The sequence below is a fragment of the Nothobranchius furzeri genome, chromosome 2 (genome assembly GCF_043380555.1).
Source record: "Nothobranchius furzeri strain GRZ-AD chromosome 2, NfurGRZ-RIMD1, whole genome shotgun sequence".
Taxonomy (NCBI): Eukaryota; Metazoa; Chordata; class Actinopteri; order Cyprinodontiformes; family Nothobranchiidae; genus Nothobranchius; species Nothobranchius furzeri.
Genome location: NC_091742.1, coordinates 19,081,520 through 19,342,023, shown reverse-complemented (window position 1 = coordinate 19,342,023; position 260,504 = coordinate 19,081,520). Strand labels below are relative to the sequence as shown.

At 42.3% G+C, this 260,504-nt stretch overlaps 1 protein-coding gene, 1 long non-coding RNA gene and 186 other non-coding genes across 192 annotated transcripts; all 188 read right to left on the bottom strand.

Moving 5' to 3' along the window:
* Window positions 1–39,408: 39,408 nt before the first annotated feature.
* LOC129160984 (uncharacterized) lies at window positions 39,409–42,028 on the bottom strand. 5 transcript variants are annotated; one of them, XM_054738122.2, is made up of 8 exons: window positions 42,008–42,028; window positions 41,819–41,923; window positions 41,711–41,743; window positions 40,731–40,778; window positions 40,546–40,618; window positions 40,155–40,465; window positions 39,848–40,060; window positions 39,409–39,765 (listed from the first exon to the last, which is right to left on the bottom strand). In XM_054738122.2, exons 5-8 carry the CDS (start codon window positions 40,581–40,583, stop codon window positions 39,701–39,703), a joined length of 627 nt encoding a protein of 208 aa, XP_054594097.2. In that variant the 5' UTR covers window positions 40,584–40,618; window positions 40,731–40,778; window positions 41,711–41,743; window positions 41,819–41,923; window positions 42,008–42,028; the 3' UTR covers window positions 39,409–39,700. The 5 variants fall into 5 exon arrangements, with proteins under 5 accessions (XP_054594097.2, XP_070404957.1, XP_070404956.1 ...); XM_070548856.1 differs by lacking the exons at window positions 41,711–41,743; window positions 41,819–41,923; window positions 42,008–42,028 and adding an exon at window positions 40,987–41,078; XM_070548855.1 differs by lacking the exons at window positions 41,711–41,743; window positions 41,819–41,923; window positions 42,008–42,028 and adding an exon at window positions 40,906–41,045.
* A 163-nt stretch (window positions 42,029–42,191) lies between these two features.
* Window positions 42,192–43,953, bottom strand: LOC139066353 (uncharacterized). Its single transcript, XR_011519251.1, has 3 exons — window positions 43,815–43,953; window positions 42,482–42,604; window positions 42,192–42,328 (listed from the first exon to the last, which is right to left on the bottom strand). It is a non-coding gene; the product is annotated as an uncharacterized lncRNA (long non-coding RNA).
* A 3,171-nt stretch (window positions 43,954–47,124) lies between these two features.
* On the bottom strand, window positions 47,125–47,198 carry trnan-guu (transfer RNA asparagine (anticodon GUU)). The gene has a single exon. It is a non-coding gene; the product is annotated as a tRNA-Asn (tRNA).
* Window positions 47,199–48,092: 894 nt separating this feature from the next.
* Window positions 48,093–48,166, bottom strand: trnan-guu (transfer RNA asparagine (anticodon GUU)). Its single transcript has one exon. It is a non-coding gene; the product is annotated as a tRNA-Asn (tRNA).
* Window positions 48,167–49,060: 894 nt separating this feature from the next.
* Window positions 49,061–49,134, bottom strand: trnan-guu (transfer RNA asparagine (anticodon GUU)). Its single transcript has one exon. It is a non-coding gene; the product is annotated as a tRNA-Ile (tRNA).
* Window positions 49,135–49,545: 411 nt separating this feature from the next.
* trnan-guu (transfer RNA asparagine (anticodon GUU)) lies at window positions 49,546–49,619 on the bottom strand. Its single transcript has one exon. It is a non-coding gene; the product is annotated as a tRNA-Asn (tRNA).
* Window positions 49,620–50,030: 411 nt separating this feature from the next.
* Window positions 50,031–50,104, bottom strand: trnan-guu (transfer RNA asparagine (anticodon GUU)). The gene has a single exon. It is a non-coding gene; the product is annotated as a tRNA-Asn (tRNA).
* Window positions 50,105–52,039: 1,935 nt separating this feature from the next.
* trnan-guu (transfer RNA asparagine (anticodon GUU)) lies at window positions 52,040–52,113 on the bottom strand. Its single transcript has one exon. It is a non-coding gene; the product is annotated as a tRNA-Asn (tRNA).
* A 2,508-nt stretch (window positions 52,114–54,621) lies between these two features.
* trnan-guu (transfer RNA asparagine (anticodon GUU)) lies at window positions 54,622–54,695 on the bottom strand. Its single transcript has one exon. It is a non-coding gene; the product is annotated as a tRNA-Asn (tRNA).
* A 411-nt stretch (window positions 54,696–55,106) lies between these two features.
* On the bottom strand, window positions 55,107–55,180 carry trnan-guu (transfer RNA asparagine (anticodon GUU)). The gene has a single exon. It is a non-coding gene; the product is annotated as a tRNA-Asn (tRNA).
* A 412-nt stretch (window positions 55,181–55,592) lies between these two features.
* On the bottom strand, window positions 55,593–55,666 carry trnan-guu (transfer RNA asparagine (anticodon GUU)). The gene has a single exon. It is a non-coding gene; the product is annotated as a tRNA-Asn (tRNA).
* An 895-nt stretch (window positions 55,667–56,561) lies between these two features.
* On the bottom strand, window positions 56,562–56,635 carry trnan-guu (transfer RNA asparagine (anticodon GUU)). The gene has a single exon. It is a non-coding gene; the product is annotated as a tRNA-Asn (tRNA).
* Window positions 56,636–57,045: 410 nt separating this feature from the next.
* Window positions 57,046–57,119, bottom strand: trnan-guu (transfer RNA asparagine (anticodon GUU)). Its single transcript has one exon. It is a non-coding gene; the product is annotated as a tRNA-Asn (tRNA).
* Window positions 57,120–57,529: 410 nt separating this feature from the next.
* Window positions 57,530–57,603, bottom strand: trnan-guu (transfer RNA asparagine (anticodon GUU)). Its single transcript has one exon. It is a non-coding gene; the product is annotated as a tRNA-Asn (tRNA).
* A 412-nt stretch (window positions 57,604–58,015) lies between these two features.
* On the bottom strand, window positions 58,016–58,089 carry trnan-guu (transfer RNA asparagine (anticodon GUU)). The gene has a single exon. It is a non-coding gene; the product is annotated as a tRNA-Asn (tRNA).
* Window positions 58,090–58,500: 411 nt separating this feature from the next.
* Window positions 58,501–58,574, bottom strand: trnan-guu (transfer RNA asparagine (anticodon GUU)). Its single transcript has one exon. It is a non-coding gene; the product is annotated as a tRNA-Asn (tRNA).
* Window positions 58,575–58,984: 410 nt separating this feature from the next.
* trnan-guu (transfer RNA asparagine (anticodon GUU)) lies at window positions 58,985–59,058 on the bottom strand. Its single transcript has one exon. It is a non-coding gene; the product is annotated as a tRNA-Asn (tRNA).
* A 412-nt stretch (window positions 59,059–59,470) lies between these two features.
* Window positions 59,471–59,544, bottom strand: trnan-guu (transfer RNA asparagine (anticodon GUU)). Its single transcript has one exon. It is a non-coding gene; the product is annotated as a tRNA-Asn (tRNA).
* A 410-nt stretch (window positions 59,545–59,954) lies between these two features.
* trnan-guu (transfer RNA asparagine (anticodon GUU)) lies at window positions 59,955–60,028 on the bottom strand. The gene has a single exon. It is a non-coding gene; the product is annotated as a tRNA-Asn (tRNA).
* Window positions 60,029–60,439: 411 nt separating this feature from the next.
* On the bottom strand, window positions 60,440–60,513 carry trnan-guu (transfer RNA asparagine (anticodon GUU)). The gene has a single exon. It is a non-coding gene; the product is annotated as a tRNA-Asn (tRNA).
* Window positions 60,514–60,923: 410 nt separating this feature from the next.
* Window positions 60,924–60,997, bottom strand: trnan-guu (transfer RNA asparagine (anticodon GUU)). The gene has a single exon. It is a non-coding gene; the product is annotated as a tRNA-Asn (tRNA).
* A 412-nt stretch (window positions 60,998–61,409) lies between these two features.
* trnan-guu (transfer RNA asparagine (anticodon GUU)) lies at window positions 61,410–61,483 on the bottom strand. The gene has a single exon. It is a non-coding gene; the product is annotated as a tRNA-Asn (tRNA).
* A 411-nt stretch (window positions 61,484–61,894) lies between these two features.
* Window positions 61,895–61,968, bottom strand: trnan-guu (transfer RNA asparagine (anticodon GUU)). Its single transcript has one exon. It is a non-coding gene; the product is annotated as a tRNA-Asn (tRNA).
* Window positions 61,969–62,379: 411 nt separating this feature from the next.
* On the bottom strand, window positions 62,380–62,453 carry trnan-guu (transfer RNA asparagine (anticodon GUU)). The gene has a single exon. It is a non-coding gene; the product is annotated as a tRNA-Asn (tRNA).
* A 409-nt stretch (window positions 62,454–62,862) lies between these two features.
* trnan-guu (transfer RNA asparagine (anticodon GUU)) lies at window positions 62,863–62,936 on the bottom strand. Its single transcript has one exon. It is a non-coding gene; the product is annotated as a tRNA-Asn (tRNA).
* Window positions 62,937–63,347: 411 nt separating this feature from the next.
* trnan-guu (transfer RNA asparagine (anticodon GUU)) lies at window positions 63,348–63,421 on the bottom strand. Its single transcript has one exon. It is a non-coding gene; the product is annotated as a tRNA-Asn (tRNA).
* Window positions 63,422–63,829: 408 nt separating this feature from the next.
* On the bottom strand, window positions 63,830–63,903 carry trnan-guu (transfer RNA asparagine (anticodon GUU)). The gene has a single exon. It is a non-coding gene; the product is annotated as a tRNA-Asn (tRNA).
* Window positions 63,904–65,285: 1,382 nt separating this feature from the next.
* trnan-guu (transfer RNA asparagine (anticodon GUU)) lies at window positions 65,286–65,359 on the bottom strand. Its single transcript has one exon. It is a non-coding gene; the product is annotated as a tRNA-Asn (tRNA).
* Window positions 65,360–66,255: 896 nt separating this feature from the next.
* Window positions 66,256–66,329, bottom strand: trnan-guu (transfer RNA asparagine (anticodon GUU)). Its single transcript has one exon. It is a non-coding gene; the product is annotated as a tRNA-Asn (tRNA).
* Window positions 66,330–67,225: 896 nt separating this feature from the next.
* On the bottom strand, window positions 67,226–67,299 carry trnan-guu (transfer RNA asparagine (anticodon GUU)). The gene has a single exon. It is a non-coding gene; the product is annotated as a tRNA-Asn (tRNA).
* A 2,509-nt stretch (window positions 67,300–69,808) lies between these two features.
* On the bottom strand, window positions 69,809–69,882 carry trnan-guu (transfer RNA asparagine (anticodon GUU)). Its single transcript has one exon. It is a non-coding gene; the product is annotated as a tRNA-Asn (tRNA).
* Window positions 69,883–70,293: 411 nt separating this feature from the next.
* Window positions 70,294–70,367, bottom strand: trnan-guu (transfer RNA asparagine (anticodon GUU)). The gene has a single exon. It is a non-coding gene; the product is annotated as a tRNA-Asn (tRNA).
* A 410-nt stretch (window positions 70,368–70,777) lies between these two features.
* Window positions 70,778–70,851, bottom strand: trnan-guu (transfer RNA asparagine (anticodon GUU)). Its single transcript has one exon. It is a non-coding gene; the product is annotated as a tRNA-Asn (tRNA).
* A 409-nt stretch (window positions 70,852–71,260) lies between these two features.
* trnan-guu (transfer RNA asparagine (anticodon GUU)) lies at window positions 71,261–71,334 on the bottom strand. The gene has a single exon. It is a non-coding gene; the product is annotated as a tRNA-Asn (tRNA).
* A 410-nt stretch (window positions 71,335–71,744) lies between these two features.
* trnan-guu (transfer RNA asparagine (anticodon GUU)) lies at window positions 71,745–71,818 on the bottom strand. The gene has a single exon. It is a non-coding gene; the product is annotated as a tRNA-Asn (tRNA).
* A 410-nt stretch (window positions 71,819–72,228) lies between these two features.
* On the bottom strand, window positions 72,229–72,302 carry trnan-guu (transfer RNA asparagine (anticodon GUU)). Its single transcript has one exon. It is a non-coding gene; the product is annotated as a tRNA-Asn (tRNA).
* A 410-nt stretch (window positions 72,303–72,712) lies between these two features.
* trnan-guu (transfer RNA asparagine (anticodon GUU)) lies at window positions 72,713–72,786 on the bottom strand. The gene has a single exon. It is a non-coding gene; the product is annotated as a tRNA-Asn (tRNA).
* A 411-nt stretch (window positions 72,787–73,197) lies between these two features.
* Window positions 73,198–73,271, bottom strand: trnan-guu (transfer RNA asparagine (anticodon GUU)). Its single transcript has one exon. It is a non-coding gene; the product is annotated as a tRNA-Asn (tRNA).
* Window positions 73,272–74,161: 890 nt separating this feature from the next.
* Window positions 74,162–74,235, bottom strand: trnan-guu (transfer RNA asparagine (anticodon GUU)). The gene has a single exon. It is a non-coding gene; the product is annotated as a tRNA-Asn (tRNA).
* A 409-nt stretch (window positions 74,236–74,644) lies between these two features.
* trnan-guu (transfer RNA asparagine (anticodon GUU)) lies at window positions 74,645–74,718 on the bottom strand. The gene has a single exon. It is a non-coding gene; the product is annotated as a tRNA-Asn (tRNA).
* Window positions 74,719–75,613: 895 nt separating this feature from the next.
* trnan-guu (transfer RNA asparagine (anticodon GUU)) lies at window positions 75,614–75,687 on the bottom strand. The gene has a single exon. It is a non-coding gene; the product is annotated as a tRNA-Asn (tRNA).
* A 405-nt stretch (window positions 75,688–76,092) lies between these two features.
* Window positions 76,093–76,166, bottom strand: trnan-guu (transfer RNA asparagine (anticodon GUU)). Its single transcript has one exon. It is a non-coding gene; the product is annotated as a tRNA-Asn (tRNA).
* Window positions 76,167–76,577: 411 nt separating this feature from the next.
* Window positions 76,578–76,651, bottom strand: trnan-guu (transfer RNA asparagine (anticodon GUU)). The gene has a single exon. It is a non-coding gene; the product is annotated as a tRNA-Asn (tRNA).
* Window positions 76,652–77,062: 411 nt separating this feature from the next.
* On the bottom strand, window positions 77,063–77,136 carry trnan-guu (transfer RNA asparagine (anticodon GUU)). Its single transcript has one exon. It is a non-coding gene; the product is annotated as a tRNA-Asn (tRNA).
* A 410-nt stretch (window positions 77,137–77,546) lies between these two features.
* On the bottom strand, window positions 77,547–77,620 carry trnan-guu (transfer RNA asparagine (anticodon GUU)). The gene has a single exon. It is a non-coding gene; the product is annotated as a tRNA-Asn (tRNA).
* Window positions 77,621–78,031: 411 nt separating this feature from the next.
* trnan-guu (transfer RNA asparagine (anticodon GUU)) lies at window positions 78,032–78,105 on the bottom strand. Its single transcript has one exon. It is a non-coding gene; the product is annotated as a tRNA-Asn (tRNA).
* Window positions 78,106–78,515: 410 nt separating this feature from the next.
* trnan-guu (transfer RNA asparagine (anticodon GUU)) lies at window positions 78,516–78,589 on the bottom strand. Its single transcript has one exon. It is a non-coding gene; the product is annotated as a tRNA-Asn (tRNA).
* A 411-nt stretch (window positions 78,590–79,000) lies between these two features.
* trnan-guu (transfer RNA asparagine (anticodon GUU)) lies at window positions 79,001–79,074 on the bottom strand. Its single transcript has one exon. It is a non-coding gene; the product is annotated as a tRNA-Asn (tRNA).
* Window positions 79,075–80,453: 1,379 nt separating this feature from the next.
* Window positions 80,454–80,527, bottom strand: trnan-guu (transfer RNA asparagine (anticodon GUU)). The gene has a single exon. It is a non-coding gene; the product is annotated as a tRNA-Asn (tRNA).
* A 410-nt stretch (window positions 80,528–80,937) lies between these two features.
* trnan-guu (transfer RNA asparagine (anticodon GUU)) lies at window positions 80,938–81,011 on the bottom strand. The gene has a single exon. It is a non-coding gene; the product is annotated as a tRNA-Asn (tRNA).
* A 411-nt stretch (window positions 81,012–81,422) lies between these two features.
* On the bottom strand, window positions 81,423–81,496 carry trnan-guu (transfer RNA asparagine (anticodon GUU)). The gene has a single exon. It is a non-coding gene; the product is annotated as a tRNA-Asn (tRNA).
* Window positions 81,497–81,905: 409 nt separating this feature from the next.
* Window positions 81,906–81,979, bottom strand: trnan-guu (transfer RNA asparagine (anticodon GUU)). The gene has a single exon. It is a non-coding gene; the product is annotated as a tRNA-Asn (tRNA).
* Window positions 81,980–82,389: 410 nt separating this feature from the next.
* Window positions 82,390–82,463, bottom strand: trnan-guu (transfer RNA asparagine (anticodon GUU)). Its single transcript has one exon. It is a non-coding gene; the product is annotated as a tRNA-Asn (tRNA).
* A 411-nt stretch (window positions 82,464–82,874) lies between these two features.
* trnan-guu (transfer RNA asparagine (anticodon GUU)) lies at window positions 82,875–82,948 on the bottom strand. Its single transcript has one exon. It is a non-coding gene; the product is annotated as a tRNA-Asn (tRNA).
* Window positions 82,949–83,353: 405 nt separating this feature from the next.
* Window positions 83,354–83,427, bottom strand: trnan-guu (transfer RNA asparagine (anticodon GUU)). Its single transcript has one exon. It is a non-coding gene; the product is annotated as a tRNA-Asn (tRNA).
* Window positions 83,428–83,838: 411 nt separating this feature from the next.
* Window positions 83,839–83,912, bottom strand: trnan-guu (transfer RNA asparagine (anticodon GUU)). The gene has a single exon. It is a non-coding gene; the product is annotated as a tRNA-Asn (tRNA).
* A 411-nt stretch (window positions 83,913–84,323) lies between these two features.
* On the bottom strand, window positions 84,324–84,397 carry trnan-guu (transfer RNA asparagine (anticodon GUU)). The gene has a single exon. It is a non-coding gene; the product is annotated as a tRNA-Asn (tRNA).
* A 410-nt stretch (window positions 84,398–84,807) lies between these two features.
* On the bottom strand, window positions 84,808–84,881 carry trnan-guu (transfer RNA asparagine (anticodon GUU)). Its single transcript has one exon. It is a non-coding gene; the product is annotated as a tRNA-Asn (tRNA).
* Window positions 84,882–85,292: 411 nt separating this feature from the next.
* On the bottom strand, window positions 85,293–85,366 carry trnan-guu (transfer RNA asparagine (anticodon GUU)). Its single transcript has one exon. It is a non-coding gene; the product is annotated as a tRNA-Asn (tRNA).
* A 405-nt stretch (window positions 85,367–85,771) lies between these two features.
* On the bottom strand, window positions 85,772–85,845 carry trnan-guu (transfer RNA asparagine (anticodon GUU)). Its single transcript has one exon. It is a non-coding gene; the product is annotated as a tRNA-Asn (tRNA).
* A 411-nt stretch (window positions 85,846–86,256) lies between these two features.
* On the bottom strand, window positions 86,257–86,330 carry trnan-guu (transfer RNA asparagine (anticodon GUU)). Its single transcript has one exon. It is a non-coding gene; the product is annotated as a tRNA-Asn (tRNA).
* A 410-nt stretch (window positions 86,331–86,740) lies between these two features.
* On the bottom strand, window positions 86,741–86,814 carry trnad-guc (transfer RNA aspartic acid (anticodon GUC)). Its single transcript has one exon. It is a non-coding gene; the product is annotated as a tRNA-Asp (tRNA).
* Window positions 86,815–87,224: 410 nt separating this feature from the next.
* On the bottom strand, window positions 87,225–87,298 carry trnan-guu (transfer RNA asparagine (anticodon GUU)). The gene has a single exon. It is a non-coding gene; the product is annotated as a tRNA-Asn (tRNA).
* A 411-nt stretch (window positions 87,299–87,709) lies between these two features.
* trnan-guu (transfer RNA asparagine (anticodon GUU)) lies at window positions 87,710–87,783 on the bottom strand. The gene has a single exon. It is a non-coding gene; the product is annotated as a tRNA-Asn (tRNA).
* Window positions 87,784–88,193: 410 nt separating this feature from the next.
* trnan-guu (transfer RNA asparagine (anticodon GUU)) lies at window positions 88,194–88,267 on the bottom strand. Its single transcript has one exon. It is a non-coding gene; the product is annotated as a tRNA-Asn (tRNA).
* A 405-nt stretch (window positions 88,268–88,672) lies between these two features.
* trnan-guu (transfer RNA asparagine (anticodon GUU)) lies at window positions 88,673–88,746 on the bottom strand. Its single transcript has one exon. It is a non-coding gene; the product is annotated as a tRNA-Asn (tRNA).
* Window positions 88,747–89,157: 411 nt separating this feature from the next.
* Window positions 89,158–89,231, bottom strand: trnan-guu (transfer RNA asparagine (anticodon GUU)). The gene has a single exon. It is a non-coding gene; the product is annotated as a tRNA-Asn (tRNA).
* Window positions 89,232–89,641: 410 nt separating this feature from the next.
* trnad-guc (transfer RNA aspartic acid (anticodon GUC)) lies at window positions 89,642–89,715 on the bottom strand. Its single transcript has one exon. It is a non-coding gene; the product is annotated as a tRNA-Asp (tRNA).
* A 410-nt stretch (window positions 89,716–90,125) lies between these two features.
* trnan-guu (transfer RNA asparagine (anticodon GUU)) lies at window positions 90,126–90,199 on the bottom strand. Its single transcript has one exon. It is a non-coding gene; the product is annotated as a tRNA-Asn (tRNA).
* Window positions 90,200–90,610: 411 nt separating this feature from the next.
* trnan-guu (transfer RNA asparagine (anticodon GUU)) lies at window positions 90,611–90,684 on the bottom strand. Its single transcript has one exon. It is a non-coding gene; the product is annotated as a tRNA-Asn (tRNA).
* Window positions 90,685–91,094: 410 nt separating this feature from the next.
* Window positions 91,095–91,168, bottom strand: trnan-guu (transfer RNA asparagine (anticodon GUU)). The gene has a single exon. It is a non-coding gene; the product is annotated as a tRNA-Asn (tRNA).
* A 410-nt stretch (window positions 91,169–91,578) lies between these two features.
* Window positions 91,579–91,652, bottom strand: trnad-guc (transfer RNA aspartic acid (anticodon GUC)). Its single transcript has one exon. It is a non-coding gene; the product is annotated as a tRNA-Asp (tRNA).
* A 410-nt stretch (window positions 91,653–92,062) lies between these two features.
* On the bottom strand, window positions 92,063–92,136 carry trnan-guu (transfer RNA asparagine (anticodon GUU)). The gene has a single exon. It is a non-coding gene; the product is annotated as a tRNA-Asn (tRNA).
* Window positions 92,137–92,547: 411 nt separating this feature from the next.
* trnan-guu (transfer RNA asparagine (anticodon GUU)) lies at window positions 92,548–92,621 on the bottom strand. The gene has a single exon. It is a non-coding gene; the product is annotated as a tRNA-Asn (tRNA).
* Window positions 92,622–93,514: 893 nt separating this feature from the next.
* On the bottom strand, window positions 93,515–93,588 carry trnan-guu (transfer RNA asparagine (anticodon GUU)). The gene has a single exon. It is a non-coding gene; the product is annotated as a tRNA-Asn (tRNA).
* A 411-nt stretch (window positions 93,589–93,999) lies between these two features.
* trnan-guu (transfer RNA asparagine (anticodon GUU)) lies at window positions 94,000–94,073 on the bottom strand. The gene has a single exon. It is a non-coding gene; the product is annotated as a tRNA-Asn (tRNA).
* Window positions 94,074–94,483: 410 nt separating this feature from the next.
* On the bottom strand, window positions 94,484–94,557 carry trnan-guu (transfer RNA asparagine (anticodon GUU)). The gene has a single exon. It is a non-coding gene; the product is annotated as a tRNA-Asn (tRNA).
* A 410-nt stretch (window positions 94,558–94,967) lies between these two features.
* Window positions 94,968–95,041, bottom strand: trnan-guu (transfer RNA asparagine (anticodon GUU)). The gene has a single exon. It is a non-coding gene; the product is annotated as a tRNA-Asn (tRNA).
* Window positions 95,042–96,420: 1,379 nt separating this feature from the next.
* Window positions 96,421–96,494, bottom strand: trnan-guu (transfer RNA asparagine (anticodon GUU)). Its single transcript has one exon. It is a non-coding gene; the product is annotated as a tRNA-Asn (tRNA).
* A 411-nt stretch (window positions 96,495–96,905) lies between these two features.
* trnan-guu (transfer RNA asparagine (anticodon GUU)) lies at window positions 96,906–96,979 on the bottom strand. Its single transcript has one exon. It is a non-coding gene; the product is annotated as a tRNA-Asn (tRNA).
* Window positions 96,980–97,390: 411 nt separating this feature from the next.
* Window positions 97,391–97,464, bottom strand: trnan-guu (transfer RNA asparagine (anticodon GUU)). Its single transcript has one exon. It is a non-coding gene; the product is annotated as a tRNA-Asn (tRNA).
* An 894-nt stretch (window positions 97,465–98,358) lies between these two features.
* Window positions 98,359–98,432, bottom strand: trnan-guu (transfer RNA asparagine (anticodon GUU)). The gene has a single exon. It is a non-coding gene; the product is annotated as a tRNA-Asn (tRNA).
* A 408-nt stretch (window positions 98,433–98,840) lies between these two features.
* trnan-guu (transfer RNA asparagine (anticodon GUU)) lies at window positions 98,841–98,914 on the bottom strand. Its single transcript has one exon. It is a non-coding gene; the product is annotated as a tRNA-Asn (tRNA).
* A 410-nt stretch (window positions 98,915–99,324) lies between these two features.
* Window positions 99,325–99,398, bottom strand: trnan-guu (transfer RNA asparagine (anticodon GUU)). Its single transcript has one exon. It is a non-coding gene; the product is annotated as a tRNA-Asn (tRNA).
* Window positions 99,399–99,808: 410 nt separating this feature from the next.
* On the bottom strand, window positions 99,809–99,882 carry trnan-guu (transfer RNA asparagine (anticodon GUU)). Its single transcript has one exon. It is a non-coding gene; the product is annotated as a tRNA-Asn (tRNA).
* A 409-nt stretch (window positions 99,883–100,291) lies between these two features.
* Window positions 100,292–100,365, bottom strand: trnan-guu (transfer RNA asparagine (anticodon GUU)). The gene has a single exon. It is a non-coding gene; the product is annotated as a tRNA-Asn (tRNA).
* Window positions 100,366–100,776: 411 nt separating this feature from the next.
* Window positions 100,777–100,850, bottom strand: trnan-guu (transfer RNA asparagine (anticodon GUU)). Its single transcript has one exon. It is a non-coding gene; the product is annotated as a tRNA-Asn (tRNA).
* A 410-nt stretch (window positions 100,851–101,260) lies between these two features.
* trnan-guu (transfer RNA asparagine (anticodon GUU)) lies at window positions 101,261–101,334 on the bottom strand. The gene has a single exon. It is a non-coding gene; the product is annotated as a tRNA-Asn (tRNA).
* A 410-nt stretch (window positions 101,335–101,744) lies between these two features.
* Window positions 101,745–101,818, bottom strand: trnan-guu (transfer RNA asparagine (anticodon GUU)). Its single transcript has one exon. It is a non-coding gene; the product is annotated as a tRNA-Asn (tRNA).
* A 411-nt stretch (window positions 101,819–102,229) lies between these two features.
* Window positions 102,230–102,303, bottom strand: trnan-guu (transfer RNA asparagine (anticodon GUU)). Its single transcript has one exon. It is a non-coding gene; the product is annotated as a tRNA-Asn (tRNA).
* A 410-nt stretch (window positions 102,304–102,713) lies between these two features.
* On the bottom strand, window positions 102,714–102,787 carry trnan-guu (transfer RNA asparagine (anticodon GUU)). Its single transcript has one exon. It is a non-coding gene; the product is annotated as a tRNA-Asn (tRNA).
* A 411-nt stretch (window positions 102,788–103,198) lies between these two features.
* On the bottom strand, window positions 103,199–103,272 carry trnan-guu (transfer RNA asparagine (anticodon GUU)). The gene has a single exon. It is a non-coding gene; the product is annotated as a tRNA-Asn (tRNA).
* Window positions 103,273–103,683: 411 nt separating this feature from the next.
* trnan-guu (transfer RNA asparagine (anticodon GUU)) lies at window positions 103,684–103,757 on the bottom strand. Its single transcript has one exon. It is a non-coding gene; the product is annotated as a tRNA-Asn (tRNA).
* An 894-nt stretch (window positions 103,758–104,651) lies between these two features.
* On the bottom strand, window positions 104,652–104,725 carry trnan-guu (transfer RNA asparagine (anticodon GUU)). The gene has a single exon. It is a non-coding gene; the product is annotated as a tRNA-Asn (tRNA).
* Window positions 104,726–105,133: 408 nt separating this feature from the next.
* trnan-guu (transfer RNA asparagine (anticodon GUU)) lies at window positions 105,134–105,207 on the bottom strand. The gene has a single exon. It is a non-coding gene; the product is annotated as a tRNA-Asn (tRNA).
* A 410-nt stretch (window positions 105,208–105,617) lies between these two features.
* Window positions 105,618–105,691, bottom strand: trnan-guu (transfer RNA asparagine (anticodon GUU)). Its single transcript has one exon. It is a non-coding gene; the product is annotated as a tRNA-Asn (tRNA).
* Window positions 105,692–106,101: 410 nt separating this feature from the next.
* Window positions 106,102–106,175, bottom strand: trnan-guu (transfer RNA asparagine (anticodon GUU)). Its single transcript has one exon. It is a non-coding gene; the product is annotated as a tRNA-Asn (tRNA).
* Window positions 106,176–106,585: 410 nt separating this feature from the next.
* Window positions 106,586–106,659, bottom strand: trnan-guu (transfer RNA asparagine (anticodon GUU)). The gene has a single exon. It is a non-coding gene; the product is annotated as a tRNA-Asn (tRNA).
* A 411-nt stretch (window positions 106,660–107,070) lies between these two features.
* On the bottom strand, window positions 107,071–107,144 carry trnan-guu (transfer RNA asparagine (anticodon GUU)). The gene has a single exon. It is a non-coding gene; the product is annotated as a tRNA-Asn (tRNA).
* A 410-nt stretch (window positions 107,145–107,554) lies between these two features.
* trnan-guu (transfer RNA asparagine (anticodon GUU)) lies at window positions 107,555–107,628 on the bottom strand. Its single transcript has one exon. It is a non-coding gene; the product is annotated as a tRNA-Asn (tRNA).
* A 410-nt stretch (window positions 107,629–108,038) lies between these two features.
* Window positions 108,039–108,112, bottom strand: trnan-guu (transfer RNA asparagine (anticodon GUU)). Its single transcript has one exon. It is a non-coding gene; the product is annotated as a tRNA-Asn (tRNA).
* A 411-nt stretch (window positions 108,113–108,523) lies between these two features.
* trnan-guu (transfer RNA asparagine (anticodon GUU)) lies at window positions 108,524–108,597 on the bottom strand. The gene has a single exon. It is a non-coding gene; the product is annotated as a tRNA-Asn (tRNA).
* Window positions 108,598–109,491: 894 nt separating this feature from the next.
* Window positions 109,492–109,565, bottom strand: trnan-guu (transfer RNA asparagine (anticodon GUU)). The gene has a single exon. It is a non-coding gene; the product is annotated as a tRNA-Asn (tRNA).
* Window positions 109,566–109,973: 408 nt separating this feature from the next.
* On the bottom strand, window positions 109,974–110,047 carry trnan-guu (transfer RNA asparagine (anticodon GUU)). The gene has a single exon. It is a non-coding gene; the product is annotated as a tRNA-Asn (tRNA).
* Window positions 110,048–110,457: 410 nt separating this feature from the next.
* On the bottom strand, window positions 110,458–110,531 carry trnan-guu (transfer RNA asparagine (anticodon GUU)). Its single transcript has one exon. It is a non-coding gene; the product is annotated as a tRNA-Asn (tRNA).
* A 410-nt stretch (window positions 110,532–110,941) lies between these two features.
* On the bottom strand, window positions 110,942–111,015 carry trnan-guu (transfer RNA asparagine (anticodon GUU)). The gene has a single exon. It is a non-coding gene; the product is annotated as a tRNA-Asn (tRNA).
* A 410-nt stretch (window positions 111,016–111,425) lies between these two features.
* Window positions 111,426–111,499, bottom strand: trnan-guu (transfer RNA asparagine (anticodon GUU)). Its single transcript has one exon. It is a non-coding gene; the product is annotated as a tRNA-Asn (tRNA).
* Window positions 111,500–111,910: 411 nt separating this feature from the next.
* trnan-guu (transfer RNA asparagine (anticodon GUU)) lies at window positions 111,911–111,984 on the bottom strand. Its single transcript has one exon. It is a non-coding gene; the product is annotated as a tRNA-Asn (tRNA).
* A 410-nt stretch (window positions 111,985–112,394) lies between these two features.
* Window positions 112,395–112,468, bottom strand: trnan-guu (transfer RNA asparagine (anticodon GUU)). The gene has a single exon. It is a non-coding gene; the product is annotated as a tRNA-Asn (tRNA).
* A 410-nt stretch (window positions 112,469–112,878) lies between these two features.
* trnan-guu (transfer RNA asparagine (anticodon GUU)) lies at window positions 112,879–112,952 on the bottom strand. The gene has a single exon. It is a non-coding gene; the product is annotated as a tRNA-Asn (tRNA).
* Window positions 112,953–113,363: 411 nt separating this feature from the next.
* On the bottom strand, window positions 113,364–113,437 carry trnan-guu (transfer RNA asparagine (anticodon GUU)). Its single transcript has one exon. It is a non-coding gene; the product is annotated as a tRNA-Asn (tRNA).
* Window positions 113,438–113,847: 410 nt separating this feature from the next.
* Window positions 113,848–113,921, bottom strand: trnan-guu (transfer RNA asparagine (anticodon GUU)). Its single transcript has one exon. It is a non-coding gene; the product is annotated as a tRNA-Asn (tRNA).
* A 411-nt stretch (window positions 113,922–114,332) lies between these two features.
* trnan-guu (transfer RNA asparagine (anticodon GUU)) lies at window positions 114,333–114,406 on the bottom strand. The gene has a single exon. It is a non-coding gene; the product is annotated as a tRNA-Asn (tRNA).
* A 411-nt stretch (window positions 114,407–114,817) lies between these two features.
* Window positions 114,818–114,891, bottom strand: trnan-guu (transfer RNA asparagine (anticodon GUU)). The gene has a single exon. It is a non-coding gene; the product is annotated as a tRNA-Asn (tRNA).
* Window positions 114,892–115,785: 894 nt separating this feature from the next.
* trnan-guu (transfer RNA asparagine (anticodon GUU)) lies at window positions 115,786–115,859 on the bottom strand. The gene has a single exon. It is a non-coding gene; the product is annotated as a tRNA-Asn (tRNA).
* Window positions 115,860–116,267: 408 nt separating this feature from the next.
* Window positions 116,268–116,341, bottom strand: trnan-guu (transfer RNA asparagine (anticodon GUU)). Its single transcript has one exon. It is a non-coding gene; the product is annotated as a tRNA-Asn (tRNA).
* Window positions 116,342–116,751: 410 nt separating this feature from the next.
* On the bottom strand, window positions 116,752–116,825 carry trnan-guu (transfer RNA asparagine (anticodon GUU)). Its single transcript has one exon. It is a non-coding gene; the product is annotated as a tRNA-Asn (tRNA).
* A 410-nt stretch (window positions 116,826–117,235) lies between these two features.
* Window positions 117,236–117,309, bottom strand: trnan-guu (transfer RNA asparagine (anticodon GUU)). The gene has a single exon. It is a non-coding gene; the product is annotated as a tRNA-Asn (tRNA).
* A 410-nt stretch (window positions 117,310–117,719) lies between these two features.
* Window positions 117,720–117,793, bottom strand: trnan-guu (transfer RNA asparagine (anticodon GUU)). Its single transcript has one exon. It is a non-coding gene; the product is annotated as a tRNA-Asn (tRNA).
* A 411-nt stretch (window positions 117,794–118,204) lies between these two features.
* Window positions 118,205–118,278, bottom strand: trnan-guu (transfer RNA asparagine (anticodon GUU)). Its single transcript has one exon. It is a non-coding gene; the product is annotated as a tRNA-Asn (tRNA).
* A 410-nt stretch (window positions 118,279–118,688) lies between these two features.
* On the bottom strand, window positions 118,689–118,762 carry trnan-guu (transfer RNA asparagine (anticodon GUU)). The gene has a single exon. It is a non-coding gene; the product is annotated as a tRNA-Asn (tRNA).
* Window positions 118,763–119,172: 410 nt separating this feature from the next.
* trnan-guu (transfer RNA asparagine (anticodon GUU)) lies at window positions 119,173–119,246 on the bottom strand. The gene has a single exon. It is a non-coding gene; the product is annotated as a tRNA-Asn (tRNA).
* A 411-nt stretch (window positions 119,247–119,657) lies between these two features.
* trnan-guu (transfer RNA asparagine (anticodon GUU)) lies at window positions 119,658–119,731 on the bottom strand. Its single transcript has one exon. It is a non-coding gene; the product is annotated as a tRNA-Asn (tRNA).
* Window positions 119,732–120,141: 410 nt separating this feature from the next.
* On the bottom strand, window positions 120,142–120,215 carry trnan-guu (transfer RNA asparagine (anticodon GUU)). The gene has a single exon. It is a non-coding gene; the product is annotated as a tRNA-Asn (tRNA).
* Window positions 120,216–120,625: 410 nt separating this feature from the next.
* On the bottom strand, window positions 120,626–120,699 carry trnan-guu (transfer RNA asparagine (anticodon GUU)). Its single transcript has one exon. It is a non-coding gene; the product is annotated as a tRNA-Asn (tRNA).
* Window positions 120,700–121,109: 410 nt separating this feature from the next.
* trnan-guu (transfer RNA asparagine (anticodon GUU)) lies at window positions 121,110–121,183 on the bottom strand. The gene has a single exon. It is a non-coding gene; the product is annotated as a tRNA-Asn (tRNA).
* Window positions 121,184–121,594: 411 nt separating this feature from the next.
* Window positions 121,595–121,668, bottom strand: trnan-guu (transfer RNA asparagine (anticodon GUU)). The gene has a single exon. It is a non-coding gene; the product is annotated as a tRNA-Asn (tRNA).
* A 410-nt stretch (window positions 121,669–122,078) lies between these two features.
* Window positions 122,079–122,152, bottom strand: trnan-guu (transfer RNA asparagine (anticodon GUU)). Its single transcript has one exon. It is a non-coding gene; the product is annotated as a tRNA-Asn (tRNA).
* Window positions 122,153–122,564: 412 nt separating this feature from the next.
* On the bottom strand, window positions 122,565–122,638 carry trnan-guu (transfer RNA asparagine (anticodon GUU)). The gene has a single exon. It is a non-coding gene; the product is annotated as a tRNA-Asn (tRNA).
* An 891-nt stretch (window positions 122,639–123,529) lies between these two features.
* On the bottom strand, window positions 123,530–123,603 carry trnan-guu (transfer RNA asparagine (anticodon GUU)). Its single transcript has one exon. It is a non-coding gene; the product is annotated as a tRNA-Asn (tRNA).
* Window positions 123,604–124,009: 406 nt separating this feature from the next.
* trnan-guu (transfer RNA asparagine (anticodon GUU)) lies at window positions 124,010–124,084 on the bottom strand. The gene has a single exon. It is a non-coding gene; the product is annotated as a tRNA-Asn (tRNA).
* Window positions 124,085–124,495: 411 nt separating this feature from the next.
* trnan-guu (transfer RNA asparagine (anticodon GUU)) lies at window positions 124,496–124,569 on the bottom strand. The gene has a single exon. It is a non-coding gene; the product is annotated as a tRNA-Asn (tRNA).
* A 410-nt stretch (window positions 124,570–124,979) lies between these two features.
* On the bottom strand, window positions 124,980–125,053 carry trnan-guu (transfer RNA asparagine (anticodon GUU)). The gene has a single exon. It is a non-coding gene; the product is annotated as a tRNA-Asn (tRNA).
* A 412-nt stretch (window positions 125,054–125,465) lies between these two features.
* On the bottom strand, window positions 125,466–125,539 carry trnan-guu (transfer RNA asparagine (anticodon GUU)). The gene has a single exon. It is a non-coding gene; the product is annotated as a tRNA-Asn (tRNA).
* An 896-nt stretch (window positions 125,540–126,435) lies between these two features.
* trnan-guu (transfer RNA asparagine (anticodon GUU)) lies at window positions 126,436–126,509 on the bottom strand. Its single transcript has one exon. It is a non-coding gene; the product is annotated as a tRNA-Asn (tRNA).
* Window positions 126,510–127,401: 892 nt separating this feature from the next.
* trnan-guu (transfer RNA asparagine (anticodon GUU)) lies at window positions 127,402–127,475 on the bottom strand. Its single transcript has one exon. It is a non-coding gene; the product is annotated as a tRNA-Asn (tRNA).
* A 406-nt stretch (window positions 127,476–127,881) lies between these two features.
* Window positions 127,882–127,955, bottom strand: trnan-guu (transfer RNA asparagine (anticodon GUU)). Its single transcript has one exon. It is a non-coding gene; the product is annotated as a tRNA-Asn (tRNA).
* Window positions 127,956–128,365: 410 nt separating this feature from the next.
* On the bottom strand, window positions 128,366–128,439 carry trnan-guu (transfer RNA asparagine (anticodon GUU)). Its single transcript has one exon. It is a non-coding gene; the product is annotated as a tRNA-Asn (tRNA).
* A 1,378-nt stretch (window positions 128,440–129,817) lies between these two features.
* On the bottom strand, window positions 129,818–129,891 carry trnan-guu (transfer RNA asparagine (anticodon GUU)). The gene has a single exon. It is a non-coding gene; the product is annotated as a tRNA-Asn (tRNA).
* Window positions 129,892–130,301: 410 nt separating this feature from the next.
* Window positions 130,302–130,375, bottom strand: trnan-guu (transfer RNA asparagine (anticodon GUU)). Its single transcript has one exon. It is a non-coding gene; the product is annotated as a tRNA-Asn (tRNA).
* A 211-nt stretch (window positions 130,376–130,586) lies between these two features.
* On the bottom strand, window positions 130,587–130,660 carry trnan-guu (transfer RNA asparagine (anticodon GUU)). The gene has a single exon. It is a non-coding gene; the product is annotated as a tRNA-Asn (tRNA).
* A 410-nt stretch (window positions 130,661–131,070) lies between these two features.
* On the bottom strand, window positions 131,071–131,144 carry trnan-guu (transfer RNA asparagine (anticodon GUU)). Its single transcript has one exon. It is a non-coding gene; the product is annotated as a tRNA-Asn (tRNA).
* Window positions 131,145–131,554: 410 nt separating this feature from the next.
* On the bottom strand, window positions 131,555–131,628 carry trnan-guu (transfer RNA asparagine (anticodon GUU)). Its single transcript has one exon. It is a non-coding gene; the product is annotated as a tRNA-Asn (tRNA).
* Window positions 131,629–132,039: 411 nt separating this feature from the next.
* Window positions 132,040–132,113, bottom strand: trnan-guu (transfer RNA asparagine (anticodon GUU)). The gene has a single exon. It is a non-coding gene; the product is annotated as a tRNA-Asn (tRNA).
* Window positions 132,114–132,524: 411 nt separating this feature from the next.
* On the bottom strand, window positions 132,525–132,598 carry trnan-guu (transfer RNA asparagine (anticodon GUU)). Its single transcript has one exon. It is a non-coding gene; the product is annotated as a tRNA-Asn (tRNA).
* A 410-nt stretch (window positions 132,599–133,008) lies between these two features.
* On the bottom strand, window positions 133,009–133,082 carry trnan-guu (transfer RNA asparagine (anticodon GUU)). The gene has a single exon. It is a non-coding gene; the product is annotated as a tRNA-Asn (tRNA).
* Window positions 133,083–133,494: 412 nt separating this feature from the next.
* trnan-guu (transfer RNA asparagine (anticodon GUU)) lies at window positions 133,495–133,568 on the bottom strand. The gene has a single exon. It is a non-coding gene; the product is annotated as a tRNA-Asn (tRNA).
* Window positions 133,569–133,978: 410 nt separating this feature from the next.
* trnan-guu (transfer RNA asparagine (anticodon GUU)) lies at window positions 133,979–134,052 on the bottom strand. Its single transcript has one exon. It is a non-coding gene; the product is annotated as a tRNA-Asn (tRNA).
* A 410-nt stretch (window positions 134,053–134,462) lies between these two features.
* On the bottom strand, window positions 134,463–134,536 carry trnan-guu (transfer RNA asparagine (anticodon GUU)). Its single transcript has one exon. It is a non-coding gene; the product is annotated as a tRNA-Asn (tRNA).
* Window positions 134,537–134,747: 211 nt separating this feature from the next.
* On the bottom strand, window positions 134,748–134,821 carry trnan-guu (transfer RNA asparagine (anticodon GUU)). Its single transcript has one exon. It is a non-coding gene; the product is annotated as a tRNA-Asn (tRNA).
* A 410-nt stretch (window positions 134,822–135,231) lies between these two features.
* On the bottom strand, window positions 135,232–135,305 carry trnan-guu (transfer RNA asparagine (anticodon GUU)). Its single transcript has one exon. It is a non-coding gene; the product is annotated as a tRNA-Asn (tRNA).
* A 412-nt stretch (window positions 135,306–135,717) lies between these two features.
* Window positions 135,718–135,791, bottom strand: trnan-guu (transfer RNA asparagine (anticodon GUU)). Its single transcript has one exon. It is a non-coding gene; the product is annotated as a tRNA-Asn (tRNA).
* Window positions 135,792–136,201: 410 nt separating this feature from the next.
* trnan-guu (transfer RNA asparagine (anticodon GUU)) lies at window positions 136,202–136,275 on the bottom strand. Its single transcript has one exon. It is a non-coding gene; the product is annotated as a tRNA-Asn (tRNA).
* A 412-nt stretch (window positions 136,276–136,687) lies between these two features.
* On the bottom strand, window positions 136,688–136,761 carry trnan-guu (transfer RNA asparagine (anticodon GUU)). Its single transcript has one exon. It is a non-coding gene; the product is annotated as a tRNA-Asn (tRNA).
* Window positions 136,762–137,172: 411 nt separating this feature from the next.
* On the bottom strand, window positions 137,173–137,246 carry trnan-guu (transfer RNA asparagine (anticodon GUU)). Its single transcript has one exon. It is a non-coding gene; the product is annotated as a tRNA-Asn (tRNA).
* A 411-nt stretch (window positions 137,247–137,657) lies between these two features.
* On the bottom strand, window positions 137,658–137,731 carry trnan-guu (transfer RNA asparagine (anticodon GUU)). Its single transcript has one exon. It is a non-coding gene; the product is annotated as a tRNA-Asn (tRNA).
* Window positions 137,732–138,142: 411 nt separating this feature from the next.
* Window positions 138,143–138,216, bottom strand: trnan-guu (transfer RNA asparagine (anticodon GUU)). The gene has a single exon. It is a non-coding gene; the product is annotated as a tRNA-Asn (tRNA).
* Window positions 138,217–138,626: 410 nt separating this feature from the next.
* On the bottom strand, window positions 138,627–138,700 carry trnan-guu (transfer RNA asparagine (anticodon GUU)). Its single transcript has one exon. It is a non-coding gene; the product is annotated as a tRNA-Asn (tRNA).
* A 412-nt stretch (window positions 138,701–139,112) lies between these two features.
* Window positions 139,113–139,186, bottom strand: trnan-guu (transfer RNA asparagine (anticodon GUU)). Its single transcript has one exon. It is a non-coding gene; the product is annotated as a tRNA-Asn (tRNA).
* Window positions 139,187–139,596: 410 nt separating this feature from the next.
* trnan-guu (transfer RNA asparagine (anticodon GUU)) lies at window positions 139,597–139,670 on the bottom strand. The gene has a single exon. It is a non-coding gene; the product is annotated as a tRNA-Asn (tRNA).
* Window positions 139,671–140,081: 411 nt separating this feature from the next.
* trnan-guu (transfer RNA asparagine (anticodon GUU)) lies at window positions 140,082–140,155 on the bottom strand. The gene has a single exon. It is a non-coding gene; the product is annotated as a tRNA-Asn (tRNA).
* Window positions 140,156–140,565: 410 nt separating this feature from the next.
* trnan-guu (transfer RNA asparagine (anticodon GUU)) lies at window positions 140,566–140,639 on the bottom strand. Its single transcript has one exon. It is a non-coding gene; the product is annotated as a tRNA-Asn (tRNA).
* Window positions 140,640–141,051: 412 nt separating this feature from the next.
* On the bottom strand, window positions 141,052–141,125 carry trnan-guu (transfer RNA asparagine (anticodon GUU)). The gene has a single exon. It is a non-coding gene; the product is annotated as a tRNA-Asn (tRNA).
* A 410-nt stretch (window positions 141,126–141,535) lies between these two features.
* Window positions 141,536–141,609, bottom strand: trnan-guu (transfer RNA asparagine (anticodon GUU)). The gene has a single exon. It is a non-coding gene; the product is annotated as a tRNA-Asn (tRNA).
* A 411-nt stretch (window positions 141,610–142,020) lies between these two features.
* Window positions 142,021–142,094, bottom strand: trnan-guu (transfer RNA asparagine (anticodon GUU)). Its single transcript has one exon. It is a non-coding gene; the product is annotated as a tRNA-Asn (tRNA).
* A 410-nt stretch (window positions 142,095–142,504) lies between these two features.
* On the bottom strand, window positions 142,505–142,578 carry trnan-guu (transfer RNA asparagine (anticodon GUU)). Its single transcript has one exon. It is a non-coding gene; the product is annotated as a tRNA-Asn (tRNA).
* Window positions 142,579–142,990: 412 nt separating this feature from the next.
* trnan-guu (transfer RNA asparagine (anticodon GUU)) lies at window positions 142,991–143,064 on the bottom strand. Its single transcript has one exon. It is a non-coding gene; the product is annotated as a tRNA-Asn (tRNA).
* A 410-nt stretch (window positions 143,065–143,474) lies between these two features.
* Window positions 143,475–143,549, bottom strand: trnan-guu (transfer RNA asparagine (anticodon GUU)). Its single transcript has one exon. It is a non-coding gene; the product is annotated as a tRNA-Asn (tRNA).
* Window positions 143,550–143,961: 412 nt separating this feature from the next.
* On the bottom strand, window positions 143,962–144,035 carry trnan-guu (transfer RNA asparagine (anticodon GUU)). Its single transcript has one exon. It is a non-coding gene; the product is annotated as a tRNA-Asn (tRNA).
* Window positions 144,036–144,445: 410 nt separating this feature from the next.
* Window positions 144,446–144,520, bottom strand: trnan-guu (transfer RNA asparagine (anticodon GUU)). The gene has a single exon. It is a non-coding gene; the product is annotated as a tRNA-Asn (tRNA).
* A 412-nt stretch (window positions 144,521–144,932) lies between these two features.
* trnan-guu (transfer RNA asparagine (anticodon GUU)) lies at window positions 144,933–145,006 on the bottom strand. The gene has a single exon. It is a non-coding gene; the product is annotated as a tRNA-Asn (tRNA).
* A 406-nt stretch (window positions 145,007–145,412) lies between these two features.
* On the bottom strand, window positions 145,413–145,487 carry trnan-guu (transfer RNA asparagine (anticodon GUU)). The gene has a single exon. It is a non-coding gene; the product is annotated as a tRNA-Asn (tRNA).
* A 411-nt stretch (window positions 145,488–145,898) lies between these two features.
* Window positions 145,899–145,972, bottom strand: trnan-guu (transfer RNA asparagine (anticodon GUU)). Its single transcript has one exon. It is a non-coding gene; the product is annotated as a tRNA-Asn (tRNA).
* Window positions 145,973–146,378: 406 nt separating this feature from the next.
* On the bottom strand, window positions 146,379–146,452 carry trnan-guu (transfer RNA asparagine (anticodon GUU)). The gene has a single exon. It is a non-coding gene; the product is annotated as a tRNA-Asn (tRNA).
* A 410-nt stretch (window positions 146,453–146,862) lies between these two features.
* On the bottom strand, window positions 146,863–146,936 carry trnan-guu (transfer RNA asparagine (anticodon GUU)). The gene has a single exon. It is a non-coding gene; the product is annotated as a tRNA-Asn (tRNA).
* A 410-nt stretch (window positions 146,937–147,346) lies between these two features.
* Window positions 147,347–147,420, bottom strand: trnan-guu (transfer RNA asparagine (anticodon GUU)). The gene has a single exon. It is a non-coding gene; the product is annotated as a tRNA-Asn (tRNA).
* A 411-nt stretch (window positions 147,421–147,831) lies between these two features.
* On the bottom strand, window positions 147,832–147,905 carry trnan-guu (transfer RNA asparagine (anticodon GUU)). Its single transcript has one exon. It is a non-coding gene; the product is annotated as a tRNA-Asn (tRNA).
* Window positions 147,906–148,316: 411 nt separating this feature from the next.
* On the bottom strand, window positions 148,317–148,391 carry trnan-guu (transfer RNA asparagine (anticodon GUU)). Its single transcript has one exon. It is a non-coding gene; the product is annotated as a tRNA-Asn (tRNA).
* A 411-nt stretch (window positions 148,392–148,802) lies between these two features.
* trnan-guu (transfer RNA asparagine (anticodon GUU)) lies at window positions 148,803–148,876 on the bottom strand. The gene has a single exon. It is a non-coding gene; the product is annotated as a tRNA-Asn (tRNA).
* A 408-nt stretch (window positions 148,877–149,284) lies between these two features.
* Window positions 149,285–149,358, bottom strand: trnan-guu (transfer RNA asparagine (anticodon GUU)). The gene has a single exon. It is a non-coding gene; the product is annotated as a tRNA-Asn (tRNA).
* Window positions 149,359–150,255: 897 nt separating this feature from the next.
* trnan-guu (transfer RNA asparagine (anticodon GUU)) lies at window positions 150,256–150,329 on the bottom strand. The gene has a single exon. It is a non-coding gene; the product is annotated as a tRNA-Asn (tRNA).
* Window positions 150,330–150,740: 411 nt separating this feature from the next.
* Window positions 150,741–150,814, bottom strand: trnan-guu (transfer RNA asparagine (anticodon GUU)). Its single transcript has one exon. It is a non-coding gene; the product is annotated as a tRNA-Asn (tRNA).
* A 745-nt stretch (window positions 150,815–151,559) lies between these two features.
* Window positions 151,560–151,633, bottom strand: trnan-guu (transfer RNA asparagine (anticodon GUU)). The gene has a single exon. It is a non-coding gene; the product is annotated as a tRNA-Asn (tRNA).
* A 411-nt stretch (window positions 151,634–152,044) lies between these two features.
* On the bottom strand, window positions 152,045–152,119 carry trnan-guu (transfer RNA asparagine (anticodon GUU)). The gene has a single exon. It is a non-coding gene; the product is annotated as a tRNA-Asn (tRNA).
* A 411-nt stretch (window positions 152,120–152,530) lies between these two features.
* trnan-guu (transfer RNA asparagine (anticodon GUU)) lies at window positions 152,531–152,604 on the bottom strand. The gene has a single exon. It is a non-coding gene; the product is annotated as a tRNA-Asn (tRNA).
* A 1,379-nt stretch (window positions 152,605–153,983) lies between these two features.
* trnan-guu (transfer RNA asparagine (anticodon GUU)) lies at window positions 153,984–154,057 on the bottom strand. The gene has a single exon. It is a non-coding gene; the product is annotated as a tRNA-Asn (tRNA).
* Window positions 154,058–154,464: 407 nt separating this feature from the next.
* trnan-guu (transfer RNA asparagine (anticodon GUU)) lies at window positions 154,465–154,538 on the bottom strand. The gene has a single exon. It is a non-coding gene; the product is annotated as a tRNA-Asn (tRNA).
* A 1,378-nt stretch (window positions 154,539–155,916) lies between these two features.
* Window positions 155,917–155,990, bottom strand: trnan-guu (transfer RNA asparagine (anticodon GUU)). The gene has a single exon. It is a non-coding gene; the product is annotated as a tRNA-Asn (tRNA).
* Window positions 155,991–260,504: the final 104,514 nt, after the last annotated feature.

Here is a 260,504-nt window from a genome sequence, read left to right as displayed (position 1 = left end):
CTTTATTGACTCACATTCCATTCTCTCTTGTAAATGGCCAGTCTAGAGTCCAAACCACAAAATCAGTTATAAAGGAAGTTCTAAGTGTACTAACTTAATAAAACACCTTAAATAAATATTAGCACATGTATTAGTGAAAGAAAGAAAACTTCCACCAAATGTCAAACAACCAATATCTCATCTTGCATGTATTTCCAGACATAATGTTCAGCAGTGAAAAACTGAGCATGGAATAAGAGAAAGCTTACAACCGTGTATCCAGTATGTCATGAAGCAGTGATTTGGGAGATTGGGGTCCTGGGGTCTTTGACCTAAAACAGGAAAAGCATCAGTGAAGCTTGTTCCCAGCGCGAATGGCGAGGCTACCATTGTTTTTGGCCATCAGACTGGAGCAAATTTTGGGTTATTAAAGCACTTCAGCATTGAAAATGCAGTAGATAGGAAGTCTCACAAGGTTCTGCTACAGTTAAGTGAAGTTTTACTTGTGATTTTACTATACAAAATAATATGTGAATGGTTCATCCCATGTTACAAACAGAAAAAGAAATGGTGAGACCACACCAACAACCAACTCACAGACAATTTCCCTTGCCCCTGCCTTTTTGTGAAGATCTCTATATTCTTTTGTAGAAATGTTGTAAAGCTCTGGAAAATCCGACTAGGCGACTATTAACTTCTCCTTCACGTTTTCCCAGAGATGTACTGAGAAGCATCCTGTCGGCACATTGGTCAGTCACTGAAACCTCCGCTGACTAGTCCTTGTCCGAGCAACAGCGATGAAAAGTTGAACATTTTCAGGATCATGATGCTACAAAGCTCCGATCATCTTTCACTGGTTTCTAGAACATGACCATGAGTTCACTGGACTCCAACAGCCTACACTGTGCAGTCCAGAACCTTTCGGATGCGGTGGATCTAGACCTTCTCATCACAGATGTAACTGTGATGATGATGTCATGTCAAGATGGACCAGAACGTCAGGAGCGTTTCTAGCACCTTGATGAATCTATGGAATAAATGAATGTAGCTCATAAGGCAAACATGAGGTCCAACACTCACCGGCTACTTTACTGGATATATATTTTTTACCCTGTCTCTTATGTGAAGGATGTTTTAAGCCATAGTTGTGTGTGTGTGTGTGTGATTTAAAAATACAGTGATGAAACGATTATTTTCTGTTAGAAAGCATGAAGAGAAAACTTAACACAGACAGCAGAACGTTTGACATCCTTATCCTCTGTGCTGAATCTCACCATGGGAGGGCACTGTGTCGAGAGTGAGTAATTACATGTGCAAGTGCTTTGATGCCCTGTAACTTCTGAGAATTCCTGTCATAATTACCCTGTGTACACACACACACACACACACACACACACACACACACACACACACACACACACTCAGGCAGCAAGCTACACATTCATATCGTTTCAATCCGTCTTCCAGGCCTCCTAATTATGGGAATTGAGAATTGATTTTTATCTGCTGTAACATCTACGTGGGTTGGTCTCATGTTTCACCAACAGGATGACTTTTCATGGGTTTACAATATAAACAGTGAAGTTATTAGAACATTAATCTTCTCCTGTCCTCCTCTGCATCACATTCTGTTGCTGTGGATGAGAACAGAATGTGGTTCAGGGGTCTAACTTCCCAAATGGATGAATGAGATTTACAGAAATGATGGCAGCCCACTTGTTTTCCCAACCATACCACAACACCCGTCTCAGTTACAGTTAAACGATCGAGTCAAGCTAAACCCTGCGATCCGTAATGAAATTCTTTGCCGTTTTACACTTGATACGGTGTGATTAACTTTAATTAGATGCTTTTGAAAAGATGAGCCCGATTCAGCACATTTGCTTACATTACAGACAACAGCACTTAGGAAGAGGAGAGGGGAAACCAGGGGGTGGCAGGCTGGAGGAAAGCAGTATTGATCCATATGCATTGTCTCATTAATTTTGCCAGAGGTGTGGATTGCTGGTGATCAATACCCAGCGACTGCATCTTTATTCTTCGATGTAACCTATTACTGTCTGTGAAATGTGAGGACCGCACCACAATTAGACATGTGAAGCAGGCAAGGTTAATCAATAGCATAGATGTATGATCCACTCAGCAGGAAGCAATAACTAGTCAGAGGTGCAGGGAGTGTTCCTTCAAGGCTAAAGGCTAGTATGGTTGAGTGACTAGTACGGTAAAAAGCTTCCACTGTTCCCCAAAGCCCAGCCATAATAAGAAGTGGGGCGTCCAAGGTTTTCAGTCTAAGGCTTCAGGCTCCCTGGTCATTTCCATCTGCTGTTATTATGAAAGACAAGCTCAGCTACTTTCTTCTCCTGCATGATTCTCCGTAGGATCACACTGGGACCAGGGGTGAAAATTACTATGGAAGAACACTTTCACTTATTGCCTGCAATAACACTTTATCCGTGAGGTTTTATTTCTCATATTTGGTTGTTTTGTGTCTTAACATAATGCCATTGTGTCTTTAGAAAGTGAAGTAGTGAAACCCATTGAATATAATGAATAAACCCTCCACGCCATCACACGTAGGCTTCTGTTGACCTGAACTGTGTTTAATGTGTGTTTATTTATTTGGCAGAAGCTTTTATCCAAAGAGATGCACAATTGTGAACCTATAGGGCATGTTGTGATATCTAAACTGAAGTTCCCTCAACTTCCATCTTGGCTGCATCACGCGTCTCGTCACTTATGGAAAATACAAAAATTGAGCTGAGTGGGAGGGCATCAATCAAACTCTGAGCTAATGTAGCTACAAGCTAACCAAAGTTAACAGAGGTTGGTGGATGCATAGCCAGAACACTGTGTTTGAGGGACTCTGCTACCTTCTGCCTTCTAGGCTGTAACACTTTTAACGTGATGCTGCAGCTGAAGCCTTAGTGCCTGTTTCCTGTGCGTCCACGGTGCCTTCTGGGCTCCTGTACAGGACTTATTTCACATAATCAAGTGTGGCCCCCTCTGAATCTCAAAATGAGACTCACTGATATGAAGTTTAAGGGAGTTTATTAAAATTCTGGACAACTCAAAAATGCTGAGTGCTTAATTCCAATTTTGAATAAATAGTTTACTTTTTGAATCTTTGTTGTTTTTTGTTTTAATTCACTGTTTAGGCTTTAAACTTTGCAGTATATATATTTTTTTCAGTTCTGCTGTCCCTTGTCCAGTGCACTGGTCAGGTGACACGCTGTAGTTAAATGAGCTTCACAAATAAATATGGTATAGTTTGGTTAATGTAAACAATGTATTTTTCTTAGAAATCTAGGAAACTTTCACCTTGAGATCAAATATTATCTGATTTTGACCTCATTGTGTGTAGAGAGTTAAAGGTGTGGTTCACTCGTTAAATCATTACAGCTGCTCTAGTAGAATTCATGACTTTTATGTCCTACTCTGGGGGGAAAAGCTCTGGTGCACCTGTTTCAGGAACTAAAAGTGAGCCAGATCAGAGAACTTAGGTCAATGGGATTTGGAGTCATACTTGCTGTTATTTGGACAACTCTCCTCTGATTGGCTAACAGAAATGCAACTATACCACTGACTCTGTTTCCTCTGTAACATTGATATTTTATCTCCACAAATAACACAAACCTGGAGGAGTTGCTAATGTTAACAGTTAGCTTCTACTAGCGGTGGCATTCTCTGCTAATGGGTGAGTGTATGGATGTTAGTGACAGTGTGACGTGGATCTGTCAGGCTTTTCTAATTCTAGAATTTCACCATCTATTTTCTATCAGAAGCTATTGCAGGAGATAGGTGTTAGAGAATAATATTTGCACAGCACTTTGAGGGGCTCATTGGACAATTTTCATCCTGTATGGTTGTCGTTCATGTTGTATTTTAGTGGTGAACCTGTGGTCAGTTTTTCATATATTTTTCATTTGTTACTGTATCTTTTAGTGTCTTTAACAACATGTGCGTTCTGATTGAATGCCACTGTATCACCTGTTTTTATGCTCGCCTTATCTTCTCTTTTAAGTTTGATCCAGTGTAGTGGGGTAGGGGGTTTGCTGTTGTATATTAATTTTAGAACGAGTGAGGGTTGGAGATTTTGTTTAATGGTGTGAGTTCTTTCAAAATATGTAACATTTTTTAAAATTAAAAGACCTTGTTCAAAATAAACCATTTTGTGTTCAGCCTGCATGAAAAACGTGAGCAATTACATAATATTATAAAAAAGGGTTTTCATTGAATCACACCATTAAACATCTTTTCAAAAATTTTTTGTGAATGATTCATCTGAAATTTTGTCCAGATATCAAAAACGGATTTAGGGTTAGGGTAACGCCCCTCGTTATGCCCAAATAACTCAATTTCTGTCATTTCTATCAGTCCACAGCATCTTATTCCAACTTGAAGCTGGCTTGTCCAAATGTGCTTTAGCATACCTCAAGCAGCTCTGTTTGTGCTGTGGGCGGAGAAAAGGCTTCCTCTGCATCACTTTCACATACAGCATCTCCTTGTGTAAAGTGTGCCAAATAGTTGAACAATGCAGAGAGACTCTATCTGCAGCAAGTTTATGTTGTAGGTCTTTGGTGCTGGTCTGTGGGTTGACTCTGACTATTCTCACCATTCTTCACTTCTGTTTATCCGATTTTTTTCCTGGTTTGCCACTTAAAGCCTTAACTAGATCTGTGCCTGTGGTCTTCCATTTCCTCAGTATGTTCCTAACTGTGGAAACAGACAGCTGAAATCTCTGAGACAGCTTTCTGGATCCTTCCCCTAAACCAGCGGTAAACTGTGTGGCCCCCAAATGTGTGTCAGTGAGTTGTATTGGCATGTTTACTTTGGGCTTTGTGCTTTGAGACGACTCTTGTCATGATTTGGCATTATATAAATGAACTAAAATAAATGTAATTGATGTTGGAGTGGGGCATCATATTGTTTTTTTTAACTAGATTCTGATTTGGGTCCTCATGGTGGTGCAGTTGGTTGCACTGTTGCAGGTTCGAATTAGACGCTGCAGCCTTAAGGCCCCTATGTGTGAATAAGTGTGTGCCCTGCTTTCTGTCTTGTTTGATTATATGTGTTTCTGTTCCTGTGATGGACGAGGGACTTGTCCAGGGTTCCTCCTACCGCTCTCCCAATGACTGCTGCCTGTGACTCTACTCAGGAATAACTGCTTCAGATCATATTGAACATTGCATTAAATGATGAATAAATCCAAAATTGTGTCTGGAAACTGGGAGTGATGAGATGTTTATTTTTAAGTCAAAAGCTACACCTCAAGTTTGTGGTGGAGTTTCTCCATAGATCAAGCTCCTGTGACAGGTATTACAACCATTGGACCAAATGTGTTCTATAGAAGTCATGAATTCTGACTTTGTCACCATAAACGTACATATCTTTGGAAATAAATCCATGCCTTATGTTGGGTCTGTAAGGTGTTTACGACAGGTTTCCCACACAGACCAAAATAAAAAATGTGTGATGATTAAAATGATAATGTTCAAAGGGTGAAAGCTCATAGCTAATGATGGTGGTTATAATATTAATAATATTGACACTGAGGGAGGTGATTAGGTCAGTGCCATCGTTTCTTTCCTCCAGTAAATGTTTTCATGTAATTAGTGCTGCCAATTTGGGAGCAGATGACAGGGTGAGATCACATAACTGCATAAGTCAAAGCTTCCCCCGGCCAGCTGTGTTTTCATATCTGCAGCGCGGCGGCTGTTAGCATATTTGCCTGTCCCCGTCTGTGGTTTACAAGTAAATGTAATGACTATAAAGCACAGCAAAACACAGAACTAAGATTATGTTTAGAATAATGACATAGCTATCTTCCATGCTGTTGACTGCGCCAGACAAAAAGACAAGTTTATTCTGGGGTTTGTAATAAAATTTTCAATTCAGATTATCCCGACACTGATGGATTGTGCTGTCGTTTTCTAAAAAATGCAAACTGACTTTATTTTTGTTGACGGGCCAAATTTGACATTAGTTTATTGTGTGGCAGAGCCGCTGTGTCAATAGTTTGTGGAATAAGAAAAAAATCTCATCAAGTAGCTCTTCATATGGATAAAGTGTCACAAAATCTGAAAGTTCAGAGGTGAAAACCTTTCATTCCCCTAGGTTGTGCAGTAACCAAAGAATCCCAATGCTCTCTGTGTACTAAATGTCTTATTCTCTTCCTTCAGAGTCTGGAGGTATGTAATGGAGAATGGTGGTGGCCGCTGGTCATTTGCGTATGGATTTCACCCACATGTTTGAGGAGCCGGGGCTCTCAGGTAGTCAGCGCAGCATGAAAAGCAATAAATAGAGAAGCTATCTCACTGTTAAAGTCCACTTACCTCCCGAGGGGCCTGTGCTTTATATGTAAATGAGAGTCCCTTGTAATAAACACACATTCTCTCTCTCTCTCTCTCTCTCTCTCTCTCTCTCTCTCTCTCTCTCTCTCTCTCTCTCTCTCTCTCTCTCTCTCTCTCTCACACACACACACACACACACACACACACACACACAAACACACAGGAACATATTCTACCGCTCACATTCCTACTCAGGTAAAGTGATTCTGACGGTGTTCTGCTTCAGATGAAATACTCAATGAACTGTTCCTTCACCAGTCCCGACACGAGGTGACTGTGTCTTCCAGTCTTCAACTTGTTTTCCTCTTTGTTTCCCTGTATTTTCTCTCTGCCTTACATTCAGCCTCTGAAACATCTGCAGTCGGACAGTCGAGCTGAAAATCACTGGGTTGTTTGAAGCTACGCTGGTTTTTGCCGTTCGTAGTTGAGGTTTGTTTGTTCAAAGCAGGCCTTTGTGCTTTCTGTTTCAAGATTCCTGCCGGAGATGAAAGCCGGAGCGGCGCGCCCATCTGAGGTTGTAAGACTGACCTGAGAACATCTGAACGTTAATGTCAGCTAATCACATACATCAGTCAAACTAAAGAGAAAGGCGCCGTTGACTCTGGATGACCGCTGCTCATTCCTGTGGCGTCTTTATGACAGAAAGGGTGGACCGCGCAAACAGGAAAGAAAAAACAAACTTCAAAAATCACTGCGGCTTTAATTAACCATGACAAGTTATTTGGCTTAATGAGCTTTTTTTTTTCCCTGACTCAGGTCTGCCAACCATTCTGTGTTGCTTCTCTTAGTTGCTCAGGGTAACGAGCAGGGTAACTAAACGTATCTGCTAGTTAGCCACAAGAAAGTGAGTGGGCAGCTTGCCAAAACTTTGGAAATTTACATGAAGATGAGTCGGCTGTGCCAACATCCACTTGGAACTCTGGGAATGAGGTTTTATTAGGAATATTTCATGCTAACTATTTTTAATAGGGACTTTGGTTTCCTGGATGGCGATGCTCAGCTGCACCACATGTGCTGTGCTGTCCCACGCTTCTGTTTTAAGACTAATGCCTACCTCTTAAAAGTACTTAAGACATAAATTATGATATTCCACAGAAATAATGGAAAAATAATGGGGTGGCCAAGAAAAAACTAATACTTAGGAGAACAGAACCTTTGTGCAACAATAGTTTTTTGTGTTTTCATAGTTCTGTTTAAGTTTAATCAAGGGGAGCCCCTGTCTAATTGTTCATATGTCTTTCTTTTTTTGTCACTCACTTTGCTTTGCTTCTCTTCCTGAAGCTTTGGAAAAACATGCAAGTGTGAAGTTAAATAAAGCACACTGGGGGACGTGAAAGGGGAGAAAAAACAGGCTACAGAAAGGTGAGGACATGAGTTAAAGCAGGAAATGCAGCCAGTTTTGGACACATTTTACCAACATTGAAAATTCAAAGGAAAAGAGTGGACTGTGGAAAGCAAAAATATCTTTTCAAGGAGGTTCTAAAAATGTTCCTGTGTGGTTATCTTAGCTTTTCTATGTAAGTCTATAAATCTTTTATGTTTAGAGTTATTTTCTTATTTGAAATTTGTTTTGTTGAACTTGATTTTGTGTTGGATAGTTAGAAGTTATTTAAAGGGATACTACGCAACTTGTTCATATTTTTAAAGAATTTTCTTGGGCCAGAATGGGCTAAAATGACCCTTTATGGGGTTAATGATGAGTCACTTAGACCCCACTGCCCTTTGTAGCCAGAATATCACACTTGAAACTTCAGTGTGGCAGCTGGTGGTTATCTGACATACCTGGCACTGCAGTCTGCTTCCAGCACGTTTGGTCTCATTTATCAAACATTGCATAGAATCCTTACTAAAACCGTACTTAAGCTCAGCAATAAAAATTTACTCACACCAAGTAGGTTTGTGATCTATCAAACATTGAGTACGATCTCATGCATATACATAAGCCGGCTTGTTGCAGCATTTCGATCACGACTGCAGAGCAAGAAAGCACTATTTCACAAGCAGAAATTGAGGTACTTGTGGGTGAGGTGGAGAAATGAAAGTAAGTGCTTTTGCAAAACAAATAAGAGAAAATCCACAGAGTGACACAGCATTGCTGAAGCTGTCAATGTTGGAGGTGGGAGCTAAGCTAACAGAGGTTGCAACCTAGCTACAACCGGAGTTAACTGTGCACAACACCAGAGCTTCTGAGTAAGAGATACGCCGGGCTGACCGCTGGGTAAAACCGGGTGGAACACAGAGATCTCCGGGACCTCCACAGAGGTCTCCACGACCTCCACAGGCCGGCAGCCGCACAGCAGACAAGCACCGCTGTGATCTGAGATGTGCAGAGCTGCCGCTGGGGAGAACTGGGTGGAAAGATTTCCATCCCAGAGCTCCACAAGCCGGCAGCCCGCTCAGCACACAGAAGCTGCGATCAGATAGAGATGCGCCGAGCTGCGGGGAGAACCAGTCAGCTGCCCGTGCAACAGACAGAAGCCGCGATCAGATAGATGCGCCGAGCTCCGGGGAGGGGAGAACCGGGTGGAAAACAGAGGTCTCCCAAGAGCTCCACAAGCCGATAGTCGGAACCCAGCTCCACCAACATGTTATAATTCAACCCATTTTCTAAAGTGCAGCATTATGTTCAATGCACTGGGTTTTACCCTATTACATTTAAATTTCATGGTTGAACAGTACATGTTAAAATCTAAGCTCAGCTCGGTAGTGACCTAAAATACATAAATATAATTTTACTTACAGAAAAAAATGAAGTGGAGACTCCTTGGACGCTCTGTTAGTGCAATTAATGCCACAGCAAGTCATTTTGTCCAACAATTGCACAAGAAATATCCAAAAAAGAATACACAAACACAGAGACTCAAAATCCCGGAGCAGTTTCCAAGCCAGACCGAGGCTCTACTGAGGCCTTTCCATGGAGCTAGCTCTGTGGTCACGTGGGTCGGATGCTCATTAATTATACAGAATTTTAGGCTTTTAATACACTTAAACAGAAGAGTGAGAAAAAAATGCACCCCCCCTCAGAGTTGTCATGGTGTAAACTAGATCATTTAAACCAAAAACATGTTTTGGTACCAGGCTGTAAACATGTTTATTTCTGCTGTGAAATTTGTATTTTTAATATGGGAGTCAATGAGGATTTGCTCGCTTCTGACACCAGCCCCCATCGGATGAGGGTGAAACTGCAAATTTTTGGTACTTCCGGGTTGGAGTCAAATTTTGAGCCGCATTGTGGGGGCTTGGTGATAATGCAGCTGGAATTCTTAATTGTATCCTTCTCAGCAGCAGCACTGCAGGTGCTCTTCATGTCCAAAATGTGCGTAAGCCAGGTCCTTAGTCAACTTAAAGTTGCACGCATTTTTTCACTAAGTTTTCTTTCATAAATCCCAAAGTTTGCATGGAAAGTTGCTTACGCAGTTGTCTAGTGGTGAAAGTTCCTGGTGATGACTAGGCAAAGTACATACAAAAACACTTACTACAGCATGTGAGTACAATGCAAAAGACTAGAGCTATAGTACACTATGATGGCAAGAGCTAACCAAAGTGAGTAATCATCCAGCAAAGTGAAGTGATCTCTCAGCTCCTTATAAACACTGGACCGGTTGATTTGAGATAGCCTGCAGCTGGCTGCTCTCCGGAACCGCCCACCTTCAGAGACTGAAGCACAATGAACAGAATGGTGCTGACACCCCAGATCCTGACAATTTGTGCCCTAAAACACTGCATAGATGCTGCATATGCCCAGATCCGTCAGGAATGAAAGTGACTTTGAGAGCAAGCAAACAAACCAAGCTTAAGTGAATCAGTTAGGCAGAAGCAAGCACGTAGCAGGCAGGCAAGTGATGGATGGCGGCGCTTAGGAGCCATGACTTTTGGGTAAGTGACAATGACACTCATAAAGGCCACCATTACCCATTTTAAGATGCGGTTAAAATCCTTATCGACCCGACCGCCTCACTTGCCAATATGCCAGAGAATCATGCCAGCTGGAGCTGGATTGCAGGCAGGCAGCAATTTGCATTGATGCAAGCCAACCTGTCACCTGTCTATAACACACACACACACACACACACACACACACACACACACACACACACACACACACTATTTTTGCTCCCTATGTGAGCAGAACCCCAAAACTGAGAGGGACCAAAGCTGCAAATGAAGGATTCCAAATTCATCACAAATGCACTTCACAGTGAAAATGTGCTCCAGAGTCAAATTAAGACCTGACACCAATTCGGTCGTGGATGCTTTATTTCACATCCCTGTGAGAGACGCTCACATGTGACAAATAATTGCATGAAATTGCAGCTTCTTCTTTCTCATTTTACCATCTGTATTTTAGTCAGTTTAATCATCATAGAACACGTCAGCCCAGTGACTAACGGTGTCCATCCAGCAGGGAATGTGGGATTTTTGCAGGTTTTGGATAAAATTTGTTGTATTTTTCTGTTTGACCTAAAAAAGTACAATGGTTACTCAAAACTAATGTAACCCATGTAGAAAGACAGGATATAAAACTAATCCACGTAGTCTGACTTGTTAAGCGCTTACTCCGCAGGACGTCACTTCCTGTTTAGAAGAGCCGAGTGCCAGCAGCACTAGACGTGTAGAGAGAGAGACACAAGATAGACAGCTACAGCTATTAACTTAGAACGACAAACAAACAACAAACTGTTGTGAATAAAACAATGACCTGACTATTTTGGACGAGAGATGTGATGAATATTACCAGAGTATGAGACCAGCAGGATTTACCTTTTCTTTTAACTGCCTGAAACTCCCTAACAAAATTTTGAAAATTAATAATAATCTGTCAAGGATAAGTAGAGTGTATTTCTTTATTTGAAAAAAAAAAGTTCTGAAATGTATTTGGAAAATATAATGGGTAGCCCCCCCCCAATTAAAGCTACAATGTAAAACTTGAAAAACAAATTAGTTTGAAACAATTTTTTCATGCCTCTTAACAACTTGAAACAATGTTTTCATGCCTCTTAACAACGTTTGAAGTATAAATATTTTGTGGAGACATATTTAGCAACAGAACACCACCGGTGTGAGAGGTTATCTGCTCAATAGTATCATAGAAGGAGAAACAGCCGGCTGCTACCACTTCCAACTTTAGGACAAACTACCAGAGTCCCCAAAGAGAAAAACTCCATTTGAAGTCACGGTCAACAAAATATGTTTAGACCTACAAAGCAGCGACTGGTGTTTTCCAATATCTTGTTTACTCTGACAATGTGGGTTCCCAGTTCTGGCAAAAGGGGGATTCTCTGAATTCTGTGAATTTTGGGGTTTTGGGTTACTGAAAAATATACCGCACAGAATTATGTGTTTGAACATTGCATCTGATAGACTATTTGAACCTCTTAGAAATGGAATATCCACTTTATTGCATGTAATGCCAGACATTGTTAGGAATATCTTTGTTACCTAAGTCATTTTAAATTCAACCTGTAACATGACAATTTCATTCCTGTATAATTATAAAAGATATAAAAAAAATATTTTTTATTACCTTTTGTAAAATAGCATGTTTTACATACAGTACAGGCCAAAAGTTTGGACACACCTTCTCATTCAATGTGTTGTCTATATTTTCATTACCATATTGGGAGATTCTCACTGAAGGCTTCAAAACTATGAATGAACAAATGTGGAGTTATGCATTTTCCACTAATTAACCTTGATAAGGCACACCTGTGTAATGGAAACCATTTCAAGTGACAACCTCTTGAAGCTCATCAAGAGAATGCCAAGAGTTTGCAAAGCAGTAATCAAAGCAAAGGGAGGCTACTTTGAAGAAAATAGCACATAAAACATGTTTTCAGTTATTTCACATTTTTTGGTTAAGTACATAACTCCTCATGTGTTCATTAATGTATATTTTCAATGTAACCCAGAAACCTTGTCTACAGATCAACAAATGTTTAACTAATTTGTGTCACCATTAATAACAAATATTTGAAAATGCATCAAGTAACAGGGTTGAATGCGCTGTAACAGACACTGACACTAGTCAGTGACTTGATGCAATTTGCTGGGTTCCTTATATAGGAAACTTTTTTCTGATTGGCTTAATGAACTGACCTGTATTGGAATGTTTACTATGTGAAGTGCTTTGAGACGACTCTTGTCGTGATTTGGCGCTATATAAATAAATTTGAACTTGAACTTCCCCGCATCCGTGAACACAGCCAGCCACAATGCCTTTTTGATGCGTGTGGGCTACCGTAGCTGCAACACCTACTCTGAACTGCATGGAGCAAAGAAGTACCGCGGCAACCTCCTAATCATTCGATTTCTCGCACACATGGCAATTAAACCCTTCTGATTTTGAATGGAAGGATTTTACACACTGGGCCTTTAACTTTATGGCAATCATCATGTGGTGTCCAGAAAAATTGTACTCCTTGCAGAAACTTAGCTGATTTCTGGTTAACCTGCCATTAACCGTTAAAGAGCATCAAAAACCGATTAAATAAATGAAATTTTGCTAAACGTGCATCCCTAGTCATCTCCATGACAATAATTCAACCCCATAACAGCATTTTTTTTGTTAAAGGGTTGAAGATTTTATCTTTACGTAGTCATGAATCAAGATACCTGCGGGGAAGGGTCAGTGTTTCGTGACTGTGTTCAAAACCTAGCTTGTTTGCAGATTTGCTACAGCACCTTTAAATTAGACTGACCACAGGGACCATAGGGACACAAGGAGTGGCCTGTAATTAGCATGCGAACTTGAAGGTTGTCACAGTGCTGTTTAGTGTGTGTACTGCACTGAACAACACTGAAAAAAGTCTAACATGCAGTCATTCATTCAATCTAATAAGTTCCATTCAAAACAGAATAAAATCATTGATTTGATTGTGAAACCCTTTCTTTTTGCATTTTAAAATACCACTTTTCATTTGGATGAAACTAAATATCTGTACAAAGGACACAACACAAAGTTTTTGATTTCTCTCAAAACATATATTTCTTTTCATGCTGAACAGATAAGATCTTTAATTTGAGTCAAAGTGATTTGCACTTGAACACGCCCACCAGAAACCGGGACCCATTTTTGTTCTGCATGTCTGCTGGAAACATTGTGTCACATCTTTGATTAATTTCATCTGAAAATAAATGTAAGTAAAGCCAAGTGTGTTACAAAAGCTTTTATAATTTGTATTGCCAAAATTGCAGAAAATAACCACATTTAAGCTAGGTCGACAGCCACCCAAAATTTTTGCATGATTGTAGCTGCTAGCTACAAGCTAGCTAGCTATCCGACACGACGTTAGAACTGGTTACCAGCAACCGACCATCTTAGTAGGAAATGCAAGTTAGGCAAATAGCCTTTTTTTACCAGCCATTTTTTTTTACTAACTAGCTAGCGTTACCACAATGCATCGGTGGTGGATACAGCTAGCTAGCATAAGTTCATAGTTCATAACATTCATAGTATAACTCCGTGCTCCGCTTCGTTTGAATTTTTCTGGTGATCTCGCAGTTTCTAGACAAAAGCTTGTGTTTGTGCGCGCACGTTTGTCTCTGTCTCTCTTCATATAAATATCTTATAATTATTATTAATGTGCATGATTTAGAGACAGAAATAACCCGCCAGCATATAAGATGAATGACATAAGACTAATTCCTTCAATTGACTTTCAGGCACGGCTCGGAAAAATGTGCATTTTCTGAAGAAATTTTAATTTTAACAGCAAAAAATTGACCCTATGCCAAACTTAGTCGCTAATGGCTGGTCTGTAGACTGGTAAACCTAAATCAAATTATAGTACTAGCTTTTTATAAGGATGTGTATGTCATGTTACGTATTTCTTGGTTTTTCTGTTATGTGTTTTATAGAGAAGTAACATTATTTTTTTTGTATGCTTTCAAAACCACAGATCACTCCATCTGAGAGGTGAAATAAAATTCCTTTCATGCAGCATACTATCCATATTGCATAGTAACAATTTTAACTGTTCCTGCAGGATGCTGATGCTGACATTAGGAGGGAGTGTATACTTAAATCTCTCATAATCTACCTTGGAGAACGTGTTGAGGACTTGATAAAAGAATACATGGTATGTCCATATCTGTTCTGTCTCTACATGAGATGCAGTCTCTTGATGTAAATTTGACAACTCTGCTATTAAATGCAGTGATTAATGTAGAACAGCAACGATTAATCAACTCATCAAGTTAATATCTTAGGGTTCTGTATTGTTTTCTTATTTTTCTTGGGCTTTGTGGAACATTTATGAAAATGTTCCACCATTGATTAAATTTAATAATTATGCAATTGACAATCTGATTAGTCAAATAATTGTTCTAACAGTCTGTGACCAAGCAACTATCAAAATAGTAGTTTATTATGGTCAAAGATTTATCATGTGTGCCAGACTTCAGTTCTTCACTTGTACATTTTGTTCCACATTTTACCTCAAGATATCCCAGAAAGATGAAGCTGAGGAAGAGCTGCAGAGTACCACCATGGCACTCTTCGTCTTCAGGGACAACTCAAGCCTCCTACATCAGCCTCGAGACATCGGGATAATCATTGATGGTGTGGAAGTCCTGAATGAGTTGTCTTCTGTGTCAGCTGGAGTGGCAATGGTCTTTGGACTCTGTTATGCTCTTAATATGGAATATCCACGAGGATTCAGGTTCACCTTTGAGGCTCTTCAAAAGATTATGATGGAGCTTGACTTTAACAAGATGACCTCTAACCCCAGGTTTCCACGGGAGCCGTCAGCAGCACGTTACTGCAGCAGCACGTCTTGCTCGCGTAAGCTGCTGCTTGGCCCTTCCCACGAGACGCGAAGCAGCAGGGGAGCAGCTGTCACCGACCAAGCACAAAGTCACACGAGTGACTTCGTCAGTAAACACAACAACAAGCAGGAGAAAATTACAACATGGTTTGTGTTTTATGTTCTGTCCGTTTTATAATCGCCAATACGGACCTGAAAAACAAAGGAGACCGCTAGCTTTGTGATAACTTCTCACGGGGCCGCACAGTTAGTAACCTTTTTAAAAAGTAAAGCAACCGGAAGGCAGTACGTTCTTTATTCTGAAAATCTCTGGAGCTTCTCTCCATTTCCGCGTCCGATTTCCTGTCTTTCCTTTCCCAAAAATGTCAAACTTGACCCGTTTCAGAGGCGTCGCGCGTCGAAAATAGAGCCGGCGCGTAAAGGCCGCGACATGCTGCTCCTGAGACGCGGCCGACATGCGCTGCTGATGGCTCCGGTGGAAAAGGTTCTGTTGACCACAGCGGTTCCTATCAGCAGCTATGACGTGCTGCTGCAGTAACGTGCTGCTGACGGCTCCTGTGGAAAGCCGGGGTAAGATTCGCAAACTTAATTGTGAACTTAACACTGCACAGTAGTGTGTTTGCATGCATGTGTGCATGTGTATGTGCACATGCATGTGTATGTGCACATGCATGTCCATGTGTGCTTGGTTATTTTGCTTGGTTGGCCTGCAGTGGTGTTCTACATTCAAAAATTATAAGAACACCCATTTCAAAGGGAGATTTAAGTTGATTTCATTGATACATGTGTAGATTTTTTTTACATTGTACAGGCACAGTGCACATATAGACATTTTTGAGTACTTGCAAATTGGTTTAAAAAGAGTTTTGGTTTTATGCCAGTTTTACACAGGTTGCAGGTTTTATACCAGTTCTAAAAAGATTGGAGGTTTTATACTGGTTTTCAAAAGGTTGCAGGTTTTAGACTGGTTTTCTAAAGATTGCAGGTTTTATACTGGTTTTCAAAAGGTTGCAGGTTTTAGACTGGTTTTCTAAAGGTTGCAGGTTTTATACTGGTTTTCAAAAGGTTGCAGGTTTTATAAAACAAACATTTCTCTAATCATTTCTGCCGTAGGACTAAATCTTTATATTACTAATCCTCTCTATTGATTACAGTTAAAATGGTTTGGAACAATAAATAATTTTGAAATAATTGGTTGGCCAACTGTCTTGTTTTTATAGGAAATGCAGAGCATTTTTGAACTGAAATAAAATGAAATGTAAAAAATATAGTTTGAATATATGTAAATCAATTACCCGGCTTCAACACAAACATATTAGTTCATGTTAATTTGGTTCGATGTGAATACATTAGGTTGGTTAAATTTCAATATATTAGCTTGGTTCAATAATTAAAATATGGTTCTACGTAAAAAAATCAATTTCGATCAATGCAAAATTTAAAGTTTCGATCTAGTCTAGTAATATTGTTCATATCAACATGAAAGTATCAGGTCATATCAAGTGACTCAATTTGGATTCTATGAAGTCAAATATTTTGGATGTGACCATTGGACATCAATTTTTTTAATTTCAATGGGGTTTTTCTTTTTACAGTGAAGGACCACAGACAGACTGAGCAATTTCTGAACCTAAATGTGCTGCTCAGTCTCAGATCATAGGTCCTCAACTAACTAATGGCCCAAAGCACAACTAAAAACGCCAAGAATGGATCAGAACCAAATCTAGATTGTGTTTAACATCTGTGGAAGAAGCTGAAACATCTGGAAGAGGAACCCTGCAGAGCTGAGACAGATGGAGCTGTTTCCTCGCTAGAGGTGGACCAGAATACCTGTGGACAGGTTACTTGATTGCCTCAAAAGGTTTAACAACAAAACTTTGAGTGAATGGTTCTATCCTTTTTGTCCAAATTTTGTCCATTTTTTAATGTGGAACAAAAATCCTAATACTGTCTTCGACTATTTGATTTTCAAAAGATGTAGTCAATTTCCAGGACTTTCTTTGTTCAAAAGAAGAATACCAGTAATTTTATCTGTGTCTGTTTCCTTAAAAAGAACACATGTCCACCTGTGTTGGAATGTGTTTCAATCAGAGGCTGACAGAAACACCTGTCCTATAATTTTACATCCTTCTTTTTTATTGGCTTGAGATTTCCAGCAGCCTGTTAAACATGACAGAAAAATAAATCCTATCTTTTTTTTTTTTCAAACAGAATCTGAATCAAAGGCAGAAGCTCAAATTTCAAACCCGGCTGAGTTTTTATATTTTATTTTGTTACCTCCGTGGGGTATCTTTCTGGCCTGAAAACAGTTTCTGTCAACAAGCTGCCTGGTTTGCTCGAAGATCATGCAAATTTTGTTATTTGCTCTCACAGCTGGTGGAACATTTGGGGCAGCTAAGCACTCGAAAATACAGCGGTGCGTTAGAGTTGGTTTGAAAATTACCGATGTAGATTTGCTGCTGGTTTTAATTGTCATGCTTTCAACGAATGCACAAATTCCCTGTTGGATAAAGTTCTCTACATCTTGCTAATGTAAAAAAAAAATAGTATGGCTGCATACGGTGGCAATAAAGGACAAATCTCAACTGCTACTTAATGAAATATTCCAACAACAATTCAAACCCACCATGTAGTGGGTAACTGAAAGAGAACAGACCTCTTTATGTTTACTCACTGAGCTCCTAATGAATCATCCTTGATTAGATTTAAATTAGCAGCAAAACGACTGAAAACACCAATATCATACGAGGAGCATTGGTTGCTCGTTAGGTTACATCTTCAGTTTAACACTCCCTTTATGGATAAATCTTTACTTGTATTATATCAGAACTTATTCTCTGTTTTTGCATTTAATGATCAGAAAGCATGTTTAAATATCAAAGATAACCTGAGTAAAATACAAAAAGCTGTTTTAAAATCATGGTTAAATTTATTAAGGCAACAAAGCAACGCAAACCAACCTGGCTCCATGTGAAAAAGTCAATTACAGTAGATGGCCAGTATTTGCATATAGCACCTTCTTAGGGTTCTACAGCCCCCCAAGGCACTTCACAGCACAATCAGCAGTGTTGCCAGATGTACGATAATTATCGTATTTGTACCATAATTTTGGGCTCTGTACGATGTACGATCAATAGTTTCAAAAATCCTCAAATGTACGATAATTTCACATTGCATCTAGTAACAACGTCTTTTGCTGTGGCTTTCCCAAGTCAATTACATAATTTTAAACTGTTCTGAAGTCAGATTTCAACTCAGTGCTTACAGGTTTATGCTATTGTGTCTATTACAAAAACTGACTCTGGATCTGTACAATAAATAGCCCAATCAAATCAATAGGGCCTACTCTCGCGAGAAACTGTAAGGTTACATAATGTGGCAGTGGCCCGCCAGTTTTTGCTGTTTGCCCGCGAACGCCGCCGAGTTAAGTTTAAGCTAGGAGGACAGAGCGATGAGACAATGGCTACTAATCTTTAAAGAAAAAACAGAGAAGGGACGGATGAAGGTAAAGCAAAGCAACACCGGACACAAGCTTATCGTCCTGCGTGGGAGTTGGACCCTATTTTCAAAGGATGACTTGCACCTGTTAAGGGGAACAAAACCAAGGCCTTCTGTTGCTGCTGCAACATCCAGATGGTATCAGAAATCACCGTTCTCAAGAATCACGCAAAGGGAGCTAAACAAAAAGAAAGGGTAAAATGCATCGCACCAAACCAGACATCTATACTTAAATGTCTCCAGCAAACTAATGAAAAAGAGAAGTTTGAAAATGATGTGAAAAATGCTGAAATCAAGCTATCTGGCTTTTTAGCCGAGCACAACATTGCAATGAGAAGCACAGACCGCTTAGTACGGGTGATTAAAGGCATTTTCAGTGATTCAAAAATTGCTCAAGCTGTTAGTTTGGGGTGCACAAAAGCCACAAACATTGCAAAGAATGTTATTGGACAATGCTACTTTGAAGAACTTTCTGAAATATTACAACGTAAAAAGTTCAGCATCCTTGTAGATGAGTCTACGGACATTGGTACAGTTAAAACTCTTTGCATTGTGGTCCGTTTCTTTGATGACAGCTCCAAATCAGTGCAGACATGCTTTTGGAAATTAGCTCAGATTTTTTCAGATGATCAGCCACAGGCAAGTTACAACAACACAACTGCTGGACCGGAGACAGAGGCTTGTGGTCCAAGCTGGCGCACAGAGCAGTGGCCTCTGCAATGGGTGGCACCACTCTGCTCCCTCGACCTCGCCATCTGGTCCCTCTCGTGGTCCCCCTGAAATGGGAGGAGACCTCGGGAGGGGTGTCCTCTGGCCGGGTGCCCCGCCCACGAGACTTCCTCACAACCCCCCTTGGGGGCTGACTCACCGAGGAGCTGGAGGTGACGTCAGCAGGGGTAGCGGTGAGCCCGCAGTGCAGCTCTGGGGCTGGAGGTGACGTGGTCATTCTCAAACTAATGTGACCATCAAAGAACATTTATTAGATCATCATGCCACTAGTCACATCTAAGTAATTTTATGAAGAAAACCATTCTATATAGAGGGACTGTTGAGTGGAAAACACTACCAGGTTGTGTAAGTGAAATCTGAAATCAGAGCTCTTTTAAGAAGAACATAAAATCAAGGCTATTGTATTAAAAACATCTGTTATTTTCTGGTTCTTGCAAGTTGTGATGGAACGAGAAGAAAGGTATTTTCAGATAGCTCTGCAAGTCATGGTGGATCTTGTAGATGGTATTGGTTGACCACTACAGCTTCTACAATTCTAATGTAATAATTTATACTGTTTTAATCATTTTGACTGTTAAATGTATTTTGTATTTTGAACATGGACCCCAGGAAGATTAGCAACCGCTGCCGTGGAAGCTAATGGGGATCCAAATAGCACAATAAACAATGTAGGACAAGTGTCATCTTATAATGCTCGTCTAGTAATAATAAAAACAAAACAATAGCCAAGGGCAAGAGCTTCTCTCATGTTGAAAAAGAAGGAGATAAGGAATGAGAGCTGACAGAAGAGGCAGAATAAAGACTGCGAAAATGTTAATTAACCAACTAGGAAGGAGTTCAATATTTAATTATATAAACAGTTGTTGAGAGTCGAGATAGAATGACTAACACAAAGTAGAGATATTTACATAACATTTATACTCTTCATAACTTTAAAGAACTAGATTCTTCAACTATGCAGTTAATTTAACATCCTCATATAGAAGTAACTGATCATAAATCAACGTTATTGAAGTCATGAACACAAAATAAAGGTTTAGGTAACTTTAGTCATAAATGGGGAGATTTGTTTAGAAGACTCATTTATAAGGAAAGTTTCAAGGTTATAAATGGACTTGACCCATGGTTCGAGTAATAGCCTTTGACCTCTAAGATATCTAATGTCATTCGATAACAGCATAATGGAAAAGGAAAAACCATGGTAACCTAGACATCCATCTATCTTCAATAGATAATGTTTCTGATGATATTGAATAATCTCTAAGATATTGATTAATGATAGTATTTAAGAATCTGCTCGAGGGAGCGAACCAGGTCATTCATAGATGATAATTTAAAAAGGCACAATCAGTACTTATGAACGTTTGTTTATTTAGGTTCAAAAACAAAAAAATTATCATCACTCCTAAATTTTATATTTCAATTATGTTCATTTAATCTCCTAACAGGGGTTACACCCTGCTTAATAATATTTTGTTCACTCTCATAATCAACTTTTACTGGTATTCAACAGACGCACAAGCGTCAGACAGTTAGCAGATTATCAAGAAGAATCAGCTATTTCACTCGGAGAAGTGTCAGGCCACACTCTGTGTGTGGATATGTCAGTGCAGCCTAGCAGACTCCAGCAGTCTCCTTTGTTTGGTCTAAGATAAGTGAGGTTTTGGCATGGCACTGAGAAATGGCCTAATCTCACTCAGTCACAGGAAAAAAACAACTGAATCTTCAACATTTAAATTCCAAAAATGATACTAAGAAACAGCCGAATCACTCAGTAAAGCAAAATGAACATTAATCAACTAAGCCCCATTTATAAAGTAAATTTAGGTGTGTAACAAAGATTTTTTTGACTTTATTATGCTTTCTGGAATCAGAGTTATGAGATGTAGTCAAGACCATACTGTATATCCCATCAATAAAACAAATATTTGGTCATTGACAAAAATGTACTATTTGATATGTTCAGCAATAAGTCTGTTCATTAATTGGTTTAAATTTTACCAATATTAAATGTTTCAGTCAGAAACTACATAACTTTATTTCGCCAGATTCGAAAGTGTACAAGGTTGAACAAGCAGTGTCATCATTAGCCTAATCTCAACCGGTCCCAAAACATGGGCAGATGTTTACATTCCAAAGAGGACAGATGAAAACAGATCAACTGTTGAGCAGCTTCATACTAATTTTCAAAGTGTGCAAACCCCATTTTTAAATTAAAACATTAACTTATTTTTGTTTTTATATTTTCTTTCAGCAGTTATTTCTCGAAGCCTTTCTGATACCTGCTTCAGCCTCTTGGCTGATAGAATATCGTCTTTCTTTAGACCAAGGTCTGTTAGGATGTGTACGTTTTTCTGATACGACCTTGCTGTTTAACCCAGACACGGAGGAGCATGAAATTCTGTGACAAAGTATCTCAAAGTTCCCAATCTGGGAATTTGTGAAGAATTAAAACAATTAAAACTTTTTAAATGTAAATTCCCTACAACAGCTTTAATCTGCTGTCTCATTTTAATTTTACTTCCAGACAGTTTCTCCCCTTGTTCTGATCATATTGTTCGCTAATCGGAGAGCTGAACAAGTTCTTACATTTGACAGACACCAGAAGATTCAGTTCATGACAACTGATATTTTTAGAGTGTTCAAAATGCAGTTTTCGACTTCAACAGGTGCTGCACACCAAATCTGCTGTTGCCCGGGCTCATTTGTCATTTGCTGAGAACTCCCATGTCTTATTTAAAATTTCAGAGACAAAGATAAAAAAAAACAAAATAAGGAGATAAAATGCAATTTGACAATAGTCACTAGTTTTGTTGGTCTGGGATTACTGTTAACTAGTGATGGGAATTCCGGCTCTTTTTAGAGAGCCGGTTCTTTTGGCTCAGCTCACCAAAAAGAGCCGGCTCTTTTGGCTCCCAAGTGGCTCCTCAGATTTTCTGTTGCGTAGAGTACATTTATAACCAAAATAATGCTAAACTATATGTAAAATAATTTACTAATGTAAAAAAAGCAATATATCAAATATTGATCATTTCTATGGATTTAATAACTGAACACTTTAAGAAATCTCCACTTCCCGACTGCTGGCGCTCATTTTCTCACCGTCTTCGTCACACTCTCCTCTCTCTCGCTTGCCTTTTTCCTCCTCCTCATTCCCTCTAGTCTCCCTCCACCCGCATGTGCTCTGCTGTTTGTCTGTCTGAGTATGATCCTCCCTCTTCCCCGCCCCTACTGCTCTGTGTGTGGACAGTCTGGACACACAGTTACACATGTTGACCAATTGCCTGTAGCTTTCACCGGGGGGGAGGGGAGGGGGGTGGGGGGGGTGGGGGACGAGCTGGCTCCCGTTGTTCACTTCAAAGAGCCGGCTCTTAGAGCCAGTTCGTTCGCGACCGACACATCACTACTGTTAACCACACAGTCAATCTCCCAGTCCAAGAGGTTTCAACTAAAATATACACTCTTAGCTTTTATTTGGGCTCTCATTTACTACCAAGTACTGACAAACAGTCAATTTCTCAAACTGAGGGGTTCCACTAAAACCTTTTCCCTTTCAGCCACTAAAAGTGACGCAGTTTATAGTTTAAATTATATTAGTCACCAGATACCAGGAATTAAATATTTGGTGAGTGCTTAACCCTTTGAATTACGAAATCTTCAAACAAGATTATTTAACAGTGTTTTTCATTCATCTTCAGGTGTGAATGAAACAAATTTCAACAAATATTTTTTGTAACCTTTAATAATTTGCATATAATATTACTACATGCCCACCAGAGTGGACAGCGTGTATTCTGAACATGAAATATGTAGGCTGGACTTACTGAAGTCCACATAGAGGGGCTCAAATGCAACAAAGTCTTCAACAGCTGTGCTTAATAGCAAAAAACGAATAGATAAACTACAATCCACTGTAATGACCACTTTGCATCAAGGAGTTATTTTTTCTTCTTTATGTTCTAGTTTAAGTTACCTTCAGACCTCAGTTGACAAGACCATATTATCTCAGAACACAGCAGCTGTTGTTTGGGTTATTTTAGCCTGGCTGTGCTCTCTCTCTGTTTAACATCTTCAACCCTTTTTTCTCTCCACCGCTCTGTGCTTCCTCGTAAGAATAATACATTTGTGACACGTCAGCAGTTATGAAAATCATGTTTTCCATCAATTCTCTGATAATTTTCAGACAATTTTCCACATTTCCTGGATTTACATTTCCATCAATGTACAATATTTACTCAAAAGGCATTTTGTGAGTTCTTATTCCCCCATATAGATACCACACCGTCTTTTCTTCTGCTTACGATTCAGCCCTCCAACTGTGTCTCTAAACACAGCTGGACTCACGTATCAGCCAACCTGTTTTAAAAGTCTGACCACCAACTTGAGACGTGTGCAAATGAGTTGCAATATCCTTCTTTCTACAAGAATAAGCAAGTCCAGACACTCTCTCAGTCATACGAACAACAGTTAAAGCAGACTACATCTAAGACAAACAAACAACAACACAGATAACTAGAGCATGTTTCTATTTCTCCGGCAAAATGCTTAAAACCAGGCCAAATTCAGACAGCATTCAGAGAATCTGTCAAAACATCACTTTCGGCGGAACAGCAAAATTTGAATCTCAATAGTTATCATACCGGTTTACTTCATTTCTTACACCAGAGTTGCATTTCTAATTTCGGCTAAAATGCAGAAAACCCAAGCCAAATACAGACAGTAGTCAAAAGAACCCGTCAAAACCATCCTATTCATGACGGACGACACCACTTTATTCTCTGGTCACCTAGGATTTTCTCTCGGTACCACAAAGACAAACAAACAAACAAACAACAAACTTGTCTCACCAAATCTCTCCACATCAGGGCTTGAGTTTGTGGATCCGCATCCCTCCTAGCGACGTCAAGACCCCCACCAAGCCCCCAGCAAAACTCAGTGCTGGAGGAGATTTAGGTTGTCGACAGTCCTCCAGCGTCGGTTCTTGGCACCGCGAGGTGTCGGGACGCTGGCTCTCGAAGGACCAAATTATGTCATGGATTTTATCAATATGTTTATCAGTACACCCATTTCCTGGCGTTGAAGAGAAAAGAGGCAAGAATCAGTGAGGCAGACATACAACCAAATCATGATTTAGTGGCAAGTGTGCAGGGCAAATGCCCTGAACAGCTGGTCACATAGTTTATTTAAGCAGAGATAAGAGAGGAATGGGAGTGGATCATGTGTGAGAGAGTGAGTGTGTGTGTGTGTGTGTGTGTGTGTGTGTTTTCAGGACATTCAGTTAATAGATCTGTTAATAGGACTAAAGTAATTTAATACAAAATTTCCACAACATAATCCCTATCTCCAGCGGTCAATGGGCAATCAGTCCAGGTACACCCTGGACAGAGAGCCAGCCCATCGCAGTGTGTGTCTGTGTGTGTACATTTTTGCCATTTTTTTGCAGCTTTGGTGGTCTTCAAATGGCCACAAAACATGTTGTGGTTTGGAACAAAATCACTGTGAGACCACTAAGAATGGAGTTCTTTTCCCTCCAGCGATGACATGACACATGAATGGTCAGGCTCAGAAAAAATCTGTACATACAAATATTGCTCAGCTTATAGCTGTTGAGCAAAAGGAAAGGAGGGGGGTTTCAAATCGAAGAGAGATAACTGGTTGATGCACAGATCGCTGGCTTTCTCATCGATTTGTGGAAGATGTCTTTGTAGACAATGATGATCTCATTGCTGGGTGATTTTTTTTAAGCAAACCCACTTGTTTTTCCTCATATTTCCACATCAAGCTTCAAAATACCACCCTCAGCTTCAAATCTGTCACTGCCAGCTTTAGTAAGAGTCTCAAAAGAGGCAGAACTGAAAGGATAAATAACATACATGCCAGACGACAACTATATAACAGCTCCACGAAACATTACGGTGTCAGTTATATCCTGCTTTTATTGTATGCTTGGTTCATCGTGTTTCATCATGTCAGTGTTTTCAGCGAATGTAATAAAAATGTGCCCCTGCTCTCACAGCTACAGAGATCCTAGTATGTGTCACCCTTATGTTCACCTCATTCAGCTCCTCTCAAAGACTTTTTTATCGTGCACACTCAATTACAGGTAGCACTATGCAATGAAATTACTTCCTTGCGCTCACTCTTAGTTGCTATCGCATGAAAAGAATAATAAAAAAGGTGAATTACCTTAGATTGGGAAATAGAATGAAGTTATGTGGGAAGCTACAGGCAGAGAATTTCTAAAGGGGTTCTTAGAGAATAATGAGATAAATGACTTAGTGTGCAAAATACAGTTATTTTACAGTGTTGTGCATCATTTGGTATTGTTACACTATGAATTAGGGGTAATTTGCTTACAATACAGCCACAATACACATGAATAATGCTAGGAAGCTATTATTTTTAGCAAGATGTTTGCAATGAAATTTGTTCCGTTCCAGAGATGAGTAAATCTATGGTGGGCCATTCGATATTTCACAATTTTGTACAAAAGCAGTACCTAATATGTCTAAAACCCTAAAAATAATAGAGTAAATTTAAGCCCACTCATTTTCATTAAGAAAAAAACTTTATTTTTCTCTTTGGCTGCACGGTGGAGTAGTTGAACTGCTGCAGGCAAGGCCGGATTAACCATATGGGCAACTGGGCAATTGCCCAGGGGTCCACGAATTCTAAAGGGCCCAGGCCCAGGGCAGCAAAGGCACGAGCAAATTACATCACCTGTCCAGGAGTATTAGTTAAACAGTGTTTATAAAAGCCCCTCAGACATTACTGACATTTTCTAATATTATCAGATGAAAAACAAACTTATCAGACATGCTGTCTCATCTGCTTCTGTTCTTAACTTGCAAAAAGTAACAAAACCATTTGAAAGCCACTATTTGTGGATTCTCTGGAAGTTTCCATGGAGTGTGTGACAACTTATTTTTTCATTGATCCTATCGTCTAATCTCACACCTGAAACAAGCATTCTTAATAATCTTTGCACAGGAAGCTTACCGATGCTGTAGTAAAACACACGGTAGAATAATTTCATATTAATAAAACCTTGTTGCAGCACTAAAGCAGAAAAAATAGATTTTGATAAACATGCAAAATATTTACATACCAATTGTTTTAGAGCCCTTTTATTGGCAGAATCTGATATTAATTTAGTTCTTACAAAAAAATGGGTCCCAACGTCGTTTATGTGGCATTGCCATAGTGTGACGTCATAGACACAGATTCCCTGTCCTCTTTTTTGGAAATGGAAATATGGTCGCCCTATATTAAACAAATTGTCCACCCGGGCTTTTGCGCTGCACAGAGACGCTCCGCTGCCTATGACTTTGAACGTCAGTTGAGAGCAGTTGAGAGTCAGTCTCATGCAGACTGACCAATGGAGGGCCTCAAGTTAAGACCCTCTCCTCATTGGTCAGTCCACAAGAGGTGGGTCAAAGGTTACTCTGAGCGGGTTACGTGACGTCAGGTATTCAAGTATTGAGTATATTCACTGCATATTACTGTAAAATATTCTGTATATGATCATATTATGGTGATCCGTGATGATGGGGCCCTTGAATATTGTTGCCCAGGGTACAGCAAAGTGTTAATCGGGCCCTGGCTGCAGGTGCAATGCATTAGCCAGCAGACTATGAAACAGCTGGGATGAGAATCAGCTCCTCTAAATCCGAGACCATGGTTTTGAGTCAGAAAAGACTAGTATGCCTTATCCGGGTCAGGAATGAGGTCCTGCCTCAAGTGGAGGAGTTTAAGTTTCTCAGGGTCTTGTTCACGAGTGAAGGAAATATGGAGCGTGAGATTGATAGGTGGATTGGTGCTGCGCCTGCAGGGATGCGGGCATTGTACCGGTCTGTCATGGTGAAGGGAGAACTGAGCCGGTAGCAAAGCTCTCGATTTACCAATCAGTCTATGTTCCAACCCTCACTTATGGTCACGAGCTTTGGGTAGTGACCAAAATAATGAGACTGCGGATACAAGCGGATGAAATTAGTTGTTTTCCTCAGGGTGGCTGGGCTCTTCCTTGGAGATAGGGTGAGAAGCTTTGTCATCCGGGAGGGGCTTGGAGTAGATCCGCTGCTCCTTTGTGTCAAGAGGAGCCAGTAAAGGCGGCTTGGGCTTCTGGTCAGGATGCCTCCTGGTGAGGTTTTCCGAGCACGTCCAACAGGGAAAAGACCTAAAGCAAGATGCAGGACATGATGGAGAGACTATGTTTCACGGCCTTAGGAGTCCCTCGGAGAAGCTGGCTCAAGTGGCTGGGGAGAGGGAAATCTGGACATCCCTGCTTAGGCTACTGCCCTCGTGACTGGAACCCGGATAAGCTGGGACGTGGATAGGTGGATGGAAAAAAATCATAAGATCTATCTATTCCTTTGGCCAGGCTATTATACCAGCAGATTATTTGATGATTGGCGATCACCTGTGTGGATGATTTGGACATTGTTCCTACATCCAGCTGGCTCTTAAGGGCCCATCTAACACTTTGGAGATACCTATGATGAGGCTGACTTCGTTGTGGCCTCAGTGGGGTTGCCATCTGCCTGTGGGACCTAAGTCTTGTCCAACAGGTTTGTCAAAATGTAGCTGTTTTTTGGTTCTTCTGGTGTTGTTGCCAACGTCCTTTTTTGCTTTGCTTGTGTTTTGATCTATTTAATTTTGCTTCTATGATGCCTGAAAGAATATTCTATTTTGTACAGAAGAATGTGACTGACAGGTAGCATGATAGTTGCACTCTCTGGGCTTGGGTCATCCACTCTGAGTGGGTCCCAACCATTAACAACTGCTTCATCTGTACTGCCAAGCATGGAGAAAAGTCAGTTTCTTTTGTCAGTAGATGCTGATAATATCAGAACGACCTTTTCTTACATGGGTCTCATTTTTGGACAGCTGCCACTGTGACATGTACTGCTTTTTGTTTGAAGAGACTGCTGTGGTCAGCTCGTAGAGCTTCCAGCCATGAGGCATTGGGGTTACATGATGCCTCCTTCTCCCATGTGCTTCTCCAATACTGTTCAGTCTCAGCTCTCTGTTATTCCCTGCCACTGAGAGTACACACTGGATTATACAGTGGAGAAAACCTGTTTGTTCTCCTGGTTTCTGCTTCTCTAGTGTTCTTCAGGCAGAGCAAAATCTGTGAAAGATTATTTCTCTCGAGCCTCAAATTGAAAAAAGTTTTTAAGTTTCTTTTTTTTTTAACCTTAAACCCTGAACTTTTGTTTGAATATTACATTTTCAAGCCTATAGATTGCCTTGGACTAAGTTAGACATTTGTGTTTTTAATCCTTTTATACGTTAGTGGGTACATCACTCACCCAAATAAGTACTACCAAACATATAAAAACAAATATTTGCCTAAATATCTCTTTTAGTGTGTAAAAGGCATACAGTACTAATGTGGACTTATGGATGGGTTAAAGTTAGAGTAGTTCTCCAGGGCTGTGAGAAATGCCCTACTTTTGTTTTGGAAACTTGAGAAATTTAAATTTTTTTTTTTATAGATTTATTGCACTGGGTTCTTTACATCTTTGCATACTTATAGGGTGTGTTAACGGTATGCACACAGTCACAGTGTGGGGTTGTGTCCCCCGTCGGTGTGCTATTGCTGCACTGTAAAATGACAGGCAGCTGATCCCACCCACGTTGCTGATAGTCTGCTGTAGACAAAAGAAGTCAAGTCAAAGTCTGCTGTGGTAAAAAAAAAAACAGTAACAAGACAATGAAACACCCTGGACAGGCCAACAGTCAATCACAAAGACATTCAAGCAAGTGAAGGTGTTGTTTCAGTTGGAGCACTGAGAACTCCTGCTGTCAATGCCAAGCACCTCTTGCCAAACTAAAATCTGGCTGTTTCTTAAGCCAGTATCTCACTGAGCTTTCACTGGGGGTGGCAAATTGCAAACGGCATTCATGAGGGAGGTTCTGTAAGGGCTCAAATATATTTACAAGAGCCAGGGGTGTAACCATCATCTTAGAAGTGAGGGGACCCATTTGTCAGAGATCTATTGAGTTATCATCCTCTCGCATTCGGTCTCATTTCACAGCTCAGGAGGTAGACCGGGTTGTCCAGTGATCGGAATCGGAAAATCTTTTTTTAATGATTATAATTGGTCACTCAGTGTTTCATGCAGGCTGAACATGAAAATAGTCTCCTACACCTATCTCCTGCATTAGCTTCTGATAGAGAAAAGACGGTGAAATTCTAGACAAAGAAAATCCTGGTAGATCTACGTCACACTGTCACTTAACATTCATGGACTCATTCACTCATCTTGACTCACGACGGCGAAGGCTGTTGCAGAGAACATGTACACAGACCAGTAGAAGCTAACCACTAGCATTAGCAACTCCAAAACATGGCAGAACTCCCCAAGGCTTGTGTTATTTGTGGAGATAAAACATCCACATTGCAAGTCAGTAGTAGTCGTGTTGCTGTTATCCAATCTGAGGACAGATGTCCAAATATCAGTAAATAAGACTCAATAAGACCCGAGTGTGAAAATGGTCTTTTACCCCTAAACTACGCCTATGCATTAGCCATTGATATGAAATAAATGGGGAAATAACAGACAGATCATGGACGTCACTAGGATTGAGATATGGGGGGGCTTAGCCCCAGGAGCTTGACCTCGAACGTTTTTTGTCACACCCTGCAAAAACTTTGTCAATTAATTCATTATCTGAAGAACATTTAACAAAACCTATTATTTTATCTTTTCCTTTCCTACCTTTGTGCATTTTCTCTCTTCTTTTCATAAAAAATAACACTTAATCAGTTCATTAGTGGGGTCTATGTTGAAGAAAGATTTTATGTAAGTCCATTAAAAATTAGATATGTTATATTTCCAAATAAAGCTATTCATTTCAGTCTACTGCACTTAACAGGGGAAATGTTGTAGTCATTTATTTGTTTAATTACAACTTTTTAAATTATAACTGTTACTGAAATGTGACAATAAAGAACAAATGAATAATTGTAAAACTTTTTTTCTGCCAAATGAGTGTGCAGTTGACAGTTTTAATATATGAATAACACTGCCATGATATGGAATAAAGGAGTATGTAATTAACAATTACAAGACAAAATAACAGTATATATGAAAATATCCAGCAAGTAGTAGAACTTATAATACAGAAAGTCAACTATACAGATACAACTTGACATAAGGTTGCAGGCCAGATGATAATTATAGTTATTTTTTTCTCAATGTCTCTTACCTGTTCACTCCTAAATAGAAAACTGTTCAATTTTGCTTAGGAACTTTGTGCTCAGGTAAATGCTCATAACGGTGCGCTCGCACCTGTTTTCGCTGTAGATCACTGACCTTGACCATGCAGATCTCCTCAGCATCAACCACCTGGTCTCTCTCCTGTTCCTCACTCACTTTCTTAAAAAATCTTCCTATATCCATTAAGCCAACACATTGAAAAACATTTTCAATTTCTAATGCCAAGACAAATGCTACTATGTCATTTAGTTTTCACTCACAATAATTGAAACAGCCATTGGTGGATAAATGGGACAGAATATGGACAGCTGTTAGCCTAATATAGCCTATGTTTGGTTGCTCATGATGATGGCATTTTCCATAACATCACATCGAGCTGCCAAAATTTATGTTAAAGTTAGACGGGTACAACATCTCCTTTCTTTACCATAGGTAAACATAGGAAATATTAAGCAATTGACAACCCACATGGAAAGAATTCATATAAACATATAGGTTTTAATATATGTTTTGATATAGCTTTTAAATATATGTGACATATATAAAACTGGCTGTTTACTATATTATAGATACATATATGTACCTATAATATATGTATATATGTATATATATATATATATATATATATATATATATATATATATATATATATATAATAGAAAAAATATATAATATAGAAAAACGGTCAATAATATACACATTCGGCCAGATTCTGATTCAGGTTTTTAGTGTGGAGTGATTTTTATGCCACCAACTGGAGCGTGCAGTGATCAATCTGCAAGAGCACAACGTCGTATGCAGCCCTGCAGTCGTATGCAGCCCTCTCTCTGCATGCTCAACTCCGTCTCTGCCTGCACAAATCTCCCTGCTGTTGCTCAATTTGCAATTTACAAAGCAATGTAGCCTCTCCGTCAGCCAATCAGAGAGCTCTCCATTATGCAATCAAAGCATGTCCAGGAAATACTGGCAGGAAAATTGCACTTTTTTCAGATAAAGAGGACTTTATATAATTATATTTAATTAGGTTGATTAACCCTCCTCTATTCCTGGGACATTTCCACTGTTCACTTCCTTTTACACATCAAGGGATCATTTATGCCTAACCAAACAGAGAAGAAACACTTTATATGTTGAAATTAAAAGTCATTTTTAACTGAAAATTAAAACCGGTTCTCCAGCAGCTTCACTGTCTTCCAGTTAAATTCAGGTCCATCTTCAAAATTCTCCTCCATACCTTCAAAGCAATCCACAACCTCTCTCCTCCATATATCTCAGACCTTATAAGTATTCACACCCCATCCCGTTCACTCAGATCTTCTTCTTCCATCCATCTTGCGGTTCCTTCTGCCCATCTCGCTACCATGGGGAGCAGAGCTTTCAGCCGCTCTGCTCCCCGTCTCTGGAACTCACTTCCTCCAGACATCAGGAACATCGACAGTTTTACCCTTTTCCAATCAAAACTCAAAACACACATGTTTAAATCTGCCTACAACCTCTGATTTTATTGAACTGTTTCTCTCTTTGTTTTTTCTGGTTTGGGTTTTATTATTGTTTTATTGTATTTTATCACGTGTTTTCTGTAAACTGACCTTGGGTGTCCTAAAAGGCGCTTTGAAATAAAATGTATTATTATTATTATTATTATTGAAAAGAGTGCCATTTAACAGTTTTAGGAATGGGCAATGTGTCTTTTCTGGAAGTCAAATATGGTCACCCTAATCATGACACATGAATTACAACAAAGTATTTTGCAGGCAGTGGATGGTGACTGGTAGCTAACCAGCAGCAGAAAGCAGTTCAATAAGCTGTTAAATGGGTGTTTTTCTGTAAAGCAGTATTTCCTGGACATGCTTTGATTGGATAAAACAGAGCTGTCTGTGATTGACTGTTGGAGAGGCTACTTGTTGAGGTGAGCAGGGAGAGATTTGCTTGTGCAGAATTGATCCCATAGAGAGGGCTGCAGCTGCTGCACACAAGCGCAGAGCAGGTTCTGTTTGTGCAGACTCATTACTGTAGTACGCTCAAGTTGGTGGCACTAAGTCACTCAATGAACTGGCTGGCTGGTTAATCATGTCACTTCAGGGGAGTTTTCCGACCATTTTACTTGACATCAAAGCTTTTCATTATGGTTTGCGGCATGTAAACATGCTAGCGGAGTTAGCATTAGCATGTCGGTGCGGTAGCATTTTCCACTCTCGTCTGAACTATAACCTTGAAATGTTAACGGTATGCTGCTGTTGCTGTCTTACCCTAATGTGATGTTGAGTGACTTACATGAGCGCTGAGCAGGGTTTGCTCATCGATATAAAGGTTTTTCTGTATCGACCCGCCCCCTGACTTGTCAACAAAGCTGCGGGCTTAAGGAAGTGGAGGAAGTTCTTTCTTGATACTTCCTGTGTGCGACGGTGTAGTTCTATATTCATTAATTATTATTTCTGTTTCAGACTAAAAAACTCATGTACCAACTACACGTGTCGTGATTGTGTTCAGCATGTAGATGTGAACAAATAAAAAAAAGTTAACTGAAAAAAATAAAATAAACCAAAATGATAGGGGGGCTTTTGATTATTTTAGGGGGGCTGAAGCCCCCCTAAAACGGACCTAACGACGTCAGCGAGACAGATTTATGTCACACTGAAAATTAGCATTAATGAACTCACCTACCTTGGCTCAAGACCGGGAAGGCTGTTGTTGTTTTAGCATCCAGGAGAGAACAGAGCTCGTCTTGGCTAGTAGAAGGTAACCGTTGGCATTACTGTTAGCAACTCCACAACATGGTAGAACTCCTTCAGGCTTGTGTTATTTGCATCAATGCTGCAAAAAAAAGAAAAAGAAAACAGGCAGTTGGGGCATTGTATTGCTGTTAGCCAATCAGAGGTGATATGTCTAAATATCAGAAAATCATTTTTAGCCCTCCATTCCTTTTCTACTCCCTGAAACAGGAGCGCAAGAGCTTTTATCCCTCAGAGATTGACTCACAAGACATTCATTCATACTAGAGACCAATGGAAACGTATCGAAAAATGAGTGAACTTGGTCTTTAAATGTTTTGAGCCACTGTGAAAATGCTACTAAAATAAAAAAGGCATACTTTGTGACTAAATTGCAAGAAATTGATTTAAAAAACGACTCCATTGTCATTAGTTTGTTATTACACCCTATGCTCCTCCAGACTTGACTACATTACAACTGTTGCTGATGTATACCATACCAGTTATGAGTTATTCCAACAAAAAATCTGCATGTGTTCTCACAATTTTGTCTCTAGCTAATCACCATCAGTAACAGGCCAGTATGATATTGGCTTTATAAAACAGTCAGCGTTTTTAAACCTTTAATTTTTATAATTTTATTGTGTCCAGAAGGTCAAAATCCTTCAACTAAAAAGGCATGAAAACACCTTTTTTTTTCGTGCCTCACTGCGCTGGCTCTCTGTTCAATTACATATTGATTTTAAAATCTCACAGCTCACCTTCAAAGCCTTAAATTGCCTCACTCCTAAATGTATCTGAGACATGTGTACCTCCCAACCAATCAGATCTAAAAATAGTGTGTAAGTAACAATTCCCAGGTTACAGCTTGTGACAGAAATGGGCCTTCTGAATTAAAGCCTTATTTTATGGAAGTTTCCATCGATCAGGCACTAAACAAGGTGTGTCCCTTCAAAGAATTTGAATATGTTACATCTGAGCACTATGTTGCTTGTTTTTCTTGGGTTTAACATACGCTAAATGATGGCAAGGTTTATTTATTCCAGCAGTCAACATCTCGTGTTGATATGGATGCAAGACATGATAGGGCTGATGAAACGTTTTGGACAGCCTGTAACATTTGCATCATGTTTGTTTTAAGAGTCATGTGAAATGAGTCAAACTGTGCTGCTAGTATAGACATCAATAACATCATTCTGATCTAACATTTTCAACAACAAAATTAAACTATTTATCTCCCCTTATGACATGATTTTAATAAAAGATGCAGTTATCAGTGCTGTCAACAAGCAAATTTAGGTAAGCAACTACGTATTAATGCTATTCTCATCTAAATAGAATAATCATCACTAGACTGCAATAAAAAAACTACAAAATGAGTTTGTAAAAAACATAATAAGGAAGAGAAAGTCTATAAAAATCTGAATGAAGCTTGTCCAACCTGAATTAGAACACACCTCCTGCAGGGGTAGTGCAGACATGTCGAATAAATGACGGAATCCCATTTAAATTAGATTGAAATGCATACAGATGTAATGAGTGAAGAACAGAGCTGCTTCAGCAGCAGAACAGGTGTTGTACTTATATTACACTATAAAATACTCTCCATTATTCATTCTCTGCATTAGGAAGAACGGAAAAAAACTGCAGGTAAATACTCCTCAGATATTATAGTAACATAAACACACTGTGTTAACACTTGACCACAATGAAAAATTAGGCTCACACTTTTCAGAGAAAAACTTTCTGTTTATTTCCAGCCAAGAAATAAAGATTTTCTTTTTGCTTCTTTAACTTGTTTCAAATTCTGATTAATTGATTATTGACATAATAAATGTCAGGGCAGTTCAAAGGTCCAGGAGCAGCAGGGAAGATGCTGTTTCTCAGCATTGCTGTCCAGGCTTTGCAGCAGCTCAACCCTGCTAGTCTGGCAAGCCATCCTATACATGTGAATATATAGTCTGGCCATGACCTGTAGACAGATCTTAGTTGTTGGGCGGGATCTATGGTTGTCTTTCAAACTGTCTCCCCATGTTATTGAACATGACATACTCAATGCTATGGGTGTCAGTTCTTCAGGGCAGTCCGCCATACACTGTTGAAGAAGACATAAAGGGTGTAAGTACCTTCATCTGATCTTAACTCAAAGAAAAGCCTGTCTAAATAGTACAGAGTTTTTTTTTTTTTTTTTTTTTTTATACCTGTCCTGTCCTGGCAGTTGAATCAGACATAATGGTTGATGCGGGTGTCATTACATGCCGGAGCAGTTTTACTCTACAGCAGGAGGGAGGAACAATGAAGCAAACAATCCATGAATTAGGAAATCGTTTTGGGTCGCTGCTGTGAAAAAAGCGAGGCGCCAACTGTAAAAGCTTCTACCGTTACACTTAAACAATGGATTGTGAAAGAATGAATTATACCCCGAATATTCCTGATGTAAGAAGTGAATCTACTTTCTTTTGGTAGTTTTGGTGTTTGCACGATCATAGAGCACAATGTTTTGTGACTTTTCAACAAACAGTAAAAAGGCTCAAAAACGCTGGCAGTGTATGAGTTGAAATGAAACATCAAAATTTTTTACTTAATTTTTCAAATATTCATTTCAGATTTTAGCCCTACCCCCTTTTAATCCAAACAATACTCAAATAAAAAAAAACCTGAAAATGTTTTATAATTGTGGGGATTTATTGGTAAAATTTATCAATATTTAAATTATTTCATGTTCAAAGTCAGTTAACAAATGTATTCATGATCAATTAGGTATTCATTTATAAATCACTAGTGCTTCATAATTTTAAATATAACCAATGACGATTGTGACTTAAGAAAGTTTTACGTAATCTATAAAACATTACCAAATGTGGAAATAAGGGTTAGAACGGGACTAGCTCTGGTGTCCCGGAATAGTTTTGCCCACTGTGCAGCTGTACCAGAGTGAGTAAGGTGTGCATGGGGACTGCGAGTGGTTACGTCCATTCTTGTAAGTCTTAAGTTCATATGTGTATGTGTCAGCATGAGGGAGACAGTGTGTGACTGTGTGTAGGGGTGTGTGTGAATGTATATGTCGGGTGGGGTCTTGGACTCCTCCCGTCTCCTGGGACATCTTGTGGTGCTACAATATGTTCGCGTACCCTCCCCCTACCACATTTTCTGCCAGTTCCTCGGTCTGCCTGCCTATCCGCAGCTCCCTTGTTGGGGGCGAGAAGTTTTTGGGATCTGCCGGATCGCTCCCAGTGGCTGGTGGGGTCTGGATCCCTGGGCTCTGGGTGGTCCCCAGCGGGGCTGGTCACTCTTGGTTCTCGGGCTGCTGCGTTCCGAGTTTAGCCAGCTTGGGGGTGGACAGCTACTGGCGGGCCTAGGGGCTTGCAAATGTAATGTCCCATGGCTCTGGCGACTGCTGGTTGCAGTAATCCTCTGCGCCTCTCGGGAGGGGGGTTGGGGCTTCTCCGGCGGCTGTCTCCCTGGGGCTCGGAACTTCTTCATCTTCCACATATCTTTGGGGGTAGGTCTGTGGTGCCTCACACTCACTATTGGACACTCCTATAGAAATACCTTACATATACAATCCCATGTACACACACACACAGGTGCTCACATGGTGCTCTCACAAGGATAGACTTGGGCATTTTCAACACATCACCCGTGTGGTGGCTGTGGTTCACACTAGACAAGACAAGACAGCTTTATTTATATAACACATTTCCTACACAAAGGCAACTCAATATGATTTACAGCAATGAAGACAGACAAAACAAACACAAACTGAACAATGGGATTACATAAAAATAACAAAAACTAAAAAATTAAAATAATATCAATTCAACATTGTGAAGAGAACTACATGTGGTCAGCCAGGAATTACTAAGTAGGTGAAAACTTTGATTAAGCTAAACAAACGCTTGGTCACACCGCATCATTTGACACTTGGGTGCAAGAACGTGTAGCATAAAAGCAGTAGACAGACAGGACAGCTTTAGAACACTAAAGCCTGGTTTATGCTTCTCCGTCAGCTCCGCAAGGGAGAGACACGCACGGATTGACGGAAGCGTTTTGCTCTCATACTTCTCTGTCTCCTGGAGTGTTGCAAAGCAATTGCCCGGCAGGATAACAGAGGGCGTAGCACTGTTCTGTGGTATTCTGTCATGTATCGGTCCAAGATAGTGTGTTTATATTATGTTTTTTGTATATAAGAGACTTTTTAAACAGACATATTTGTCTCTCATTCTCCTCCACCTCCTCATGCGCTCACCACCTCTAAACCATAGACTGTACATACTGGACAAATGGATTCCATTGGCTTCAATAACACGTTTGTTGTCTATAATGGGAGGTGGCCACCACCGCCATTTTGACCGTGTCACAGGTTCCGTCCAGCCCAGACAATTCCATAAAAGGGAAGAGAGGAGGAGCTGAGGGTGGGGCTGTAAGGCTGGGCTCGAGTGACGACACCCAGGCGAACTAGCTACGAGCTAACCTGAAGCTAACCCTGGCTAACCCAAAGCTAAAGCGGAGGTGGGAGCCGAGCTAACGGATGTAGCCACCTAGCTTCAACCCAACCGGAGCTAACTGGAACACCCATCGACCTGAACCTTACACGGAGTTTAGGTGGAGGTTTTCTGCGCCTGTTCGTGAGAAGTACCTGTATTTAAAAAGTTTTAAATCGGTAAGTTTATAATTTATTTCCGTAATGAAAACATTTTGCTTTGAGCAAGTTTTCAGTACAGTTTTTTTCGGCGCTATCACTCCTGAGTCGCACCAGCCATTAAATGTATCATGAATAAGAGAAAATATATTTAAGTCGTATTTTGGGGGGACATTTTATTATCTTTCTTACAAAATCTGAGACCAAGCGTTTCACATTGCAACACAAGCACCGGTAACCATAACAGAATGAACAACAGCCAGCAGAGGAGAGGATGGCGGTGTTTCAAACCCTCCCGGCCGGCGAGGAGAGCTCATTCCTGGGCTGGAGCCGGCCCTCAGCACCCCGCCACAGGCTCTAACAGATGCTGGCGGTGTTTGAAACCCTCCCAGCGGGACAGGGGAACTCATTCTTGTGTGGGTCGGAGTCGGCCCGCAGCAGCGCGGTGTAGCCTACATATTTTGTTATATAAGTCGCTCCGGAGTATAAGTAGCAGGACCAGCCAGAAAATGTAAAAAAGTGCGAGTTATAGTCTGGAAAATATGGCAGTTATTAGTATTCGAGCTAAATTAGCAGCGTAAATACATTTCATATATTTCCAAAATGTTACACTTGTTTGTATCTTGTACAGCCAACTAGTCTTTATTCTGGACTCAGTACAATTTACCAAAAGTAAAGAGACATTCTACAGATGAAGTAAGCACAAGATAACTTACTGGAAGACACAGAGTTATCATCAGAACCAGAACAAGAGAGCCTGATAACAGTCATGTGAAAATAACAGTTAAAAAGTATGTATGTATAATAGAAATAAAATATATTAGAATTAGTGTAACTCACTGTGATCCAAACAATAAATCAGCCATAGCTGATTAGTAAATATGACATGAGGTCTTGGAGTTTTTAATTTTCATTTTTTTCTTAGATCTGTTTCAATGTCACCATGGCAGCCTGTGTGTCTCCAACATCAGCTACACAACGCAGCAAGTGTAAGTTCCACATACCTGTCTCACCACTTCATGTATGGTTTTGTACTTTAAACAATTATGACAAACCTGTTATTTTTCTCCATAGCCATTTGGATAATTGGAGACAGCTGCGTGAGGCGTGGTGCCCAGAGAGCTGCAGAGACAACCTTGGCCTCCCTGACGTCTGTGTCTCCTGGTTCGGTTGGGGCGGACCATCGACATACATACATGTGCCGACACTTTGCGCCCTGTTTTATAAAATGTAGTGTTAAAAATAAATGTTTTTGCTCAATTACTGGAATTTCTTTGGTTAAGACAAAAGTGAGGAATAATCATTTACAAGTTATTTGTACAACAGGCCCATTTTAAATCCCAACAGTTTCTTAGCAGACAATAGAAATGTGTTCTTTACTAACTTTACTTGGTTTAAAAATCTTACTAAAATAGTGCCGTATTGCAAAACCCAATCATACTTGTTATGTAAACATTAGCTTTGTAGATATTTTTTACAGATATGTATTTGTGTGCAACAAATCCAAACTTAAATAATTTGTCATTCTTTATTGAAAAACAACAAAATACAGTTATACAGAAGTGTGGGAAAATGATAATGTGAAAGTATTGCTATTTAAATGTAATCCTATTTATCTTTAAAAAGAAAAACTCTAAAAATGTCCTGTACAGCATCATGACAGAAGAATGGTGGTCTGTCTGTCAGAATGTGCTGAACAGATTTGCTCTTTGAAGAGGAGTGTCATGTTTGGAGGAAGGTACTTAACCCAAGACATGCAGAATACAACACTGACCAAAAACTGATGGAAAAAATGATTTATTTATAAGGAGGAACTTAAGGTGCACAGATAAGTCTGTGGTTGGAACTGCAACAACAGCTCAGCGTCTGGAGGAGGGAGAACACAGGTGAGCTTAGGTTCTGGTTTCAAAATCCATTGTAGGCAGGCAGAGGTGTTCAGCAGACTTACTGTGGTGGGTGTATGTGTTGGCTGGAGGAGGGAGAGGTAGAGAGCCGGGGGAAGCGCAGGAGAGGGAGCAGAGGTGGAGAGAAGCGGGGCGTCCTGGTGGATGGAGCACTGGGTGAGATGAGAGGTGGGTTATGGAGGGTGGTGATAAGGTCCGTGTGTTGAATATCCAAATCCTGGAGTAGAGGTCAGTATCCAATGAGGTCGACAGGAATCCTGAAGAATGGTAAATCCAATATAAGAGCAAAAACACTACGAAATAACATTAATCCTAGGAGCACTAGAGGTAACACGAGTGGCTGGTTACTACCAAAACTGAGGCAATCTTCTGGCGTCAAATTGTGTCCTCCATCCACCTTAAATAGGAAAGCACCCCGCTGATCGCTGATCAGGAACGGCTGGGGTGGAGTCACCAGAACCATGAAGAACGTGTCTCCAGAGACAACTCGGGTCCTGGTACCAATCAGGAAGCGGACCTTATCACCCAGAGCTGCCAGGTCACGCTCAAAGCTTTCATGTTCACGCTGCAGAGCCTGAACGCTGGCCAGGTGGTGGCCGTAGTTGTCTGTGTTCAGGGCCTGGTTCTTCTCCTCTATCCACTCTTTGGTCTCATCAGCGTCTCTGAGAAGACATCAGAACTCCGTCTGAGTGTGGGTCCAAACTCTACTGACCCGTAAGCGGCGCATAAGTGTGCGGGGTACCTGTGGAAGCGCTGCACCTCATGGGCGCTGCCCAGCATGTTGCTCCGGTCTTCAGCCAGTGGTTGTTCAGCTCCTGGAGAGAAACCAAACCCAGTGAGATGAAGGTGGACGCCAGCGGGCTGGACGCCGGACGAGGAAACCTGGAGACGGATCGCTCAGACAGGAAGGGAAGAGCTTCCTCTTACCTTGATGGAATTAAAGTTAGCCGTCGTCTGAACGCCCAACCGTACGGTCTGAGGTCAAAGGTCACAGGAAACACACACCAGTCAGCAGTCATACAGATGCATAAAGATAACTGTAGCCATGGCAACCAGCTGACATGTCCCCACTTTCACCAGCACCTGGTGCCTGCCGGGTCACCTGAATTCCTGTGTGATTTCAGCACGGTCGGCCATGACTGCGGCCATCAGAGGTGACCTCTGATCAGCTGAATGAACTCACCTTCTAGGGTGACGCCGTGTTACCCTGGGTTTCCACGGGAGCCGTCAGCAGCATGTTACTGCAGCAGCACGTCTTGCTCGCGTAAGCTGCTGCTCGGCCCTTCCCACGAGACGCGAAGCAGCAGGGGAGCAGCTGTCACCGACCGAGCACGAAGTCACACGAGTGACTTCGTCAGTAAACACAACAACAAGCAGGGGAAAACTACAACATGGTTTGCGTTTTATGTTCTGTCCGTTTTATAATCGCCAATACGGACCTGAAAAACAAAGGAGACCGCTATCTAGGTGATAACTTCTCACGGGGCCGCTCAGTTAGTAACTTTTTTTAAAAGTAAAGCAACCGGAAGGCAGTACGTTCTTTATTCTGAAAATCTCGGTAGCTTCTCTCAATTTCCGCGTCCGATTTCCTGTCTTTCCTTCCCCAAAAATGTTGAACTTGACCCGTTTCAGAGGCGTCGCGCGTAGAAAATAGAACCGGCGCGTAAGTGCCGCGACATGCTGCTCCTGAGACGCGGCCGACTCGAGCTGCCGACGGCTCCAGTGGAAAAGGTTCTGTTGACCACAGCGGTTCCTATCAGCAGCTATGACGTGCTGCTGCAGTAACGTGCTGCTGACGACTCCTGTGGAAAGCCGGGGTTAGAGTCGGCTTCATCCTGTAAACAAACAAATGAGTGGTAACAAAAACACCACGTCTGGTTCTGGTGGAGGCGGAGGACAACACGCACCTTTCCAGGAGCAGAACCCAGATGTTCTTGTTGCTACAAACAGAGACGAGCAGAGTTAACAAACCAGGAAGTGAGAGGGACCAGCTGCTGCAGACAGGTGACGCTCACCTGAGCCTGAACCATAGGAGCCTCCTCAGCCATCAGACCTTCTGACTCCAGTTCACATGCCACCTTGTTGATGTCCCTCAGGCGGGACTCGTTGGCCTTCAGGTCCTGCAGGACAAAAGCACCTGCTGATTATCACCTGAGCTGATCTGACAGCTGCTGCTGAAAGACGGAGAGGAGGAAAAGTCCGACCTTCTGGAAGTCGTCAAACTTCTGCAAGACCTCGACCTGCTCCAGGTCCGACCCGTCTCTCCATCCTCATTCAGCTAAAGACGCGAGTTCAAGTAAAACAACCTAAAGTCACACAAACACAAAGCAGGTGTGGAGATGTTCGCTCTGAGCTGGAGGTCGTTCCTTGGCTGTGAAGGGCACAAGAACCTTGTTGGTGCTGTTGAGCAGCGTGAGGATGTCGCCCTTCTTCATGGTGACCTCTCCAGGACTCTTCTCCTGGTAGTCGTACAGAGCCAGAACCAGCTCCTTCCCGGTCTCATCGTCAGTTGGAGCCACTTGTTGCTGTTGGGTTAACAGGTCTGGTGTTAGAATGTGGTGGATAAGAATGTTCTGACGGGCCGAGGGTTCTGAACCAGCGAAGTGACCTGGACCCAAACAAAGTGAGCCAGAACCTGCAGACACCTCAGAAACATGTCAGGACCAGACCTGCTCTACCTTCCTCCATTATGGTCTCTCCTTTCTGGGTGACAGCCTTGATGCGAGGTTCATGACCTGTGATCTCAGCCTGCAGAGCCTCGTGCTTCTTCAGCAGGTTCTGGACACCAATCAGGTCCTTCCCTGAGGACACATGTTAGAGTTCAGCATTATGCAGTAGACAGACCAGTTTAACCCAGGGGTTTCTTTCTTCTACAATCTGCTCTTTAACTGTATTATTTCCTGCTATTTCAGCTGTGAACTTTATTTTTTCTCTAAGTGTTTTTCTCCCCAGAAGAAGCTACAACGATGTTCTGCTGAGCTGTGGTGGCCTCATGGAGGGGGCCATCGTCTAGCACACTGCTGCTAACCACTTAATCATTCTCCCTCTCCTGATAATAACATTTTACTTTCTTTGATGTAGGATGTACTACTGCTAGTTTACCCGTTTAATTATAGATTCACTAGGATAAATACAATAAAGTTTATCTCTCGCCAAATAGAATATTTACTAAGAAATCACAATGTAACGTGTGTGTGTGTGTGTGTGTGTGTGTGTGTATAAAAGCCATGTGTAGTGTTTATGTATAAAGCATATGTTGTTGGATTTTATCCAGAATCAAAACTTTGAAAATATATAGTTTAATTACAGTTTGATTTATTTGACATCTGTATAATGTTTATTATTTTGTTTTTTCCCCCTAAATACCTAACGTTTTAGTTAACATGAATATTAGTCATTCATCCCAATACATGAAGTTACACATTTTAAATTTTAATAGGGGAAGACTGCAGGAGGGAGCAGTAAAATACAGGGGGTCCCCTGCAAAAACTAACTTTACGAGTCTGATGAAACTTGCTGGTATTCCCGCTGCTTCTTCGGTAAACAGCGCCAACAAAAACAAAGAAACTTGGGATCTTGTCGGCGTGGCGGTGGGATTTAAGGGAAACGCTGTATGCCCTATAGACTTCTCAACGAGCTGCAGTATTTCTCTGGTCAGATCTGTCTCCGAGTTCCACTAGCAGTCAGCCCGCAGCAGCGAGGCGCCGCATCGGTCAGCCTGCCCGGCCTGACCGCTGGAGATTACCGGATGAAAGAATGGAGCACAGAAGTGTCCCCCCAAGCGACGCGCCCCGTCATATTTCAACCCATTTTTATCTTAAATGCACTGGGTTTTACCCTATTACCCATCTAAATATGCCGTATTAATTATTTTACCGTATTTTACATTTAAATTTCATGGTTAAACAGTACATGCTACATGTTAAACTGATAGTTAGCTAGCTACTTCGGTAAACTCAGCTAGTTTAAAGGCAGCAGTGACATAAAATACAAATATAGATTTTAACTTACCGATAAAAATGAAGTGGAGACTCCTTGGACGCTCTATTAGTGCAATTAATACCACAGCAAGTCATTTTGTCCAACAATTACACCAATATTATCCAAAACAGAATTCACAAGCACAGAGACTCAAAATCCCGACACAGTTTCCAGGAGAGACCGAGGCTGTACTGAGGCCTTTCCACGGAGCTAGCTCTGTGGTCACGTGGGTCTGAGGCGGCGGTCACGTGTGTCGGATGCTCATTAATTATACATAATTTTAGGCTTTCAATACACTTAAACAGAAGAGTGAGAAAAAAATTCACCCCCCTCAGAGTTGTCATGAGTATAAACTAGATAATTTAGACAAAAAACCATTTTTTGAACCAGGCTGTAAACATGTTTATTTCTGCTGTGAAAATGGCATTTTTAACATCGGAGTCAATGAGGATTTGCTCGCTTCTGGTACCAGCCCCCAGCGGATGAGGGTGGAACTGCAATTTTTCTTACTTCCGGGTTGGGACCATTTTCTGAGCGGCATTGTGGGGGCTTGCTCTAAACCCACATTTCCTGTCATTTCCGTCCACAAATAAAACGCTTGCTGCACATCTTTTCACTCCTCCAGCCACAGGGGAGTTAAACGTTCATATTTTTAGAGTTTTTTTGCGAGGTATTCTTCAAGCTTGTCCGTGTCTGCCACTTGTTATCCTCGGCTCTCTGTAAGTTTTTGAGGGCACAATGGCGGCCAGTGTTGGGAGTAACGCGGTACAAAAGTAATTAATTACTGTAATGCATTGCTTTTTGCTGTAATGTGGTAATGTAAGGCTTTACAGGGAAAGAAAATGGTAATATTTACTCGGTACAATTGTCAGTAACGCAGTAATTACAATGCATTTTTAAATCCAGAATAAAGATGTGGGTTTCTTAAAAATTAAAATTGCGGAAAGCCCAAAATAAAGATCCGGTATCCACATATATGACGCCATTTATGGACTCCGCTTTGCGGGCATTCTATGAGCAGAGAGGACGCAGCAGTAATGGCTCAAATACTCCAGCTGCGTCCTGCGCAGCCGCTGTTATGTTCATAAAATCGCTCCACCAAAACAAAATAAAATAATTCACTTGCGATCGTTCATATCAGCCCATATTCTCTGTACTTTTCTGACGTGCTTTGCCTCAGCTGAGTTCATAGTCTGTGCCCTCGCCCGGTGATTTCAACTCGTTGCTGCTGGAGCGCAGCGCATATTAATCTTTTTTTGCGTTCGGTAGATCCCTTTGGCTGATTAGTTAGAAAGTAGGAAATCTAGGAAACAGTTTTTCTGGAAGACGCAGAAAACATTCAGCATGCAGGAAGGATAGAGAGAGAAAGGGCAGGAAATTATTCAGATAAAATCAAGAAAACAAAACAATGTGCTTGAAAAGAAAAAAAGTAGGTAGATTTATCCCCAATACACATTTTTACCAGTGAAAAGCAATAATATATAAGCATTTAATATTTATACATGTGATAGAATCAGATCACCCCAGAAGTCAGTCCCACATCCAGGGCCGTATCAAGGCATTTGGGGACCAAGGCAAATATAGGCTTGGAGCCCCCACCACCTCACTTCCTGCTCAGTTAATATAAGATGGCAGCGTGCTGAGAGTACGGATTGTTGTTGCTTTTATTTAATAAACAATCATTTTAAAGCACTGTTATTATATCTGTTTTTAACAGCAATCCTAGCTCAGACACCACATCATTTTCCACATATATGTCATGAGCTCACTGAGCATCAGATTACCAGATTCATATTGAAGTTGTTTTGGTGAAAGTAATGCAAAAGTAGTGTAATGCCTTACATTTTAAAATCAGTAATATTGTAATGTAATCAATTACATGAAAATGAAGGTAACAAGTAATAAATAATGCATTACAGTTTTGAAGTAACTTGCCCAACACTGATGGCGGCACTGTAAACAACTGTGTCGTCCTGACCAATCACAAGCTTGCGTTGTCCGTCTCGATTGACGGATGTTTAGAAAAGAGAGCTCGACTTCGTCCATCCTTGCGGAGCTGTGCGGCAGGCACGCGAGGACGTTGCGTGTCTCCGCACTGACGCAGATGGAGAAGCACGAATCAGGCTTTAGGCTTCATTATCAAACATTGCAATTGCAAATGCTGACAACAATCAGCTTCAAAAACATGCTTGAATGCAGAGCATAAAAGAGAACAAGCAGGCTTATTGCTACAAATAAGTAACACTAATCATGTAACTCTTGTGTAACATGTAAAATTAAGTGCACAAAATAAAAACTCCTAAAAAAAGGTCCACAAAAAACATATACGTTTACCCGCTGCAGACAGTCTGTTTGGTCACATGTTTTTGATCCTCTGCGATGGACTGGCTCTCTGTACAGGTGTACCCCGCCTGATTGCCCGTTGACTGCTGGAGATAGGCACCAGCAGTGAAATGTTAGAACCCTTTACATGGCATAATTTTGCCCCGATTGACACTAACGCTGTTTCACTTAATTGTTATAACTGCACAAGTGGACCTGCAATGGACTGTCAACCTGTACCCCACCTGTTTGCCTAGAGACTGCTGGAGATAGGCACCAGCCCCCTGCAACCTCTTGGATGTATGGAACTTCATTAATGTCGTATAAACTATCCAGCGGTCAGGTTTTTCAAACAAGTGACCCCCCCAAAAAAACTGATCACACAGATTGAATTTTCTTGCCAAACATTAGAGGATCTGAATTCATACATTGAACCTGGGCTACTATTGCACAAAAGATTTACACTTTGCAAGTTCATTAATCTTGTTTTTGATAGAAGTGCAATGTCCTTAATTTTTAGCAAGCATATATTACATGTCTCTGGGTGGGCTCGAACCACCAAACTTTTGGTTAACAGCCAAACATGCTGTCCACTTGCGCCACAGAGATATGTGTGAGATAAACACGTTACATGGCATTATTTTGCCCCGATTGACACTAACACTTTTTGACTTAATTTTTATAACTGCAAAAGTCGACCTGCAATGGGCTGTCCACCTGTACCCCACCTGATTGCCAAGAGACCGCTGGAGATAGGCACCAGCCCCCTGCAACCTCATGGATGTATGGAACCTCATTAATGTCGTATAAACTATCCAGCGGTCAGGTTTTTCAAACAAGTGAACTCCCCAAAAATAACTGATCACACAAATTGAATTTTCTTGCCAAATTTAGAGGATCTGAAATCATACATTGAATCTGGGCTACTATTGCTCAATAGATTTACACTTTGCAAGATCATTTATCTTGTTTTTGATAGAAGTGCAATGTCCTTAACTTTTAGCAAGCATATATTACATGTCCCTGGGTGGGCTCGAACCACCAACCTTTTGGTTAACAGCCGAACGTGCTGTCCAATTACGCCACAGAGACTTGTGTGAGATGAACACTTGACGAGGCATAATTTCGCCTCGCTTGACACTAACGCTTTTTTACTTTATTGTTATAACTGCACAAGCGGACCTGCAATGGACTGTCAACCTGTAACCCACCTGATTGCCTAGAGACTGCTGGAGATAGGCACCAGCCCCCTGTAAACTGATGGATGTATGGGACCTCGTTAATGTCGTATAAACTATCCAGTGGTCAGGTTTTTCAAACAAGTGATCTCCCCAAAAATAACTGATCACACAAATTGAATTTTCTTGTGAAACATAAGCTGATCTGAATTCATGCATTGAACCTAGGCTAAAACTGCTCAACAGATTGACAGTTTGCAAGTTCATTAATCTTGTTTTTCATAGAAGGGCAATGTCCTTAATTTTTGGCAAGGACATATTACACGTCCCTGGGTGGGCTTGAACCACCAAACTTTTGGTTAACAGCCTAAAGGCTGACCAGTTGCGCCACAGAGACTTGTGAGTGTTCCAACCCTTTACATGGCATAATTTTGCCACGATTGACACTAACGTTATTTCACTTAATTGTTATAACTGCACAAGTGGACCTGCAATGGACTGTCAACCTGTACCCCACCTGTTTGCCTAGAGACTGCTGGAGAAATGCACCAGCCCCCTGTAAACTGATGGATGTATGGAACGTCGTTAATGTCGTATAAACTATCCAGTGGTCAGGTTTATAAAACAAGTGAACTCCCCAAAAATAACTGATCACACAAATTTCATTTTCTTGTGAAACATAAGCGGATCTGAATTCAGTCATTGAACCTGGGCTAAAACTGCTCAACAGATTGACAGTTTGCAAGTTCATTAATCTTGTTTTTCATAGATATCGAATGCCCTTAATTTTTGGCAAGGACATATTACACGTCCCTGGGTGGGCTCGAATCACCAACCTTTCGGTTAACAGCCGAACGCGCTAACCAATTGCGCCACAGAGACTTGTGAGTGTTCCAACCCTTTACATGGCATAATTTTGCCCCGATTGACACTAACGTTATTTCACTTAATTGTTATAACTGCACAAGTGGACCTGCAATGGACTGTCAACCTGTACCCCACCTGTTTGCCTAGAGACTGCTGGAGATAGGCACCAGCCCCCTGTAAACTGATGGATGTATGGAACGTCGTTAATGTTGTATAAACTATCCAGCGGTCAGGTTTATAAAACAAGTGAACATCCCAAAAATAACTGATCACACAAATTGAATTTTCTTGTGAAACATAAGCTGATCTGAATTCATGCATTGAACCTGGGCTAAAACTGCTCAACAGGTTGACAGTTTGCAAGTTCATTAATCTTGTTTTTCATAGAAGCGCAATGTCCTTAATTTTAAGCAAAGACATATTACACGCCCTTGGGTGGGCTTGAACCACCAAACTTTCGGTTAACAGCCTAAAGGCTGTCCAATTGCGCCACAGAGACTTGTGTGAGATGAACACTTGACGTGGCATAATTTTGCCTCGCTTGACACTAACGCTTTTTGACTTAATTGTTATAACTGCACAAGTGGACCTGCAATGGACTGTCAACCTGTACCCCACCTGTTTGCCTAGAGACTGCTGGAGAAAGGCACCAGCCCCCTGTAAACTGATGGATGTATGGAACGTCGTTAATGTCGTATAAACTATCCAGTGGTCAGGTTTATAAAACAAGTGAACTCCCCAAAAATAACTGATCACACAAATTGAATTTTCTTGTGAAACATAAGCTGATCTGAATTCATGCATTGAACCTGGGCTAAAACTGCTCAACAGATTGACAGTTTGCAAGTTAATTAATCTTGTTTTTCATAGAAGCGCAATGTCATTAATTTTTGGCAATGACATATTACACGTCCCTGGGTGGGCTCTAACCACCAACCTTTCGGTTATCAGCCGAACGCGCTAACCAATTGAACCACAGAGACTTGTGAAATGTTCCAACACTTTACATGGCATAATTTTGCCCCGATTGACACTAACGCTGTTTCACTTAATTGTTATAACTGCACAAGTGGACCTGCAATGGACTGTCAACCTGTACCCCACCTGTTTGCCTAGAGACTGCTGGAGATAGGCACCAGCCCCCAGTAAACTGATGGATATATGGAACCTCGTTAATGTCGTAGAAACTATCCAGCGGTCAGGTTTTTCAAACAAGTGAACTCCCCCAAAAGACTGATCACACAAATGGAATTTTCTTGTGAAACATAAGGGAATCTGAATTCATGCATTGAACCTGGGCTAAAACTGCTCCACAGATTGACAGCTTGCAATTTCATTAATCTTGTTTTTCATAGAAGCGCAATGTCCTTAATTTTCGGCAAGGACATATTACACGTCCCTGGGTGGGCTCGAACCACCAACCTTTCTGCTAACAGCCGAACGCGCTAACCAATTGCGCCACAGAGACTTGTGAAATGTTCCAACCCTTTACATGGCATAATTTTCCCCGATTGACACTAACGCTGTTTCACTTTATTGTTATAGCTGCACAAGTGGACCTGCAATGGACTGTCAACCTGTACCCCACCTGTTTGCCTAGAGACTGCTGGAGAAAGGCACCAGCCCCCTGTAAACTGATGGATGTATGGAACATCGTTAATGTCGTATAAACTATTAAGTGGTCAGGTTTATAAAACAAGTGAACTCCCCAAAAATTACTGATCACACAAATTGAATTTTCTTGTGAAACATAAGCGGATCTGAATTCATGCATTGAACCTGGGCTAAAATTGCTCAACAGGTTGACAGTTTGCAAGTTCATTACTCTTGTTTTTCATAGATATGCAATGCCCTTAATTCTTAGCAAGGACATATTACACGTCCCTGGGTGGGCTCGAACCACCAACCTTTCGGTTAACAGCCGAACGCGCTGTCCAACTGCGTCACAGAGACTTGTGTGAGATGAACACTTGACGTGGCATCATTTCGCCTCGCTTGACACTAACGCTTTTTGACTTAATTGTTATAACTGCACAAGTGGACCTGCAATGGACTGTCAACCTGTACCCCACCTTTTTGCCTAGAGACTGCTGGAGATAGGCACCAGCCCCCTGTAAACTGATCAGTGGTGGGCAGTCAGGGCCAGCAAAGCCTTCTCTGCTGGCCTAAACGTACTCAAAAGCGTAAATGTATTTTTTTTCCTTTGGTAATTACTTTTTAATAAAAAAATGTTTACTGGTCTATTTTCTTTATATCCTATTATAACCACTTGGCTGCGCTGCTTCCAGTGTTAAAATACCAAGGCTGGGTGTTATCCAATCAGATTTAAGCTAGCTTGTGTTTTCAGGCAGATTAAGTCTGCCCTAGGCCTTCAGAATCAATCGAGAAGCCCACTGTCCGCTGTAAGTGAACAGAGACGATCTATTTGCGATAGCCAATCAGCTCACGAGTCAGCTTGGCCCGGGCCAGCTAGCTGGCCTCACGCAAAAGTTGACATGAACGCATCCTGTGATTGGATAAGCAGTAGTTTGTACTTTTCTAGCAGCATTAAGCAAAATATCAAAACTAAATACGGAGATTTGTATCTATAGGCAGTTATCAGTGTATTTTTGAACACATGATGGCTGAAAGAGGAGAAGAGACAGACTTGGTTGCAGATTAACTTGCCACACCATTTTCAAGACGGACCTTTCAAGAAAAAATGGATATTGTGAGAACAGGTTGTCTGACTCCAACGCTAGCTGGCTTGTCCCAGCAGGGGAAAGGATTTGTTCGTCATTTTCAGGCAAGCAACTATGAACAGTACCCATGGCTAACAGCTTCAGAGAACCGCTGCAGGTTATTCTGCTGGGAATGCCTGTTGCTCGCATCAGATGGATTTGGTAGCATTAAAGCGCGTTAAAACGTACGGCAGAAACACGACCTCCGGACAGACACGTCTTTCAGCATTAGCCTCCATGTCCATAGAAAAGGACCTACTCACGGACCTGAAGTGCACAGATAAACTGTACAGAGCCACTGAGGTTTTCCTGAGGAAAGAAAGAAGGATGGATTTTATTTTCTAATGAGAAGGAGAAGAGGAGATCCATGCTGGACATTTATGTTGGTGAGTAGGAACATTTTATTAGTATTTTTTTTAATGTTTTGTCATTTTATTTTGTTAATAATCAATAAATGGTAACGAAATAAAATGGCAAAATGAAATTATTCTGTGTTCTGTTTCTATGCAATTTATATTGTGTATAACGTGGTGTGTGCAGCTGCGCCAACATGTTAAATTGTTTCGCGGTGCAGTTTTCTCCAAAACAAATGCAAATAATGTGTTTGCTTTACTTATTTATTTTATTGTCTCATCTCTTAAACCCGTCTTTCATTTCTGAGATTTGACGGTATCCGTGGTCAGCTTCCTACTCTCAACTGGGAATGCGAGTTTGATTTTAAAGACTGGAAATTATGAGTCTTGACCAGCCACTGGTGTGTGTGTGTGTGTGTGTGTGTGTGTGTGTGTGTGTGTGTGTGTGTGTGTGAGGTTTCTCCAGCTGTGATGTCCTATTGATGGTATTTTAAGGTGTATTAAATTAGATTGGACTGAATAGGAAATCACTGAAGGCCCAGGGGTGGAACGCACCGCCCGCCACTGAAACTGATGTATATATGGACACTCGTTAATGTCGCATAAACTATCCAGCGGTCAGGTTTATAAAACAAGTGAACTCCCAAAAAAAAACTGATCACACAAATTGAATTTTCTTGTGAAACATAAGCGGATCTGAATTCATGCATTGAACCTGGGCTGAAATTGCTCAACAGGTTGACAGTTTGCAAGTTCATTAATCTTGTTTTTCATAGATATGCAACGCCCTTAATATTTAGCAAGGACATATTACACATCCCTGGGTGGGCTCGAACCACCAACCTTTCAGTTAACAGCTGAACGCGCTAACCAATTGCGCCACAGAGACTTTTGAGTGTTCCAACCCTTTACATGGCATAATTTTGCCCCGATTGACACTAACGTTATTTCACTTAATTGTTATAACTGCACAAGTGGACCTGCAATGGACTGTCAACCTGTAACCCACCTGTTTGCCTAGAGACTGCTGGAGATAGGCACCAGCCCCCAGTAAACTGATGGATAATATGGAACCACGTTAATGTCGTAAAAACTATCCAGTGGTCAGGTTTTTCAAACAATTGAACTCCCCCAAAAGACTGATCACACAAATTGAACTTTCTTGTGAAACATAAGCGGATCTGAATTCATGCATTGAACCTGGGCTAAAATTGATCAACAGGTTGATAGTTTGCAAGTTCATTACTCTAGTTTTTCATAGATATGCAATGCCCTTATTTTTAGCAAGGACATATTAAACATCCCTGGGTGGGCTCGAACCACCAACCTTTCGGTTAACAGTCATACGCGCTAACCAATTGCGCCACAGAGACTTGTGAAATGTTCCAACCCTTTACATGTCATAATTTTGCCCCGATTGAAACTAACGCTGTTTCACTTAATTGTTATAACTGCACAAGTGGACCTGCAATGGACTGTCAACCTGTACCCCACCTGTTTGCCTAGAGACCGCTGGAGAAAGGCACCAGCCCCCAGTAAACTGATGGATATATGGAACCTCGTTAATGTCGTATACAGGTGCTGGCCAGTAAATTAGAATATCATCAAAAGGTTGAAAATATTTCAGTAATCCCATTCAAAACGTGAAACTTGTACATTATATTCATGCAATGCACACAGACCAATGTATTTCCAATGTTCATTACATTTAAATTTGATATTCATAAGTGACAACTAATGAAAACTCCAAATTTGGTATCTCAAAAAATTAGAATATTCTGAAAAGGCTGAATATAGAAGACACCTGCTGCCACTCTAATCAGCTGATTTACTCAAAACACCTGCAAAGGCCTTTAAAAGGTCCCTCAGTCTTGTTTTGAAGGCACCACAATCATGGGGAAGACTTCTGACTTAACAGCTGTCCAAAAGACAATCATTGACACCTTGCACAAGGAGGGCAAGACACAAAAGGTGATTGCTAAAGAAGCTGGCTGTTCGCAGAGCTCTGTGTCCAAGCACATTAACAGACAGGCGAAGGGACGGAAAAAATGTGGTAGAAAAAAGTGTACAAGCTCTAGGGATAACCGCACCCTGCAGAGAATTGTGACGACAAATCCATTCAAAAATGTGGGGGAGATCCACAAAGAGTGGACTGCAGCTGGAGTCAGCGCTTCAAGAACCACCACGAGGAGACTCATGAAAGACATGGGATTCAGGTGTCGCATTCCGTGTGTCAAGCCACTCCTGAACAAGAAACAGCGCAAGAAGCGTCTCGCCTGGGCCAAGGACAAAAAGGACTGGACTGATGCTGAGTGGTCCAAAGTTATGTTTTCTGATGAAAGCAAGTTCTGCATTTCCTTTGGAAATCAAGGACCCAGAGTCTGGAGGAAGAGCGGAGAAGCACAGAATCCACGTTGCATGAGGTCCAGTGTAAAGTTTCCACCGTCAGTGATGGTGTGGGGTGCCATGTCATCTGCCGGTGTTGGCCCACTCTGTTTCCTGAGGTCCAGGGTCAATGCAGCCGTCTACCAGGAAGTTTTAGAGCACTTCATGCTTCCTGCTGCTGACCAACTTTATGGGGATGCAGACTTCACCTTTCAACAGGACTTGGCACCTGCACACAGTGCCAAAACCACCAGCACCTGGTTCAAGGACCATGGTATCCCTGTCCTTGATTGGCCAGCAAACTCGCCTGACCTTAACCCCATAGAAAATCTATGGGGTATTGTGAAGCGGAGGATGCAATACGCTAGACCCAACAATGCAGAGGAGCTGAAGACGACTATCAGAGCAACCTGGGCTCTCATAACACCTGAGCAGTGCCACAGACTGATCGAGTCCATGCCACGCCGCATTACTGCAGTTATTGAGGCAAAAGGAGCCCCGACTAAGTATTGAGTGCTATACATGCACATTCTTTTCATGTTCATTCTTTTCAGTTGGCCAACATTAGAGAAACAAACATTTTTTCATTGGCCTTTAGAATATTCTAATTTTCTGAGATACCAGATTTGATGTTTTCATTGGTTGTCACCTATAAATATCAAAATTAAACGTAATAAACATCGGAAATACATTGGTCTGTGTGCATTGCATGAATATAATGTACAAGTTTCACGTTTTGAATGGAATTACTGAAATATTTTCAACCTTTTGATGATATTCTAATTTACTGGCCAGCACCTGTAAACTATCCAGCAGTCAGGTTTTTCAAACAATTGAACTCCCCCAAAAGACAGATCACACAAACTGAATTTTCTTGTGAAACATAAGGGAATCTGAATTCATGCATTGAACCTGGGCTGAAATTGCTCAACAGGTTGACAGTTTGCAAGTTCATTAATCTTGTTTTTCATAGAAACGCAAAGTCCTTTATTTTCGGCATGGACATATTACACGTCCCTGGGTGGGCTCGAACCACCAACCTTTCGGTTAACAAACGAACGCGCTAACCAATTGCGCCACAGAGACTTGTGAAATGTTCCAACCCTTTACATTGCATAATTTTGCCCTGATTGACACTAACGCTGTTTCACTTAATTGTTATAACTACACAAGTGGACCTGCAATGGACTGTCAACCTGTACCCCACCTGTTTGCCTAGAGACTGCTGGAGAAAGGCACCAGCCCCCAGTAAACTGATGGATATATGGAACCTCGTTAATGTCGTATAAACTATCCAGCAGTCAGGTTTTTCAAACAATTGAACTCCCCCAAAAGACAGATCACACAAACTGAATTTTCTTGTGAAACATAAGGGAATCTGAAATCATGCATTGAACATGGGCTGAAATTGCTCATCAGGTTGACAGTTTGCAAGTTCATTGATCTTGTTTTTCATAGAAGCGCAAAGTCCTTTATTTTCGGCATGGACATATTACACGTCCCTGGGTGGGCTCGAACCACCAACCTTTCGGTTAACAGCCGAACGCGCTAACCAATTGCGCCACAGAGACTTGTGAAATGTTCCAACCCTTTACATGTCATAATTTTGACCCGATTGACACTAACGCTGTTTCACTTAATTGTTATAACTGCACAAGTGGACCTGCAATGGACTGTCAACCTGTATCCCACCTGTTTGTCTAGAGACTGCTGGAGAAAGGCACCAGCCCCCTGTAAACTGATGGATGTATGGAACATCGTTAATGTCGTATAAACTTTCCAGTGGTCAGGTTTATAAAACAAGTGAACTCCCCAAAAATTATTGATCACACAAATTGAATTTTCTTGTGAAACATAAGGGAATCTGAATTCATGCATTGAACCTGGGCTAAAACTGCTCAACAGTTTGACGGTCTGCAAGTTCATTAATCTTGTTTTTCATAGAAGCGCAATGTCCTTAATTTTCGGCAAGGACATATTACACGTCCCTGGGTGGGATCTAACCATCAACCTTTCGGTTAACAGCCGAACGCGCTGTCCAATTGCGCCACAGAGACTTGTGAGTGTTCCAACCCTTTACATGGCATAATTTTGCCCCGATTGACACTAACGCTGTTTCACTTAATTGTTATAACTGCACAAGTGGACCTGCAGTGGACTGTCAACCTGTACCCCACCTGTTTGCCTAGAGACTGCTGGAGAAAGGCACCAGCCCCCAGTAAACTGATGGATATATGGAACCTCGTTAATGTCGTATAAACTATCCAGCGGTCAGGTTTATAAAACAAGTGAACTCCCCAGAAAAACTGATCACACAAATGGAATTTTCTTGTGCAACATACGCAGATCTGAATTCATGCATAGTACCTGGGCTGAAATTGCTCAACAGGTTGACAGTTTGCAAGTTCATTAATCTTGTTTTTCATAGAAGCGCAATGCACTTAATTTTCGGCAAGCACATATTACACGTTCCTGGGTGGGCTCGAACCACCAACCTTTCGGTTAACAGTCGTACGCGCTAACCAATTGCGCCACAGAGACTTGTGAAATGTTCCAACCCTTTACATGGCATAATTTTGCCCCGATTGAAACTAACGCTGTTTCACTTAATTGTTATAACTGCACAAGTGGACCTGCAATGGACTGTCAACCTGTACCCCACCTGTTTGCCTAGAGACTGCTGGAGATAGGCACCAGCCCCCTGTAAACTGATGGATATATGGAACCTCGTTAATGTCGTATAAATTATCCAGCGGTCAGGTTTATAAAACAAGTGAACTCCCCAGAAAAACTGATCACACAAATGGAATTTTCTTGTGAAACATAAGGGAATCTGAATTCATGCATTGAACCTGGGCTAAAACTGCTCAACAGATTGACAGTCTGCAAGTTCATTAATCTTGTTTTTCATAGAAGCGCAATGTCCTTAATTTTCGGCAAGGACATATTACACGTCCCTGGGTGGGCTCGAACCACCAACCTTTCGGTTAACAGCCGAACGCGCTGTCCAATTGCTCCACAGAGACTTGTGAGTGTTCCAACCCTTTACATGGCATAATTTTGCCCCGATTGACACTAACGCTGTTTCACTTAATTGTTATAACTGCACAAGTGGACGTACAATGGACTGTCAACCTGTACCCCACCTGTTTGCCTAGAGACTGCTGGAGAACGGCACCAGCCCCCTGTAAACTGATGGATGTATGGAACATCGTTAATGTCGTAGAAACTATCCAGTTGTCAGGTTTATAAAACAAGTGAACTCCCCAAAAATTACTGATCACACAAATTGAATTTTCTTGTGAAACATAAGGGAATCTGAATTCATGCATTGAACCTGGGCTGAAATTGCTCAACAGGTTGACAGTTTGCAAGTTCATTAATCTTGTTTTTCATAGGAGCGCAATGTCCTTATTTTCGGCAAGGACATATTACACGTCCCTGGGTGGGCTTGAACCATCAACCTTTCGGTTAACAGCCGAACGCGCTGTCCAATTGCGCCACAGAGACTTGTGAGTGTTCCAACCCTTTACATGGCATAATTTTGCCCCGATTGACACTAACGCTGTTTCACTTAATTGTTATAACTGCACAAGTGGACCTGCAGTGGACTGTCAACCTGTACCCCACCTGTTTGCCTAGAGACTGCTGGAGAAAGGCACCAGCCCCCAGTAAACTGATGGATATATGGAACCTCGTTAATGTCGTATAAACTATCCAGCGGTCAGGTTTATAAAACAAGTGAACTCCCCAGAAAAACTGATCACACAAACGGAATTTTCTTGTGCAACATAAGCAGATCTGAATTCGTGCATTGAACCTGGGCTGAAATTGCTCAACAGGTTGACAGTTTGCAAGTTCATTAATCTTGTATTTCATAGAAGCGCAATGTCCTTAATTTTCGGCAAGGACATATTACACGTCCCTGGGTGGGCTCGAACCACCAACCTTTCGGTTAACAGCCGAACGCGCTAACCAATTGTGCCACAGAGACTTGTGAAATGCTCCACCCCTTTACATGGCATAATTTTGCCCCGATTGACACTAACGCTGTTTCACTTAATTGTTATAACTACACAAGTCGACCTGCAATGGACTGTCAACCTGTACCCCACCTGTTTGCCTAGAGACTGCTGGAGATAGGCACCAGCCCCCTGTAAACTGATGGATGTATGGAACATCGTTAATGTCGTATAAACTTTCCAGTGGTCAGGTTTATAAAACAAGTGAACTCCCCAAAAATTATTGATCACACAAATTGAATTTTCTTGTGAAACATAAGGGAATCTGAATTCATGCATTGAACCTGGGCTAAAACTGCTCAACAGATTGACAGTCTGCAAGTTCATTAATCTTGTTTTTCATAGAAACGCAATGTCCTTAATTTTCGGCAAGGACATATTATACATCCCTGGGTGGGCTCGAACCACCAACCTTTCGGTTAACAGCCGAACGCGCTGTCCAATTGCGCCACAGAGACTTGTGAGTGTTCCAACCCTTTACATGGCATAATTTTGCCCCGATTGACACTAACGCTGTTTCACTTAATTGTTATAACTGCACAAGTGGACGTACAATGGACTGTCAACCTGTACCCCACCTGTTTGCCTAGAGACTGCTGGAGAACGGCACCAGCCCCCTGTAAACTGATGGACGTATGGAACATCGTTAATGTCGTAGAAACTATCCAGTGGTCAGGTTTATAAAACAAGTGAACTCCCCAAAAATTACTGATCACACAAATTGAATTGTCTTGTGAAACATAAGCGGATCTGAATTCAAGCGTTGAACCTGGGCTAAAATTGCTCAACAGGTTGACAGTTTGCAAGTTCATTAATCTTGTTTTCCATAGATATGCAATGCCCTTAATTTTTAGCAAGGACATATTACACGTCCCTGGGTGGGCTTAAACCACCAACCTTTTGGTTAACAGCCGAACGCGCTGTCCAATTGCGCCACAGAGACTTGTGAGTGCTCCAACCCTTTACATGGCATAATTTTGCCCCGATTGACACTAACGCTGTTTCACTTAATTGTTATAACTGTACAAGTGGACCTGCAATGGACTGTCAACCTGTACCCCACCTGTTTGCCTAGAGACTGCTGGAGATAGGCACCAGCCCCCAGTAAACTGATGGATATATGGAACCTCGTTAATGTCGTATAAACTATCCAGCGGTCAGGTTTATAAAACAAGTGAACTCCCCAGAAAAACTGATCACACAAATGGAATTTTCTTGTGCAACATAAGCAGATCTGAATTCGTGCATTGAACCTGGGCTGAAATTGCTCAACAGGTTGCCAGTTTGCAAGTTCATTAATCTTGTATTTCATAGAAGCGCAATGTCCTTAATTTTCGGCAAGGACATATTACACGTCCCTGGGTGGGCTCGAACCACCAACCTTTCGGTTAACAGCCGAACGCGCTAACCAATTGTGCCACAGAGACTTGTGAAATGCTCCACCCCTTTACATGGCATAATTTTGCCCCGATTGACACTAACGCTGTTTCACTTAATTGTTATAACTACACAAGTCGACCTGCAATGGACTGTCAACCTGTACCCCACCTGTTTGCCTAGAGACTGCTGGAGATAGGCACCAGCCCCCTGTAAACTGATGGATGTATGGAACATCGTTAATGTCGTATAAACTTTCCAGTGGTCAGGTTTATAAAACAAGTGAACTCCCCAAAAATTATTGATCACACAAATTGAATTTTCTTGTGAAACATAAGGGAATCTGAATTCATGCATTGAACCTGGGCTAAAACTGCTCAACAGATTGACAGTCTGCAAGTTCATTAATCTTGTTTTTCATAGAAACGCAATGTCCTTAATTTTCGGCAAGGACATATTATACATCCCTGGGTGGGCTCGAACCACCAACCTTTCGGTTAACAGCCGAACGCGCTGTCCAATTGCGCCACAGAGACTTGTGAGTGTTCCAACCCTTTACATGGCATAATTTTGCCCCGATTGACACTAACGCTGTTTCACTTAATTGTTATAACTGCACAAGTGGACGTACAAGGACTGTCAACCTGTACCCCACCTGTTTGCCTAGAGACTGCTGGAGATAGGCACCAGCCCCCTGTAAACTGATGGATGTATGGAACATCGTTAATGTCGTATAAACTTTCCAGTGGTCAGGTTTATAAAACAAGTGAACTCCCCAAAAATTATTGATCACACAAATTGAATTTTCTTGTGAAACATAAGGGAATCTGAATTCATGCATTGAACCTGGGCTAAAACTGCTCAACAGATTGACAGTCTGCAAGTTCATTAATCTTGTTTTTCATAGTAACGCAATCTCCTTAATTTTCAGCAAGGACATATTATACATCCCTGGGTGGGCTCGAACCACCAACCTTTCGGTTAACAGCCGAACGCGCTGTCCAATTGCGCCACAGAGACTTGTGAGTGTTCCAACCCTTTACATGGCATAATTTTGCCCCGATTGACACTAACGCTGTTTCACTTAATTGTTATAACTGCACAAGTGGACGTACAATGGACTGTCAACCTGTACCCCACCTGTTTGCCTAGAGACTGCTGGAGAACGGCACCAGCCCCCTGTAAACTGATGGATGTATGGAACATCGTTAATGTCGTAGAAACTATCCAGTGGTCAGGTTTATAAAACAAGTGAACTCCCCAAAAATTACTGATCACACAAATTGAATTGTCTTGTGAAACATAAGCGGATCTGAATTCAAGCGTTGAACCTGGGCTAAAATTGCTCCACAGGTTGACAGTTTGCAAGTTCATTAATCTTGTTTTCCATAGATATGCAATGCCCTTAATTTTTAGCAAGGACATATTACACGTCCCTGGGTGGGCTTGAACCACCAACCTTTTGGTTAACAGCCGAACGCGCTGTCCAATTGCGCCACAGAGACTTGTGAGTGCTCCAACCCTTTACATGGCATAATTTTGCCCCGATTGACACTAACGCTGTTTCACTTAATTGTTATAACTGTACAAGTGGACCTGCAATGGACTGTCAACCTGTACCCCACCTGTTTGCCTAGAGACTGCTGGAGATAGGCACCAGCCCCCAGTAAACTGATGGATATATGGAACCTCGTTAATGTCGTATAAACTATCCAGCGGTCAGGTTTATAAAACAAGTGAACTCCCCAGAAAAACTGATCACACAAATGGAATTTTCTTGTGCAACATAAGCAGATCTGAATTCGTGCATTGAACCTGGGCTGAAATTGCTCAACAGGTTGCCAGTTTGCAAGTTCATTAATCTTGTATTTCATAGAAGCGCAATGTCCTTAATTTTCGGCAAGGACATATTACACGTCCCTGGGTGGGCTCGAACCACCAACCTTTCGGTTAACAGCCGAACGCGCTAACCAATTGTGCCACAGAGACTTGTGAAATGCTCCACCCCTTTACATGGCATAATTTTGCCCCGATTGACACTAACGCTGTTTCACTTAATTGTTATAACTACACAAGTCGACCTGCAATGGACTGTCAACCTGTACCCCACCTGTTTGCCTAGAGACTGCTGGAGATAGGCACCAGCCCCCTGTAAACTGATGGATGTATGGAACATCGTTAATGTCGTATAAACTTTCCAGTGGTCAGGTTTATAAAACAAGTGAACTCCCCAAAAATTATTGATCACACAAATTGAATTTTCTTGTGAAACATAAGGGAATCTGAATTCATGCATTGAACCTGGGCTAAAACTGCTCAACAGATTGACAGTCTGCAAGTTCATTAATCTTGTTTTTCATAGAAACGCAATGTCCTTAATTTTCGGCAAGGACATATTATACATCCCTGGGTGGGCTCGAACCACCAACCTTTCGGTTAACAGCCGAACGCGCTGTCCAATTGCGCCACAGAGACTTGTGAGTGTTCCAACCCTTTACATGGCATAATTTTGCCCCGATTGACACTAACGCTGTTTCACTTAATTGTTATAACTGCACAAGTGGACGTACAATGGACTGTCAACCTGTACCCCACCTGTTTGCCTAGAGACTGCTGGAGATAGGCACCAGCCCCCTGTAAACTGATGGATGTATGGAACATCGTTAATGTCGTATAAACTTTCCAGTGGTCAGGTTTATAAAACAAGTGAACTCCCCAAAAATTTTTGATCACACAAATTGAATTTTCTTGTGAAACATAAGGGAATCTGAATTCATGCATTGAACCTGGGCTAAAACTGCTCAACAGATTGACAGTCTGCAAGTTCATTAATCTTGTTTTTCATAGTAACGCAATCTCCTTAATTTTCGGCAAGGACATATTATACATCCCTGGGTGGGCTCGAACCACCAACCTTTCGGTTAACAGCCGAACGCGCTGTCCAATTGCGCCACAGAGACTTGTGAGTGTTCCAACCCTTTACATGGCATAATTTTGCCCCGATTGACACTAACGCTGTTTCACTTAATTGTTATAACTGCACAAGTGGACGTACAATGGACTGTCAACCTGTACCCCACCTGTTTGCCTAGAGACTGCTGGAGAACGGCACCAGCCCCCTGTAAACTGATGGATGTATGGAACATCGTTAATGTCGTAGAAACTATCCAGTGGTCAGGTTTATAAAACAAGTGAACTCCCCAAAAATTACTGATCACACAAATTGAATTGTCTTGTGAAACATAAGCGGATCTGAATTCAAGCGTTGAACCTGGGCTAAAATTGCTCAACAGGTTGACAGTTTGCAAGTTCATTAATCTTGTTTTCCATAGATATGCAATGCCCTTAATTTTTAGCAAGGACATATTACACGTCCCTGGGTGGGCTCGAACCACCAACCTTTTGGTTAACAGCCGAACGCGCTGTCCAATTGCGCCACAGAGACTTGTGAGTGTTCCAACCCTTTACATGGCATAATTTTGCCCCGATTGACACTAACGCTGTTTCACTTAATTGTTATAACTGTACAAGTGGACCTGCAATGGACTGTCAACCTGTACCCCACCTGTTTGCCTAGAGACTGCTGGAGATAGGCACCAGCCCCCAGTAAACTGATGGATGTATGGAACATCGTTAATGTCGTATAAACTATCCAGCGGTCAGGTTTTTCGAACAAGTGAACTCCCAAGAAAAACTGATCACACAAATGGAATTTTCTTGTGAAACATAAGCGGATCTGAATTCATGCATAGAACCTGGGCTGAAATTGCTCAACAGGTTGACAGTTTGCAAGTTCATTAATCTTGTTTTTCATAGGAGCGCAATGTCCTTATTTTCGGCAAGGACATATTACACGTCCCTGGGTGGGCTCGAACCACCAACCTTTCGGTTAACAGCCGAACGCGCTGTCCAATTGCGCCACAGAGACTTGTGATTGTTCCAACCCTTTACATGGAATAATTTTGCCCCGATTGACAATAACGTTATTTCACTTAATTGTTATAACTACACAAGTGGACCTGCAATGGACTGTCAACCTGTACCCCACCTGTTTGCCTAGAGACTGCTGGAGATAGGCACCAGCCCCCAGTAAACTGATGGATGTATGGAACATCGTTAATGTCGTATAAACTTTCCAGTGGTCAGGTTAATAAAACAAGTGAACTCCCCAAAATTTACTGATCACACAAATTGAATTTTCTTGTGAAACATAAGCTGATCTGAATTCATGCGTTGAACCTGGGCTAAAATTGCTCAATAGGTTGACAGTTTGCAAGTTCATTAATCTTGTTTTTCATAGATATGCAATGCCCTTAATTTTTAGCAAGGACATATTCCACGTCCCTGGGTGGGCTCGAACCACCAACCTTTCGGTTAACAGCCGAACGCTCTAAACAATTGCGCCACAGAGACTTGTGGAAATGAACACTTGACGTGGTATAATTTTGCCTCGCTTGACACTAACGCTTTTTGACTTAATTGTTATAACTGGACAAGTGGACCTGCAATGGACTGTCAACCTGTACCCCACCTGTTTGCCTAGAGACTGCTGGAGATAGGCAACAGCCCCCAGTAAACTGATGGATATATGGAACCTCGTTAATGTCGTAGAAACTATCCAGTGGTCAGGTTTATAAAACAAGTGAACTCCCCAAAAATTACTGATCACACAAATTGCATTTTCTTGTGAAACATAAGCGGATCTGAATTCATGCGTTGAACCTGGGCTAAAATTGCTCAACAGGTTGACAGTTTGCAAGTTCATTAATCTTGTTTTTCATAGGAGCGCAATGCCCTTATTTTCGGCAAGGACATAGTACATGTCCCTGGGTGGGCTCAAACCACCAACCTTTCGGTTAACAGCCGAACGCGCTGTCCAATTGCGCCACAGAGACTTGTGAGTGTTCCAACCCTTTACATGGCATAATTTTGCCCTGATTGACACTAACGTTATTTCACTTATTTGTTATAACTGCACAAGTGGACTTGCAATGGACTGTCAACCTGTACCCCACCTGTTTGCCTAGAGACTGCTGGAGATAGGCACCAGCCCCCAGTAAACTGATGGATATATGGAACCTCGTTAATGTCGTATAAACTATCCAGCGGTCAGGTTTTTCAAACAATTGAACTCCCCCAAACGACTGATCACACAAATTGAATTTTCTTGTGAAACATAAGGGAATCTGAATTCATGCATTGAACCTGGGCTAAAATTGCTCAACAGGTTGACAGTTTGCAAGTTCATTAATCTTGTTTTTTATAGAAGCGCAATGTCCTTAATTTTCGGCAAAGACAAATTACACGTCCCTGGGTGAGCTCGAACCACCAACCTTTCGCTTAAAAGCCGAACGCGCTAACCAATTGCGCCTCAGAGACTTGTGAAATGTTCCAACCCTTTACATGGCATAATTTTGCCCCGATTGACACTAACGCTGTTTTACTTAATTGTTATAACTGCACAAGTGGACCTGCAATGGACTGTCAACCTGTATCCCACCTGTTTGTCTAGAGACTGCTGGAGAAAGGCACCAGCCCCCTGTAAACTGATGGATGTATGGAACATCGTTAATGTCGTAGAAACTATCCAGTGGTCAGGTTTATAAAACAAGTGAACTCCCCAAAAATTACTGATCACACAAATGGAATTTTCTTGTGAAACATAAGCGGATCTGAATTCATGCGTTGAACCTGGGCTAAAATTGCTCAACAGGTTGACAGTTTGCAAGTTCATTAATCTTGTTTTTCATAGAAGCGCAATGTCCTTAATTTTCAGCAAGGACATATTACACGTCCCTGCGTGGGCTCGAACCACCAACCTTTCGGTTAACGGCCGAATGCACTTACCAATTGCGCCACAGAGACTTGTGAAATGTTCCAACCCTTTACATGGCATAATTTTGCCCCGATTGACACTAACGCTGTTTTACTTAATTGTTATAACTGCACAAGTGGACCTGCAATGGACTGTCAACCTGTATCCCACCTGTTTGTCTAGAGACTGCTGGAGAAAGGCACCAGCCCCCTGTAAACTGATGGATGTATGGAACATCGTTAATGTCGTAGAAACTATCCAGTGGTCAGGTTTATAAAACAAGTGAATTCCCCAAAAATTACTGATCACACAAATTGAATTTTCTTGTGAAACATAAGCGGATCTGAATTCATGCGTTGAACCTGGGCTAAAATTGCTCAACAGGTTGACAGTTTGCAAGTTCATTAATCTTGTTTTTCATAGGAGCGCAATGTCCTTATTTTCGGAAAAGGACATAGTACACGTCCCTGGGTGGGCTCGAACCACCAACCTTTCGGTTAACAGCCGAACGCGCTGTCCAATTGCGCCACAGAGACTTGGGAGTGTTCCAACCCTTTACATGGCATAATTTTGCCCCGATTGACACTAACGTTATTTCACTTAATTGTTATAACTGCACAAGTGGACCTGCAATGGACTGTCAACCTGTACCCCACCTGTTTGCCTAGAGACTGCTGGAGATAGGCACCAGCCCCCAGTAAACTGATGGATATATGGAACCTCGTTAATGTCGTATAAACTATCCAGCGGTCAGGTTTTTAAAACAAGTGAACTCCCCCAAACGACTGATCACACAAATTGAATTTTCTTGTGAAACATAAGGGAATCTGAATTCATGCATTGAACCTGGGCTAAAATTGCTCAACAGGTTGACAGTTTGCAAGTTCATTAATCTTGTTTTTTATAGAAGCGCGATGTCCTTAATTTTCGGCAAAGACATACTGCACATCCCTGGCTGGGCTCGAACCACCAACCTTTCGCTTAACAGCCGAACGCGCTAACCAATTGCGCCTCAGAGACTTGTGAAATGTTCCAACCCTTTACATGGCATAATTTTGCCCCGATTGACACTAACGCTGTTTTACTTAATTGTTATAACTGCACAAGTCGACCTGCAATGGACTGTCAACCTGTATCCCACCGGTTTGTCTAGAGACTGCTGGAGAAAGGCACCAGCCCCCTGTAAACTGATGGATGTATGGAACATCGTTAATGTCGTAGAAACTATTCAGTGGTCAGGTTTATGAAACAAGTGAACTCCCCAAAAATTACTGATCACACAAATGGAATTTTCTTGTGAAACATAAGCGGATCTGAATTCATGCGTTGAACCTGGGCTAAAATTGCTCAACAGGTTGACAGGTTGCAAGTTCATTAATCTTGTTTTTCATAGATATGCAATGGCCTTAATTTTTAGCAAGGACATATTACACATCCCTGGGTGGGCTCGAACCACCAACCTTTCGGTTAACAGCCGAACGCGCTGTCCACTTGCGCCACAGAGACTTGTGAGTGTTCCAACCCTTTACATGGCATAATTTTGCCCCGATTGACACTAACGTTATTTCACTTAATTGTTATAACTGCACAACTGGACCTGCAATGGACTGTCAACCTGTACCCCACCTGTTTGCCTAGAGACTGCTGGAGATAGGCACCAGCCCCCAGTAAACTGATGGATGTATGGAACCTCGTTAATGTCGTATAAACTATCCAGCGGTCAGGTTTTTCAAACAATTGAACTCCCCCAAAAGACTGATCACACAAATTGAATTTTCTTGTGAAACATAAGGGAATCTGAATTCATGCATTGAACCTGGGCTAAAATTGCTCAACAGGTTGACAGTTTGCAAGTTCATTAATCTTGTTTTTTATAGAAGCGCGATGTCCTTAATTTTCGGCAAAGACATACTGCACGTCCCTGGGTGGGCTCGAACCACCAACCTTTCGCTTAAAAGCCGAACGCGCTAACCAATTGCGCCTCAGAGACTTGTGAAATGTTCCAACCCTTTACATGGCATAATTTTGCCCCGATTGACACTAACGCTGTTTTACTTAATTGTTATAACTGCACAAGTGGACCTGCAATGGACTGTCAACCTGTATCCCACCTGTTTGTCTAGAGACTGCTGGAGAAAGGCACCAGCCCCCTGTAAACTGATGGATGTATGGAACATCGTTAATGTCGTAGAAACTATCCAGTGGTCAGGTTTATAAAACAACTGAACTCCCCAAAAATTACTGATCACACAAATGGAATTTTCTTGTGAAACATAAGCGGATCTGAATTCATGCGTTGAACCTGGGCTAAAATTGCTCAACAGGTTGACAGTTTGCAAGTTCATTAATCTTGTTTTTCATAGATATGCAATGGCCTTAATTTTTAGCAAGGACATATTACACATCCCTGGGTGGGCTCGAACCACCAACCTTTCGGTTAACAGCCGAACGCGCTGTCCACTTGCGCCACAGAGACTTGTGAGTGTTCCAACCCTTTACATGGCATAATTTTTCCCCGATTGACACTAACGCTGTTTCACTTAATTGTTATAACTGCACAAGTGGACCTGCAATGGACTGTCAACCTGTATCCCACCTGTTTGCCTAGAGACTGCTGGAGAAAGGCACCAGCCCCCTGTAAACTGATGGATGCATGGAATGTCGTTAATGTCGTATAAACTATCCAGAGGTCAGGTTTTTCGAACAATTGAACTCCCCCAAAAGACTGATCACACAAATTGAATTTTCTTGTGAAACATAAGAGAATCTGAATTCATGCATTGAACCTGGGCTAAAATTGCTCAACAGGTTGACAGGTTGCAAGTTCATTAATCTTTTTTTTTTCATAGAAGCGCAATGTCCTTAATTTTCGGCAAAGACATATTACACGTCTCTGGGTGGGCTCGAACCACCAACCTTTCGCTTAACAGCCGAACGCGCTAAACAATTGCGCCACAGAGGCTTGTGAAATGTTCCAACCCTTTACATGGCATAATTTTTCCCCGATTGACACTAACGCTGTTTCACTTAATTGTTATAACTACACAAGTGGACCTGCAATGGACTGTCAACCTGTACCCCACCTGTTTGCCTAGAGACTGCTGGAGATAGGCACCAGCCCCCTGTAAACTGATGTATACAGGTGCTGGCCAGTAAATTAGAATATCATCAAAAGGTTGAAAATATTTCAGTAATTCCATTCAAAACGTGAAACTTGTACATTATATTCATGCAATGCACACAGACCAATGTATTTCCAATGTTCATTACATTTAAATTTGATATTCATAAGTGACAACTAATGAAAACTCCAAATTTGGTATCTCAAAAAATTAGAATATTCTGAAAAGGCTGAATATAGAAGACACCTGCTGCCACTCTAATCAGCTGATTTACTCAAAACACCTGCAAAGGCCTTTAAAAGGTCCCTCAGTCTTGTTTTGAAGGCACCACAATCATGGGGAAGACTTCTGACTTAACAGCTGTCCAAAAGACAATCATTGACACCTTGCACAAGGAGGGCAAGACACAAAAGGTGATTGCTAAAGAAGCTGGCTGTTCGCAGAGCTCTGTGTCCAAGCACATTAACAGACAGGCGAAGGGACGGAAAAAATGTGGTAGAAAAAAGTGTACAAGCTCTAGGGATAACCGCACCCTGCAGAGAATTGTGACGACAAACCCATTCAAAAATGTGGGGGAGATCCACAAAGAGTGGACTGCAGCTGGAGTCAGCGCTTCAAGAACCACCACGAGGAGACTCATGAAAGACATGGGATTCAGGTGTCGCATTCCGTGTGTCAAGCCACTCTTGAACATGAAACAGCGCAAGAAGCGTCTCGCCTGGGCCAAGGACAAAAAGGACTGGACTGATGCTGAGTGGTCCAAAGTTATGTTTTCTGATGAAAGCAAGTTCTGCATTTCCTTTGGAAATCAAGGACCCAGAGTCTGGAGGAAGAGCGGAGAAGCACAGAATCCACGTTGCATGAGGTCCAGTGTAAAGTTTCCACCGTCAGTGATGGTGTGGGGTGCCATGTCATCTGCCGGTGTTGGCCCACTCTGTTTCCTGAGGTCCAGGGTCAATGCAGCCGTCTACCAGGAAGTTTTAGAGCACTTCATGCTTCCTGCTGCTGACCAACTTTATGGGGATGCAGACTTCACCTTTCAACAGGACTTGGCACCTGCACACAGTGCCAAAACCACCAGCACCTGGTTCAAGGACCATGGTATCCCTGTCCTTGATTGGCCAGCAAACTCGCCTGACCTTAACCCCATAGAAAATCTATGGGGTATTGTGAAGCGGAGGATGCAATACGCTAGACCCAACAATGCAGAGGAGCTGAAGACGACTATCAGAGCAACCTGGGCTCTCATAACACCTGAGCAGTGCCACAGACTGATCGAGTCCATGCCACGCCGCATTACTGCAGTTATTGAGGCAAAAGGAGCCCCGACTAAGTATTGAGTGCTATACATGCACATTCTTTTCATGTTCATTCTTTTCAGTTGGCCAACATTAGAGAAACAAACATTTTTTCAATGGCCTTTAGAATATTCTAATTTTCTGAGATACCAGATTTGATGTTTTCATTGGTTGTCACCTATAAATATCAAAATTAAACGTAATAAACATCGGAAATACATTGGTCTGTGTGCATTGCATGAATATAATGTACAAGTTTCACGTTTTGAATGGAATTACTGAAATATTTTCAACCTTTTGATGATATTCTAATTTACTGGCCAGCACCTGTATATGGAACCTCGTTAATGTCGTACAAACTATCCAGCGGTCAGGTTTATAAAACAAGTGAACTCCCCAGAAAAACTGATCACACAAATGGAATTTTCTTGTGAAACATAAGCGGATCTGAATTCATGCATAGAACCTGGGCTGAAATTGCTCAACAGGTTGACAGTTTGCAAGTTCATTAATCTTGTTTTTCATAGGAGCGCAATGTCCTTATTTTCGGCAAGGACATAGTACACGTCCCTTGGTGGGCTCGAACCACCAACCTTTCGGTTAACAGCTGAACGCGCTGTCCAATTGCGCCACAGAGACTTGTGAGTGTTCCAACCCTTTACATGGCATAATTTTGCCCCGATTGACACTAACGTTATTTCACTTAATTGTTATAACTGCACAAGTGGACCTGCAATGGACTGTCAACCTGTACCCCACCTGTTTGCCTAGAGACTGCTGGAGATAGGCACCAGCCCCCAGTAAACTGATGGATGTATGGAACATCGTTAATGTCGTATAAACTTTCCAGTGGTCAGGTTAATAAAACAAGTGAACTCCCCAAAAATTACTGATCACACAAATTGAATTTTCTTGTGAAACATAAGCTGAACTGAATTCATGCGTTGAACCTGGGCTAAAATTGCTCAATAGGTTGACAGTTTGCAAGTTCATTAATCTTGTTTTTCATAGATATGCAATGCCCTTAATTTTTAGCAAGGACATATTACACGTCCCTGGGTGGGCTCGAACCACCAACCTTTCGGTTAACAGCCGAACGCGCTAACCAATTGCGCCACAGAGACTTGTGGAAATGAATTCACTTGATGTGGTATAATTTTGTCTCGCTTGACACTAACGCTTTTTGACTTAATTGTTATAACTGGAGAAGTGGACCTGCATTGGACTGTCAACCTGTACCCCACCTGTTTGCCTAGAGACTGCTGGAGATAGGCACCAGCCCCCAGTAAACTGATGGATATATGGAACCTTGTTAATGTCGTATAAACTATCCAGCGGTCAGGTTTTTCAAACAATTGAACTCCCCCAAAAGACTGATCACACAAATTGAATTTTCTTGTGAAACATAAGGGAATCTGAATTCATGAATTGAACCTGGGCTGAAATTGCTCAACAGGTTGACAGTTTGCAAGTTCATTAATCTTGTTTTTCATAGAAGCGCAATGTCCTTAATTTTCGGCAAGGACATATTACACGTCCCTGGGTGGGCTCGAACCACCAACCTTTCGGTTAACAGCCGAACGCGCTAACCAATTGCGCCACAGAGACTTGTGAGTATTCCAACCCTTTACATGGCATAATTTTTCCCCGATTGACACTAACACTGTTTCACTTAATTGTTATAACTACACAAGTGGACCTGCAATGGACTGTCAACCTGTACCCCACCTGTTTGCCTAGAGACTGCTGGAGATAGCCACCAGCCCCCTGTAAACTGATGTATATATGGAACCTCGTTAATGTCGTATAAACTATCCAGCGGTCAGGTTTATAAAACAAGTGAACTCCCAAGAAAAACTGATCACACAAATGGAATTTTCTTGTGAAACATAAGCTGATCTGCATTCATGCATAGAACCTGCGCTGAAATTGCTCAACAGGTTGACAGTTTGCAAGTTCATTAATCTTGTTTTTCATAGGAGCGCAATTTCCTTATTTTCGGCAAGGACATATTACACGTCCCTGGGTGGGCTCGAACCACCAACCTTTCGGTTAACAGCCGAACGCGCTGTCCACTTGCGCCACAGAGAATTGTGAGAGTTCCAACCCTTTACATGGCATAATTTTGCCCCGATTGACACTAACGCTGTTTCACTTAATTGTTATAACTGCACAAGTGGACCTGCAATGGACTGTCAACCTGTATCCCACCTGTTTGCCTAGAGACTGCTGGAGAAAGGCACCAGCCCCCTGTAAACTGATGGATGCATGGAATGTCGTTAATGTCGTATAAACTATCCAGCGGTCAGGTTTTTCGAACAAGTGAACTCCCCAAAAATTACTGATCACACAAATTGAATTTTCTTGTGAAACATAAGCGGATCTGAATTCATGCGTTGAACCTGGGCTAAAATTGCTCAACAGGTTGACAGTTTGCAAGTTCATTAATCTTGTTTTTCATAGGAGCGCAATGTCCTTATTATCGGCAAGGACATAGCACACGTCCCTGGGTGGGCTCGAACCACCAACCTTTCGGTTAACAGCCGAACGCGCTGTCCAATTGCGCCACAGAAACTTGTGAGTGTTCCAACCCTTTACATGGCATAATTTTGCCCCGATTGACACTAACGTTATTTCACTTAATTGTTATAACTGCACAAGTGGACCTGCAATGGACTGTCAACCTGTACCCCACCTGTTTGCCTAGAGACTGCTGGAGATAGGCACCAGCCCCCAGTAAACTGATGGATATATGGAACCTCGTTAATGTCGTATAAACTATCCAGCGGTCAGGTTTTTCAAACAATTGAACTCCCCAGAAAAACTGATCACACAAATGGAATTTTCTTGTGAAACATAAGCGGATCTGAATTCATGCGTTGAACCTGGGCTAAAATTGCTCAACAGGTTGACAGTTTGCAAGTTCATTAATCTTGTTTTTCATAGAAGCGCAATGTCCTTAATTTTCGGCAAGGACATAGCACACGTCCCTGGGTGGGCTCGAACCACCAACCTCTCGGTTAACAGCCGAACGCGCTAACCAATTGCGCCACAGAGACTTGTGAAATGCTCCAACCCTTTACATGGCATAATTTTTCCCCGATTGACACTAACGCTGTTTCACTTCATTGTTATAACTACACAAGTGGACCTGCAATGGACTGTCAACCTGTACCCCACCTGTTTGCCTAGAGACTGCTGGAGATAGCCACAAGCCCCCTGTAAACTGATGTATATATGGAACCTCGTTAATGTCGTATAAACTATCCAGCGGTCAGGTTTATAAAACAAGTGAACTCCCAAGAAAAACTGATCACACAAATGGAATTTTCTTGTGAAACATAAGCGGATCTGAATTCATGCATAGAACCTGGGCTGAAATTGCTCAACAGGTTGACAGTTTGCAAGTTCATTAATCTTGTTTTTCATAGGAGCGCAATGTCCTTATTTTCGGCAAGGACATATTACACGTCCCTGGGTGGGCTCGAACCACCAACCTTTCGGTTAACAGCCGAACGCGCTGTCCAATTGCGCCACAGAGACTTATGAGTGTTCCAACTCTTTACATGGCATAATTTTGCCCCGATTGACACTAACGCTGTTTCACTTAATTGTTATAACTACACAAGTGGACCTGCAATGGACTGTCAACCTGTACCCCACCTGTTTGCCTAGAGACTGCTGGAGATAGGCACCAGCCCCAAGTAAACTGATGGATGTATGGAACATCGTTAATGTCGTATAAACTTTCCAGTGGTCAGGTTAATAAAACAAGTGAACTCCCCAAAATTTACTGATCACACAAATTGAATTTTCTTGTGAAACATAAGCTGATCTGAATTCATGCGTTGAACCTGGGCTAAAATTGCTCAATAGGTTGACAGTTTGCAAGTTCATTAATCTTGTTTTTCATAGATATGCAATGCCCTTAATTTTTAGCAAGGACATATTACACATCCCTGGGTGGGCTCGAACCACCAACCTTTCAGTTAACAGCCGAACGCGCTAACCAATTGCGCCACAGAGACGTGGAAATGAACACTGGACGTGGTATAATTTTGCCTCGCTTGACACTAACGCTTTTTGACTTAATTGTTATAACTGGACAAGTGGACCTGCAATGGACTGTCAACCTGTACCCCACCTGTTTGCCTAGAGACTGCTGGAGATAGGCACCAGCCCCCAGTAAACTGATGGATATATGGAACCTTGTAAATGTTGTATAAAGTATCCAGCGGTCAGGTTTTTCAAACAATTGAACTCCCCCAAAAGACTGACCACACAAATTGAATTTTCTTGTGAAACATAAGGGAATCTGAATTCATGCATTGAACCTGGGCTGAAATTGCTCAACAGGTTGCCAGTTTGCAAGTTCATTAATCTTGTTTTTCATAGGAGCGCAATGTCCTTATTTTCGGCAAGGACATATTACACGTCCCTGGGTGGGCTCGAACCACCAACCTTTCGGTTAACAGGCGAACGCGCTGTCCAATTGCGCAACAGAGACTTGTGAGTGATCCAACCCTTTACATGGCATAATTTTGCCCCGATTGACACTAACGTTATTTCACTAAATTGTTATAACTGCACAAGTGGACCTGCAATGGACTGTCAACCTGTACCCCACCTGTTTGCCTAGAGACTGCTGGAGATAGGCACCAGCCCCCAGTAAACTGATGGATGTATGGAACATCGTTAATGTCGTATAAACTTTCCAGTGGTCAGGTTAATAAAACAAGTGAACTCCCCAAAAATTACTGATCACACAAATTGAAATTTCTTGTGAAACATAAGCTGATCTGAATTCATGCATTGAACCTGGGCTAAAATTGCTCAATAGGTTGACAGTTTGCAAGTTCATTAATCTTGTTTTTCATAGATATGCAATGCCCTTAATTTTTAGCAAGGACATATTACACGTCCCTGGGTGGGCTCGAACCCCCAACCTTTCGGTTAACAGCCGAACGCGCTAACCAATTGCGCCACAGAGACTTGTGGAAATGAATACACTTGATGTGGTATAATTTTGTCTCGCTTGACACTAACGCTTTTTGACTTAATTGTTATAACTGGACAAGTGGACCTGCAATGGACTGTCAACCTGTACCCCACCTGTTTGCCTAGAGACTGCTGGAGATAGCCACCAGCCCCCTGTAAACTGATGTATATATGGAACCTCGTTAATGTCGTATAAACTATCCAGCGGTCAGGTTTATAAAACAAGTGAACTCCCAAGAAAAACTGATCACACAAATGGAATTTTCTTGTGAAACATAAGCGGATCTGAATTCATGCATAGAACCTGGGCTGAAATTGCTCAACAGTTTGACAGTTTGCAAGTTCATTAATCTTGTTTTTCATAGGAGCTTAATGTCCTTATTTTCGGCAAGGACATATTACACGTCCCTGGGTGGGCTCGAACCACCAACCTTTCGGTTAACAGCCGAACGCGCTGTCCAATTGCGCCACAGAGACTTATGAGTGTTCCAACTCTTTACATGGCATAATTTTGCCCCGATTGACACTAACGCTGTTTCACTTAATTGTTATAACTGCACAAGTGGACCTGCAATGGACTGTCAACCTGTATCCCACCTGTTTGCCTAGAGACTGCTGGAGAAAGGCACCAGCCCCCTGTAAACTGATGGATGCATGGAATGTCGTTAATGTCGTATAAACTATCCAGCGGTCAGGTTTTTCGAACAAGTGAACTCCCCAAAAATAACTGATCACACAAATTGAATTTTCTTGTGAAACATAAGCGGATCTGAATTCATGCGTTGAACCTGGGCTAAAATTGCTCAACAGGTTGACAGTTTGCAAGTTCATTAATCTTGTTTTTCATAGGAGCGCAATGTCCTTATTTTCGGCAAGGACATAGCACACGTCCCTGGGTGGGCCCGAACCACCAACCTTTCGGTTAACAGCAGAATGCGCTGTCCAATTGCGCCACAGAGACTTGTGAGTGTACCAACCCTTTACATGGCATAATTTTGCCCCGATTGACACTAACGCTGTTTCACTTAATTGTTATAACTACACAAGTGGACCTGCAATGGACTGTCAACCTGTACCCCACCTGTTTGCCTAGAGACTGCTGGAGATAGGCACCAGCCCCAAGTAAACTGATGGATGTATGGAACATCGTTAATGTCGTATAAACTTTCCAGTGGTCAGGTTAATAAAACAAGTGAACTCCCCAAAATTTACTGATCACACAAATTGAATTTTCTTGTGAAACATAAGCTGATCTGAATTCATGCGTTGAACCTGGGCTAAAATTGCTCAATAGGTTGACAGTTTGCAAGTTCATTAATCTTGTTTTTCATAGATATGCAATGCCCTTAATTTTTAGCAAGGACATATTACACGTCCTTGGGTGGGCTCGAACCACCAACCTTTCAGTTAACAGCCGAACGCGCTAACCAATTGCGCCACAGAGACGTGGAAATGAACACTGGACGTGGTATAATTTTGCCTCGCTTGACACTAACGCTTTTTGACTTAATTGTTATAACTGGACAAGTGGACCTGCAATGGACTGTCAACCTGTACCCCACCTGTTTGCCTAGAGACTGCTGGAGATAGGCACCAGCCCCCAGTAAACTGATGGATATATGGAACCTTGTAAATGTTGTATAAAGTATCCAGCGGTCAGGTTTTTCAAACAATTGAACTCCCCCAAAAGACTGACCACACAAATTGAATTTTCTTGTGAAACATAAGGGAATCTGAATTCATGCATTGAACCTGGGCTGAAATTGCTCAACAGGTTGCCAGTTTGCAAGTTCATTAATCTTGTTTTTCATAGGAGCGCAATGTCCTTAATTTCGGTAAGGACATATTACACGTCCCTGGGTGGGCTCGAACCACCAACCTTTCGGTTAACAGGCGAACGCGCTGTCCAATTGCGCCACAGAGACTTGTGAGTGATCCAACCCTTTACATGGCATAATTTTGCCCCGATTGACACTAACGTTATTTCACTAAATTGTTATAACTGCACAAGTGGACCTGCAATGGACTGTCAACCTGTACCCCACCTGTTTGCCTAGAGACTGCTGGAGATAGGCACCAGCCCCCAGTAAACTGATGGATGTATGGAACATCGTTAATGTCGTATAAACTTTCCAGTGGTCAGGTTAATAAAACAAGTGAACTCCCCAAAAATTACTGATCACACAAATTGAAATTTCTTGTGAAACATAAGCTGATCTGAATTCATGCATTGAACCTGGGCTAAAATTGCTCAATAGGTTGACAGTTTGCAAGTTCATTAATCTTGTTTTTCATAGATATGCAATGCCCTTAATTTTTAGCAAGGACATATTACACGTCCCTGGGTGGGCTCGAACCCTCAACCTTTCGGTTAACAGCCGAACGCGCTAACCAATTGCGCCACAGAGACTTGTGGAAATGCTCCAACCCTTTACATGGCATAATTTTTCCCCGATTGACACTAACGCTGTTTCACTTAATTGTTATAACTACACAAGTGGACCTGCAATGGACTGTCAACCTGTACCCCACCTGTTTGCCTAGAGACTGCTGGAGATAGCCACCAGCCCCCTGTAAACTGATGTATATATGGAACCTCGTTAATGTCGTATAAACTATCCAGCGGTCAGGTTTATAAAACAAGTGAACTCCCCAGAAAAACTGATCACACAAATGGAATTTTCTTGTGAAACATAAGCGGATCTGAATTCATGCATAGAACCTGGGCTGAAATTGCTCAACAGGTTGACAGTTTGCAAGTTCATTAATCTTGTTTTTCATTGGAGCGCAATGCCCTTATTTTCGGCAAGGACATATTACACGTCCCTGGGTGGGCTCGAACCACCAACCTTTCGGTTAACAGCCGAACGCGCTGTCCAATTGCGCCACAGAGACTTATGAGTGTTCCAACTCTTTACATGGCATAATTTTGCCCCGATTGACACTAACGCTGTTTCACTTAATTGTTATAACTGCACAAGTGGACCTGCAATGGACTGTAAACCTGTATCCCACCTGTTTGCCTAGAGACTGCTGGAGAAAGGCACCAGCCCCCTGTAAACTGATGGATGCATGGAATGTCGTTAATGTCGTATAAACTATCCAGCGGTCAGGTTTTTCGAACAAGTGAACTCCCCAAAAATAACTGATCACACAAATTGAATTTTCTTGTGAAACATAAGCGGATCTGAATTCATGCGTTGAACCTGGGCTAAAATTGCTCAACAGGTTGACAGTTTGCAAGTTCATTAATCTTGTTTTTCATAGGAGCGCAATGTCCTTATTTTCGGCAAGGACATAGCACTCGTCCCTGGGTGGGCTCGAACCACCAACCTTTCGGTTAACAGCAGAATGCGCTGTCCAATTGCGCCACAGAGACTTGTGAGTGTACCAACCCTTTACATGGCATAATTTTGCCCCGATTGACACTAACGTTATTTCACTTAATTGTTATAACTGCACAAGTGGACCTGCAATGGACTGTCAACCTGTACCCCACCTGTTTGCCTAGAGACTGCTGGAGATAGGCACCAGCCCCAAGTAAACTGATGGATGTATGGAACATCGTTAATGTCGTATAAACTTTCCAGTGGTCAGGTTAATAAAACAAGTGAACTCCCCAAAATTTACTGATAACACAAATTGAATTTTCTTGTGAAACATAAGGGAATCTGAATTCATGCATTGAACCTGGGCTGAAATTGCTCAACAGGTTGACAGTTTGCAAGTTCATTAATCTTGTTTTTCATAGAAGCGCAATGTCCTTAGTTTTCGGCAAGGACATATTACACGTCCCTGGGTGGGCTCGAACTACCAACCTATCGGTTAACAGCCGAACGCGCTAACCAATTGCGCCACAGAGACTTGTGAAATGATCCAACCCTTTACATGGCATAATTTTTCCCCGATTGACACTAACGCTGTTTCACTTAATTGTTATAACTACACAAGTGGACCTGCAATGGACTGTCAACCTGTACCCCACCTGTTTGCCTAGAGACTGCTGGAGATAGGCACCAGCCCCCTGTAAACTGATGTATATATGGAACCTCGTTAATGTCGTATAAACTATCCAGCGGTCAGGTTTATAAAACAAGTGAACTCCCCAGAAAAACTGATCACACAAATGGAATTTTCTTGTGAAACATAAGCAGATCTGAATTCATGCATAGAACCTGGGCTGAAATTGCTCAACAGGTTGACAGTTTGCAAGTTCATTAATCATGTTTTTCATAGGAGCGCAATGTCCTTATTTTCGGCAAGGACATATTACACGTCCCTGGGTGGGCTCGAACCACCAACCTTTCGGTTAACAGCCGAACGCGCTGTCCAATTGCGCCACAGAGACTTGTGAGTATTCCAACCCTTTACATGGCATAATTTTGCCCCGATTGACACTAACGCTGTTTCACTTAATTGTTATAACTACACAAGTGGACCTGCAATGGACTGTCAACCTGTACCCCACCTGTTTGCCTAGAGACTGCTGGAGATAGGCACCAGCCCCCAGTAAACTGATGGATGTATGGAACATCGTTAATGTCGTATAAACTTTCCAGTGGTCAGGTTAATAAAACAAGCGAACTCCCCAAAAATTACTGATCACACAAATTGAAATTTCTTGTGAAACATAAGCTGATCTGAATTCATGCGTTGAACCTGGGCTAAAATTGCTCAATAGGTTGACAGTTTGCAAGTTCATTAATCTTGTTTTTCATAGATATGCAATGCCCTTAATTTTCAGCAAGGACATATTACACGTCCCTGGGTGGGCTCGAACCACCAACCTTTCGGTTAACAGCCGAACGCGCTAACCAATTGCGCCACAGTGACTTGTGGAAATGAATACACTTGACGTGGTATAATTTTGTCTCGCTTGACACTAACGCTTTTTGACTTAATTGTTATAACTGGAAAGGTGGACCTGCAATGGACTGTCAACCTGTACCCCACCTGTTTGCCTAGAGACTGCTGGAGATAGGCACCAGCCCCCAGTAAACTGATGGATATATGGAACCTTGTTAATGTCCTATAAACTATCCAGCGGTCAGGTTTTTCAAACAATTGAACTCCCCCAAAAGACTGATCACACAAATTGAATTTTCTTGTGAAACATAAGGGAATCTGAATTCATGCATTGAACCTGGGCTGAAATTGCTCAACAGGTTGACAGTTTGCAAGTTCATTAATCTTGTTTTTCATAGAAGCGCAATGTCCTTAATTTTCGGCAAAGACATATTACACATCCCTGGGTGTCTCGAACCACCAACCTTTCGCTTAACAGCCGAATGCGCTAACCAATTGCACCACAGAAACTTGTGAAATGTTCCAACCCTTTACATGGCATAATTTTTCCCCGATTGACACTAACGCTGTTTCACTTAATTGTTATAACTACACAAGTGGACCTGCAATGGACTGTCAACCTGTACCCCACCTGTTTGCCTAGAGACTGCTGGAGATAGGCACCAGCCCCCAGTAAACTGATGGATGTATGGAACATCGTTAATGTCGTATAAACTTTCCAGTGGTCAGGTTAATAAAACAAGTAAACTCCCCAAAAATTACTGATCACACGAATTGAAATTTCTTGTGAAACATAAGCTGATCTGAATTCATGCATTGAATCTGGGCTAAAATTGCTCAATAGGTTGACAGTTTGCAAGTTCATTAATCTTGTTTTTCATAGATATGCAATGCCCTTAATTTTTAGCAAGGACATATTACACGTCCCTGGGTGGGCTAGAACCACCAACCTTTTGGTTAACAGCCGAACGCGCTAACCAATTGCGCCACAGAGAATTGTGGAAATGAATACACTTGATGTGGTATAATTTTGTCTCGCTTGACACTAACGCTTTTTGACTTAATTGTTATAACTGGACAAGTGGACCTGCAATGGACTGTCAACCTGTAACCCACATGTTTGCCTAGAGACTGCTGGAGATAGGCACCAGCCCCCAGTAAACTGATGGATATGTGGAACCTTGTTAATGTCATATAAACTATCCAGCGGTCAGGTTTTTCAAACAATTGAACTCCCCCAAAAGACTGATCACACAAATTGAATTTTCTTGTGAAACATAAGGGAATCTGAATTCATGCATTGAACCTGGGCTGAAATTGCTCAACAGGTTGACAGTTTGCAAGTTCATTAATCTTGTTTTTCATAGAAGCGCAATGTCCTTAATTTTCGGCAAGGACATATTACACGTCCCTGGGTGGGCTCGAACCACCAACCTTTCGGTTAACAGCCGAACGCGCTAACCAATTGCGCCACAGAGACTTGTGAAATGTCCCAACCCTTTACATGGCATAATTTTTCCCCGATTGACACTAACGCTGTTTCACTTAATTGTTATAACTACACAAGTGGACCTGCAATGGACTGTCAACCTGTACCCCACCTGTTTGCCTAGAGACTGCTGGAGATAGGCACCAGCCCCCTGTAAACTGATGTATATATGGAACCTCGTTAATGTCGTACAAACTATCCAGCGGTCAGGTTTATAAAACAAGTGAACTCCCCAGAAAAACTGATCACACAAATGGAATTTTCTTGTGAAACATAAGCAGATCTGAATTCATGCATAGAACCTGGGCTGAAATTGCTCAACAGGTTGACAGTTTGCAAGTTCATTAATCATGTTTTTCATAGGAGCGCAATGTCCTTATTTTCGGCAAGGACATATTACACGTCCCTGGGTGGGCTCGAACCACCAACCTTTCGGTTAACAGCCGAACGCGCTGTCCAATTGCGCCACAGAGACTTGTGAGTATTCCATCCCTTTACATGGCATAATTTTGCCCCGATTGACACTAACGTTATTTCACTAAATTGTTATAACTGCACAAGTGGACCTGCAATGGACTGTCAACCTGTACCCCACATGTTTGACTAGAGACTGCTGGAGATAGGCACCAGCCCCCAGTAAACTGATGGATGTATGGAACATCGTTAATGTCGTATAAACTTTCCAGTGGTCAGGTTAATAAAACAAGTGAACTCCCCAAAAATTACTGATCACACAAATTGAAATTTCTTGTGAAACATAAGCTGATCTGAATTCATGCGTTGAACCTGGGCTAAAATTGCTCAATACGTTGACAGTTTGCAAGTTCATTAATCTTGTTTTTCATAGATATGCAATGCCCTTAATTTTTAGCAAGGACATATTACACGTCCCTTTGTGGGCTCGAACCACCAACCTTTCGGTTAACAGCCGAACGCGCTAACCAATTGCGCCACAGAGACTTGTGGAAATGAATACACTTGATGTGGTATAATTTTGTCTCGCTTGACACTAACGCTTTTTGACTTAATTGTTATAACTGGACAAGTGGACCTGCAATGGACTGTCAACCTGTACCCCACCTGTTTGCCTAGAGACTGCTGGAGATAGCCACCAGCCCCCTGTAAACTGATGTATATATGGAACCTCGTTAATGTCGTATAAACTATCCAGCGGTCAGGTTTATAAAACAAGTGAACTCCCAAGAAAAACTGATCACACAAATGGAATTTTCTTGTGAAACATAAGCGGATCTGAATTCATGCATAGAACCTGGGCTGAAATTGCTCAACAGTTTGACAGTTTGCAAGTTCATTAATCTTGTTTTTCATAGGAGCTTAATGTCCTTATTTTCGGCAAGGACATATTACACGTCCCTGGGTGGGCTCGAACCACCAACCTTTCGGTTAACAGCCGAACGCGCTGTCCAATTGCGCCACAGAGACTTATGAGTGTTCCAACTCTTTACATGGCATAATTTTGCCCCGATTGACACTAACGCTGTTTCACTTAATTGTTATAACTGCACAAGTGGACCTGCAATGGACTGTCAACCTGTATCCCACCTGTTTGCCTAGAGACTGCTGGAGAAAGGCACCAGCCCCCTGTAAACTGATGGATGCATGGAATGTGGTTAATGTCGTATAAACTATCCAGCGGTCAGGTTTTTCGAACAAGTGAACTCCCCAAAAATAACTGATCACACAAATTGAATTTTCTTGTGAAACATAAGCGGATCTGAAATCATGCGTTGAACCTGGGCTAAAATTGCTCAACAGGTTGACAGTTTGCAAGTTCATTAATCTTGTTTTTCATAGGAGCGCAATGTCCTTATTTTCGGCAAGGACATAGCACACGTCCCTGGGTGGGCTCGAACCACCAACCTTTCGGTTAACAGCAGAATGCGCTGTCCAATTGCGCCACAGAGACTTGTGAGTGTACGAACCCTTTACATGGCATAATTTTGCCCCGATTGACACTAACGCTGTTTCACTTAATTGTTATAACTACACAAGTGGACCTGCAATGGACTGTCAACCTGTACCCCACCTGTTTGCCTAGAGACTGCTGGAGATAGGCACCAGCCCCAAGTAAACTGATGGATGTATGGAACATCGTTAATGTCGTATAAACTTTCCAGTGGTCAGGTTAATAAAACAAGTGAACTCCCCAAAATTTACTGATCACACAAATTGAATTTTCTTGTGAAACATAAGCTGATCTGAATTCATGCGTTGAACCTGGGCTAAAATTGCTCAATAGGTTGACAGTTTGCAAGTTCATTAATCTTGTTTTTCATAGATATGCAATGCCCTTAATTTTTAGCAAGGACATATTACACGTCCTTGGGTGGGCTCGAACCACCAACCTTTCAGTTAACAGCCGAACGCGCTAACCAATTGCGCCACAGAGACGTGGAAATGAACACTGGACGTGGTATAATTTTGCCTCGCTTGACACTAACGCTTTTTGACTTAATTGTTATAACTGGACAAGTGGACCTGCAATGGACTGTCAACCTGTACCCCACCTGTTTGCCTAGAGACTGCTGGAGATAGGCACCAGCCCCCAGTAAACTGATGGATATATGGAACCTTGTAAATGTTGTATAAAGTATCCAGCGGTCAGGTTTTTCAAACAATTGAACTCCCCCAAAAGACTGACCACACAAATTGAATTTTCTTGTGAAACATAAGGGAATCTGAATTCATGCATTGAACCTGGGCTGAAATTGCTCAACAGGTTGCCAGTTTGCAAGTTCATTAATCTTGTTTTTCATAGGAGCGCAATGTCCTTAATTTCGGCAAGGACATATTACACGTCCCTGGGTGGGCTCGAACCACCAACCTTTCGGTTAACAGGCGAACGCGCTGTCCAATTGCGCCACAGAGACTTGTGAGTGATCCAACCCTTTACATGGCATAATTTTGCCCCGATTGACACTAACGTTATTTCACTAAATTGTTATAACTGCACAAGTGGACCTGCAATGGACTGTCAACCTGTACCCCACCTGTTTGCCTAGAGACTGCTGGAGATAGGCACCAGCCCCCAGTAAACTGATGGATGTATGGAACATCGTTAATGTCGTATAAACTATCCAGTGGTCAGGTTAATAAAACAAGTGAACTCCCCAAAAATTACTGATCACACAAATTGAAATTTCTTGTGAAACATAAGCTGATCTGAATTCATGCATTGAACCTGGGCTAAAATTGCTCAATAGGTTGACAGTTTGCAAGTTCATTAATCTTGTTTTTCATAGATATGCAATGCCCTTAATTTTTAGCAAGGACATATTACACGTCCCTGGGTGGGCTCGAACCCCCAACCTTTCGGTTAACAGCCGAACGCGCTAACCAATTGCGCCACAGAGACTTGTGGAAATGCTCCAACCCTTTACATGGCATAATTTTTCCCCGATTGACACTAACGCTGTTTCACTTAATTGTTATAACTACACAAGTGGACCTGCAATGGACTGTCAACCTGTACCCCACCTGTTTGCCTAGAGACTGCTGGAGATAGCCACCAGCCCCCTGTAAACTGATGTATATATGGAACCTCGTTAATGTCGTATAAACTATCCAGCGGTCAGGTTTATAAAACAAGTGAACTCCCCAGAAAAACTGATCACACAAATGGAATTTTCTTGTGAAACATAAGCGGATCTGAATTCATGCATAGAACCTGGGCTGCAATTGCTCAACAGGTTGACAGTTTGCAAGTTCATTAATCTTGTTTTTCATAGGAGCGCAATGCCCTTATTTTCGGCAAGGACATATTACACGTCCCTGGGTGGGCTCGAACCACCAACCTTTCGGTTAACAGCCGAACGCGCTGTCCAATTGCGCCACAGAGACTTATGAGTGTTCCAACTCTTTACATGGCATAATTTTGCCCCGATTGACACTAACGCTGTTTCACTTAATTGTTATAACTGCACAAGTGGACCTGCAATGGACTGTAAACCTGTATCCCACCTGTTTGCCTAGAGACTGCTGGAGAAAGGCACCAGCCCCCTGTAAACTGATGGATGCATGGAATGTCGTTAATGTCGTATAAACTATCCAGCGGTCAGGTTTTTCGAACAAGTGAACTCCCCAAAAATAACTGATCACACAAATTGAATTTTCTTGTGAAACATAAGCGGATCTGAATTCATGCGTTGAACCTGGGCTAAAATTGCTCAACAGGTTGACAGTTTGCAAGTTCATTAATCTTGTTTTTCATAGGAGCGCAATGTCCTTATTTTCGGCAAGGACATAGCACTTGTCCCTGGGTGGGCTCGAACCACCAACCTTTCGGTTAACAGCAGAATGCGCTGTCCAATTGCGCCACAGAGACTTGTGAATGTACCAACCCTTTACATGGCATAATTTTGCCCCGATTGACACTAACGCTGTTTCACTTAATTGTTATAACTACACAAGTGGACCTGCAATGGACTGTCAACCTGTACCCCACCTGTTTGCCTAGAGACTGCTGGAGATAGGCACCAGCCCCAAGTAAACTGATGGATGTATGGAACATCGTTAATGTCGTATAAACTTTCCAGTGGTCAGGTTAATAAAACAAGTGAACTCCCCAAAAATTACTGATCACACAAATTGAATTTTCTTGTGAAACATAAGCTGATCTGAATTCATGCGTTGAACCTGGGCTAAAATTGCTCAATAGGTTGACAGTTTGCAAGTTCATTAATCTTGTTTTTCATAGATATGCAATGCCCTTAATTTTTAGCAAGGACATATTACACGTCCCTGGGTGGGCTCAAACCACCAACCTTTCAGTTAACAGCCGAACGCGCTAACCAATTGCGCCACAGAGACGTGGAAATGAACACTGGACGTGGTATAATTTTGCCTCGCTTGACACTAACGCTTTTTGACTTAATTGTTATAACTGGACAAGTGGACCTGCAATGGACTGTCAACCTGTACCCCACCTGTTTGCCTAGAGACTGCTGGAGATAGGCACCAGCCCCCAGTAAACTGATGGATATATGGAACCTTGTAAATGTTGTATAAAGTATCCAGCGGTCAGGTTTTTCAAACAATTGAACTCCCCCAAAAGACTGATCACACAAATTGAATTTTCTTGTGAAACATAAGGGAATCTGAATTCATGCATTGAACCTGGGCTGAAATTGCTCAACAGGTTGACAGTTTGCAAGTTCATTAATCTTGTTTTTCATAGGAGCGCAATGTCCTTATTTTCGGCAAGGACATATTACACGTCCCTGGGTGGGCTCGAACCACCAACCTTTCGGTTAACAGGCGAACGCGCTGTCCAATTGCGCCACAGAGACTTGTGAGTGATCCAACTCTTCACATGGCATAATTTTGCCCCGATTGACACTAACGTTATTTCACTAAATTGTTATAACTGCACAAGTGGACCTGCAATGGACTGTCAACCTGTACCCCACCTGTTTGCCTAGAGACTGCTGGAGATAGGCACCAGCCCCCAGTAAACTGATGGATGTATGGAACATCGTTAATGTCGTATAAACTTTCCAGTGGTCAGGTTAATAAAACAAGTGAACTCCCCAAAAATTACTGATCACACAAATTGAAATTTCTTGTGAAACATAAGCTGATCTGAATTCGTGCATTGAACCTGGGCTAAAATTGCTCAATAGGTTGACAGTTTTCAAGTTCATTAATCTTGTTTTTCATAGATATGCAATGCCCTTAATTTTTAGCAAGGACATATTACACGTCCCTGGGTGGGCTCGAACCACCAACCTTTCGGTTAACAGCCGAACGCGCTAACCAATTGCGCCACAGAGACTTGTGGAAATGAATACACTTGATGTGGTATAATTTTGTCTCGCTTGACACTAACGCTTTTTGACTTAATTGTTATAACTGGACAAGTGGACCTGCAATGGACTGTCAACCTGTACCCCACCTGTTTGCCTAGAGACTGCTGGAGATAGGCACCAGCCCCCAGTAAACTGATGGATATATGGAACCTTGTAAATGTCGTATAAAGTATCCAGCGGTCAGGTTTTTCAAACAATTGAACTCCCCCAAAAGACTGATCACACAAATTGAATTTTCTTGTGAAACATAAGGGAATCTGAATTCATGCATTGAACCTGGGCTGAAATTGCTCAACAGGTTGACAGTTTGCAAGTTCATTAATCTTGTTTTTCATAGAAGCGCAATGTCCATAATTTTCGGCAAGGACATATTACACGTCCCTGGGTGGGCTCGAACCACCAACCTTTCGGTTGACAGCCGAACGCGCTAACCAATTGCGCCACAGAGACTTGTGAAATGATCCAACCCTTTACATGGCATAATTTTTCCCCGATTGACACTAACGCTGTTTCACTTAATTGTTATAACTACACAAGTGGACCTGCAATGGACTGTCAACCTGTACCCCACCTGTTTGCCTAGAGACTGCTGGAGATAGCCACCAGCCCCCTGTAAACTGATGTATATATGGAACCTCGTTAATGTCGTACAAACTATCCAGCGGTCAGGTTTATGAAACAAGTGAACTCCCCAGAAAAACTGATCACACAAATGGAATTTTCTTGTGAAACATAAGCGGATCTGAATTCATGCATAGAACCTGGGCTGAAATTGCTCAACAGGTTGACAGTTTGCAAGTTCATTAATCATGTTTTTCATAGGAGCGCAATGTCCTTATTTTCGGCAAGGACATATTACACGTCCCTGGGTGGGCTCGAACCACCAACCTTTCGGTTAACAGCCGAACGCGCTGTCCAATTGCGCCACAGAGACTTGTGAGTATTCCAACCCTTTACATGGCATAATTTTGCCCCGATTGACACTAACGTTATTTCACTAAATTGTTATAACTGCACAAGTGGACCTGCAATGGACTGTCAACCTGTACCCCACCTGTTTGCCTAGAGACTGCTGGAGATAGGCACCAGCCCCCAGTAAACTGATGGATGTATGGAACATCGTTAATGTCGTATAAACTTTCCAGTGGTCAGGTTAATAAAACAAGTGAACTCCCCAAAAATTACTGATCACACAAATTGAAATTTCTTGTGAAACATAAGCTGATCTGAATTCATGCGTTGAACCTGGGCTAAAATTGCTCAATAGGTTGACAGTTTGCAAGTTCATTAATCTTGTTTTTCATAGATATGCAATGCCCTTAATTTTTTGCAAAGACATATTACACATCCCTGGGTGGGCTCGAACCACCAACCTTTCGGTTAACAGCCGAACGCGCTAACCAATTGCGCCACAGAGACTTATGGAAATGAATACACTTGACGTGGTATAATTTTGTCTCGCTTGACACTAACGCTTTTTGACTTAATTGTTATAACTGGACAAGTGGACCTGCAATGGACTGTCAACCTGTACCCCACCTGTTTGCCTAGAGACTGCTGGAGATAGGCACCAGCCCCCTGTAAACTGATGGATATATGGAACCTTGTTAATGTCCTATAAACTATCAAGCGGTCAGGTTTTTCAAACAATTGAACTCCCCCAAAAGACTGATCACACAAATTGAATTTTCTTGTGAAACATAAGGGAATCTGAATTCATGCATTGAACCTGGGCTAAAATTGCTCAATAGGTTGACAGTTTTCAAGTTCATTAATCTTGTTTTTCATAGATATGCAATGCCCTTAATTTTTAGCAAGGACATATTACACGTCCCTGGGTGGGCTCAAACCACCAACCTTTCAGTTAACAGCCGAACGCGCTAACCAATTGCGCCACAGAGACGTGGAAATGAACACTGGACGTGGTATAATTTTGCCTCGCTTGACACTAACGCTTTTTGACTTAATTGTTATAACTGGACAAGTGGACCTGCAATGGACTGTCAACCTGTACCCCACCTGTTTGCCTAGAGACTGCTGGAGATAGGCACCAGCCCCCAGTAAACTGATGGATATATGGAACCTTGTAAATGTTGTATAAAGTATCCAGCGGTCAGGTTTTTCAAACAATTGAACTCCCCCAAAAGACTGATGACACAAATTGAATTTTCTTGTGAAACATAAGGGAATCTGAATTCATGCATTGAACCTGGGCTGAAATTGCTCAACAGGTTGACAGTTTGCAAGTTCATTAATCTTGTTTTTCATAGGAGCGCAATGTCCTTATTTTCGGCAAGGACATATTACACGTCCCTGGGTGGGCTCGAACCACCAACCTTTCGGTTAACAGGCGAACGCGCTGTCCAATTGCGCCACAGAGACTTGTGAGTGATCCAACTCTTTACATGGCATAATTTTGCCCCGATTGACACTAACGTTATTTCACTAAATTGTTATAACTGCACAAGTGGACCTGCAATGGACTGTCAACCTGTACCCCACCTGTTTGCCTAGAGACTGCTGGAGATAGGCACCAGCCCCCAGTAAACTGATGGATGTATGGAACATCGTTAATGTCGTATAAACTTTCCAGTGGTCAGGTTAATAAAACAAGTGAACTCCCCAAAAATTACTGATCACACAAATTGAAATTTCTTGTGAAACATAAGCTGATCTGAATTCGTGCATTGAACCTGGGCTAAAATTGCTCAATAGGTTGACAGTTTTCAAGTTCATTAATCTTGTTTTTCATAGATATGCAATGCCCTTAATTTTTAGCAAGGACATATTACACGTCCCTGGGTGGGCTCGAACCACCAACCTTTCGGTTAACAGCCGAACGCGCTAACCAATTGCGCCACAGAGACTTGTGGAAATGAATACACTTGATGTGGTATAATTTTGTCTCGCTTGACACTAACGCTTTTTGACTTAATTGTTATAACTGGACAAGTGGACCTGCAATGGACTGTCAACCTGTACCCCACCTGTTTGCCTAGAGACTGCTGGAGATAGGCACCAGCCCCCAGTAAACTGATGGATATATGGAACCTTGTAAATGTCGTATAAAGTATCCAGCGGTCAGGTTTTTCAAACAATTGAACTCCCCCAAAAGACTGATCACACAAATTGAATTTTCTTGTGAAACATAAGGGAATCTGAATTCATGCATTGAACCTGGGCTGAAATTGCTCAACAGGTTGACAGTTTGCAAGTTCATTAATCTTGTTTTTCATAGAAGCGCAATGTCCATAATTTTCGGCAAGGACATATTACACGTCCCTGGGTGGGCTCGAACCACCAACCTTTCGGTTGACAGCCGAACGCGCTAACCAATTGCGCCACAGAGACTTGTGAAATGATCCAACCCTTTACATGGCATAATTTTTCCCCGATTGACACTAACGCTGTTTCACTTAATTGTTATAACTACACAAGTGGACCTGCAATGGACTGTCAACCTGTACCCCACCTGTTTGCCTAGAGACTGCTGGAGATAGCCACCAGCCCCCTGTAAACTGATGTATATATGGAACCTCGTTAATGTCGTACAAACTATCCAGCGGTCAGGTTTATGAAACAAGTGAACTCCCCAGAAAAACTGATCACACAAATGGAATTTTCTTGTGAAACATAAGCGGATCTGAATTCATGCATAGAACCTGGGCTGAAATTGCTCAACAGGTTGACAGTTTGCAAGTTCATTAATGATGTTTTTCATAGGAGCGCAATGTCCTTATTTTCGGCAAGGACATATTACACGTCCCTGGGTGGGCTCGAACCACCAACCTTTCGGTTAACAGCCGAACGCGCTGTCCAATTGCGCCACAGAGACTTGTGAGTATTCCAACCCTTTACATGGCATAATTTTGCCCCGATTGACACTAACGTTATTTCACTAAATTGTTATAACTGCACAAGTGGACCTGCAATGGACTGTCAACCTGTACCCCACCTGTTTGCCTAGAGACTGCTGGAGATAGGCACCAGCCCCCAGTAAACTGATGGATGTATGGAACATCGTTAATGTCGTATAAACTTTCCAGTGGTCAGGTTAATAAAACAAGTGAACTCCCCAAAAATTACTGATCACACAAATTGAAATTTCTTGTGAAACATAAGCTGATCTGAATTCATGCGTTGAACCTGGGCTAAAATTGCTCAATAGGTTGACAGTTTGCAAGTTCATTAATCTTGTTTTTCATAGATATGCAATGCCCTTAATTTTTTGCAAAGACATATTACACATCCCTGGGTGGGCTCGAACCACCAACCTTTCGGTTAACAGCCGAACGCGCTAACCAATTGCGCCACAGAGACTTATGGAAATGAATACACTTGACGTGGTATAATTTTGTCTCGCTTGACACTAACGCTTTTTGACTTAATTGTTATAACTGGACAAGTGGACCTGCAATGGACTGTCAACCTGTACCCCACCTGTTTGCCTAGAGACTGCTGGAGATAGGCACCAGCCCCCTGTAAACTGATGGATATATGGAACCTTGTTAATGTCCTATAAACTATCAAGCGGTCAGGTTTTTCAAACAATTGAACTCCCCCAAAAGACTGATCACACAAATTGAATTTTCTTGTGAAACATAAGGGAATCTGAATTCATGCATTGAACCTGGGCTAAAATTGCTCAATAGGTTGACAGTTTTCAAGTTCATTAATCTTGTTTTTCATAGATATGCAATGCCCTTAATTTTTAGCAAGGACATATTACACGTCCCTGGGTGGGCTCGAACCACCAACCTTTCGGTTAACAGCCGAACGCGCTAACCAATTGCGCCACAGAGACTTGTGGAAATGAATACACTTGATGTGGTATAATTTTGTCTCGCTTGACACTAACGCTTTTTGACTTAATTGTTATAACTGGACAAGTGGACCTGCAATGGACTGTCAACCTGTACCCCACCTGTTTGCCTAGAGACTGCTGGAGATAGGCACCAGCCCCCAGTAAACTGATGGATATATGGAACCTTGTAAATGTCGTATAAAGTATCCAGCGGTCAGGTTTTTCAAACAATTGAACTCCCCCAAAAGACTGATCACACAAATTGAATTTTCTTGTGAAACATAAGGGAATCTGAATTCATGCATTGAACCTGGGCTGAAATTGCTCAACAGGTTGACAGTTTGCAAGTTCATTAATCTTGTTTTTCATAGAAGCGCAATGTCCTTAATTTTCGGCAAGGACATATTACACGTCCCTGGGTGGGCTCGAACCACCAACCTTTCGGTTGACAGCCGAACGCGCTAACCAATTGCGCCACAGAGACTTGTGAAATGATCCAACCCTTTACATGGCATAATTTTTCCCCGATTGACACTAACGCTGTTTCACTTAATTGTTATAACTACACAAGTGGACCTGCAATGGACTGTCAACCTGTACCCCACCTGTTTGCCTAGAGACTGCTGGAGATAGCCACCAGCCCCCTGTAAACTGATGTATATATGGAACCTCGTTAATGTCGTACAAACTATCCAGCGGTCAGGTTTATGAAACAAGTGAACTCCCCAGAAAAACTGATCACACAAATGGAATTTTCTTGTGAAACATAAGCGGATCTGAATTCATGCATAGAACCTGGGCTGAAATTGCTCAACAGGTTGACAGTTTTCAAGTTCATTAATCATGTTTTTCATAGGAGCGCAATGTCCTTATTTTCGGCAAGGACATATTACACGTCCCTGGGTGGGCTCGAACCTCCAACCTTTCGGTTAACAGCCGAACGCGCTGTCCAATTGCGCCACAGAGACTTGTGAGTATTCCAACCCTTTACATGGCATAATTTTGCCCCGATTGACACTAACGTTATTTCACTAAATTGTTATAACTGCACAAGTGGACCTGCAATGGACTGTCAACCTGTACCCCACCTGTTTGCCTAGAGACTGCTGGAGATAGGCACCAGCCCCCAGTAAACTGATGGATGTTTGGAACATCGTTAATGTCGTATAAACTTTCCAGTGGTCAGGTTAATAAAACAAGTGAACTCCCCAAAAATTACTGATCACACAAATTGAAATTTCTTGTGAAACATAAGCTGATCTGAATTCATGCGTTGAACCTGGGCTAAAATTGCTCAATAGGTTGACAGTTTGCAAGTTCATTAATCTTGTTTTTCATAGATATGCAATGCCCTTAATTTTTAGCAAGGACATATTACACGTCCCTGGGTGGGCTCGAACCACCAACCTTTCGGTTAACAGCCGAACGCGCTAACCAATTACGCCACAGAGACTTATGGAAATGAATACACTTGACGTGGTATAATTTTGTCTCGCTTGACACTAACGCTTTTTGACTTAATTGTTATAACTGGACAAGTGGACCTGCAATGGACTGTCAACCTGTACCCCACCTGTTTGCCTAGAGACTGCTGGAGATAGGCACCAGCCCCCAGTAAACTGATGGATATATGGAACCTTGTTAATGTCCTATAAACTATCCAGCGGTCAGGTTTTTCAAACAATTGATCTCCCCCAAAAGACTGATCACACAAATTGAATTTTCTTGTGAAACATAAGGGAATCTGAATTAATGCATTGAACCTGGGCTGAAATTGCTCAACAGGTTGACAGTTTGCAAGTTCATTAATCTTGTTTTTCATAGAAGCGCAATGTCCTTAATTTTCGGCAAAGACATATTACACATCCCTGGGTGTCTCGAACCACCAACCTTTCGCTTAACAGCCGAATGCGCTAACCAATTGCGCCACAGAAACTTGTGAAATGTTCCAACCCTTTACATGGCATAATTTTTCCCCGATTGACACTAACGCTGTTTCACTTAATTGTTATAACTACACAAGTGGACCTGCAATGGACTGTCAACCTGTACCCCACCTGTTTGCCTAGAGACTGCTGGAGATAGGCACCAGCCCCCTGTAAACTGATGTATATATGGAACCTCGTTAATGTCGTACAAACTATCCAGCGGTCAGGTTTATAAAACAAGTGAACTCCCCAGAAAAACTGATCACACAAATGGAATTTTCTTGTGAAACATAAGCTGATCTGAATTCATGCGTTGAACCTGGGCTGAAATTGCTCAACAGGTTGACAGTTTGCAAGTTCATTAATCTTGTTTTTCATAGGAGCGCAATGTCCTTATTTTCGGCAAGGACATATTACACGTCCCTGGGTGGGCTCGAACCACCAACCTTTCGTTTAACAGCCGAACGCGCAGTCCAATTGCGCCACAGAGACTTATGAGTGTTCCAACTCTTTACATGGCATAATTTTGCCCCGATTGACACTAACGCTGTTTCACTTAATTGTTATAACTACACAAGAGGACCTGCAATGGACTGTCAACCTGTACCCCACCTGTTTGCCTAGAGACTGCTGGAGATAGGCACCAGCCCCAAGTAAACTGATGGATGTATGGAACATCGTTAATGTCGTATAAACTTTCCAGTGGTCAGGTTAATAAAACAAGTGAACTCCCCAAAATTTACTGATAACACAAATTGAATTTTCTTGTGAAACATAAGGGAATCTGAATTCATGCATTGAACCTGGGCTGAAATTGCTCAACAGGTTGACAGTTTGCAAGTTCATTAATCTTGTTTTTCATAGAAGCGCAATGTCCTTAATTTTCGGCAAGGACATATTACACGTCCCTGGGTGGGCTCGAACTACCAACCTATCGGTTAACAGCCGAACGCGCTAACCAGTTGCGCCACAGAGACTTGTGAAATGATCCAACCCTTTACATGGCATAATTTTTCCCCGATTGACACTAACGCTGTTTCACTTAATTGTTATACCTACACAAGTGGACCTGCAATGGACTGTCAACCTGTACCCCACCTGTTTGCCTAGAGACTGCTGGAGATAGGCACCAGCCCCCTGTAAACTGATGTATATATGGAACCTCGTTAATGTCGTATAAACTATCCAGCGGTCAGGTTTATAAAACAAGTGAACTCCCCAGAAAAACTGATCACACAAATGGAATTTTCTTGTGAAACATAAGCAGATCTGAATTCATGCATAGAACCTGGGCTGAAATTGCTCAACAGGTTGACAGTTTGCAAGTTCATTAATCATGTTTTTCATAGGAGCGCAATGTCCTTATTTTCGGCAAGGACATATTACACGTCCCTGGGTGGGCTCGAACCACCAACCTTTCGGTTAACAGCCGAACGCGCTGTCCAATTGCGCCACAGAGACTTGTGAGTATTCCAACCCTTTACATGGCATAATTTTGCCCCGATTGACACTAACGCTGTTTCACTTAATTGTTATAACTACACAAGTGGACCTGCAATGGACTGTCAACCTGTACCCCACCTGTTTGCCTAGAGACTGCTGGAGATAGGCACCAGCCCCCAGTAAACTGATGGATGTATGGAACATCGTTAATGTCGTATAAACTTTCCAGTGGTCAGGTTAATAAAACAAGCGAACTCCCCAAAAATTACTGATCACACAAATTGAAATTTCTTGTGAAACATAAGCTGATCTGAATTCATGCGTTGAACCTGGGGTAAATTGCTCAATAGGTTGACAGTTTGCAAGTTCATTAATCTTGTTTTTCATAGATATGCAATGCCCTTAATTTTTAGCAAGGACATATTACACGTCCCTGGGTGGGCTCGAACCACCAACCTTTCGGTTAACAGCCGAACGCGCTAACCAATTGCACCACAGTGACTTGTGGAAATGAATACACTTGACGTGGTATAATTTTGTCTCGCTTGACACTAACGCTTTTTGACTTAATTGTTATAACTGGACAAGTGGACCTGCAATGGACTGTCAACCTGTATCCCACCTGTTTGCCTAGAGACTGCTGGAGATAGGCACCAGCCCCCAGTAAAATGATGGATATATGGAACCTTGTTAATGTCCTATAAACTATCCAGCGGTCAGGTTTTTCAAACAATTGAACTCCCCCAAAAGACTGATCACACAAATTGAATTTTCTTGTGAAACATAAGGGAATCTGAATTCATGCATTGAACCTGGGCTGAAATTGCTCAACAGGTTGACAGTTTGCAAGTTCATTAATCTTGTTTTTCATAGAAGCGCAATGTCCTTAATTTTCGGCAAAGACATATTACACATCCCTGGGTGTCTCGAACCACCAACCTTTCGCTTAACAGCCGAATGCGCTAACCAATTGCACCACAGAAACTTGTGAAATGTTCCAACCCTTTACATGGCATAATTTTTCCCCGATTGACACTAACGCTGTTTCACTTAATTGTTATAACTACACAAGTGGACCTGCAATGGACTGTCAACCTGTACCCCACCTGTTTGCCTAGAGACTGCTGGAGATAGGCACCAGCCCCCAGTAAACTGATGGATGTATGGAACATCGTTAATGTCGTATAAACTTTCCAGTGGTCAGGTTAATAAAACAAGTAAACTCCCCAAAAATTACTGATCACACGAATTGAAATTTCTTGTGAAACATAAGCTGATCTGAATTCATGCATTGAATCTGGGCTAAAATTGCTCAATAGGTTGACAGTTTGCAAGTTCATTAATCTTGTTTTTCATAGATATGCAATGCCCTTAATTTTTAGCAAGGACATATTACACGTCCCTGGGTGGGCTAGAACCACCAACCTTTTGGTTAACAGCCGAACGCGCTAACCAATTGCGCCACAGAGAATTGTGGAAATAAATACACTTGATGTGGTATAATTTTGTCTCGCTTGACACTAACGCTTTTTGACTTAATTGTTATAACTGGACAAGTGGACCTGCAATGGACTGTCAACCTGTACCCCACCTGTTTGCCTAGAGACTGCTGGAGATAGGCACCAGCCCCCAGTAAACTGATGGATATATGGAACCTTGTTAATGTCATATAAACTATCCAGCGGTCAGGTTTTTCAAACAATTGAACTCCCCCAAAAGACTGATCACACAAATTGAATTTTCTTGTGAAACATAAGGGAATCTGAATTCATGCATTGAACCTGGGCTGAAATTGCTCAACAGGTTGACAGTTTGCAAGTTCATTAATCTTGTTTTTCATAGAAGCGCAATGTCCTTAATTTTCGGCAAGGACATATTACACGTCCCTGGGTGGGCTCGAACCACCAACCTTTCGGTTAACAGCCGAACGCGCTAACCAATTGCGCCACAGAGACCTGTGAAATGTCCCAACCCTTTACATGGCATAATTTTGCCCCGATTGACACTAACGCTGTTTCACTTAATTGTTATAACTACACAAGTGGACCTGCAATGGACTGTCAACCTGTACCCCACCTGTTTGCCTAGAGACTGCTGGAGATAGGCACCAGCCCCCAGTAAACTGATGGATGTATGGAACATCGTTAATGTCGTATAAACTTTCCAGTGGTCAGGTTAATAAAACAAGTGAACTCCCCAAAAATTACTGATCACACAAATTGAATTTTCTTGTGAAACATAAGCAGATCTGAATTCATGCATAGAACCTGGGCTGAAATTGCTCAACAGGTTGACAGTTTGCAAGTTCATTAATCATGTTTTTCATAGGAGCGCAATGTCCTTATTTTCGGCAAGGACATATTACACGTCCCTGGGTGGGCTCGAACCACCAACCTTTCGGTTAACAGCCGAACGCGCTGTCCAATTGCGCCACAGAGACTTGTGAGTATTCCATCCCTTTACATGGCATAATTTTGCCCCGATTGACACTAACGTTATTTCACTAAATTGTTATAACTGCACAAGTGGACCTGCAATGGACTGTCAACCTGTACCCCACCTGTTTGACTAGAGACTGCTGGAGATAGGCACCAGCCCCCAGTAAACTGATGGATGTATGGAACATCGTTAATGTCGTATAAACTTTCCAGTGGTCAGGTTAATAAAACAAGTGAACTCCCCAAAAATTACTGATCACACAAATTGAAATTTCTTGTGAAACATAAGCTGATCTGAATTCATGCGTTGAACCTGGGCTAAAATTGCTCAATAGGTTGACAGTTTGCAAGTTCATTAATCTTGTTTTTCATAGATATGCAATGCCCTTAATTTTTAGCAAGGACATATTACACGTCCCTGGGTGGGCTCGAACCACCAACCTTTCGGTTAACAGCCGAACGCGCTAACCAATTGCGCCACAGAGACTTGTGGAAATGAATACACTTGACGTGGTATAATTTTGTCTCGCTTGACACTAACGCTTTTTGACTTAATTGTTATAACTGGACAAGTGGACCTGCAATGGACTGTCAACCTGTACCCCACCTGTTTGCCTAGAGACTGCTGGAGATAGGCACCAGCCCCCAGTAAACTGATGGATATATGGAACCTTGTTAATGTCCTATAAACTATCCAGCGGTCAGGTTTTTCAAACAATTGAACTCCCCCAAAAGACTGATCACACAAATTGAATTTTCTTGTGAAACATAAGGGAATCTGAATTCATGCATTGAACCTGGGCTGAAATTGCTCAACAGGTTGACAGTTTGCAAGTTCATTAATCTTGTTTTTCATAGAAGCGCAATGTCCTTAATTTTCGGCAAAGACATATTACACATCCCTGGGTGTCTGGAACCACCAACCTTTCGCTTATCAGCCGAATGAGCTAACCAATTGCGCCACAGAAACTTGTGAAATGTTCCAACCCTTTACATGGCATAATTTTTCCCCGATTGACACTAACGCTGTTTCACTTAATTGTTATAACTACACAAGTGGACCTGCAATGGACTGTCAACCTGTACCCCACCTGTTTGCCTAGAGACTGCTGGAGATAGGCACCAGCCCCCTGTAAACTGATGTATATATGGAACCTCGTTAATGTCGTACAAACTATCCAGCGGTCAGGTTTATAAAACAAGTGAACTCCCCAGAAAAACTGATCACACAAATGGAATTTTCTTGTGAAACATAAGCTGATCTGAATTCATGCGTTGAACCTGGGCTAAAATTGCTCAATAGGTTGACAGTTTGCAAGTTCATTAATCTTGTTTTTCATAGATATGCAATGCCCTTAATTTTTAGCAAGGACATATTACACGTCCCTGGGTGGGCTCGAACCACCAACCTTTCGGTTAACAGCCGAACGCGCTAACCAATTGCACCACAGAGACTTGTGGATATGAATACACTTGACGTGGTATAATTTTGTCTCGCTTGACACTAACGCTTTTTGACTTAATTGTTATAACTGGACAAATGGACCTGCAATGGACTGTCAACCTGTACCCCACCTGTTTGCCTAGAGACTGCTGGAGATAGGCACCAGCCCCCAGTAAACTGATGGATATATGGAACCTTGTTAATGTCGTATAAACTATCCAGCGGTCAGGTTTTTCAAACAATTGAACTCCCCCAAAAGACTGATCACACAAATTGAATTTTCTTGTGAAACAAGGGAATCTGAATTCATGCATTGAACCTGGGCTGAAATTGCTCAACAGGTTGACAGTTTGCAAGTTCATTAATCTTGTTTTTCATAGAAGCCGACTGTCCTTAATTTTCGGCAAGGACATATTACACGTCCCTGGGTGGGCTCGAACCACCAACCTTTCGGTTAACAGCCGAACGCGCTAACCAATTGCGCCACAGAGACTTGTGAAATGTTCCAACCCTTTACATGGCATAATTTTTCCCCGATTGACACTAACGCTGTTTCACTTAATTGTTATAACTACACAAGTGGACCTGCAATGGACTGTCAACCTGTACCCCACCTGTTTGCCTAGAGACTGCTGGAGATAGCCACCAGCCCCCTGTAAACTGATGTATATATGGAACCTCGTTAATGTCGTATAAACTATCCAGCGGTCAGGTTTATAAAACAAGTGAACTCCCAAGAAAAACTGATCACACAAATGGAATTTTCTTGTGAAACATAAGCGGATCTGAATTCATGCATAGAACCTGGGCTGAAATTGCTCAACAGGTTGACAGTTTGCAAGTTCATTAATCTTGTTTTTCATAGGAGCGCAATGTCCTTATTTTCGGCAAGGACATATTACACGTCCCTGGGTGGGCTCGAACCACCAACCTTTCGTTTAACAGCCGAACGCGCTGTCCAATTGCGCCACAGAGACTTATGAGTGTTCCAACTCTTTACATGGCATAATTTTGCCCCGATTGACACTAACGCTGTTTCACTTAATTGTTATAACTACACAAGAGGACCTGCAATGGACTGTCAACCTGTACCCCACCTGTTTGCCTAGAGACTGCTGGAGATAGGCACCAGCCCCAAGTAAACTGATGGATGTATGGAACATCGTTAATGTCGTATAAACTTTCCAGTGGTCAGGTTAATAAAACAAGTGAACTCCCCAAAATTTACTGATAACACAAATTGAATTTTCTTGTGAAACATAAGGGAATCTGAATTCATGCATTGAACCTGGGCTGAAATTGCTCAACAGGTTGACAGTTTGCATTTCATTAATCTTGTTTTTCATAGAAGCGCAATGTCCTTAATTTTCGGCAAGGACATATTACACGTCCCTGGGTGGGCTCGAACTACCAACCTTTCGGTTAACAGCCGAACGCGCTAACCAATTGCGCCACAGAGACTTGTGAAATGATCCAACCCTTTACATGGCATAATTTTTCCCCGATTGACACTAACGCTGTTTCACTTAATTGTTATAACTACACAAGTGGACCTGCAATGGACTGTCAACCTGTACCCCACCTGTTTGCCTAGAGACTGCTGGAGATAGGCACCAGCCCCCTGTAAACTGATGTATATATGGAACCTCGTTAATGTCGTACAAACTATCCAGCGGTCAGGTTTATAAACAAGTGAACTCCCCAGAAAAACTGATCACACAAATGGAATTTTCTTGTGAAACATAAGCAGATCTGAATTCATGCATAGAACCTGGGCTGAAATTGCTCAACAGGTTGACAGTTTGCAAGTTCATTAATCATGTTTTTCATAGGAGCGCAATGTCCTTATTTTCGGCAAGGACATATTACACGTCCCTGGGTGGGCTCGAACCACCAACCTTTCGGTTAACAGCCGAACGCGCTGTCCAATTGCGCCACAGAGACTTGTGAGTATTCCAACCCTTTACATGGCATAATTTTGCCCCGATTGACACTAACGCTGTTTCACTTAATTGTTATAACTACACAAGTGGACCTGCAATGGACTGTCAACCTGTACCCCACCTGTTTGCCTAGAGACTGCTGGAGATAGGCACCAGCCCCCAGTAAACTGATGGATGTATGGAACATCGTTAATGTCGTATAAACTTTCCAGTGGTCAGGTTAATAAAACAAGTAAACTCCCCAAAAATTACTGATCACACGAATTGAAATTTCTTGTGAAACATAAGCTGATCTGAATTCATGCATTGAATCTGGGCTAAAATTGCTCAATAGGTTGACAGTTTGCAAGTTCATTAATCTTGTTTTTCATAGATATGCAATGCCCTTAATTTTTAGCAAGGACATATTACACGTCCCTGGGTGGGCTCGAACCACCAACCTTTTGGTTAACAGCCGAACGCGCTAACCAATTGCGCCACAGAGAATTGTGGAAATGAATACACTTGATGTGGTATAATTTTGTCTCGCTTGACACTAACGCTTTTTGACTTAATTGTTATAACTGGACAAGTGGACCTGCAATGGACTGTCAACCTGTACCCCACCTGTTTGCCTAGAGACTGCTGGAGATAGGCACCAGCCCCCAGTAAACTGATGGATATATGGAACCTTGTTAATGTCATATAAACTATCCAGCGGTCAGGTTTTTCAAACAATTGAACTCCCCCAAAAGACTGATCACACAAATTGAATTTTCTTGTGAAACATAAGGGAATCTGAATTCATGCATTGAACCTGGGCTGAAATTGCTCAACAGGTTGACAGTTTGCAAGTTCATTAATCTTGTTTTTCATAGAAGCGCAATGTCCTTAATTTTCGGCAAGGACATATTACACGTCCCTGGGTGGGCTCGAACCACCAACCTTTCGGTTAACAGCCGAACGCGCTAACCAATTGCGCCACAGAGACTTGTGAAATGTCCCAACCCTTTACATGGCATAATTTTTCCCCGATTGACACTAACGCTGTTTCACTTAATTGTTATAACTACACAAGTGGACCTGCAATGGACTGTCAACCTGTACCCCACCTGTTTGCCTAGAGACTGCTGGAGATAGGCACCAGCCCCCTGTAAACTGATGTATATATGGAACCTCGTTAATGTCGTACAAACTATCCAGCGGTCAGGTTTATAAAACAAGTGAACTCCCCAGAAAAACTGATCACACAAATGGAATTTTCTTGTGAAACATAAGCAGATCTGAATTCATGCATAGAACCTGGGCTGAAATTGCTCAACAGGTTGACAGTTTGCAAGTTCATTAATCTTGTTCTTCATAGGAGCGCAATGTCCTTATTTTCGGCAAGGACATATTACACGTCCCTGGGTGGGCTCGAACCACCAACCTTTCGGTTAACAGCCGAATGCGCTGTCCAATTGCGCCACAGAGATTTGTGAGTGATCCAACCCTTTACATGGCATAATTTTGCCCCGATTGACACTAACGTTATTTCACTAAATTGTTATAACGGCACAAGTGGACCTGCAATGGACTGTCAACCTGTACCCCACCTGTTTGCCTAGAGACTGCTGGAGATAGGCACCAGCCCCCAGTAAACTGATGGATGTATGGAACATCGTTAATGTCGTATAAACTTTCCAGTGGTCAGGTTAATAAAACAAGTGAACTCCCCAAAAATTACTGATCACACAAATTGAAATTTCTTGTGAAACATAAGCTGATCTGAATTCATGCATTGAACCTGGGCTAAAATTGCTCAATAGGTTGACAGTTTGCAAGTTCATTAATCTTGTTTTTCATAGATATGCAATGCCCTTAATTTTTAGCAAGGACATATAACACGTCCCTGGGTGGGCTCGAACCACCAACCTTTCGGTTAACAGCCGAACGCGCTAACCAATTGCGCCACAGAGACTTGTGGAAATGAATACACTTGATGTGGTATAATTTTGTCTCACTTGACACTAACGCTTTTTGACTTAATTGTTATAACTGGACAAGTGGACCTGCAATGGACTGTCAACCTGTACCCCACCTGTTTGCCTAGAGACTGCTGGAGATAGGCACCAGCCCCCAGTAAACTGATGGATATATGGAACCTTGTTAATGTCGTATAAACTATCCAGCGGTCAGGTTTTTCAAACAATTGAACTCCCCCAAAAGACTGATCACACAAATTGAATTTTCTTGTGAAACATAAGGGAATCTGAATTCATGCATTGAACCTTGGCTGAAATTGCTCAACAGGTTGACAGTTTGCAAGTTCATTAATCTTGTTTTTCATAAAAGCGCAATGTCCTTAATTTTCGGCAAGGACATATTACACGTCCCTGGGTGGGCTCGAACCACCAACCTTTCGGTTAACAGCCGAACGCGCTAACCAATTGCGCCACAGAGACCTGTGAAATGTCCCAACCCTTTACATGGCATAATTTTGCCCCGATTGACACTAACGCTGTTTCACTTAATTGTTATAACTACACAAGTGGACCTGCAATGGACTGTCAACCTGTACCCCACCTGTTTGCCTAGAGACTGCTGGAGATAGGCACCAGCCCCCAGTAAACTGATGGATGTATGGAACATCGTTAATGTCGTATAAACTTTCCAGTGGTCAGGTTAATAAAACAAGTGAACTCCCCAAAAATTACTGATCACACAAATTGAATTTTCTTGTGAAACATAAGCAGATCTGAATTCATGCATAGAACCTGGGCTGAAATTGCTCAACAGGTTGACAGTTTGCAAGTTCATTAATCATGTTTTTCATAGGAGCGCAATGTCCTTATTTTCGGCAAGGACATATTACACGTCCCTGGGTGGGCTCGAACCACCAACCTTTCGGTTAACAGCCGAACGCGCTGTCCAATTGCGCCACAGAGACTTGTGAGTATTCCATCCCTTTACATGGCATAATTTTGCCCCGATTGACACTAACGTTATTTCACTAAATTGTTATAACTGCACAAGTGGACCTGCAATGGACTGTCAACCTGTACCCCACCTGTTTGACTAGAGACTGCTGGAGATAGGCACCAGCCCCCAGTAAACTGATGGATGTATGGAACATCGTTAATGTCGTATAAACTTTCCAGTGGTCAGGTTAATAAAACAAGTGAACTCCCCAAAAATTACTGATCACACAAATTGAAATTTCTTGTGAAACATAAGCTGATCTGAATTCATGCGTTGAACCTGGGCTAAAATTGCTCAATAGATTGACAGTTTGCAAGTTCATTAATCTTGTTTTTCATAGATATGCAATGCCCTTAATTTTTAGCAAGGACATATTACACGTCCCTGGGTGGGCTCGAACCACCAACCTTTCGGTTAACAGCCGAACGCGCTAACCAATTGCGCCACAGAGACTTGTGGAAATGAATACACTTGACGTGGTATAATTTTGTCTCGCTTGACACTAACGCTTTTTGACTTAATTGTTATAACTGGACAAGTGGACCTGCAATGGACTGTCAACCTGTACCCCACCTGTTTGCCTAGAGACTGCTGGAGATAGGCACCAGCCCCCAGTAAACTGATGGATATATGGAACCTTGTTAATGTCCTATAAACTATCCAGCGGTCAGGTTTTTCAAACAATTGAACTCCCCCAAAAGACTGATCACACAAATTGAATTTTCTTGTGAAACATAAGGGAATCTGAATTCATGCATTGAACCTGGGCTGAAATTGCTCAACAGGTTGACAGTTTGCAAGTTCATTAATCTTGTTTTTCATAGAAGCGCAATGTCCTTAATTTTCGGCAAAGACATATTACACATCCCTGGGTGTCTGGAACCACCAACCTTTCGCTTATCAGCCGAATGAGCTAACCATATGCGCCACAGAAACTTGTGAAATGTTCCAACCCTTTACATGGCATAATTTTTCCCCGATTGACACTAACGCTGTTTCACTTAATTGTTATAACTACACAAGTGGACCTGCAATGGACTGTCAACCTGTACCCCACCTGTTTGCCTAGAGACTGCTGGAGATAGGCACCAGCCCCCTGTAAACTGATGTATATATGGAACCTCGTTAATGTCGTACAAACTATCCAGCGGTCAGGTTTATAAAACAAGTGAACTCCCCAGAAAAACTGATCACACAAATGGAATTTTCTTGTGAAACATAAGCTGATCTGAATTCATGCGTTGAACCTGGGCTAAAATTGCTCAATAGGTTGACAGTTTGCAAGTTCATTAATCTTGTTTTTCATAGATATGCAATGCCCTTAATTTTTAGCAAGGACATATTACACGTCCCTGGGTGGGCTCGAACCACCAACCTTTCGGTTAACAGCCAAACGCGCTAACCAATTGCACCACAGAGACTTGTGGATATGAATACACTTGACGTGGTATAATTTTGTCTCGCTTGACACTAACGCTTTTTGACTTAATTGTTATAACTGGACAAGTGGACCTGCAATGGACTGTCAACCTGTACCCCACCTGTTTGCCTAGAGACTGCTGGAGATAGGCACCAGCCCCCAGTAAACTGATGGATATATGGAACCTTGTTAATGTCGTATAAACTATCCAGCGGTCAGGTTTTTCAAACAATTGAACTCCCCCAAAAGACTGATCACACAAATTGAATTTTCTTGTGAAACAAGGGAATCTGAATTCATGCATTGAACCTGGGCTGAAATTGCTCAACAGGTTGACAGTTTGCAAGTTCATTAATCTTGTTTTTCATAGAAGCCGACTGTCCTTAATTTTCGGCAAGGACATATTACACGTCCCTGGGTGGGCTCGAAACACCAACCTTTCGGTTAACAGCCGAACGCGCTAACCAATTGCGCCACAGAGACTTGTGAAATGTTCCAACCCTTTACATGGCATAATTTTTCCCCGATTGACACTAACGCTGTTTCACTTAATTGTTATAACTACACAAGTGGACCTGCAATGGACTGTCAACCTGTACCCCACCTGTTTGCCTAGAGACTGCTGGAGATAGCCACCAGCCCCCTGTAAACTGATGTATATATGGAACCTCGTTAATGTCGTATAAACTATCCAGCGGTCAGGTTTATAAAACAAGTGAACTCCCAAGAAAAACTGATCACACAAATGGAATTTTCTTGTGAAACATAAGCGGATCTGAATTCATGCATAGAACCTGGGCTGAAATTGCTCAACAGGTTGACAGTTTGCAAGTTCATTAATCTTGTTTTTCATAGGAGCGCAATGTCCTTATTTTCGGCAAGGACATATTACACGTCCCTGGGTGGGCTCGAACCACCAACCTTTCGTTTAACAGCCGAACGCGCTGTCCAATTGCGCCACAGAGACTTATGAGTGTTCCAACTCTTTACATGGCATAATTTTGCCCCGATTGACACTAACGCTGTTTCACTTAATTGTTATAACTACACAAGAGGACCTGCAATGGACTGTCAACCTGTACCCCACCTGTTTGCCTAGAGACTGCTGGAGATAGGCACCAGCCCCAAGTAAACTGATGGATGTATGGAACATCGTTAATGTCGTATAAACTTTCCAGTGGTCAGGTTAATAAAACAAGTGAACTCCCCAAAATTTACTGATAACACAAATTGAATTTTCTTGTGAAACATAAGGGAATCTGAATTCATGCATTGAACCTGGGCTGAAATTGCTCAACAGGTTGACAGTTTGCATTTCATTAATCTTGTTTTTCATAGAAGCGCAATGTCCTTAATTTTCGGCAAGGACATATTACACGTCCATGGGTGGGCTCGAACTACCAACCTTTCGGTTAACAGCCGAACGCGCTAACCAATTGCGCCACAGAGACTTGTGAAATGATCCAACCCTTTACATGGCATAATTTTTCCCCGATTGACACTAACGCTGTTTCACTTAATTGTTATAACTACACAAGTGGACCTGCAATGGACTGTCAACCTGTACCCCACCTGTTTGCCTAGAGACTGCTGGAGATAGGCACCAGCCCCCTGTAAACTGATGTATATATGGAACCTCGTTAATGTCGTACAAACTATCCAGCGGTCAGGTTTATAAAACAAGTGAACTCCCCAGAAAAACTGATCACACAAATGGAATTTTCTTGTGAAACATAAGCAGATCTGAATTCATGCATAGAACCTGGGCTGAAATTGCTCAACAGGTTGACAGTTTGCAAGTTCATTAATCATGTTTTTCATAGGAGCGCAATGTCCTTATTTTCGGCAAGGACATATTACACGTCCCTGGGTGGGCTCGAACCACCAACCTTTCGGTTAACAGCCGAACGCGCTGTCCAATTGCGCCACAGAGACTTGTGAGTATTCCAACCCTTTACATGGCATAATTTTGCCCCGATTGACACTAACGCTGTTTCACTTAATTGTTATAACTACACAAGTGGACCTGCAATGGACTGTCAACCTGTACCCCACCTGTTTGCCTAGAGACTGCTGGAGATAGGCACCAGCCCCCAGTAAACTGATGGATGTATGGAACATCGTTAATGTCGTATAAACTTTCCAGTGGTCAGGTTAATAAAACAAGTAAACTCCCCAAAAATTACTGATCACACGAATTGAAATTTCTTGTGAAACATAAGCTGATCTGAATTCATGCATTGAATCTGGGCTAAAATTGCTCAATAGGTTGACAGTTTGCAAGTTCATTAATCTTGTTTTTCATAGATATGCAATGCCCTTAATTTTTAGCAAGGACATATTACACGTCCCTGGGTGGGCTCGAACCACCAACCTTTTGGTTAACAGCCGAACGCGCTAACCAATTGCGCCACAGAGAATTGTGGAAATGAATACACTTGATGTGGTATAATTTTGTCTCGCTTGACACTAACGCTTTTTGACTTAATTGTTATAACTGGACAAGTGGACCTGCAATGGACTGTCAACCTGTACCCCACCTGTTTGCCTAGAGACTGCTGGAGATAGGCACCAGCCCCCAGTAAACTGATGGATATATGGAACCTTGTTAATGTCATATAAACTATCCAGCGGTCAGGTTTTTCAAACAATTGAACTCCCCCAAAAGACTGATCACACAAATTGAATTTTCTTGTGAAACATAAGGGAATCTGAATTCATGCATTGAACCTGGGCTGAAATTGCTCAACAGGTTGACAGTTTGCAAGTTCATTAATCTTGTTTTTCATAGAAGCGCAATGTCCTTAATTTTCGGCAAGGACATATTACACGTCCCTGGGTGGGCTCGAACCACCAACCTTTCGGTTAACAGCCGAACGCGCTAACCAATTGCGCCACAGAGACTTGTGAAATGTCCCAACCCTTTACATGGCATAATTTTTCCCCGATTGACACTAACGCTGTTTCACTTAATTGTTATAACTACACAAGTGGACCTGCAATGGACTGTCAACCTGTACCCCACCTGTTTGCCTAGAGACTGCTGGAGATAGGCACCAGCCCCCTGTAAACTGATGTATATATGGAACCTCGTTAATGTCGTACAAACTATCCAGCGGTCAGGTTTATAAAACAAGTGAACTCCCCAGAAAAACTGATCACACAAATGGAATTTTCTTGTGAAACATAAGCAGATCTGAATTCATGCATAGAACCTGGGCTGAAATTGCTCAACAGGTTGACAGTTTGCAAGTTCATTAATCTTGTTCTTCATAGGAGCGCAATGTCCTTATTTTCGGCAAGGACATATTACACGTCCCTGGGTGGGCTCGAACCACCAACCTTTCGGTTAACAGCCGAATGCGCTGTCCAATTGCGCCACAGAGATTTGTGAGTGATCCAACCCTTTACATGGCATAATTTTGCCCCGATTGACACTAACGTTATTTCACTAAATTGTTATAACTGCACAAGTGGACCTGCAATGGACTGTCAACCTGTACCCCACCTGTTTGACTAGAGACTGCTGGAGATAGGCACCAGCCCCCAGTAAACTGATGGATGTATGGAACATCGTTAATGTCGTATAAACTTTCCAGTGGTCAGGTTAATAAAACAAGTGAACTCCCCAAAAATTACTGATCACACAAATTGAAATTTCTTGTGAAACATAAGCTGATCTGAATTCATGCGTTGAACCTGGGCTAAAATTGCTCAATAGGTTGACAGTTTGCAAGTTCATTAATCTTGTTTTTCATAGATATGCAATGCCCTTAATTTTTAGCAAGGACATATTACACGTCCCTGGGTGGGCTCGAACCACCAACCTTTCGGTTAACAGCCGAACGCGCTAACCAATTGCGCCACAGAGACTTGTGGAAATGAATACACTTGACGTGGTATAATTTTGTCTCGCTTGACACTAACGCTTTTTGACTTAATTGTTATAACTGGACAAGTGGACCTGCAATGGACTGTCAACCTGTACCCCACCTGTTTGCCTAGAGACTGCTGGAGATAGGCACCAGCCCCCAGTAAACTGATGGATATATGGAACCTTGTTAATGTCCTATAAACTATCCAGCGGTCAGGTTTTTCAAACAATTGAACTCCCCCAAAAGACTGATCACACAAATTGAATTTTCTTGTGAAACATAAGGGAATCTGAATTCATGCATTGAACCTGGGCTGAAATTGCTCAACAGGTTGACAGTTTGCAAGTTCATTAATCTTGTTTTTCATAGAAGCGCAATGTCCTTAATTTTCGGCAAAGACATATTACACATCCCTGGGTGTCTGGAACCACCAACCTTTCGCTTATCAGCCGAATGAGCTAACCAATTGCGCCACAGAAACTTGTGAAATGTTCCAACCCTTTACATGGCATAATTTTTCCCCGATTGACACTAACGCTGTTTCACTTAATTGTTATAACTACACAAGTGGACCTGCAATGGACTGTCAACCTGTACCCCACCTGTTTGCCTAGAGACTGCTGGAGATAGGCACCAGCCCCCTGTAAACTGATGTATATATGGAACCTCGTTAATGTCGTACAAACTATCCAGCGGTCAGGTTTATAAAACAAGTGAACTCCCCAGAAAAACTGATCACACAAATGGAATTTTCTTGTGAAACATAAGCTGATCTGAATTCATGCGTTGAACCTGGGCTAAAATTGCTCAATAGGTTGACAGTTTGCAAGTTCATTAATCTTGTTTTTCATAGATATGCAATGCCCTTAATTTTTAGCAAGGACATATTACACGTCCCTGGGTGGGCTCGAACCACCAACCTTTCGGTTAACAGCCGAACGCGCTAACCAATTGCACCACAGAGACTTGTGGATATGAATACACTTGACGTGGTATAATTTTGTCTCGCTTGACACTAACGCTTTTTGACTTAATTGTTATAACTGGACAAATGGACCTGCAATGGACTGTCAACCTGTACCCCACCTGTTTGCCTAGAGACTGCTGGAGATAGGCACCAGCCCCCAGTAAACTGATGGATATATGGAACCTTGTTAATGTCGTATAAACTATCCAGCGGTCAGGTTTTTCAAACAATTGAACTCCCCCAAAAGACTGATCACACAAATTGAATTTTCTTGTGAAACAAGGGAATCTGAATTCATGCATTGAACCTGGGCTGAAATTGCTCAACAGGTTGACAGTTTGCAAGTTCATTAATCTTGTTTTTCATAGAAGCCGACTGTCCTTAATTTTCGGCAAGGACATATTACACGTCCCTGGGTGGGCTCGAACCACCAACCTTTCGGTTAACAGCCGAACGCGCTAACCAATTGCGCCACAGAGACTTGTGAAATGTTCCAACCCTTTACATGGCATAATTTTTCCCCGATTGACACTAACGCTGTTTCACTTAATTGTTATAACTACACAAGTGGACCTGCAATGGACTGTCAACCTGTACCCCACCTGTTTGCCTAGAGACTGCTGGAGATAGCCACCAGCCCCCTGTAAACTGATGTATATATGGAACCTCGTTAATGTCGTATAAACTATCCAGCGGTCAGGTTTATAAAACAAGTGAACTCCCAAGAAAAACTGATCACACAAATGGAATTTTCTTGTGAAACATAAGCGGATCTGAATTCATGCATAGAACCTGGGCTGAAATTGCTCAACAGGTTGACAGTTTGCAAGTTCATTAATCTTGTTTTTCATAGGAGCGCAATGTCCTTATTTTCGGCAAGGACATATTACACGTCCCTGGGTGGGCTCGAACCACCAACCTTTCGTTTAACAGCCGAACGCGCTGTCCAATTGCGCCACAGAGACTTATGAGTGTTCCAACTCTTTACATGGCATAATTTTGCCCCGATTGACACTAACGCTGTTTCACTTAATTGTTATAACTACACAAGAGGACCTGCAATGGACTGTCAACCTGTACCCCACCTGTTTGCCTAGAGACTGCTGGAGATAGGCACCAGCCCCAAGTAAACTGATGGATGTATGGAACATCGTTAATGTCGTATAAACTTTCCAGTGGTCAGGTTAATAAAACAAGTGAACTCCCCAAAATTTACTGATAACACAAATTGAATTTTCTTGTGAAACATAAGGGAATCTGAATTCATGCATTGAACCTGGGCTGAAATTGCTCAACAGGTTGACAGTTTGCATTTCATTAATCTTGTTTTTCATAGAAGCGCAATGTCCTTAATTTTCGGCAAGGACATATTACACGTCCCTGGGTGGGCTCGAACTACCAACCTTTCGGTTAACAGCCGAACGCGCTAACCAATTGCGCCACAGAGACTTGTGAAATGATCCAACCCTTTACATGGCATAATTTTTCCCCGATTGACACTAACGCTGTTTCACTTAATTGTTATAACTACACAAGTGGACCTGCAATGGACTGTCAACCTGTACCCCACCTGTTTGCCTAGAGACTGCTGGAGATAGGCACCAGCCCCCTGTAAACTGATGTATATATGGAACCTCGTTAATGTCGTACAAACTATCCAGCGGTCAGGTTTATAAAACAAGTGAACTCCCCAGAAAAACTGATCACACAAATGGAATTTTCTTGTGAAACATAAGCAGATCTGAATTCATGCATAGAACCTGGGCTGAAATTGCTCAACAGGTTGACAGTTTGCAAGTTCATTAATCATGTTTTTCATAGGAGCGCAATGTCCTTATTTTCGGCAAGGACATATTACACGTCCCTGGGTGGGCTCGAACCACCAACCTTTCGGTTAACAGCCGAACGCGCTGTCCAATTGCGCCACAGAGACTTGTGAGTATTCCAACCCTTTACATGGCATAATTTTGCCCCGATTGACACTAACGCTGTTTCACTTAATTGTTATAACTACACAAGTGGACCTGCAATGGACTGTCAACCTGTACCCCACCTGTTTGCCTAGAGACTGCTGGAGATAGGCACCAGCCCCCAGTAAACTGATGGATGTATGGAACATCGTTAATGTCGTATAAACTTTCCAGTGGTCAGGTTAATAAAACAAGTAAACTCCCCAAAAATTACTGATCACACGAATTGAAATTTCTTGTGAAACATAAGCTGATCTGAATTCATGCATTGAATCTGGGCTAAAATTGCTCAATAGGTTGACAGTTTGCAAGTTCATTAATCTTGTTTTTCATAGATATGCAATGCCCTTAATTTTTAGCAAGGACATATTACACGTCCCTGGGTGGGCTCGAACCACCAACCTTTTGGTTAACAGCCGAACGCGCTAACCAATTGCGCCACAGAGAATTGTGGAAATGAATACACTTGATGTGGTATAATTTTGTCTCGCTTGACACTAACGCTTTTTGACTTAATTGTTATAACTGGACAAGTGGACCTGCAATGGACTGTCAACCTGTACCCCACCTGTTTGCCTAGAGACTGCTGGAGATAGGCACCAGCCCCCAGTAAACTGATGGATATATGGAACCTTGTTAATGTCATATAAACTATCCAGCGGTCAGGTTTTTCAAACAATTGAACTCCCCCAAAAGACTGATCACACAAATTGAATTTTCTTGTGAAACATAAGGGAATCTGAATTCATGCATTGAACCTGGGCTGAAATTGCTCAACAGGTTGACAGTTTGCAAGTTCATTAATCTTGTTTTTCATAGAAGCGCAATGTCCTTAATTTTCGGCAAGGACATATTACACGTCCCTGGGTGGGCTCGAACCACCAACCTTTCGGTTAACAGCCGAACGCGCTAACCAATTGCGCCACAGAGACTTGTGAAATGTCCCAACCCTTTACATGGCATAATTTTTCCCCGATTGACACTAACGCTGTTTCACTTAATTGTTATAACTACACAAGTGGACCTGCAATGGACTGTCAACCTGTACCCCACCTGTTTGCCTAGAGACTGCTGGAGATAGGCACCAGCCCCCTGTAAACTGATGTATATATGGAACCTCGTTAATGTCGTACAAACTATCCAGCGGTCAGGTTTATAAAACAAGTGAACTCCCCAGAAAAACTGATCACACAAATGGAATTTTCTTGTGAAACATAAGCAGATCTGAATTCATGCATAGAACCTGGGCTGAAATTGCTCAACAGGTTGACAGTTTGCAAGTTCATTAATCTTGTTCTTCATAGGAGCGCAATGTCCTTATTTTCGGCAAGGACATATTACACGTCCCTGGGTGGGCTCGAACCACCAACCTTTCGGTTAACAGCCGAATGCGCTGTCCAATTGCGCCACAGAGATTTGTGAGTGATCCAACCCTTTACATGGCATAATTTTGCCCCGATTGACACTAACGTTATTTCACTAAATTGTTATAACGGCACAAGTGGACCTGCAATGGACTGTCAACCTGTACCCCACCTGTTTGCCTAGAGACTGCTGGAGATAGGCACCAGCCCCCAGTAAACTGATGGATGTATGGAACATCGTTAATGTCGTATAAACTTTCCAGTGGTCAGGTTAATAAAACAAGTGAACTCCCCAAAAATTACTGATCACACAAATTGAAATTTCTTGTGAAACATAAGCTGATCTGAATTCATGCATTGAACCTGGGCTAAAATTGCTCAATAGGTTGACAGTTTGCAAGTTCATTAATCTTGTTTTTCATAGATATGCAATGCCCTTAATTTTTAGCAAGGACATATAACACGTCCCTGGGTGGGCTCGAACCACCAACCTTTCGGTTAACAGCCGAACGCGCTAACCAATTGCGCCACAGAGACTTGTGGAAATGAATACACTTGATGTGGTATAATTTTGTCTCACTTGACACTAACGCTTTTTGACTTAATTGTTATAACTGGACAAGTGGACCTGCAATGGACTGTCAACCTGTACCCCACCTGTTTGCCTAGAGACTGCTGGAGATAGGCACCAGCCCCCAGTAAACTGATGGATATATGGAACCTTGTTAATGTCGTATAAACTATCCAGCGGTCAGGTTTTTCAAACAATTGAACTCCCCCAAAAGACTGATCACACAAATTGAATTTTCTTGTGAAACATAAGGGAATCTGAATTCATGCATTGAACCTTGGCTGAAATTGCTCAACAGGTTGACAGTTTGCAAGTTCATTAATCTTGTTTTTCATAAAAGCGCAATGTCCTTAATTTTCGGCAAGGACATATTACACGTCCCTGGGTGGGCTCGAACCACCAACCTTTCGGTTAACAGCCGAACGCGCTAACCAATTGCGCCACAGAGACCTGTGAAATGTCCCAACCCTTTACATGGCATAATTTTGCCCCGATTGACACTAACGCTGTTTCACTTAATTGTTATAACTACACAAGTGGACCTGCAATGGACTGTCAACCTGTACCCCACCTGTTTGCCTAGAGACTGCTGGAGATAGGCACCAGCCCCCAGTAAACTGATGGATGTATGGAACATCGTTAATGTCGTATAAACTTTCCAGTGGTCAGGTTAATAAAACAAGTGAACTCCCCAAAAATTACTGATCACACAAATTGAATTTTCTTGTGAAACATAAGCAGATCTGAATTCATGCATAGAACCTGGGCTGAAATTGCTCAACAGGTTGACAGTTTGCAAGTTCATTAATCATGTTTTTCATAGGAGCGCAATGTCCTTATTTTCGGCAAGGACATATTACACGTCCCTGGGTGGGCTCGAACCACCAACCTTTCGGTTAACAGCCGAACGCGCTGTCCAATTGCGCCACAGAGACTTGTGAGTATTCCATCCCTTTACATGGCATAATTTTGCCCCGATTGACACTAACGTTATTTCACTAAATTGTTATAACTGCACAAGTGGACCTGCAATGGACTGTCAACCTGTACCCCACCTGTTTGACTAGAGACTGCTGGAGATAGGCACCAGCCCCCAGTAAACTGATGGATGTATGGAACATCGTTAATGTCGTATAAACTTTCCAGTGGTCAGGTTAATAAAACAAGTGAACTCCCCAAAAATTACTGATCACACAAATTGAAATTTCTTGTGAAACATAAGCTGATCTGAATTCATGCGTTGAACCTGGGCTAAAATTGCTCAATAGGTTGACAGTTTGCAAGTTCATTAATCTTGTTTTTCATAGATATGCAATGCCCTTAATTTTTAGCAAGGACATATTACACGTCCCTGGGTGGGCTCGAACCACCAACCTTTCGGTTAACAGCCGAACGCGCTAACCAATTGCGCCACAGAGACTTGTGGAAATGAATACACTTGACGTGGTATAATTTTGTCTCGCTTGACACTAACGCTTTTTGACTTAATTGTTATAACTGGACAAGTGGACCTGCAATGGACTGTCAACCTGTACCCCACCTGTTTGCCTAGAGACTGCTGGAGATAGGCACCAGCCCCCAGTAAACTGATGGATATATGGAACCTTGTTAATGTCCTATAAACTATCCAGCGGTCAGGTTTTTCAAACAATTGAACTCCCCCAAAAGACTGATCACACAAATTGAATTTTCTTGTGAAACATAAGGGAATCTGAATTCATGCATTGAACCTGGGCTGAAATTGCTCAACAGGTTGACAGTTTGCAAGTTCATTAATCTTGTTTTTCATAGAAGCGCAATGTCCTTAATTTTCGGCAAAGACATATTACACATCCCTGGGTGTCTGGAACCACCAACCTTTCGCTTATCAGCCGAATGAGCTAACCATATGCGCCACAGAAACTTGTGAAATGTTCCAACCCTTTACATGGCATAATTTTTCCCCGATTGACACTAACGCTGTTTCACTTAATTGTTATAACTACACAAGTGGACCTGCAATGGACTGTCAACCTGTACCCCACCTGTTTGCCTAGAGACTGCTGGAGATAGGCACCAGCCCCCTGTAAACTGATGTATATATGGAACCTCGTTAATGTCGTACAAACTATCCAGCGGTCAGGTTTATAAAACAAGTGAACTCCCCAGAAAAACTGATCACACAAATGGAATTTTCTTGTGAAACATAAGCTGATCTGAATTCATGCGTTGAACCTGGGCTAAAATTGCTCAATAGGTTGACAGTTTGCAAGTTCATTAATCTTGTTTTTCATAGATATGCAATGCCCTTAATTTTTAGCAAGGACATATTACACGTCCCTGGGTGGGCTCGAACCACCAACCTTTCGGTTAACAGCCAAACGCGCTAACCAATTGCACCACAGAGACTTGTGGATATGAATACACTTGACGTGGTATAATTTTGTCTCGCTTGACACTAACGCTTTTTGACTTAATTGTTATAACTGGACAAGTGGACCTGCAATGGACTGTCAACCTGTACCCCACCTGTTTGCCTAGAGACTGCTGGAGATAGGCACCAGCCCCCAGTAAACTGATGGATATATGGAACCTTGTTAATGTCGTATAAACTATCCAGCGGTCAGGTTTTTCAAACAATTGAACTCCCCCAAAAGACTGATCACACAAATTGAATTTTCTTGTGAAACAAGGGAATCTGAATTCATGCATTGAACCTGGGCTGAAATTGCTCAACAGGTTGACAGTTTGCAAGTTCATTAATCTTGTTTTTCATAGAAGCCGACTGTCCTTAATTTTCGGCAAGGACATATTACACGTCCCTGGGTGGGCTCGAAACACCAACCTTTCGGTTAACAGCCGAACGCGCTAACCAATTGCGCCACAGAGACTTGTGAAATGTTCCAACCCTTTACATGGCATAATTTTTCCCCGATTGACACTAACGCTGTTTCACTTAATTGTTATAACTACACAAGTGGACCTGCAATGGACTGTCAACCTGTACCCCACCTGTTTGCCTAGAGACTGCTGGAGATAGCCACCAGCCCCCTGTAAACTGATGTATATATGGAACCTCGTTAATGTCGTATAAACTATCCAGCGGTCAGGTTTATAAAACAAGTGAACTCCCAAGAAAAACTGATCACACAAATGGAATTTTCTTGTGAAACATAAGCGGATCTGAATTCATGCATAGAACCTGGGCTGAAATTGCTCAACAGGTTGACAGTTTGCAAGTTCATTAATCTTGTTTTTCATAGGAGCGCAATGTCCTTATTTTCGGCAAGGACATATTACACGTCCCTGGGTGGGCTCGAACCACCAACCTTTCGTTTAACAGCCGAACGCGCTGTCCAATTGCGCCACAGAGACTTATGAGTGTTCCAACTCTTTACATGGCATAATTTTGCCCCGATTGACACTAACGCTGTTTCACTTAATTGTTATAACTACACAAGAGGACCTGCAATGGACTGTCAACCTGTACCCCACCTGTTTGCCTAGAGACTGCTGGAGATAGGCACCAGCCCCAAGTAAACTGATGGATGTATGGAACATCGTTAATGTCGTATAAACTTTCCAGTGGTCAGGTTAATAAAACAAGTGAACTCCCCAAAATTTACTGATAACACAAATTGAATTTTCTTGTGAAACATAAGGGAATCTGAATTCATGCATTGAACCTGGGCTGAAATTGCTCAACAGGTTGACAGTTTGCATTTCATTAATCTTGTTTTTCATAGAAGCGCAATGTCCTTAATTTTCGGCAAGGACATATTACACGTCCCTGGGTGGGCTCGAACTACCAACCTTTCGGTTAACAGCCGAACGCGCTAACCAATTGCGCCACAGAGACTTGTGAAATGATCCAACCCTTTACATGGCATAATTTTTCCCCGATTGACACTAACGCTGTTTCACTTAATTGTTATAACTACACAAGTGGACCTGCAATGGACTGTCAACCTGTACCCCACCTGTTTGCCTAGAGACTGCTGGAGATAGGCACCAGCCCCCTGTAAACTGATGTATATATGGAACCTCGTTAATGTCGTACAAACTATCCAGCGGTCAGGTTTATAAAACAAGTGAACTCCCCAGAAAAACTGATCACACAAATGGAATTTTCTTGTGAAACATAAGCAGATCTGAATTCATGCATAGAACCTGGGCTGAAATTGCTCAACAGGTTGACAGTTTGCAAGTTCATTAATCATGTTTTTCATAGGAGCGCAATGTCCTTATTTTCGGCAAGGACATATTACACGTCCCTGGGTGGGCTCGAACCACCAACCTTTCGGTTAACAGCCGAACGCGCTGTCCAATTGCGCCACAGAGACTTGTGAGTATTCCAACCCTTTACATGGCATAATTTTGCCCCGATTGACACTAACGCTGTTTCACTTAATTGTTATAACTACACAAGTGGACCTGCAATGGACTGTCAACCTGTACCCCACCTGTTTGCCTAGAGACTGCTGGAGATAGGCACCAGCCCCCAGTAAACTGATGGATGTATGGAACATCGTTAATGTCGTATAAACTTTCCAGTGGTCAGGTTAATAAAACAAGTAAACTCCCCAAAAATTACTGATCACACGAATTGAAATTTCTTGTGAAACATAAGCTGATCTGAATTCATGCATTGAATCTGGGCTAAAATTGCTCAATAGGTTGACAGTTTGCAAGTTCATTAATCTTGTTTTTCATAGATATGCAATGCCCTTAATTTTTAGCAAGGACATATTACACGTCCCTGGGTGGGCTCGAACCACCAACCTTTTGGTTAACAGCCGAACGCGCTAACCAATTGCGCCACAGAGAATTGTGGAAATGAATACACTTGATGTGGTATAATTTTGTCTCGCTTGACACTAACGCTTTTTGACTTAATTGTTATAACTGGACAAGTGGACCTGCAATGGACTGTCAACCTGTACCCCACCTGTTTGCCTAGAGACTGCTGGAGATAGGCACCAGCCCCCAGTAAACTGATGGATATATGGAACCTTGTTAATGTCATATAAACTATCCAGCGGTCAGGTTTTTCAAACAATTGAACTCCCCCAAAAGACTGATCACACAAATTGAATTTTCTTGTGAAACATAAGGGAATCTGAATTCATGCATTGAACCTGGGCTGAAATTGCTCAACAGGTTGACAGTTTGCAAGTTCATTAATCTTGTTTTTCATAGAAGCGCAATGTCCTTAATTTTCGGCAAGGACATATTACACGTCCCTGGGTGGGCTCGAACCACCAACCTTTCGGTTAACAGCCGAACGCGCTAACCAATTGCGCCACAGAGACTTGTGAAATGTCCCAACCCTTTACATGGCATAATTTTTCCCCGATTGACACTAACGCTGTTTCACTTAATTGTTATAACTACACAAGTGGACCTGCAATGGACTGTCAACCTGTACCCCACCTGTTTGCCTAGAGACTGCTGGAGATAGGCACCAGCCCCCTGTAAACTGATGTATATATGGAACCTCGTTAATGTCGTACAAACTATCCAGCGGTCAGGTTTATAAAACAAGTGAACTCCCCAGAAAAACTGATCACACAAATGGAATTTTCTTGTGAAACATAAGCAGATCTGAATTCATGCATAGAACCTGGGCTGAAATTGCTCAACAGGTTGACAGTTTGCAAGTTCATTAATCTTGTTCTTCATAGGAGCGCAATGTCCTTATTTTCGGCAAGGACATATTACACGTCCCTGGGTGGGCTCGAACCACCAACCTTTCGGTTAACAGCCGAATGCGCTGTCCAATTGCGCCACAGAGATTTGTGAGTGATCCAACCCTTTACATGGCATAATTTTGCCCCGATTGACACTAACGTTATTTCACTAAATTGTTATAACGGCACAAGTGGACCTGCAATGGACTGTCAACCTGTACCCCACCTGTTTGCCTAGAGACTGCTGGAGATAGGCACCAGCCCCCAGTAAACTGATGGATGTATGGAACATCGTTAATGTCGTATAAACTTTCCAGTGGTCAGGTTAATAAAACAAGTGAACTCCCCAAAAATTACTGATCACACAAATTGAAATTTCTTGTGAAACATAAGCTGATCTGAATTCATGCATTGAACCTGGGCTAAAATTGCTCAATAGGTTGACAGTTTGCAAGTTCATTAATCTTGTTTTTCATAGATATGCAATGCCCTTAATTTTTAGCAAGGACATATTACACGTCCCTGGGTGGGCTCGAACCACCAACCTTTCGGTTAACAGCCGAACGCGCTAACCAATTGCGCCACAGAGACTTGTGGAAATGAATACACTTGATGTGGTATAATTTTGTCTCACTTGACACTAACGCTTTTTGACTTAATTGTTATAACTGGACAAGTGGACCTGCAATGGACTGTCAACCTGTACCCCACCTGTTTGCCTAGAGACTGCTGGAGATAGGCACCAGCCCCCAGTAAACTGATGGATATATGGAACCTTGTTAATGTCGTATAAACTATCCAGCGGTCAGGTTTTTCAAACAATTGAACTCCCCCAAAAGACTGATCACACAAATTGAATTTTCTTGTGAAACATAAGGGAATCTGAATTCATGCATTGAACCTTGGCTGAAATTGCTCAACAGGTTGACAGTTTGCAAGTTCATTAATCTTGTTTTTCATAGAAGCGCAATGTCCTTAATTTTCGGCAAGGACATATTACACGTCCCTGGGTGGGCTCGAACCACCAACCTTTCGTTTAACAGCCGAACGCGCTGTCCAATTGCGCCACAGAGACTTATGAGTGTTCCAACTCTTTACATGGCATAATTTTGCCCCGATTGACACTAACGCTGTTTCACTTAATTGTTATAACTACACAAGAGGACCTGCAATGGACTGTCAACCTGTACCCCACCTGTTTGCCTAGAGACTGCTGGAGATAGGCACCAGCCCCAAGTAAACTGATGGATGTATGGAACATCGTTAATGTCGTATAAACTTTCCAGTGGTCAGGTTAATAAAACAAGTGAACTCCCCAAAATTTACTGATAACACAAATTGAATTTTCTTGTGAAACATAAGGGAATCTGAATTCATGCATTGAACCTGGGCTGAAATTGCTCAACAGGTTGACAGTTTGCATTTCATTAATCTTGTTTTTCATAGAAGCGCAATGTCCTTAATTTTCGGCAAGGACATATTACACGTCCCTGGGTGGGCTCGAACTACCAACCTTTCGGTTAACAGCCGAACGCGCTAACCAATTGCGCCACAGAGACTTGTGAAATGATCCAACCCTTTACATGGCATAATTTTTCCCCGATTGACACTAACGCTGTTTCACTTAATTGTTATAACTACACAAGTGGACCTGCAATGGACTGTCAACCTGTACCCCACCTGTTTGCCTAGAGACTGCTGGAGATAGGCACCAGCCCCCTGTAAACTGATGTATATATGGAACCTCGTTAATGTCGTACAAACTATCCAGCGGTCAGGTTTATAAAACAAGTGAACTCCCCAGAAAAACTGATCACACAAATGGAATTTTCTTGTGAAACATAAGCAGATCTGAATTCATGCATAGAACCTGGGCTGAAATTGCTCAACAGGTTGACAGTTTGCAAGTTCATTAATCATGTTTTTCATAGGAGCGCAATGTCCTTATTTTCGGCAAGGACATATTACACGTCCCTGGGTGGGCTCGAACCACCAACCTTTCGGTTAACAGCCGAACGCGCTGTCCAATTGCGCCACAGAGACTTGTGAGTATTCCAACCCTTTACATGGCATAATTTTGCCCCGATTGACACTAACGCTGTTTCACTTAATTGTTATAACGGCACAAGTGGACCTGCAATGGACTGTCAACCTGTACCCCACCTGTTTGCCTAGAGACTGCTGGAGATAGGCACCAGCCCCCAGTAAACTGATGGATGTATGGAACATCGTTAATGTCGTATAAACTTTCCAGTGGTCAGGTTAATAAAACAAGTGAACTCCCCAAAAATTACTGATCACACGAATTGAAATTTCTTGTGAAACATAAGCTGATCTGAATTCATGCATTGAATCTGGGCTAAAATTGCTCAATAGGTTGACAGTTTGCAAGTTCATTAATCTTGTTTTTCATAGATATGCAATGCCCTTAATTTTTAGCAAGGACATATTACACGTCCCTGGGTGGGCTCGAACCACCAACCTTTTGGTTAACAGCCGAACGCGCTAACCAATTGCGCCACAGAGAATTGTGGAAATGAATACACTTGATGTGGTATAATTTTGTCTCGCTTGACACTAACGCTTTTTGACTTAATTGTTATAACTGGACAAGTGGACCTGCAATGGACTGTCAACCTGTACCCCACCTGTTTGCCTAGAGACTGCTGGAGATAGGCACCAGCCCCCAGTAAACTGATGGATATATGGAACCTTGTTAATGTCATATAAACTATCCAGCGGTCAGGTTTTTCAAACAATTGAACTCCCCCAAAAGACTGATCACACAAATTGAATTTTCTTGTGAAACATAAGGGAATCTGAATTCATGCATTGAACCTGGGCTGAAATTGCTCAACAGGTTGACAGTTTGCAAGTTCATTAATCTTGTTTTTCATAGAAGCGCAATGTCCTTAATTTTCGGCAAGGACATATTACACGTCCCTGGGTGGGCTCGAACTACCAACCTTTCGGTTAACAGCCGAACGCGCTAACCAATTGCGCCACAGAGACTTGTGAAATGATCCAACCCTTTACATGGCATAATTTTTCCCCGATTGACACTAACGCTGTTTCACTTAATTGTTATAACTACACAAGTGGACCTGCAATGGACTGTCAACCTGTACCCCACCTGTTTGCCTAGAGACTGCTGGAGATAGGCACCAGCCCCCAGTAAACTGATGGATGTATGGAACATCGTTAATGTCGTATAAACTTTCCAGTGGTCAGGTTAATAAAACAAGTGAACTCCCCAAAAATTACTGATCACACAAATTGAAATTTCTTGTGAAACATAAGCTGATCTGAATTCATGCGTTGAACCTGGGCTAAAATTGCTCAATAGGTTGACAGTTTGCAAATTCATTAATCTTGTTTTTCATAGATATGCAATGCCCTTAATTTTTAGCAAGGACATATTACACGTCCCTGGGTGGGCTCGAACCACCAAACTTTCGGTTAACAGCCGAACGCGCTAACCAGTTGCGCCACAGAGACTTGTGGGATACACTTGACGTGGTATAATTTTGTCTCACTTGACACTAACGCTTTTTGACTTAATTGTTATAACTGGACAAGTGGACCTGCAATGGACTGTCAACCTGTACCCCACCTGTTTGCCTAGAGACTGCTGGAGATAGGCACCAGCCCCCAGTAAACTGATGGATATATGGAACCTTGTTAATGTCGTATAAACTATCCAGCGGTCAGGTTTTTCAAACAATTGAACTCCCCCAAAAGACTGATCACACAAATTGAATTTTCTTGTGAAACATAAGGGAATCTGAATTCATGCATTGAACCTGGGCTGAAATTGCTCAACAGGTTGACAGTTTGCAAGTTCATTAATCTTGTTTTTCATAGAAGCCAAATGTCCTTAATTATCGGCAAGGACATATTACACGTCCCTGGTTGGGCTCGAACAACCAACCTTTCAGTTAACAGCCGAACGCGCTAACCAATTGCGCCACAGAGACTTGTGAAATGTTCCAACCCTTTACATGGCATAATTTTTCCCCGATTGACACTAACGCTGTTTCACTTAATTGTTATAACTACACAAGTGGACCTGCAATGGACTGTCAACCTGTACCCCACCTGTTTGCCTAGAGACTGCTGGAGATAGGCACCAGCCCCCAGTAAACTGATGGATGTATGGAACATCGTTAATGTCGTATAAACTTTCCAGTGGTCAGGTTAATAAAACAAGTGAACTCCCCAAAATTTACTGATCACACAAATTGAATTTTCTTGTGAAACATAAGCTGATCTGAATTCATGCGTTGAACCTGGGCTAAAATTGCTCAATAGGTTGACAGTTTGCAAGTTCATTAATCTTGTTTTTCATAGATATGCAATGCCCTTAATTTTTAGCAAGGACATATTACACGTCCCTGGGTGGGCTCGAACCACCAACCTTTCAGTTAACAGCCGAACGCGCTAACCAATTGCGCCACAGAGACGTGGAAATGAACACTTGACGTGGTATAATTTTGCCTCGCTTGACACTAACGCTTTTTGACTTAATTGTTATAACTGGTCAAGTGGACCTGCAATGGACTGTCAACCTGTACCCCACCTGTTTGCCTAGAGACTGCTGGAGATAGGCACCAGCCCCCAGTAAACTGATGGATATATGGAACCTTGTTAATGTCGTATAAACTATCCAGCGGTCAGGTTTTTCAAACAATTGAACTCCCCCAAAAGACTGATCACACAAATTGAATTTTCTTGTGAAACATAAGGGAATCTGAATTCATGCATTGAACCTGGGCTGAAATTGCTCAACAGGTTGACAGTTTGCAAGTTCATTAATCTTGTTTTTCATAGAAGCGCAATGTCCTTAATTTTCGGCAAGGACGTATTACACGTCCCTGGGTGGGCTCGAACCACCAACCTTTCGGTTAACAGCCGAACGCGCTGTCCCAATTGCGCCACAGAGACTTGTGAGTGTTCCAACCCTTTACATGGCATAATTTTTCCCCGATTGACACTAACGCTGTTTCACTTAATTGTTATAACTACACAAGTGGACCTGCAATGGACTGTCAACCTGTACCCCACCTGTTTGCCTAGAGACTGCTGGAGATAGGCACCAGCCCCCAGTAAACTGATGGATGTATGGAACATCGTTAATGTCGTATAAACTTTCCAGTGGTCAGGTTAATAAAACAAGTGAACTCCCCAAAATTTACTGATCACACAAATTGAATTTTCTTGTGAAACATAAGCTGATCTGAATTCATGCGTTGAACCTGGGCTAAAATTGCTCAATAGGTTGACAGTTTGCAAGTTCATTAATCTTGTTTTTCATAGATATGCAATGCCCTTAATTTTTAGCAAGGACATATTACACGTCCCTGGGTGGGCTCGAACCACCAACCTTTCAGTTAACAGCCGAACGCGCTAACCAATTGCGCCACAGAGACTTGTGGAAATGAATACACTTGATGTGGTATAATTTTGTCTCACTTGACACTAACGCTTTTTGACTTAATTGTTATAACTGGACAAGTGGACCTGCAATGGACTGTCAACCTGTACCCCACCTGTTTGCCTAGAGACTGCTGGAGATAGGCACCAGCCCCCAGTAAACTGATGGATATATGGAACCTTGTTAATGTCGTATAAACTATCCAGCGGTCAGGTTTTTCAAACAATTGAACTCCCCCAAAAGACTGATCACACAAATTGAATTTTCTTGTGAAACATAAGGGAATCTGAATTCATGCATTGAACCTTGGCTGAAATTGCTCAACAGGTTGACAGTTTGCAAGTTCATTAATCTTGTTTTTCATAGAAGCGCAATGTCCTTAATTTTCGGCAAGGACATATTACACGTCCCTGGGTGGGCTCGAACCACCAACCTTTCGGTTAACAGCCGAACGCGCTAACCAATTGCGCCACAGAGACTTGTGAAATGTCCCAACCCTTTACATGGCATAATTTTGCCCCGATTGACACTAACGCTGTTTCACTTAATTGTTATAACTACACAAGTGGACCTGCAATGGACTGTCAACCTGTACCCCACCTGTTTGCCTAGAGACTGCTGGAGATAGGCACCAGCCCCCAGTAAACTGATGGATGTATGGAACATCGTTAATGTCGTATAAACTTTCCAGTGGTCAGGTTAATAAAACAAGTGAACTCCCCAAAAATTACTGATCACACAAATTGAAATTTCTTGTGAAACATAAGCTGATCTGAATTCATGCGTTGAACCTGGGCTAAAATTGCTCAATAGGTTGACAGTTTGCAAGTTCATTAATCTTGTTTTTCATAGATATGCAATGCCCTTAATTTTTAGCAAGGACATATTACACGTCCCTGGGTGGGCTCGAACTACCAACCTTTCGGTTAACAGCCGAACGCGCTAACCAGTTGCGCCACAGAGACTTGTGGAAATAAATACACTTGACGTAGTATAATTTTGTCTCGCTTGACACTAACGCTTTTTGACTTAATTGTTATAACTGGACAAGTGGACCTGCAATGGACTGTCAACCTGTACCCCACCTGTTTGCCTAGAGACTGCTGGAGATAGGCACCAGCCCCCAGTAAACTGATGGATATATGGAACCTTGTTAATGTCGTATAAACTATCCAGCGGTCAGGTTTTTCAAACAATTGAACTCCCCCAAAAGACTGATCACACAAATTGAATTTTCTTGTGAAACATAAGGGAATCTGAATTCATGCATTGAACCTGGGCTGAAATTGCTCAACAGGTTGACAGTTTGCAAGTTCATTAATCTTGTTTTTCATAGAAGCCAAATGTCCTTAATTTTCGGCAAGGACATATTACACGTCCCTGGTTGGGCTCGAACAACCAACCTTTCAGTTAACAGCCGAACGCGCTAACCAATTGCGCCACAGAGACTTGTGAAATGTTCCAACCCTTTACATGGCATAATTTTTCCCCGATTGACACTAACGCTGTTTCACTTAATTGTTATAACTACACAAGTGGACCTGCAATGGACTGTCAACCTGTACCCCACCTGTTTGCCTAGAGACTGCTGGAGATAGGCACCAGCCCCCAGTAAACTGATGGATGTATGGAACATCGTTAATGTCGTATAAACTTTCCAGTGGTCAGGTTAATAAAACAAGTGAACTCCCCAAAATTTACTGATCACACAAATTGAATTTTCTTGTGAAACATAAGCTGATCTGAATTCATGCGTTGAACCTGGGCTAAAATTGCTCAATAGGTTGACAGTTTGCAAGTTCATTAATCTTGTTTTTCATAGATATGCAATGCCCTTAATTTTTAGCAAGGACATATTACACGTCCCTGGGTGGGCTCGAACCACCAACCTTTCAGTTAACAGCCGAACGCGCTAACCAATTGCGCCACAGAGACGTGGAAATGAACACTTGACGTGGTATAATTTTGCCTCGCTTGACACTAACGCTTTTTGACTTAATTGTTATAACTGGTCAAGTGGACCTGCAATGGACTGTCAACCTGTACCCCACCTGTTTGCCTAGAGACTGCTGGAGATAGGCACCAGCCCCCAGTAAACTGATGGATATATGGAACCTTGTTAATGTCGTATAAACTATCCAGCGGTCAGGTTTTTCAAACAATTGAACTCCCCCAAAAGACTGATCACACAAATTGAATTTTCTTGTGAAACATAAGGGAATCTGAATTCATGCATTGAACCTGGGCTGAAATTGCTCAACAGGTTGACAGTTTGCAAGTTCATTAATCTTGTTTTTCATAGAAGCGCAATGTCCTTAATTTTCGGCAAGGACGTATTACACGTCCCTGGGGGCGCTCGAACCACCAACCTTTCGGTTAACAGCCGAACGTGCTGTCCCAATTGCGCCACAGAGACTTGTGAGTGTTCCAACCCTTTACATGGCATAATTTTGCCCCGATTGACACTAACGCTGTTTCACTTAATTGTTATAACTACACAAGTGGACCTGCAATGGACTGTCAACCTGTACCCCACCTGTTTGCCTAGAGACTGCTGGAGATAGGCACCAGCCCCCAGTAAACTGATGGATGTATGGAACATCGTTAATGTCGTATAAACTTTCCAGTGGTCAGGTTAATAAAACAAGTGAACTCCCCAAAATTTACTGATCACACAAATTGAATTTTCTTGTGAAACATAAGCTGATCTGAATTCATGCGTTGAACCTGGGCTAAAATTGCTCAATAGGTTGACAGTTTGCAAGTTCATTAATCTTGTTTTTCATAGATATGCAATGCCCTTAATTTTTAGCAAGGACATATTACACGTCCCTGGGTGGGCTCGAACCACCAACCTTTCAGTTAACAGCCGAACGCGCTAACCAATTGCGCCACAGAGACGTGGAAATGAACACTGGACGTGGTATAATTTTGCATCGCTTGACACTAACGCTTTTTGACTTAATTGTTATAACTGGACAAGTGGACCTGCAATGGACTGTCAACCTGTACCCCACCTGTTTGCCTAGAGACTGCTGGAGATAGGCACCAGCCCCCAGTAAACTGATGGATATATGGAACCTTGTTAATGTCGTATAAACTATCCAGCGGTCAGGTTTTTCAAACAATTGAACTCCCCCAAAAGACTGATCACACAAATTGAATTTTCTTGTGAAACATAAGGGAATCTGAATTCATGCATTGAACCTGGGCTGAAATTGCTCAACAGGTTGACAGTTTGCAAGTTCATTAGTCTTGTTTTTCATAGAAGCGCAATGTCCTTAATTTTCGGCAAGGACATATTACACGTCCCTGGGTGGGCTCGAACCACCAACCTTTCGGTTAACAGCCGAACGCGCTAACCAATTGCGCCACAGAGACTTTTGAAATGTTCCAACCCTTTACATGGCATAATTTTTCCCCGATTGACACTAACGCTGTTTCACTTAATTGTTATAACTACAGAAGTGGACCTGCAATGGACTGTCAACCTGTACCCCACCTGTTTGCCTAGAGACTGCTGGAGATAGCCACCAGCCCCCTTTAAACTGATGTATATATGGAACCTCATTAATGTCGTATAAACTATCCAGCGGTCAGGTTTATAAAACAAGTGAACTCCCAAGAAAAACTGATCACACAAATGGAATTTTCTTGGCAAACATAAGCGGATCTGAATTCATGCATAGAACCTGGGCTGAAATTGCTCAACAGGTTGACAGTTTGCAAGTTCATTAATCTTGTTTTTCATAGGAGCGCAATGTCCTTATTTTCGGCAAGGACATATTACACGTCCCTGGGTGGGCTCGAACCACCAACCTTTCGGTTAACAGCCGAACGCGCTGTCCAATTGCGCCACAGAGACTTATGAGTGTTCCAACTCTTTACATGGCATAATTTTGCCCCGATTGACACTAACGCTGTTTCACTTAATTGTTATAACTGCACAAGTGGACCTGCAATGGACTGTCAACCTGTATCCCACCTGTTTGCCTAGAGACTGCTGGAGAAAGGCACCAGCCCCCTGTAAACTGATGGATGCATGGAATGTCGTTAATGTCGTATAAACTATCCAGCGGTCAGGTTTTTCGAACAAGTGAACTCCCCAAAAATAACTGATCACACAAATTGAATTTTCTTGTGAAACATAAGCGGATCTGAATTCATGCGTTGAACGTGGGCTAAAATTGCTCAACAGGTTGACAGTTTGCAAGTTCATTAATCTTGTTTTTCATAGGAGCGCAATGTCCTTATTTTCGGCAAGGACATAGCACACGTCCCTGGGTGGGCTCGAACCACCAACCTTTCGGTTAACAGCAGAATGCGCTGTACAATTGCGCCACAGAGACTTGTGAGTGTTCCAACCCTTTACATGGCATAATTTTGCCCCGATTGACACTAACGTTATTTCACTTAATTGTTATAACTGCACAAGTGGACCTGCAATGGACTGTCAACCTGTACCCCACCTGTTTGCCTAGAGACTGCTGGAGATAGGCACCAGCCCCCAGTAAACTGATGGATATATGGAACCTCGTTAATGTCGTATAAACTATCCAGCGGTCAGGTTTTTCAAACAATTGAACTCCCCCAAAAGACTGATCACACAAATTGAATTTTCTTGTGAAACATAAGGGAAACTGAATTCATGCATTGAACCTGGGCTGAAATTTCTCAACAGGTTGACAGTTTGCAAGTTCATTAATCTTGTTTTTCATAGAAGCGCAATGTCCTTAATTTTCGGCAAAGACATATTACACGTCCCTGGGTGGGCTCGTACCACCAACCTTTTGCTTAACAGCCGAACGCGCTAACCAATTGCGCCAAAAGGTCTTGTGAAATGTTCAAACCCTTTACATGGCATAATTTTGCCCCGATTGACACTAACGCTGTTTCACTTAATTGTTATAACTACACAAGTGGACCTGCAATGGACTGTCAACCTGTACCCCACCTGTTTGCCTAGAGACTGCTGGAGATAGGCACCAGCCCCCTGTAAACTGATGTATATATGGAACCTCGTTAATGTCGTACAAACTATCCAGCGGTCAGGTTTATAGAACAAGTGAACTCCCCAGAAAAACTGATCACACAAATGGAATTTTCTTGTGAAACATAAGCAGATCTGAATTCATGCATAGAACCTGGGCTGAAATTGCTCAACAGGTTGACAGTTTGCAAGTTCATTAATCTTGTTTTTCATAGGAGCGCAATGTCCTTATTTTCGGCAAGGACATATTACCCGTCCCTGGGTGGGCTCGAACCACCAACCTTTCGGTTAACAGCCGAACGCGCTGTCCAATTGCGCCACAGAGACTTGTGAGTGATCCAACCCTTTACATGGCATAATTTTTCCCCGATTGACACTAACGTTATTTCACTTAATTGTTATAACTGCACAAGTGGACCTGCAATGGACTGTCAACCTGTACCCCACCTGTTTGCCTAGAGACTGCTGGAGATAGGCACCAGCCCCCAGTAAACTGATGGATGTATGGAACATCGTTAATGTCGTATAAACTTTCCAGTGGTCAGGTTTTTCAAACAAGTGAACTCCCCCAAAAGACTGATCACACAAATTGAATTTTCTTGTGAAACATAAGGGAATCTGAATTCATGCATTGAACCTGGGCTGAACTTGCTCAACAGGTTGACAGTTTGCAAGTTCATTAATCTTGTTTTTCATACAAGTGCAATGTCCTTAATTTTCGGCAAGGACATATTACACGTCCCTGGGTGGGCTCGAACCACCAACCTTTCGGTTAACAGCCGAACGCGCTAACCAATTGCGCCACAGAGACTTGTGAAATGTCCCAACCCTTTACATGGCATAATTTTGTCCCGATTGACACTAACGCTGTTTCACTTAATTGTTATAACTACATAAGCTGATCTGAATTCATGCGTTGAACCTGGGCTAAAATTGCTCAATAGGTTGACAGTTTGCAAGTTCATTAATCTTGTTTTTCATAGATATGCAATGCCCTTAATTTTTAGCAAGGACATATTACACGTCCCTGGGTGGGCTCGAACCACCAACCTTTCGGTTAACAGCCGAACGCGCTAACCAATTGCGCCACAGAGACTTGTGGAAATGAATACACTTGATGTGGTATAATTTTGTCTCGCTTGACACTAACGCTTTTTGACTTAATTGTTATAACTGGACAAGTGGACCTGCAATGGACTGTCAACCTGTACCCCACCTGTTTGCCTAGAGACTGCTGGAGATAGGCACCAGCCCCCAGTAAACTGATGGATATATGGAACCTTGTTAATGTCCTATAAACTATCCAGCGGTCAGGTTTTTCAAACAATTGAACTCCCCCAAAAGACTGATCACACAAATTGAATTTTCTTGTGAAACATAAGGGAATCTGAATTCATGCATTGAACCTGGGCTAAAATTGCTCAATAGGTTGACAATTTGCAAGTTCATTAATCTTGTTTTTCATAGATATGCAATGCCCTTAATTTTTAGCAAGGACAAATTACACGTCCCTGGGTGGGCTCGAACCACCAACCTTTCGGTTAACAGCCGAACGCGCTAACCAATTGCGCCACAGAGACTTGTGGAAAGGAATACACTTGATGTGGTATAATTTTGTCTCGCTTGACACTAACGCTTTTTGACTTAATTGTTATAACTGGACAAGTGGACCTGCAATGGACTGTCAACCTGTACCCCACCTGTTTGCCTAGAGACTGCTGGAGATAGGCACCAGCCCCCAGTAAACTGATGGATATATGGAACCTTGTTAATGTCGTATAAACTCTCCAGCGGTCAGGTTTTTCAAACAATTGAACTCCCCCAAAAGACTGATCACACAAATTGAATTTTCTTGTGAAACATAAGGGAATCTGAATTCATGCATTGAACCTGGGCTGAAATTGCTTAACAGGTTGACAGTTTGCAAGTTCATTAATCTTGTTTTTCATAGAAGCGCAATGTCCTTAATTTTCGGCAAGGACATATTACACGTCCCTGGGTGGGCTCGAACCACCAACCTTTCGGTTAACAGCCGAACGAGCTAATCAATTGCGCCACAGAGACTTGTGAAATGTCCCAACCCTTTACATGGCATAATTTTTCCCCGATTGACACTAACGCTGTTTCACTTAATTGTTATAACTACACAAGTGGACCTGCAATGGACTGTCAACCTGTACCCCACCTGTTTGCCTAGAGACTGCTGGAGATAGGCACCAGCCCCCTGTAAACTGATGGATGTATGGAACATCGTTAATGTCGTATAAACTTTCCAGTGGTCAGGTTAATAAAACAAGTGAACTCCCCAAAAACTACTGATCACACAAATGGAATTTTCTTGTGAAACATAAGCAGATCTGAATTCATGCATAGAACCTGGGCTGAAATTGCTCAACAGGTTGACAGTTTGCAAGTTCATTAATCATGTTTTTCATAGGAGCGCAATGTCCTTATTTTCGGCAAGGACATATTACACGTCCCTGGGTGGGCTCGAACCACCAACCTTTCGGTTAACAGCCGAACGCACTGTCCAATTGCGCCACAGAGACTTGTGATTTTTCCATCCCTTTACATGGCATAATTTTGCCCCGATTGACACTAACGTTATTTCACTAAATTGTTATAACTGCACAAGTGGACCTGCAATGGACTGTCAACCTGTACCCCACCTGTTTGCCTAGAGACTGCTGGAGATAGGCACCAGCCCCCAGTAAACTGATGGATGTATGGAACATCGTTAATGTCGTATAAACTTTCCAGTGGTCAGGTTAATAAAACAAGTGAACTCCCCAAAAATTACTGATCACACAAATTGAAATTTCTTGTGAAACATAAGCTGATCTGAATTCATGCATTGAACCTGGGCTAAAATTGCTCAATAGGTTGACAGTTTGCAAGTTCATTAATCTTGTTTTTCATAGATATGCAATGCCCTTAATTTTTAACAAGGACATATTACACGTCCCTGGGTGGGCTCGAACCACCAACCTTTCGGTTAACAGCCGAACGCGCTAACCAATTGCGCCACAGAGACTTGTGGAAATGAATACACTTGATGTGGTATAATTTTGTCTCACTTGACACTAACGCTTTTTGACTTAATTGTTATAACTGGACAAGTGGACCTGCAATGGACTGTCAACCTGTACCCCACCTGTTTGCCTAGAGACTGCTGGAGATAGGCACCAGCCCCCAGTAAACTGATGGATATATGGAACCTTGTTAATGTCGTATAAACTATCCAGCGGTCAGGTTTTTCAAACAATTGAACTCCCCCAAAAGACTGATCACACAAATTGAATTTTCTTGTGAAACATAAGGGAATCTGAATTCATGCATTGAACCTGGGCTGAAATTGCTCAACAGGTTGACAGTTTGCAAGTTCATTAATCTTGTTTTTCATAGAAGCGCAATGTCCTTAATTTTCGGCAAGGACATATTACACGTCCCTGGGTGGGCTCGAACCACCAACCTTTCGGTTAACAGCCGAACGCGCTAACCAATTGCGCCACAGAGACTTGTGAAATGTCCCAACCCTTTACATTGCATAATTTTGCCCCGATTGACACTAACGCTGTTTCACTTAATTGTTATAACTACACAAGTGGACCTGCAATGGACTGTCAACCTGTACCCCACCTGTTTGCCTAGAGACTGCTGGAGATAGGCACCAGCCCCCAGTAAACTGATGGATGTATGGAACATCGTTAATGTCGTATAAACTTTCCAGTGGTCAGGTTAATAAAACAAGTGAACTCCCCAAAAATTACTGATCACACAAATTGAAATTTCTTGTGAAACATAAGCTGATCTGAATTCATGCGTTGAACCTGGGCTAAAATTGCTCAATAGGTTGACAGTTTGCAAGTTCATTAATCTTGTTTTTCATAGATATGCAATGCCCTTAATTTTTAACAAGGACATATTACACGTCCCTGGGTGGGCTCGAACCACCAACCTTTCGGTTAACAGCCGAACACGCTAACCAATTGCGCCACAGAGACTTGTGAAATGTCCCAACCCTTTACATGGCATAATTTTGCCCCGATTGACACTAACGCTGTTTCACTTAATTGTTATAACTACACAAGTGGACCTGCAATGGACTGTCAACCTGTACCCCACCTGTTTGCCTAGAGACTGCTGGAGATAGGCACCAGCCCCCTGTAAACTGATGTATATATGGAACCTCGTTAATGTCGTACAAACTATCCAGCGGTCAGGTTTATAGAACAAGTGAACTCCCCAGAAAAACTGATCACACAAATGGAATTTTCTTGTGAAACATAAGCAGATCTGAATTCATGCATAGAACCTGGGCTGAAATTGCTCAACAGGTTGACAGTTTGCAAGTTCATTAATCTTGTTTTTCATAGGAGCGCAATGTCCTTATTTTCGGCAAGGACATATTACCCGTCCCTGGGTGGGCTCGAACCACCAACCTTTCGGTTAACAGCCGAACGCGCTGTCCAATTGCGCCACAGAGACTTGTGAGTGATCCAACCCTTTACATGGCATAATTTTTCCCCGATTGACACTAACGTTATTTCACTTAATTGTTATAACTGCACAAGTGGACCTGCAATGGACTGTCAACCTGTACCCCACCTGTTTGCCTAGAGACTGCTGGAGATAGGCACCAGCCCCCAGTAAACTGATGGATGTATGGAACATCGTTAATGTCGTATAAACTTTCCAGTGGTCAGGTTTTTCAAACAAGTGAACTCCCCCAAAAGACTGATCACACAAATTGAATTTTCTTGTGAAACATAAGGGAATCTGAATTCATGCATTGAACCTGGGCTGAAATTGCTCAACAGGTTGACAGTTTGCAAGTTCATTAATCTTGTTTTTCATACAAGCGCAATGTCCTTAATTTTCGGCAAGGACATATTACACGTCCCTGGGTGGGCTCGAACCACCAACCTTTCGGTTAACAGCCGAACGCGCTAACCAATTGCGCCACAGAGACTTGTGAAATGTCCCAACCCTTTACATGGCATAATTTTGCCCCGATTGACACTAACGCTGTTTCACTTAATTGTTATAACTACATAAGCTGATCTGAATTCATGCGTTGAACCTGGGCTAAAATTGCTCAATAGGTTGACAGTTTGCAAGTTCATTAATCTTGTTTTTCATAGATATGCAATGCCCTTAATTTTTAGCAAGGACATATTACACGTCCCTGGGTGGGCTCGAACCACCAACCTTTCGGTTAACAGCCGAACGCGCTAACCAATTGCGCCACAGAGACTTGTGGAAATGAATACACTTGATGTGGTATAATTTTGTCTCACTTGACACTAACGCTTTTTGACTTAATTGTTATAACTGGACAAGTGGACCTGCAATGGACTGTCAACCTGTACCCCACCTGTTTGCCTAGAGACTGCTGGAGATAGGCACCAGCCCCCAGTAAACTGATGGATATATGGAACCTTGTTAATGTCGTATAAACTATCCAGCGGTCAGGTTTTTCAAACAATTGAACTCCCCCAAAAGACTGATCACACAAATTGAATTTTCTTGTGAAACATAAGGGAATCTGAATTCATGCATTGAACCTGGGCTGAAATTGCTCAACAGGTTGACAGTTTGCAAGTTCATTAATCTTGTTTTTCATAGAAGCGCAATGTCCTTAATTTTCGGCAAGGACATATTACACGTCCCTGGGTGGGCTCGAACCACCAACCTTTCGGTTAACAGCCGAACGCGCTAACCAATTGCGCCACAGAGACTTGTGAAATGTCCCAACCCTTTACATTGCATAATTTTGCCCCGATTGACACTAACGCTGTTTCACTTAATTGTTATAACTACACAAGTGGACCTGCAATGGACTGTCAACCTGTACCCCACCTGTTTGCCTAGAGACTGCTGGAGATAGGCACCAGCCCCCAGTAAACTGATGGATGTATGGAACATCGTTAATGTCGTATAAACTTTCCAGTGGTCAGGTTAATAAAACAAGTGAACTCCCCAAAAATTACTGATCACACAAATTGAAATTTCTTGTGAAACATAAGCTGATCTGAATTCATGCGTTGAACCTGGGCTAAAATTGCTCAATAGGTTGACAGTTTGCAAGTTCATTAATCTTGTTTTTCATAGATATGCAATGCCCTTAATTTTTAACAAGGACATATTACACGTCCCTGGGTGGGCTCGAACCACCAACCTTTCGGTTAACAGCCGAACGCGCTAACCAAATGCGCCACAGAGACTTGTGGAAATGAATACACTTGATGTGGTATAATTTTGTCTCACTTGACACTAACGCTTTTTGACTTAATTGTTATAACTGGACAAGTGGACCTGCAATGGACTGTCAACCTGTACCCCACCTGTTTGCCTAGAGACTGCTGGAGATAGGCACCAGCCCCCAGTAAACTGATGGATATATGGAACCTTGTTAATGTCGTATAAACTATCCAGCGGTCAGGTTTTTCAAACAATTGAACTCCCCCAAAAGACTGATCACACAAATTGAATTTTCTTGTGAAACATAAGGGAATCTGAATTCATGCATTGAACCTGGGCTGAAATTGCTCAACAGGTTGACAGTTTGCAAGTTCATTAATCTTGTTTTTCATAGAAGCGCAATGTCCTTAATTTTCGGCAAGGACATATTACACGTCCCTGGGTGGGCTCGAACCACCAACCTTTCGGTTAACAGCCGAACGCGCTAACCAATTGCGCCACAGAGACTTGTGAAATGTCCCAACCCTTTACATTGCATAATTTTGCCCCGATTGACACTAACGCTGTTTCACTTAATTGTTATAACTACACAAGTGGACCTGCAATGGACTGTCAACCTGTACCCCACCTGTTTGCCTAGAGACTGCTGGAGATAGGCACCAGCCCCCAGTAAACTGATGGATGTATGGAACATCGTTAATGTCGTATAAACTTTCCAGTGGTCAGGTTAATAAAACAAGTGAACTCCCCAAAAATTACTGATCACACAAATTGAAATTTCTTGTGAAACATAAGCTGATCTGAATTCATGCGTTGAACCTGGGCTAAAATTGCTCAATATGTTGACAGTTTGCAAGTTCATTAATCTTGTTTTTCATAGATATGCAATGCCCTTAATATTTAGCAAGGACATATTACACGTCCCTGGGTGGGCTCGAACCACCAACCTTTCGGTTAACAGCCGAACGCGCTAACCAATTGCGCCACAGAGACTTGTGAAATGTCCCAACCCTTTACATGGCATAATTTTGCCCCGATTGACACTAACGCTGTTTCACTTAATTGTTATAACTACACAAGTGGACCTGCAATGGACTGTCAACCTGTACCCCACCTGTTTGCCTAGAGACTGCTGGAGATAGGCACCAGCCCCCAGTAAACTGATGGATGTATGGAACATCGTTAATGTCGTATAAACTTTCCAGTGGTCAGGTTTTTCAAACAAGTGAACTCCCCCAAAAGACTGATCACACAAATTGAATTTTCTTGTGAAACATAAGGGAATCTGAATTCATGCATTGAACCTGGGCTGAAATTGCTCAACAGGTTGACAGTTTGCAAGTTCATTAATCTTGTTTTTCATACAAGCGCAATGTCCTTAATTTTCGGCAAGGACATATTACACGTCCCTGGGTGGGCTCGAACCACCAACCTTTCGGTTAACAGCCGAACGCGCTAATCAATTGCGCCACAGAGACTTGTGAAATGTCCCAACCCTTTACATGGCATAATTTTTCCCCGATTGACACTAACGCTGTTTCACTTAATTGTTATAACTACACAAGTGGACCTGCAATGGACTGTCAACCTGTACCCCACCTGTTTTCCTAGAGACTGCTGGAGATAGGCACCAGCCCCCTGTAAACTGATGGATGTATGGAACATCGTTAATGTCGTATAAACTTTCCAGTGGTCAGGTTAATAAAACAAGTGAACTCCCCAAAAATTACTGATCACACAAATGGAATTTTCTTGTGAAACATAAGCAGATCTGAATTCATGCATAGAACCTGGGCTGAAATTGCTCAACAGGTTGACAGTTTGCAAGTTCATTAATCATGTTTTTCATAGGAGCGCAATGTCCTTATTTTCGGCAAGGACATATTACACGTCCCTGGGTGGGCTCGAACCACCAACCTTTCGGTTAACAGCCGAACGCGCTGTCCAATTGCGCCACAGAGACTTGTGAGTAGTCCATCCCTTTACATGGCATAATTTTGCCCCGATTGACACTAACGTTATTTCACTAAATTGTTATAACTGCACAAGTGGACCTGCAATGGACTGTCAACCTGTACCCCACCTGTTTGCCTAGAGACTGCTGGAGATAGGCACCAGCCCCCAGTAAACTGATGGATGTATGGAACATCGTTAATGTCGTATAAACTTTCCAGTGGTCAGGTTAATAAAACAAGTGAACTCCCCAAAAATTACTGATCACACAAATTGAAATTTCTTGTGAAACATAAGCTGATCTGAATTCATGCATTGAACCTGGGCTAAAATTTCTCAATAGGTTGACAGTTTGCAAGTTCATTAATCTTGTTTTTCATAGATATGCAATGCCCTTAATTTTTAACAAGGACATATTACACGTCCCTGGGTGGGCTCGAACCACCAACCTTTCGGTTAACAGCCGAACGCGCTAACCAATTGCGCCACAGAGACTTGTGGAAATGAATACACTTGATGTGGTATAATTTTGTCTCACTTGACACTAACGCTTTTTGACTTAATTGTTATAACTGGACAAGTGGACCTGCAATGGACTGTCAACCTGTACCCCACCTGTTTGCCTAGAGACTGCTGGAGATAGGCACCAGCCCCCAGTAAACTGATGGATATATGGAACCTTGTTAATGTCGTATAAACTATCCAGCGGTCAGGTTTTTCAAACAATTGAACTCCCCCAAAAGACTGATCACACAAATTGAATTTTCTTGTGAAACATAAGGGAATCTGAATTCATGCATTGAACCTGGGCTGAAATTGCTCAACAGGTTGACAGTTTGCAAGTTCATTAATCTTGTTTTTCATAGAAGCGCAATGTCCTTAATTTTCGGCAAGGACATATTACACATCCCTGGGTGGGCTCGAACCACCAACCTTTCGGTTAACAGCCGAACGCGCTAACCAATTGCGCCACAGAGACTTGTGAAATGTCCCAACCCTTTACATTGCATAATTTTGCCCCGATTGACACTAACGCTGTTTCACTTAATTGTTATAACTACACAAGTGGACCTGCAATGGACTGTCAACCTGTACCCCACCTGTTTGCCTAGAGACTGCTGGAGATAGGCACCAGCCCCCAGTAAACTGATGGATGTATGGAACATCGTTAATGTCGTATAAACTTTCCAGTGGTCAGGTTAATAAAACAAGTGAACTCCCCAAAAATTACTGATCACACAAATTGAAATTTCTTGTGAAACATAAGCTGATCTGAATTCATGCGTTGAACCTGGGCTAAAATTGCTCAATAGGTTGACAGTTTGCAAGTTCATTAATCTTGTTTTTCATAGATATGCAATGCCCTTAATATTTAGCAAGGACATATTACACGTCCCTGGGTGGGCTCGAACCACCAACCTTTCGGTTAACGGCCGAACGCGCTAACCAATTGCGCCACAGAGACTTGTGAAATGTCCCAACCCTTTACATGGCATAATTTTGCCCCGATTGACACTAACGCTGTTTCACTTAATTGTTATAACTACACAAGTGGACCTGCAATGGACTGTCAACCTGTACCCCACCTGTTTGCCTAGAGACTGCTGGAGATAGGCACCAGCCCCCAGTAAACTGATGGATGTATGGAACATCGTTAATGTCGTATAAACTTTCCAGTGGTCAGGTTTTTCAAACAAGTGAACTCCCCCAAAAGACTGATCACACAAATTGAATTTTCTTGTGAAACATAAGGGAATCTGAATTCATGCATTGAACCTGGGCTGAAATTGCTCAACAGGTTGACAGTTTGCAAGTTCATTAATCTTGTTTTTCATAGGAGCGCAATGTCCTTATTTTCGGCAAGGACATATTACACGTCCCTGGGTGGGCTCGAACCACCAACCTTTCGGTTAACAGCCGAACGCGCTGTCCAATTGCGCCACAGAGACTTGTGAGTATTCCATCCCTTTACATGGCATAATTTTGCCCCGATTGACACTAACGTTATTTCACTAAATTGTTATAACTGCACAAGTGGACCTGCAATGGACTGTCAACCTGTACCCCACCTGTTTGCCTAGAGACTGCTGGAGATAGGCACCAGCCCCCAGTAAACTGATGGATGTATGGAACATCGTTAATGTCGTATAAACTTTCCAGTGGTCAGGTTAATAAAACAAGTGAACTCCCCAAAAATTACTGATCACACAAATTGAAATTTCTTGTGAAACATAAGCTGATCTGAATTCATGCATTGAACCTGGGCTAAAATTTCTCAATAGGTTGACAGTTTGCAAGTTCATTAATCTTGTTTTTCATAGATATGCAATGCCCTTAATTTTTAACAAGGACATATTACACGTCCCTGGGTGGGCTCGAACCACCAACCTTTCGGTTAACAGCCGAACGCGCTAACCAATTGCGCCACAGAGACTTGTGGAAATGAATACACTTGATGTGGTATAATTTTGTCTCACTTGACACTAACGCTTTTTGACTTAATTGTTATAACTGGACAAGTGGACCTGCAATGGACTGTCAACCTGTACCCCACCTGTTTGCCTAGAGACTGCTGGAGATAGGCACCAGCCCCCAGTAAACTGATGGATATATGGAACCTTGTTAATGTCGTATAAACTATCCAGCGGTCAGGTTTTTCAAACAATTGAACTCCCCCAAAAGACTGATCACACAAATTGAATTTTCTTGTGAAACATAAGGGAATCTGAATTCATGCATTGAACCTGGGCTGAAATTGCTCAACAGGTTGACAGTTTGCAAGTTCATTAATCTTGTTTTTCATAGAAGCGCAATGTCCTTAATTTTCGGCAAGGACATATTACACGTCCCTGGGTGGGCTCGAACCACCAACCTTTCGGTTAACAGCCGAACGCGCTAACCAATTGCGCCACAGAGACTTGTGAAATGTCCCAACCCTTTACATTGCATAATTTTGCCCCGATTGACACTAACGCTGTTTCACTTAATTGTTATAACTACACAAGTGGACCTGCAATGGACTGTCAACCTGTACCCCACCTGTTTGCCTAGAGACTGCTGGAGATAGGCACCAGCCCCCAGTAAACTGATGGATGTATGGAACATCGTTAATGTCGTATAAACTTTCCAGTGGTCAGGTTAATAAAACAAGTGAACTCCCCAAAAATTACTGATCACACAAATTGAAATTTCTTGTGAAACATAAGCTGATCTGAATTCATGCGTTGAACCTGGGCTAAAATTGCTCAATAGGTTGACAGTTTGCAAGTTCATTAATCTTGTTTTTCATAGATATGCAATGCCCTTAATATTTAGCAAGGACATATTACACGTCCCTGGGTGGGCTCGAACCACCAACCTTTCGGTTAACAGCCGAACGCGCTAACCAATTGCGCCACAGAGACTTGTGAAATGTCCCAACCCTTTACATGGCATAATTTTGCCCCGATTGACACTAACGCTGTTTCACTTAATTGTTATAACTACACAAGTGGACCTGCAATGGACTGTCAACCTGTACCCCACCTGTTTGCCTAGAGACTGCTGGAGATAGGCACCAGCCCCCAGTAAACTGATGGATGTATGGAACATCGTTAATGTCGTATAAACTTTCCAGTGGTCAGGTTTTTCAAACAAGTGAACTCCCCCAAAAGACTGATCACACAAATTGAATTTTCTTGTGAAACATAAGGGAATCTGAATTCATGCATTGAACCTGGGCTGAAATTGCTCAACAGGTTGACAGTTTGCAAGTTCATTAATCTTGTTTTTCATAGGAGCGCAATGTCCTTATTTTCGGCAAGGACATATTACACGTCCCTGGGTGGGCTCGAACCACCAACCTTTCGGTTAACAGCCGAACGCGCTGTCCAATTGCGCCACAGAGACTTGTGAGTATTCCATCCCTTTACATGGCATAATTTTGCCCCGATTGACACTAACGTTATTTCACTAAATTGTTATAACTGCACAAGTGGACCTGCAATGGACTGTCAACCTGTACCCCACCTGTTTGCCTAGAGACTGCTGGAGATAGGCACCAGCCCCCAGTAAACTGATGGATGTATGGAACATCGTTAATGTCGTATAAACTTTCCAGTGGTCAGGTTAATAAAACAAGTGAACTCCCCAAAAATTACTGATCACACAAATTGAAATTTCTTGTGAAACATAAGCTGATCTGAATTCATGCATTGAACCTGGGCTAAAATTGCTCAATAGGTTGACAGTTTGCAAGTTCATTAATCTTGTTTTTCATAGATATGCAATGCCCTTAATTTTTAACAAGGACATATTACACGTCCCTGGGTGGGCTCGAACCAACAACCTTTCGGTTAACAGCCGAACGCGCTAACCAATTGCGCCACAGAGACTTGTGGAAATGAATATACTTGATGTGGTATAATTTTGTCTCACTTGACACTAACGCTTTTTGACTTAATTGTTATAACTGGACAAGTGGACCTGCAATGGACTGTCAACCTGTACCCCACCTGTTTGCCTAGAGACTGCTGGAGATAGGCACCAGCCCCCAGTAAACTGATGGATATATGGAACCTTGTTAATGTCGTATAAACTATCCAGCGGTCAGGTTTTTCAAACAATTGAACTCCCCCAAAAGACTGATCACACAAATTGAATTTTCTTGTGAAACATAAGGGAATCTGAATTCATGCATTGAACCTGGGCTGAAATTGCTCAACAGGTTGACAGTTTGCAAGTTCATTAATCTTGTTTTTCATAGAAGCGCAATGTCCTTAATTTTCGGCAAGGACATATTACACGTCCCTGGGTGGGCTCGAACCACCAACCTTTCGGTTAACAGCCGAACGCGCTAACCAATTGCGCCACAGAGACTTGTGAAATGTACCAACCCTTTACATGGCATAATTTTGCCCCGATTGACACTAACGCTGTTTCACTTAATTGTTATAACTACACAAGTGGACCTGCAATGGACTGTCAACCTGTACCCCACCTGTTTGCCTAGAGACTGCTGGAGATAGGCACCAGCCCCCAGTAAACTGATGGATGTATGGAACATCGTTAATGTCGTATAAACTTTCCAGTGGTCAGGTTAATAAAACAAGTGAACTCCCCAAAAATTACTGATCACACAAATTGAAATTTCTTGTGAAACATAAGCTGATCTGAATTTATGCGTTGAACCTGGGCTAAAATTGCTCAATAGGTTGACAGTTTGCAAGTTCATTAATCTTGTTTTTCATAGATATGCAATGCCCTTAATTTTTAGCAAGGACATATTACACGTCCCTGGGTGGGCTCGAACCACCAACCTTTCGGTTAACAGCCGAACGCGCTAACCAATTGCGCCACAGAGACTTGTGGAAATAAATACACTTGACGTGGTATAATTTTGTCTCGCTTGACACTAACGCTTTTTGACTTAATTGTTATAACTGGACAAGTGGACCTGCAATGGACTGTCAACCTGTACCCCACCTGTTTGCCTAGAGACTGCTGGAGATAGGCACCAGCCCCCAGTAAACTGATGGATATATGGAACCTTGTTAATGTCGTATAAACTATCCAGCGGTCAGGTTTTTCAAACAATTGAACTCCCCCAAAAGACTGATCACACAAATTGAATTTTCTTGTGAAACATAAGGGAATCTGAGTTCATGCATTGAACCTGGGCTGAAATTGCTCAACAGGTTGACAGTTTGCAAGTTCATTAATCTTGTTTTTCATAGAAGCCGAATGTCCTTAATTTTCGGCAAGGACGTATTACACGTCCGTGGGTGGGCTCGAACCACCAACCTTTTCAGTTAACAGCCGAACGCGCTAACCAATTGCGCCACAGAGACTTGTGAAATGTTCCAACCCTTTACATGGCATAATTTTTCCCCGATTGACACTAACGCTGTTTCACTTAATTGTTATAACTACACAAGTGGACCTGCAATGGACTGTCAACCTGTACCCCACCTGTTTGCCTAGAGACTGCTGGAGATAGGCACCAGCCCCCAGTAAACTGATGGATGTATGGAACATCGTTAATGTCGTATAAACTTTCCAGTGGTCAGGTTAATAAAACAAGTGAACTCCCCAAAATTTACTGATCACACAAATTGAAATTTCTTGTGAAACATAAGCTGATCTGAATTCATGCGTTGAACCTGGGCTAAAATTGCTCAATAGGTTGACAGTTTGCAAGTTCATTAATCTTGTTTTTCATAGATATGCAATGCCCTTAATTTTTAGCAAGGACATATTACACGTCCCTGGGTGGGCTCGAACCACCAACCTTTCGGTTAACAGCCGAACGCGCTAACCAATTGCGCCACAGAGACTTGTGGAAATAAATACACTTGACGTGGTATAATTTTGTCTCGCTTGACACTAACGCTTTTTGACTTAATTGTTATAACTGGACAAGTGGACCTGCAATGGACTGTCAACCTGTACCCCACCTGTTTGCCTAGAGACTGCTGGAGATAGGCACCAGCCCCCAGTAAACTGATGGATATATGGAACCTTGTTAATGTCGTATAAACTATCCAGCGGTCAGGTTTTTCAAACAATTGAACTCCCCCAAAAGACTGATCACACAAATTGAATTTTCTTGTGAAACATAAGGGAATCTGAGTTCATGCATTGAACCTGGGCTGAAATTGCTCAACAGGTTGACAGTTTGCAAGTTCATTAATCTTGTTTTTCATAGAAGCCGAATGTCCTTAATTTTCGGCAAGGACGTATTACACGTCCCTGGGTGGGCTCGAACCACCAACCTTTTCAGTTAACAGCCGAACGCGCTAACCAATTGCGCCACAGAGACTTGTGAAATGTTCCAACCCTTTACATGGCATAATTTTTCCCCGATTGACACTAACGCTGTTTCACTTAATTGTTATAACTACACAAGTGGACCTGCAATGGACTGTCAACCTGTACCCCACCTGTTTGCCTAGAGACTGCTGGAGATAGGCACCAGCCCCCAGTAAACTGATGGATGTATGGAACATCGTTAATGTCGTATAAACTTTCCAGTGGTCAGGTTAATAAAACAAGTGAACTCCCCAAAATTTACTGATCACACAAATTGAATTTTCTTGTGAAACATAAGCTGATCTGAATTCATGCGTTGAACCTGGGCTAAAATTGCTCAATAGGTTGACAGTTTGCAAGTTCATTAATCTTGTTTTTCATAGATATGCAATGCCCTTAATTTTTAGCAAGGACATATTACACGTCCCTGGGTGGGCTCGAACCACCAACCTTTCAGTTAACAGCCAAACGCGCTAACCAATTGCGCCACAGAGACGTGGAAATGAACACTTGACGTGGTATAATTTTGCCTCGCTTGACACTAACGCTTTTTGACTTAATTGTTATAACTGGTCAAGTGGACCTGCAATGGACTGTCAACCTGTACCCCACCTGTTTGCCTAGAGACTGCTGGAGATAGGCACCAGCCCCCAGTAAACTGATGGATATATGGAACCTTGTTAATGTCGTATAAACTATCCAGCGGTCAGGTTTTTCAAACAATTGAACTCCCCCAAAAGACTGATCACACAAATTGAATTTTCTTGTGAAACATAAGGGAATCTGAATTCATGAATTGAACCTGGGCTGAAATTGCTCAACAGGTTGACAGTTTGCAAGTTCATTAATCTTGTTTTTCATAGAAGCGCAATGTCCTTAATTTTCGGCAAGGACGTATTACACGTCCCTGGGTGGGCTCGAACCACCAACCTTTCGGTTAACAGCCGAACGCGCTGTCCCAATTGCGCCAAAGAGACTTGTGAGTGTTCCAACCCTTTACATGGCATAATTTTGCCCCGATTGACACTAACGCTGTTTCACTTAATTGTTATAACTACACAAGTGGACCTGCAATGGACTGTCAACCTGTACCCCACCTGTTTGCCTAGAGACTGCTGGAGATAGGCACCAGCCCCCAGTAAACTGATGGATGTATGGAACATCGTTAATGTCGTATAAACTTTCCAGTGGTCAGGTTAATAAAACAAGTGAACTCCCCAAAATTTACTGATCACACAAATTGAATTTTCTTGTGAAACATAAGCTGATCTGAATTCATGCGTTGAACCTGGGCTAAAATTGCTCAATAGGTTGACAGTTTGCAAGTTCATTAATCTTGTTTTTCATAGATATGCAATGCCCTTAATTTTTAGCAAGGACATATTACACGTCCCTGGGTGGGCTCGAACCACCAACCTTTCAGTTAACAGCCGAACGCGCTAACCAATTGCGCCACTGAGACGTGGAAATGAACACTGGACGTGGTATAATTTTGCCTCGCTTGACACTAACGCTTTTTGACTTAATTGTTATAACTGGACAAGTGGACCTGCAATGGACTGTCAACCTGTACCCCACCTGTTTGCCTAGAGACTGCTGGAGATAGGCACCAGCCCCCAGTAAACTGATGGATATATGGAACCTTGTTAATGTCGTATAAACTATCCAGCGGTCAGGTTTTTCAAACAATTGAACTCCCCCAAAAGACTGATCACACAAATTGAATTTTCTTGTGAAACATAAGGGAATCTGAATTCATGCATTGAACCTGGGCTGAAATTGCTCAACAGGTTGACAGTTTGCAAGTTCATTAATCTTGTTTTTCATAGAAGCGCAATGTCCTTAATTTTCGGCAAGGACATATTACACGTCCCTGGGTGGGCTCGAACCACCAACCTTTCGGTTAACAGCCGAACGCGCTAACCAATTGCGCCACAGAGACTTGTGAGATGTTCCAACCCTTTACATGGCATAATTTTTCCCCGATTGACACTAACGCTGTTTCACTTAATTGTTATAACTACAGAAGTGGACCTGCAATGGACTGTCAACCTGTACCCCACCTGTTTGCCTAGAGACTGCTGGAGATAGCCACCAGCCCCCTGTAAACTGATGTATATATGGAATCTCATTAATGTCGTATAAACTATCCAGCGGTCAGGTTTATAAAACAAGTGAACTCCCGAGAAAAACTGATCACACAAATGGAATTTTCTTGGCAAACATAAGCGGATCTGAATTCATGCATAGAACCTGGGCAGAAATTGCTCAACAGGTTGACAGTTTGCAAGTTCATTAATCTTGTTTTTCATAGGAGCGCAATTTCCTTATTTTCGGCAAGGACATATTACACGTCCCTGGGTGGGCTCGAACCACCAACCTTTCGGTTAACAGCCGAACGCGCTGTCCAATTGCGCCACAGAGACTTATGAGTGTTCCAACTCTTTACATGGCATAATTTTGCCCCGATTGACACTAACGCTGTTTCACTTAATTGTTATAACTGCACAAGTGGACCTGCAATGGACTGTCAACCTGTATCCCACCTGTTTGCCTAGAGACTGCTGGAGAAAGGCACCAGCCCCCTGTAAACTGATGGATGCATGGAATGTCGTTAATGTCGTATAAACTATCCAGCGGTCAGGTTTTTCGAACAAGTGAACTCCCCAAAAATAACTGATCACACAAATTGAATTTTCTTGTGAAACATAAGCGGATCTGAATTCATGCGTTGAACCTGGGCTAAAATTGCTCAACAGGTTGAGAGTTTGCAAGTTCATTAATCATGTTTTTCATAGGAGCGCAATGTCCTTGTTTTCGGCAAGGACATATTACACGTCCCTGGGTGGGCTCGAACCACCAACCTTTCGGTTAACAGCCGAACGCGCTGTCCAATTGCGCCACAGAGACTTGTGAGTATTCCAACCCTTTACATGGCATAATTTTGCCCCGATTGACACTAACGTTATTTCACTAAATTGTTATAACTGCACAAGTGGACCTGCAATGGACTGTCAACCTGTACCCCACCTGTTTGCCTAGAGACTGCTGGAGATAGGCACCAGCCCCCAGTAAACTGATGGATGTATGGAACATCGTTAATGTCGTATAAACTTTCCAGTGGTCAGGTTAATAAAACAAGTGAACTCCCCAAAAATTACTGATCACACAAATTGAAATTTCTTGTGAAACATAAGCTGATCTGAATTCATGCGTTGAACCTGGGCTAAAATTGCTCAATAGGTTGACAGTTTGCAAGTTCATTAATCTTGTTTTTCATAGATATGCAATGCCCTTAATTTTTAGCAAGGACATATTACACGTCCCTGGGTGGGCTCGAACCACCAACCTTTCGGTTAACAGCCGAACGCGCTAACCAATTGCGCCTCAGAGACTTATGGAAATGGATACACTTGACGTGGTATAATTTTGTCTCGCTTGACACTAACGCTTTTTGACTTAATTGTTATAACTGGACAAGTGGACCTGCAATGGACTGTCAACCTGTACCCCACCTGTTTGCCTAGAGACTGCTGGAGATAGGCACCAGCCCCCAGTAAACTGATGGATGTATGGAACATCGTTAATGTCGTATAAACTTTCCAGTGGTCAGGTTAATAAAACAAGTGAACTCCCCAAAAATTACTGATCACACAAATTGAATTTTCTTGTGAAACATAAGCTGATCTGAATTCATGCATTGAACCTGGGCTAAAATTGCTCAACAGGTTGACTGTTTGCAATTTCATTAATCTTGTTTTTCATAGATATGCAATGCCCTTAATTTTCGGCAAGGACATATTACACGTCCCTGGGTGGGCTCGAACCACCAACCTTTCGGTTAACAGCCGAACGCGCTGTCCCAATTGCGCCACAGAGACTTGTGAGTGTTCCAACCCTTTACATGGCATAATTTTACCCCGATTGACACTAACGCTGTTTCACTTAATTGTTATAACTGCACAAGTGGACGTGCAATGGACTGTCAACCTGTACCCCACCTGTTTGCCTAGAGACTGCTGGAGATAGGCACCAGCCCCCTGTAAACTGATGGATGTATGGAACGTCGTTAATGTCGTATAAACTATCCAGTTGTCAGGTTTATAAAACAAGTGAACTCCCCAAAAATTACTGATCACACAAATTGAATTTTCTTGTGAAACATAAGCGGATCTGAATTCATGCGTTGAACCTGGGCTAAAATTGCTTAACAGGTTAACAGTTTGCAAGTTCATTAATCTTGTTTTTCATAGATATGCAATGCCCTTAATTTTTAGCAAGGACATATTACACGCCCCTGGGTGGGCTCGAACCACCAACCTTTCGGTTAACAGCCGAACGCGCTAACCAATTGCGCCACAGAGACTTGTGGAAATGTACACTTGACGTGGTATAATTTTGCCTCGCTTGACACTAACGCTTTTTGACTTAATTGTTATAACTGCACAAGTGGACCTGCAATGGACTGTCAACCTGTACCCCACCTGATTGCCTAGAGACTGCTGGAGAAAGGCACCAGCCCCCTGTAAACTGATGGATGTATGGAACGTCGTTAATGTCGTAGAAACTATCCAGTGGTAGGTTTATAAAACAAGTGAACTCCCCAAAAATTACTGATCACACAAATTGAATTTTCTTGTGAAACATAAGCGGATCTGAATTCATGCGTTGAACCTGGGCTAAAATTGCTCAACAGGTTGACAGTTTGCAAGTTCATTAATCTTGTTTTTCATAGATATGCAATGCCTTTAATTTTTAGCAAGGACATAATACACGTTCCTGGGTGGGCTCGAACCACCAACCTTTCGGTTAACAGCCAAACGCGCTGTCCAATTGCGCCACAGAGACTTGTGAGAGTTCCAACACATTACATGGCATAATTTTGCCCCGATTGACACTAACGCTGTTTCACTTAATTGTAATAACTGCACAAGTGGACCTGCAATGGACTGTCAACCTGTATCCCACCTTTTTGCCTAGAGACTGCTGGAGAAAGGCACCAGCCCCCTGTAAACTGATGGATGCATGGAACGTCGTTAATGTCGTATAAACTATCCAGCGTTCAGGTTTTTCGAACAAGTGAACTCCCCAAAAATTACTGATAACACAAATTGAATTTTCTTGTGAAACATAAGCGGATCTGAATTCATGCGTTGAACCTGGGCTAAAATTGCTCAACAGGTTGACAGTTTGCAAGTTCATTAATCTTGTTTTTCGTAGATATGCAATGCCCTTAATTTTTAGCAAGGACATATTACACGTCCTTGAGTGGGCTCGAAACCACCAACCTTTTGGTTAACAGCCGAACGCGCTGTCCAATTGCGCCACAGAGACTTGTGAGTGTTCCAACCCTTTACATGGCATAATTTTGCCCCGATTGACACTAACGTTATTTCACTTAATTGTTATAACTGCACAAGTGGACCTGCAATGGACTGTCAACCTGTACCCCACCTGTTTGCCTAGAGACTGCTGGAGATAGGCACCAGCCCCCAGTAAACTGATGGATGTATGGAACATCGTTAATGTCGTATAAACTTTCCAGTGGTCAGGTTAATAAAACAAGTGAACTCCCCAAAAATTACTGATCACACAAATTGAATTTTCTTGTGAAACATAAGCTGATCTGAATTCATGCATTGAACCTGGGCTGAAATTGCTCAACAGGTTGACAGTTTGCAAGTTCATTAATCTTGTTTTTCATAGAAGCGCAATGTCCATAAATTTCGGCAAGGACATATTACACGTCCCTGGGTGGGCTCGAACGACCAACCTTTCGGTTAACAGCCGAATGCGCTAACCAATTGCGCCACAGAGACTTGTGAAATGTTCCAACCCTTTACATGGCATAATTTTGCCCCGATTGACACTAACGCTGTTTTACTTAATTGTTATAACTGCACAAGTGGACCTGCAATGGACTGTCAACCTGTATCCCACCTGTTTGTCTAGAGACTGCTGGAGAAAGGCACCAGCCCCCTGTAAACTGATGGATGTATGGAACATCGTTAATGTCGTAGAAACTATCCAGTGGTCAGGTTTATAAAACAAGTGAACTCCCCAAAAATTACTGATCACACAAATTGAATTTTCTTGTGAAACATAAGCGGATCTGAATTCAAGCGTTGAACCTGGGCTAAAATTGCTCAACAGGTTGACAGTTTGCAAGTTCATTAATCTTGTTTTTCATAGATATGCAATGCGTTAATTTTTAGCAAGGACATATTACACGTCCCTGGGTGGGCTCGAACCACCAACCTCTCAGTTAACAGCTGAACGCACTGTCCAATTGCGCCACAGAGACTTGTGAGTGTTCCAACCCTTTACATGGCATAATTTTGCCCCGATTGACACTAACGCTGTTTCACTTAATTGTTATAACTGCACAAGTGGACCTGCAATGGACTGTCAACCTGTACCCCACCTGTTTGCCTATGGGCCATTCCCATCTGTACCGGGTCGGCCCAGGCCGGGTAGCCCCTGTCGGCCCCTGTCAGCCCCAGCCTGGCCCGGTTGATTCCACACATCCTTGCCTTAAGCCCATGTGGGCTGATTCTACCCACCAATCAGAGGCTTGCTCTAATGGAAGGTGTGAATTTGCTGTCAGCAGTGGGTGTGTTGGCCCTGGTCGGCCTGAAGCAGACCCCCTCGAGAAGAGGGCTGAGAATGAGCTTTGGTTGGCCCGGGAAAATACCAGGCCACCCAGATATGAAAACAACCTACGCTACCTGGCCCGGGTCGACCCGGTACAGATGGGAATGGCCCACTAGAGACTGCTGGAGAAAGGCACCAGCCCCCTGTAAACTGATGGATGTATGGATCGTCGTTAATTTCGTATAAATTATCCAGTTGTCAGGTTTATAAAACAAGTGAACTCCCCAAAAATTACTGATCACACAAATTGAATTTTCTTGTGAAACATAAGCGGATCTGAATTCATGCGTTGAACCTGGGCTAAAATTGCTCAACAGGTTGACAGTTTGCAAGTTCATTAATCTTGTTTTTCATAGATATGCAATTCCCTTAATTTTTAGCAAGGACCTATTACACGTCCCTGGGTGGGCTCGAACCACCAACCTTTCGGTTAACAGCCGAACGCGCTGTCCAATTGCGCCACAGAGACTTGTGAGTGTTCCAACCCTTTACATGGCATAATTTTGCCCCGATTGACACTAACGCTGTTTCACTTAATTGTTATAACTGCACAAGTGGACCTGCAATGGACTGTCAACCTGTACCCCACCTGTTTGCCTAGAGACTGCTGGAGAAAGGCACCAGCCCCCTGTAAACTGATGGATGTATGGAACGTCGTTAAAGTCGTATAAACTATCCAGTGGTCAGGTTTATAAAACAAGTGAACTCCCCAAAAATTACTGATCACACAAATTGAATTTTCTTGTGAAACATAAACTGATCTGAATTCATGCGTTGAACCTGGGCTAAAATTGCTCAACAGGTTGACAGTTTGCAATTTCATTAATCTTGTTTTTCATAGATATGCAATGGCCTTAATTTTCGGCAAGGACATATTACACGTCCCTGGGTGGGCTCGAACCACCAACATTTCGGTTAACAGCCGAACGCGCTGTCCCAATTGCGCCACAGAGACTTGTGAGTGTTCCAACCCTTTACATGGCATAATTTTGCCCCGATTGACACTAACGCTGTTTCACTTAATTGTTATAACTGCACAAGTGGACGTGCAATGGACTGTCAACCTGTACCCCACCTGTTTGCCTAGAGACTGCTGGAGAAAGGCACCAGCCCCCTGTAAACTGATGGATGTATGGAACGTCGTTAATGTCGTAGAAACTATCCAGTTGTCAGGTTTATAAAACAAGTGAACTCCCCAAAAATTACTGATCACACAAATTGAATTTTCTTGTGAAACATAAGCGGATCTGAATTCATGCTTTGAACCTGGGCTGAAATTGCTCAACAGGTTGACAGTTTGCAAGTTAATTAATCTTGTTTTTCATAGATATGCTATAGCCTTAATTTTTAGCAAGGACATATTACACGCCCCTGGGTGGGCTCGAACCACCAACCTTTCGGTTAACAGCCGAACGCGCTAACCAATTGCGCCACAGAGACTTGTGGAAATGTACACTTGACGTGGTATAATTTTGCCTCGCTTGACACTAACGCTTTTTGACTTAATTGTTATAACTGCACAAGTGGAGCTGCAATGGACTGTCAACCTGTACCCCACCTGTTTGCCTAGAGACTGCTGGAGAAAGGCACCAGCCCCCTGTAAACTGATGGATGTATGGAACGTCGTTAATGTCGTAGAAACTATCCAGTTGTCAGGTTTATAAAACAAGTGAACTCCCCAAAAATTACTGATCACACATATTTAATTTTCTTTTGAAACATAAGGGAATCTGAATTCATGCATTGAACCTGGGCTGAAATTGCTCAACAGGTTGATAGTTTGCACGTTCATTAATCTTGTTATTATAGAAGCACAATGTCCTTAATTTTCGGCAAGGACATATTACACGTCCCTGGGTGGGCTCGAACCACCAACCTTTCGGTTAACAGTCGTACGCGCTAAACAATTGCGCCACAGAGACTTGTGAAATGTTCCAACCCTTTACATGGCATAATTTTGCCCCGATTGACACTAACGCTGTTTCACTTAATTGTTATAACTGCACAAGTGGACCTGCAATGGACTATCAACCTGTATCCCACCTGTTTGTCTAGAGACTGCTGGAGAAAGGCACCAGCCCCCTGTAAACTGATGGATGTATGGAACGTCGTTAATGTCGTATAAACTATCCAGTGGTCAGGTTTATAAAACAATTGAACTCCCCAAAAATTACTGATCACACAAATTGAATTTTCTTGTGAAACATAAGCTGATCTGAATTCATGCATTGAACCTGGGCTAAAACTGCTCAACAGATTGACAGTTTGCAAGTTCATTAATCTTTTACTTCATAGAAGCGCAATGTCCTTCATTTTTAGCAAGGACATATTACACGTCCCTGGGTGGGCTCGACCCACCAAGCTCTCAGTTAACAGCTGAACGCACTGTCCAATTGCGCCACAGAGACTTGTGAGTGTTCCAACCCTTTACATGGCATAATTTTGCCCCGATTGACACTAACGCTGTTTCACTTAATTGTTATAACTACACAAGTGGACCTGCAATGGACTATCAACCTGTATCCCACCTGTTTGTCTAGAGACTGCTGGAGAAAGGCACCAGCCCCCTGTAAACTGATGGATGTATGGAACGTCGTTAATGTCGTATAAATTATCCAGTTGTCAGGTTTATAAAACAAGTGAACTCCCCAAAAATTACTGATCACACAAATTGAATTTTCTTGTGAAACATAAGCTGATCTGAATTCATGCGTTGAACCTGGGCTAAAATTGCTCAACAGGTTGACAGTTTTCAAGTTCATTAATCTTGTTTTTCATAGATATGCAATGCCCTTAATTTTTAGCAAGGACATATTACACGTCCCTGGGTGGGCTCGAACCACCAACCTTTCGGTTAACAGCCGAACGCGCTAACCAATTACGCCACAGAGACTTGTGGAAATGAACACTTGACGTGGTATAATTTTGCCTCGCTTGACACTAACGCTTTTTGACTTAATTGTTATAACTGCACAAGTGGACCTGCAATGGACTGTCAACCTGTACCCCACCTGTTTGCCTAGAGACAGCTGGAGATAGGCACAAGCCCCCAGTAAACTGATGGCAATATGGAACCTCGTTAATGTCGTATAAACTATCCAGTGGTCAGGTTTTTCAAACAATTGAACTCCCCCAAAAGACTGATCACACAAATTGAATTTTCTTGTGAAACATAAGGGAATCTGAATTCATGCATTGAACCTGGGCTGAAATTTTCAACAGGTTGACAGTTTGCAAGTTCATTAATCTTGTTTTTCATAGAAGCGCAATATCCTTAATTTTCGGCAAGGACATACTACACGTCCCTGGATGGGCTCGAACTACCAACCTTTCGGTTAACAGCCGAACGCGCTAACCAATTGCGCCACAGAGACTTGTGAAATGTTCCAACCCTTTACATGGCATAATTTTGCCCCGATTGACACTAACGCTGTTTCACTTAATTGTTATAACTACACAAGTGGACCTGCAATGGACCGTCAACCTGTACCCCACCTGTTTGCCTAGAGACTGCTGGAGAAAGGCACCAGCCCCCAGTAAACTGATGGATTTATGGAACCTCGTTAATGTCGTATAAACTATCCAGCGGTCAGGTTTATAAAACAAGTGAACTCCCCAGAAAAACTGATCACACAAATGGAATTTTCTTGTGAAACATAAGCGGATCTGAATTCATGCATAGAACCTGGGCTGAAATTGCTCAACAGGTTGATAGTTTGCAAGTTCATTAATCTTGTTATTATAGAAGCACAATGTCCTTAATTTTCGGCAAGGACATATTGCACGTCCCTGGGTGGGCTCGAACCAGCAAACTTTCGGTTAACAGTCATACGCGCTAAACAATTGCGCCACAGAGACTTGTGAAAACTTCCAACCCTTTACATGGCATAATTTTGCCCCGATTGACACTAACGCTGTTTCACTTAATTGTTATAACTGCACAAGTGGACCTGCAATGGACTATCAACCTGTATCCCACCTGTTTGTCTAGAGACTGCTGGAGAAAGGCACCAGCCCCCTGTAAACTGATGGATGTATGGAACATCATTAATGTCGTATAAACTATCCAGTGGTCAGGTTTATAAAACAATTGAACTCCCCAAAAATTACTGATCACACAAATTGAATTTTCTTGTGAAACATAAGCTGATCTGAATTCATGCATTGAACCTGGGCTAAAACTGCTCAACAGATTGACAGTTTGCAAGTTCATTAATCTTTTATTTCATAGAAGCGCAATGTCCTTCATTTTTAGCAAGGACATATTACACGTCCCTGGGTGGGCTCGAACCACCAACCTCTCAGTTAACAGCTGAACGCTCTGTCCAATTGCGACACAGAGACTTGTGGAAATAAACACTTGACGAGGCATAATTTTGCCTCACTTGACACTAACGCTTTTTGACTTAATTGTTATAACTGCACAAGTGGACCTGCAATGGACTGTCAACCTGTACCCCACCTGTTTGCCTAGAGACTGCTGGAGATAGCCACCAGCCCCCAGTAAACTGATGGATTTATGGAACCTCGTTAATGTCGTATAAACTATCCAGCGGTCAGGTTTTTCAAACAAGTGAACTCCCCCAAAAGACTGATCACACAAATGGAATTTTCTTGTGAAACATAAGCGGATCTGAATTCATGCATTGAACCTGGGCTAAAGTTGCTCATCAGGTTGACAGTTTGCAAGTTCATTAATCTTGTTTTTCATAGATATGTAATGCCCTTAATTTTTAGAAATGACATATTACACGTCCCTGGGTGGGCTCGAACCACCAACCTTTCGGTTAACAGCCGAACACGCTATTCAATTGCGCCACAGAGACGAGTGAAATGTTCCAGCCCTTTACATGGCATAAGTTTGCCCAGTAGTGTCCCCGAGCTGGTGATCTGCACCGACTCGGACTACGCGCATCTCAGTTTCACTTGTCATCTTCCCTCTTGGAAAAGTAATGGGTTCTTTAAACTCTAACCCGAATCCCGTTAAACATCAAGACCTTTTCATGGCTTGTGATGCCCTGGTGACATCACATGACATGCAGATCTATTGGCGTAAAGTCAAAGGACATTCCCGTGCACCCGGAACTGATAAGTATCTGAACGACCTCGCAGAGTCTCTTGCCAAACAAGGTGCAGCTCCGGCTGTGTTTCAATCCCTGGTTAACTCCGTGCTGGGTGATTACATTAGCAAATTCGTAACAGTCTACCTGTATGATATTCTTATATTTTCCAGAAACCTACCTGAACACCGTCAACATGTCCGTGCTGTGCTCCAACGCCTCCTCGAGAACCGACTTTATGTTAAAGCCGAAAAATGTGAGTTTCACGTCCCCTCTGTTAAATTCCTCGGTTTTGTTTTGGAGAATGGGAAGTTGAGAACCGATCCTGACAAGATCACTGTCGTCCAGACCTGGCCCATACCTACCACACGTAAGCAGCTCCAGACATTCCTAGGTTTTGGCAATTTCTACTGCAGGTTCATTAGAAATTACAGCCAGATTGCAGCACCATTAACCCAGCTCACTTCCATCAAGAGACCGTTTTCATGGACCAAAGAAGCTGACCAAGCATTCCTGACCCTCAAGAATAGTTTTGCTCAGGCACCCATACTCACTCGCCCGGATCCATCAGTTCCATTCACCCTGGAAGTGGATGCCTCTGACACTGGAGTTGGGGCAGTTCTGTCCCAAATCTCCTCCTCCGATCGGTGTCTCCATCCCTGTGCTTTCTATTTTGTCGCCTTTCCCCAGCCGAGCAGAATTACGATGTGGGTGATCGTGAACTTTTGGCATTAAAGCTGGCTTTGGAGGAATGGCGCCACTGGTTGGAGGGAGCAGAGCATCCCATCACTAACTGGAATGAACATAAAAACTTGTCTCACTTAAAAGAGGCTAAGAGACTGAATCCCCGCCAATCTCGATGGTCATTGTTTTTCTCTCAATTTAACTTTATCATTTCTTACAGACCCGGTTCAAAAAACATCAAACCTAACACTCTCTCTCGACAGTATGCCTCTGACAGAGAGGTGGAGCCTACCATCATCCTACCTGCTTCCTGCATAGTCGGCTCCATAGCTTGGGATATAACCAACAAGGTCCTGGAAGCCCAGCAGCAGGAACCCGATCCAGGTACCGGTCCCCCAAATAAGGTCTATGTCCCTACCAGCACCCGTGGTGCTCTCATACACTGGGCCCACACCGCCAGGTTTTCTATTCACCCAGGCCTTGGCAGGACTATTGCTCTCATCAGAAGGACATTTTGGTGGTCCTCCATGTACCGTGATGTTAAAGAATACACCAGTGCCTGTCAGGTATGTGCCAGATGTAAAACCAGTATTCAACCTCCTCAGGGTCTCCTCCAGCCTCTGCCTGTTCCCCATCATCCATGGTCCCATATTGCTTTGGACTTTGTAACTGGTCTCCCCATGTCTAAGGGTTTCTCTGTCATTCTCACTATTGTCGACCGTTTTTCAAAAGCATGTCATCTGGTTCCTCTTAAATCTCTTCCATCATCCACCGAGATGGCCAACCTGCTCATTAAACATATCTTCCGTCTACATGGACTGCCCAGCGAGATCCTGTCCGACCGTGGCCCCCAGTTCATTTCTTGCGTGTGGACTGACTTCGCCAATCGCCTGGGAGCTAAGGTTTGTCTCACTTCCGGCTTCCACCCACAGACTAACGGGCAGGTGGAACGCATGAATCAAGAACTGGAGGCTATGCTGCGCTGCATCTGCTCTTCCAGTCCTGCCTGATGGAGTTTGCAGTTGCCATGGGTGGAATATGTGCACAATTCTCACACCTCGTCATCCACAGGTCAGTCCCCATTTGAAGTCTCACTAGGATACCAACCTCCGCTGTTTCCCTCCGACTCTGCTTCCTCCACCTCAGTTCCTCAGTTTTTATGCTGGGCCCGCCGCACATGGACTCAGATCCGTGCAGTGCTCCAAGGGACTGCTGAGCACAACCGCCGGATTGCTGACCGTCACAGGTGGCCGACGCCCACCTACACTCAAGGTCAGATGGTCTGGCTCTCCTCCCGGGACATCAAGATCCATGGGTCCAACAGGAAATTCTCCCCTGGCTTCCTTGGACCTTTTCCTGAGGCTGAGGTTCTGGGTCCTGTCTCGGTCTGGTTGGAACTGCCTCCATCCATGCAGGTACATCCTGTCTTCCACGTCTCCCTCCTCAAGCCAGTGGTGTCCAGTCCTCTGTGCCCTCCTGACACTCCGCCTCCCCCCATCCGCCTTGCCGACGGGGGTATCAGCTACCGAGTGCATCGCATCCTGGATGTTCAACCACGTGGTCGCGGCCGGCAATTCCTGGTGGACTGGGAGGGGTACGGTCCCGAGAACCGGCAGTGGATTCCTGGATCCTGGATTGAGGATGCCTCCCTGATTGAGGACTTTGAGGCCTCCCGTGCTTCCTCCTCCTCCACCTCCTCCTCCTCTGCTGGGCCGCCAGGTGGTGTCCCTTGTGGGGGGGCACTGTCACGGTTTGTCTCCATCTACTGGTGAGGTGTGTCAGCTCTATGTTTGCAGGAGGGCGCGGCAGTCATCTCAGCTATTGGGAATTCCACTAATTGGAGATACAGTGGATTTAAGGAGTGGCGTGACTCAACCCCAGTGCCAGTTGATACTCTCACATGGTATCTTGTTATGCACCACCTACCTTGCCTGGAGTTGTCAGACGTCTCATCACTCAAAGATCCTCTGGCCTCCTTTCTCCACACCTGCCCGCTTGCCCACGCTCAGAACCATCTCACCAGTTCCAACCTCTTCCAGTTCGTCTCCGCTCTAATCCTGGTTTTGGACCGTAATAACTTTTATTTACGGACTCATATTCTCCTGGTTCTCTGGTTCTGGCCTTGCTTACCTTCTGTTTTTATCCTCATAGATTCCGGTACCATCCTGTTCCTGTTCACAGAAGCAGCGCCCTTAGTTCTAGTTCTTTTTTCTGTTCACTTTAAAATAAAACATTTATATTTTTTACTTATCTCTTGTGTGATTCTTCATGTCCTGGGTGAAGTACATTACCCACAACATGACAGAATCAATCATAGGAAGGACTATTTAGATCTAACCTACAATTTTAATAAAATAGGGGAAATCAACAACATAGAATAAAAGGTCAAGAATCCAACACCTATAAAGATAACCTGAATGCTGCTTTAGATGAACATTGAATGTTGTGTACAGAAATAGATTATTTTCCTGTTTAATAAAATAAACCACACACTAGATTGTTTATATCTCAAGTGTATGAAGCAGACGATAAACATATACAACAATGTTTAATTAGTTTATTTGTGCTCACTGCACCCCATTTGCTGGAGGCAAATATCAAGAGACTTTACAAGCCTAGAAAATAATACTTAATGACTGTCATCTATTAGATCTTCTTCAAACGCCATGAGCCAGGAACAGGTGGAGGGGTTTAGTAGAGTGGAAAATTCAACTAAGCACTTGTAAAAACGGTTCGAAGGATCTTTCATGGTGGTTAAAACGAAGAGTCGAAGTACCCGGCCCGGAGGGTTACCGGGGTCCCACCCTGGAGCCAGGCCTGTGGTTGGGGCCCGTGAGCGAGCGCCTGGTGGCCGGGCTTTCGCCCATGGGGCCCGGCCGGGCCCAGCCCGAACCGGATACATGGGCTCGTCCAACTGTGGACCCACCACCCGCAGGAGGAACATGAAGGGTCCGGTGCAATGCGAATCGGGTGGCAGACCAAGGCGGGAGCCTTGGAGGTCCAATCCCCGGACAAGAAAACTAGTTTTTAGGACATGGAACGTCACCTCGCTGGCGGGGAAGGAGCCGGAGCTTGTGGCAGAGGTTGAGCGGTACCGGCTATATATAGTCGGACTCACCTCGACACATTGCATTGGCTCTGGAACCCGAGACCTGGAGAGGGGTTGGACACTCTACTTTGCTGGAGTTGCTCCGGGTGAGAGGCGGAGGGCTGGGGTTGGCTTTTAGCCCCGAGACTCTCTGCCTGTGTGTTGGGGTTTACCCCGGGGGACAAGAGGGTAGCTTCCTTGCGCCTTCGGGTCGGGGAACGGGTCCTGACTGTTGTTTGTGCTTATGGGCCAAATATCAGTTCAGAGTACCCACCCTTTTTGGAGTCCCTGGGAGGAGTGCTAGATAGTGCTCCATCAGGGGACTCCATTGTCCTGCTGGGGGACTTCAATGCTCACGTGGGCAATGACAGCTTGACCTGGAGGGGTGTGATTGGGAGGAACGGCCCACCCAATCTGAACTCGAGCGGTGTTTTGTTATTGGACTTCTGTGCAAGCCGCAGTTTGGCCATAACGAACACCATGTTCGAACATAAGGATGCCCACCGGTACACTTGGTACCAGGGCAGCCTAGGTCACAGGTCGATGATAGATTTTGTAGTCGTATCATCTGACCTGCGGCCGTATGTTTTGGACACCCGAGTGAAGAGAGGGGCGGAGCTGTCAACTGATCACCACCTGGTGGTGAGTTGGATCAGATGGCAAGGGAACATGCCGCGTAGACCTGGCAGACCCAAACGCATAGTGAGGGTCTGCTGGGAACGCCTGGCAGAAGAACCTGTCAAGATGGTCTTCAACTCCCACCTCCGGCAGAGATTTGACCACGTCCCGAGAGCAGTGGGGGACATTGAGTCCGAGTGGGCCTTGTTCCACTCTGCGATTGTCGAGGCGGCTGTTGCTAGCTGTGGTCGTAAGGTGGCCAGTGCCAGTCGTGGTGGCAACCCCCGTACCCGCTGGTTGACACCAGAGGTTCGGGGAGCCGTCAGGCTGAAGAAGGAGGCCTACAGGGCGTGGCTGGTCTGTGGGTCTCTGGAGGCAGCAGACAGGTACCGGATAGCCAAGCGGGGTGCAGCAGTGGCAGTTGCCGAGGCAAAATCTCGGGCGTGGGAGGAGTTTGGTGAGGCCATGGAGAAAGACTATCGATCGGCTCCAAAGAGGTTCTGGCAAACTGTCCGGCGCCTCAGGAGAGGAAGGCAGCAACTCGCTCACACTGTTTACAGTGGGGATGGGGAGCTGCTGACGTCAACTGAGGCTATAGTCGGACGGTGGAAGGAATACTTTGAGGAGCTCCTCAATCCCACCAATGCGCATTCCGAGGAGGAACCAGAGCTGGGAGGCCTGGGGATGGACTGTCCGATCTCGGGGGCAGAAGTTGCTGAGGTAGTCAAACAACTACACAGCGGCGGAGCCCCGGGGGCGGATGAAGTTCGTCCTGGGTATCTCAAGGCTAAGGATGTTGTAGGGCTGTCATGGTTGACACGTCTCTACAACATTGCGTGGTCATCGGGGGCAGTTCCTAGGGAGTGGCAGACCGGGGTGGTGGTCCCCATCTTTAAGAAGGGTGACCTGAGGGTGTGTTCCAACTATAGGGGGATCACACTCCTCAGCCTCCCTGGAAAGGTCTACTCCAAGGTACTGGAGAGGAGGGTCCGATCGATAGTTGAATCTCAGATAGAGGAGGAGCAAGGTGGTTTTCGTCCTGGCCGTGGAACTGTGGACCAGCTCTATACCCTTGCAAGGGTGATGGAGGGGGCATGGGAGTTTGCCCAACCAATCCACATGTGCTTTGTGGATTTGGAGAAGGCTTATGACCGTGTCCCCAGGGGCACCCTGTGGGGGACGCTCCAGGAGTATGGGGTGGGTGGCTTTCTGTTAAGGGCCATTCAGTCCCTTTACCAGAGGAGCGTGAGTTTGGTCCGCATAGCCGGTAGTAAGTCGGACCTGTTCCCAGTGAGGGTTGGACTCCGCCAGGGCTGCCCTTTGTCACCGGTTCTGTTCATCACTTTTATGGACAGAATTTCTAGACGCAGCCGTGGTGTGGAGTGTGTCGAGTTTGGTGGCAGGAGAATCTCGTCTCTGCTTTTTGCGGATGATGTGGTCCTCCTAGCTTCATCCAGCTCTGACCTTCAGCTCTTGCTGGGTAGGTTCGCGGCCGAATGTGAAGCGGCTGGGATGAGGATCAGCACCTCCAAATCTGAGACCATGGTTCTTGACCGGAAAAGGGTGGCTTGCCACCTCCGGGTCGGGGGAGAGGTCCTACCTCAAGTGAAGGAGTTTAAGTATCTCGGGGTCTTGTTCACGAGTGAGGGTAGGAGGGATCGGGAGATCGACAGGCGGATTGGTTCGGCGTCTGCAGTGATGCGGACGCTGAGCCGATCTGTCGTGGGGAAGAGGGAGCTGAGCCAGAAAGCCAGGCTCTCGATTTACCGGTCGATCTACGTCCCAATCCTCACCTATGGTCATGAGCTTTGGGTAATGACCGAAAGAACGAGATCGCGGATACAAGCGGCCGAAATGAGTTTCCTCCGTAGGGTGGCCGGGCTCAGCCTTAGAGATAGGGTGAGGAGCTCGGACATTCGGGAGGGACTCGGAGTAGAACCGCTGCTCCTCCGGATCGAAAGGAGCCAGTTGAGGTGGTTTGGGCATCTGGTCAGGATGCCTCCTGGACGCCTCCCCGGGGAGGTGTTTCGGGCATGTCCTGCCGGCAGAAGGCCCCCGGGTCGACCCAGGACACGTTGGAGAGGTTACATCTCCAATCTGGTCCGGGAACGCCTTGGGATCCTGCCGGAGGAGCTGGTGGACAAGGCCAGGGAGAGGACGGCCTGGAGCTCCCTAGTTGGGATGCTGCCCCCGCGACCCGGACCCGGATAAGCGGAGGAAGACGACTTGTAAAAACTAGAAAAAAGACCATATTAGCAGAGAGTGTCTGTATACTTTTGTTTTGCTTATAACTGAGAAATCTAATCTGATCTTGATGAGGTTACACTAAAAAAACAGATTTTCTAAATATAACCCAATAAAATAATCTAAAATATGACTGAAAATACCCTAATTTAAAATTAAGAAAAGTGATTTTAATTCTAACCGGCGTACATAATTTTTTTCATTAACAAATAGATATTGGCCTGAGTGTATCAGTTTACAGTTCGATGCTGTATTGGCATTTGTGTATCTACTGCTACAGAAGAACTTACATTTTGAAGGGAAACATTTCAGCATGTCTATAAAAAATTCTTAGGGTTATTGATTAATGTGGACGAAGGGGTGTGTGTGTGTGTGTGTGTGTGTGTGTGTGTGTGTGTGTGTGTGTGTGTGTAATTGTTTTACCTACCCCGTGGGGAACTTGGCCTGACTGTCTGCATGCTCATGGGGACCCATTTCCCCATGGGGACTTTTTTGAGGTCCCCACAGGCACAACCCCATAGGAAGCTTAAAAACAGTGCATAGAAACGTAATATGCAAATTTCTCTAAAGTCCCCATGTGAGCATTTTCAAACCAAAATCAGTGTGTGTGTGTAGCCATGCGCCCCTAGTGGTAACACACAATATTGCAGTCCCCATCGGCTTTGGTGTTCTTGAAGTGTGTATGTGTTTCTTCACTCGGTGGTGCCATCTACTGGTCAGAATTGGAATGCCAGCTAATATTTATTTGCTCTATTGCGCCATTTACTGGTCAGAAGGAGAATGGCAGTACAGCAATACATTTATGATTAGGTTTCCATTTTTCATGATAGACATCAAAACAAATTTTACTGCAAGATAAAAGCTAAGTACTGAAGTAAAATATACTTGAATAAAACAAATCCTATTTTATAATTATAAAATCAATATTTTAAAATTCAATATAAGCAGTGAACCTAAACTTTTTATATATGGTCAATAAACCTCAAAAACGCATGAAACTTTTTCAGTGGGTCTTGGCGAGTTCTTAAAATGTTATAAATAAAAAGAGCTTTTTTGTTGTTTGATACATTTGATACATTTTGCCCCTTTTAAAAAGATAATAGGAACTAAAGTCCAGACAGCCTTATTAACTTATATAGCCTTATTTTTTACATTGAACTTTTACCGAATCGTCATATAATGACCCAGTGTTGCATCATTGAATTTCAGTCATCTAATTAAGGTAAACATTTAGAAAAAGTCTTTAAAAGGGCTGAGCCAGTCTAATTTCTTGAGAATGGGAAATTAATTGAATCTATACACAGACATTTTATGAAAGGGGGCACCGTTCATAAAATGGACAGAGAGGAAGTTGTTTGGACTCAAAAATCACTTTTTGGAGAACAGCTCAGTTAAAACCTACAGCAACAAATCACTACATCCTCCCTACTATAACACAGCAAGCTGCTGTGTTGCTCTGAGTATTTTTTCTCATTCACTAAAACAAACAAATGCTTTATGCCTTCTAATACAGTCAAAACTAACTACTGCCAACTTAGAACACTGACCACTGACCATCCGTATGGCAAGAAGTATAAAACCAAGATGGGGATTTGAACCTGCAATGACATCTCAATTTTTTTAAATGAGGTTCTTTTTGCTTGGGACAAAAAGAACCTCATTTAACATTTAAAAAGAGGACATAATGAACATTGTAAGGAAACTGCAATGACATCCGTATATATGGCAGTCAAGGTTTCATCCCAGTGAACCACTGAGTGTGACTCCCCTCTATTACAGCCATGTTTTCTTTTCTAAATTCTGAAAAAAGTTTTACTTTTCAACTCAGTACAAATTTTTTTATTTTTTATGAGCAAATAGTATGTAGATGCAAGCAGTCGGAACGAGATGAAACGAAAATAGGGTTCACCTTACCCCCAAATTCCACTACCTCCGCTCCGGTCCGCCCCCGCCTTCTGCAGCCGCTCGCTTCCGAACTCAATTTTTACTGGTACCCGCTCTACAACGGCTCCGCTCCGGTGCGGAGACCTGAGGTGGGCAAACAAGCATGTGCGGGATTTTCGAGATCTTGCGATACAGTCCGAGCAGTAAACGCGGAAGTTAGATCCAAACACCTGTTGTGTGGGAGACACATCGGCATGAGCTGTTTAATCTGCCCATCATTTGTGTTGACAGATCAGCAGTGTTTGGATCAACAAAGTGTGACTACTTTGATAGTAGAAACTGTATTTATGGCTTACTTTTGTGCATTTAAACTTCAGCCGCCATTGATAGTTGTTAAAAGTTGTTAAACCTGTGCATATGAAACAAAAAATGCCTTTTGTTTATCGATTTATTGTGAAAAACGGAAATTGTGCTCGCTCCTTTTCCTGTTGGGCCGTTGTGATTTCTGTCCATTTACTGCGGAGGTGCTCCGGCGTCCGGCGAAAATAGGATCGATTCTATTTTTGCCGGAATAGAGGGCGGCGCACGGCGCCACACTGCCGGAGCACGGCCGCAGTAGTGGAATTGCTCTGATTGACTACAACGGGACCGATTTTGCTCCGGCGTTCGTGTCGGAGCGGAGCGCAGCGGAGCGGAGGTAGTGGAATTTGGGGGTTAGAACCTCATGAGGAGCCTAAGTGTGTTCAGTGTTTCCAATGTAGTTTTTATTAATCCTGCCCATCATATTTATTAAATTTGCACGCAGATCATTATGCAAGACCTTTGGCACAATAACAAAATGTATTTACCAGTTATTTTCCTGCACATTTATACATATAATTTCATGGGGACAGAAATGGATGGAAATGGCACCCATTCAGTGGAATGGCCCACATCACGTTCGTTTTATTTCAATAAATCAATCCATTGAGTTCTTTAATACTGATTGTAAAACCACAGAAGAGCAGCAATGTAGAATTCCATGGCAGGGAACCCGCTCAACACTCACTTCATGCTCTGATGTAAATTGAGGCTTTTAAATAGGTGCGCACGAAGGGCACGAGCTACGGCACGGTCACGGGTGTTTCTGTGGAGATGCTCGTGTGCACTTTGGTATAAATTCGGGATAAAATAATCAGCAGAATTATCATTTTTTAAAATGATCATTAACCCCAGCCCTATATATAAAATAAGTTTTGTATCAATCACATGTATCAAAGCTTCATAAATCAACAATCCAAGATATTGTAATTCCTCCATTTCCACTATATCACAATTATTAAAACCCTCTTGTTGTGTTGTAACATTGTTGCTGTTGTTTTGTTTATTGCGTGTTAGCTCCCAATGTCAAATGTATAAATGAAGAATCATGTAAAGCACCTTGAATTGCCATGTTGCTGAAGGTGTACTATACAAAAAAATGCCTGTGTGTGTTGGAAATAGGCAAGCCTAAAGGCCACATTTCCTCTGTTGGTTGACCCCTATGACCTTTGGCACTTCCTAAGGTGCTGCGACTCTGACATTTTGCACAGTGAATGGCTCAACCCCCATGATGATCAGAATTTATTTTGAGATTCCTAGGTCAAAGCGTTTGAGAGTTAATCATTTTCCCTCCGTTTTGTAATTTGGAACAAAAAAGTGAAATGTTGGCCTCTATACAGCAACCTTTGACCCCACTTAGGTTAAACTTAGCACAGGGGATGGCTCTAACCTCCCTGACAACATACTCAAACCTTGAGTTATTAGCTCCAAGTGTTTAAGCGTTATTTAGAAAAACATATTTAACAATGCCTCCTTTAATGTTGGGCTAACAAAGGAGCCGTTACTGACCCTTGCTGTCATGTACACAATAGGTGTGTTTCCACAATTGGAATTCCCGGTAATTCGACCAGAACGTCCCATACTCGCGTATCTCCACTGTAGCCAACCAGATCGTTTTTGGGGCCATTTCGGGGACCATCCGAGTCCCTGAATTCAGGTCTGTACCAAGCCCCAACCTCTGATTCTGAAGACTGTTCCTACCGTTGAAGTGACAACAATTGCAGTTCCCCGTATTGGCTGGTGGCTGGCTGCAGAAAGGAACAAACTCCCATTGTTAATCATGCTAACTTCACAGGAGAAAGATCTTTACTGCCTTGTTAAAAAAATCATATTCAGTTTACCTTCATGACCAATCTGAGTCAGGTGATTTGTTTTATAACTCATCCATTTAGATGTAATTTAATCTTGATATTATGAATAATTAGGGTTGTGGCTTAGACGTCAGCACTAGTGCTGGTTGCTATCGTGGCTAACAGCTACCCCGTAGATGGCTGAGGCTCGCCTGCTGCTCCACAAGGCCCAAGCCTCGCAGTCACAGTAATACTGTGGTCGTTTCTTGGCTGGAGATAACCAGCAGCTGACACTGCCACCCTGCGAAGGAAAGATGCTCTAGATAATGAATATGATTAAGCTGATTTAATATTCTTTTGTTTATGCTTAGGAAGCAGAGTTGCGGTTCTCTGCTTAAAATTGCCTGCCAAATCTTGTTAGGTCAAGGTTAGCACCGGGTTAGCTCAGTTTAGTTCCACCGGCTCACTGCTATGGTTGTCAACTGTCCGCTCACCCACTCAACATTCTCACTCTCACCTCCACCATCTTTAGTAGCTAAGATGGCGGTGGTGGAAACCGCCCTTTATGCTTCATCTAAGCTCTTCAGCTATCTGTAACGTTATGGGGGCCCCATCCATCTTTACCCAAAAGCCAAAAAATCCAGTCAACTTTCCCTGTAGTTCTAATACTGAAAATACACCAAACATGATATGTATATGTCAGTTATATCACTGCACAGTTTTAGTAGGCCTACATTACAGGTAATACTCTGAACATCCACATTATGATACAGTGAAATTTTACAATAGCAGGTTGCTGTCATTTCCTAAAAGTAGGCCTTCATTATAACTTTTAATATAGTATTGTGAATTTTTATAGTATCATGCTGGTAGTGATTTGACTAATACATGATTTACTCTGAAATTATTATTGGTCATTATAATTTTGCACAGTACGCAATGAGTTGCTGCATTTTTACAATAGACTGCTATACTGGTTAAGGTTTCTATAGTACACAGCGAAACCACACACATTGTAAATACATTTAATGATCAGACAAAACTAAGAGAAAGGGAGGAAAAAAATTCTTTATTTTATTATTTTTTTGTATATTAGTTTCTTTTTATTTAAGGCATGTTGGGGTGTTGTGGGACAATGTAAGAATTTCAATTCATACTTTGAATCATAAATGTCATAATAAATGCATCTACAAAATATTTATGTTTTTAGTTTTCTAATTTCTAATTTCATTTAAGGTAATAATTTCAAAAAAACATGTTTAATAAAAAAAAACTATTTAAACAAATGTCATGGCTATGAAATATTAAATTTGGAGGTGCTTTGGGTTGCAAAGCTCATACATTTAACACAGATCCGGACATTTTAGGTCCCCACTATAACCATGCCCATCCCCCACTCTGCTTGCACATGTGAAAGCATGCTGTTAGCTAACTGCTGGCTAATGAAACGGAGGCGTTGAATTTATCCACCCCTTCAGTATTGGCCAGGCTTCCATGAACACATAAAGCTATAAAACCATTACAGGAACATCTGTCTGTCAACAGTAGTCTCCCTAATTAGTTTCACCTACAATAATGATTAGGTTTCTTCCTGCACAATCAAAAAGGTATGTGAAAAAGAATTTAAGTGAGACTGCCACGCTGGTGTGCGCTCGAGTTTAGATCGAGTGCTCCCTTTCAACATGAACAACTGCAGAGCGGTAGCAGTGGCAGACCCACGCTGTGCCTCACGAAGAGTAGACATGCGGCGGAGAACCAAGTAAAATGGTAAGTTTTACTTATATTAAGCTGCTAGCTAATCATATGTTGCCTTAAAACAACTCGTAGTAAGAATATTTGTATTGTGGGTAACTGGCTGTGTTATTTGTGTGGGTAACTGGCTGTGTTGTCTTACTAAAGTTTTTAATTTAATTACTTAGTATATCTGATGTTGTTTATTATCTAAAATGTTGAACTTCATAAAAATTATTCCATGTTTAAAAAATACTGTTTTTGCTTAATTTCCTAAATGCTGCATTCACACTGCCCAAAGTGGCAGGAGCAACCAGATTCTATGTAAAGTCTGTGAGGTTAAAGTGCAGCTGCGTCTCTGCGGTGCTTTGCCCCAGATGAAGCATGCAGTGGTAATGCAACATAATATGCAGCAAACTGAACTTATTTTGTGTGGAACACTGAAGTGTTCAATTTTGAATAACTAAAACATGAAATAGATAAAAGTTTAATGTAAAACATTTCAAACTAATTGGAATTATTTTTTACATTATTTAAGTTTTTCACAATTGTATTGTCACACAATTTTTTTTGTTTATTTCATAATATGTTATGTGTTAATTTAAATTTCAATACTTTGGTGTTAATCACTTGTGAAACATCTACATATGTATATATCTTGTGTGCTCCAAGCTCAACTCAGGAGTAGGCTATGATTAAATTTTGATCTGCGTTTGAGTAAAAAAATTTTTTTTCAAAACTTTATTTAGAACTGCAACACTGGAAATGAAGCCATAAAAACAATTATTTGAATTCTTTTTTACATTATAACCGATTACTGATTGATATTTTGTGTAACTGACAGGAGAGTGAGCAGAGTTCCGGATCTGATGACGAATCTAAATGTGAAGGTATGAAAGGAAAAGCATGCATCCAAATGGAAATTAAGTTAGAATTGTCTTAACACTAACACTAAATGTATAACAGGGAGAGCTGCGGCTCATGAAGTGCAGCGTGCCTACTTGGATGAGTCTGTGTCTCCCAGGTCAGATACTGAAGTTTCTCCAAGCAAAATATTGAACCCCGGATGGCCTCCCAACCTACTCCTCACTTGTAAGTGCAACATCCAATTTAAATAAATGACTGCTGACCCACAAATTAGTCAAGATAACCAATCAAAGCAATTTATCCAAATTTGTGGGGCAATGAATTTTGCTTGAATATTTAAGTAACAGGTCAGTAAAAATAAAGTACTGTGTTGTGTAGGTTACTTAAGCTATAAGCAGGTTTATGCTGACTTTCCCTACAAATGCCTTGAATTTTTGAGAAAATTACAGCAGGGCTGAGCTCAAATCATGGTGGTGGCAGCCTGTCACGTACAGTCACAGCAGCCACGAGATTTCCAGCAGACAGCCACGGGATTTTCAGCAACAGCAACGGCCATGGCCAGCCACGGGTTTTCCAGCAACAGGCACGGGATTTCCGGCAGCCAGTCGCAGCAGCCATGATATTTCCGGTAACAGCCACGGACGGCCACGAGTTTTCCAGCAATAGCCACTAAATTTTTGGCTGTCAGCCACGGCAGCCATGATATTTCCGGTAACAGCCACATACAGCCACAAGTTTTCCAGCAATAACCACGGGGTTTTCAGCAGCCAGTCGCAGCAGCCACGGGATTTCCAGCAACAGCCACGAGATTTCCAGCAGCCAGCCATGGAGAGCCACGAGAATTGCAACGAAGCGAGAATTTTTTTAGCAACAATAGCCACTTGCAATGGGTTGATTTATATATTTTTTCCCAGAGTTGCTACTTTAAGTCCCGTGGCAGCCTAGTTTTTTTTTACGTAATTAAATCCGAAAGACTGATATTGAATTTAAAGTCAGACGTTTAGGCAACATAACCACATAAGAGAGACAAAAAAATCAATCAATGCAGTGCCAGTGAAAATAATATAATTCAGAGCTGTTGTTGTAACCTCTAGGTTTCAGTGTTTTACATATGATTTCTGGGTTTTCACTGCAGGTGAAAAGCTTTGCAGTAAAATAACTTTACAGTTGGCGTGATTATAATTTGTCTGTATCATGATATAATAACATTGCCATGATTTTTTAAAAGAACTTTATTGAACAAACAAAAGTTGTACAAGCAAATTCACAAAAGTTATAATCTATAAAGAACATTCAAAAACTAATAAAATAATTGGAGTGAAATTAACAAATTAAAACTGAAATACATAAGAAAAAAATATAAACCAAAATAAAAAATAAAAACCCACATCTGCTATTAAGATAAAATGAAATTTGAGAATTGAAAATTTTCCAATATTTCTGATTTTTTTACATTGCCATAAGGAATGGTAACAAAATAAGTAATCAGATTAGATTCTTTGAAATAATTCAGCAGCAGAGACAAATACTCCATTTTGATTTATGTAGTAGTGAGCGACAGCAGTGCCCTGACCAATCACAAGCTTGCGCTCTCCGTCTTGACGGATGGATGTTTATAATAGTGGGCTCAACTCCGTACGTACTTGCGTGCCTGCCAGGGGCCCTACGCAAGGACGGATAATGGTGTTGCGTGTCTCCGCACTGATGCAGACGGGGAAGCTTGAATTAGGCTTTAGGTCTCGTTGGAATTGGAAACCTCGTGGCTGCCGCGGCTGGCTGCTGGAAATCTCGTGGCTGCCGCGACTGGCTGCCGGAAATCTCGTGGCTGACTGCTGAAATCTCGTGGCTGCAGCAACTGGTGGTTGGGAAGCTCGTGGCTGTCCGCGGCTGGCTTCCAGAAATCTCGTGGCTGTCCCGTGACTGGCTGCCACAGACACGATTTGAGCCTGCTGTCTCTCGAAATTTATTTGAAAATGGTAGATGGCCAGCATTTGTATAGCCCTTTAACTACTCCTTGAGGATCTCAAAGCTTTCTCAGTTTTACATAATATTTGCTATCAATTCTTTATGACTCCATTCCTAAATAAATAATTAGAATAAGTGTTTTGCATACAGTATAAACATTAGCAATTAACTGAAACTCCTACTGGTGTCTATTCTCATCTGTCTTTTTTCTTCCTCAAGCTGGTTCTGATGAGATTGAAATTACACTTCTGCCAATCATAAGTTTAAGTATTAAGGGCTTACACAATGGGGTAAGGATGTCACATGGGATTAAGCCTAAACATGGATTGCTATTAACATGGTTCAGATAAGACAGGGGTGTCAAACTCCAATCCACGAGGGTCGGTGTTCTGCAAAGTTTGTGTTCCAGTTTCAACACACCTGAATTATATGCTAAATTGCCTCCTCAGCAGGCAACTAGGTTATATGGGGTTATACTTCTGTCCTAATTGTGATTCAAGTGTGCTGAGATGGTATGACTTTCTGCCATTTTCAATTTAACAGTGCCCTTAGCTCTCAGACTGCAGGTTTACTGGTAGTTCCTAGGATTTCTAAAAGTAGAATGGGTGGCAGATCTTTCAGCTACCAGGCTCCTCTCCTATGGAACCAGCTCCCAGGATTGGTTCGTGAAGCAGACAACATGTCTGTCTTGAAAAGTAGGCTGAAAATCTTCTTCTTTGACAAAGCTTACAGGTAGACAGATTACTGTTAATAGCTTCTGCTTTAGGCTATGCTGTTGGAAGACACTGACTCGTTTTCTTCCCTTTTACAATTCCTTAATTGCATTATTTGCTGTTATTACAACTGCTAACCTGATCTGGTGCTCTGCTCAGCGGGATGCCTCAATGAACGAGGGCCTTCACTGGGCTGATGCTCCAGTGGTTGAATGTTCTCCCTGTCAACTTGTGAACTTTTGCTCCTGCATCAGTTCTGTTATTCTTTCTGTGTCTCTGCTCTGTCTCCTCCAACCATCAGACGGTCTCGGCAGATGACTGCTGGTACGGGGCATGGTTCTGGTGGAGGTTTCTTCCTGTTAAAAGGGAGTTTTTCCCTCTCCACTGTTGCTTCATGCTTTTTAGTGAGAGGGATTGCTTGGGCTGAATCCGCATGTCAGGGTCACAACTGCTGGGCAATTAAACAGTTGTCTGGGATAGAAAACTTTAGAACTGAGCAAATATATAGAAATGTCTGTCCTGTAAAGTGCCTTGAGATGGCGTTTGCTGTGAATAAGCACTGGAGAAATAAACTGAATTAAGTTGACTGAACCTGGAACCAAGTTCTAATATAAGCTCTTAGTAAAATATTTAAACGCTTGTTTTTTAAAAGGTGAAACAGTTAGGTCTTTGTCTTTTCTTTTCCAGGAAGACAGTCATCACATTCAGCGTTTGAAGAAACTGACAGCTCATCATGGCAAATGTGAGCGCAGTTTTGAGAAGGCTTATGCAATGCAGACAAAGGAGGAGCAGGACAGAACATTAACGTTGCATCATCAACTGAACATGAAGGTTGGTGCTATTTGACGGCTAGATAACGTCGCAATAAAACAATTTAAAATAACAATCCAGCAGAGTAGAGTTTTAAGATGGGTTTCGAATGTTGTTTCTGCCTGTAACAAAAAATATCTAAGTGAAGGTTTTGGTGTAGCTCTTTAGTTGGACTGGAGGGTGGTAAAATAGATAAGATTTTTTGCATATTGACCTGGCACCAAACCAGTGCTTAATTCGGAAATGAAACGTTCCCAGAACGTAAAAAGTGACGTCACACCAAACTTCACTAAAGGCAAAATAGATGTCGTAGCACGCACGGGGTGGGGGTGGGGGTGGGGGGTTGTTCCGGTTGATTCGCTGGAGTTTTTGACAATTAAAAATTGCGCCCACATTTTCAAGTTAAAACACATTTCTTTCAACAACAGTAGTTTTTGAATCATTACTGTTCCCCTGCTTCAGCCCTCCTCTTCTTGCGCAGCAGCCGCAATCTCTCTGGTGTTCCTGCAGCCTCAGAGTTCCTGCTGCTCTAAACATTGAAAGAATAATTTCATTTTCTGTTCCTCACTTCTGATTATTTGCAATTGTGTCTGTTTGTTGCAACCACCAGGTACAAAAATGAACTTGTTTTTATTTGACTATTTTTCTGTCCTGTCTCTGTTATCTTCCTGCATCTCCTCTCAATCCTAATGAAAAACTGCTACATGTCTTCATGTTTTTCACCTCATAAATTAACTGTAGTTTAAAAAGATCTACGGACCGCAAAAATAGCAGAGTGCGCACCGGCCGCACCGGTAAGGTGCGTCAGCAGAGGACAAAACTGGTGATGCACTCCGCTCCGCAGCAGCGAAACGCATCAGACACAAATAAAAGACAGAAATAATTAAAGGATATGAGCCGACATGAACGATCACATGTTAACTTTGTTTTTGGGGTGGCGAAACTTTGAGAATGTTACTGTGACCGTGCTCAGGACACATCTGTCTGGAGCGCGTACGAGCTCTGCGCCTCTCAGCTCTAAATAATCCCCGGAGAGTCCACATGAATAATGTAATATAAGTAGAACCAGGATCGTTTTGGGCTTCCGTACAGGGTGTGAAAGCAGAGGGCTGCCAGGGGAGCCATCCTTTGGGGTGAGCTGAGATCCCTTTAGCTCACCAGTAATTCGAACCCTGTGTATAGCACAAGTTGGTCGCGTGAGTTGCTGGATCCTAGCAGACCGTTGCTCAAACGGTCCTTTCAAAATAAGACAGTTCCCGGATCTTGTTCTGGCAAGATCCGGCTCAAATTAAGCACTGCGCCAAACCATACTTGCCTTGCTGCTACTGTCGTACTGAGGTTTAATATTTGTTTCCATCCCAACTCAGTTATTACATGCATTTTTAATAAATGTAACTTTAGTAAGTTAGCCTTGAATGGGATGCCTACTATATTTTGTTAGTCAAAAATGTTTGGTTTGTTTTGATTTACAGAGTTCCACTGGAATAGACATTCCAAAAGTTATTGCTAACCACTTCACATCATTCTTCTTTTTTCTTCACAAAATTAGGGTCATCATCTGAAAGTGAAGATACCATCACCCTTAATGAAACTCCACCTGATGTGATCCAAGATGACAGCGTTCCTATGCTCACAAGAACCCAAAGTGTAATTGTAAGTTTGTCTTCAAATGTTAATGTATAATCTCAATTAGGGTTGTCACGGTGTGAAAATTGAACCTCACGGTTATTGTGACCAAAATTATCACGGTTTTCGGTATTATCGCAGTATTTTTTTAAACATGTTACATTTTCAGACAACTAAATAAACCCTGTATATCAGGAAAATATTGTCCTCAGTTTGTGTCTATATGTTGCCTAAAATTTGTTATTTTGTAAATATGTTGTTTATTTGTTTACATTTTTCCCCTTTAGTCTTTAAAATACCAATAGTTGCCCATAACTTTTTATTTTTTGTCTGTTGGATGTAGGGATGAGTACCGAATTCGGTACTTTTTAAGGTACCGACCGAATTCCATAGAACCGACCGAACACCGATTCACGTCATTTCAAACGGTGCCTCGTTTCGGTACTGCCAAGACAGTTGCGCATGCGCAAGAGCGTTATGTCGCCGGTCCCTGCGAGCCCGTTGTAAACAGAGCAAGCATGGTAGAAAGAACGCACGCTAAAGCTTGGGTCCACTTCACTAAATGTGATGGGTAACTGGGTGATGAAACTAGCGACAGACAACGATCTAAGTGAGACATCCTCATCTTAATCTGCTCCAGTAGGTAAATAAAATGTTTAAGATAACGTTACCTTGATTTGTTAGCTTCCGTTTCGCTAATGGTGCGTTCGCTTTCTCCTCGGAACTCCGAATTTCCGACTAGAAGAACATGAACGCGCTCTAAAGTTTGGCTTTACTTTACTAAATGCGACGGGTGATTGGGTGAAGGTAAAACCAGTGACAACGATCTAAGTTTGAGGCATCATCGTTTTAATCTGCTCCAGCAGCTAAATAAACTGTTAAAGATAACGTTAGCTTGATATGTTAGCTTCCATTGCCACCATTGTTATCAGCTAATGGTGCGTTCGCTTTCTCCTCGGAAATTCTAACTTCCCAGTAGGAAAAATCAAATGAAAAAGGACGGCAAAAGGAATGAAGATACACAGTAAATTTAGTTCACAGTAAAGATGTTTGCTTCAGTTTAACTATCAGCTTATAAAACTACAAGGACGATGTTAAAATACAAACTTGTATGTTATTTATCGTGATATTTATCAAATATGGTTATATATTGAGAAAAATATATATTTAATTATAAAAGAGAATTAAAATAATAAACACTCAAAAGTATCGAAAATTGGTACCGTTAAGTACCGGTATCGACTCGTAGGTACCGGGAATTAGTACCGGATCGATTCAAATGTCAAAGGTACCCATCCCTAGTTGGATGTCATCATTTTAAAAATATTAGATCAGATGATACTCAGTACTCAAGTAGCCTTCTAATCAGATTCTCCAATAGCATATTTACCTTTATCTAACGTATTAATTATTCCATCGGTTGCTTCCATTATTGCAAGTGCTGTTGTCCTCTTTTCTCTGAATCCGTACTGACCATGGTCTAGTATTTCGTGTTTATTTAAAACGTTTTCTAGTCTGATATTAAATAGTTTTTCCAGGATTTTTGAAAATTGAGGAAGAAGTGATACTGACCTGTAGTTGTTAAATAGATGTTTATTCCCTTGCTTAAAAATTGGTATTACTTTAGCTACTTTCATTTTCTGAGGAAATAAACCAGTTTGGAAGGATAAGTTAAATATAAAAGTTAATGTTTTAGAATAACATCAATAACTCTTTTAAACAACACCATATCAATACCGTCTCAATCAGTGGAGACTTTGTTGTTACATTTATCAACAACTGATTTAACTTCCAACTCATCCACTGCTGAGAGGAAGATTGAGTCAGGGTAGTTTTTTTTTTATTTTTTTATCAGTGGTTCACTTATTGTCTGTCTTTTTTGGCTTGGTATATTTGCTGCTAGCTCTGGGCCTACATTCACAAAATATTCATTCATTCTATTAACTACTTTTATTTTATCATAAATATCACTTTGATTATCAGTAAAGTATTCAGGGTATACCATTTTCTTTTTCCCACCATTACTTAATTTGTTTAGTACGGTATATCTCAGACACCTTTTAAGTTATTCTTATTTTCATTTAGGATTTTTCTGTAATATATCTTTATACTAGTTCTTATTATTTCAGTTAATTTACTTTTGTAAACTTTATATCTGATTTCAGCTTCCTTAGTTCATAGTTTAATAAAATTCCTATAAAGACTTGTTTTTCTTTTTACAAGCATTTTGGAATTCTTTAGTTAGCCATGGGAGATTTTTATACTTATGACTTCCATTAATGACCTTGACTGGACAATTCTTATTGTAAAGTGTCTTAAATATGTCAATAAATTTACTATATGCCATATCAACGTCATCTTCCCTATAGACTACATCCCAGTCTTGGGACATCAATTCCCCTTTAAATGCAGCAATTAAATCGTCTGTTCGTAATCTCTTATATATCTATTTCCCTGATTTTCTTTGACACCTACTTTCTTTAATTCCATTGCTGATGTCAAAATATACATATATAGGTCAGTGGTCACTAATATAATTTATTAGTATGCCACCTGCAATATTTTTTTCAACACAAATTGTAAAAATATTGTCCATCAAGGTTGCACATTGTGCCGTAATTCTTGTTGGTCGTGTGATCTTCTGGAACAGGGATAAGCTATACATCATGTCTAAGAAATCTTCAGTATGTTTATGCAGTTTTGACTTCATGAGATCAATGTTAAAGTCCCCACAGATGAAAATATCCTTTTGGCCAATTTTTGTGTACATTTTCTCTATACAGGTTTTAAACTAATCCATATCCGATCCTAGGGCTCTGTATATCCAGCTAACTAGTATATTGTAAAGGGTTAATTTACATTTATTTAATGAACCATAAGACGTAGGGCTGGGCGATATGGCAAAAATAGAATATCACGATTTTTCCAATATTTTATCACGATTTCGATTTTATCACGATTTTTTATCCATGGATAGCATAACTTCAATTGCATATTAAAGAAGAGAAACATTGAATAAATAAACATTTATTCATATTAGAGATAATCAGCACAGTGCTAACACGCTTATATTTTAAACTCACACCAGAGATGATAAAAGCCCTGAGAGAAACAATTACAAAAATCAGTTTTTCTCGTTTTTCAAGTAACTTAACATAAATTAAAATCGTAAACATATTTAAAGTGCAAACATGTCAATTGCAAACGTATTGTGCAAACATTAACTTGTTAAAAATACTATGTAGCTCCCAGTTGCTCATGTAGTAGATAGTTCAGCTCAAATACGGCTCTGATGTGCGGCTGGACCAGAGATCGCTTGTGGTAGCAAAAAACTGCGCATTCTGAATATTTTCTGCAACAAGTCTAAGTAAAGTAAAATTTTCCAGTGCAGATTGGAGACAACCCATAGAAGCACTGATTTGATCTCATTTCAGAGAAAAATAGAACAGGTTAGATGCACCTAATAAATAAAATTACTAACAAACTCAGGAATGTTTCTTTGCTTCACTGTTCTGGTGCTGAAAATATCACTAATGCGGATCAAAGGAGATATACAGATGAATGCACCTCTTATTATTTGGAAACTACATTTACTGCAGCTGGCAGAGGCAGAGATTGTTTCTATTGATACACGGAATTTACAGAATCATTTTAAATTGTAATAGGGGAAGACTGCAGGAGGGAGCGGTAAAATACAGGGGGTCCCCAGCAAAAACAAGAAACTACGAGTCTGATAAAACCCGCTGGTTTTCCATCAGGCAGTCACGGGGCAGCTCCAACGACCCAGTGGCCAAGGCGAGCTCAGTCCGGCTCGGCAGAGGGTGAACGAGCCGAGGCGATGTTGTGCTCTGCTGAAGAAGAAGTGTTATTTTCCTGCTTCAGAAGAAGCGTCCAACATGTTTTTACGCTTTCTCCGAGACATGTCACATCGCTAAGTTGTTAGCGCCGTGCGCTAAGGAAACCCTGCGTTCCTCTTCGGAACGAAAACCTCGTTGTCGCTCAGCCGCGGCCGAAGCCATGTTTGTTCACACACAGGTGAAAACAAGCGGGGCACTAATATATTACTATGACTCACTCTGATTGGTTAAGGGTCAAACAAAGGCGTGTCATTCACCTGAGGTAAGTTCCATTTTCATTCAGAGGCAGAAATTCAACAGCAGAGCTGTGAATCTTGATAAAAAGGTCTCTCAAAAATGACAGACCGTCAGATGTGTAGATCGTAAAACGGTCTAAAACCGTCATATCGCCCAGCCCTAATAAGACGTAAGATTCCATAGTAAATATGAAATCAATCTTATGGATCTTTGGGTACTTTTAACCAGAAGATTGGAACTTTTTATTGCAGGGACTATGTAACACTTCGTATTAACTGAGAGACAACAGAAGAGCGAGTCACCTTTAAAATTTAAGATTTATTTCTAAACAATTTTAAACAAGATTAACTCTAAATTCTAAGTGAATGGATGGATCTTAGTGTGAATGAGACATGAGATGAGGGTTAGGGTTAGGCTTAAGAGCTATTAAATTCTTTATGGAGCACACCCTTTAGTTATTATCCTGATGCTTTACCAAGATGCACCAGAGGTAGACTCCCAGAGATCGGTGCACAGCCCGGAGGCCGGGCCTGGCCTGGTGGTTGGAGCAGGGCCTAGTCTGGTAGCAGGAGCTGAGCTTGTAGCCGGGCCTGGTCTGGTAGCAGGAGCAAAGCCTGTTGCTGGAGCAGAGCCTGGTTTGGTAGCAGGAGCAGAGCCTGTTGCTGGAGCAGAGTCTGGTGTAGTAGCAGGAGCAGAGCCTGTTCTGGTAGCAGGAGCAGAGCCTGTAGCCGGGCCTGAACTGGTAGCAGGAGCAGAGCCTGTTGCTGGAGCAGAGCCTGGTGTGGTAGCAGGAGCAGAGTCTATTCTGGTAGCAGGAGCAGAGCCTGTAGCTGGAGCAGAGCATGGTGTGGTAGCAGGATCAGAGCCTGTAGCAAAACCACTGAGTGACAAGCTGGAGAGCTAGGGGGAATGAGTCTCTTGAATTGTTAAATTCATAATTATTCTTGGAAAGAGACCAACTCTTATCTGCCCCTGGGAACCCCGTAAGGCATAGTGTAATTTCAATATGGGGGTGTCCGCGACATGGTTTAAATGTAGATAGCGTGCACTGCGGCTGCTTTATATGGTGACTCGTTGCATTCTCCCTCAACCCAAATCCTCGGACCACACATTTTAGCTACAACATTAACTTGCCTTGCATTGATTGTAGAGTGGTGGGTGATGGTCACGCAGATGTGTCATGAGATTTGAAGCGTTGCTGCCTTTCACAGACACTTTTTCCTGCACGTGCTGCAAACAGGATAGCCGTCTTCTATCAACTGTCCCTCGGCATTCTTCAAATATCCAAAAAATGCCCATACTTCACACTTTGTCTTCTTTGAGGGATAATAAATGTCCTGAGCGCTGCCGTCTCCTCCTTTGGCCATTATTTCAGATTTAGCTTCAAGAAAGTTTTGGTTGTAAATAACAAAGTGCGCATGTGCCACCGGCAACTTCAGCAGACAATACGGTGGCTGGTAAGGGTCCCCGCACCTACACCGCAGCCATGGTAATCCACCGAGATAATACATTTTTTTAAAAACAAGACGATCATTATTATTGTCAACTTTTTTTACCAGTGTTTACCGCTACACCGGTTACCGTGACAACCCTATTCTCAATCATTAAGGACATAATTATGAATTGAAAAGAAAGTAACTGGACTTCTTGTCTTGAAAATGTTCCGTCTTTCTTCCAAGAGACTTCTTAAGAACTGAAAAGTCCAGCCCCTATCCTTTTAACTCAAGATTTGTCTTTTGTCAAACTAGAGCTGGGAGATATAAGACTTGCCATATCACGATACATCTTTTTTCCTTTCAGGTGATATATATATATCACGATATAAGTCAAACTACTCTTTATGTAAAATTTAAATGTGCCGTTGCTTTTAAGTAATATGTGAAATCATCAGAAGTTTGTTTTGATTTAAATATTTAGTTTCCTGTCAAAGGTTCAGCAAAACAGTCGTACTGAGGGAACATAACAGATCTGTTTCAGATGACTAAAATAAAAAAGGTTCATATTAAAAACTAAAGTCAGGACTAAAGCGTTCTAGTTTACAAAGAGAACACAAAAATGACTTAACTGCTTGGTCAACTCCACTTAGAAACAAAATATCAATTCTAAAAATAAATCTCAGTGTACAGTAAGTTTTACAGGAGAATAGACATAAAATTGACAAACCTTTCGTCAATATCAAATGAATAAGCTAAGAACTAAAAGCAAATTATCCCAATCTGTCCTTGTATAGTTTTTTTAAATAGTTTAATTCAGTTGGCTATGAAAAAAGGAGGGAAGAACTATATTGCGATAGTCTCATTTTACTATTGAAAATAGGTTATATTGCTATACATATCATTATTGTTTTATTGTCCAGGCCTATGTCAAACTTTTACTGAATTGTATGAGATCTTCACTTGCTGTGACTCAGGAACACATTAAACAAGTTTTTTCCTGTAATCATCACCCCATCCATCACTCTTTACTAGGGCTGGGCGATATGGCAACAATAGAATATCACGATTTTTCCAATATTTTATCACGATTTCGATTTTATCACGATTTTTTATCCATGAATAGCATAACTTCAATTGCGTATTAAAGAAGAGAAACATTGAATAAATAAACATTTATTCATATTAGGGATAATCAGCACAGTGCTAACACACTTATGTTTTAAACTCACACCAGAGATGATAAAAGCCCTGAGAGAAACAATTACAAAAATCAGTTTTTCTCGTTTTTCAAGTAACTTAACATAAATTAAAATTGTAAACATATTTAAAGTGCAAACATGTCAATTGCAAAAGTATTGTGCAAACATTAACTTGTTAAAAATACTATGTAGCTCCCAGTTGCTCATGTAGTGGATAGTTAAGCTCAAATACGGCTCTGATGTGCGGCTGGACCAGAGATTGCTTGTGGTAGCAAAAAACTGCGCATTCTGAATATTTTCTGCAACAAGTCTCTAAATAAAGTAAAATTTTCCAGTGCAGATTGGAGACAACCCATAGAAGCACTGATTTGATCTCATTTCAGAGAAAAATAGAACAGGTTAGATGCACCTAATAAATAAAATTACTAACAAACTCAGGAATCTTTCTTTGCTTCACTGTTCTGGTGCTGAAAATATCACTAATGCGGATCAAAGGAGATACACAGATGAATGCACCTCTTATTATTTGGAAACTACATTTACTGCAGCTGGCAGAGGCAGAGATTGTTTCTATTGATACACGGAATTTACAGAATCATTTTAAATTGTAATAGGGGAAGACTGCAGGAGGGAGCGGTAAATTACAGGGGGTCCCCAACAAAAACAAGAAACTACGAGTCTGATGAAACCCGCTGGTTTTCCATCAGGCAGTCACGGGGCAGCTCCAGCGACCCAGTGACCGAGCTCAGTCCGGTACCGACACCGGCTCGGCAGAGGGTGAACGAGCCGAGGCGACGTCGTGCTCTGCTTAAGAAGAAGTGTTATTTTCCTGCTTCAGAAGAAGCGTCCAACGTGTTTTTACGCTTTCTCCGAGACATGTCACGCCACTAAGTTGTTAGAGCCGCGCGCTAAGGAAACCCTGCGTTCCTCTTCGGAACGTGTCGCTCAGCCGCGGCGAAGCCATGTTTGTTCACACACAAATGAAAACAAGCGGGGCACTAATATATTACTATGACTCACTCTAATTGGTTAAGGGTCAAACAAAGGCGTGTCATTCGCCTGAGGTAAGTTCCTTTTCATTCAGAGGCAGAAATTCAACAGCAGAGCTGTGAATCGTGATAAAAACGGTCTCTCAAAAATGACAGACCATCAGATGTGTAGATCGTAAAACAGTCTAAAATCGTCATATCGCCCAGCCCTACTCTTTACATACTTAACTCTTTTTATTTGGGCATCCATTCACAGAGTTCCTGTGGGGTCTTAAGTTTAAAATAAATTTCTCTAGATTTAAGGCCTTAAAAACATCCAGGTAGCCGGGAAGCGTTGGCCGTAGAAAACACACTGAAACGCTTTCTGTCTTCCTTCGAGGTAGGGGTGGGTGATTAATTGATTTTAAATAGAGATTACAGTATGGGTTGGGAACAATTATTAGAAGCAAAATTAGTGATTTTTCTTTTTTTTTTTTTGTTAACATGTTTCAAGTACCTAGCGACAACTCTAGCCACCTGTGTTAGCGATTATCTGAGACTCAGAGATCGCTGTGAAGCACAGATTTACAGCGGTTAGCTTCATTCGTTCTGTATGGTCAGTCGGCTCTTTCCATGGAGCAGCGGGGCTGCCGTCTGCTCCAGCCCTGCTGCTGCAGCAGGTAGCTGTTGTCATAAAGTGAAACTGAAAATGGATCTTGCAGCTTGAAGTTGCCTCTGTATGACTGATGCTACCCGTGCTTAGGTGGAAAGATATATACATATTCTGTCAAATGTGTCAAAACTTGTCTTTAAATTCCATGAACATCAAATATTACATCCAGGGGACATTTCCAACAGAATCAGAAAATAACGTATTGTTCCATTGACTCTCATCCATTATTTTTTTGTCCATGGAAACAAATGACTGGAAGTAGAAGGGTGGGGCTTAGGCTCCCCATACTTAAACATAATGAACAACCCTTTGGGTCAAACAGTAGTATATGCTATCTCATTGCAAATGGATGTACTTTTATCTTTCTGTTGCTGTTTATCAGTATCACTATTTATCAATATTTGCCCTTTATTTTTTCCAAGACAAAGCACAACTTTATTTAACTCATAAGAGAGAAGATTCTCTTTTATAAAGGCAAAAATCATTAAATGGAGTTTAAAGGCCACTATTAATGTTCAATAAATTTAGGTCATCATCAGCATTAATTAAAAATTGTGTTAAATAGTCAAGATCTCAGTTTCAATCAAAATAATCATGATTAACATTTTTGCCATGATCTAGCAGCCCTGCGTGTTATCAACGTAGGGCTGCCGTAGTGTTTGGGCTGATGTTGCAATATTTACAGGTTATTCACAAGTGCAGGATTTGAATTGTCAGTATGTGGCATTTGTAGTTTGTGTACAGCCAGCAAATTAGAAAGTGCTGAGTCCAGTAGGTGGCTCGTTGTTAAAACACCGGGAAGTGTGTTTTGAACCACATTGGTTTCACAGTTGGTTTGGACAATCACTGGTGTTATGGATTAATGCGGTTTTGGGTTAACTGGTTTCCTACTTCTGTTAGCGTTGGTGTCAGTCCATAGGTGACATGGTGGACCACCTTGGTCCAACTGACTCCACGCTTCCCTCGATCTGAAAATACGGTCTGCTCTGCTCGGCAGAAGGATAGTTTAAAAGCTCTGTACAGGGCTGGATCTGCACAATTTGGGGCCGAGCTGAGCTTAGTGGGAAAGGGCTATATGGTAGAGAAACACAGTTGGCCACAAAAAGCATTTAGCGGGTTCAAGCTATCATCCAGTTTTGGTCACCACCCCACACTTCTTTGTCTTCCTCGGTATCCGGTCCCTCTGGTCTCCAGTGCATAACCGCAGCATGTAGTGAGCTCCATTTGGCTACATTTTTATCCAGTAACCTATCAAAATCAGAGGTGCTTTGGAATTTCCATATGATTACAAAACATCTCATATAACAGTAGTTGTGACATCAGCAGCATCAAACATTGGAATCATTTAACTTTCTATTAATGTCATGTTGATATTAAATTTTGTTCACAGCAGTCTAAAATGGTCTTTAAAAGGTCCTAAATCTAACTTGCTTAAAACTGCAAGAATCCTGCATTCAGTCACAGCATTCTGCTTATATGATATTGGGAGCAGTTTATCTAGAAGTAAAAGCCCAGGTCTCTGTTTTAAAATACTATTCCAAATTGTTTACTATTAGTTTTTTACGTGTCTTGCCTCAATTCTGCACATAATGTACATCATGCTGAATTCTGTTACTGTGATCAGCGGCCATCATCCGAAACTGTTATATTTAGGGATGTCCCGATCCAATATTGACATCGGATATTTCTCTGATATCTGCCTAAAAAAAGCTCTATCGGATTTTATTTGACAGCATTAAAAATCTCCGGTATTATAAGCAGTCTGTTCCGCTGTCTGTCCAACTGTCTGTTCACCTGTCTAACCAACCTTCAGTCCACCCATCCATCAGTTTGTCAAAGCATCCATCCATCCATCCATCCGTCCAATCTCCCTCACTTTCATTCATCCATTAATCCCAGGGTATCCGCAGGGTCTTGAAAAGTATTAAAAGTTGATCAATTGATTTGAGGAAAATTAAGAGCATTAAGGTGTTAAATTCAATTTATAAAGTCTTAAATTTGGTTAGTAACATGTTTTTATTATAAGCTTGTCAAGTAGATGCACATGAACTAATCATTTTCAGTTCTTTTATGCTAGCTGTTTGTTCGAGTTGCTGTTCCATGTGACTTTAAGCACTATCACTATAGGCGTGCCTTCCTCATCACAACATAGCCAGCTCTTTCATGAAGAAATACATTGAAGCGATGCAGTACTACTGTAAATGGGAATCGATAAATTTACTGATTCTTGGCCACAAGTTGAAGATTTTAAACCGTGGCTGCAGCCTTTGACTGAAAACAGCCGCACAAGCTTTCTGTGGGTTTTCTGAGTTTTGCTTTGTTTATTTAAAAAAAAAGTACTTCCTTAAAATTAAGCTTAAATTTTTTTTTAATTGTTGAAGTACCATTACTGAAAACCAGATATTGTTAAAGTAGTATCAAAAAATATCTAGCGTTACTCATGAAAAAGCCTACTTTCCAGGTTGTTTCTTGATTCTGCCATTGCAAAAGAACTTATTAAAATAGCTTCATATCAATAGTTTATTCATGTATTATTGCATTGCAACAGTCTTTATTTTGTTTTAAAGCCTTGAAAAGGTATTGCAATTGATTATTGGATCCCTACATATGCCCTGAATCCATCCACCTGTTCTGTTGTAGGAAATACATGTTAATGTGTAAAACTGTGCCACCTGCTGGTGAAAGGAAATACTGCAAGTGGCTTGGGTCCCCATCAGAGTGAAAACCAGAAAAACATTAAGTTGCCATTTTTTCAAAATTTTTATTGCATAACATTGGATTAGTTATGGAAAAAGTTGGAAAAATTATTTTTTTTATTTCTAATAAAGCATTATGCTTCTTTTTCACTGTCAAAGTTGTGTCCCCACCATGAATGTCCTGGACAGAAGTCCTCATTTTCCGCAAGAAACAAGTATGTGTGTGTGTGTTTGTGTGTGTGTGTGTGTGTGTGTGTGTGTGTGTGTGTGTGTGTGTGTGTGTGTGTGTGTGTGTGTGTGTGTGTGTGTGTGTGTGTGTGAATGCTTTCAGGACATTCAGCCAACAGATCTGTTAATAGGACCAAAGTAATGAAATATAAAATGTCCATAACATAATAGCTTTAGCATCAACTTGGAGAATTTAGACTTGAGAGCTACCTTTTCATTGAGACATGAGCAGATAGAGGTACTTAAGTCCTTTATTTAGAACAAGGGATGTATTTACTTATTCAACAGTCTGTGATGGACTTCCCTATTGACATATTTTCATAGCGATGAAAATGTTATGTTGTTCATTGCACTGATTGGTTCTAGCACCGTTCAATTGCATGTGGAGGCAGTTTAAAAGACAACCATTGATTTTGCCCTAAGACCAAGCTCTGTCTATGGGTCTTGGCCAGACTGTATTTTTACATGAATAGGATGGCTTATTTTCTTGCCATTCTTGAATTTGCTAAGTTTGATTAGCCATGGTGGCCATCTCACATTAAATTGACTGCATAAGTACAGTACTAGATGTTTGTCCAATCAAAACTTTCTGGTAGTTTAATTAAAATCCATCCAATCATTCACGAGGTATATGTGTCATGGTCTGAGGTGAGTGGCCTCCTACTAACAACAGGTGAGTGCTTCATTGCAGGTCGGTGGTGCCCGAAGCATCTCAAGCCCACGTCTCACTCCTGTTAATCTCACTCTCCACCCCTCACCTGCCTCCACTACTTAAACTCCGACTCCCTATGCCCTCCCTCTGTTCATCTCCTGTGCTCACCTCCCAAGCCCAAGTGGTGCTCGCTGCAGAACCACAAAGGCGGAGCTGCACCAGAAGGTGGAGCTGCACCAGAGTCAGCCCCGCCCATTCCAGAATCAGCCCTGCCCATTCCATCAGAGTCAGTCCAATTCCTTCCAGTTGTCAGACTTGATAGCATTCTGGAACCAAAGAGGGTGTTATAGCTAAAAAATGCAAGATTGAGGATGGAGTTGAGAAGTTAATTGAACAGTTTTTGTAAAGGTTCCATATAATTGAAAATCTAACTTTTGGAACTTTTAATCATGTTATATTGTCATTTCCTCATAAGAAGCATGCCAAAGCAAATTTTAGCCTCATTCATGCATTTTCCTCCCATCTCAGCTTCAATTTGGTCTCCTCCCCCGAAGTGGGTCTGGTCTTGGTTCTCAAATCTGGATATTCTGTGAATTTTCTGACAAATTATTTCTGAAATGACCTCTACTGAGACACCGCCGAAAAACCATACAACCCATCTCAGAGACACACTAGGCAGCACAATTAGATGTAACGCCGCATGAGTTATAACAGATGTGGTGGTGTAGTGGTTATGGAGCCAGGTTTACATGCAGTTTTGTGCAGGTTCGCCTCCCATTACTGTAAGTTTTAGGTAGTGTACAACCTCTTTTCTTCATTTCTAGCTACACTTGCCAGTACTATGTTTACAACAATTTACTGGTATACAGTTTAACATATAATGACTAATGTGTTTTTTTATTTATTTATTCGTTTATTTAGCCAGTGTGAGTCCATTTGTGAGCAGAGTTTCAACTAAAATGCTGTTTAGGAACGACCAAATTCAAAGAACTTTTACAGACATAAATATTTTGCTGAAAATAAACATTACAACTAAAATATAAACAAATTAAATGTTTCAGCTGGCTAAATAGATTGCTGACGACCCCACCGAGATTCGAACCAGCATCAGCTGAGGGGAAAGCAAAACTTAACTCAGACGATCTCACCACTAGACTACCAAAGCCCATTCAAAAGTCTGTAATGCTGTTATACACCATTTCTGTTAGATCGGCTGTGGGCAGATATTTGCTGAAAGAAACCTTTTCATTTTGAGATATATTCAGTCTTTGTCATGTAGCAAGTTATATTTATCTTGTTTAATTGGAGCATAGAACATAGCATTAACGACTGTAAACTAGTAACAGCCGTAATTCATGTGGGTCAGGTCAGTTTGCGATAAAGTTGAAAACAAAAACGGAAGTCAGTGGGCTAGGCTGAGTTTGCGTGAATGGGCGGGGCTGACTCTGGTGCAGCTCCACCTTATGATGCAGCTCCGCCTTTGTGGTTCTGCAGCGAGCACCCTCTCCCCAAGCCTCTCAACCACTTCCGTGTGTGGCCACCTCCTCAGACCTGACCCCTCCCTTCGAGCTCTCAACCTCACCGGTTTCAGTAAGCCACTATTCCTTTAAGTTTCCAGCTACTCACCCTGTCTCTAATTACAGACCCCGACTCTCAAACCAGCTGCATGCTCCAACATTTTGCCAATTTATTTATGCTCCTGTGGTTAAATTAATTATTTGTTTTACTTTGGTCTCCAATGTCCTGATTCTGTATATCTTGGGTTAAGAAATTGAACCAAAACATGACAATATAACTAAAAGTGTAGACATATATGTTCATCCCTCATTTGTCTGTGGGTGATAATTATGAAGCTGCAGCAGTCTGAGTTTCTGTTCTTTCAATGCTGAGTAGTAAAAAATTCCTTTAGGCATAGAAAAGATTAGGTTTTTAAAGAAAAGGAAAACTCTTCACCTCATTTTTTTTAAAAACAGAGTTTATACATTTTCAGAAGAGTTGATTTAGGTTTTCATGTCGGTACGTTTTTCAGTTTTTGTTTACACAGCATGCATTTTAAAGTGCTCCCAATCCTTATAGTATTAAACTGTCCATTTATAATTTAATGAATATTTTGGATTAATGATTAAATTAAAAACCATTTAATTCTCCACTCAATCCCCCGTTAATGCCTATCAGCTAGCATTACTGTAAGACTTGTTTAATTAATTGACTCATACTGTTTAGTTTAGTCCTGTCTAAGTTCAGGTTGTTCCATAATTTTCCTGACCCATGAGTCCACCAGATAAAAGCCTTTCTCAGATAATAAAGTAATTTTAACCACTGACGTGTTGCTGCATGTTTGAGCTCCTGACAAATGAGAGGAATAGGGCTAAATGTCAGAAACCTACATTGGCAGGGAGGTTTGTGGGATTCTTAGCAGCAGAAAGGCTTGACACACAACAGTGCAAAGGCCAGGTTAGAACTGAAAAGATAGACAGCTTTAAAATGACCAGCAGTGAGCTTTGAACCAAATTTTATTAAAAACGTTAGGTGATTGTTGAAACGTTCTGTAGCAGAAAGACTTCCTGCAAGCTTTAAAAGATCTCCAGCTGAGCAACATGCACGTGGCAGAAATGGCCAAGAGATCCAAAAGCATATTGCTGCGCTCAGGAAACAGACTGTTATTATTGCCAAAAGGAGGCATATATCTGTCTTTTATTTTCTGAGTAACAGATCCAGAAAAGGGTGCCAAATAACTCTAAATCTGGCTGACTTTTATTTTTCTTAGACAGTATATTTCCTACTTTCCTTTTTTTAATGCTGTAAGCTTTACATAGTCTGCATTAGTTCAGGTTGAACTAATCAGAAATCAAAACATTCAGGTAATTTATACTATTGTCATGTTACTTTTTGAAAATGAAAGCCATAAGAAATGAATGCAGATGCCTTCCAATCAATCTACACAAAACTTCACGTTGTTTAAAGTTGAATACGTTAGTAGTTTTCCACCCAGATACTCCAATCAAACTTTTAAAGACAGGTCAGGAAATTATGCTATTATACTAATTTAGCTAATTGATGTATTTTACCTTTTCTTAAAGCTCTCATTCACTCAATACATACGCTGTATTCCTTAGCATAAATGAATGCCTCCTGAGTTTTCTTTGGGGGGAAAAAAGCTCCTGCACTCCTGTTTCAGGAAGTACAAGAAAGAAAACAATTTTTAAAACTCTACGACTGACTCTGCTCTGCAACGTGGATGTTTTATCTCTACAAATAACACAAGCCTGGAGGAGTTCTGCTGTGTGGTGTAGTTGCTAATGCTAATGGTTAGCTTCTACTAGCTGAGACATTCTCTGCTGTTTCCTGGACGCTAAACCAACAACAGCCTTCCCCGTTGTGAGTAAAGATGGGTGAGTCCATGAATGTTAAGTCACAGTGTGACATAGATCTGTCAGGATTTTCTAATCCTAGAGTTTCACCATCTATTTTCTATCAGAAGTTAATGTAGGAGATAGGTCTAGGAGACTATTTTCATGTTCAGCCTGTATGAAAAACACAGAATGACCAACTAGAATCAGAAATAATCATTACATTTTTTTCCAGTGAACCACACCTTTACCTTTATATTCACTTCAAATAGAAACAGCTCATTAACTTCAGCATATTCCAGCAAACCCCTGCAGCACTCAGAATAGAATATAAAACTTTGTCTGACACCAAATCAGTTACAGATACTCATCTTTCAACAGGGTTCAGCATCATTCACACTCACATAAACCAGTGAAAGACCATACCATATACTTACACACACTAAAACACACAAATTGATCCTTAAAAACATTAAAATAGCTTATAGATTATAGGTGTTGTATGAACTAGTCGACTTCACGGCTCTGTAGTGGCTTTTTATGCCTGTCATCGACTAGTCGCTGTCACGTGATAATGACTGTCAAGATGCAGTCCTCCAGCAGGTGATGAGCCCCTGGGTCGGGAGGCAGAGGCAACGCGCTGTGCCAGTGCGTCGGTAGTGACACCGGCGGTAAAACGGACATTTAACCAAACTGTGACCTTTTCCCTCTTGCAATTTTACCTTCCCCTCACCCCCATCCTAATCTTAACCAGTTTGCACATGCAAAGCTCTGATCGTGGACGCGCTCCAGACATCTGCGTCCTGAGCATGGCCAAATCAGGTGTCACCACCTCAAAAACAAATTAGTCTCTCCCAAGTTGGCAGATCTAACCAAAATAAACTACATCCCACTTTTAAAGAAAGTGCAAGATGATCTTGCAAGATGGAAATCCTTACCGATATCACTCATGGGGAGGGTTGCTACAATTAAAATGACGGTCTTACCCAGAATAAATTACTTATTTTCATTAATCCCAAACAAGCCACCAGCTGACTGGTTTAGATCTCTGGACTCCTCAACCACAAAATTCCTTTGGCAGGATAAACCTCCACGAATTAGCTTAAAAACGCTTCAGAAGACCAAGGACAAAGGAGGACTGAATCTACCCAACTTTTATCATTATTTCTTAGCCAACAGGCTGCAATATATATCAAGATGGTTGCAAGATAACTCACTAGATGAGTCCTGTTAGATAGAGAACAGACACTTTGCAATACGATAGAGCTTCCAGACTTACCATTTATTAGCTCAAGCATAAGAAAACAGGAAGGCTTCAAACGTATTAATATCAGCACCTCTCTGACCGCATGGTGGGAATATCTAAAAATTATCCTTTTGCTCGGAGCAGGTATGACAACCTGATATGTAGCTTCTTACGTATCTGTAAGTAGACGGCCACCAGAAAGATCGTCTAATGAGAGCCACAATACGACCCACTCCCGGATGTAGCACGTACCTGCCGGTATGAGCCCAGTGTATGACCTTGCTCCTCATTGACTGGGGCACATAAAACTTGCCTGGAGGTCTGTTACCAGGACCGGGGTCTGCCTTGAGGGCCTTCAATACCTGGTCCCTGACTTCCCATGTAACCTCTTCCATAACACATGCCGGGGGTAGAATTGTGGAGGGTTCTGCGTCCTGATCAGGGGAATACTGTCTGGAGAGATCGTCGGGCTTGGTGTTTTTGGAACCTGGACGATAGGAAATTTGGAAATTAAACCGGGAAAAGAAAAGGGACCACCTGTATTGACGTGGATTGAGCCGTTGTGCCTCCTTTAGGTAAACCAATTTCTTGTGGTCAGTCCAAATGATGAATGGCCTATCAGCGCCCTCCAACCAATGCCTCCACTCCTCGACGGCAAGTTTTACAGCCAGCAGTTCGCGGTCCCCAACGTCGTATCTGCTCTCAGCAGGTGTCAAACAACGCCAAAAGAAAGCATATGGATGGATGCGTTGATCCGCCAGCGAGACCTGGGACAGCACAGCTCCCACCCCGGTGTCCGAGGCATCCATCTCAAGGGTGAATTGACACAGCGGGTCTGGTCGGTGAAGCATGGGAGCATTGGTGAATTTCTTCTTCAGGGTCTGGAAAGCTGTGTCTGCTTCTGGGTACCAAACAAATGGTTTGTTAACAGAGGTCAGGTTGGTTAACGGGGCGGCGGTCTGGCTGTAATTCCTGATGAACCTTCGATAAAAATTAGCAAACCCCAAGAACCTCTGTAAATGTTTCAGTGTGGACGGTGTGGGTCACTCCGTGACTGCTTGCACCTTCTCTGGATCCGCCTTCAAACGCCCGCTCTCATTGATGAACCCCAAGAACTTAACAGTGGGGACCTGAAAAACACATTTTTCGGCCTTGACGTACAGCCTGTTCTCTAACAGGCACTGAAATACAGCTCTTACACGATGGGTGTGTTGTTCCTTGGTTTTAGAAAAAATCTAAATGACGTCCAAATACACTGTCACAAACGTGTTAATGTATTCACCCAACATGGAGTTCTCTAAAGACTGAAACACTGCGGGTGCATTGGTTAATCCAAACGGCATTACAAGGTACTCGAAATGACCAAGGGGTATCTTGAACGCCGTTTTCCACTTATCCCCCTCTCTGATTCTCACCAGATGATAGGCGTTCCTGAGGTCCAACCGGCTGAATATGGAGGCGTCCTGAATAGGCTCAAAAGTGGAGGACAGTAACAGCAGAGGATACTTATTCTTCACTGTAATCTGGTTAAAACCACTGTAATCGATGCAGGGCATGAGTGACCCATCCTTCTTGTGTTCAAAGAAAAACCCAGGTCCCAGAGGGGAAGAGGTCGGTCGTACGGTTCCAGCGGCCAAGCAGTCTTGGATGTAAAGCTCCATGCTTTCTCTCTCCGGCTTGGAGAGGTGATAAATATGGCTGGACGGAAGGGGGAACCTGGCAATAGATCAATCACACAGTCGAAGGGCCTGTGAGGAGGTAAAGAAGAAGCACGGTCTTTACTAAAAACTTGTTTGAGATCATGGTAAGCAGGTGGCACTGCAGAGAGGTCAATATTCTCCATAGGAGGAGTTGTGGTACCACACGTACCACAAGGATCCGTGCTTGGTCCATTGCTGTTTACAATGTACATTAATGACCTTCCGATGAGCTGCTCAGGCGTCAACTGCCAGATGTATGCTGATGACACCGTCATTTATGTGTCCACAAAAACACCTGGCCTGGCAGGAGAGCGCCTGACGCAGGCTTTATCAGACATCTCAGAATGGCTAGAGTCATCCCACCTAACTCTTAATGTTAAAAAAAACTGTGTCCATATGCTTCTCCATGAGAAACAGGCCTGATCAGGAACTATTTCAGGTTAGGATTAAAGAGGAAATCATTGAAGTAAGGAGTGATGTGAAGTACCTTGGGATCATCCTAGACAAACACCTAAAATTTGACAGTCAGGTTAAGCACGTCTGTAATAAGGTTAAAACAAATTTAAACTGCTTCCGTTTTATCAGAAGGAACCTGTCACACCAAACTGCTAAACTGTACATGCATGCACTGATCTTTCCCCACTTATCATACTGCATTACATCATGGTCACAGGCTTCATCCACCACTCTAAAACCTATAGTCTTAATATACAAGCAAGCAATAAAAATTATGGACCAGAAACCATTGAAATGGCATCATTGCCGTATTTTAAGGAAACATAATCTTCTCACTTTTGAAAATTTTATTAATTTTAGCACTCTAAGATTCTTTTTCAATTGTCTAAATGATAAATTGTCTAAACTGTTCTCTACTGTGGCCATCAGACGTCGGAGCTCTCATAGAACGATCACTCGAGCCTCCACCTGCGGCGATTGTCTCGTCCCGCGGTGCAAGACTTCTTTTGGTCAGTCTGCTCTTTCTGTAAAGGGGGCCAAACTGTGGAACTCTCTACCTGTTCACCTAACACTAGAAACGGACAGTAACGTTTTTAACAAAGAACTCAAAAAATGGTTAAAGTCTAAACAACAATGTCTACATGAATAGTTTTAAAGTCTTGCATTGCTGCTCAAATTGCCTTGTTTCATTCTTTTTATTCTTTTTTATTGAAAATTGTTTGCAATTTTAATCTGTTTTCTCTTTGATTTATTGTTGATCTCTTTGTATTTTATTTAAATGTAGTCTACTTTTTAGAAAGGTTCTATGGACAAGTGTTGCAAATTAGCACGTGTGCTAACACACTAAACAATGCATCTGGTTCGTCCAATGTAATTGCTGTGTCCATGTCAAATAAACATCACTCAGACGTAGTCAGTATGGCAGAGCGGAGGCATTGTTGGGAGCCCTCCGGACTCCAACCCACGATCTTGTTCTCCATACCGTCTAGCATAGGGTTGTGGCGAACCAACCAGGAATGTCCAAGCACCAATGGCGACTGTGGAGAAGGGAACACATAAAAAACCAAGGATTCTGTGTGGCTACCTGACACCTTTAGACAGAGGGGGATGGTTTGGTGAGTAATGGTGGAGAGGTTCCGATTGTCCAGAGAGGAGACTGAGAGAGGTGTGGTCAACTGGGTGAAGGGTCTCCTCCATTTTGCAACCAGTTGAGGATCCAAAAGGGACTGCTCACAACCCAAGTCCAGAAGGGCCTCGAGTTGGATCTGCACAGAGTTAAAAATCACAGAGCACGGGAGAGAACACCATGAACTGAGTTACTGAGTCTGAGTTACTGCCCACCAGAAGTCCCGGTTTTACCAGCAGACTCTGCCTTTTAACAGAGCCGGGCAGTTTCTAGCAAAATGTCAAGAGTTACCACAATACATGCATAGACCAGACCTTAACCGGTGCTCTCTCTCCTCCTGCGACACTCGAGTCCTACCCATCTGCATGGGTTGTTCCGCTGTTGAGGAATCTGCTGTCGAGTGACCACTGGCTCCTTGGACCCATTCCTGAGAAGGAGGCCAACTCGGCCTGGGGTCCTGTCGTCTCAGCTCGTGGTGTCTCTTATCGATGGAGGTGGCAAATCTGATGAGCTCCTCCTCCACAGTGCCAACTGGTTCTGGACCCGATCATTAAGGGCCTCGGTGAAGGCTGCGATAAGAGTGTCCTCGTTCCAGGATGTCCGGGCTGCCAGGATGCGAAAATCCAATACCATGTCTACCACCGACCTCCTGCCTTGAGAAAGTGTCCACAGCTTCTTCCTGATGTCTGAGCTGGACTCAGTACTTCCAAAAATCACTATATGATCCGTTCAGAAAAGAGTCACAGTGGCTCTTAGCCTCGGCCCATCTCAGCGCCTTTCCTCGTAGAAGCCCCACTACGTAGGATGTCTTAAATGAGTCGGAGGCAAAAACTACCAGAGAACATTCGAAGGCCAGTCTACACTGGAGTAAAAAAACTGTGGCAATCCTCAAACTCATCCCTAATTGTCACTGATGGGGGAGATGTCGCTAAACGGAAGTGGGTGATTTCCGTAGGACCTGAGGCTTCCGGTCCGGGGGAAACAGAGGTTGCAGGAGTGGCTGATGATGGTTCTGCTGGTAGAGATGGCTGGTGAGGTTGAGACAAATCGTCATGGATTTATCGTACAAGAGTCTCCAGTTGTTGGTAGCGTTGATTAGCTGTGGCGAGTTGCTCCATGAGTAATGGTAGGGTCTGTTCCTGCTGAGTTAACCTGTGGGTGAGATCTGTTATGGCTGCTTCTGCGGGGTTAGCGGTTTGGCCGGATGATTCTATCTTGGTATGGATAAGGTGTCAAACCCAAGACATGCAGAATCAGACTGTACACAGATCGATGAGGAAAAAAAAAATATTGTTGGATGAACAATAACTAAAGACACACTGGAAAATCCAGCGGATGAGGAACGGGAAGGCAGCATCTAGAGGGGAGAGCAAACCAGAGGTGAGTCCTGGGAGATTGAGTCCAACAGGGAATGCTGAGTGGTGACTTACAGAGGGAGAATGGTCTAGGAGAGTGAGAGGAGGTAGTGGGCCGGGGTGTAATCCAAGAGGGGTGTTTGGAGCTGGAGAGGGAGCGAGGAGTCGATGGAGAGCGGGTCGGTTAGGACGGGTGGATGGATGAACATAGAAGGGGAGCCGGTGCGGAGTCCCATGCAGTCTGGTTGAAGGATCCTGAGGCATTGGAAGACCTGAGGTAGGTGAGCCAAAAAACATTCAAAAATGACACGAAGTCCAAATATTCACACTATAGCACTAGAAAAACCTGGAGACAAGTACGAGAGCTGGAAACTACCAGTCAGTAGCAATCATCCGGCGCTGAGTAGTGTTCACCATCCTCCTTATGAAGCTGACCAGCTGATTAGCTGACAAGGTGCAGCTGCTGCTCCCTCTTCTGCAAACAAAACACTCAGAGATGTTGAGAATGGGAAGAGTACTTACCCCGGCTCATGACAGATGGGGTTGAGGGGCTGAGTTTGGAGTATCCGGACATTCCCTGGAGATGGGTTCACTGGGGGTGTCTGGGACTGGGGGGATTGCTGCCCCCCTCTGGAGAGCTTGGGTTGCCTCGGGGGGTGGACTACTGGCGATTGTGAGTGGGGACATTTGGGGGTCTTGGCGGAGGCCATGGTTCACTGCCTGGCAGCTGCATTGCCCCTGAGCAGGTCTGGATGGGGGCCTGGTGGCTCAGGGTGTGGGGGTGGCCGGCCCCGTGTGGGGATCTGGGCAGGGCCTTGGGGTCGGGTCCTTACATGTATGCTGCCGGGAAGAAGGCGGGAACATGCGTGAGTGCCTGGCCTGGGCTCAGGGGCCTCAGGTAGACCTTGGCTCCTTTGCTGTCCCATCACATGGGAGGGGGATGTCCAGGAAGGGGAGGACCCAACCTTACCTGGATGTCCTGTGTCTTATATATTCTAGAAGTTGTGCAAACACAGGGATGGGAGTAGATATTCTGCTGGGGTGGGGCTGGGTTGGTGCCCTCTGACTCCGTGAGGCTCTGTGATGCTGCTGCTTTGGGCCCTGGCAAGATGGGCTGGGGGTCTCCATGCCCTGGGTGGCATTTTGGCAACAGAGGTGCCTATTGGGGCCAGTGGGGAAGCTGGCTCCCTGGAGGGCATAGTCCAACCAGCCATTCCTCCCCATCCCCACACATTTTTCTCCTCCTGCTCCCTCACATCATCACACAAACATGCACATAGGACCTTGGGGGGTGGACAAGTCAGGGGGTGCAGGTATGGACCCCATTTCTGCATTCCTGTGACAACCTGCCCCCCAGTTTTATTTGCACCTTAAACACTTCCAACAACGATTTTTCAGCCTCATCCCAAGTGCTGGTGCCCACTTCCAATTTTAAACTACACTTAGCCATTGAGGGCCGTGGGTGAAAGTTGGGTAGTGTGGTTGCATCAGCTGGGGTAGGCCAGACGATGCCTGCACTGCCTGCTCACCAAAGCCATGGAATACACCTCATTAACAAGCAATAACACTGTATTGGAGAAGGCGGAGGGAGACTAGGTGTCTTAGCACACCTCTGTTGATGCTTGGCTTCCCGGGGCTGGAGGCTAGGAGGGAGATCTGGCTGTCTGTTTGGGGTCTGGGGTGGTGGATTTCTTTGCTTAGCAATGGGCTTGGGGACCTGCTCATCAGCACCCCAGCAGAAAGGGTCGAACTCTGGGAACCGGTGATGATTGTACCTCTTGTGCAGCAGTTCCGGGACCAGAGTGAATAGGGTGTGTATGGGGAGCATGAACGGGTGTCCAGCGTGCATTTTTGTAAGTCTTTGTTTGTATGTGTATGTGTGAGCATGAGGGAGGGAGAGTGTGACTGTGTCTGTGTATGACTCTATATGTCAGGTAGGGCCTTTGACTCCTCCCTTCTCCTGGGACTCCTTTTGATACTAAACATCTTTGTCTCCCCTCCCCCTGCCACACCTGGTGTGGAGTGCGGTGCCTTGGTCTGCTGAGTGTTCGTGGTTTCCGAGTCGGGGGGATTAAGATTTTTGGCGTCTGCCTGATCAATCCCGGTGGCTGCCTGGAGGGATCTGGGTCCCTGGGCTCTGCTGGGTCCCCGGCAGGGGTTGTCACTCTTGTGTCCCGGGTCGGTGGGTTCCGGGCTTGGCCGGCTTGAGGGTAGGAGGCTGCGGGCGGGCCTGCGGGCTTGCTGCTGCTATCTCTAAAAAACAATGCTGATTTTATATTTCTTCATCAAGTTGATGCAGTGATAGCTTGCTCCTGTTGTATTGTTGTGTGTGTTTATTTTTGTGGACCCCCCCCCCCCCCCTCCTCCTTTTGTCTCCTCCTTTCTCTTTCAGCTCTGCCTCCGTGTCTGATCGGAATTAAAAAGCAGTCAAAAAACAGTCACAATAAAGTTTTAAGTATCAGGCGTGACATTAAAAGCAGACGCTATGATGCTCCACCTGAGTGTAAACCTGTAAGGCTTGTCACCAGCGTTCAGACAGGACATGGGAAAAAATAAAAAAATAAATGTGAGTGAGCGGTAGAGCACAATTAAAATGTGTTTCCTGATATTAAAATCCCTTAGCTTCCTGGGAAGTTGAAGCAGGGCTTTATTGAATCTGAGTCAATTTGGAAGGACATACGAGTGTCTCTCCGTGTCGCCAAATATTTAAAACTCTCCACCTATTCTACTTGCTCTCCCTGAATAACCAAATATCTGAGATGAAGTAGCTCTTCTGTCTCTGCTCACACACACACTCCTTTGTCTTTCAAATATTACATTCACGTGATTTTCACTGAAAGATGTGACCTGGTCATCCACTGCCAGTTGAAACTGTGCCAGAGCCTCCATACTGTCCAGATGGGCAGCCTGGCCCATGTCATCTGCATATTGTTCATAAAGAATCTTTTGAGAATATGCAAACTACCAAGTTCAGACTGCCTCTCAGACATTTATCTGAATGAAAGCAGACATTGTATTACTCTTCCCTTCTTTGTGTACATGTAGGAGTGTTTGTTCAAATGTAAACATGATCAGATATTTACCTGCATGCACACAAGACTTTGAAATGAAAGTGTATCTGCCAGGATTTTAAATGTCTGTGTGTTTTTCCCTCTTTGCTCATTCTTCCATAAGTCTTGTGTTCCGAGAAACCAGTGGTTTAAGCGTGTTGGTCAGTCTTTGTTTGTCTCCCATTTACTGAATGACTCAATATTGGCTGCCGGCAGTGAGTCTGCAGGGTGTGTGTGAATCCAGTTTTATCCACTGATGGATGCCCGTTTCTCTCATTTGCCCAGCAATTTAAAAAAGAATATGAAACATTCCACCAACTGCATCTCCTTCTTCCCTTTCAGCGATTCTCTCCTGCATGCCGGAGAGGTCCACGAGACTCATTAGCGCCCGCCTCTGTGTTTGATGCTGTGTTTCCCCAAAGGCATTACTAGCACCATTAGCCCATGCTGTAGTGAGATTTCAAACTGGCTGTGCAGACGGATGTGTTCCAAACCAAAGTGTTCGCCTTTCTTTAATTAGCATTTTTCCAACGTCAATATATTTCCTGCTGGCCTCCTAGGACCAAATTTCTGCCAGATTAATTATGAAGAGACTTCCTGTTCTCTTTAAGTTTCTCCCACTTCCTGCTCTTCTGGTCAAATTGGTATTTAAAAATCGGCCTCTGGTTGATGGTGAATGCAGGGTGGACATTCAGTGACAATTTACTTCCTCCGGTTTGCATTAAAAGCATAGTATTGTGAGAAAATCACAAAATTTATACCCTAAATCTGGGCTGAGAGCTACAGTAGTGTCCACAGTGTGCATTAGTGCTTTAGCTCGTGCAGGGTGCATTTAATTATATTTACATTTATTTATTGTCTGTCACTGTGTGGTATTTATTGTGCCATCTTTTAAGAAACAGAACCATTTACTGAAAATGCAACGGTTTGTCTTCAGAACTCCCCAAGGTGGAGATTTTTTTTCTCTTCGTCATGAAAGAGGAGAAACGGTAAGACCACATACTTGAAAAGGCAGGGATTAGATAGAGCCACATTATGGTGCAGGAGATAAAGTTGAAAGCAAAGAGATAATGCTTTCCTTTGCTCAACCTCTGTGACAGGACTGGGAGTAACCGCAGCTCTTGAGACTTCTATATGGCAACCGTTTTTGTCTCAGCCCCAATATAGCATCTCCTCATTAAATTCAGCAAATGTATATGTAGATGTTCACTAATGAGAGGATGAGGGGTCATGTCCCATTTGGACACTGTGAATACTACCAATGCAAGTGCCCGTGCAATATAAGATCGAAACAAATAGTTTAAATTGGTGACATTCCAGTGGGACGTCTTCTCCAATTGACTAATTTGAGGAGAAGAATGCCAACTTCTCTTTCCTAAAACTTTATACCACCTAAGGCCTAGTCCACACGTAGCCATTTTTTTAAAACGAATATCCGCCCCTCCAAAAACTTGCATCCACACCACCTCATTTTAAAAAGAAACTCTGTCCACACGTACCCAGATAAATACGTTGTTAAGGACATGCCAGACCTGTAGGCGGCAGTACTTCCCCCGTTCTTATTTTCGTCCTTCGTCTGTGGTCTTCCGCAAGGAGCAGTAATTCCACTTGCAAAAACAAACAGGCAAAAAGCGCTTGGACAATTGATAAAGCGAGCACAGCTCTGAGGGCATCCATGCTGTCGGCTAGTATAAACACAGGTCGCACACGTGATGTCAGCATTTTTTGGTCGCGGAAAGTGACGTTGCGGACCTTAAAACTCCGGTTTTGTCTGTCCACACGCAGACACCCAAAACGGAGAAAACGCAGATCTTCGCTTCGTGTGAAAAAACTCAGTTTTCGTGTGGATGACAGGCCAAAACGTAGAAAAATATCTACGTTTTGGCAGATCCCCGGCTACGTGTGGACAGGGCCTTAGACATACAAATAATTAACACACCTTTCTACAATGAGTGTAATGGTGATTCACGCTGCTCAGTATTGATGAATGTTACAGGAGAGTCTAGCTCAGGAGTAGGGAACTCGGGGTTCCCTACCCATGGTCTAGCTGCAGAACATGGGGAGTATCTCATCCAGCAACACATCATCTCCAGCTGTAATTGGAAGTTTATATTTTTAGGACCAAAATCATCATCATTTTATTTATTTATTCCTGGAACTGTGCTGCTCTGGGCGGCTGCATGTTGTAGTAGCTCTGTTGACTATATGTAAGTTTTGCCTTTTCTTGGGCATTTTTTCTTCTAGTTTCTCAAGAAAAACTGTATTTTTTTGGACACTTTACTTTTCTTTTTCTGGTGCTGTGAAGCTTGGAGGATTTTTGCTGCTATTTTTTTTAGCTTTTTTTCACTTTTTGAGCATTTGTTATGATGCGTAACCATCAAGGATCGGACAGAAAATAAAAATGTGACTTGCAATGCATATCCAGGTGCTCATGTGGCAAGATGGCGCAATGCTAGAGTGCCTCAGATGGCAGGCGAGTGCACGGTACTACAGGAGTGCGAATTGCAACCCAAAGCAACCGTCATTTATTCCTGTGTAGAGGGTACCGGGAGCAAACACTGGAAGGTTGGTAGAAAGAGCAAGGTGAGAGGCCTGGAAGCACAAACAGTCACATATTTCAGCAGAACCCTGATCATGAGCGAGCACAGAGGAGGAGATGCTGCAGTGCACGTTCTGGCAAGGACAGGATTTTCCACATGCATTAAGAGAAAACCATCATGAAGATGGTGAATGGTAAATGGCCAGTATTTGTATAGAACCTTCTTAGGGTTCTCCAACCCTCCAAGGTGCTTCACAACATAATCAGTCATTCACCCATTCACACACAAATGCAGATGGTGATGACCTGCAATGTAGCCACAGCTGCCATTTCCCCACAGTAGCATTAATAAAGTATATTATATTTTATTCTATTCTAAACTTTATTTTCTTCCTGGAGAGATGTTATGGAAATTTTATGTCATTACTTTAGTCCTATTAACAGAACTGTTGGCTGAATGTCCTGAAAGCATTCACACACACACACACACACACACACACACACACACACACACACACACACACACACACACACACACACACACAGACACACACACACACACACACACACACACACACACACACACACACACACACACACACACACACACACAAACACACACACACACACACACACACACACACACACACACACACACACACACACACACACACACACACACACATTCTTGTCCTCCCATATGCACACACACACACACACACACACACACACACACACACACACACACACAAACACTCTCACACACACATGATCCACTCCCATTCCTTCCTTATCTTTTCCTTTAAATAAACTCTGTGACCAGATAGATGTTCAGGGCATTTGCCCTGCGCACATTCCACAAATCATGATTTGATTGTATGTCTGCCTCATTGTTTCTTGTCCCTCTCTCAAGCTGCAGGGAATGGGTTTATTGATAAACATATTGATAAAATCCATGACAGGAGAAAAATACTAAATAAGTTAACAGCTGAAATAACAGGAAAAAATGTGATTAGAGAGTAGTGGTAGAAGAAAGTAGTAGAGTGTGGAAAGTGGTTAGTGTGTCCACAAGCAGTCTAAGCTTATAGTAGCATAACTACAGAGATAACTCTTTATAACCTAGCCTTTTAGATGGAGGCATGTTGGAGGCAGGGCAAGGGAGAGCCATCTTTACCGACTGTATTCCCAGCTGTACACTTCACCTCCCTCTAATTCCCTCTCGTTTAAACCTGGGCTAACATCAGAATTAAACTATAAACCCTATCAAATTAAAAAAGTTTTAAGCCTAGTCTTAAAAGTGGACAAGGTGTCTGCCTCATAGACTAAAGCTGAGAGCTGCTTCCACAACAGAGGGGCCTGATAACTAAAAGATCTGTCTCCCATCATATTTTTTAAAACTCTACAAACCACCAGTAAACCTGCAGTCTGAGAGTGAAGTGCTCAGTTAGAAAAATCAGATCACTGATGTTTGTTTATGTTTATATATGTTTCTTTATTTGGCAGACTCTTTTATCCAATGCAATGTACAATTGTGAATCTATAGGGCATGTTGTGATATGTGGGGAAAACTGGATTACCCAGAGGATACCCATGCATGCATGGGGAGAACATGCAACTTCACACAGAACGGCCGCAGCTGAGTTTCGAACCTGCAATCTTCTTGCTGTGAGGCAACAGTGCTAACAACTGTGCCACCATGCAACCCATGATGTATGACTAAGCTTGATTGTTAAAGGCATACGATGCAACATTTTCATATTTTAAATACATTTCTTGAGCCAATGTGTGCTAAAATTATGGTAAATGGCCTGTATTTGATATAATACCTTCTAGAGTCCTGAAATCCCTCAAGGTGCTTTACAATACAATCAGTCATCCACACCCTGGTGATGAGCTACACTTTACCTACAGGTGCCCTGGGGCACACTGACAAAGGTGAGCCTGCCATACACAGGTGCCATCGGTCCCTCTGATCATCACCGGTAGGCAAGGTGGGTTAAGTGTCTTGTCCAAGGACACAGAGACAGATTGAGCGGGGCTCGAACCTGCAATCTTCCCATTACAGGGCAAGCAGTTAACTCCTGTGCCACTGTCGTAAATTAACCTTTACATGGTTAAAAGACAGCTGAAGACCCTTTTATTTAAAGCTCATTTTACCTAAATATTCTATTTTCTTATTTTTAAATAAAATTTGTAATCATCTTTCATTTGTTTTATGTTATTTTATAATTTTATGACCTTGTTTTTATCATTATGATTTTATGACTTTGTTTTGTTTGATCTATGTGAAGTACTTTGTGATCTTCTGTCTGTGATAAGTGCTATATAAATTAAATTTACTTACTGTATTTTCTGGAGTATAAGTCGCTCTGGAGTATAAGTCGCACCAGCCATAAAATGTATAACGAAGAAGAAAAAAACATTAAGTCGCACTGGACTATAAATCACATTTTGAAGGAAATTTTATCATTTTTCTTACAAAATCTGAGACCAAGCATGTCACATTTCCAAACAAGTACTGGTAACAATAACAGAATAAACAACCAGGGCACAGCAACGAGCCACAGTCTCCAGCAGAGGATGGCGGTGTTTCAAACCCTCCCAGGGGGCGGGGAGAGCTCATTCCTGGGCCGGAGCCAGCCCGCAGCACTCTGCCACAGGCTGCAGCAGGTGATGGCGGTGTTTGAAACCCTCTCAGCGGGACAGGGGAGCTCATTCCTTGGTTGGAGCCGGCCCGCAGCAGCGCGCCACAGGCCGCAGCAGGTGATGGCGGGGCAGAGGAGCTGAAACCTGGGCTGGATCCAGTGTGCAACGGCGCGCAACAGGCTCCAGCAGGTGATAGCTGTGTGTTTTTTTATTCCCAGCGGGGCAGGGGGACTCATTCCTGGTCCAGAGCCGACCCACAGCAGCGCGGAATAGCCTACATAATTTGGTATATAAGTCACTTTGGTATATAAGTCGCAGGACCAGCCAGACTATGAAAAAAGTGTGACTTATAGTCCGGAAAATACGGTACTTACTTTTTTGTGTGTGTGTTTGTCCTGTCTGGCTGTGAAGCAAACAGAATTGATGTCTGACTGCTGGTGACAAGCCTTACAGATTTACTCTCAGGCGGAGCATCAACGCTTCGGCTTTTAATGTCACGCCTGATACTTAAATCTTTATTGTTATTGTTTTTGAATGCTTTCTTATTCCGACCAGACATGGAGACAGAGGTGAAAGAGAAAGGAAGAGACAAAAGATGGGGGGGTGGGGGGTGTTCCACAAAAATAAAAATAATGAACAAGAGTCTGCTTCTAGACCTGCAGAAAGAGCGAAGAAAAAAAAGAAAAAAAATGGGACACAACAACAATACAACAAGATCAAGCTATCACTGCGTCAACTTGATGAAGAAATATATAATCAACATTGTTTAACTGAACAATCACACAATAATATATCACAGTGCATTAAGTGCCCACCATAGCCTTAAAACTGCATGAGAGCACCATGTGAGCACCTGTGTGTGTACACGCGCTTCTTTATGTAAGGTTTCTCTATAGGAGTGTCCAATAGAGAGTGAGAGGGGCCACAGATCTGCCCCCTAAAGATGTGCAGGAGACGGAGGGCGCTCCAAGTCCCAGAGATCCAGGAGTTGCCCCAGAGCACAGGAACTCCAGGGAGACTGCGACTAGAAAAGCCCCCGCTCCCCTCGAGAGGCGCAGAGGATCGCCCCAGGGGGCCACAACCAGCAGCCAGCAGACGGTACTTACTTTAATGAAATGTCCCTTAGACCCCTCTGTGGCCAGGACACTGCACTTGCAACTTCAAAGTGCCTGTCTGTTCCCTGTTAGTCTTAGTAGAGTAGACCTGACGTGCCTGGTGCTCGAACCTGCTTCCAGCGTGTTTCCTGTTTGTTTTAGATTGTGAACACAGCTGATTTGTTCAACCCTCCCACTGTCTTTATGGGTGACCCCGCAAAGAAAGTTGACCATTGAGCAGGATTGATGGTTTATCCGTTGAGGTCCACATGGCAGGGGTGAGGTGGGTCAGTTGTTCATGCCTTTATCTCATCTAGGCTCGACTACTCAAATGCAGTTTTACTGGGTGTCAATAAGTCAACCCTTGCCCGACTTCAACTCGTTCAAAACATAGCTGCTAGATTCCTAACACATACTGACAATCGCCAGCATATAACACCAGTTCTCAAATCCCTTCATTGGTTGCCCATCACTTTCAGGGTCCAATATAAACTGCTACTATTTGTTTTCAAATCCCTCCATGGTCTTGCCCCTGTGTACTTATCTGATCTTCGTTTAATTTATACTCCTGGCCGCACACTCAGGTCCTCCAGCCTGTTGCTCCTCGAGGTCCCGAAAGCGTGTTACAAATCATGTGGACAAAGAGCTTTCTCTGTTGCGGGTTCTAAACTGTGGAACGAACTTCCAGTCACAGTTTGACTGGCATCCACCTTGGCAGATTTTAAGTCTAGACTAAAGACACACTATTTTACCCTTGCATTTAACAGTTAGCTGTTAGTTTGGCTTATACTACTCTTATTTTATCGTCCATTGTAAGGTTTCATTGGTTTTATTGGTACTTTTTTTTTGTTGGCTTGTCTTTTTTTATTGTTGGCTGTATTTTACAGTACTGTTTTATGTTTTTTATCTCTATTATTGTGCGACTGTTCAGCACTTTGGTCAGCCATATGGCTGTGTTTTTAAAGTGCTATATAAATAAAGGCGGAATGGTATGGTATGGTATGGTATGGTATGGATCTGCCCCAAAGATGTGTAGAAGATGGGGGGGAGCTCCAAGTCCCAGAGATCCAGGAGCTGCCCCAGAGTGCAGGGACCCCAGGGAGACTGTAACCAGAGAAGCCCCCCCCCCCCCCCCCCCCCCAACAGGGGGTCCACCCTATTAGGACTGGGTTTTGGTCCTAATCAGGCCCATTGGTCTTCAGAAAATTTGTGAATATGCCAGTTTTGGTCCTAAGTAGGATAGTTAAACATGTATACACACACACACACACACACACACACACACACACACACACACACACACACACACACACACACACACACACCTTCATCCACATCAATCAATAACCCTAATGTGTGTGTGAGAAAAAAAAACACAGTTTAACTTTGAATTGTGGTGTACCGTACATTCAGAAACACTTTGGCAGCTTAAATTGTCATCTTTAAAAAAAAAGAAACAGGTATGTTTGCTTGCATGCCAACTTAAATTGTTGGGTGGTCTGGGTTTCCATCCATGTCGCATCATCATCATCATCAGTATGGCTTCATAAATCAGTGGATGTTTTTTATGTTAGTTTAAATGTTAAAAATTATCATTGGTTTATGAGTTGTAGTGGTGGTAGAAAAATATCATTTTATTCTCATTCAGTTTAATAAAACTGAGTTCATTTCCTGTCTAATTTACTTTTCTATTTTGTACTCATCCCCATAGGCTCACGCTAAATTTCTATTCACTACTTCAAACAACCCTATTTTTTTTAATGCAAAAGCTCTGAACAGCCTTAATATTCCTGACAGACCTGAAAACCTTTCAAAGGTAGAAATGGCTTAAGGCTGTAACACCGGAGAAACTAACTTTATTAAAAAAATTGGTGCCTTTGCATGGAGAATGTGTGTGTGAACTAACCTTGGAGATTCTCAGAGGGGGGCTGAGAGCTGTCTGTATCGCACCAGATCAAAGTCAAAATAACAGCAGTCGTTTCAACATCAGGGAAAAAACGTTCAAAAAGCATCAGTTACCGTTTGAACGCTTTCCCATATACATTCGTCTACATTTGGAGACACGTCTCTGAATTTTCAAATCAAGTTCACTTTGTTCATCATTTTTATTTCAACTTTAGCTGTGAAAGAAAGAAATTACATAGTAACCTCTGCACCCAAAAAAGTCAATTAAGGCATTTGTTTGATTGGTTTAATAGAAATTTGTTTATTTAACATGAACATATCATGTTTATGTTTTTAAATCATTATAACTTATTGGTTTAGCATAAAATAAAACGTTTAATGAACAAGACTGGCATTCTTCAGTCCAATGAAGTGTAAATACTTCGAATCAACAACTCACACTGATATCTAGTGCACATGCTCAAACTTTCCGGAAGCTAAGAAGCGGGAACACGGAAGTTTTGTGATCAGTGAACTGCTGTTTCCCTCTGCGGTCACTTCCTCATTACACTGAATGTGTGAAAATGTATTAGTCAAACTAAGTTAGTAACGTTGGTCAGTCATTTTTCACATTTTCCTATTCAAGTCTGCATTGGAAATTAAACGGCAAAGCAGACCGGACCGCATGCAGAGGAAACCAGGTATTAGACGGTACCAACTGGCACCGTCTAATACTTGGTTTCTAATGCGCTCCGGCTGTTCATATCATTCTTTGCATTACCACTTGATTGCTTTTCATTTTTTTCTTGTTAACCCATTTCTGTAGTTAGTTTTGAGTAGTGTTTTGAGCAGATATTGAGATGTTTAGTAAAATATCAACGTTTGTAAATCACTTTTCCACAGTAAATGAAGTTAGCTAACATAAACCATGGCTGTCTCGTACTGTAACCTTGCTCTGTTAGCCGTAACATTGCTTTTAAATTATGGTTATTGCAAGCCATTGAGGTCTTTCTTTCTTTTCATTTTTTTTATGAGCCTTTGCATATCGCGTTGATGCAAGTTACACTGTAGCAAGCTCGAGTTGCTAAACATTAGCTGTGTCCAAATTCAGGGGCTGCATACTTCAAAGTGACATGAGTGCTCATGGGAATAAAAACATGAATAGGTCAGAGGAAAACCCAGTGACAGAGTTATGAAGAGCACATGAACCTTTACAGCAACTACCACCATTTTTATTGCATGGTTTGAAACACTACTATAACATTTGGCAGCAGATTGGATATTTATCTGTGAATTTTATATTGCAAGAAGTATTTAAATATATTTGCATTTTTATTCATGTGCATGGATGTGCATGTGTTAGTAATATACATTTGCAGAAAAGTAAGAAGAAATTAACACTGTGGAAGTTTTTATAAAATAATTTTGTCTGTTTTCTTTACCATAGTTACACCGCAAAGAAAGCTGCTTCCTTTGGAATTGAGAAAAAGTAAATACCCTTTCATTTCTTCGGTTTTATGCATCAGGATATAAGAATCGTCCAGGTCCTAACTGGTCCTAAAATGTTGTAAATACAACCTCAGATGACATTTGGTTAACACTTGAATCCAATGAATCAAAACCTCTGCTTTTATAGAGGTACTGTGATCAGCTTTTTCATGACTACATTGAAGAGACATTTGTGCATTTGCTGTTTAGTCATCATTAATTAGCTTGGATGTGAATTTAGCGAAATATACAGTAAAGTTTTTAATACATTTATTGGTTCTCTATTACAGATAGACAAGGAGTTTATGCGAATCACCACAAAGCCTCTGCTATCTACTTTCTTTGCAGGGCTTGACCAACACACGCCACGCTTGATGGATCTCTTTCGGTGCAAAGGAGGGACACTTGGAAAGAAAATAAGAGGTCACATGCTTGCCATCTCTAAGGTTTGTATTAGAATTGAGTAGACTTTGTCATAGACAGCAGTATAATAGACAGCAAAATAACTTTCATATGGTGATGAAGTTGTCCATTTTGTTTCTGCTTAACAAATGGTACATCACCTTGCTAATTTCTAACCTAAAGATCAATTATGCTAGTTTAACTGATCACCCTTGCTTCAAGAACAACAACATGGTTTTGGCTCATAGAACCTTCTCCTCCTCTCCAGCATGACAACATACACACCAGACGAGCATGCATCTTGAAGTCCTTGTGCACCTACCTAAACGAGGACAATGAGAAGTTAATAAAGGAGTACACGGTGAGTCATTGCAACAACATCAGGGTTTTTCCTGGCTCACATTGAGGCAGAGGTGGTACCATCCTGACCATGCGCCAGCACATGCATACTTCTGACCAAGTTCTCCAAACACACCCACATCACCCCGCTTCTCCTCCAGCTTCACTGGCTGCCAGAAAACTTCAGGGTTCATTTCAAAATCCTGGTTCTGGTCTATAGGGCCTTACATGGACAAGCACCATCTTACATTGGTGATCTTCTTAGTCCCTACACCCCCAGCAGGTCCCTGAGGTCCAGTGACCAAAGCCTACTGGTTGTGCAGCACCAGGCTAAAGGTCAAAGGTGACAGATCATCTGCTGCTGTGGCTCCCAGACTCTGGACCTCTCTCCCCCTGAGCCTTCTTCAGTGACCATAAGCATACTTCGTATTAAATCAGACAGAGTCAGTATATAGTTTATAAAATGAATTTAATTATTTTTCCTAAACTAACATTTATACATTACAAGATATGAATAATGAGATGTGATGTAGTGGATGTGAGGTGTTATGATGGAAGCTGGATGTTGTAACAACCGTTCTTTGTATCTGAGAGAAATTGTGGAATCTGGGTGTAAAATAATTTGTAGACAGTTCTGATAGGACCCGTCCAGTCTGAGATCCCTTGAGGTGAAGGCAGGAAGCTGGAATGCTTATTTGAATCTTAGGTTGATGTTTGCTTGGCTCTTAGAAGAGCCGGTTGTCTGGTATTGGCCGCAGCGTTGCAGAGAGGCTTTGACAGGAGGTCAAAGAAGATGGTTTCAAAAATGCTTCTTTCCCGAATTGGCCGGTTCGAGGGTGAGCAAGAAACTGAATTACTCGGAAGTAATTCGTGTTTTATTAAACTACTTTGTTAGGATTTCTGGCCAAGTTTGGCCAGTCAGAATTTGACATATTTCTGAGTATTAACAAACATCCCTCAGAAAGCCACACCTTCCTTCAGATACAAAAGGGTTTTAACACTGTGAATAATAATCTTTAAAGCTCTTATGTGAGGTGCATATTAACATTAATGAGTATCTTTTTGTAATGTGTATGAGTGTAAACAATGATTAACTTGTTAAATCCAACACATAGTGATTTGTGATATAAATGGATCACTGTAAGAGCAATATTCATTTCAAATTAATTGATTTAAGCACAGGTTATTCAAACATTTCATTTAAACATCTTGTTCATTCATCACATATGATTATTCACTTATAAGTTGTAAAATCATGGAGTCTTCACTTATTCAGGGTGAAAGACTCTTGACGTCTGGCTTTCACGCAGAGAGTGCTGGAGAACTTGACAGTTTTGTTATGTCGTTCTTGTATGTAAACAAGCACTGAGCAGAACCTTCTGGTTTTGGAAGGCCACTGAAAGTGGATTTATTTCTGTAGATGAAAGGTTATTATGTTTGTGTATATATAGGTGAAAATTGACCCTTTTCGACATTAAATTTGAATAGAAGAATTCCCAGACCCAATGCTTCCCATAAAGAAGCATGATAGTCCAACTCGAAAGGTTTGCAGGTAAGATACTGAATATGTGATCTTTGCACATGGCCCCTTATAAAAGATGTAACTAAGCAGCATTTTTGGAAATGAAGGATTCAACATTGGAAATCCCAGCTAGAGATTTCTAAGCTGCTTTGATTTTGATTGTTCTTTTGTCTTTAAGTCACCCAATTATAAGGGGATGAAAAAAAAACAAATCACTTGAGGCTCCTTTAAACTCCATTTGCAGCTTAAGCACATGCTGATGAAAGCTGCTCCACGGCAAGTTTTGCCCCATTAACAAATTCTCTTTTATGCTGCTTCTAAAACAATGGACACTGCAGCAACAATGACCTTGCATTAAAATACTTTCAGACAGTACTGATTTCTTGCTGTAATAAATAAATAAAGGCCCTTTTGCACTGCATGTTGACTTCTAAATTGCCCCAAATTGGGTATTTTTTCTCTTCTTAAAGGTGGTAAGCCTTTAAGATCTAAAGTTTTGAGTTTAGTTTATTGGAAATAAAGACTTAATTGTGCCAATTACTGGCTTCATTTGTTTTAAAATAATGCTGCTTGAGCTTGTCTAAATTTATTCTACTGTATTTCTACAACTTCGGGACAGGCTTTGATCTAAAACTCCCAAAGATTTTAAATCATAACTGACTCACTGTTCAAACACTGAATGAATGAAGAGAAAATTGCATGAATAATAGAAAAGAGATCAAATAAATATTTTGTTACAATATAAGACAAATAAAGAGAAAAAAGAACAAAAATTCATTTTTCTTGCACTAGTTTTGCCATCAAAGTCTTGCTCTTGCACACTGTGGGATATTTATAACAGTCATATCAACCACAGCCTAATTGTATTTGATCTGCCTCTTAACCTCAACACTTCAGATCAACATAATTATGCCAAAGGTTGATTGTTCAATTGCTGTCAGCAATCGAATGTAAACTCTTTGATATGTAAATGCTTTCAATTAGAAATCAGTTCTGATGTTTTCTGGGTACCCTTAATTTGCATTGTTCATTGAGGTTCAAAGCACATACCACACAAACATGCAGCTTTTAATTAATCAAATGTGGTTATTACCAAATTGGTGTTTTATCTGAAGAATACAGAGACAGCTTTTGTGTCTTTAAGTGTAGCTGATGGTACAAGGAAGATGTAGAAAACTATAAATACAACTTTTTTCTAACTTTACAGTCATAAATCACATTTTTTTCACTCATATCTTAATAAACAATTGTATTTATTTTTTATAGGGAACCTAAGTGACCTCCTTTTCCAGTCGGCTCATGGGTCCTCGGAAGAACGAAAAAATTAATGCAAGTCAATGGGGCTAAATCCGCTTTGCCTTAGACCCTGGATCACACAAAGATTGTACTTCAATTCAAATTAAAAGTATTGATGAGTGTTTCGACCATGCCACTCACGTACTTTAAGATTTATCAGCTTGTAAAAGTTTGCAATTAGCATGACTACAAACCAGACATCGGCACATCACATACAGGGGCGGCGTTAGGCCCGGCTACTTGGGCTGAAGCCCCGGATGTTTCATAGGAAGCCCCGGATCTAAATCGCGGAAGTAACATGCAGTACGTCTGTTTCTTTCAAAGCTCATTAGACTAACATGCAGTACCAAAGTCCAACAGAGAGGGAGCAGCTGGCAGTAGTTTGTATACAGCCTGCCTGAGCCTCCACCACTGAAGAAGAAGCCCTTCAGCAGCCGGTTTCTTCTACACTCTCTGCCTGAAACGCATGAGTGAAGATGGACATAAGGACGTTTTTTAGACCAAAAGTATGGCGACAGAACCCCAGCTTTGATGAGACTGGTGCTGACTCAGGTTTGTGAGTCTTATTTGAAAATATTTGTTGTGCTGCTGGTTTGCCTAAAGTTAGCTTACTATCAGGTAAAGTTGTTGGAGAAAGAAAGGGAATATTTACTATCATCTCACACTAAACACTAACAGGAACAATACTCTGCACTGAAGATGCTTAATATGTAGCTTCAGATTAAAAATTATGTGGTACAAGACATATATGATGTTGACTAGTGCGTGTCACGTGTGTGCGTGCGCGCGCGTGTGCGTGTGTGCGCGCGTGCGTGCGTGTGTTAAGCCCCGGATGTTCTTCAGTCCTTAATCCGCCCCTGATCACATATATGATGCCACCACAGAATCCCCTCTTCTCTAGCATAGCTGCTACTTACTAGTCTGGCCTGCCAGACTCGTCATCTGTTTAATTCTGCACAGAAAAAGAGTCTGGGAACTAGTGGTGTGCCAATTCACCACTCAATCGACGCATCGCACTTTGACATTTTTCAATTCAAAATCAATTTTTAAACATTCAAAAACGATTAATAAATGCCACAAAAAAACTGCTAAAATGTTTAGCAGGAACTGAAAGTTGTGCATGCCGCGCCCGGACACTTTAGGCAACGGACCAGTGGGGAAAAAAAACAGCAATGGCAGAAATAGATACTGAGCGTTAGATTTACCCATCTGGATTAAAAGCAAGCGTCTGGAAATGTTTTGGTTTTTACAAACATGAAAATGGAAAGTGCCTGGACAAGGATTACTCCATTTGCAGGTTGTGTAAAACAAAAATAAGATACAATAGCAACGCTACAAACAGGTGTCAGCATGTTGCACATCACCATCCAGAGCAAGAGAAGAAGCCGGTGGTTGTCCCTGCTGCTAACCTACCAACAATAGCAGAAGGATTATTGCAACTTCCCCGCAACCCCGAAAGTGCAAGACGAATTTCATCCACAATTGCAACTTTCATCGCAAAGGATTTACGTCCTTACGCTGTCGTCAACAACCAGGGCTTTCCTGCTCTGATGCGGAGGCTGGAGCCCAGGTACCAACTCCCAGATAGAAAATATGCTGCACAGAAAGCTGTTCCAGAACTGTACGAAGACACCAAAGCAAAAGTATTGGAGTCACTGACAAAAGGTTGTCGGGTTGCGCTAACATGTGACACATGGACATAAGTTGCCACAGAATTGTATGTTACATTGACGACACACATAATCAATGAATCAAGCAACTGTTGGGAGCTGGTCAGTCATGTGCTTCAGACAAGAGTGATGAATGAAAGTCACACTGGTGCAAATGTGGCGGAGCTTTTACAAAATAGCGTCTGAATGGCAGATCACGGACAAAGATTTGGTTTTAGTTACAGATAATGCTGCCAATATGGTTGTTGCTGCTCAGCTGGGAAACTTCCTACATGTTAAATGTTATGCACACACTCTCAGCCTTGCCTCTCAGAAAGCACTCAAGTTGCCCCCAGTGACGAGGCTTCTGGGGAGGGTCAGATGGGTCACCTCATTTTTTCACTGGAGCACCACTGCCAGCCATCTGCTGAAGGAGAATCAAAGCTTGCTTGGTCTCAAAATTCACAAGCTGAAGATGGATGTGTGCACCAGGTCGAATAGTGCATATGACATGCTTGAAAGATTCCTGGAGCAGCAGCCTGCTATCTGAGCCACCTGGGTCTCTCCTCGGGTGAGGAAAACAGACTCAGACTTTGCCACTCTCACTGAAGTTGACATCTGAAATGCAGAAGATCTCATCACTGCCCTCAAGCCCATGAAGAATGCCACAACTCTGATGTCTAAGGAGAAAAACCCTACTGACTGTCTGATTGCCCCTGTACATGGCAAGCTCATACACAACACAAAACCCTGTGCAGAGGATTCACCACTGGTCCGAGAGGTAAAGCAGGCCATCCATGATGATCTCAGCAAGAGGTACAGCAGTGAGCAGGAGAGGAACATTCTTTACACAGCCTCAGCCCCTGATCCACATTTCAAATCCTTGCATTTTCTGTCTGATGAGGAGAGACACGAGGCTTATGGAAGAATCGCTGCTGAGGCTGCATCTTTAGAGGTAATTGTTTGAATGCTGGTAAGCTTCCCTTTTTCGGCCACAGGATGGCCTCAGTGGCTTCTGCCTCGCCTGTCTCCCGGTTCCAGATGCCCAGCTCTGTGCAGTGTCGCTGTACCAAGGATTTATTTACAGAAAGAAGCGCCAAAATGTATTTACAACTATAATATACACAAAAGGGAAAACTAAAAGTGTCAGCCCAGAAGGGGCTGGGAATGCAAACTGAAAAGGTTCTAATCTAAATCTAAACTCTAAGAGGGAGCAGTCCTGTTAAGCAGGGACGCTCATACAAATTCCAAGTCCAAATCCAAGCCAAAGTCAGTTTACCCACGAGTCAATCCGAACTAAAGTTTACTAAGACGAGAGATTAAACACACAGCTAACAAGACCGAGCACACGAGGAGAAGAGAGCACAATGAACACCTTCGCACCCACCATACCCTGTACCTTCTCCCCGATTGAGGGCAGGAGAGAAGCCTTTAACAGCTGACCGGTGATTACAGTCTGTCACTCTGAGAATGAGGTTAGGACCCAAAAACGCAGAACACACTAGACAGGAGCAAATGTAAATAAGTAAATCCTTTATTTAAAGGAGGAGACTTGATCAAGTGATCCAAAAACAAAAACTGAAGCTCACAACTGAGCACTGACTCGGGCAAAACTCGGGAGCGAACAGAACAACGTAGACACAACGATGGACCGACAAACACTGAGGGACAAGACAGGGCTTTTAAACACAGAGGGAGTTGATCAGGGGAACAGGTGACAGGTTTGAGTGAGATCTGGAGGGAAGGCAGGTGTATTCAGTAAACTAAATGGGGAAAGAACAAAGCAGGAGGGAATAATCATGGGACATAAGAGGAGAACCTGGAGGAGGCTGGGGACAGAGGGACACAGAACATGACACACTCTGTTATTATTCAACCCACACACTAACATTTTTGCTCCCTCAACAACATCACTCATAGCGAGCTGAGAGACGTAAAACCAGCCATCCAGGTTTTGATAGAGTCTAAGCAGGAGTGTAACAGCTGCAGCTTATACATGTCATGGGGCTTAAAGGAGATGTGCAGTTGGATGTCATCTGCATAGAGATGGCAAGAGATTCCTTTGAAGGAGCTCAGGATATGCTGAAGAGGAAGCAGATATAGGAAGAGCAGAGGCCCCAGCACCGAACCTTGTGGGACACCATGGGTAAGGGAGGTGGTGGAGGACCTAAACTTGGAGACGGCCACAGAAAAGGAGCGCTCAGAAAGATAAGAGGAGAATCACTAATGAGCAGTTCCTGATAGGCCTACCCAGTCTCTCAGCCTCTCCAGTAGCAGGTGATGGTCAACAGTGTCAAAGGCTGCAGTCAGGTGCAGCAAGACCAGAACAGAACAGTCCCCTGCATCACTGTGAGTCAGAAGGTCATTACAGCCCCTAAGAAGAGCTGTTTCAGTAGAATGACCTCTACAAAAACCTGACTGGAAGCTATCATGGATGTTATCTTCATCAAGAGCAGCTGTGAGTAGTTTAGCCACAACCTTTTCCAATATCTTGGAGATGAACGGATGTTTAGAGATGGGTCCGAAGCTGCTATGGAGAGAGGGGTCAAGACTCAGTTTTTTTAGAAGCGGGTGGATTACAGCATTCCTAAAGTAAGCAGGGGCCTGACCAGAAACCAGAGAAGAATTAATTATGGAGAGCATGCTGGGACCGATGGACTGAAAAGCACTTTTAAACAAAGATGAGGGTAAGATGTCGAGGGGACATGCAGAGGTCTTCATAGAGTTAACTAGTTTGGTTAGCTCAGGCAAAGAAACAGTAGCAACGCTATTTAGGATGACGGGCCGGGTTGGAGTCAGGAGAGGCAGAGATAAAGCTGAGGGAGAGATGCTAGATCTAACCTTATTGACTTTGTCCACAAAGAAAGACAAAGTTTTCACAGTCTGCAACAGGGTGGATGGAGGCTGCAGGAGAGGCAGGAGAAACAATACTGCTGATGGTGTTAAACAGCGCCTTGGGGTTCCCTTTGCTCTGGGACACCAGGTTGTAAAAATAGGCAACCCTCGCGTCTCTGACTGCAGAGTTAAAGGATGTCAGAAGATCCTTTAGTTGCAGCAGATGGATGTGGCGACGGGTTTTATTCCACAAACACTCAACTTTTCTGCATTGGCGCTTCAGGCTGCAAAGGCTGTCGTTAAATCAGGGAGTAGGGTTCACTGCAGGAACTGATCTGGTTCTGACAGGACAGATGTTGTCCAGAATGGAGAGGCAGTGCTCGTTAAACTGAGAAGTTAAGGAATCTGTGTCGTTATCAGAAGAACAAGGTGGATCAAGCGCAGCAGAACAATTGCTAGCTGTGCTCTCATTAAGGAAATGAGAACTAACCATACGGCGAGGAGGAGGTGGGGACGCAGAAACTGACAAGTTAAAGAAAATGCAATGGTGATCCGAAGTATAAACGTCCTCAGGACACACACTGTCAGCATTTAGACTCAGGGTAAAGTGGTCAGAGGGATCATCAACGTGTATGTTAAAGTCACCAACTGTGAAGGATTTTATCAACAACCCACTGCCTGCAACCAGAGAAAAGTAAACAAATGACAGACAAGTATCCATATTGCAATGAGGAGGCAGAAGCTACAAGGCTACTGCCCTGAGCTCCTGAACTCTCAGTTTATTTATGACATTAGATAAGAAAATGTGTGTGTGTGGGAATGTCTGTGTGAGTGTGGGTGTGGGTCTGTCTGAATAAATGAGCATGCATTTGGGCATAGAGAAATGCATATGACATTCAGATGATTGAATCAATGATTAAGAAAAAATAATCATAACATTTCCATAACACCAACAATCACCAGTCTGGACAGCTTCACAGTGGAGGATAAAAAGTCACAAAACTCCTGAAGGAAAGAACTGTTTGGACCAGGTGTACGATAAACCACAGCACAGTAGAACAGGTCCTTACGCCCGACTTTAATCAGCTGCAGTTCCAAGGAAGCAAAGTGACCAGAGGTTGTAGAGCTACATGGAAGATGGTCTCTGAAAGCAACAGCTAGACCTCCACCATGACCAGAACCTTAGTTTACGACTTTGTTAAGGATGAAGATTGGAAGACCAGCAAAAACATGATGATCATATGGCCAGAAAAAAAAAGAATTGTGAACATGGCCACAGCTTATAAGTCGGTCCTCTAAACAGTTTAAGCCCCTGTAAGGGGTTTGAGAACCATTATGTTCTGCCCTACTTACAGGTAGAAAGAGCCAGTTCATTCTTGTGTGATATAAATATTCTTTTTTGACCATGTTGTGATATCTTCCTGATAATTTTCTAATACAAGAATAACTTCAGATGTAAAACCATCTCTTGACCTGTTTCTGGAGTTTCCTTTGATCCTGTTTTTTGCTTTTCTGTAATGCTCGAACTTTCGTATTGCTCTTATGCGCAATTACTCTGACGTTTAGTAATTTGTCTCCAGTGCTTTTTATTCCTCCCTCTGTTTATTCCCTTTGTTGTGATTGCTCACTGTAACCTTGCATGTTTCACCTGAGTTTTAATTAGTCTGTTCGTCCCCATGTTTATAATTCTCTGCTTCTTTTAGAGGGCAACTTGTTCTCTTACATGTTTTTGTTTTTGATCATTTTTAGAGGTTCAGCTCATTCTATTTGTTTCTATTTAAAATTTTCTCACCTTGACTCATCTATGTCTGCATCGGCAAATAAAATTAAAGTGATGAGAAATTAATCACTGCAGGCCTTTCACTGTTGGTCTAATTTCATATAATGTAGTCATCCATCTAATTCTTTCACAATAATGATTTGATGTGTTTGGTGTTGTTGGGATCTTTGAAAAGAGTCAACCTTCTTCCTGTACATTTTTCTGAATAGTACTGGTTTGAATAAAGTTAACAGTTAAAGGTTTCATAATATAAGTTATGCATCCAGCTGTGACCTAGAGTATTAGCATATGTATTGGATAGAATGGGATGGGAAAGAGTGTGACTTTGTGTAGCTCTGCAGAGCTTGCCACTGAAATCATAATGTGAAAAAAAATTATCAAATGCGGCACAAAAAAAATCACTGTGATAGGTTTAGTTAAAAGTGACCTTTGGTAAAATAGTCAAAATCATAAGTGCGGTGCTTATATTTTGTATGTCATTACAGTACTTCCTCTGGGACTGCTTTTTTGAGTTTTGTTGCCATTTGACTCTGGAATTATTCTCAAAAACACATTCTGTATCGTTTTATTACAAAGCAGCCTGAATGTTTTCCACAAAACGGATCATCTGTGATTGCAGAAACATGTGTACATCTTGTTTTCTTTTATGCCTCTGGAATGAAGATGATACAATGATATTTGCAGCGGGGTTTTCAATCTTGAAATGCATTGTGTTGTTTCTCACAGGTGCTTCAGCTGCCTCATGGGTCCTTTTGACATTTACCTTGGATTGGGCGTCTGTGAATGTGAGAAGTTTTTTATTTTTTATGTATTGTGATTCCCCTAAAAGCTGAGCTGGAAGGAAGAGTAGTTCCCCTCATGCAGCTTCTCATCACTGTTCAGGAAAAACACCCAAGCTTCCCACTTTTGTAAGAAAATAAAATGTGTTTGAATAAGTCCTCCAAGTCACTGTTACTTCCTTATCATGAATGAATGTTTCATATTCCTCATACATGCATAATTAGTTTGGTCTCCAGTCAGCCTGGATGACCGAGTCATTAACACTTCACATGATCAACATCGTTTGAGATGCAGGCAGTGGTCTGCAGATCTAAGAGCAGGGTACAATTAATATGCCACTGTTGTCTGGAAGACAAAGAAAGGCACGCTGACTTTAGCATTTTGATTTAGAATGTTTCTACAAACAAAAGCCCAGATTATGTGCACAAACTCTTGATATAGTTAGGAGGAGACCTGCTCCCAAGTTACTAAACAGAACTATCATATTGTCAAAAATAAATAAATAATAAATAAAATAAAATAAAAAAAGCAGAAAGGGAGAGTCGAAAAGATCTATTTTGTAAATGTTAGAATAATAGAGCTGTGAAAGTCTTGGATTTCCGAGGTCTAAGTTGTTGTCATGCTAATTATACTTTTACAAGCTGATAAATATCAAAGTACATGGCTGGCGTGGTCATAACACACATCAATAGTTTTCATTTAAATTGCAGTACAACATATGCAGTTGGTTCGCTGGAGTTTTTGACAATTAAAAATGCGCCCACATTTTCAAAGTTAAACACATCTCTTTTAACAGTAGTTTCTGCATCTTTACCGTTCCCCTGCTTCAGCCATCTCCCCCCTCCCCCTGCGCAGCGGCCGCAAACTCAAGGATGTGCCTGCAGCCTCTCAGAGTTGCTGCTCTAAACATTAAAATAATTATTTCATTTTCTGTTCCTCACTTCTTACCTTCAATGGTGTCTGTTTGTTGCAACCACCAGGTACAAAAACTAACTTGTTTTTATTTGACTATTTTCCCGTCATGTCTGTTTATCATCTTCCTGCATCTCCCCTCAATCCTAAAGAAGAACTGCTACCTGGCTTCATAAATATTCACCTTATGAGTTACCTTTGAACTGCAGCTCTAAAAGATCTACTGTCCGCAAAAACAGCGGAGTGTGTGCCGGCCGCACCGGTGAGGTGAAGTCACCAGAGGACAAAACAGGTGATGCGCTCCGCTCCACAGCAGTGAAAAGCACCAGGCACAAATAAAAGACAGAAAACATAAAAGGAAATGAGCCGACATGAACGATCGTGTGTTAAATTTGTTTTTGAGGTGGCAACACCTAATTTGATAATGTTACTGTGGCCGTGCTCAGTACGCAGATGTCTGGAGCGCGTCAACGATCAGAGCTTTGCATGCGCAAGCTGGTTAAAGTTAGGATGGGGGTGAGGGGAAGGTTAAATTGCAAGAGGGTAAAGTCACATTTCGGTCGAATGTCTGTTTTACCGTGGGCGTCAGATACAGATGCTAATATGTACAGTATCATATCTGTTTCAAAATACATCCCAATATGAAAATAATATCACCCATAGTTGTAATAACTTGACCCGGACTGCAGCAGCTGAAAAAGTGTCAAAAAAGAGTGGGAACCCTGAGCTGTGGCAAGTAAGTTGAAATTGTTAAATAACTTAAAAAATGTTTAAATGTGACCATCTGACCCTGTTCTATGAGAAAAAGTACAAAATCGTTCATACTTTATTTAACTCCCAAAACTTTTTAAGGTGTCAAAGTAAGGACAACTGGGATGATGACAACCTTCACAGTGTCTTTATGCTGTATCTGGTCATTTTGGTGAAGAGTGAAGTAGTCATTGAATTCTGAGTCAAAATACTGAAGACTGAAGTCATTTGAAATCCCATAGGTATCCTTCAATACTCTTTGCAGCTCCTCTACGGTTGGTGGGATCCCTAATGGATCGATGTGGTCCTCAATAATTACACTGAGCTTTGCCTTCATGTCTCCCAACCTAAAAAAAAAATAATGGTCATTGTTAAATTTCTCTCCCTTTAGAAAAATCTAAACATCATTTACTTTAGTCATTTTATAACAGTAACTGAAAATAAGTCATACATCAAAAATAATGGAGAACAGGGTGAAAAACAAGGTTCTTGAGTACATTTCCAGATGAGATCACATTACGTTTCAGTGTAACCAAGCGTTTTCCTTCCACAATGTATGAAGCCAAGGGCCAAACGTCACCAAGTTTCTGCTGCTCCAAAAGAGTGATTGTGCCATTGTGCTCCAGTTGAAAAGATCTCAGATGTTCCACATACCAGGCAGCAAGTACTACAAACAAGAAATTCCATTCTATTTAACTACTACAAACATAAGTGAAATTAACAAGGGTCAACTCAGCATTGTTCTTCAGCTTCAATCTTAGAATTAAATGTTTGATCAAATACAACATAGTATGAATTTTAAAATTTAAAGTCTACATACCAATCAGTTGAATCAAGGGCTCTTCCAGCAACTAAAAATAAAGAAATATTACATCAACAGGAAAAAAAATTGACACTCATGTACAGATTGAGTAAATCTGAATTATACCTAAATGTTAAAGGTTTAGACACAATACTGTGAAGTGCTTGATGAAATTAGAAAGGGGTTAGGCCCCAGTTTCTGTATCAATTTGGTAACAGACGGACATGAAATAACACTATTTATGCATTTCTAAATATGTCTGCTAGATTTCTAAATATGTAATTTAATTCTATTCAATGTCATGTCTGTGTTAGTGTTTATTTATAATTAACACATAAAAATTAGGAAATTAGCAAAGACTAATGTCAGACTAGCTACTCAAATCACTTCAGTTTAGATTTTAAAATGTTAATTGAACAGTAGTTGGTAAGATAAAAGTGATAAAATCTCTGAATAAAGTCACTTAATATAATGAGTCTTCTTCCCTCTTTTTCTCAATTGCAAATTTAGCATTTTTATTTAATCTAAACTAGGTCTTTAAATCACAGAAAAAAATGTTCAGCACGATACCCATACTTTGGCAATTTGGATTAAAGATGTCAGATAATACTGTTGTACAGTGCCATGTGTCAGAACTCAAGTCCCCATACCAGCCCCTCCCAGCTAGCCGGCCTCCACCATGGACCACAACTGCCAGCATGCCCCTCGCAGGAATTCCCTCCACGTCGCACCTACGTCACGAACCGTGACTATATATGGAAGTCGCCTCCCCAGCTCACCACTCAGTCATCGTTTCTTTGGATCTATGATCAGAGTTTCCAAACAACCGTTCCATCGTACGAACTCTCAGCTCACAGTAAGTGTTCTTACTTACTTCTGGAAAACCCAGCATGTCCGTGTCACTTCATTGATGCTCGAACGCTCGGGGATTCCAAGATTAAACCGAGAGCCAGCGTTTCACCGACGCTATCACTTCCTGTGAGACAACGCTCTCCACAAGCTCTACTCCCGTATCCAGCCGACCAGTCTGACACCATGAAAGAAACAGAAATACATAGGGTGTTTGAGTTTTCATTTCAAAAGACATTTATTTATTAATTATTCACTTTTTTTTCATTTATTTTCATATTTTTCATTCATCAAATATGGGGCAAAAAATTAAAAGAAGCAAAGAAAGGTAAAACAATGGTGAGTAAATAAAATGGGAGAAAGAAGCTAAGGTACAATATAAGAAAGGGAAATAACAGAGAAGATAATAAATCTCCAAGCAATAAGAGTTAAAAACATATGTTTGGTTAAATCAAGAAATTTCTAAATGGTTTAACCAAAAATAAATGAAAAAATGGACAAGAAATGATGGTCTTAAATATAAAATATATCAGATTGTTCCCTTCCCTTGCTTGAAAAATTGTTCCAAAATGAAAGTTGAACCCACATCTTTTTTATCCGTGAATTCAATGCCTTTCGGTGAGTCTCAAATAAAAATTTGGGCATCATATAACTGTAAAAAATATATCATTAATGTAAAAATGAAACTCCAAATAAACTATTTTCACACCCGCAATTGAACCCAGGTCTTCTGTATGAGAGTCAGAGATCTTACAAGGTGCGCTACATGCCAGTAATGTTCAATGTATCTGTAACATTTATATCCTTGATGACAGATGAAACAACGTCAATCCAAAGAACGGTTTGGAGCGAAAATGGCTATTTTGTTGCTAATTTGCAGGAAATATCTAGAAGAAAGTGATGGATATCACTGATTTTGATGTCACAGGGTTATTGATGTAACAGTGTAGGTGTTTGTTTAAACGGAGGGTCATCACTTTTATCACATTTTAGAGTGGTGAAGAAAGACCTCTTTGATCACCCTCCTGTTATCTGTAACTTCCTGAGACAAGATAAAGGTCCAACAATCTGTTGATTAGGTTACCCTGGTCAGCTGATTCTGAAGAATTGTGTAAACTTCTGGGTGTGCCTTCCTAAATAAAATGAGCTCTAAAGCTTTGCCTGAGTGTGCAAGCACACTGACCTCTGTCTCTGGTGTGTATTTGATTTCTCTCACCCTTTGCAACATATTTGTTGTTGTTTGTTGTTGGCAGGATTACAATTTACCAAATTATCAATCTAATCCCTCTGTGTGTGTTCTGAACTTTCTTTGAGGTTATATGGGAGTAACATAAAAATTACCCAACATTATTGGTGCTGAAACCCAGGAGAGCAGAGCCCTTCAGTGGGAGTTCGCCTTCGGAGAGCCGCACGGTGCCACTTCCTCATCAAAGTCCGGGGGGCTGAGAATTGCCCCATCGGCCAGCTGTTTAGCTCCACAGATGAACTTCCATTAACAGGCTCTCGCGCTCGGACTCAGGGCGAGTCTGCCACTCAGGGGGAGAGTGAATACCTAAATTAAATTGCACCCTTTTTATTATAACTGGTTGAGAGTGTGATTTTACGCTGGTAGTGATTTTTGCCATCCACGCACGAAAGATGTTTCGGGCCCCGGCTGAGGGCTGGACTGATAGCCGCCGGATCTTGTCCTGGGCTCCCGCTTGCCTCTGAGGGAACAGAGTAAACGCGAGGGAGGTTGTAAGTAGTCTGTGTCCGCATACACAAACACCCCACGACAAATAGAGAAAGTGAATGTGGGTCGTAATAGGGTTGGATGTGCAAAATCACTATGTAAGCTCACTGACGCTTGTTTTATTTTAATATTACATGGTGCAGCAAAGGTACCCAAAAGTTAATCATCATTATAATTGGCTAAAGGAACCCAAACCATTCTAAATTCACCCCTTGTAGTTCAGTGGTCTGTGTATTTGTGGGTTTTGTGGGCTGCGTCCCATTTCGGATTGTGCAGGCTTGCCTGATCTCCGTGGTCCTGTGGTGTTGTTATCGTTCATTGCTGGTATCTGAGATATTAATGTCGGCTGTCCCATCACAGACATCGGACGTCTGTGCTGCGTTGTGGTTTTAAATCTGTGCCAAAGTGTTAAAAACCCGATTGTGAACTGTGCTTCGGCGGATATCTGTGTGTGTGTGAAGGTATATGTGTGTCTCTCTCTCTCTCTCTCTCTCTGTGTGTGTGTGTGTGTGAAAAGGGGCGTGTATCTGGGTTTTTGAGTGTGTGTGAATCCTGCAGGTTCTGTTCTAAGTGTGATTGTGTAGCTATCAGAATGCCTCCTGGGTTTTGAAAGGATAATTTTCAGTTTTATGCTTTACAGTGTTATTAATGCATTTGTTTCACATAGTAGTACAAATGCACAAGTTGCTTATAGAATGCACATTTATGGCAGAAGCTGAAATACTTGTGTTTGACTTTTATCAACAAATGTTCTTTTTCAGGGTGTTATCAGTAAATTTTCTCTCTCAGAGAGCATAGTTTAAATTTAAAAACAGATAACAAGAACTAGAAATCTGTGTGAAAAGCAGAACTAAGAACATCTGATCGATTATATAGCAAAAGGACTGTTCGGTTCTGAGAAGAAGAGAAGTGTCATCTCGGTCCCAGTTGAACCTCTGGTGAGGAGGTGACACTACGGACTGATTGGAGTGAAATAAACAACCACCTCAGAATGGAAAACTCATAGTGTGAAACCGAATAATGGCTCTGTACCCGACCGTCCTGGCGCTAATGTGTAAGCACTATTGGATTATGCAAATGTGCTGCTCATCTGAGCTCCTGTTTTAGTTTTGAGCCAACTGCAGGCTGTGCAGAATGCTGCTGTTAAATTTTTAACGAACACATTGTCATATTGCACCAATTTTGGCATGTCTTCACTAGCTTCTCGTGACTTTCAGGGTGTGTCAAGATTTTTAAAATTATTTGTCTATAAGGCATTGAATGGCCTCACACGCCCTTACATGTCAGAGCTTCTTATGCCCTACGTGTCAGTGCATTCTCCAACTATAAATCAATGGGGGGAGTGGGCTTTTGTGTATGTTGCAACTGACCTTTGGCAGACGTCAATGGTATCAGTCTTCAAGTCAAGACTGAAGACACACTTTTATTATTTGACTTTTGGACACTGACATTTCTTTATGCTTTGGCCTGCTTGATTGTTGGTGTGCCTTGTTTTTACTGCTTGAGTTTACCTTATTTTATTGAGCTGTTTTTAATTTGTTTTTTTTATGCAATTTCTGTAAGGTGCTTTGGTTGGCTCTCATGCTGTGCTGCAATGCACCGTTACAAGTGAACTGGAAGGGTAAGTAGAAGTGAGCCAGAGGAGAAATAGCTTCAGACAACGAACATTTGGAGTCTTATTTCCTGATATTTGAACATCTCACTTCTGATTGGCTAACAGCAACACAGCAACACAATTCTACTGCTGACTCTGTTTGCTCTGGAACGTTGATGTTGGCTTCTATTAGCCGAGGTGTGCTCTGCTGTTTCCTGGACTCTAAACCAACAGCAGCCTTCCTTGTCACCAGCAAAGCTAGGTGTGTCCATAAATACTAATTTGACAATTTCTCGTGGACTTGTGACAGGCTTTTCCAATCCAGTAATTTCTCCGTTTTCTATCAGTAGCTAATGCAGGGCATAAGAAGCTCTGACATCGGTTGGGTAGATTACAGGCTTGTCTTGAGGACATTAAAAATTGGATGACTCTAAACTTTTTGCTTTTAAATCAAGACAAGATGGAAGTTCTCATCTTTGGACCAGAAATCCAGAAAAGGAAATTGCTTAGCCAATTGCCTGACCTGAATGGCATTACACTAATCTCCGAGAACAAAGTAAGGAACCTTAGTGTTATCTTTGACCAGGACATGTCATTCAAATTCCAGGTTTCACAAGTTTGTAGGATTTCCTTTTTCCACCTTCGGAGTATTGCTAAGATTAGAAGCATACTTTCCAGGAGTGATGCTGAAAAACTAGTCCATGCATTTATTACATCAAGACTGGATTACTGTAATTCATTACTCTCACAGAATGTAGTTAAAAGTCTTCAGCTTGTCCAAAATACTTCAGCTAGAGTTCTGATGAGAATTAAAAAGAGAGATCATATCTCTCATGTCTTAGTTTCCCTATATTGGCTACCTGTTAAATTCAGAATAGATTTTAAAGTCCTTCTTCTCACATATAAAGCTCTTAATAATCAAGCTCCATCAAACATCGGTGATCTGATTGTTCCATATGTTCCTAACCGAGCACCTCGCTCTCAGACTGCAGGTCTACTGGTGGTTCCCAGAATATCTAAAATTAGGATGGGAGGCAGATCTTTTAGTTATCAGGCTCCTCTCCTGTGGAACCAGCTCCCAGGTGTAGTCCGTGAGGCAGACACTTTGTCTACTTTTAAGAATAGGCTTAAAACATTTTTATTTGATAGGGCCTATGGTTAAAATCTGATGTTAGCCTCAATCTGGACAAGTGGGGGAGTGGAGGCAGGTGGAGTGTACAGTCGGTAAAGACGGCTCCCCCTTGCCCTGCCTCCAACATGCCTCCATCTAAATAGGACAGATTATCCAGTTGTCTCTGTAGTTATGCTGCTATAGGCTTAGACTGCTGGAGGATACACTGACCACTTTTCACACTCTACTGCTTTCTTCTACAATCTGCTCTTTAACTGTATTATTTTCTGCAATTTCAGCTTGTTTCGGCCACTGCCGTTTTGGAGCCAAATGGTGTGCTGCACTCCGTTTCATGACCAGCAGTTCAGCAGCGCAGCACTTTGGACAACAACTCCTTGGAAAGCTGTCCGTAACTTCAGGACCATGGACAGCGCCAGAGCAGCAGTCACGCCAGCTGGGACTTTGCACCTCATCAGCTGGCTCTTCAATAGCGGCCACCTGGAGCTCATTAGGGGAGAGAAATGTTTGTGGGTTGCGGCAGCAACGTGTGTTCTCTCCCCTTGGTGTTTGTCTTATGGTTTTGTGGTTTAAACCAGCTTGTTGTTTGCTTCTTGTGAAGAAGTAACTTTAGGACTTTGTGTGTTTTGGGGATAAATTTGAGTTAACTGATAATTTTTGGGTTTGGTGAGTCTTCCAGACCATCTTTGGTAATTTACCGGGTGGGGTTTTCCCCTTTTGAAGTCTCTGTTTGCTGAGCCATTTTTGGTATTTGGACAACTTTAGTTAAGTAAAAGTAGTTTATTTCAGGATTTATAGAGTGGTTGGTCCTCTGGACATTTTCAGTTAATTAATTTTTTTAATTTAATTTCTTGGTAAGGGTTTTTTGGCCCCTTCTTTTGGTTTTTCTTTTCTTTTTAATAAAACCGTTGAAAAGACAAGGACACTTTGAGTTTGGTTTGCTTGATCAAGCCTTTTCTCCCCAATAAGGGTTACTTTGCGTTAAACTCGTCCTTCTTATGTTTATTCCCCTCCCATCGCTAGCTGAGCCAAAAGAGGGGTGTAACACAGCTGTTAACTTTATTTTCTCTCTAAGTGTTTTTCTCCCCAGAAGAAGCTACAACGATGTTCTGCTGAGCTGTGGTGGCCTCATGGAGGGGGTCATCGTCTAGCACACTGCTGCTAACCACTTAAACATTCTCCCTCTCCTGATAATAACTTTTTGCTTTCCTTGACGTCGGATGTGCTACTGCTAGTTTACCCATTTAAGTATAGATCCACTAGGATAAATACAATAAAGTTTATCTCTCACCAAATAGAATATTTACTAAGACATCACAATGCAACCATAGAAACATTACTTTGTCTTTGTGTGTGTGCATGTGTGTGCGTGTGTGTGTGTGTGTGTGTGTGTGTGTGTGTGTGTGTGTGTGTGTGTGTGTGTGTGTGTGTGTGTGTGTGTGTGTGTGTGCGCCTGCTCTGTCTTCTCGATCCCCAGTGAGTCGTGGTGGATGGCTACTTATACTGAGCCAGGATTCTCTGGAGGTTTCTTCCTGTTAAAGGGGAGTTTTCCTCTCCACTGTCGCTTTATGCCTGCTTAGTATGAGGGATGCTGTAAAGTCACTGACACTCGTCAGTGACGTGATGCAATTTGCTGGGTTCCTTATATAGGAAACATTATTTCTGATTGGCTTAATGAACTGACCTGAATTGGAATGCTTATTATGTGAAGTGCCTTGAGACGACTCTTGTCGTGATTTGGCACTATATAAATAAACTTTAATTGAATTGAATTGAATTGAACTTTTGAAAAATCCGATGGTTGAATTTTTTCCCCCTAGGTCTTAAGACTATATAGCAGAAGTTTGAAGGTGATTGGTGAAAAGGGTGATGGGGCATGACTCTCCAAACAAAGTGTGCGAAACCATGCTGTAGTTCTTTTTTAAAACACAGAGCAGTTTTGTTTACCTGTTTTCCCGCTACGTTTCGTTTGCGGCTGCAAACTTCCTCAGGCTGACGCTGATGGTGGCGTCACTTGCTTCTCCGTTTATCCGTAAAAAAAAAAGTGTTTGAAAACCACTAAATTGAGTACTTGGACCAAAATGGCCGACTTCCTGTGTGACATTGACCTTGGCTCCAAGAAACTTTTTAGTAGATCCCAAGGCACTACATTAGTGTACCAAATTTCATAGTTCTCAGATAAAGCACGGCTTGGGGCTGACAGTTTTAATGGTCATGGGGGGAGCTATTTCAGAAAAAAGGCCTCGCCCACAGATTGCTCATTGAACAAAACTCTAAAGATCTGGGACGTAATTTTGGGGGGGGGGACGGGTGGGACATGTCCCCCCCACTTTTTCAAAAGGCAGTTTTGGTCCCCTGCACTTTTTTCCGTCCAAAAACAATGTTACGCTCCATTAAATGGATTTGGTTGAGCACTAGGACCGAAACGGAAACCGGTTTACTATTAGACCCGCCCAAAAGCTAATCTATTGGCTCTGCTGATACTTGCTAACATATTATTGGCTGTTGCTGCTGTCACTCAAGTTGTAAACAGTCAGAACGTGCTCACGTTGTTTTGCTAGTTTGGAGCCGCTAGGGAACACCGGTACTGAGTCACATTGTCAACTAGACGCTGTGTAATATCAGAGCTCAGCTCAGCTTCCATTACATAACATTTGAATAAGTGTTCATTTGTGAGTCTTTGGTAGTTAGGCACAGCCAGGAGGCAGCATGTCAAGAAAACGAAAAGTGGATATAAGAGACTTCTTTCAAAGTCAAAACGTAAGTTGGACATGTGACACCCCTGCATTAAGCTCAGACTCACCTCCTCCTTCACAAACATACTCAAAACTAACTTTTACAAACTCATCTCCTCCACATAACTGACTCCTCAGACACAATTTATTCGTATTATTATAATTATTATTTTTTTATTATTACTATTATCATCATAATTATTATTACTAGTAGTAGTAGTAGTAGAAGTGTAACTTCAAAACTTTTATCATTTAACTTTATTGTGAACTTATCTATTGCAATGCATATTTTCACATTAAAAAGCTCTGAAAAATGAACAGTATCATCATCGTCAACAGATTTTTTTAAGCTTAATGTCAAAGATGTACACTTTTCATTAGATTTATCTTATTTTTTCCATTTTTTTTGTGTGTTGAAATGCAACAACTGTTTAAACACTTTTAAGGGAAAAACATATTTAATATGTTTTTATACACTCAAATGTTAGGGTGATGATCATGTGTAAAACATTAGTTCAGCATGTCCTCTAACACAGCAAATGAACAAACGGCCAGATCTCAGGAGGACCGTTTATGTATAAATAATTTTTATACTTTTGACTAGGCCTGGGAAAGTAACACATTTTGCTGGACGATATTTTGTCCAACAAATTGTTGATGATAAACGATATTGTCAACATTATCTAGACCAAAATAACCACTAATATAATGTTAATATATCATAATAATGCAAGTACACCCTTTAAAATGCAACAAAGAAACCTTTATTTAACATTGAAATGTCCAGAACCAGAACTTCTAAATGAATAAAAATAACAAACAAAAATTAAATAAAAAAGGAATCTCACTCCCTGTTAGAAAATGTTGCACCAAAAACAATAAAAAAAAAGACCCAAAACAATAAATACAATGGCCTATCCATTGTCAACAGCCAAAACTGCACTTCAATAAGGATGGAAAAATTATTGAGATGGGCACGTGACGTGTCAAGGGGTCTTTACATAACACCCCCCACCCCAAATCCGCACAAGCCTGCTGTGTCCCCCCCACTTCTGAAATCAAAATTTCGTCCCTGCTAAAGATGATTGGTAAACATGAGACTGGGTTGTGTGGAGTGTGTCAGGAGGAGGAAGAGATGGTAGAGCATGTAATTCTGTGGTGTGTTATTTTGTGGAAAGGGAAATTCTGCGGAATAGGATGAGGGAGAGGGGTATTGAGGAGTTCACTCTGAAGAATGTGTTGGCGAGTAGTAGGGTGCAGGCGAGGGATATGGTGGAGTTTCTTAACTCATTCACTGCCATTGACGACTAAAGTCATCATTTTAGATCCAACCGTTCACTGCCGATGACGACTAAAGTCGTCATTTGCATTTTTTTTACTGTTTGAGCATCAGAACGAGCCCCCGCGCTGAGAGAACAAACATCTCAGCCCTGAAGCCGATCTTCATCCACATATGTCACATGTCACATGACCAGGAAGCAGACCATCCATGTATTAGGAGATCGTTTTGGACCGTTCCTGTAAAAAAAAGTGAGGCGCGAACCGGAAAAGCGTCTGCCGATCACAATTCAACAACGGATTACTAAAGAATGGATAACGCTAAAAACACACGGATTCTTCCTGATGTAAGAGGTGAGTCTCCGCTTTGTTTTGGTTGTTTTGGCATCGACACAATCCTAGCGCGCAACGTTCTGTGACTCAAAAAAACAGTAAAAACTGTGAGAAATGCTGGCAACGAAGGCCGTTAGCGATCAGGAAACGGCTGGCAGTGAATGAGTTAATGGTGTAGGGGTTTATCATAGGCTGTAGATACACTGTAAACCCGAATAAGTTCCCAGAACTCAAAAATTGTGAGGCAATCAATTGCCTCAATTCTTTTGAGTTTTGATACTGAAAATTTTAAGTTTTCATGAATAAAATTTCTTAATAAATTTTACTCATACATTTGAAGTTTATTAAATTAAAATTGCTCATCCAATCAACTCAAAAGTTCAACTGTACACTGTAACCTCGAATAAGTTCACTGAACTCAAAATTCATGAGGAAACTGATTACCTAATAATTTTTAAGTTAACTTATCTAAAAACTATAAGTTAACCATAATTTAAAAAATATGACCTGAATAAAATCAAAGCATTTAACTACATCCAACCTATAACTTAGCACGTAAGCAACTTACAAAGCTTTATTTCACTAAACTTGCATATTTCATTTTGATTGAACTTTATTACATGTTTTTACTAACTTAATAATATAACTTATATGAACTCTAAATGGACCTATTAAACCCTAACCCAAATAAGCTGAATTTACTTAAAAGTGACAATGTGGCAGGCTGGTCAAGGCAGTAATTAACACCAAATCATGAATCACACACCCCTAGATGCTAACAGCCAATAAAAGTGGAACACTCAAAGTCAAGTCAAGAGTATCTGGTGTGAACAACCACAGTATTAATAACAATGGGACAGCACAGCCGTACAGCATTACTTTGACCAACCTCCTCACTTATGGTGCCAACATGATACAAAAAGTAACATCACATCTGCAACACTGAACGAAATAATAACTGAGAACAACAATCATCCACAATAAACATGCATAAACACCCCAAAATAGAGCAAAATAACTGAAAATATGACTACCCACAATGCACCACGCCCACCAGTTGTTTATTGTTCCTGAAATCCAACACAATTGCTAGTTTGTGGTTGTTTTTCTTGTAAATCCACAAATATTTAAAATAATATAAAAGTCTGTTTATCAGACACACTTTAGGGTTGACGTAAAGATGAATGGAATAATATAGAAACATAACATAATAAATCGATCTTTCTTTGGTTAATATTACTCATTAAAATTAAGTTATGTTTACTTAAAAAAAAGAAATAGTTCAGATTAATTAAAACGTTTGAGTTCTATGTACTTAAAACAAGAAAAATGTTGAACAAGCTCAACACATTTGAGTTCTAAAAACAGTTTTTTTAAATTATGAGTTTTATCTACTCAATATATTTGATCATTTAGAACTTTAGGGTTTACAGTGAATAGTTGTTTTAGCTGTTGATAAGAAAGGGGAGAGAAAATGGGAACAGAGGGGGAAAGAAGGAATGGGGATTTAATGAGAGGGAAGGTAGAGTGGAGGTGTAGGATTCTATGTAGATTGTGAGCTCACTGTCTGGCCCATACTCCGGAACAGTTGGGAGGCGGTAATGCTCCATTAAGCTGGGTGCCAACCACCGTTAAACACCAAGAAGAAGAAGATATATACATGTTCCTTTTAATTGATTATCATGAATATTTGGAGTGCCCTGGGTAACAGTGCAATTCAATGATTCCACTTGTGGCCAGTGCATAATCTCTCAACTTCCTTCTGCTCTGCATAAACTTGAACTGGTCACTTGCTTGTGTGTAATCAAATGTCTCTATAGAGAGTAACTTAAAAAGCTATAGCCACGAGGTTGACTTTGCCTCAGATTGTTGTTTCATTATCTGGCTGAGCCCATGATCTGCTGCCACACGGACTGGAATAACAAATTCTGCAGTAACATGAGTTGCGTTGAGGTTCATGATAAGGCAGTGGCACTGACTGGAACGCACTTGCATACATGATCCCAAAATAGAAGCTAATATCTCAATTTTGAAAAATGTTATAAAACCTTTTATATGCTTTAATCACGGAGAAGGCAGTACTTATCTCTGCCTTCAGTCTGACGGTGCAGCGCCGGAGTTTGCGAAGCGTGCGTTCTGATTGAATCAGGGTGTGTGCGCAGCACAGCTCCATGAGCCACTCCAGTCACTGCGTCTCATTATTGGCGCTATTTAAACCAATGTTGTAGTACCTAGACTGTCTTGTATATAGGAGCCGTTTCTCTAAGTATTGCCATTATTATTTTAGTATTATACTTTTACTTCCTATAATTACTTACCTCTTTTTTTGTCTTTCGTTTTGCACTAAGTACCACAGCGTTTTCCTAATGTTGGGAGTTCTCACACACATGGCAATAAAACCCTTCAGATTATGATTCTAAGGTAAATGTTTGACAAGACTCAATACTTTTCATGCATTTAGTCTGCTGATGAATTCATGTATACAATTTCTCAAGACTGCTTAAAGGGAGTTATTTTGTAAATATTTTACAGGAAGATAAATATCGGGACATATATTGCATATCGGAATTCAGCTAAAAGATATGGAGAAATAAGTTTTGTTCCATATCGCCCAGCCCTATTGGCTCAAGAAAATGATTTAAATGTATGAAAGGTTGCATAGTTTCTCTTTAAGTGGTAAAAACATTTTCAGACCAGCATTTATGAGTGTCCCTCTAGAACGGGGGTGTTCTGGAGGTCTGGTACCCAGCACATTTTAGTCTATTCTCTGATTCAACACACTTGATTCCCCTGTTCAGCTGCTCACTGGGCTCTGCAGAAGCCTGTTAATCACATGCTGATTGGAATCAGGTGTGTTGAAACAGAGTTAAAACCAAAAAAATGCCGGATAGACTACCCCTGCTATAGAAGAAGAATACTTTATTTACAGACTAAAAAATCAATTATATACATGAGACATAAAAAACTCACACTTAAAACCCAAACACTAATTAAAAGGAAAACTATACAAATATGTCCACATACTTGAATGATATCGCACATCACTAAGCCCAGGACGGAGAAAGTCTAGACTGGTTAGAAAATACTTTTCCCTACTTATATAACTCTGGGGAATCTAGCAACAGACTAAATTTTACTGAGGAGAATATCCCTTTAAAAACATTGCAGGTGAGTAACTTTCTACCCTTCGTCTTAATTAGAAGTCCTTGAATTCTGTAAAGCAGAAGTAAACAGCACATAATTCATCTCTTTATACTGATGGATGTACTGACGACAGTCCAGTTGAATCACTAAGACCAGTATCAACACCACTGCACTGATGCAGTTTCCCATAAGCCTGCAGTACAAACCCAAACGAAGTCTGTTACACAGTGATATAAAAGTTTAATGCCACAGTGGGGCATCAATTTCATTAACTACCTTTTATACAAGGAGCTAATACCCACCTTTTTGCACACACTGCTTATGGAAGCTTAAAAGCAGGGCTAGCAGAAGTCTGGCCTCACATTAATACATGCAAAGCTAACAAAACTTCCCACTGAAAACCTGACATCAGCTTCTCACTCCACTCTTTCATATGTAGCCGAATATGCACTCTATTTAATTAATTGAATTGCGCAGACATCCTCTTGGACTCTTCCTTTTTAGCCCCTTTATTGTGGGACTTATAAAATTAAGTGGGTGAATCTCTCGTTTCTTTTACTTAATATCAGTGACAGTCAAAAGGCTGATAAAAAGAAAAAAAAACTTGGATCTTACAAACCTCAAAAAATGTCTGATGTAGCAAAAGAAGACGTGATTACAAAGGTGCAGAAGTAATTCTTTTCACTTTATCAACGCTCATCTTGCTCATTTGTATTCACCTGATGGCTTTGGTCTTTTAATTGTCTTTTTATTGCTACATGGGTAATGCACTACTGGGTAATTCTGCACATTTTGATTTTTTGTGTGTGTGTGTCTTCTGTGAGATTTGAGCTCCCTTAAAGGATAGCTGGAATGGAACGCCAATGGTTTGTTCCCCTAAACAGTTTGCTTCAAGCCTTTTAAATCACTCAGAATCAGAAATGCTTAGTCACTGTGTAGAAGTAGTTCAGCTTACTTGTGCAAACAACCACAACACAGGTTCATTTTTTTTTACAATAATGACCAATGAGCACATCAGCAGCAACATGTAGCTCAGCATTTTACAAAGGAAAACACTGACACGTGGTGATAAAAAATAAAAAAAGACCCATGAGGGGAGGCATGATTGAAAATAACTGAGAAACACTGGTCTAAGCCAAGCACTGCTGCACGCTAGCACTGTTACCTCATAGCAACAAGGTCACAGGTTTGAACCCGGTCTGTGTGGCCTTTCTGCGTGGAGTAGGCATGTTCTCCCCATTCATGTGTGAGTTTTCTATGGGTTTTCTCCCACAGAACAAAAGCATGCAAGTCAGTTTAATGAGAAACTCTAAATTTTCCTTAGGTGTGAGAGTGTGTAACTGATCTCTGTGTGTCCTAGTGAGGGACAAGAGACCTGTCTAGAGCGTCCCCTGCCTCTCACCTAATGACTGCTGAAGATAGACACGAACTGGTACAGGCCATTGATTTCTGAAAGTTTGAGCTGAGAACCACCAGGCAGTGTGTCGTAAAAAGATCAACAATAAACAAATGGAGCTTTATTAATTATGCTCAGTGTGATATCTAGCCTAGACTTTTACTAAGATATTAGTTATTAAAGAATAAAAAAAACATAAAATGGTTGATAAGGCTCTACTTATTAGCAAAAGTTCACACACACACTAAAGATTTGTGTTAAAATTGACCCCGCAATGGTGTGTACAAATGAAATGATGATGACCCTGCCTCTTCACCTGCTCTATCAGTCAGCTCAGCCCAGTGCCGCTTCGGCTTACACTAGCGAGCAGTATTTGCAGGACCTGAAGAACCATCTGCCTGCAGCGTTTTCTTTTGCACAGACAAATCTGGAGAAATCAGCTGAGGGCAGGAAAGCTTATTATGATCAGAAGGCCTCACATTCTGAAATCAGCGTGGGTGATGAGGCCTGGTTCTATATTTTTGCTCTTAATTCCGGTCACAAACAAGTCACCTCGGGTAAACTGGCTAAGAAACGTTTGCCAAAGGGGTCAGGTCCATACCTGATAACTGAAAAACTCTCTCCGGTCATGTATCAGATCAAGATCACTGAAGGAAACAAAGATCCCATCTATAAGTGGGTCTACAAGAACCAAATCAAACTGCACAAGGGTTCCGCTAATTTGGATGACGTTACAACACATTACACTGATGACCAAAATCGAATCGACTAGAAAGGGGGGTGAATTTTCCATCCGCTCTCTCTCGGTTCTCTGTTTCAAGTCTCACAAGTTCTGTTGAGTGTATGTGTGTGTGTGGATAGAATTCATGTCTAAACATAACATACAGACTCGGTTGACTCCGTTGTGGTCCTGCTGTGGGTTTTCTATGGTTACCGTAAATCCTCTAATACAGGCCGGTGTTCAATTAAAGGTCGGGTCTCCAATTTTGGCCGGTGTCGGAGTCGGCGTGTGGTTCTTTTTCCTTATCAAAAACAAGAAGGAGACAGGTTCTGTCCAAACTCAGCGGGGGGCATTTATTTACACAACTCATCCATACATCACCAACACTTCACAGGGGACAGCGTCCAGCTTCGATCTAACCACCTCGGCTGGAGATCCTTCTGCAAAAGCCCACTCCCCTACACCACGCAGCATCAGTTATACTATTCAACCCCCACCTCCCTTTTGATTCTGAGAAATGATGGGGTGCTACTTCCACATCCTAATATGGTCAAAAGTAGTTGAAACTTACATAAGCTGGGCAGATCAACATGTTTTTGGAGCATGTACTCAGCAGCTGGGCTGCCTGATAACCGGCTGGCATTGATAAGCAACATGTCAACATGCAGTACACAAAACACTGCTTTTAGCTCCTACAGATCCCCCCCATGGGGGTGTCCACCCCCATTAATAAGCTGGCTACATAACATATAACTTAACACATAAGTGAACGTTAACATAAACCAGTAAATGGGTGTCGAATGGCAAAATGACAAATACACTACAAACTTCAACCAAACTACATAGGCATATATGTAACGACGAAGTAACTGCAAACCAACACTTGGATGAGTACACAAAGTAAGTATCAGCTTCAAAACACAATATGGAATGTGACGTCTTTAACCAGCTCAGTCACATCAAAATGCATGCGCAAACTGTAAGGGGGCGAAAACCTGTCCGCTGTTCTTAACAGGAAAAATTCCCCCTTGACCTCCTGGCCCCAAAACAGGACGGTCACATAAAGCACAGAGTGAGCATGCAAGCCTAGCCTAAGTATATGGCAGACATTAGGTAACAGTGAATTAACAAAAGAACGCACGTAAGAGAAAACAAACTGATGAAACCTTCCTACAGAGAACAAAAATCATAAGCATGATCGAGCATTAATTACCCTTAGCAATATTGCAACCAGTAACTGTACGTGAATATGCAATCAAAAATACAAACTCATGTGAAATAAATGATTGACGTGGATACGAATGAACGACTAGATGATGTCGCTGTGACTAAACCTATAAAAGTTAAACACAACAGGAGGTGTAATGAATATACTCAACGTAACAACACAACTGCTCAACTGAAATAGAGAACGGAGTCAGAGTCCCAGCTGCAGAACTGAAAAAGAAATGGAGTGAAGAAAACATAAGAGTCAAGTTCAGTTTTATTAATGACTGCTGCAGGGGTCTTGCCGCTGGAAGAGGACTTTGAGGCCGATTCCTTAGTCGAGTGCATGTAACCACAACAGCAACATCTATGATGAGACGCAAAGATTACTCCGCCGTTGTCCCATCAGCCGTCCCATTCTTCAGGCACATTGGGTGTCGTGCTGAGTCCATTGCGGCCATTTCCATTTGCACATATTGAGACGACGCAGCAAGGTTCATTTGGGCAGCCAGAGTTCGCTCCCACAGTCTCCTCACAACAGGTAGGATGCAACATGCCAATAGAGAAATCAGAATTAGTACTACTATTGCACTAATTCCTGCTTTTACCAAAATAGCTCCCCACTGACCCAATTTGAGGGCTAAGGAGTCTAAGGACCAGCTTTCCCTGCCTGCATTCTCCTTCAGCTCTATCTTTAAATCTTTCAATTTCCTCATGCCTTCAGTAAATGCACCATCAGGGGCCGTATTACTTGGAATGTAGGTGCAACATTCTTGCCCACTGGAGTTCAGAAACTTACAGAGCCCACCTTTCTCGGCCAGCAACCAGTCCAAAGCCTGGTCATGCTGCAAAGTCATTTTGACTGTGGCATGAAGTTGTTCACCCAAGAGGCCAAGGTTATTTACTGTGTAATTTAAGATTCTTTGCTGATTAAAATAAACATAGTTGATCCATTTCACATTCTTATTTATTGTTATCCAAGGAAGAATTGACTCTAAACCTGCTACTACCTCATCTCTTGCTTGAAATTCTATGGGAATTCCTGTTGGCAGTCCTATGGCGTTTAAATGCACTTTATGATCAAACACATCATACCTCTTTGTCCTACGTCTATTGGTAGTCTCCAACTGAAGTAATTCACTCACACCTTCATGCAAGATAGTCACTGGAACTTTCATACGTACTAGCGTACACAACCCAACCCAAAAACTTGGCAAAACATTCATTAGAACATCACCACCACACATCCAGTAGCTGTCGGCCACTGGAATGTCTTGCTCACCTATGAGATCCAGAGTGGGGATCGTCATCGATATGTTATCACAGTCCTGACTAAGAGTTACAGGGTTTTCATACCAAACAGGGGTATCAATGAGAAGTGGCGTCATATTTGCATGCGGGAACCAGGATAATACCCAAGTGACGTTACAGTCGACAGATGTATTACCTACGTCCACTCCTCCATTGTCAGTGAAACCTCCACTTGCAAAACATTCATAATCAGCACTATAATCAATTTTGTAGTCCGTTGGAGGACCATTTTGGTCTGTTTGGATCGCAAATTCAGCACATTCCTCTAGGATGTTATATTCTGCATATTTTTCAACATATTTGTACTTATCTCGTGTACCATGGAGCAATCTGCATTGGAATCCACACAATGGCATCTTAAGAAGAGGTGGAATCTTTTTATTTATCTCTATTACCTTTCTAGTCTTACATGTGCGTTGTTGTGTAATGGCACACTCACTAGAAGTATACTTTTCCGGAACAACCTCAGGTAACATTCCGGGTGCTTGAGCGCACACTATGCAGTCATTAGGAGTCATTTCTCTTGTCGTATACAAAGCCCATTTATACCAACTATTTTGCATGGCGACATCCCAAAGCCTATCCTCTATAGCCAATGGTCTGCCCGCTCTAGGGGAGATAGGCCCTGTGTTACTGCCGGACCTAGGTCTAATTGGCCCAAATAGTGGCTTAGGTACAGCTTTGCGATTGGTCACTTCTTGTTCATTTTGTCCTTTCTGAGTGAGATTACGAACATGGTTACTACCAGAGGTTGCAGTGGGAAAGCCAGATTTCACAGCTACACCTCCTGTGGGAGTTGTAGTACTGACAGGTGGCTTAGCGTTTACGCTTCTCAGCTTGCTAATTGGCGTTGTTTTAGATCTTGAAATCAGTGGAGTCACTAGCTGTAAAAAAGAGGAAGAGCTCCAGTCGGCCCTCACCTCTCCGACAGGGGCTGTGGTAGTCAAAACATCAGGGATCACAGTAGCAGTAGCGCTAGTAGTTAAAACATTACTTGGAACTGTGGTTATAACACCAGTTTTAACAATTGCTACGTCGAATGCAGGCAGGGATGCCGACCTATGTTGCATCCGGCCTGCTGAATTGTACTTAACTTGATCATGGTATGCTGCCTCGTCGTTGACCAAGTCGTCTGGCGTATGCTCTTGTGATGGGTCGACGAGTTGCTCCTCGGCCATCGTCTCCATCTTCACCTCCTCCAGCACCATCATCAGACCCCCTAGTGTTATCCAAAACAGAACTGTCATCAGGCTTAGCACGCCCTTCTCTCCTCCGGCCATCATGCCGGTTTGTTACGTTAGGCACAATACTGCCCTGAGTTTTGTCTTTGACTTTCATGCAGTGCGTCAGATGATGCCACGTCGATCCTCCCTCGACCTGGACTGCTGTTGGCGTTGCTCGAACCACTTTGTAGGGACCCTCTCGTCGCGGTTCGTGCCACTTCCTCCTGAAAACTTTGATGTACACCTGGTCTCCAGGAACTACCGGCCCGTCTGCGCCTGCGCTAGAGACGAGCTCCTTTCTCTTTTCCTGCAAATAGATGGCTTTATGGATGCTGGTTAGTTGCTTGATATAGCTTTTGAATTCAAGCTCTAGCTGTTCCAGCGAAGGCCCCTTGTGGGGTCCTCTAAGCTGAGGAGCTGGCATTGGCCTGCCTGTTAGGACCTCATGAGGTGAAAGATGCGTGCTTCTGTTAGTTTGCATGCGATAGCTCATTAAGGCAAGTGGCAATGCATCAACCCAGTTAAGGTTAGTACAAGCACAGATTTTGCAGATTTTAGACTTCAACGTCAGATTCGCTCGCTTGACCATCCCTTGGCTCTGGGGTGATAAACTGATCCTAATCGTTGCTTTATCCTTAGTTGTTGCAACACACCTTTAAGGACTTTTTCAACAAAAGCAGGACCATTGTCCGAGCTTATTTCCGACGGGATACCAAAGCGAGGAATCACTTCTCTGACTAGAAACTTTACCACTGTTTCTGAACCTAGATCTTTAGAGGGAACAGCTTCGATCCACCGACTGAATCTGTCAATGATCACCAGCATGTACCGTTTCCCATGCACAGACTTAATCATGTCAACATAGTCAATGACCAAATGTTTGAAAGGACCTTCGGGCACTGGAATGTGTCCCGCTGGGACTGTGATGCCCTTTTTTACATTGTTCTCAGCACAAATGTCACACTGATCTATTACTTCCTCAACCATGGCTTTTAGGTATGGTGACCAGTAACCTTGTTTGTTAAGTCTTTTCAGCACCTCTGCACGACCACAATGATCAGGACCGTGGCTTTCCGAGATTAGCATCGTCAGCAAGGAGACAGGTGCAACGATCAAGCCCTCATGAGACCTCCACAAGCCGCTTGAGTCCATTGTTGCACCTCTTCTTCTCCAACACTGCTGCTCGCTTTTCTCTGCCTTTTCCTGAATCAGAATGATGTCTTCTGGTGTTATTGCAGGCTCTAATGATATTACAGGTGCCAAAATGGCTTCTTCACACCTGGAGGCAGATTTTGCCGCCTCATCTGCTGCATTGTTGCCTCTGATGACATCACAGTTACCCTTGCGGTGCGCAGGGCACTTTACAATGGCCAGTTTCGATGGAAGCATCATTGCTGAGATCAGCTCGTTGATCTGCTTTCCATGAAGGATGGGTGTACCATCCGTCTTCTTAAAACCTCTTTGTCTCCACACACTTCCAAACAGGTGACAAACACCATGGGCGTATGCAGAGTCAGTGTAAATAGTTGCTACCTGGCCACTTGCCAACTTGCAAGCTTCGGTCAGGGCTTTGAGTTCCGCTAGCTGCGCAGAACAGGGTTGGTTACACTTTTCAGCTTTTACTGTTTCAAATCTGTCATCTACTTTTTCCACAACAGCAAACGCTGCATGGTTTCCTAAGTAGTCTCTAAAACATGAACCATCAACAAAATAGGTGACATCAGATTGGTCGAAAGGGGTAGATTCCAAATCAGGCCTTAGCTTAGTGTATCTAGATACCTCAGCTATGCAGCAATGTGGTTCTCTTTCGAACTCAAAGGGAACACTGTTAGCAGGGTTTGTCGTGGTACACCGCTTTATGACAACGTCCGGATATGTCAGTAGTGGCATATACTGCAGGTATCTTGCTTGGTTTAACACAAACTTCCCTCGGTTGATTAGTTCAGATATTTTGTGATGTGTGTAGATGGTGACAGGATATCCCATTGTTATCACTGAGGCTTTCTCATAAGCATAGTGCAAAGCAGCCAATCCTTGATAACAAGGGGGCCATCCCTGTGCCACATTGTCAAGTTTTGCACTGTAGTACGCAATAGGTTGTTTCCAACGTCCACTGCATGTGTCCTGCATTAACACTGCAGAGGCATACATGTCATGTCTGTTTGCGACGTACAGCAAAAATGGTTTTGTGTAGTCAGGTGTTGCTAAACTTGGCGCAATTTGCATGTCTTGTTTGATGGTTTCAAAAGCTATCTTAGCTTCATTTGTCCATTTTAGAGTCGATTTTAAAGACTCACTTCCAGCATCTTTAATCAGTGCCCTAAGTGGTGCAGTTTTTTCAGCATAGTTTTCAATCCACTCGGAGTTAAAACCAGTCATTCCCAGAAATGTCATCATTTGTCCGACAGTTTGTGGTTGTGGAGCTTTGCTCACACCTTCCACGTGTTCTGGTGAGATGGCGACAGTCCCATGGGAGATTACTCTCCCTAGGTACTCTACCTGTGGTTGGCAGTACTGAAGCTTTGTTAGAGAGGCTTTGTGTCCTCCCCGAGCTAACTTCTGTAGGACTTTAATGGAGTCACGATGACAATCATCGATTGTTCGTGCGCAAATCAGTAGGTCATCAACATACTGAATCACAGTGCTGTTCACCTCGATGCCTTCGAGGCTCTGTTTCAAAATCTGATTAAAGATGTGTGGACTGTGTTTTAGCCCTTGTGGTAGCCTTCTGTACGTGAGCTGTCTCCCACGAAACGTGAAAGCAAAAAGATATTGTGATTCTTTGGCCAAGGGGATGCTAAAAAATGCTGAACACAGATCAATTACCGTGAAGTATTTAGCTTCCCCATCGATGTTACTCAGTAATGTGCTTGGGTTTGGCACATCTGCGTCAAAGTCAGTGATCACTTCATTTACAGCTCTTAAATCATGTACCAGTCGGTACTTGAGCTTGTCTGCTTTTAGCACTGGCAGAATTGGAGTGTTACATGTGCTATAGGTTTCTTTTAGTACTCCTGCTTGAATTAGACCTTCAATAGTTGCATTTATACCCTCTTCTGCTTCTGGCTTTAGTGGGTATTGGGGTCGATAAGGCAGTCTTGCATTTGGCTTCAATTCCACTTGAACTGGAGTTGCCGATGTTACCAGTCCAACATCCGTGTCATGTTTGGACCATAGCTGGTCTGGAACCTGTTTTAGCATGTCAGCTTTCAACTTGTTTTGAACTGTTTCTGATTCTGCTACACCCTGCATGTGTTTTTTGTTTGCGACTGTTACAACCTGTGGTTTTGACATCATGGTGGTACCGCAGAGAATTTTAATCATTTCTGCATTTTTGTAGTATAGATTAGCGGGTTATCTGTTTTCTGCCACTCTGTTTTAGTTGCTGTTAACATCATTGGTCCAAGATCTCTTGACCCAAAGCCTTTGTTTACCATTAAGGTAATGTGTGGTGCTGATTCTGGCACAGTGTGCCATTTTTCAATAAATGGGTTTTCTTCCACATTCACAGCTGCACCTTGCTGTCCTATCACGATGTATTGTGACACTAGCCTAACGTGCAAGTCTTTTGTTTCTTTGTCCCATTTTTCTTCAAAGATTCTACTGCATGATGGATCGTAAGTCATTGTGCAGTGATAGTCACTGAACGGTACAGTAGCTTCTGGAATTTGAGCTTCAATAAATTTTTCCCACTGTTGAAACATCTCTGAGACTGGCTTGTTAATGTCACCAAGCCAGTAGACCTTAGCGTATTCTGTCTGAGCAGTCATTTGAAAGTTTATTCCAGAGCTATCTACATAAATTCCTTCTGGTGTGCACCAGATTTTTGTTTTTAGTTTACACAATGCATCTCTTCCTAGTAGATTAACTGGAGTTTGGTCTGAAATCAGAATTGGAATTACGATTTCACTGTCATCAACTGCTAGTCTTACTGGAGCTGTTAAGGGGTTTATTTGTTTTGTTCCCGAGAACCCTGTTGTCTTTACGCTTTTCTCAGACATGGGGAGATGAGTTGCATAATTTGATTTTATGCATGAGTAGGTTGCCCCAGTATCTACTAACATTGGGACCGATTTGCCTTCTATTTTAACATTGATCACTGGTTCTTTATTGGCGTTAGCTATTAAAATTGGTAGTTGCTCCTCCCCCCCAGGGCCCTCCGGGCATCCCTAGAATCCTTGTTGTGCTGCCCATGGATTAACTGGACCTCCTCTTCCCCGGTTTGGTCGTGTTCCACGACCACGCCCAGACCATTCAGGGTTTGGAATTGGATTCGGACAGTCTCGATACAGGTGACCCATCTGGCCACACCCCCAACATGAACCTGGAAGTGGGGGTCGGTTCTGCTGCACCCAGCCTTGTCGGGTTGGGTAGCGATTGGGGAAACGATTTGGAAATCGTCTCTGTGGTCCGGGCTGCTGTCTACCATACTGGTTTGGGTAGACATTGATAACCGGTTGAGATGGAGTTTGAGGCGGGGCCACAGCTGTCTGCAATGCTTGAGTTTGACTGTCACTCTTGCTGTCACTTTTCTCCACTGCCGCCTGGGTCTTCGCCTTGTGCTGGAGATCATTTATGTGCAACTGCGTGAGTTTTCTCTGAGCGCACTTTTCTTGCTCAATCATTTTGTTATTGTCTTTCCGATAGCGGTCCACTGCGTGGACTACATGGTCTCTGAACTGCACATGTGGCATTGAGTCCAGTCCCACAACATCCTCCAGTTTGTCTCGCACAGGAGTCGGGAGAGCAGAAATCAGGGATGTTCGGAACAGAGAAGTCATTATCGGCGTCCCCTCAGGACCCTCCTCCGTCTCCAGCTTCCACCGTCTGAGCTGCCTGTCAACAAATGACGCAGGACTCTCAGTCTCTGAAAGTGGCTCACCTTTCAAAGCTTTGGGGTCAATCCTGTTGGGATATGCTGCTCTTAGTATGTTCCAGAGTGCATTTCTGTATGTGTTAAACTCCGTGCCGTCAGCCATTGGGTCCAGCATCCATTGGACTCCATTGGATGCTAGCAATGTTCCCATAGATGATGTCCCAACAACTCGAGCCAAAATAGCTTTGAGATCTCCAAGGGCAAGCATTAGCCCAGTTGTCTCCTGTTCGAAGGTCCCAATCCACCTTCCAGCGCCATCTTGAATGTGGGGCAGCCGTGAAACCAAACCAGTGAGGTCGAGGCTCTGCCAGGGAATATAATTAGCTCTTGTGCCCTTAATTAAAATTGGGTACTGACCATCATTAGTGTATCGAATAGGTGGTTTTAAGTCATGTCTGGGTCTCAGATCACGGCTTTCATTGCTAGGACCTGGTTTTTCCTTCTCTTGAGTCAGACCTGTATTTGGATCACCACGCTCTGGTGAATGAATGCCTGGTTTGTAAAAAAGGCTTGAAATTTTTTCTCCTTGCTTGTGCTAGTGGTGTTCTCACTAACCTCATCTGAATGTGTGCCTGTGATGTGATTTAAGGATTTCCGCAGGCCTTCAGATATGTCCTGTATAATTTGGTCAACATCGTTTAGCTCATCATGTACATCCTCATCCTTGTTCTCAAGGTCAATCCAGTATGAGTTAGCCTTCGGTTGCCTTTTCAAAAAATCCTTATGTTCTGCAAAACAATCAATCTCCCTTCGTCCTTCTTCCCTTACCGCTCGACGTTCTGTACTGCAATATTTTGGATGCGTTCCACGAGGTGGAGTTGTTTGTTCGAATTCTCTTTCCTCACTTCCTTTTGCATGCTTTTCTTTGCCAGGTGCTTCATCTGATTGCTGTGATGTTGTTAATTTTAAAATTGCATTGTCAACATCTAAACCCTTAGGACCTTTGTCGAATGTGTCGCGCAAATCAAAATCTCCCGTAATTGTAACGGTTCCCAAAAGGGGATACAGGCCCTCTTCTGATGGGGCCTTCACTTCCTTCTGGGGTTTGTCCACTTTGTCTTTCATTTTAAGGATGGCCTGTTTAAAATTCTGTCTGTAAATCTTTCCTTCATTCCTGAATAAATCCAGGATCTGAATTTCCTTTTCTCTTTTCTGCTGTCTTTTCTTGGACCCATCTGCTTTATGATCCTGAATTCTCAATTCCAAATTATCGCATGCTGCTACGTCAAAAGTGCCTTCAGATGGCCACGGATTGCATAGTTTTCTCGTCCGTTTTGACCACTTCTCTGACATGTGCTTTATCTCTTTTGCTAAAGTAGGATTCTTTGCTCCCAAAATTCCTGCTGGCGTGACAGACATTTTGAAGTTTCACAGACACTATTATTCCTTTGATTAGTTGACTAGTTTGTTTATTTATAATCTCCTGAAAATAACACAAGAATTGAAAGTTGAAACAGATACTGGTGACATATGATGCTGTGGTCTTGAGTAATCTGTTATTGCTCTGTTTACACAAATGTTGAACAATTTATCTTCTTATTGTAAATGCCTTAAAATCAAATCTCTTCTGATGTAACACTAAAGTAAAGTTAGTTCAAAAGCTTTAGTTATTGTTGAAAGAAAAACTTAATGCCTGAAAGTTTTTATAGGTGAACCTTTTAAATCTGGATTCAATATGTATTATTTTCCCTTTTTTCTTTTTTCTTTTTTTCCTCAGCAGCTGTGCAGTGGCAGGCTAAAAATAGCCTTATGCTGAATCTCAAGCTTGTGTGTGAGCAAAACTCAGCCCACAGGGTGGGGTTTCTCTGCGCCCTCTGGCTCACCAACCTATCCACACACAGAGGTGGAGTCAGAGGCGGGATCGCCTCTGTACTTCTGTGTCTGTGCGTGTGTATGGAGAGGACAGCTTGTAGGTGGAGCTTTGCGCTTCTGGACTGGCCCCTCTGCTCAGTCTAAACTTGGGTCTGACAGCTCAGGGTGTCTACGGAGAAACGAACACGCTGACAACACCCAAGAGCATTCAGCCTTCAGATTTTAGCAACTCTCATACAGCTTTATAACATCACAACACAGGAAAAAGTCAACCACAAGAGAGACCGAATCAGCAGAAGAAGAATCAGCTTCTCTCCAGTTCATCCAAGCAACAGCCCAAACAAGATCAGAGTATTTGACCTTTCACGAGTAAAACAACCACACACAGCAAAGCTTTCACACTTGCATAGAGATAAGAAAAACACACTTCAAAGCAATTTGACACCGAAGCATCATTTTATGCCACACACTCAACACGCATAAACATTATTATTTATTTATTAATCATAATCTATATTTCTCATATTTCACATTACCCAGCTGGTAAAAGTAGTTATCATGCTTGTGCACTTCAGCATATATTTTTATTTATATATATGTCACTCTAAAACTAATTATTTTAACTTCTGGTTTTCTGTTTAAAGACTAATCAGAACAAGATCACAGACTTTGAAATTTGTATAACATTAAACATCAAAATTTGGCACTGCAGTGAACAATATTGATCTGTATTACTCCTTTGTTTTTCTTTTTTCCTCTAATTCTCTGGCGCCTGACACACCTTCTCAACTCACGCACCCACTTCTCAACTCGCACACACTCTTATCTCCTCCACACACACACGCTTATCTCACACGCCTGTCCCACCCACAAAACTTCTCTCACAAACTTCTCACACAAACAAACAATTTCTGAGCTCTAGAGTTGTTTACAGCCACTTTGCTGCAAACTCTGACGTCAAACATATCTTTGCCAAAAACTCATGAATTTTACCAATCCCCGAGGATTCAACCGAATTACTGGCGAGCTTATCTGTCACAACTTCAGCGCTTTTTCTCAGATCCCAATCTTATCCCGGCCTCACCGGGGCATACTGGATCTCAATTGTCGACCTCGTTCACTTGTCCTCACTGGACTTTAATCAGCTGTCAAATTCTATTCCAATTCTCGCTGTCCCAGCTTTTAATTTGTCACAAACTTTGTCCGTCATCAAAATGACTCAGCTGACTTCACACATGTGTGAATAATTTCACCGCTGCTCTGGACAAATGCCTCTTCTTGTTATTATAACTTCTAATTTATGAGAAGGGCATGTTTTTTCTCTCAGACCAGTTCTCAGTCCACGGAATAACTCCAAAATTGAACAAAAACTGTTCTTACCTAGGGCCCAGAAGTTTATTCCGTGGGCTGCGAAACGATCCGAAGAGCACACCTCTACTTCCCGCTTCGTGGTCGCCAAATGTGGTTCTTTTTCCTTATCAAAAACAAGAAGGAGACAGGTTCTGTCCAAACTCAGCGGGGGGCATTTATTTACACAACTCATCCATACATCACCAACACTTCACAGGGGACAGCGTCCAGCTTCGATCTAACCACCTCGGCTGGAGATCCTTCTGCAAAAGCCCACTCCCCTACACCACGCAGCATCAGTTATACTATTCAACCCCCACCTCCCTTTTGATTCTGAGAAATGATGGGGTGCTACTTCCACATCCTAATATGGTCAAAAGTAGTTGAAACTTACATAAGCTGGGCAGATCAACATGTTTTTGGAGCATGTACTCAGCAGCTGGGCTGCCTGATAACCGGCTGGCATTGATAAGCAACATGTCAACATGCAGTACACAAAACACTGCTTTTAGCTCCTACAGGCGGAGGTGAATAATGGCCGGTCTCTTATTGTGGCCGGGTGGAATGTGGTAACAAGCAAGTACGGGGGGCGGTTGTGTCATCGTCTCACTTTTGATTTGCCAGTGATAGACCGCAAGGGTAACTTTAACCGTGCGGAGACGAAGAGGAGGCGAAAATTTGATATCAAGTTCAAAGAGAACGTGCGCTGCAGAACACTGGGGAGCAATAGGGGTTGTACGAACTAGTCGACTTCACTATAGTGACTTTTTATGCCTGTCGTCGACTAGTCGCTGTCACGTGATAATGACCGACAAGATGCAGCCCTCGGAAAAGACAGCAGCCTGCTCTCAGCAGGTGACAAGCTCCTGCGCTCGGGGGGGCAACGCGCTCTGCCAGAGCGTCGGTACTGACACGCGATCGTTCATGTCGGTTCATTTCCTTTAATGTTTTCTGTCTTTTATTTGCGCCTGATGTGTTTCGCTGCTGTGGAGCGGGGCACATCACCTTGTCCTCCGACGCACCGATCACTGATGCGGCCGCCAAGCAGGGAGCGCTCCGCTGTTTTTGCGGTCGGTAGATCTGCCTCCTGAGCACGGCCACAGTAACAATCAGGTGTTGCCAAATTATTTAACACGCAATTGTTCGTGTGGGTTCATTTCCTTTGATGTTGTCTGTCTTTTATTTGCGCCTGATGCGTTTTGCTGTGGAGCGGGGCGCATTAACTTGTCATCCGGTGATGCACCGATCACTGATGCGGCCGGCAAGCAGCGAGCACTCCGCTGTTTTTGCGGTCGGTAATCTGCCTCCTGAGCACGGCCACAGTAACAATCAGGTGTCGCCACCTCAAAAACTAATTTAACACACGATCGTTCATGTCAGTTCATTTCCTTTAATGTTTTCTGTCTTTTATTTGCGCCTGATGTGTTTCGCTGCTGTGGAGCGGGGCACATCACCTTGTCCTCCGACGCACTGAACACTGATGCGGCCGCCAAGCAGGGAGCACTCCGCTGTTTTTGCGGTCGGTAGATCTGCCTCCTGAGCACGGCCACAGTAACAATCAGGTGTTGCCAAATTATTTAACACGCAATCGTTCATGTCGGTTCATTTCCTTTGATGTTTTCTGTCTTTTATTTGCGCCTGATGCGTTTTGCTGTGGAGCGGGGCGCATCAACTTGTCATCCGGTGACGCACTGATCACTGATGCGGCCGGCAAGCAGCGAGAACTCCGCTGTTTTTGCAGTCGGTAAATCTTTTAGAACTGCAGTTTAAAGGTAACTCGCAAGGTGAATATACATGAACCCAGGTAGCAATTTCTCTTAAGGATTGAGAGGAGATGCAGGAAGATAATAAACAGAGACAGGACAGAAAAATAGTCAAATAAAAACAAGTTAGTTTTTGTACCTGCTGGTTGCAACAAACAGACACCATTGAAAGTAATCAGAAGTGAGGAACAGAAAATGAAATAATTATTTTAATGTTTACAGCAGCAGGAACTCTGAGAGGCTGCATATGCATCAGTGAGTTTGCGGCCGCTGCGCAGGGGGAGGGGGGAGATGGCTGAAGCAGAAACTACCATTGTTAAAAGAAATGTGTTTAACTTTGAAAATGTGGGTGCAATATTAATTGTCAAAAACTCCAGCGAACCATTAGTTCATTTTGCTCAAATAGAAATAGAAGCCTGCCTCTAATACTGGCCCTCCTTCCAATAAAGGCCTGGAGCTTGATAAGCTTGAGTCAAATACAGGCCCGGGGCTTTATTAGAGGATTTACGGTATGTGACTGAGTTCATTGCAGTTAACAGTGAGTAACTCCACTAACTGTTATGTTTGGTCCAAATTCAATTACCTTATATTTTTCAATTCCTAGTGGTTTTGATAATTTTTGCAACTTTTTAAACATTTTGTGACTGATTTAAGTTCATTTTATGCTTCATTTTATCTACTGATTCCTACTGTGGTATATTCACTTGTAGGTTTGATTACTAACTTCACTGATTTACATTTTCGTGTTTCTTCTTCTTTATATTACAAGTAATTGTATTATTGATTATTTTAAAGATATTTTCACAGATATAAATTTCTGCATTATTTCATTACAGCTGATTTATTTTCATCATTGATTTTTTTTTACCAGTTATGGGCTACGGATTATTTTGCCCATCTGTTTTGATAACATTTTTGCTCCAATGCGTTGATTTTCCCTTACATATATAATAGGGTTATGTTAATTTTGTTCTTTTTGCAACACTTTTCCAGTACACGTAGTAGTATACGTCCAGCAATGGTCAGTTTTTAGGTACTGTTTGACCATTCAACCTCTGGTCAAAAAGGAGACACGAGACTGCATGTGTGCCCTCTAAATCAGCCTGCCTTCATCCCACCAGCTGGAGCTCAGAGCCTGCAGCTCTGAACACAGATACTGAAGTGTCAATAACAATAGCGAAGTGTCAATAACAATAACAAAGTGTCAATAACAATGTTCCCCAAGGTTCAAGCTTGAACTTATCATCCTAAAGGACTCTTCATGCCTCCAAATAAGTGAACACTCGCAGCCCAGATTGGTTGCTAAATCAAAGAATGGCTGAAACTGGTAAGCTAGATAAGCATTAAACAAATGTTTGTTTATTGCTACTTATGATAATTATAATATAATGAAATACTTTCATTAAGCTGTGTTCAATGATTGAAGGTTGAAATTAATGATTACATTGTGATTACATTGATTGATTGCATGTTTATTTGACAAGGTCATCACCATTTGCTCTCACACAAGAACAAGTAAGGTGAAGTTAAACCCATGACACATATATAGCCTTCACCTCAGATCAGAGCTTCCAGATCAAAGAAGGCGTGTTTCTGAGTTGTCTTGGTAACATTCCTCAACTTGTCAACCTCTGGTTGGCTACGCAAATCATAACATGAGAACCTTAAAACTGGATCACTCTGGGTGTTTCCTCAGTTGTAGAGAAAGCTTCAGACCGGCCACCTTCAGCAAAACCCTCTTTAATCATCAAAGCTTTTGACACATCGTCAAAACCTTTATGCACCTGCAAAGCTGATAAAGCAAACAGTTCCTGCAGAACAAGCTGATATTGTTTAGACTCATTTAGAGTCACAGATGCGTGGTTTCATCCATCTGTCGTGACCCAAGACATGTCTGGACTGGAGAAGTCGGTGCTGTGGTCAATCTACTGGACCTTCGGTGCCAGAGGTCATCCGACCTCTCTGACCTTCGGATCCACCAAGAGAGTCTCTGAAAACGGGTGAAGTAGACACACAGATAGTGTCTGATATGTTTTTGATAATAATCAGCTTCATAGCTTAACACAAACCAAATTCTTTTACATCCAGAACTCATCTCTCCTAGATACGGAAGTTCTGACTAACATCGCATTCACACATAGGTTTCATACATCACATCTAGTTCCATCCATCACAGTAAATGCTTAGTTAACTTGTCATTTTTAATCGTTGGTAAAATAAATTCTTGCTTTTATAAACCTGACTCTTTTCTGAATCAAAACGAAGTGCGTACAATCCCCTGATGAACAAAGAATCCTAGAATCTTCTGATAAACACAGTAAAGACCAAACAGGGTTGATATTCTATCTTTATTTATTTATTTATTTATTTATTTATTTTTAACCATGTCCTGTCTGGCTGTGAAGCAAGCAGAATTGATGTCTGAATGCTGGTAACAAGCCTTACAGATTTATTCTCAGGTGGAGCATCAAAGCGTCTGCTTTAAATGTCATGCCTGATACTTCAAATTTTATTGTTATTGTTTTTGAATGCTTTGTAATTCCGACCAGACACGGAGACAGAGGTGAAAGAGAAAGGAAAAGACAAATGGTGGGAAGGGGTGGGGGGTGGGGTGGGTTCAACAAAAATAAACATTAATGAACAAGAGTCTGCTTCTAGACCTGCAGAAAGAGAAGAGCAGAAAAAAATGGGACACACAACAATACATCAGGAGCAAGCTATCGCTGCGTCAACGTGATGATGAAATATAAAATCAACATTGTTTAACTGAACAATCACACGATAATAAATCATAGTGCATTTAGTAGCAACGACAGCCTTGAGACAAGTGTTGAACGTGCCCAAGCCCATACTTTTGAGAGCACCATGTGTGTGTACACGCGCTTGTTTATGTAAGGTTTCTCTATAGGAGCGTCCAATAGAGAGTGTGAGGGACCACAGATCTGTCCCCAATTCTATATTTAGATAGAGTATCACAGCTTATTGGTCATAAGTAGAGGTAATATATATATTGAGCTCTTAAAGCACTCAATTTACCAAACCCTAAAGCGGCCACCGATTGGTCCGTCCAGCGAGCAACCTCCCTCTGAACCAGAACTTCCTGTTTCAGCCTTTGTTTGTATTTTGGCATGAGGAAGATGGCAGCATGGTCGGATTTTCCAAACAGTGGAAAAGATTGTGCCTTGTAGCGGTGTAGCAGTGATCCAGTGTCCTTTCATCCCTGGTGGAGCAGGTGATGTGCTGGTAGAAGTTCAGCTCTGAGCGTTTGAGGGTGGCACGATTAAAGTCCCCCGCCACAATAAGCGCAGCATCCCAGTGCTGTGTCTGCTGCTGTGTAAGTGCCTCACGCAGCTTGCATAAGGCAGTGTCCGAGTCTGCTTGTGGTGGAATGTAAACGACACTTATTATGACTGATGTGAACTCCAGGGGAAGATAAAAAGGCTGACACAGGATGGACAGTAGTTCCAGATTTGGTGTGCAGGAGCATGTAAGAGGAACAACGCTCACGTTGTTGCACCAGCTGCTGTTCCAGGTACGTCCAAACAGGAGGAGACCTAAAGGTAGACCCAGGACACTTTGGAGGGATTATGTCTCTCGTTTGGTCAGGGAATGCCTTGAGATTTCCCCGCAGGAGCTGGCCCAAGTGGCTGGGGAGAGGGAAGTCTGGGCCTCTCGACTTAGGCTACTGCCCCTGCGACCCGACTCTGGATAAGCAAATGAAAATGGATGGAAGGATGGATGGATGGCATGATGGATGTACGCGAGTTACCACTTGCTAGCCACTGAAGCTGCAACTACTAAGCAACTAACCAATGATAGAAAACTTCTTTGGATATAACAAAATCATTTAAGATATCAGCTCGTTAGCTACAATTAGTTGACCTACATTTAAACTTGAAATTTGCCCCTAAAGTAGCGGCCGACTTCTGATCCGCCATCCTTTTGAAAATACTGTGGTGTATTCTGGGAAATTTTGGACCAAGGCCAGGCTACAAGGCATGTCCTGTGTATTCTTGCTCAGGTAGCTAAATGGCTAACAAACGAAAACAGATGCCTCGGTAGCAAATGAACATTGGAACATGCATTGGCTGTTCCAGATGATTTATCTACTAGGCAACCTGGGGGGACCAAGATATCAAAGCAAATCCATTATAGTTAATAAGAGTGGCTACACGGAGCGTGCTGTGCCATGACCCAGAAGCACCGCGCCGAGGCGCTGAAGGTTGATGTCAGTTCTATCTCAAGTACTGTGGCATTGTGCAGTACTTTAAGTTTACAACGGACATTACAACACGGAACGGCTTCATGGCACAAACCCAGCCACAGTTTTGATAACTTTTAAGTACTATTGATCTTAAAATATCCTAATAAATAGCATACTTACCCATTTTCAATTAATTATAGTCTCACAAAACACGACGGCAAGTCAGATCATGTGTAAACAGTAGTCACTTTCTGCTCCCTGTTCACAAGTGAAGTTGTAACTATTGCGCGGCTTTCCAAGAAGCACTCAGTGGCACGGTGCGTCCTGTGCAAACACTTGACTCCTCAAAACCGCAGGCGCTATGTGGCGCATCTGCCTCCGGTGTGCCGCAGGCTTAATTGTGGAATATAGGTTTCTAATGTATTATACCAAAAAGCCTGTGCCACATCCACCTAATTTCTAACGCTAATTAGTCATTTTGTAATGGCAGTGGAGAGCTTTCAGACTGAACAAAGCTGAGATAACACAACATGTGAGCTGTAGCACTTATACAAACCCTTCCAGCTTCCAATTGTAAGAAAAAAAAAGGTTATTCTAGAACCCCTAGACCAGGGGTCGTCAAATAAATTTGTTCAAGAGCCGGGATTTTTCCCAGCACACACCGTGTTCAGGTATTATTTTACCTTAATTTATTAACTTTTAAAGTGGCTTTGTTTTTCCATCTAAACTGTTTTGATTGTAGTTTTACTTGTGTTTGGAGAATGTAAACAATGATGTTTGGGACATGAATTTTGCTGCTAAACTTCAAAGTCCCCCAATTGGAGGGCATTACGGCCCAAAGGGTTCGGTGGCTCGGTGGAAATGTCTGGCGGGGCAGATGTGGCTGACAGGCCGCCAGTTAAGTTTCACTGCCCTAGACTGTGTAATGATGGTCCAGGGTGGTTATGTTTCTTGTGAGACTCTCAACATGCCTTTTGTGTTATGGTTGTTTGTTTGTGAGGTTTGTGTGTCCCCAAGAACAATGATGACAGATTCTGGATGTTTTATTTCCTCAAAATTTTAACAAAAGAAGAAGAGGACATACATTTGTAAATATAAAGATCCAGTTGCTCCAGATATAAACACTCCTGTAGATATCTATGTCCGTGTGTTAGGGTGAGTTGCAGAGTGATGAGCCACACTCAGGCCAACATGCATATAGATATTACAGGAGGGGAAGGTGAAGAGAGGTGAATGTAAAACACTAAAATCAATACCTCCGTCCTGTCTGCTGACACACACACACACACACACACACACACACACACACACACTGTAAAATACATTCATGCCTCATGGGACCTTGGTTTGGCTGCTTCAATGAGCACATGGATGCAAATGCACTTACCAGTCCTATTGTTAGTTTTCTGTGCAATTTTGTATTTGAGAGAAGGAAAAAACTTATAGTTCAAAGGAGTGTATTATTTGTTTATTCAATATATTTGCAGTGGTCTGTAGTAGGAATGAAATACCTTGTAAGTCGTTCTCGGGGGTGGGGATGGGGATGATACTGGTGCACCATTTCTTGGACGTAAAAGTTTGTTTTGGAGTCTTACTTTCTGATATTTGGACATCTCACCTCTGATTGGCTAAATGCAACACAACTCTATCACTGACTTTGTTTGCTCTGCAACGTTGATGTTTTATCTCCACAAATAACAAGCCCAAAGGAGTTCTGCTGTGTAGTGAAGTTGCTAATGCTAACAGTTAGCTTCTACTAGCAGAGATGTTCTCTGCTGTTTCCTGGACACTAAACCAACAACTTTCATGATCCGCCCCAGCCTCCCTGACTGTGTCTCTCCTGCCCTGATTTGCCTAATTGTTCTCACCTGTCCCTGATTACTCTGCCCATGTGTTCCTGATTTCCCTGTATATTTATACCTCCCTTCTTGTGCCAGTCTTTGTCATATCATTGTTGTTTGTCGTGTTGTTCTCGTTGTTCCTGCCGTATCCTGTCATTAAACCCATTTTTATTTTTCATCTGTGCCTGCTCTCCTGCCTCCTGAACTCTCCACCATACATGGTCCATCTCCACTCCACCCTCACAACTTGACAGAATGAACCGACCAAACCTGGACCTGTGGTGAGCTAACACACTTGCTTCTGGAGGATTATTTTTTCTTTTTCTCCCTTTCAGCAGAGGGTGATTTCTGGCCTGGAGTTTTTGTGTTCGGCGCATCCTACCTGTTCTCGGGGTGGTCGAAGTCCTCTGGGAGATCCTGGCGCATCCCACTTTGTCTTCGGGGTGGTCAGGGTCATTCACCACCTGTTTTTGCCCCGTCCCGTTCTCCTCCTGAAGCCGCGGATCCTGGAGCCTCAAGGGAATTACACCCCCTATGCACGCCATTATTCTCCGGTGTGGTAGGGCTGGTCTCCCCGCTCTTCTCTGGTGGATCCTGGAGCCTCAAGGGAGCTACACCCCCTGCGCACGCCATTATTCTCCAGTGTGGTAGGGCTGGTCTCCCCGCTCTTCTCCGGCTTCCCTTCACCCGAGCCTCCGCCGATGGACCCAGCAGATCGGGATGTGCACCTGCTCTGATTGGGATGTCGAGTACCTGCCGCCGAGCTGGGCTTCCACGCGTCGCTCCCGCTGCTCTACAATTTCCTGGTCCACGCCTGCAGGTTCTGTGCCTGCAGGTTCTCCACCCGGCAGTTCCTGCTGGGGCCCATGCCTGCTGCTGCAGTTCCTGCTGGGTCCCACGCCTGCTGCTGCAGTTTTGTCTCAGTGTTCCTGGTGTCCTGTGTTCCTGGTGTCCTGTGTTCCTGGAGTCAAGTGTTCGTGTCAAGTGTTCGTGTCAAGTCAAGTGTTCATGTCAAGTCAAGTCTACGTGTCCAAGTCAAGTCTACGTGTCCAAGTCAAGTCTACGTGTCCAAGTCAAGTGTTCGAGTCCCTGTGCCCAGTCTTCGAGTCCGAGTTTCCCTGGTCTACGTTCTTGGACATGTCTGGTCGTAAGACGGAGTGCCGCCTGAACCGAGAGGCCCCTGCTCCGCAGCCCTGGATGGTGTTCCTTGTTCCCTGGTCTCATCTTCTGTGTTCCCTTGTCATGTGTGCCCTAGTCTGGTCTTCGTTCGTGCCCGTGTCTCCTGTGTTTTGTGGCTTGTAGGCGTCTGGTATCCGCCCCTTGAGGGGGGGGGGTACTGTCATGATCCGCCCCAGCCTCCCTGACTGTGTCTCTCCTGCCCTGATTTGCCTAATTGTTCTCACCTGTCCCTGATTACTCTGCCCATGTGTTCCTGATTTCCCTGTATATTTATACCTCCCTCCTTGTGCCAGTCTTTGTCAGATCATTGTTGTTTGTCGTGTTGTTCTCGTTGTTCCTGCCGTATCCTGTCATTAAACCCATTTTTATTTTTCATCTGTGCCTGCTCTCCTGCCTCCTGAACTCTCCACCACACATGGTCCATCTCCACTCCACCCTCACAACATGACAACAACAGCCTTCCCCGTCGTGAGTCAAGATGGGTGAGTCCATGAATGTTAAGTGACAGTGTGACATAGATCTATCAGGAATTTCAAATCCTAGAGTTTCACCGTCTATTTTCTTTCAGAAGCTACTGCAGGAGATAGGTGTAGGAGACTATTTTCAATTCAATTCAAATTCAAATTCAAAAATTGATTCATGTTCAGTCTGCATGAAAACTCACAGTGACCCAATATAATCAGAAATAATCATTAAAACATGTTTTTTTAGTGTTCCACACCTCTAAAAAAATGTAGCACATTTTCATGTCTGCTTCCCTTAAACCACTGATGGAGGCTGGCCTGCGAGATAAAAAGAGGCTGTTTTACAGTAAAAACACCTGAAAACCCAGAGAACAAACTTGTGTGTGTTCTCTGTCTGGACTTATCGTCGGTGGTGGAAAAGAGCCAGGTGACTGGATGTGAGAGATCAAAGTTCTTGTCTACCATGCTTAGAATAAGAGCCGGGGTGGCTAGTTACCAAGACTCAGGATTTGCGTCCATCAGCGTAAGCCTCGGCTGCCTTTGTTCTCTTCACACCCCGGTAAAGACTGTCGTTTCTCCCTCCCAGCACAGAACATTCCTGTTTGATTCAGATCCTCAACATATTGTTTCTTCTCTGGTGTGTCTCCTGTCTTTGGGACTAAGAGGGCTAAGCCTGAGAAGAGCTTGTTCTGGATAATCAAATCCTTATCTCAAAGGAGGAAAAATGCTGCCAACTTAAAGGACTAGGAGCAAAAGGACAAGCAAGGAGGCTTAACTTTTATTTCATCTGCCTCCGTATCGTCTATTGAAACATGTTACATCTTTTTGTGGAGTTGTTGTCTTTGTCCCTTTTGGTTGTAGTTACAAGATACCAATTCTGTGTATTTTTTGCTGTGCATGGGAGCAATGTAAAAGCACCTGATTGAGTGCCAGTCTCATAGGGAGGCTTTACTTTGCCCGCCCCTTCCCTTCCTTCTCTTTTCTCTCCTCCTTAGTCCATTTTCTCTCACTATAAAGGCTCAGCAGCTGTTCTGTTCCAACCTGCTTCTCTGCATGACAGAGAATGGGAGAGATGATGGAAAAGCACTTTGCCCAGGCTCCTGTATTTGAAAGCCTCTGAGACGATGGACTGGCTTCTCAGGGAAGATACTGGCAGGAGAATTAGAGGACACCAGAACAGTATAAGACATCAAACTTCCAACACTATGGAAGAGTAAACTTGAAATTTAAAACACCTTTTTTAGAGGCAGTTTAACGTTTATGGTACACTCAAATCAACTGTTAAGAGTAAAGAGTAACATACGTCCCTTAGCCTTTGCTGATGATCAAGTGGTTCTGTCCGTATCATAGTACCAGTCTCTTAATTGACTGTTTCAGGAGAATAGGAATGGACCATCAAGATTTCGTTCAGCTCTGGTTAGATGTGTTTTTACTAAAGTTTCTAAGTAGAGACCTGTCCTATCCTGGCTGTAGAGGGTTAGGGTCAGCATGGTTACTAAAGCAGTTTTACTCTACAGCAGTAGGGATGTGGGATATCCCTCCTGTTTCGCACTAGCCTTTATCCTGTGTGTGGCATGTTAGACTGCATTTGATACGTCAACAACAGCATGTAGTTGTCTCAGTATGATCTAATGGATAGTGGTCGAGAATTAGGGGTGTGCCATCTCAGGTACCTCACGATTTCATTCAGGGACCTATGATTTGATTAAACAATGCAGTTTTTTAACCATTTAATAGGGATGAGCTGGATAAAGCATTTTTGATGAATACGAGCATGAAACGAGTAAAACTCGTAAATATCTGTAATCGTGCTGAAGGAAAATCCTCATTGGGTAACTGACCATCTTCGCGCTCTGTGATTGGCCAGTCACAGAGAGCGCCCGCCCCTCCCTACACACAAAACTCTGCAGCCAGGAGCTCAGTCCAGCCCACCCATGCACACACACAGACAGTAACGGATCTCTCTGTGCTTGCTTCACTGTTGCTCACGTTTCTTCAGTTCTCCCTAGATTTTCTTCAGCTCCCCTCTTTTTCGGTTTAATATTTAAAGTTACTTTTTTCTTAATGTACGTGGTGCATTTGACAAGACAGAGCTTAAAACGGCTCGTGCTGCATCGGTCACTGCCTCCTCTACGCACCGGTCGGGTCTCTCTCTCTCTCTCTCTCTCTCTCTCTCTCTCTCTCTGACTCTCTCTCTCTCTCTCTCTCTCTCTCTCTCTCTCTCTCTCTCTCTCTCTGTCTCTCTGTCTCTCTGTCTCTGTATGTGTTAATTCATGCATTTAAATAGCAATGTTCTGATTTCATTGAAACATTTTTTCTGTAATGGTTATTTTACTATTGTGATCAAAAACATGTAATCTCAGTTTTGAAGCTGCTCTGTCAATAGTTTTCAAATAAACAATATACATAGCAACTTCTGATCAATCCATATCAATTTCAGACTTAAAATAATGTATTGATGTAAACCACACCCACTTCCGGGTTAGGCCACGCCCACTCAGAGTACAGATACAGATAATTTAGGTGGTTGAACAGATACAGATAGTGGTGTACTCTCTCATTTGTACCATTTAGGTTTTTTGGCTCACATGATAGCCTTTGAATAATTTCATATAATTGAGCAGTAGCTCAGGAGGTACTGAGATATCAGAAGATTGCAGGTTTGATCCCAGCTCCGACCAGAGGATGTTGCTGTTAAGACACTAGCCCACCTTGCCTGCAGGTGGTGGTCAGAGGGACTGGTGGCACCAGCATTTGACAGACCTCCCCTCTGTCAGTGCACCCCAGGGCATCATCACTATCCGGGTGTGAAT

Bases quoted from the DNA above. Each gene is read 5' to 3' on its own strand.
- LOC129160984 (XM_054738122.2), bottom strand. From the start codon at position 40,583: ATGCTGGGCAGCGCCCATGAGGTGCAGCGCTTCCACAG. The intron at 40,061-40,154 runs GTAGTAACCAGC...ACCATTCTTCAG, and splicing joins AGAAGATTGCCTCAGTTTTG to GATTCCTGTCGACCTCATTG. The intron at 39,766-39,847 runs GTAAGTCTGCTG...TCCCTCCTCCAG, and splicing joins CAACACATACACCCACCACA to ACGCTGAGCTGTTGTTGCAG.